General features: G+C 32.6%; 3 protein-coding genes, 1 long non-coding RNA gene and 8 other non-coding genes across 17 annotated transcripts; 10 read left to right on the top strand and 2 right to left on the bottom strand.

Moving 5' to 3' along the window:
- Positions 1-48499: 48499 nt before the first annotated feature.
- Positions 48500-169792, top strand: LOC123557060 (glycine receptor subunit alphaZ1-like). 4 transcript variants are annotated; one of them, XR_008370976.1, is made up of 11 exons: positions 48500-48978; positions 159735-159909; positions 161309-161373; positions 162946-163013; positions 165185-165411; positions 165841-165923; positions 166165-166296; positions 166752-166982; positions 167397-167551; positions 167904-169348; positions 169415-169792. XR_008370976.1 is itself a non-coding variant. In XM_045348266.2 (10 exons), exons 2-10 carry the CDS (start codon positions 159761-159763, stop codon positions 168078-168080), a joined length of 1254 nt encoding a protein of 417 aa, XP_045204201.2. In that variant the 5' UTR covers positions 48500-48978; positions 159735-159760; the 3' UTR covers positions 168081-169792. The 4 variants fall into 4 exon arrangements, 3 of the variants coding, with proteins under 3 accessions (XP_045204201.2, XP_045204197.2, XP_045204199.2); XM_045348266.2 differs by having other exon boundaries at positions 159735-159876; positions 167904-169792; XM_045348262.2 differs by having other exon boundaries at positions 167904-169792.
- On the bottom strand, positions 83282-86094 carry LOC123538888 (uncharacterized). The gene is made up of 4 exons (XR_008370977.1): positions 85614-86094; positions 85195-85275; positions 84495-84593; positions 83282-83663 (listed from the first exon to the last, which is right to left on the bottom strand). It is a non-coding gene; the product is annotated as an uncharacterized LOC123538888 (long non-coding RNA).
- Positions 169793-176394: 6602 nt separating the features above from the next.
- On the top strand, positions 176395-176485 carry Trnam-cau (transfer RNA methionine (anticodon CAU)). Its single transcript is given in 2 exon segments — positions 176395-176431; positions 176450-176485. It is a non-coding gene; the product is annotated as a tRNA-Met (tRNA).
- A 17473-nt stretch (positions 176486-193958) lies between these two features.
- Trnam-cau (transfer RNA methionine (anticodon CAU)) lies at positions 193959-194049 on the top strand. Its single transcript is given in 2 exon segments — positions 193959-193995; positions 194014-194049. It is a non-coding gene; the product is annotated as a tRNA-Met (tRNA).
- Positions 194050-197168: 3119 nt separating this feature from the next.
- Positions 197169-197259, top strand: Trnam-cau (transfer RNA methionine (anticodon CAU)). Its single transcript is given in 2 exon segments — positions 197169-197205; positions 197224-197259. It is a non-coding gene; the product is annotated as a tRNA-Met (tRNA).
- A 6399-nt stretch (positions 197260-203658) lies between these two features.
- Trnam-cau (transfer RNA methionine (anticodon CAU)) lies at positions 203659-203749 on the top strand. Its single transcript is given in 2 exon segments — positions 203659-203695; positions 203714-203749. It is a non-coding gene; the product is annotated as a tRNA-Met (tRNA).
- A 17754-nt stretch (positions 203750-221503) lies between these two features.
- On the top strand, positions 221504-237122 carry LOC128557004 (glycine receptor subunit alphaZ1-like). 3 transcript variants are annotated; one of them, XM_053543376.1, is made up of 10 exons: positions 221504-221644; positions 224899-225037; positions 226389-226453; positions 228356-228423; positions 231204-231430; positions 231892-231974; positions 232253-232384; positions 232846-233076; positions 233473-233627; positions 233953-237121. In XM_053543376.1, the coding sequence occupies exons 2-10, from the start codon at positions 224925-224927 to the stop codon at positions 234127-234129; spliced, it is 1251 nt and encodes a 416-aa protein (XP_053399351.1). In that variant the 5' UTR covers positions 221504-221644; positions 224899-224924; the 3' UTR covers positions 234130-237121. The 3 variants fall into 3 exon arrangements, with proteins under 3 accessions (XP_053399351.1, XP_053399350.1, XP_053399352.1); XM_053543375.1 differs by having other exon boundaries at positions 224899-225070; positions 233953-237119; XM_053543377.1 differs by lacking the exons at positions 221504-221644; positions 224899-225037 and adding an exon at positions 225418-225490 and having other exon boundaries at positions 233953-237122.
- A 12923-nt stretch (positions 237123-250045) lies between these two features.
- Positions 250046-250136, top strand: Trnam-cau (transfer RNA methionine (anticodon CAU)). The gene is given in 2 exon segments: positions 250046-250082; positions 250101-250136. It is a non-coding gene; the product is annotated as a tRNA-Met (tRNA).
- Positions 250137-267125: 16989 nt separating this feature from the next.
- Positions 267126-272731, bottom strand: LOC123557059 (uncharacterized). Its single transcript, XM_045348261.2, has 3 exons — positions 272323-272731; positions 270588-270728; positions 267126-268695 (listed from the first exon to the last, which is right to left on the bottom strand). Exons 1-3 carry the CDS (start codon positions 272537-272539, stop codon positions 268358-268360), a joined length of 696 nt encoding a protein of 231 aa, XP_045204196.2. The 5' UTR covers positions 272540-272731; the 3' UTR covers positions 267126-268357.
- On the top strand, positions 269179-269251 carry Trnat-agu (transfer RNA threonine (anticodon AGU)). Its single transcript has one exon. It is a non-coding gene; the product is annotated as a tRNA-Thr (tRNA).
- A 9255-nt stretch (positions 272732-281986) lies between the features above and the next one.
- Trnat-agu (transfer RNA threonine (anticodon AGU)) lies at positions 281987-282059 on the top strand. The gene has a single exon. It is a non-coding gene; the product is annotated as a tRNA-Thr (tRNA).
- Positions 282060-287727: 5668 nt separating this feature from the next.
- Positions 287728-287800, top strand: Trnat-agu (transfer RNA threonine (anticodon AGU)). The gene has a single exon. It is a non-coding gene; the product is annotated as a tRNA-Thr (tRNA).
- The last annotated feature ends 558 nt before the right edge of the window (positions 287801-288358 follow it).

The following is a 288358-nucleotide window of genomic DNA, read 5'->3' as shown; positions in this document are numbered from 1 at the left end:
ATTAAATTTTGTTAAAATTATTCCCCTTTTTAAAACTAAACCGGGACTAGCTTTTTCATTTTCCCTTTAAAAATAACCCACCACGGTATCTTGGGTAAACATTTTAAAAAACCCTTGGGGGTTTTCCCCTTTTTTTTTTTAAATTGTCTTTCAAATTTTATTTACTTTTTCATTTATATTATTGAATTTCCCCATTATTTTAAATTTAATTCCATTTTAAAAAAATTCCTTTTAGTTAAAATAATTTTTTAATTGTTGTTCATTTATTCTTTGATTTTTAAATTTTTTTAGTATTTTATAAAATTTAAATTCATCAAACGGTACTTTATTTGAAACATTTTAAGAAAAAAAAACATTAAACCCACAAAGCAATTTGGGTTTTGTCTTGATTTTAAAAACTTTGTTGTTTTTTCCTTTGGGTTTTTACTTTAATTACTTCTTTCGGTGGGGAAATCCCAAAGGACGGGAAGTATAAATTATTAAAGTAAAAAAAACCCAAAAGTGTTTAGGGGCCAATAGAGTCGTCCAAAATTTTTTAATTCCCCAAAAAATCGTCCTTTTCTTTTAATTTTTTTTTTGGTAGACCTGTGGTCTCCCAGAGTTTCCCTTGGTAAATTTTTTCTAAAATAACCCCTAAAATTTTTTAAAATTTTTTTTTTTTTTTACCCCTTGTTCAAATTTTAAAGTTAGAAATTGGTTTGTTTATAAATTTTATTTTTTTTTTTCTAAATTTTATTTTTTTTACCCAAATTTATTTTCTTTTTACTAAATTTTTTTTTTTTTTTTTACTATAGGAATTGTTTTTGTAAGGTCTCCCTTGTGAATCAATCTGTAGTCCTTTTTCCCCTTAAAAAAAGGTGTAAAACAAAAAGGGATCCTAGACTACAGCCCCAAAATACCCAAAAAACCCCCCGTCTTGTTTTTGTTTTTGTGTTAATTTAATCACTCCGATCCCACTAGTTGTTTTTTTTGATTAGGTGGAAGATAAAGGTTATATCATTTTTTCTCTTATCTTAGCTTATAAATCATTTCCTTTTCCAAATATTTTACTTTAAAACCCGTACTGGAAAACCCGAAAAGGGGTCCAATGCCTAGGGGGCTAATATTTTTTTTAGCTATTTTTGTGCCATTGGAAGATTTTTTTTTCCTTTAAAAAAACCAGCTAAAGACCTAAAAAAACCCCCATTTTGACCCTTTACTGGACATTTGGCTTTTTTTAAATTGTAATTTCTAATTTCCCCTTTTTATTTGCAACAGCTTTTTTTTAAATTTTTTTAAAATTTAATTTTTGTTTTTGTTAAAAGTAAAGGGAAGTTTCCATTTTTAATTTTAAAGTTTTTTCCAAAAGTTTGTTGGGAAAATTTTGGGTTTTTTTGGCCCCGGGCTAAATTTTTCTTTTGTCATCGTAAGGTTAACTTTATATTCAATTTAATTTGATGGGCTTTTTATATAATTTTTTATTTTTTTTTATTAAAATTTTTATTTATTTTATTTTAAAAAATGACAATAACAAGTTCATTTAAAAAAATAACAAGTTATTTTTCCCAAAAGTATTTTTTTTCAAATGTTTTTTCATACCCAAAACAATTGCCCTAAAAACGAAAAATTAGCTGCTGGTGGAAAATTTAATTTTGCTGTTAATGTAATAGGGTTAGGATCTTTGTTATTATTTCCTTTTTTTTTCCCAAATTTTAAAAAGAAAAAAACCAAACTTTTTTTTAAAAATTAAAAACATTTAAAAGGGTTCCAGTAGTCTTATTTTTTTGTTATAATTTAAAAATTAAATTTCACCTCATTATTCTTTTATATACTTGTATATTTGTTTTTGGATAAAAAAAACCATTACCCAACTTTGAGGCGACAAGAACTCAAGTGCAATTTTCATTTGCTGCATTAATTTTAAATTTTATCTAATTAAAAGGGGATTATGTTCTTGTGAATTACTTTTTCAGGGCGTTTTTTAAAAAAAAACCAAAAACTGTTTTGGGTTTTTTTACACCCGTGTTTTTTTCTAAAGGTTATATTAGTTTGTTGGTGTATCAGTTTATTGTGTCACCCTTTCCCTAAGGGTTTACCATCTTGGGTTTTGTAAATCTTTCAGTAGCTTTTTGGGCAAAAACCCCAAAATTTATTAAAAAAACCCAAAAGTGGAAACCCCTAGAATTTTAAATTTTTTTTCAAATTTCTCTACCGCATCGCGCATTAGCTCAAAAATTAATTTTTCCCTCATCTGTCAGCTGTTTGTGGGTTTTTTGAATTTGCTTGGAGGTAAAATATTAGTTTCTAAACCCCGAAAAAATGAATAATTATTTAATGGAATTTTTGAATTTACCTTTTATTTCCCTGGAATTTAAATTCCCCGTCTAGATTTAAAAAAAAGAAAAAAATCATCAGCAGCCCCCCCGTAGCAGTGTATTTTTAAAAAGTTTAAAATTTATTTTTTCCAGTTGATTTTTCATAAATCTTCAGATAGTTCAACCCAAAATCTTTACATTTATTACTTGTTTAAAATTTTTTTACAAACATAAACCCAAATTTTTCCCCTTTTGTTTAAAACCCCTAAAAAAACCAAATTTAAAGAAGGTTTCATTTTTAATTAGAGCGTTTTGGGCTCCTTTTTACTCAGCACCTAGCAAAACTTATTTACTTAAAAAATTACTTCAAAAAAACCCTTAAACCAATCAAAATATGAAACTTCTATCATTAATTGTAAAGTGGGGTATCCGTTTTTTTGTTGCTTAACATTATTTTTCCCCGGACAGAAAATTAAAGCTTTTTATCTAAATTTAATAGGAGTTAATTCATATCTTTTTACATTTTTTTTGTTCAAAAATTATATTTTTATATTAAATTTTTTTTTTTTATTCCCATTTTTTATTCTTATTTTTTATTTTATTTTTTATTTTAAAAATTTAAAAAATTTAAAATTTTTTTTAAATTAATTTTGTTAATCGTTTTTGTCGGGGGTGAAATTTCCCGATCCCGACAATTAAACTATTTAACCCTTTTTTCAATATCCTCCTCATTATTTTTTTTATATTTTTTTATTAATTTTTTTTACTTTTTCTTTTTCTTTTCTGGTAATTCCCTTTGGGAATTAAATTTCCAAATGCCCGGGGCAGGTTTTTTTTAAGTTTTTCAACAATTTTATCGCAGTAAAAATTTTAAACTTCTGTGCCCAACCTTTTTTTTTCCACTTTCAATTTCTGCTTTTTTTCCCGCTGTTTCCAAAGCTTTTTTTTTCCCGCCGGCCCAAATTTAAGATGCAAAATCCCCCCTTGAAAAAAAATTTCGTTAAAGTATCAAAGATAAACCCGTTCCGGCCCGTCCTTTGGGACCAAGGTTTTTTCCATGTTTGTTTTTTTTTCCGTTTTGAGCATCAACATAAAAAAAATATTCCTTTATTTTTGTTTAATTTAAAATTTTTTGTAATTTTTTAAAACTAAAATTTATAATTTTAATTAAAAATTTTAAAAAAATTTTTGTTTTAATTTTAAATTTTTTTTAAAATTAGTGTTAAAACTTGTTTCAACCTCATTAAAAAAAAATTTAATTTATTCTTTCCAAAATTAAATCTGTTTAAAATTTATTTAATTTAATTTAAAATTTTAAATTTATTAATTTTAGTTTTTCCAATCTTTGTGGTTTTTTTGTAAATGGATAAGCTCTTGTTAAATCTGCAGTTCTTAAAGCAAGTAATATCACTAAAATTTTCCTTAAAAGTGAATTTTTTAAAAAGATCACAATGAAAAGTAAATTGTTTTTAGGTTGTTATATTTGGGGGGTAGTTCCCATTCGGGATTTCTCAATGTTTTTTCTCAAATTTCCCAAACAATTGGGTTTTAAAAAATTTTACATTCTTAAACCAAAATAAAATTTTCTGTAAAATTTAAATTTAAAATCTTAAAAATACTTTTAAAAAAAAAATTCCCCAAACATTGGAGCAATTTCGATTTTAAATTAAAAAATTTAAAATCATCATTTCTTTTTAAGTTTCCCTTATTTTAAATTTTTTAAAATCTGTGTAAATGTAAGAACCCTTTTTTTAAATATAAAATCTTTCCCTTTTTTTTACCATTATTATAACGGGAATTTTTTTTTATTGTAAAATTCATCATAAAATTTTTGGGCCAAAAGTAGGGGTTTTAAATTTTTTTTAATACTATCCAAAACCAAAAAACATAAGTTTTTTTTTTTTATCTAAAATTAAAGAACGATAAAACTGATTGAAAATCCCCTCGGTTTATTTTTATTAAAATTTTTCCTTTTTTCGAAAATTTAAAACTTTTTTTTTTTCCATTTATATAATTAAAAAACAATTTTCTTTTTAAAAAAAGTGTAAATTCAAGAAAAATAATTTTTTTTATAACATTTCATGTTGTTCTGGAAAAAGGGAATTCATTTTTAATGTTCATAATTATTCTAATACCTTCATTTTTTTTTTCTTATTATTATTTCCACATCAATTGAACCCCAAATTTTTAAATCCCGTCATTAACCATTTTTTTTGGATTACATGGACAACGTCCAAAAAATTTTTCCTTTTAATTTTCTTTTTTAAATTTTCCCCTAGATCTTTTTTTTGATAGGTAATCCCGCTTTTCGTTTAAATTTTTAAAAATTTTTATTGAATGATTTTGAAAGTTTTTTATTATTGTTATATTTTTTTATTAATTTAAATCAATCAAATCATTTTCTACTTTTTTTTTTTAAATTTCTTCTTTTCCAGTTTTTTTTTTCCTTAGCAATTAAAATTTTTTTTGGGCCCCTAAAGTTTTTTTTAAATTAATAATTAAATTACCTTTTTGTCCATTTGGTTTAAAACTTTATATGGATTGTGATTTTCTTTTTCCTTTTCCTGAAATTTATTTTTTGGGTTAAAAAAAACATTGATTACTTCTCCCATATTTTTTTAAATTTTCCTTCTCGGCGTTAATGCTTCGTTTTCTTCCGATCATGATCTGTTTTGTTTGTTTTCTAGTTATTGCACCAGATTTGTAGCCCAATTTTTTTTTTTTAAAACGATTTCTTTTTCTATGATTCCCTCTAATTCTTCTTTAGTAAATTTTTTTATCAGGATTTTTAGATTTGCTGTTTAAAAAAATTAAAAAAATTTTTGTGGGGGGGGTTATATTTTTTATCTATAAGTTTTTTAAATTTAATTTCTTTATTTTAAAAACAATTGGGAAAATTTTTTTGGTCTTGCTCCCCAAATTTTTTTTCTTCTGATTTTCAAAAAGGGTTCTTTAGTGTCTTTTAAATCATCACCCTCATCCCTATCCGTATCCAAACCCACATGATCTTTAGGAGACCCTGTAATTTGGGGGTGGTTCTTGGAATGCTGTTGGAAACCCTGTTTTGTTTGTATGTCTTTCATTTCATCCCTAGTAACGCTAATTGCCCCCTTAATTTTCCCGGTAAAGTTTTAAAATGACTTGATATTTGGGCTTTTTTACTTTCATTTTTTCAGTAATTGGTTTATAAAAAATTTTTGTATAACTTTCCCCTTTTTTAGCTTTTTTTTATTTTTTCTCCATTTTTTCTTCTCTAAAAATTTTTAAACTTTTTCCCAAATAATTTTTTTCTTATTCTTATTTTATTAAGTTTCGATTGCATTTTATATTAAAAATGAAGGGTATTGTTAAAAAAGTTAAAAAAATGTAAGGGTAATGTAAGATATTGTAAAAAAAAATGTAATAAAGTTTTTTAAAAATTTAGTTTTTAATTTTTAAATGGGGAAAATTCCCAAAATTTTGAACAAAAAAATGATTAAAAACCAATTTAAATTTAAACAAATTTTATCCTTTTTTGCCAGATTCATGTTTTTTGAAGTTTTTATTTTGGAATTTTCTGGATCTGGAAAAAACAAATACATTAATTTCCTTTTACTTCGAAAACCTCTTTTATATTATGTTAAAAAAAATACTTTTATGCTAAAAAACCCAGAAATCTAAATATCAAGATTTAATTAACCACTTAAATCAAAATTTCCCCCCCAAAAAATTTTAAAATAGCCCCCCCCCGAAATATTGAATATTTTAGTTTAAACCCAACCAAATTGAACCTTGTGGGGAAAACTTGAATCAGAAAAACAAAAAAATAGTTTTAAAATTTTTTGGGGTTTTTTATTTTTGAAGATAAAAAAAATTCAAAAGTAAAAAAAATCTTTTTTCAAAGGACGTTTAAAAAACTGTTTGTTATTTTTTAAGTCAGTCTTTTCTATAAAACACCAAAAGATATTCGAATTAAAATGTTTACATTATATTTTATTTGAAAAATTCCCGGTAAAAAGAGGAAAAAAAGATATGTTTTTAATGCAAAATTTTAAAAACGTGATTCATTTGCTAAAGCAAAAAAATCAAAAAAAAGATTTCTTATTATTTTAAAAAAAAAGGGGTTTTTAAGAAAAAAATTTACTGGTAATATTAGTGGGTGTTTTTTTTTTTTATTTCAAAACAAATAAAATGAAACTGAAAGTGTAAGTAAAGTTAAATTTGATATTGATTTTTAAATGATTATGCTACTAAAAAAAAATATAAAAAAACTTGGGAAAAGGGGATGGAATATATCTTCACAGAAAAAAAGGGGAAATTTTAACAAATGAACAGAGCATTAGATATGGGGGTAATAAAAAAAATTTTAAACCCTTTGGAAATCCAGATAATCCCCCGATTTGTTTCAAGGGCGGTTTGGTATAAAAAAAATTCAAAGTGTAATAGATGACCCATAATCTTGAAAATTTTAAAAAATATAAAACAGACATTGAAGCAGAAGGGAAAAAAATATTTAAAAAATTAACAAAAAATTTTTAAAAAAAAATTCATTATTTTAAAGTTGAATTACAAGGGAAAATTGAGAAGAAATGAAAACTTTGGGGATTCTATTAAAGAAACTTGAAGGGGGAAAATTTATTTGCAGATGACAACATAAAAAAAGTATTTCGAGTTAATTTAAACATTTTATTCACTCAAGTTTTAAAAATTAAAAAATAGTTGATTAAAAAATTTAAGAACTAAAAAAACAAAATTATTGAAACCGGGAAAAAAAATTAAAAAAATATGTATCAGTTAGAAATTAGAACAGAATAAAAAAAAACTAAATTTCTGGAAAATGAAAAAAAAACATAAAAAATTTATTAGAATTTTAAATTTTAAATAAACTTTTCCCCCAATTTTAAAAACTGAAATTGGGAAAAAGGGGCTTCACAAAGAGGTGAGAAACAATTTACACAGCCCTTTGAGGATTTTAAAAAAAAAAGAAATTAATTCTAAAATAGATGCTTTAAAAAAAAAAAATTTTGAAATTGGGGTTAGTATTGGGTTTACAAAACCCTCATAATTTAAGTAAGCAGACTTAAGTAATATTACAAAAAAATTCAAGAAAATTGACGAAGGGTTAAGCTAAAGTTAAAAAACTTAAAAAAGAAAATGGGGCTTTTTTAGTTTAAAAAACAGTTTAAAAAAAGGTGAGTTAAATTTCTGCTAATATGAAGAAAATTTTTACAAATTAATAATCAGCTAGAAAAATTTTAAAAAAACAAATTGTAAAAAATTGTTTTTAAATGGGTTTATGCAATTAAAAATTTTAAAATACAAAGGTTAAGTAACTTAAAGGTTTATTACAAGAAGATATTTAAAAAATTTAATAATTCCCAAAATAAAAGAATTTAAAAAATTAAAAAAAAAATAAATTTTTTATTTGGACCTGTAGTTGAAATAAAAGCTAAACAAGGGGAATCAATCCCCTGCTTTAAAACCCCAAATAAATTTTGCTAATAAAAAAAGCAATAACCGCTATTTTGAAGAAATTGCTACAAGATGAAAAAAATTTTTTAATTTAAATTTGGGAAAAAAATTTTGAAGTAAAAGAAGCTTTCTTAAAAAAAAGAAAAACAATTAGCTAGAACAAAGAAAACTGTTTACCCAAATTTTTCTGCTTTTGAATTGTTTCAACCCCAAAAAGAGTTGATGATTTAAATGAAATAATTCCCTTTAAAATTAAAAAAAAAAAAACAAAAAAAAAAGAAAATAAAGGTAGAGGAAGTGGGAATGAAGTGTTTCTTATTGAATATAACAGGGTTTTTTTCATATGGGAAAAATGAAAAAAAATATTTTAACCGTCTTGGTGCTTGGTTTCATTTTAAAAATATGAAGGTATGGAGGGTCTTTTAAAATATTTAAAAGGGGAAAGGATTTTAAAATTTGGGAATTTTTGTGAATTTTAAAAATTTTTTACACATAAACCCAAAAATTTTAATGTAGCTGTACCCAAAAGTGGTTTTGGAAAGGTGTGTTTGCGGTTTTTAAAAAAATGGAAAAAAAAATAATAGATTTTTAAAATTTTTATTAACGGGGGCCAGACCCTTAGGTGAACAGATAAACCGTTTAAAGTCCAATTGCAGTTTTTTTTTGGCCCGGGGCATGTGTAATGACTATTTTTATATTTTGGCAGTAATAAAATTAAATATAGTAGGGGACTTTGACACGGATGGGTTTTAAAATCTTTTTATAAGAAAAAAAATTAAAGTTTATTATTAAGGAACAATTTTTGATATTACCCTTATAAACCCCGATTCGAATTTTCAGAAGTAACATTTACGCTTTTGCGGGTAGTTGTAGATTATACTACGGTGAACCTACATCGAATATTGTTCGGATGCCCGTATCGTGAACTTAAACCCTGTATGGGGAAAACATGCATTCCATGATGAAACAAACTTTTGAATTAAAAGTTTATTAAAGTTTTATTTACTATGTGTACCCAAAAATATATTTATAATGAAAAAAAGCAAATACTTCACTTTTTTCAATAAAAAAATCTGCAAAAGTTTGCCAAAGTTTCCCAATTTTGGCGACATTGTCACTTGCTGCCATTGGGAAGAAAAAGGCAGGCTTTTTGATTGGTTGAATTTGTGTTTGAAAAATTTTCTCCAAAGTTTGTAAGTTGGCAGCGACGCCACATGTTCCCACTTGGCAGGTTTTGGAAAATATTTGGGGAAAGTGTTAAATTTTTCTTTAATATATTTACTATGGGTTTTAAAAAACAATAATTTTTTAAAAATTGTTTTAAAATTTGTTTTAAATTTGTTGAAAATTGGTCAGCTTTTGGTCGGTTTGGTAAAGGGTTAAAATTAAGTTGGGTCAAAGCCTCGCTACCCCATATTTTATATACTATAAAAAAAACCCGCTAACGCTTGGTTTTCCATTTGCCTGTCTTGGGTAGGGAAAAACCCCGTTTACACAGGCAGGGAGTAAAGATCCTTTTAAGCAAAAGGAAAGTACGGTGATTTACGGGTCCTGCCTTAAGTGTGCTGCAGAAGCATTTTACAGTTTAAAAAGGGACAATCAAATTTTTCTTTGGAAACAATTATCCACGAGTTTTTGGTTTAAAGCTAGGTGGAGTTAACTATTTTAAAAGAGTAATTTGTTTTAAATTTTTGTCAGTAAGCTTTTCAGATTTCAGTGGGTTAGTTCAATGCATATCCAAAAAATCGACAGACAGCGAATAATTGGGTTTGAAATATTTGTTTTGTATTGAATAATTTTTTTCCACAGAGATACAAACTTTTTCGTCAACTTTCTGCCGTAGCAACGCTTTAAAAAAAATTTATATTGATACTTAAAACATTTCTTTATTTTTAATTATAATTGTCTTGTTCATGAAAGATGAAAAAAGCCCTTTTGGTTTTTTTTAAAAAATTTAAATTTTAAATTTTAAAAAATTACAATTTTTGGGTTTCAAGAAATAAAAAAAATTCCCTGTTTGAAAAACCCAAAGGTACTTTGAAAAAAACTGGTTTTTTTCCCTTTCAAAATTTTAATTACCCTTTTTGAAGACCGACCGACTGAACTAACTTCGTAATGTGAACTGCCTTTTAAAGGATTTCAATGTATAGTCTTAAAGAAGTCTTGGTTCCCCCCGCTAATAATGGGGCGGTTGTATGGCCCGGATTTTTTCAGAGAAAAACAGAAAAATTACGTGTATTTAACTCGTGTGTTAGCAAATAAAAATGTAAATGGGGTTAAGGGTTCCTGAGCCCCGGCCCTGAGAAAAACCAAATTTGTGGGTTTGCGACCACATGGATCCGACCAGCCGCGACCCCGCAATTGTTTCCATGCTGTTTGCAACGGTTTCTCAATTTCAATAGGCTTTTAAAGGAACAGCTGGATCCGCAGACTGCGCGGATGCAAAAAACCCCCAATTTTTTCGGCTCATAGTAGGCTTTTCTTCAAAATTGTGTTTGTTTGTAAGATTTCTTTTAGTTAAAAATACGCAATGATATTAAGTGTAAAAACAAAAATTTGTTAGATGTAGTTTTTCATAACCCCCTTTTTTAAATGTTTTGTACGGGAAAACTGTTTGATTGATGCCCAGGCCCCCCCCCCCCCCCAAATTTTGTATTAGACTCGTGATACAAAATTTTTAAATTTACCGTTGTTTTTTCGTTTTTTGTTTTAAACGGGATTATTCTTGGGAATGTTTTTTCGCCCAAACTTTGGAACGATAGTCGATGGTATACCCCAAAATTTCCCAAAACTTCGGCCCATTAGAATTTTGGGATTCAAGAAAATGGAACTTTTTGGGGGTACCGTTCTTTTTACCCAAAAAAAAGCAAACCCCTTTTCCATTCATTTTAATTTCCAAAAAAAGGTTTGCATTTCTACCCGGGGGGAGGGATACAAATATTTAAAAGGTAGTGATTTTGAGGAGGCCCAAATTTGGGGTCTTACCTTACAGGGTTTTAAAAATATAATTTATTACCCCCTTTATGTTTTAGTTGGGGAAAAATTTGGTTTAGAGTGCAAGGGGCACGGTTTTTATTTTTGATAAGTTTTTAAAGAAAATTAATTTCCCGTTGCCTGAATTTTGAATTGCATGGGGCTATCGACTTCACTTCAAAAAATTGCGGGCTTTTTAAAAAAAAAAAAAAATTAAAAAAGAAATATTTTTATTTTTTCATTCTGTTTTGAAAAAGGTTTTATTTCTTCATCATTAAAGATTTTAAAGTGAAATTGAAGCTTGTTTTTGAAAGGCGGTTCGTTTTTTTAGCCTGCTTCAAAATTCGATTTTTTGAATGCTTTTGGAATAAAATACTTTGTAAAAATTTTTGTCCCTTTATTTTCAGTTTTTTGGAAATTTCCCTCGCAAAGGGGCTAGATATTTTTGGCCCTGTTTGTCTAGTGTTCAATAAATTTAAAACATGTCTTAATCTAACAGTTTTAATTTTCTAAAAAATTTTTTCCCTTTCCCTTTTTGTCTAAAAAAATTCTTTATGGGATTTTCCCAATTTCTTTTAGAATTTTTGAAAATTTAAAATAACCGCATGAGAGCGGGTTTAAAAATTTTTTTGAAAATACCATTTAATGACACTGGTAACATAAACAACTTGTAATGTCGATATTTTTTTTAAAAATTTAAATTTTAGAATAACGGGAAACGTTGAAATGTAACAGGGACTTACGAAAATACCCTCTGGGATTCCCAAAGGGTGTTTATATTAGGAGGGAAAAGTTGTAAGTATTGTAGGGGGCTTGTAATGGGGACACGAACTTAAGAATTTATTTACAGCTAAAATTGTCAACACTAACGGATACCCTTTTTGATTTTTTAAAATTTTTGTTTTATAAATTTTCAAAATTAAAAGTTTTTTTAAAAACAGGAAGAAATGTTTTCTTTGTTTTGTTTTTATAGGGAAACCCATTGCTTTTTTAAAATAAATTAATCCCAATGAACGCCTTTAACACAAACTATATCTTGACGTAAAAAATATCAACAAAAGCAAGTAAAAAAGGGCAAGGGGATTTTTGTTTTTTTTACTGGTCTAAACTTTTTGCATTCCAGTTTCCAGCCCAGTTTTAGAGACTAAAAGTATTTTTCAAATCTCATTTTGGGCTCCTCAGCGCAAAATTGTAGAAAATGTACATTAAGAAACAGTAAAAATAGTTGCGCACTTATGCGATGGTAAATAATGTTATTCAAACTACTTTATCTTTATCTATGGGAAGCTACGGGAAGGGAAAATTTCTCAATTTTAATTGGAACCCGGGGGCCGGGAAAGCGTTGACCCACGGCTTATGTCACAGTTTGCCCTTTGGGAAAAAGGGAAAATTTTGGGCAGTGAAAAGGAAAATAAAGGAGGTAGGTGAGCATAAATAACATTATGTAACGTTTACGTTTATAGTTTTATTCCTTTTTAATTGAAAATTCAATTTAAAAATAACAGATAAAAAATTTTTTTTTTTAGTTCTCAGGTGATTTTTTCTGATCGCTTGATGCCCGGGCCCGCCCTCCGTCTGTTGTCTTTTCGGTCGTCTGTCTTTCCTTTCAAACATTTGGCGTGGTATGCGTTTGGGGGGGCTTTTTTTTTTTTAAAATTATTTCACGAAATTTTGTCAAATGATTCCCTTGATAAAATCTAGGCAAAGTTCGAAAAGGGGTTCATCGGGGTAAAAAAATTTAGGTCACTAGCTCAATCAAAAAAAAACCCTTGGGGTATGCGATTGGGGGCTGTATTTTTCATGATCTTCATGAATTTTGGTAGATTACCTTGTTGAAATCTGGGAAAAAAAGTTCAAAAATGGGTCATCTGGGGTCAAAAGGGCTAAATGTTAAAATTTAAAAGAAAGACCTGGGGTGTATGCGATAGAGGCTGATTTTTTAAATTTGATCTATGAAATTTTGTCAGAATGCTGATTACCGATAAAATTCTAAGCCAATTTTGAAAAATTGGGTTTTATCGGGGATCAAAAAACTAGGAAAACTAGGGCAAATCAAAAAACCTTGTGTATGCGTAGAGGCTGAATTTTTTAAATTAAATTTTCATGAATTTTGGCCAAAATGATTGCCATGTTAAAGTCTGGGGTCAATTTTTTAATATGGGTCCCGGGGTCAAAAAACTGGGTTTCACTATTTTAAAATCAAAAAAAAACCTTGGTATGCGTTGGGGGCCCTTGCTTTTTACACCGGCCCGGGATCTTCATAAAATTTTTAATCAGAATGTTTGTCTTATAAAATTTAGATGAAGTTTGAATTTTGGGGTCTTTCTGGGGTTTAAAAAAGTGGGTCCTAGGTAAAATTTAAAAGAAAAACCTTGTGTACGCATTTTTGGGTGCATTTTAAAAGGGTTATTTTTAAAATTTAGTCAGAATGTTTCCCTTTGAAAAAAATCTAGGCCAATTTTAGAATATGGGTCAGCTGTATTCAAAACTAGGTTCATTGGGGTAAAATTAAAAGGAAAAACATTGTTTTGCATAGGGGCGGGAATTTTTCCCAATTGCCCTTCATAAAATTTTGGTAAAAAATGATTCCCTTTGATGAAGTCAAAGGGGACAAGTTAAAATATGGGTTCTTTGGGGTCAAAAAGTAGGTACTAGGCCCAAATAAAAGGGAAAAACCCATATGTTTGCGTTTGAGGCTTTTTTTTTTTCAATTGATCTTCATAAAAATTTGTTTGAATGATAGCCTTGATAAAAATCTGGGTTTTCCCAAGTTCGAATAGGGGGTCACCTGGGGTTAACCCCAATTAGGCCCATTTAGGTCAAATCAAAAAAATACTTGTTTTAACAAGTTTTTTTTTCCCAAATTTTTTTTGATAATTTGGGTTTCAAAATTTTTTTTTCCAAATAAAATTTCATTTCGGGAAAAACATGTTTAACTGTTATCGGTGTGTTATAGTGTTTTACTCGGGGTGGGGAAACATAGGGGCCGTTTTGGGCCCTTTCTTTTTGTAATTGTTACAGAAATTTTTGATTATTTTGATTAGGCAAATTTATCAGAATAAAAATTTAATTCCCTATTTTTACTAATCGTTAAAGGGGTTAAAAAGGTTGGGATTTTCGTGTCCCTGAAAAAATTTTTATCCAAAATATTTTTAGATCGTGTTATTTTTTTTTGATCTTTTGGAATTTTGTGTCTATTAAATTGTCGGGTTTAAAACTAAATTCCGTTAACCCTGTGCAAGGGAGCAGGAGGTTATACCTCTCTTTGGGACACTCCGTTTTTTACCGAGTCTACTATATTTTACTTAGTTTTATCCCCGGGCATCCAAAGAATTTTTTGACAAAAGAAAATTGATTTTATTATGCTAATGCTAGGCCCGGGAAAGGGTTTAAAACCTTTTTTTATGATTTGGCTGAGTCTTTTTTTAAAAATGCCAAAATTTGTCATTTTTTGGCGAAACCTTTCCCCACATTTAAGGAATGTTTTAAAAAAGTTGTTTTTTTAATCCATCCAAAAGTCAAATTTTTGGTTTAAAATTTAATTCTTTATATTTCAGTAAATTAAAGTGTTTAATGTTTGGTTTGACATGATTGGGAAAAAACTTTGGCTACTTTTTAAAACCCCAAGTGAAATTTTCCAAGTATATTTTTTTCGTTTATTGTATGGGTGTCCTTTTGGTTGGACGGGATCCCTTTCCCTGCACAAATTTTTCTCTTGGGTTGTCACCTTTGCTCCCCAATGACAACACAAAGTTCAGGTGCACGTTTCTTCCCCCCAAAAAGTGTCATACTTTTAAAGGTCGTCTGTTGCATTATATCTATTTAAAACCCTTACTGCAAGTCAAAAAAACGTAGCAAGCAAAAACACAGATGAAATTTTTTGAAATGCAAAGACACGCTTTGAGTATGGCCCAAAAAATTTTTTTCTTTCCAACTTATAAAGGACAAATAAAAGGCATGGACGCGATAAAATGTTAATAGATTACGAACGATGAATGGAGAATAACGGAACTCGTTGTGGGTGTCCAAAGATGGTCTGCGTTCATAGTTATATAAACTTATTACAAGTCAAGTGCCAGTTATTTCATGAAAACCTAATTAAATTTTGTTTGTCTGAACTGTTTCATTTTTCACTTTTCTTTAAAATGTTTTATAAATGAAAACTCAATTTTGGGATTTATTGCTGTTTTAAACCCAATTTTTTATGAATTTTTTTCCCATTTTGCGCTGTGGTGAATTTCAACGGCCGGGAGTGGGGGGTTCATTTTTTTCTTTTTTCTCAAAAAGTATCTATTTTTCAGAAATTGGGATTTTGGGTTTGGGCCCCATTTGTTTGTTATTTGTGTTTGCTGCTCTGATGGGATTTTTCATACGTAAACGTGTTTCACGTGTGGGGAAACGGCAAAGGAGTAAAAGAAATGACATCACGTACCTCATCGCCACTAGTCAGAATGGAAATGAGAAAAAATTTTAAAGGTAAAATTTGGCCCAAAAATTACTTTGTAAAATATAAAGGTTTTACCAGACAGTCCTGTAGGCTAAGGCGCGTTTTTCCCGTCCCAAAATATAACGTTTCCCGGTAGCGCGGGGTTTCGTATTAACTTTTTGTAAAGTATTAACCCTAAAACCTGTAGTTCATACGTTAAATTTAAACCCACTGTGAAGTATAAAGGGTTTCCCCTGTTGTTCAAAACGTCGTATTAAAGATTGTAAAGAAAAAAGGGGTATATCGGTTGTTCTTTTGGGGGGGGGGTCTTTATTAACTTTTTTAAAGTATTTTGGTAAAAGGGGGATTTTCTTTGCGACGTATTAAACACTTTTAAGTATGAAGGTAAAACGTAGTTCTTTCGTGGGTTTTAAAACATTGAAAAGAATAAAGGTTTTCCTGTTTTCATGCGTGTTTTTACAATGAAAATTATGAAGGTATCCCTATAGTTAATGCTTTCGTTTTAAACCCGCTGTTAAGTATGAAGGTACCCCTGTAGTTTTTTGCGTCTTTTTTAACATTTTTTAATTTTAAAAAGGTTATGCTTATGGCCAATGCGTCGTTTAAACATTGAAAAATATAAAAGTATATATGTAGCTGATACGAGGTATTTACAATATAATATTTGTAAAATATAAAGGTTTACCTGTAGACCCTTGCGTCGTATTAATGCGTAAAAGAAGGAAAAAACCCAAAAATTCCCCTTAATTTTTAAAAAAACCAGTTTGATCGACTTATTTGTTTTTTTGGACTAAAAAAGGGAAAAAATTTTTGTTTAAAAAAGGGCACATAAAATGAGTCAATAATTTCTCTGGAAGTTCATCCTTTTTTTCCCCGCGTTACAGGTGTTTAACGCAAAAATTTATGTTTATTTTTTCATATGCTGGAGAAAAATTAATAGTAGAAATTTCCCCATTGTCGTACATTTTGACTTTAAATGACGGTTATAAAGTTTTCATAATAATGTTTTTCTCCCTTTAAAATTTTTAAATTCTAAAAATACCGATTGAACGTCTGGCAGCTTTATTTTGCAAGTTTGAAAACGAACAGGTTGCTTTTCTCAAAATTTGAATTATACGACTATGAGGGATTTTATTTCCCTAAAAAACGTTTTCTCGGCCTGAAAAATTGGACTCAGAAGGGGGTTGGGAATAAAGGATGCCTAGTTTTATTTTTTTGGGACAACGTATTGTCTTAAGATCATGAAATATTTTTTTTTGGGGCCCCCGTGGCCGAGTGGTTAAGGTCGCTGACTTAAAAACCCTTTTGTCCCTCATCGATTTTGGTTGGGCCCTCACTCGGGGCGTTGAATTTTCATATGAGGAACCCATCCAGCTGGCGTACGGAAGGTCGGTAATTTTTACCCAGGTGCCCCCCTAAATGATGAATAATCCCACGTGGGGGGCCCCTAGGGTCTTTTTCCCCCACCCCAAAGTAAAAAATTGGGCCCATATTCCCTTTTAATTGTGTCGGTCCCGGTTTTTTTAAACCCACCAAAAAAGTAAATAAATAAATAGTAAAACGGATTTGTTACAGTGCCAACATAGAAAAAAAATATATCATAAAAGATATAGCCAATTTAAAGTAGTTTATAATATATGTTTTACGCAGGTTGAAGGGGAGAGAAAAAGTCAAGATTCAACATTTTTTGCTCCTGGTCGGGAGAAAGCCGAACTTTGGGACCGGATTTCAAAAATTTGGCTTTTCCGAACGTTTTTTTGGTGTTTAATTAATAAAACTGGAGTGTATACTTTTTTTTTCCAGATGTTTCAATTTATAACGGGGACCCCCTAGGGACTCCCCCTATTTTAAGGTCATGAATGATTTTTTTAAGACGCCAGAGTGTCTTTTGCCCTTGTCTTTTATAAATGAAAAGGGACAAAAAGTGTGTCAATGTCCCCTTTGGGAAACCGGTTTTATATTTTTATCGAAAAAAATGATTTCACTTAAATTTTCTCATTTGAAGACAAAAATTGTGTCATTGTTTTTGTTAAAATTTTTAAAACTTTACTTTTTTTTTATCTTTTTGATAAAATTGGGCTCGCTCGTTTTTTAAAAACAGGGTTTTTCACTATGTTTTTTTCCCGTTATAATCCCCCCCCCCCCCTCCCCTTTTATACTTAAAAGTCATTTACAGAAAAATTATTGTTTTTTGGGTGTGGAATTTTAATTTAACAAAAAAAACATAATTTTAAATAAGATTCACTGACACGGAAGTTTGAACTTTAAAATTTTAAAGGGGGAAACTTGGAAGGTTGATTAATTTTAAATAAAAAAATTCTTTCTGTAAAAAAAACCCAAACTGACAAATTTTGGTCTAACATGATTAGGGAAAACAGTGTTTCAGTTTTTTGGGGGGAATTTAAAAGGGAAAGAGTTTTTCTAAGGAAAGCCCCGGATAAATAAAAAAAGGAAAGTGGTGTTTGTGAATCCCCTAAGTTGGCTTAAAAATTTTTTTTAAGCTTACAAAAAAGATACTGCGATTTAAAAGAAAGAGGGAAAAATAAACAAAAGCATGTACTGGCATTTCTTTCCCAACGCCAAAAACATTTACAAATGAAAAAAAAAAACTCTTAGACGATGGCTCTGTGTGGGGGAAAATGTCATTTTTGAGATCACATTTTACTTAGAGATATCAAAAAAATCTTTTTGATTGTAAACAATTTAGAAAAAAAATATTTTACGGGAAAAAAATTTCCCCTTTATGTTTTTTTTAAATGTTTTTAAAAAATGCACTTGTGTAAGATTTTTTGAATTTGTATTTCAATTATGAAATTTTTAAAATGAAAAAAAATATTTTAAAAATACGTGTTATCATTTTTTTTAGCAAGGCATAGTTTATAGAAAATTTTGATGTACATTTGAAAATTCTGAAAAATACCTACTTCTTTACATTAACTGCTCGAATTTACAATGTGCCTCTACTTTTACATTAATTCAGAGCTTGGTATTAAACCCAGGCAACTTTTGTTTAAAAGGGAAAAAGTTTTTGCGGGGTTTTTTGAGGGCCCTTTCGTCTGTAATATCGGGTTCTATTTTTTGGATGACCCTGCCCTTTTTTAACTCCCTAAATGTTTTAAAGATTTTTACTCTTACATTTTTTTTTAAATCGAATTTTAATAATACATAAAAGACCCATCCCATAAAAAAAAACCAACTTAGTGGGTTTGCGACCAGAGGGGATCCAGACCAGACTGCGCGGATGCTTTTTCGTTTTTAAACCCCCTTTTAATTTTGGAAAAAAGAAACGGGTTAGCGAACAGCTTGGTTTCCTGCAAATGCGCAGTTGCGAAGGGGGTTTGGTCCTGTGGTCGAAAAACCCACTATGTTGATTTTCTCAGGGGCAGGCCCCATAGGCCCTGGTAAACTTTTAAAAAAATTTTATGGCTTTTACTAATAATCTGTGTTTTTAAAGAAAGCATGTTTCCCTCGCGAATTTTGATCACTCGCGTTTATTGTGTAAGTGTTCTCGAAAGTGTCATAAAATATATTATTAGACTTTTACACCATATGTGGTCACCTCAACTATACTAATAAATGCCTTTTTTCTTTAAGGCAGAATGCGAACTCATTTACTGGAGAGGTTATAAACTTAAACGGCTTTTACTGAGAGTTTTTTTTCAAAAACCCTTTTTTTGGGGTTTTCCAAACACCAATAAATACAGATGAAAATTTCTTTGGAATATCTTATTTTTAAACCGTAAAGGGAACAAAAATTTCCCCTTTTGTTTCGGGGGAAAAGGGTATTTCCCAAAGACTTTCCCCAATAACGTTTTTTTTCCAACCCCGGGGAGTTTCAAAAAAAAAGAGCGGATTAAAATTATAAAAAAATTCATTTTTAATGGGTTTTAACTTTGCAGATATAGTGGTTGAATTCTTCAAAAAAAGTATTACAAACACCTAAAATTTAAAAAATTTAAAATCACTGGGTGAAACTACCCCTTAATGCGGGTTGCAGATTTTTTGGGCCCGGGTTTGTGCCCCGAAAACCCAAGCAAGTTTTTTTAGTGTAAATAGGGTTTCGGGGGGCCGTTTTTGGCCCAGTGCTCTACTTGTCACTTCTTTTTGGCTGCTTTTTTTGATATATTCAAACATCATTTGTTTACGGGATCATGTGAGGCGGTTTATATCCTCAGCTCCCCCGTAAAAATTAATTAATTTTAGAAACTTATTAAGACTTTTAAAAAACCACAACTCCTTTTAAACATGTGACAAAAACAAAATCACAAAGTTTTTGACTGGGCCCCCCCCCAGGGGAAACTTTGAAAAAAAATTGGCTTTAATGAAAAAACCTTTAAATTAAATGCCAATGTCCGTTTTTCATTGGGGGAGAAAGCAAGACAAATGGAGCAAGGGGAAAAAAATTTCCAAAAAAAAAAAAAAAGGAAAAAGGCTGTCTCCGTAGGTTGACACTCCCCCTGATGGCATTTGAAAAATTTGGTATTGCCGATGTTAGAGTTTGGGGCCCTTTTTGCCCTCGGGCTGGGTCTTGCGCGCAAACCCCTTGGGGTCTTACGGTGCCCACACATTATGAAATAGTTTTTTTAAAACCATGAAATGAAGACAAAGTTATGGCCGGGGATTGGCCCATCAAGGGCCTATCATGAAAAATGATCTTTAACGTTTTTAAGTGTGCCCTTAAATTTTGGCTACGGCCGGGTTTCTTGCTGGGGACACGTCTTTTTTTTACTTTTGGTACACATTCATCCCAAATTTTAAATTTGAAAACCCAATCCTTTCGATGACAAAAAATTATGGCCCGGGACACGCCCATCAATGCCTATCCTTTAACTTCTAAGTGTGCCCTTTGGGCCCTTTGAGTACAAAACCTGGGTCTTGGCAGGGGAAAACGTGGGTTTTACTGTGGTACCCATTCTTTGGCCAAGTTATTTGAAAACCCATCCATCGATAAAAAAAAAGTTTGGGACCGGACCGCCCATCAATCCCTTATCCTTTAACGTCTAAGTGTGCCCTTGCCTTTGAGTATGGCCCCTGGGTCTTGCGACTGAACGTCGTCTTACTGGGGACAAAATTCAGGGCCAAGTTTTTGAAAATCACCCATCGATGACAAAGTTATGGCCCGGGGACACCCCCATCAATGCACTTTTCCTTTAACGTCTAAGTGGGGACTTGACCTTTGAGTCGGCCCTGGGTTTTTCGAAATGCACGTCGTTTTTACTGGGGGTACACATTCGTCCCCAAGTTATTTAAAAAAACCCATCCATCAGGACAAAAAAATATGGCCCGGACACAAAAATTTGCGGACAGCCCACACAAAACTGACAGCCGACGGGACAGACGGGAGGGGTTTCAAAAATATAGGGCCTCCTTTCGGGGGCTTAAAAAAAAGAAAATTCCTATTTAATATTCTTAGTTAAATCATTCTTGCCCGTGGACATGGGTTTAAAAAAAATTGGAAAAAAAAATTTTTTGGGATTTTTAGGTATAGGCAGAAAAACATTTTAAATGTAAATTCCGACTTAAAAAGTTGCTATATAAAAATTATGCTGATTGACTTCTGTATTTTCTGTGTTTCATGCAAGATGTAACATTTGCGAGATTCAACACAAAATATGCACGTAATTTAAACAAAAACTTAATCAGCTAGAAAAACCCCCAAAAAAAGTTTAAAATTTTGGGGTGTTAATGTGTTTTTTGAGTTTTAAATTTAAAAGAAAAAAAGTAGAAGGAAAAGTTTTAAATTTAAAAAGGACTTTTTTAAGTATTTTTTTTTTAAAACGAGCAAACTGGAAAGAAAAGGACACTGATTTACTGCTTTTATTTTTATTTTTTTTACTTGTTTTTAGGAAGATTTTTCCCTTCCCCCCCTTTTAAAAATTTGATAGTAGCTGCCGAGAGTACCATATTGTCGGTATTTGTCTCCCACAGTTTAAACAGCCCAGAAACGGGTTTAAATGTCTGAAAGCTACGATAAAAATTTATGTATTTTTATCGCCAGTTAACAGGGAGCATTTAAAAACCAAACAGCAAATTTTAAAAAAATAATTCCAGATATATTTTTTCCCCCAACAATTCAACGGAAGAGTAGCCCCCAATAGCTCCCAAAATTTTTAGATAGATGAAAATAGAGGTAAAATTTTAGCTTTTGGCCATGTTTCCCCAGCCCAACTGCGAAATGCAGTTTTAGGCAGTTTCTTTGGGAATTAAACAAAAGGGAAATTGATTTTTCGTTTTTAATCCCATAATAATTTCACAGGAAAACACTTTTGTCCCAATTTGGCATGGATTCCTTTTTTTAAGATGTCGTATGTAAAAAACAAATCATATTTTAAAAGGGGCAAAAATGAATGTCCAGAGGGAAACAAAAAAAATCGGTATCATGGGGTTGACTTTATGGAGGGGAAAAATTTAAAATCAAAGTTTGTGATTTTTTAACTAAGTGTCGTAAAACAAAAGACTGAATCCCTTAAGACGCAATTAAAAACAGCATTAAAAACATAAATTTATTGAAAAGGTTCTTCATTAAAAATTGTGAAAATCAAATTTTACTTGTTTACTTGAGCCAGAAGTCAATAGCTTTATATAAGAATTCACTCTTTATTTGCAAAAAGCGGTATGATTTACTACGTTACGGCATAGAATATATAACTGTAAGAACCATTGAACATTTCCAAAGCTACTTTAAAAAGTAACTCTCGAATCTACTCCACAATAGCTGTTAAAATGGAAATGTGTAGGCGGAATGTTTATATTCCTGTCCAAAATAGTCGTTTTAAAAAAATTTGTATTTTTAATGTATTAAATAAAAGGGTTTAAATATGTCTCCCAAAACTTTAAAAAATCAGATTTTCCCGGAAAAAAAGAAAGCTAAAAGGGGATAAACGCTTTGATTGACTAATCTGGCTTTTTTCCCAAATTTGGTTTTACAATATTTTTTTTTTATTTCCAAAATTAAACAATAAAATTACACGAAAAATTAAAATAAAAAAAATTGGTTTGGGTTTCCAAAAACACCCACCTTAATAAAAACTTTTTAAAAGGCGTGTTTCGGTAGGTCCCTTGCCCTTGAAAAACGATATTAAAAACGCAAATTTTAATTCAATGCAAAGGGACACCCCGTAGGGCAGTACCAAAATTTAAAAAATTTTTGGATATGTATCTTACATTTTCACCCTGGGTACTACGAAAAGGTCCCCCCTTGGATCAAGCGTCAAAATTGGGGAAACCTCTATGCGAAAACACGGGCGTGAAAGGGACGATATCCCTTTTCGGGGTCTTCGGATCGTGATTTCGCGTTTTTGCAAACGTGCTATCGCGTTTGCATCGTACCTTCGGTATTTGCTCGCTTCGTTTTTTTCCCCTGTCACCCCCTTTTTAATCAACAGGAGGAAAAGGCGGGGGGCAAAAAAGGAAGGCCTTTAAAAAAACAAAAACCCTTAATTTTAAAAATTCTTAGGTTTGCTCACTATATACTCTTTTAAAGAACTTTTAATCGGGTTACTCAAATTTAAGAATTTTTACCCGAAAAGTTTGAAAAAAAAAACTTAAAAAAAAATAAAAAACGTGTGGTAAATAAAATAGTCAATTTCTTTTCCCCTTATTTTTTTTGGGAAAAAGGGTTTTTATTTTAAAATTTTAAATTTAGGGGTTATTTTTAATGCTTATTTGAACAAGAGGTGCCAAAAATATGTACAAAAAGTTTTTCCCCTGTAGGATTTTTTAAACCCATTATTTGTTTATGTAACAAATTTTTGTATTTTTAAAATAATTCTAAAAAATAAACATAAAAGCTAATTTTGAAGAAGGGGTTTGCCCAAAAATACAAAAAAAAGAAATAGAACCCGTAGGATTTTTAAGGCATCTCATTTGCTCGGATAATCTATCCCGACAAAACGCTTTTTTCTATATTTTTTCAACGATTTGTTTTTTCGTGTTTTTTAAAATGAACCATTTGTTTTGTCTATTTAAAGGCAAAAGGGTTTTATTTGGGAAAAAATAAAAACTGACCTTGGGTTGCCTAAATAAATTTGGGATTTCCTAGAGGGAAAATGGGGCATGTAATTTATTGGTAATTTATTTTTTTTTTTTTTTTTCCCCCCCCCAACCCCTTTTTGGGAAAATGTAAGAAATTGTAATTTAAATTTTAAATACCAAAAAACAAAAACTAATCCGTTTGTGATAGAAAACAATGGAAAACAAGGGTGTTGTAAAAAGTTGGTGTTGGTAAAACATGTGTTTCATTGGGGAAAAAAAATTTAAAAGTCAAAATCCCTTAAATTTATTGCCAGATATGAAAAGGGGGATGAAATCGGGGAGATGGTGTTTTTTATGAAAAAGTTTAAATGGGGAAAAACTTTATTTGCTATACCGGGTTTTTTTTATATTATAGTCAGTGTATTTAAAAGGGAAAAAATTTGTCTCAAAAAACAAGATTATTTCCCAAAAAACACCTGTAGACAAACCCCATGTGAGCGGGGTAAAGAAATCCCCAAAAACCATCTGTTGTCTTGAAGTTTTATCGGCCCCAAAAAACCAAGGACAATATTTTCCCCCCTAAAAAAAGTGAAAAAATTTTAAAAATAAAATTTTATACCCAAAGTTTGCAGGTTTTTTTCGCAGGCAAAACTACAAAGGTTTCATTTGTTTGTTTTTCTTATTAATCAGTAGTTTATTTGGGCTTTTGGCCCCCACGCCCCTGTCAACGACAAGCATAAAAGGGGAAAAGACATTTTCTTAAAAAAAACCTAACCCCTCCCTTTAGTCGTCCTTTCCCGGGGTTGATTTTTTTATTTACGACAGCGGCAGAAAAATATTACATTAGAAAAACTGGGGCGAGGGTTTAAAAATTTTATTGCGGGGCAGGGGAAAAGGATGCAAAAAAACAAATTTAAAACACCTTTTTTTGACCTTAGACGTCAAATTCTGCCTTTTTTTTATTCCCGAGGGTTAATCGACCTTTAGTATACAAAAAGTCTACCCCCAAAGGAGGGAATTTTTTGACAGTTTTCCTTTTTTTCATATCAAATGTCTAAACCTGCTGGCCTTTTGGTGTCACGAAAATTAAGTAGTGACATATTTTATTCGTTTATACGGGTATGAATTGTTTAAACAAAATTAAAAAGTATGTATTTAAGAAACAAATCAAGGGAAACATGCGTGCCCCACTACATGTGGCCTGTCGGGAAAATTTCTTAATGTGAAAACACAAAACCCCTGAAGGGGTAATGAAAAAATGTTTGACCCGATCCCCTGAGATTTGGAGGTGTTGAAAAAAGCTACAAACTAATTTTATATTATTCCCCTGGGGGGCCCTGGAAAAAGTAGAATTGTATGTATATAAATTTAAAAACCCTTTTTTGCGATATAAAATTGGGAAAAGAGAAAGAGAGGGGAGAGAGAGAGAGGAGGGGAGGAGGAGTGAGGACGGGCAGGAGAGAGAAACTGCATTGGGTCATATAAACATAAATCGAACTTATACACACATTTAATTGATATATTTTAGTGAAAGGATTTTTTATTATACTGCACGGTTGAAAAAATATCTAAAAACACAGTTTTCCTACCTTTTCAAAATGAATATGAAAAAAATGTTTTTGGGTTTTGTACTTCTCATTCACTATCTGGCATCATTTGGTTTTTAATATAGCATATTTCTCAAAACGGTTTTGAATTTAAAAATTTCTTCCGTTGCATCATGTAAAAAATATCCTGAATAATTTTCTCAAATTGGGTTTGGTCTTTCGTTGCAAATATTAGTTGTTAAAACTTTGGGTTAATTTTAACCCTCGTGTAACTAGTGCGTTTTAAAAGGGGAAAAATTGTTTTTGCCCCGTGCCTTGTTTTTGGGAAATTGGGATTCGGTGAAACCCTTTTCCCCCAAAAACGGAAATCTTTTCAAAGTTTACATTTTTTGGAAATCTTTCAATAAAACTTATGTTTTTTACTTATTACTCTAACTTTTAAAAAAATCTTTTTTCATTTTAAACAGCCCATAAAAGTTGGAAACCCGGGGGGACCCCAATAATTCTTAAACATTTTTACTAAATTCCCTAATTCCCCCAAGAAAAAACCAAAAAATTTCATCTTTATGAAACCCCCTTTAAATTTACCCCCCCCCCCCCCAAGACAAGGGGGGAATAAACCAAACAGGAAAGAGCCACGACCAACACACACAAACAAGGACCCAAAAAAAAGATATTAAGGGAAAAATGGGGGGGGACCGCCCCTTTGGGAAAAGGTCAGTGGGAAAAAACCACCACTGGGGAGTTTAAAAAACCCGGGTTTTTGGTGCCTAACCTCACTCTTACCCCCAACATTTTTCCAAAGTCAAAAGGGGGAGTGTAAATAAAAGGTATTTCCCCACCTGGTGAAACCCTTAAAATACGCCCAAAGGGAAATTTAAGACATTTTAATGTTAAAAAACCAAAAAAGCTCTTGTTTATTTAAAAATAAATTCAAAAACCTTTAAAAACCAAAAAAAACATGTTTCTTTAAAGCCTTTGCAGAAGACAAAGGGTTTAAAGGGGAAACACCCTTAAGGGGCCCCACGAAACGGCCAGAAAAAAAGTTGAGTTTATAACCTCTTTTTAATTTTAAAAGTTTAAGGGCCCTTTTCTAAAAACAACCCGAAAAAAAGTCCTTTAAACCCCAAAAAAACTTACGAAATTTTTAAACCCCCATCCTCAAAAAAAAAAAAAAGCGGGATTTTAAAAACCTTTCGCGAACCCTTTCCCCTTTTAAAATTTCTATTGTATTTTAAAAACTGAAATTTCGGGTAATAAAATTTAGCAAAATATTTTACGGATTTTTTTAAAAAACGGGTTTGCCCCGTTGAAGAATCTTATTTTAAGGTTTCCCGAACATGCTACCCGCTCTTTGAAACCGAAATTTAAAAAAGAAATATTTATCCCAAAAAGATGTTTGGCCCGGGTTCCTCCCCCTTTCCCAAAAGGGGGGAAAAGTAAAATACTAAAAATTTTAAAAACATAACCCCTTGTCATTAAAAATTTTTTTATATTTAAATTTGTCGTAAATAATCTAGAAATCCCCAAACAAGGTTTGTATTTTGAGTTTTTAGTTTTATTTTAATGCCCCCTCCCGGGGGTAAAAGTATCCACCAAAATGGGCAAAAAACGGGTTTTTCCATTTTAATATATCTTTTAGTTAAACAAAGGGTGTACAAATTAAAAAGCAAATACTAATGTCTGCCTGGGGTATCTGGAGGGAAAACCCCAAAATAAAATTTTCTTTCATGAAATTCCCCCCCAAATTTTGCGACAAGGGGTGCCCTAATTAGTTTCCATTGGAAAACCCCCAAATTCCTTGTCTGAAAACGGGATTTTCCCAAAAAAATGACGTTGAAAATTGTTCACGCCCCTAGCTACAAAGGATAGCTAGAGTTATCCATTGGTTTTTAAAATCAACGTTTAACATTCATTTTTCCTACTCCCCAAATTCTTATTTTCCCTTTTTCCCTTAGAAAAAATAATGTAGTTGAATGTTAGAAGTAAAAGAAAATTGGGGGAAAACCCGAAGTTTTAAAAAAGTTGCGCTTAGAAAAATAACAAGTATTGAAATTTAAAGTTGGAAAATTGGTGTTAGGAAAAATTAAAAAAGTTTTTAAAAACAAAAAAAGGGGAAAATTTTAAAGAAAAAAAGAAGGAGTGGAAAAATTTGGGATAGGAGTTATGAAGTTGGGGAAAAGTTAGTTGTTAAAAAGTAATGGGAAATTTGTTCTAGAAGCAATGAATTTGGAAAGAAAGAAAATTTAAAAAAGTTTGGGGGTTAAAAACAAAGAAATTTAAAAAAAAAAAACTTTAAAAAAAAAGTAAAAGAAGTTAGAAACAATGAAATTTGGGAGATAGAAGTTTTTAAGTTGGATGTTAGTTTTTTTGAAGTAAAGGTTGGGATTTTTGAGAATGAACCCTTTGAAGGAAAAGGGGTTTAAGTTTGACGAAAGTAAAGAAAAATTTGGGGAAATTTGGGAATTTAAAATGTTCTGAAAATTGAGGTTGGAAGTAATTTAAGTTGAAATTTGAAGTATAAAATTTGACTTTAGAAGTTAAAAAATTTCCCGAAATTCCCCAGTAGAAGTTAAAAGTAATTAAGTTAGAAATTAGAAAATGAATTTAGGGGTAAAGGGAAATGGAAGTCAGAAGTTGCTGTTTGGGGAAACCCTTCAGGTTAAGCTTTTTACGTTTTGGTAATTTAAAAGAACCCTTTATGAGCTATTGAAACGAAAAAAAAAGAAAAATGCTCAAAAATTTTTTCTAATTTTATATCAAATCAAAATTATTTTTGACAAAATTGTATTGGGGTTTAAAAAATTTCAGTATGGATAAAAAATACTTTACACGGTTTCTGTTCCCCATCTTAATGCTAGAAATTTTAAAATGTAACTGATCAACCCTTGGATTCCTTTTTTTTTATTCTTTAGCTGCCGGGGGATTCCCTTTTTAAAATGTTTTCCCTACTTATAAGAAATAGTACCCCCAATTTGATAATTTTAAAAAAAAAAAAATTTGAAAAAAAAATTTTCAGGGCCAAGAAGGGTTTTTTAAATAAAATGAAAACCTAGAAAAAATCTTAAAAAAAAATGCTCCCTTGCCTCTACCAAACTAAAAAACGGTTCCAATATTATTTTTTAAAAAAGGGGGTTCATATTTTTAAAAAGGGCGATTGTTCAAAAAAAAAGCAATTTCAGTTGGGAAAAACGAAATTCACCCGGGGATTTTGAGTTTTTGTTTCAAAACTGATTTTCCAAAAAACGAAAAAATTTTCCCAAAAAAGATGCTTGCATGATTGCAAATGTCCCGGAAAAGGGAAATTTTAAAAATGGGAAAATATACTACGGTTTAAAATTAAACCCAAAAAAAAATTTTTTCTTACATTTTATTTCGAAGGGAATTAAAATGTGTCATTATTTTTTATTTATTGGAAAGGCTTGCATGCCCCCACAAAACTTTCACACCCCTGGTAATTTTTTTCTTTTTTTAAATTTTTCTCTAAATGGTTTTTTGAAAATTTGTAGTTAAATTTTCCCTGGTTTCAAAACAGGATTTTAAAAGTCTGTCCCGATGAAACGAAAATACGCATCTAAAAAGAAAGTATTTTAATAAAGCCCCCCTTTTTAATTTCAATGGGGCAAGAAAAAAAAACCCTAAAAATAGCCATCTTTCCCCCCTTTATCCCCCCAAAAACAACAAAATTTTTAGACTTTCCCCCAAAAGAATTTTCATATTTCCCAAACTTTGTAAAAAGCAGACAAAAAGTTTGCCCAAACCAAAAGAAGAAAGGAGGTTTGTTTTAATAAAAATTTTTGGGGGAAACTATATGTTTTTTTTGAATAAACGGGGGGGGTTTTTTGGTTTGTAAATTTTTTCTATTATATAAAAGGGTTTAAAGTAATTCACGGAAAGCTTTTATCTTTTTTTAATTTTTTTCCGGGGTTTTTTTTAAAGGGTTTTTGTAACCCGGGCAGTATTTAACAAAATTACTGGTTTTGGGGTTTTAAAATTTTTAAAAATGCCCTTTTTTTTTCAAGACTGGAAAAAATTTTGGGAGGCTTCAGTTTTAAAGGGCCCATTTTGGAAAAAGATTTACATTAAAGACTGATAAATTTTTAAAAATGAAAGCAAATTTTTAATACGGAACTTGAATTTTGAAAAAATTATATTTTTGAATTCGTGTGTAGGTCCCGATTAATTTAGATAAAACTGGAAAAAAAATAAAAAGGGGAATCTTGTGAGTATTTTTTCAAAAGTTTTTTGTTTACATAAAAATAGTAGAAACCCGGTCTATTATCTTTTGTTCATTTATTTTTGATTGATTAGTTTTATTATTTTACGGGGTATTAAAAAGGCAGATTAAAATTTTTTTTACGGCTATGTGTTTTGTCCAACAAAAGTTCTACTGATTCACTTTAATTTTCTTTACTTTTCTGCACTGTTTTCCCTACTGTAACCCGTTCATCAAAAAACTTTGAAAAGTTTCAAGTAGGGGCCCAAAAACTTACTTGGTTTGGGGTTGGGGAGGATGTTTTAAAGGGTTTTCGGATATTTCCAAATTTAAAAAAATTTATTCCCCCTCAAGGGAAATGGGGGTTTAAAATATTCATATGACGAAAAAAGTTTTTCAATACAATTTTTCGGGTGAAATAGTCTATGGAAAATTTTGTTCAAAAAATTTTGTTCCCAGAAATTTTTCCCAACCCCAAAGTTTAATGCAGCGCCCAAATTTTTCCTTTTGCTTCTCGGTTAAATTTACGTTCTACCTTAAAAAGATTTTTAGGTTCCTTTGGAAAAAACCCAAATAGTGGTTTTCGACCAGCATGGAAACCAGGGCCAGCCGGGGCTTCCGGGGTCGAAAACCCCCCTATGTTTGGTTTTTTTCATGGCGCGGCTATTTTTGTTTTAGATTCGAAAAACCCAATTTTATCATCCCCAACGGGTTTAGCTTTCACGTTATGTGAAAAAGGGCATTTCTCACCAGGACAAACAAATGCGAATTATTTTAAGATCCTAATCTTTTTATTTAAAAAATTTTTTTAAATTTTAAGACGGAAGTTCTTCTGTGATGTTGAAATATGTTAACGAAGTGATGTAAAACAAGAGCAATAACTTGGTGTTATTAAGGTTTCGAGATTGTCTTAGCTGAAACAAAGTTCTGTGAAAAAATATATTCAATGAAAAATGTGTATAGAATTTGAAACAAATCATGGCTGAAAATGCGGGGAAACTCTGTTTGCAACCTCCTTAAAAATCATAACCATAAGAGCGTAATTGTGACTCCACTTCTTATTTTTAAACAAAGTCTGAGAAATGATAATTTTTCATAGTATTTTTTTATTATATTTGGGCGTTTTGTCTTTCTCACCTAATCTGTTTGGGGCAAAGTTAAATTTAATAATTTTTCGTTTCCCTTTCTTTAGATTTTTAATGAAAAAAAAAAATTCCCGTGTGACTTTTTTCCAATTTGGTGTTTTTAGAGATCACCCCTGCCCAAAAAGTTTGTTGATTTTACAAAAACAAAAGCTAAGCTTTCCTAGTAACATTTTTAAACTACAATTTAAAATAATGTTTTTTTGGATATGTAGAAAAAAAACCCCAAAAATTTTAAAAGATATTTGCGACTTTTCACCTCCCCCAAAATTCAAAGAAAAATAAAATTTGGGATTTCATCTCATTTTTTTATAGCATTAACATCATAGCCCAGAAGGGCCCAGTATGTTTGTGATTTAATGTGAAAATTCACTATGACCTCTGCCCCCCGGGATTTTTGCCCAAAAGTTTGCGGGGGAAAGGAAAAAACAATGAAAAACCCCTAATGGGGAAAAAAAATAAAAACAACATTTAAAGTTTTTTTAAAAAATTTCAACCCCTCCCCCCCTTGGCTTTAAAGGTCCCATTAAGAAAAAATTAATATCCTACCAAAAAATTTTAAATTTCGTGTGTTAACAAAAAACTCTCCGCAACAAAAAAAATAATGGTTTTAATTTTTTAAAGAAATTTACATTAAACATGTACCAGATCAATAGTTAAACAAAAAGTTTCAGGATGCAATTTTTACAGACACTTTTAACATTTCATTTTTTAAAAAGTTCTTTAAATATTTTTTTCAATTTAAAACTTTAAACATGTTTGCAATTTATTCAAGGGAAAAACACTATGAAAAAAAACTGTACAGTCCCCTTGCATAATGAATATATCAGCAATTTTTTCAAAATTTAAAAAATTCTTTTTCTCTTACATTCAGCGACTTCTTAAACCCTTTAAAAACCCCAAGGAAAGTCCGGGAAAAATGAAAAAAACCCCCCTTATAAAAAGTTTCAAAAAACTGAAAACATTTCCCCAAATATTTGGGAAGGGTATCTTATAAAAAGATAGCAATTGCCCCGTCAGCTTGGAGCCTTGACCCTAGAGAATTTATTTTAAACCACCTATCAAATACACACGGGTTAAAAAAAGATCCCAACATTCTGGGAAAGTAGCAGAGTTTTTTACAAGGAAATTTACAAGGAAAAAAAATATAAGAAAATATTTAAATTTTATGAAAAATTTTAACCCCTAGTAATTAACAAGGGAAATTTTAAAAGTAATTCACTCTTCGATTTCACAAATGAAACACTCGATTGTAGAGGAAGCAAATTTAACACTTTCTTTAAAGTTCGTTTATTTTTCGAAAAAGCTTAAATGCTATGTCTATTGTTAAATTAAATTAAAATGCCACTGTGAGGTTTTTAAATCCCGGGAAAAGGGTTTTATTTACCCTTAGTGAGTTTAGGAATTTTAAAAGTCTGATTGACAACATATAATTAATTTTGAAAAAGACTCTCAACGGGGTTTTCCCTATTTCTTTTTGGCTAAAAATCATGCTTTTTAGCGTTTAGCAGTTTTGTTTTTGTTAGTTTATAAAAATAATTTTTAAAAATTGTTATTATTTTTTAATATTATTATTATTATTTTTAATATTACTGTAATTTTCTAATAATTTATAAAATTTTTTATTATCAAATTTTTATTTTGTCCCTTTATTTAAAAACTTTTTTTATGGCCTTTTCCATTGGGGGGCCAAAAACAATTTTTCATGAAAAAAAAGGGAATAAAATGTCTTTTTCTTCTGGGAAGCCGAAAAAATAAAAAATCCAACTGGAGTTTATAACATTTTGACGTCAAAAAGAAATTTTGAAAAGTTCGAAAAAATTTACTGGGGAAATTTACTTTAAAATTTTTGGTATACCCACCCCCGTAAAAGACAAAAACCCCAAAAAAATCACAAAACCGGGTATGCGTAGGATCTGCCAAAGGCCAAAACTACGAATGTTTGTGCTATAATTTGAAAATTAATAAAATAATCTGTAACTTAAAAAAGTACATACATTTTTAGGTTTGTTTGCAATAAATTCGTAATATCCATTCCGTTTAAAAGCATAATGCAGGGGGGGTTCCCCCCCCCCCCCCCCCCCCCCCCCCCCCCCCCCCCCCCCCCCCCCCCCCCCCCCCCCCCGGGAAAAAAAGGCTAGAACTCCAGCAGGATTAATTTAGAAATTGTTTCAGTCGGCTTTTAGTATCACACAATTTTTGGAAAGATTCTATTTTTCCCTGAAGGATTGATACAAGGGGGGAAAATTTATAAGGTTCTTAGTACTACGTCCCCAACTGGAATGGGATTTAATTTTTTAATTAGGTGGAAAGGTTTTAGTTTTTTAAACATATTAAACAAAGACAGGGGGAAACGAAAATTTTAAAATTTCTCCATGATATTTTTTTCTTTTTAAAATGTAATATGTTTGATCTACATAATTTCAGAGTTTAAATTTTTTGTTGATATCGGTATTTGAACATTTAACCTTATACAGTAATTCCCCTATTTGAAAAAAATTTGTTTTTGTTTTGTACGTCGAACTACCTTTTCGTCATACCATTGCCCCGGGATGTCACCTCTTGCTTGAAAAAACAAAAACGTTATCTTAACAAAACAATTTTTTAAAGCTAATGTAAAAAACCAATGATTTTTTAAAGACTGAAAAATTCTTGTGATATTTTTTTTGCTTTTTTTCCCTTTGACGATTTTCTTTGTGTTTTGGGCCATTTTACATTTATAAAAGAAAAAATGCTTTATTGCAGTTTTTGGGTGAAATTTACTTCCGCATTTAAAAATTTTTTTGGGGTTTTCTATTCCACAAAAAGCTTTCAAATTACTTTTGGGCCCATAAATTTAAAATTAAGAGCTTTTAATAAATTTTTTCAAGTTTTTTGCTTTGCTTTGTATCTTGTTAAAATTCTTCAACTTTATACATGTATGTTTTTAACCAGTTATCGTTTAATTTGGAATTGTGTCAAAACCCGAATTAAAAAAAATGGGTTTATTTATAAGTGAAAAATTGAAAAATCTAAAACTTGAAAAGCACCTTTCTTACTCTACTTGAGGTTTTGATTGTTTTTAGAATTTTGGGCTTTCCTTTTTAAAGGGGACTTTTTTTAGGGAAAAGAAACGTGGAACTATTTTGTTTATTTACAAACAAAAATAACTATTTCACAAAATCACAATAGGTTTTTTTCAAAACCTGCAAAACGATACTTTAGAAGCATAGAACGCAAAAAAACTCGTTGTTGTTATAAAAACTAGTTCACAATGTTGAAAACTATAAAAAATATTTAAATTCGTTATTACACCCCCTTTAACTCTCTTAGCTTTAAAAATCAGGTTTTTTTTGGGTAAAGGGCTTTGATTGGGCCCTTTTTTAAAGCATACATTTATGTTTTATTATTTTTTTTTCGCAAAAAACTAAGGGTGAAAGGGAAACCCAAACCCTAGAATGGGAAAAATTCAGTTATATTATTCCCGCAAAAACGTTCTTTTTCAGATGTTCAATAAGAGTTGGTTTTTTTGGGGGTTTAAAGCCGTTTTTCCCCAAAATTTTTCAGTATGTAACCCGGGGGGCAGTTAAACCCAACCCGTGTTCCTGGGTTTCTGTAAACCCGACAAAATTTTTCTCCCTCAAGTTAAATGCCCAAATTCCCCACTGAATTAGAGGGGGGAGGACAATGATTTCAAGACACAATGTCGTTTTTTCCCAAAAAGTTAAAGGGGGAACCCAAAAGCCCGCCGAAAGGGTTGAACTCCCCGACCCGAGACCCTAGACCCAACGTTTTTTACCTAATGAGCTAAACGGAGCTTCTAAACTTTTATCCCCATAAAGAGGGTACAGCGTATCAAACACAGAAAAAAAAAACCTAAAAGGTTTTACTATAAATCATTTAATTTATTTTTGCAAAATTTTTTCAACAAAATGTTGAGGGAAAGTAGCAGTGGTGTTTGGTTTGAGATAATTTTTTGTTTAAATAAAAGCCTTTATATAAAAAGGGTTTTTGCCATAGGGGAAAAAGTTTCAGATTTAACTGCTTTTTGGATTGGTCTTTCTTTGCCCCTAATGCTTTTTATGGGGTTTCCCTTTAAATAAATGTACTGTTAGAATCGTGGGGGAAATTCCGATGTTTCGAAAATTAGCATTTGTTGTTATTTCAGTAGGTTTTGGATAATTTTGGGGCCCTTTCAAAAAACCCCTCGAAAAAATTTTTCTGGGGTGAAAAATTTAAAAAAAAAATAGTAGTGTTTATTCCCAAAAACTGCTTTTCTCTATTAAGGGAAAAAACTTTTTTATTAAAACAAAAATCTTTTTTTTTAAAACCCTTTTGCAATGTATAAAAATTTTTTTTTCAACAGCAATTTTTAAACAAAAGGCATTCAATTTTTTTAAAACAAGTCACAAATTCCCGGAATTAGGAAAGCCCTTTTCTTATCTGTCACGCAAAGGTGGTAAAAAAATTTTTTTCCCGAAAAAAAATTTTTTCAACAATTAAAATTTTTCGAAAAGGGAGCAGAACATTTCAAAAAGTTTCCCCCAGATATTTGGTACCCGTTAAAAGGTTTCTTAAAAAATATGGAATTTTTATGTATAAAAAAACTGCAGACGATATATGTACTCGCAAGTAATCTGTTAAAAGTTAGATATATTATTGGAACAAATTTGTTTGATTGAAATAAAAAGCACATCTTAAAATCTTAATTGTTTTATTCTTTTAATCAAATGCAGCATTCATCAGCAATAGCATTCATCAGCAGGAAGGCAGCATTTAGATATGTGTTACTCTATTAGATATTTTCAGTGAAATTTATGTAAGTGTAAAAGAATTTCACAGTTTTGCATAACTATTATATCATTCATCATCATGTAGCTGATGTAGCCCCAGAGCTTGAAGAAGATAAACTGATGTTAATAATCGAATGTCATGTTTTAAATTTCTCTAGCTTTAGATTCTATGATCAACTAAGCTCTAGATTATTGTAAAACAACACATCGATGAAGACAAATTATTATAGAGAATGTTGTCTAATGATATTCTCTGATTCGAACAGCGGCTGCATACCATTCATTTCACAAAACTTGAAGAATGAGAATATAACAACGCAGAAGGTTAAAAAAGATGGGATCTTTTAATTTAAAGTACTTCATAGAGAATTTATACAAGCCAGATTGAACCTTTTTTCTCAGTAAAATGCCTTAAGTATGCTCTCTATTGAAACGGGAAGGCTTTGATTAAATGCCTTTAAATTAAGCATTATATTATACACTCAAAACGATACAAGAATTATGGAAATCAGTGATATGGAATAATGCTAAAGTAATCAAAATTGCATTTAATATAACGCCTAATTATTTGTCCGTTTTAATATTTATTCGTTTTTTTTTTAAATTTAAGATACATTTATCACATTGTCACAAATTGACATACGGGCCTTATTTTATATGTAGTGTAAATGCAGGTATTGCATCATCTTTTTGTAAATTTTTGAGTTATTGAGGTAAATGTCAGATTTCACGCATGAAATACCTCTCATGTTTTTCTGTATTTCATAACTTAAATTTCCATGTAAATTTCATTGAATTCTGTTCAGTAATAAGAAAGTTGATATTTTATAAACTTCAGTAATGTATGTTTTTATTCCCAAAACCACTATAATGGGCCTCAAATTGTCAATTTAAATTCGCGCCAAAGTAGTTAGATTTCCCGGCTATTTCGTGAATCCCGTGAAAATGACAATAGTCATAGCTCACGGCTTAGCCGTGAATCCCATGAAATTTAGTATTTGGCGGGACATTATCCTTTAAATAGACTGGACTAGATATGCCTTGCGCACACCACCTTACGACTTTATAGACGAATCTATGTCTGAATTATTTTCTTGCTAGAAATTTATGCTCGATCGAGGTAAGAAATTTATTTGTTAGATTTTTTGTATGATTTTTGCATTACGATTTTTATTTGGTAAATTTTTGTTCATTCTACAGAATTCTGTAACATTTACTTTTCGGCATATGATTTTAGCTAGTTTCGGTATGTCAGGATGATTTATTAAATTTTTCAGACTTTTGTAAATTATTTGGAAAGAGGAATCTAAAATGTTTCATTTATATAAGATGTAAAATTTGTACTGAAATTTGTATCGTGATAATTATAAAGTACTTTGTTTCAAAAACTTATGTCAAACATTTTTGTTAATTATGGAACGCCATTACTGCATTGTATGGTTATGTATAAATCTATATGGCAAGTCTAGTGCCATGTTTGTAAAAAATTATTGTAATATGAAATTGTGTGCCAGTCTATTGCATACACATACAATGCCCGGGTTTTTAGGAAAGGCATTTGATATTATATGGATCCAACTATAATAAAACTTTTTGTTTTACATTGAATTTTTTTAAATTTTGTAGTTTAAAAAAGGGCTGCATTTTTATCTTTCCCTTTACTATAATTTTTTCATCATATACTTTTCAATCTTTTAAATTTTAAAATTTTGGGCTTTTAAGAAAGGAATTTTTGTAATAATGGAAGAAATAAGTGCCCTTTTTTAATCTTTGTGACGTTTGAATTTTTAGACAATATTTTTTTGGGAATAAGTAGCACGTATTATTTAGGGGAACCTACGGGGGTTTATGGTGTCCCCAAAGGAGCATTTTATGCCCTGAAATTATTTTTTTTGGCATGGTGTTCCAATTTTTTTATATTTTAGCTTCTTCCGCCAGACGTTTTTTTTTCCTGGTGATGTAAAAACCCGGGAAATTTACAATCCCCGGGGGTTCACTTGTTTTCACTCGCCTAAATGTGATATTCCCAGCGCAGGGCTTTCGTCCCATGGTTGGCCGAAAACCCGAAAAGCGATGATTTTTTTTTTCCTCTAAAGTCAGCCAGGGATGCAATCACCTACCACCTTAGGGACCAAAACCCCGGTTTAAAAACTTTTTTTCAGGGTTTTTTAAAGGGACCGGGGGGGTTTATTTTTGGAATTTGGGAAATTTTCTGTTTTGGGGTTTTTTTTGGTACAAAAGTTAAAAATTCTTAAAGACCGGGGCCCGAAATTTTAAAAGGGAAGTATAAAAAATTTTTTATCAAGAAAACTAAAATTTCTTTTTTTGGGGATTATAATCATTTTTTTTTTTAAATTTATTTTTTTTGGGAAATTAAATTTTTTTAAAAAAATTTTTAAATTTTGTAAAGGTTTTGTTGGGGGGGGATGGACTGTCCCCGGTAGGGGCCCCTGTAAAAATGGGGGCAAAATGGGTTGGGTCAAACCAACACAGTAACTATTCGAACATTATTAAAAAACCTTTTAAAAAACTGCACAAAATTTTTTAAAGATTCCTTTGTTTTGTTTTTTTTGGTTACACATATAAATTTTTTTTCTTTTTTCAGAGTAAACTTTTTCCCCCAGAAAAGGGACAAGAAGATCCATTGCTTAAAGCAAACCCAGTTTTAGTGGTCACGGGATGATAACAGGGGGGCAAAAGACACGGGGATTTTTGGGGTGAGTTCGTTTTTTTTTATTTTTCTTTTGGGTTATTTTGTGTCACTCTTTTTTTAAGCCACCAAAATATCTGTGCTGAGATGATCGCCCTTGAAAGGAGAGTTTTTCCAAACTCACTTTTAAATTTGGGGTTCCCCCTATTTCCCCCAAAGTGATCCATTTTGTATTAGTTCCCTTTTTTACATACCAGAATAAAATTTTTTTCTTGGGTGTGTTAGAAAAGATTGTTTATTTTAATTACTTTTACCTACTTTTAATTTTTAGTCCCTTCACTGTTGTTTTTACCTTACTTTTTTTTCTTGGGAAAAAGGGCCTTTGGTTTATTTTTTTTTTTTTTTGTTACCCCCAAAGTTTTAAAACCCCAGTTACAGTTGATTGATATTTGAAAAGGTTGGGTATTGTTGCAGCCTATTTGTCACGGTCTTTGTTGCTTTTTTCCCTAGCACCTTATTGACACATAGTACGGGGGGGCCAAAATTAGTGTTTTATTTTTTTAAAAGTGAGGCTTTTTTGGTGTAGATTTACGTATGTATAGTACTTTTTTTTGGCTTCGGGGTAACTGTTAGAGCCTTGGGTGTAAATTTGTGAAAGTCTAGTATTCCCTCACGATTTTTTAAACTATTTGCCCTCGGGTTTGGGATTGCTGTTTTTACTTTTGTGTTTTTATAGTTTAACGTATGTAATCAAACATGCCCAAGTGTTTTTGAGTTAACGAAGGTAGGACAGGAGTTAGGTTAGGAAGGAGATAGTTCCGAAAACTTTTTTAAAGGGAAGAGCGGGTGGGGAAAGTGGGGGAAAGACATAGAAATTAGAGGCAGAAAAAAGATAGATTAAAAGGCAGAGAAATTCCCGAGTAAAAAAGCAAAAGGGAAAGGGTTAGATTTAAAGAAGCTAGATTGAGAAAAAAAAATTTGAATATGAAAAACAATGTAGTTTTAGAAGAAAGAGAGTTTAAGAGTAAAAGCAAAAAAGAATAATTAGAACTTTTGGGAAAAAAGGATTAAAAGTTAGAGGTGGGTTGAAAAAGGAAAAGATAGAGAAAAAGGGAAGGGTTAAAATTTGAAAAATTTTAAAATACGGACGAAAGTAAAAAATTTAGATAAGTTAAAAAGGGAAAAAAGGGAAAGTTAATGTTAGCTGGGAAGTTAAAAACAGAAAAGGAAAGCAGAAAGTGGGAAAATTAAAACAAGCATAATTTTAAAAACCGATTTTAGAAAAGATGAGAAAGGGAAAAAGGAAAAGGGTTAAAAAGGTCCCCCTTTTTATGAGAAAATTGTTTTCCATGGATGCGTACTTGAATGTGTAGAAACGTACGCGTTGCGCAAAATTGGGGGATAAAGAGATAGGTCATTTAACTTACCGTTCCTTTTTAAAGGGGGTACGGCAAGAAAAGGTTTTTGTTAGGCTTCCGTTGGATGATGGGGGAAGGATTATGATAAACGAAAGCCGCTTTGCTACGTCAGTTCGAAACTCACTGACAAATGGTTTAAAAAGAAAAAGTTTAGAAACTGGGGGCCCTTCGTGATAATAAAGGACCTTTGTGATTTTTTTACCCTTTTTAATAGATATTTAAGGGTTTGGCTTAGACGAGAAAGGTGAGAAAAATTTTACGAAGGATTGTTAGATTTTATTCTTAGGGCCCAAATTTTTAGATGCTGAAAATAGAGAATTTTAAAACCAAAATTTTGGGTAGTAAAAAGTTATTTTAAAGCTGGGGTTTTTTGCAAGGGCAGATTTGTTTGAAAAGATTTCGGGGAAGGTCCCAAGAAATGTCGGGGGGAATCAAAACCAATAAGGACCGGAGCTAAAAACCCAATATGAAAACCTCAGAGACAGTATCCTTTTGTCGTAATGTACCCCCAAAGAAATTAAAAAGGAAAAGGTTAGAAATGTTGCAAAATAGAGGAGAGGTTATAACCCTTTTGGGTTGTACTGAAGTTTTTAAAAAGGGGGGTTTCGAATAGGGCATAGCTCAAAATTACTGTAGGGGGGAAAGTACGGGGGGTAATGGTAATGGCAGCAGAAGAGTTTAGAATTTAAGACCCAGGCCGGGAAAAAATTTAGAAAAAGGGGGAGAATAGAAATAGTAAGGAAAGAAAGAATTTGTTTTTAGAGGCCGGGGACCGATTGGGAGTAGAGGGGAAATAAAATAGAGAAGAGATGGGGTTTTAAGTCAAGAAAGGTCAGAGAGTGGAAAAAAGCATTATGAACAAAAGTGATTTTTTGAGATTAGGTATGCAAGTGAAATTTTTAAATTGTCCAAAAAAACCCCGGGGTACTTGTAAGGGGTGGGGATGAAATTCGCTATGCGGGTTTACGGGTTTTGTACTTTTTGGGGTTAGGGAAACGGGATTAGGAACCCAAGTCGGGTTTTTTAGGGGAAACCCAAATTTGAAATACATTTTTTGGGAGGGAACATAGGCTAGATGTAGCTAAAATTTAATATTGTTTGTCCGTATTTAAAGGGGTACAGTAGAGGCTTTGGTTTGTAAAATAATCCAAACCAATATTTTTAAAATTGGTAATGTGAGGGAGCTGTAGAACCTCATTTTTAGTAGTTTAGCGTCAGCATAGAAACTGGGGCGCAACCCCAAAGTTAAAAAGAAAGTAAACTTAAAGTTCCGTCTCAATTTTTGGGTTGTATTTTAAGAGGGGATTCTTAAAAAGAAACAAAAAGATGCATTTTGATTGTGTAGAAAAAGGGGGGGAAAAAAGTCGATTAAGCATGAAAGGGGTTTGGGTTTCATTAGGTTTGGAAAAGGGAATAATTGTTATAAGGAGTAACCGCCCCAGAATTTAGAAAAAAGGGAGACAGTTGATTGAAACCAAAAATGCTTAGGGGAAACTGTGAGAAAGTTGCACTTGATTCGTTACTGGGGCCATTTGGGTATAAGGAAAAACTAGTGATGGGGTATTTAGGCGAATTTTACGGGCCAGGATTTAATGGCAAGGTTAAAAAGGTACTGTCAGTCATGTTGTTTTTGTAACGACTATAGCAAAGGGAAGAGTAAGTAAATTTCCCGTTGGGAAAAATCCTTTTTTTGATACTCCGTTTAAGGGGGGTTGCTGTGGGTATCGTTGGTCCGATCGAACCTAAAACTGATGGGAAAAACGGGAAACATTTTGAAAAAGGGGTAATTATCTTTTGATTTCCAAAGCTATAGCCTACCAGTTTTAAAAAATGAGAGAGTAGCATGGATTAGTAGTTTATGTAAAGTAGATTGGGAGTGCCAGAGGAAATGCTTACCGATTGGGGATCGCAGTTTACGTAAAAAACTTAGGGCAAAGTTAGTTAGGTTATTGTCATTAAGGAGTTAACTACAAAAAACCGGGAATCACCCTATTTGTAACGGTTTAGTAGAAAAGTTTAAAGGGTTAGTTTGAAAAAAATGTTAAAGCGTTTTGTGTAGTGAGGGGCCCTAGAGATTGGGTTTGGGAAATTTGAATGCAAAGTTGTTTGCTTCCCGTGAAGTTCCGAAAAGAAATTTTTGGGATTTTCCCCTTTTTGATTTAACTTTGGGTAAAAAAAAACCGTGGCCGAAAAATTTTGGCTAAAAAGGTTATGGGTTTGGTTTAAACGGAGAATGAGGGAGGAAAAAACCCACTTACCAAAATGTTATGGATTTCCCAAAAAATTTGGAGGTACTGTAAGATAGCTCGGGAAAAACAGTTACCCAAAAAGTAGTGTTTGATAAAAGAATATTACAATAGGAAGGGCAAAGAGATAGGGGGTTTTTAAGGCGGGTAGAAAGGTACTTGTATTTTTAAAACCTACGAAACATTAATAATTTTTGTTTTTAATTTGGGAAAGGGGCCTTTAAATTTGAAAGTAGAGGTAGTAATTAACTGGGGATTAAGGATAGATGTAGACGGAAATTTTGGGGAAAAGGGTTTTCATGAAAACCCATGGAAACAGAAATGTAAAAAGGAAAAGGAGGGATATTTAAGTCTATACCAATAAGGGTTTTTTAAAAGAAAGGGTTTGGGAGCACTTTTTGTAGAGGGGGATCAGAGAGATTATGACAGATTTACCCAAAATGAAATTTGGATGAGTTTTCGAGTAAAAGTAAAAAGGATATTTTTTTGTTTTCCTATAAAGCGGGGTCCCGAAACGAACCCAAAGAAGGTAGGGGGTAAATCCAGGGGTTACCAGTAAGGGAAAAACGGGGAATATTTGATTTGTTAGACAATTTCTCAAATGTATTGAAAAAAAATTTAATTTTGATGTGTATTTTATTGTTTATTTTTTAAATTTATCTCAAATTTTCGGGCGCCCAATTTGGCCCAAATTTCCCCTTTACAATTTGACGAAAAAGGGTCAGCCAAATCTTTTAGAAATGGGGTGAAAGTTTAAAAAAGGGGTTTTCCCCACTTTAAGGGTAGCTTTTAAAGGGGCCGCCTATTTTTAAGTTGGCCCCGATTTAGATCAGACTTTTTTTGGGGAGTAGAAGCTTCAAATTTTGGTTTTGGCTCAAATATTTCTTCCGAAAGTGTTGGAGAGAAATTACCTTTTAGGTTTTGCTAGTAGAAAATTGCTATTAGGGAGAAAAAAATATCAGTGAAGAGAAAAGGGTTTTTTTTAGCGATTAGATGGGGGAAACTAAGTTCACCGGGTTTTTTGTTTGGTAAAAACTTTTTTTTTTAGAGAAGATTTATCCCGCCCACTTATTTGAATAAAACGAAAAATTCCCAAAATTTCCCGGGGTAGATGGGCATTGGCATTGCAGCCATATGGTCATATCAGGCATTTTCCCGGTAGGAAAATGTTGGTGCGATTATTTGAGTAGGTGTAGGGCAGGTGGCCCATTTTTATAAATTGTTTCCCGAAATGAACCGTGTTGGGGGTTTTTTTTTGTGTTTTGCTATTTTCAGTATGTCATTTTGTTTTTCATTTAAAAAATTTTAAATTTTTTTTTTTAAGGGGGGACGGGGTGTCACAAAAATTTACATTCGGGCCTTAAATTTTTTATGTAGTGTAAATGAAGGGATTTCAAACATTTTTTTTTGTAAAAATTTTTAGGTTTTTGAGGGAAATGTCAGTTTTTACGCATGAAATACCTCTCATGTTTTTCTGTATTTCATAACTTAAATTTCCATGTAAATTTAATTTAATTCTGTTCAGTAATTTTTAAAAATTGATATTTTTTAAATTCATTAAAAGATGTTTTTATTTCCCCAAAAACCCCTATAATTTGGGGCCCCAAAAAGGGCAATTTTTAAAATTTGCCCAAAATAGTTAGAATTTTCCCCGGGTATTTTGTGAATCCCCTGAAAATGACAATAGTCCTAGTCACGGCTTAAACCGTGAATCCCATGGAAAAATTTAAATATTTGGCGGGAACCCTTATTTCCCTTTAAAAGACTGGACTAGATATGCCCTTGCGCACACCACCCCTTTGGCCTTTTTTAGAAAGAAATTTTATGTTGAAATTTTTTTTTGCTAAAATTTTGCTTCCTCGAGGTAAGAAATTTATTTGTTAGAAATTTTTTTATTTATTTTTTTCATTAGATTTTTTTTGGTAAATTTTTGTTCATTCTTAAAAGAAATTTTGTTAAAATTTACTTTTCGGGAATTTATTTTAGCTAGTTTCGGTATGTCAGGATGTTTTTTTTAAAATTTTTTAGACTTTTGTAAATTTTTTGGAAAGAGGAAACTAAAATGTTTTTATTTTTATAAGGGGGGGGTTTAAAATTTGTTAAAATGAAATTTGTTTTCGTGATAATTATAAAAAATACTTTGTTTCAAAAAATTTTGTCCAAAAAAATTTTTTTTAATTATGGGAAAGCCAAATTTCTGCATTGTTGGGGTTTTGTTTTAAAACTATATGGGAAGGCTAGTGCCATGTTTGTTTAAAAATTATTGTTTAAAATGAAATTGTGTCCATCTATTGCATAAAACCCTAAAAATGTGTTTTAGTGTAAAGGGATTTTTATATTATAGGATGCCAATATCATATAACGTTTGAAATTTTCTTTTAATTTTGTTAATTTGTAGTTTTAAAAAAATGGCTGCGGTTTTTCATTTCCATTACTTTAAAAGTTCATCAAATACTTTTATTAAAATTTTTTCATATTTAACTTTTTGTCTTTAAATAAGGAATTTTGAAAAAATGGAAAATAAAAAAGGGCGTATTTTTAATCATGTGAAAGTTTGAACTTATTTGCAAAAAATATATTTTGTAAATTAGCACGTATTATTTAAAGGGAAAACCTACGGAGGATGGGTACCCAAAGGAGCAGTTTTTCCCTACTTATTTGTTTTGCTATGGTTTCTTTCCATAAGTTATATATTTTAGTTCTTTCCGGGCCCGACGATTTTTCCTGTGAGTCATAAAACCCCCAAGTACAATGCCCGAGGTTCACTTTTCTTCAATCGCCTGGATGTGATTTTTCCCCCGCAGAGGGTTTCGTCCCAGGTTGTGCCGTAAACCGCAAAGCCCATGATTTTTTTTTATCCTCTGAAGTTCCCGCTAGGGATTGGGAACCTACCAAACCCTAGGGGGCCCAACCGGGAAACAAAGTATTCACGGTTTAAAGGGGCGTATTCTGAAATTTAGGGAAAAAACTGGGGTTTTTTTGGGGACCTTTAAAATTCACAATTAACCCCTTTAAAGACCTTTGTCACGTCAATTAGAATGGGAAATATAAAAACTTTTTTTAATTTTTGGATACTGAACTTTTTTTTTTTTTTTTTCCTTTTTTATAAACAGTTTTTTTTTTTTTCACATCTATCATTGTAAATAATCATCTTTTGTTTAAAAAAATTTTTAAATATTGTTTAAAGGGGGGTTGATTTGTTCTGATGGTTACTGTCCTGGGAAAGGCCCCTTTTCCCGTCACAAGGGTTTGTCACAAAAATTTACATACGGGCCTTTTTTATATGTAGTGTAAATGCAGGATTTCATATTTTTTTTGTAAAAATTTTTAGTTTTTTGAGGGGAAAAGTCCCGATTTCACCTGGGAAAAACCTTCATGTGTATAAGTTAGCTTGCACACTTCTCTCTGTACAAAACACTATTTCCGTAGTAATTGTACGTATTTAGTTCAGCATGAATGTTTATTAAACATGCGTTTATTGCTAGATGTTTATCTATCTTTTCAATATTTAATATCTTTTGCTAGCATTTTTCATCAATGAAGAAGCCGTGAACAAGGTTTTCGTTGTAGTTTTTTTTAAAAAATTTTTTAAAGTAAAGGGTTTTTATTTAAATTTAGACAAATACGTTGAATATTTTTCTCAGATAAATGGAACGTTAGTTTTAACTACCTTTATGAAAAAACCCAGGTAAAATTGCATAACAGTAAAAGGGCAATTAGAAACAAATCCAAAAAATAAGTTCATATTATATGTTGACTTTCATGTATACTTTATAATTTGTGTTATGTAATGAATTCTGCTTAAATAGCTCCCAAAGGAAAAATATTAAGTATGAAATCCACTCTCTTGAAAACATGTCTTAGTTATAGAAATATGTTTGTGCACTGTAGTATTTACATTTGCTTATAACAAGAATGTCTTGTCTTCTATAAAATACATATAACTTATGAATATTCAATGTATAATTCTTATACAAAAAGCACGGCATTTTACCTTGTTTCTAAATACAAATTTTAAGGATATTTTCTATTTTAGGACAAACCCCTGAAAATTTTGGGAAATAATTTAAAAAAAAAAGGTTTAAAACCAAACACGTACTCCTTTTTCAACACTAAATTAAAAAAGTTACATGATGTTTTTTTTACAAACTATCCCCGGGAATAACGTCGCCCGGAAAGCGCTTTTAAAACTAAATTTGACCAAGCCTAGTATTTTTTAAACTCCCCGGGAAAATGTTGCCAAACGATATTGAAAGAACCCTGTCACGCCAACAAAACTCCCTGGGGTTTAAAAAACTTCTATCAGGGGGTTTTTAGTGATTTAAGGAAAAATTTTAGTATTTGTTTCGTATCGATCTAAATAAAAACATTCTGTATACTAATAAAAAAGAAGGGAAGGGAAATTTTTATGTTTTATTTTTAAAAGCGATTTTTCCCGCAAATGTGTTGGGCATATCTTATTTTCTTTTGGGCAAAAGGGGTTGTATTTACAGTATCAAGTTTGATGCAAACTTTTTTTTTTATTTTTTTTTTGTTTTACTACTAAATACAAATTGTTGTTTATAAAATATTTCCATCTGTTTTTTTTTATGGGGGGACGGAAAAATATTTATACACATAAAAAGGGTGAGGATTTTCCAAAAAAAACTTATAAAATATATGGGAATAAAACAGCCATATTATTTTATTTGCTCTCGCCTTATTTTTAAAGAATGTAAGCCAAAGAATAATCTTTGACGAACCTGTTCATGGTAAACAATTTTGATTTTTATGATTTTTTATGAAATATTCTAATATGCTTGTCTCTGTTGCAACACTCTTGCACTAGAATGACGTCACGTTTAAAAAGTGCGGTGACGTCAAAGTTTTTGTTGCACCCAAAAAAAAGCATACTTTAATTTTTTTCTACTGTTTTTGATTTAAAGGCAGATTTAAAAAGGCCCCGTGCAATTTTTACGCCCCACGTATACCCGCCCCCTCCTGCATAAATTTGTGTTAATTTTATAAAAGCACTCTTTTGCTATAAATTATTTTTTAAATAGTACCAACATATTCGACATTCATGTATTTATACTTTCTAAAAGCGGAACTGAGCAGCAAATGTTATAAAATAAAAAAGAAACATATCAATGTTTTTCATTGTTTTCTTTTTATTTTTTTGGTTTTGGGAAAGGGTTAAAAATTTTTGACAGATTTCAACTATCAATGGGTTGGTTTTTTTTCAATATCCTGAAATTTTTTCGACGTGTATAAAAAGAAGACCCACCTACAAAAAAACGTTTTGGACTGCTGACAGGAAAAAAAGCTATAGCCGTGACATGTTATCTGATACTCTTTTTAAACGGCTTGCTTGTAAATAGTCAAAACTACTGCTCGACGTCAAATAGATTCTACTTCTGACTGGGGAAATCATTCAAAAGGGGTTTTTAATTTGCATGATATCAGAAACGATTTTTTTACGATTTGTTTCCCAAAATTTTTGATTATTAAACAAAATTTTTGTTTGGTACAATATGGACTAACCCATTGACTGGCGTTTTTTCTAAAAATTCCCGTGGGGTTTTTTTGACAAAAAAAGGTTTTTTTCCCGTACTTGGGGTTCTTATTTATTGTTAAACAATAGTCATCACATCGACAGCAACAAAGATAAATAAATGAAAAAAACTTTTTTCAGTTAAAGACACCTGATCTGTGTGATTTTTAAAGTAAAAATTTGGCAAAAGGAATTAAAATTTTTTTTCTTGAATAAATGGTTTTGCCCTCAAAATTTTCGATTGAATATATAAAAGGGAAAATTAAATTGTCGGTCACCGCTGTCCCGAATTTGATAAATTTAACGTTTTTGGGTTGGTATTATAATTTATGTGCAAAATTTCCCGGGGCCCTGGTATTCAACCTCCTAAACACTGGGTTTTTTTTATAAAATTTTAAATTTTTTAAAATTAAAAGAATTTTCTCTTAATATTTATGTTTATTTTTCCAATTTTTTTAAAAGGCATAAAAAAGAGAATCCGGAAAAAAGGGCTGCAAAAAAAGGGATTTACACTTTTGGAAAAGTTTTTGAGGTTTATTATGCATTTTTTTCGTCACGTGTTCAAACTTTAGATATTTGCAAAATGTCTGGGTCCTAAAAATTGGGAAAAAAAAATTTTAAAAATTTTTGGGTTTATTTAAAAACGTTTTTTTTTTTCCGGGGTGCCCGTACGCATTTTTTCCCGTTGCAAAATTTTTTATGAAATTTAAGGGGGCTATTTTAAGGGGAATGATCAATGTGACTTTTTTTACATCGGGATATTTATTCATGTTTTAAAAATATAAATCATAGTCAGAAATTTTCACTATTGTTGGCATGGAAAAAAAAAAATTTACCTTCCAAAACATTTTTAATCGAACTGCCCCGCACTGTTGGAAAACAAAACAATTTGGGTACCCTTAAAAATTCCCCCCCCCCTTAAAAAATTTTTTCCCCCTTTAGATATTGCCCTTTTTAAAACCAAAAAAAGTTTTAAAAAACTGGTTTTAAAAAAATTTTCAGAAGACTTTGCATTAATTCTAATGGGGTCAAAATTGCTGTTATAATTGAGTATTCTTTTCGGTAACTCAAGGCATATAATCATTAACTGATAATCGTTTTGCAAAATAGTATACATTATTTGTATGTTTTTCAGTTTTCATTTAAAACAATTATTTCTTTCTATTATTTTGTAATCATGTTCAAATGTCTTGTAAAATTTCACGTTAATGAAATTCGAAATGTCTAGTTAAATATATAACATTTATATGCTTACTTTTACAGTTAGAAATAATAATTCAAATACCAAAGCAACATAACGTACTGTCCTGTCGTTCTTCTTAATACCAAACCATACGATATCTGTATAACCGTCACATGCCATACAAAAAAAAATTTGGTTAAAAGTTTCGTTTTATTTTCATCAATTTCTTGTGGGTACCGGTCTTATTATTAAAAAGAATTCATCTTCAATACTTGAGAAAGCTGGTAGCTCCAACAAAATAGTTGTTTCATGCGGTATAGGCATGCATTATATTGTAGTTACACTGCATAAAATTCCTATCCTGGTGCTTTTTACCTGCCTTTGATGCAACGATTTTTGGTTCTATGATACTTTCAGTGAATACGTAAAATTTATTTTCGATGACACTATTTCATACATTTTCTAAATATATCTATAATATTTATCTCTAACACTTCCATGCATGTCATTAAAACTCAAACTGGTTGAAACTTACATTTATTTTTTTAAGTTTATTCAACAGTAAACAAATGAGAATCTTCCGGATAATCTTGACAATGACAAGCAACGTTTAACATGTTTATGTACATACTGCTGTGAAATCTAGACGGTTGATAGGTAATTTACGATTTCGAAAATCTTATAAAACATTTTAAGAAAAATGAATCTTCATCAGTTGCACAATTTTGTTCCAGCTTTTTTTTTTTAATTTTTCTTTTTTTTTTTTTGTGGAGCAGCTGCTTTTTTGACGCAGTCGTTTACTATATGCTTCGGGGATCATGAGAACGTACGATTATCTATTGTTGCATCTGTAAGCGAAGCATGTGTTACAGATCAACATGTTCGTAACAGAATGTGTTGGTTACGAAAACAGAATAAGTTTAATAAATAATTTAATGCATGTTCCCATGTAATGCAATTATTATTAGTAGCGTGTATATGGTTCAACCTAATCGAGATATTTGCGGCACGTTGAAATACATAAACTAATTATGTGAGATACTTTTCATTTTGTAATGTGGATTGAGTGACAGGAACCTAATATCGACTTGAAAACAATGCCACTGGTGATGTGGTATTGGCAGCAACAAAGGTAAGAATTTTGCTTACTGATTCACTGATTATTTTCAAAAGTAACTGAAGGTTTAACTTTATGTAGAGCAAGTTAAAAAATTTCTTATGTTAATATTCAATATATGATGATATCTCAGGTGAAGAGTCATAGGTCATAGGTGAAGAAGAAGTAAATGACGTATACTGTAATTAAAATTTCTTCCTATTGTTACATCAGATGATTTGAACAAAGAATAGTACCGTAATCAAAATAGATATGCGAGAAAGGACATAAAGTCTAGAGAAGTTGATTTCTGAGTAATTTGTAGACAGAAACAAAAACTGTTGTTTTCAACAAGTATCTCTAGTGCAAATAGATAGACGTACGTAAACAATTAACTAATTAATAATAATAATAATAATAATAATGATAATAATGATAATAATAATAATAATAATAATGATAAAATAACAAAAAACAACAACACAAATTATAATAAAATAATAATAACAGTACGTGCAGCAGAAGTAATAATAATAATGCATGCAATACTAAATTATAATGATAAACGCTTTTACACCTAAGGGGTCACGACTACGCCTTCTCAGATTACACCAGTACTGTTTCTTCCAGGTAGCGGACCCGAGATTAGTTCAAATAAGCTTGAAGCGTTATATAGTGCACTAAATAGATTACAAGATGCCATTGGACCGTACATAATAACAAATAAAACAGTTTAGGTATGACACAAATTTGTACGGCTATCACACTGACGTTGTGAAGATTAAACAAATCTGTAAGACGATGCTTACTTTACAAGCATAGAACGCAAGAAAGCTTAATATACAAAATTGTCATGCTGTTCACAATGTTGACCTGAATCTATAATCTAATGTGTTTTTCAGTCATTTTTATGATCAAAACGGTTCGACATAGATGATCTTCCGATTGATCTTTTGAATGTTCTTATCAGTAACATTAAATGTTGAATGGAATCCCAAATTTGGACTAGAAAATTATCAGTGTCGTTATTTCTGTGAAAGCGTCCCTTTTCGATTGACAGATTAGCGGCTCTTTAGTATTAAATCCATAGATCTAAACATAGACAGCTACTTCGTGTCAAACACTGAAAATTAAAACTTGAGCATAACGGTTTTACTGTTTATCATTTGATCTTCATTTTCCCAAATTATTCAACAAAGAAACAAACTGTATAATTGATATATCGTGTTTCAGAAATAAAAACTGTTTCTAGTATGCTAATATGCAAAATAACGAGTTTTATCTTAAAATACCCTTTTAAAAAGGGGCTTTCTAAAGTAAAAGAGGTGTAAATGTGAGATAAGGTTTCATCACTAAAAGCTTTATATTATTGAAATGGTTTATATCATAGGGAAACAGTTTCAAATTTAAATGCTAATGCATTGCTTAATTTGTTTGATCTCCAAAGCTATTTATGTTATACCTAAGGGTTATGTTAGAAAAAAAGTCGGAGGCATCGGACGTTTAGAATGTTTAGAATATAAGCATTTGCTTTGATGCAGTAGACATTGGATAATTCATTGCCTTACAAAACTACTAAAACAGTGTCGAATTGTGAAACAATAACAAATAATACATGTAGTTGCATTTCGTAAACGTGCTTACTCTGTTAAAAACGAAAACATTTATTTTAGATTCAAACTCATATGTAATATCGTTTACAATGTATTTGCTTACAACAGCAATTTCTAAACAAAAAGGCTAGTAAGACCAAATCCTGCACTTGCCGGTAACAGCTTTTGCAAGTCATCTCCTAAAATATTTTGTCATAAATAAAATTTCACAGAATTGCAGCAGAAAGCTGCAAATATGTTATCTTTTAAACGTTAGAATGGTAAGCAAGTATAAAGAATTGCAGAAGATATAAATTTAACAAAGCCCGCAAGTAATCTGTTAAAAAAGATAAATTTCAAGAGCAAAATTGTTTCGATAAGATAAAAAGTACATTTTAAGAAATTTATTGTTTTATTTTTTATTGTATCAAATGCACCGTTCAACAGCATCAAGGCAGCATTTATATCACTTATTTATGATATGTGTTATGTTAGATATTTTCAGTGATTTTATATTTATATAAGTTTAAAAGAATTTCACTGCTTTGAAAATATCACTTATTATCATGTTGCTGATATAGCCTTTGAGCTTGAAGATGATAAACAGATAGCAATAATCGAGTCTGGTGTTATGTTTTAAACATATCTAGTTTGTACGGTGTTCCATTTTAGCATAAATGCCAAGCGCAAATTTACGACGGTTCGATGGCAAAGCGCGACAGTACGATGGCGATAACATATGACGAAGCGTGACAGTACCGTCGTGTAAGCTTTGCCATCGTACTGTCATGATATCAACATCGAACTGTTGCGCTTTGTCATCGTAACATCACACCTTCGCCCTTCACGTTCTAAGGGAGCAGGTGCTGGCCCTAACGGAACATCGTAAGTTTAAGAGTCTGACAGCCTTTGTAATGAACAACTACTCTGCGTGGCTACTTTCTAGATAATAATGTTAAGCAGTATGTCAAAACACGTAATTATATAGAATGTGGTCTAAAGTTTTCTCGTAATTAAAACAGCTTGAAGTTTAGCCTATTGGAAGGAAAATATATATCAATGCAGAAGGTTGGAAAAGGTTGCAATACAAAGTACTATATAGAGAATTGTTACAAGCCATTTCGATCATAAGATAGTATATATTCTTAGTAATCCCGAAGCTGGAAGTTCAGGCTAAACACATTGAAGCCATTAAAATAACACTATTATTGATTATGAATTATTGAAGACAGTCGGTAAACAAAATATCACTGATGTGGAATAATATTCATAAGTAAATCTCGCATCTTATATAAACTCTCACTATTCCTTTCTTCAAATCAGCGTTCGTTTTTCAATTAAAGATACATTTATAAACCCGACTCGATACGTTACAAGTCAACTTCCTGAGGTACAATCTCAGTTAATCATTATGCTTTTTAGTACATTATGAAAATGTTTGTTTGACATGCGTGCACTACTAGGTTGACAATATTAATTGTGGTAGCATTTCCATCAAATGTAGAGGTGATGAGCAAGGATATGTTTAAAGTTGTTAGATTTATTGGGAAAATCTTAACAGAATTCAAATACCGTTGATCAAATGTTCCTATGTTAGGTATAAACAGGCCTTCAGGGAAATCATGGTTTGCATTACATGTTAAATTGACGTTGATATTTCACCTCTGTTTCTAATAAACAATATTGAGGATATCACAAAATAGTAATTAACTCTCACTAAACAAGTTTCATAACGACACCACTGATACCTAGAATATATATTAAAACTGACAGGGAGAGTTAATACACGACACATGCTCCTTTTGTAATACTGGGCGTCCTTTGGGCGTTTATTCCCCGGATGGAATTGAGTCGAGTCGGATCACGTAGCTCGAGTAAAATGCTCTAACACCGGAAACCGGATGTGGAGTTTTACAGCCTTGTTTACGGCGCTTGTTTACATTATCGTCGGGGGTAAACCAACATTTCTACAAAATTAGTGTAATTTCTTAATTCAAATGATATTTTATTTGGTTATAAATTTATCTTGCGTTTATTTCGCTACGATGTTTCTTTGATATTGAAGTTGTACCTTCTCATCTCCCGGAAAACTTGTTGTCAAGAGTGTTTAATGAACCTTCTCATATCGCCAAAGCTGTCGTGGTAAAACCGTTAGATATAAATTCTCATGAAAATAGAAAATCGGAAAATATCACTATAAATTTGCACACACTGTTTTATTTGCCTATGACAGGCAGACTGATCTTTGCTGCGTCATAAAATGTTTCACTTCGTTCATACCTTGATTCCATCAGGAATGGAGTTGCGAGTGTTGAACTTGTTTCACATTAACTAAAATAAAGAGAGTATAAACATGGAAGATAGGCGAACATTTATATTACATGACTGTATTAATTTGAAAGCGACGTTCTGCAAAACACTCATGAGATGTCTTATTGCTTAAGACAAAAGCTTTCTTATTTGCACTAGGCAGTTTAATGCATTTGTTTACAATTCTAATGTTGATCTACATAAATATCCAAAATGTTTGTTTATAAAATGAGCCATCGGGGCTTTTTGATGGAAGGCACGGAATGCCTGTAACACGTAACACTGACAATTTTCTAAATACTTTATTAAATCCAAGGGAATTTAACATACAGATTTGTTTATTTGCTCTCTTTCTGTTTTAACCGAGTTTAAGTCATAGAATAATCTTACAATTTGTTTTTCTTTTTATTATCCTAGAACATATTTTGAGGGGTATACGTACCAGATTAAACAGTTCTTACCTAACTACCTGTTCTTAACTTGAAAGCCAATTCATGTGTCGAATAGGAAATTTTTTGGTAGGAGCAAGTTTTAGAGGTTGTAAGTTACTTTTGTATAAATTCAATGTTTTTGGACGAGTCGAAGAATAAATACAAACTGTGGCTTTGACGAAATATGGTATCAAAAATACTTTTTTATCCTAAAGTTTTGGCCATAGCCCCGCAAGGATAATTTTCATTTACAGAATCAGTTTTTTTTTAACTTCAAAGATGAGGTTAAGGGTTAATTGTGGTCTGCCATACAGTGTTTATTTTGCCTCTTAACGTTTCAAGGTGTTATCACACTCAGTTCCTTCAATTGTTTGTCTTGTCTATGTTGTGTGCATTTTATCTGTGTACGTTTCAACGTGTTATCACACGCAGTTCCTTCAATTGTTTGTCTTGTCTGTGTTTTGTGCATTTTGTCTGTGTACTTTATCACTGCTTTAAGAGGCTTAGGATGCATTCTTTGAACGTTTCTGTTCCTATTGTATCATAGATTTTGTTTAAATGGTGTAAAATAGATGGAAAACAATAAGAGTTTACTTGTCTCAAATTCTGTTTTGAAACTTATTTAGATAGTATAATGCTTCCGCTAAGACAAGGACAACCTAAACTAACATGGTGACCCATAAATACGTATGTTACAGTCATTTTGCCTGTTATTGCTGATCATATTTTATTGTGCAATATATACGATTTTTTAAAAGACTGGACTTCTTTCTCTCCGCAAATTAATCTTATATAGCCCCGCCAGTATAGTATTTTTGTCGTCTGCGAAATAAATCTTGGACCTACCTACAAAGAAACATTTAGACTGATGACAGAAAACTAAGCTATAATCATGACATGTTATCTGTTACTCTTCTGAAAATGGCTTGCCTGTAAATAGTCAAAACTACTGCCCGAGGTCAAATAGACGGAAAGACGTGCAATAATTGATTTATAACATGATATCAGAAAAGATTTCTTCAGAGATTTGTAATAATGGAAATTATTGACTGGCGATTCAAGTAAAAATTTATATAATAATTTCAATTAACTTTCACAATTTACATTTGTGCACGAAATACGTCGATTTTCCGTACTTGTAGGTAATTTAACAACACCAAATTATTATTATGGTCGTCAGCATGACAGCTCAAAATATTTTAGTTAAAGACACACTGATCTGTGTGATACAATGTTTATTTAATAGCTTTACTGGCAAAAAGAATTGCATTTCAGTCTCCAATGAATGGTATATCACCGCTCATACAAAATAGGTAATCGAACGTTTCAGTCTGTTATGTATAATCACGTGCGATTTTATAGAGCTCCAGATATTCAAAAAATATTGGTTTTCTTTAGATCTTGTGTACTATATAATATTTTGCGTTTCTTATGCAACTACAGATTGTCATTTTACTTAGACATGCATGAGAATCCGGAAAAGGACTGCAGGGAGTCACACTTCGAAATAGTTTCGGCTTTATTATATGATACTAAAGTCTGAAAACTGCGAAACGTGTTCATCTATAGATATTTGCAATAATTTCCGAACCTTGAAATTGTAAAACCATTTTTGCTCTGAATATCCTATACGATGTTTGACAGATTGCAATTTGAAATGAAATCTTAGGGAAACAACTATTGTAAGGCAACGAAAAAAAAAAGACTTAATGAACAGAACAGAACAGAACATATTTTATTTCTCACTAAAACTATTTACTGTGTCTAGTGACAAGCAATAACATTTTAATATTCATTTGATAACGAAATTGTGACATTACGAATCTATGACATCGACATGATTCATCAATTATAGAAAAAAGAAATATAAATCATAAACTAAACTTTAATATTGTTATACATCTACGGATGTCTCTAAATTATATTTTTTATAACATGTGTAAATGTTCAGCTCAACCCAGATGTAGAGGGCGTGAACGATAGCTTGCATTTTCACTACTATCCATGAACCTGTTCAATTAAACTGAGCCTGCAACATTTTCATTTTTGTCGTGTCGGGGAGACCTGTGGTTTGCAATTTTTTATTTCAACATTGTTGGTAAGCAAACAACATTTTACTAAAAATCTACCTGTCCAGTATATGTTAAACAGTTCTGTCTACTGGATAAATAAAATGTTCTCAAACAGTTGTCCCAATTAACGAATAAACAGTTATAGAAATGCTGAAAACGATGTTAAACCTAGATATGCAAAATCTAAGTACTTGCACATTAATTTGAATTAAGGTGATTTATAGAATTGTTGCACTGTCCAGTTTTATGCAGTTCTTTTCAGCAATTAAAGACATTATAACTGATCAGTAAACTGATAATCTTTTTGTATAATAATTCTTTAATAATATTGATATGCTTTTTAATTTTCAAGTAAGACAACCGTTTTTTTTCTATTGTTTTGTAATGTTCAATTTTCTTGTAAAATATCCGTCTGCACGTTAAAAAATTTCAAGTGTTTCAGCCTTGTTGAATAGATGTTGTTGCGGTTATGAATAATTAATAGTTTATATAACACAACAACATTAACATACTGTACTGTCGTTCTCCTTATAATACTAAAGTATAAGATGTCTGTATGACCGGCATATGACATGCAAAACAAATTATAGAGTCACGCTAGAAGGGGTGTTGTTACTTTTCCTACACTAGTCAAATGAATATATTTCATTACATATGCAACTATACAGTTATTACTTCTTTTCAGTCTTTCGCAAAATGTCCTCTCAGCATTTACGGTAATGGAAATGTGCTGCCCTGTTCTTTTTTTTGCAAACGGGTGGCTTGATTAAAGAGGGAAAGGGGGACAATTTCGATTTTAAAACCATCATATTGAAGAAGGATATCAACAAGAGACACCAAAAACACTGAATGTCATTAAATCAGTCTCAGATATAATATTTACTTCCCAACAGACAAGACTGATGGGGAGTGAAGATACAGTTCATCATAAAATTATACGCTTTATGACAATATTACTTAGTAAATGGAAATCTGAGCTGAAATGGAGCTAAACTGACAACATAGCAGACATCTAAGACAGTCACTGCTATAAGGTTTCCATAGTTACAAAATCAAAAGGAGATGATCACATCTGTCTCTAAAAGAATTTGGAAATGGGAGAAATGATAAAACAAATTTCGTATTTGTTCAGAAATGTAGATAACACTGAAAACGAATGCCATACAAATCTAAATTTACTAAGACTTGGAATTACAGTGTTAATTCGAACGCAGGATCATGTCGAAATGAAAATAATTATTTGAGCTGTCAATTACAGATTCATTATCAGTTTTACTGTCTCTGCGAGATGTCTCATTTTTTTTTCAAAACTTTCACAGCAATTTTCCTGTATATGAAATTTAATTTCAATGAGAATATTTAATACATTTCCTAAATATATTTATATAAAAAACAAAATTTTTGACACTTCCATGCATACCATTAAAACTCAAAATGGTTAGACCTTACATTTAACACCAGTATTTTTTAAATTTTATTCCAGAGTTAACAAATGTGAATCGTTCAGATAATCTTGACAATAAAAAGCAATGTTTAACATGTTTATGAACACACTGCGGAGAAATCTAGACAATATCAACATAATTTATATTTCGAACATCTCATAAAACAATCTAAGATAAATACATCTTCATCAGTTGCTTCTTTTTGTGCAGCTGCTTTTTGGCGAAGTCGTTGAGTTTGCTTCGAGGATCTTAAGGAAAAACAATTACCTATTGTTGCCTCTGTAAGCGAAATATGCGGTGTTACAGATCAGCATTTTCATAACAGAATGTATTGGTTACGAAAACAGAAGAGATTTAATGAATAATTTAAGTTCCCATGTAATGCAGGTAATATAAGTAGCGTGTAAAGGGTTCAACCTTATCGAGATACTTGCGTCGAGTTGAAATACATATATTTCTTATGTGAGATACTTTCAACTTGTAATGTGGATGATTGAGAAACTGGAAGCTCTTACCGACTTGAAAACAGTGCCACTGGTGATGCAGTACAGGTAGCAACAAAGGAAGGAACTTGTTTACTTATTCACTGATCATCTTCAAAAATAACTTATGGTTTAACTTTATGTCTTAATGTACTGTTACAGCAAGTTCAGATATTTTTATTTTGATATTCAATATATGATGATAGGTGAAGAGGCATAGTAGGTGAAGAAGAAGTAAATGACGTATACTGTAATTAAAACTTCTTCTTATTGTAAAATAATGATTTGAACAAAGAATGGTTCCTTAATTCTAGAAAAGTTTCATACACATAACAAAATTAATTCCAAGTGCGACTCGACATTTCACTGCCACACTTTCGGCTTATTGGTTACGTTAATGTCCAAAATATCTAGTTTCAGTTCTGTTCTATAAACGTCTCTCCACATACTCTCATTTCGACTTCATTGCTCTATTGTGAACTGAACTGTATCTTTATATTTTTTTACGTTAAATGCCATAATTTCGCACAGACTGTTATAAAACGTTTAATGCCCTCCCTCCGCTCGACGGATAATTACCTTTTACATATATCAATTTATTCAACTGGAATAGCTGGTCTGCATTTAATGTTAACCGAGGCAGCTGTAGTTTAACGAGAGCAAAATGCGTAAAGATAGACTCATATTTGTAGCTAATTTGTTTCATTTTTAACTCTAAGGCTAGTAGAAGATGATATGATACATGTATTACAAAGGGCCCTCCTTGTGCGAGTGGTTAAGGTCGCTGGCTTCAAATAACTTGCTCCTCACTTCAGACCTTGCTTGGGATGTAGAATTATGTCATATGAGAAAGCCATCTAGCTGGCTTACGTAACGCCCTTGCTTGAAATAATGCTCGAGGTGGCGGGGCGGGTGCGGAGTGGCGGCGGCGCAAATTGTGTTTTCATCCACAATCAAAAACTATTCATCCACAATCAAAAACTGGCAAGTTTCTATATCAGCTGTGATCGTGTCGATGTGAGATAAACCACAGAAGGAAAATATTTTTACAAAACTATTATGGCACGAAATAATCGTTATGACAGCATGGCTTTGCCAAGAAACCAAATCAGTTATGAGTATGTCCTCTCATTTGTATTGATGTTGACAAGTATATCTGTATTTATTACGTGAACAGAAGTAATTTTCAGTCTCAGGTGATGTTCATAGTACTTCGTTTTCAACCTAATATAGGGAGAAGATTAATTTAGTTGTTAGTTGGTGTTTCTGGGGCCTGGGGTATGTACCTGTACCAATACCGCAAGCTACTGACAACGTGTCCAGAAAGAAATAATTAACATACAGAACATGTGTCCGTCTAATTGGCACATCCAACATTTCAGTACAAAGACTGGGATGTTGGGTACATGAACTACTCGCATCCTCTAGATTGGTCACTTTTTGTCAGCTCTACCCACGTGATCTAGGATCTTATACAGTATACAAAACATATGTATACAAATAAAAAGTTTGAACAGAATTAAATAAAAGCTTGTCGAACCAATATGATATTAAATGATGCTCATGAAAATATATACCAGCTGCAGGTAGCTAATATGCATTGAGGATACAAAAACTGTATAAAAATACACCGACTTGTGAAAAATGTTATATAACGAGGTATGTAACACCAATACGCGATATAAACTTATAGCTGTTGTGGTAAATAACTTGTTGTGTGTGACAATAATATTTGATAAATAAAACATCTTTGGGTCATATGACGAATATGTATATTTTATCCTTTGGTAAAAGATACCAAAATTATCAAACACAAACCATTTCGAACATGTGTAGGAGTGCACGGTTCAACGGAGTAACTGACTTCAACAGGTACATTTTATTTTTGTTATACAGTTATGAATACTCGATGTTTCAAAACAAGAGATTTTGCACCTCTTAATCTTTAAAGCCGAAGTCCGTCTTTAATGAAGAGGAGATTTTACTAATGATAGTAAATGAAGTTTAGAGAGAATGTCAGATTTCACATTAATTCAAATTTAAAATTTGAATATTTAATACAACAAGTGAACATTAAACAAAGTGACAGGATTTCAGCTCCATACCACACAAACAGTCTAAAATAGTTGTTTCATTTTCTACACTTTTGTTTCCTTTAGAAAAACAACATGAATTCAACTGGACCTAAACTTTTAAATCATTAAAAAAAACAGTTAAGACAATAAGGTTGAATGCTTAACTAGATATAATAAGACCCTGGCAATTTTTCTACTAATAATTCTGAATTAAATAATAAGCTGTAAATACACTAAAAATGAAATAATCTACAGACTGAAGAAAAAGACAATGTCATGGAAGTAATCAGCATGTATTGTTTTATTGTTTTGGATCTACTAGATTCCGAAGTATCATGCAGTTCCTAAGGATATGTTTCGTTTACAAGTCTATTTAAAATGACATTTCTCCCACAAATGCCTCTTGAAAATAGGTCGCAAACTGTGCTAAGAATTGGAAATGACATATATTAAAAGGATATTCTGTCGTCTTCACGCGTATTTGTTAATTTTATGTTGGTTTTTAATTGTTGTTTTTTGTGTGTATTGGTGGGGTATGGGGTTAAGAAATTGTTTTATCAAAATACGTTTGATTTTAGACTGTTTTCGAAATGTTTCGCTGTTGGAGATTCGATTCTGACAACATTTTGCTATTCGTTGTTGATAAATTGATATGAGTCGTGGGTTTTATCATTTTGGCTATGTCTCCTTTATTTTTTGTTTAATACAACAATGTAAAACAACAATTTATATTAAAACGATATGATAATTTATTGCTGAGTGAAGTAGTACGGAAGTGAGATTGGTTCTCCTTATCAAATTATGCAGCTAATGTACTAGATACCTTATAATATTTCATTCAACAACATGTTTGGTATTAGTAAAAAGAATTGAATAGTTGATCTGAAGTGATTTCAACGCTGGAGTACGTACGTGCACTGTACAGGTAACAAACATAATGATCTGTTACATCCGGTAATAGTAAAGTGTTAGGGTATCTAAAATTTATCGATCCCGGCATAAGATAGATTTTACAAATTTATCTCATTATAAAAATAAAAATAAAAAACAAAATTTCATTAAAAATGATATGCGATATTGGTAATCAAATGTTAAATTTCATTTTTTATGTCACTTAAATTCATCCCGTACGTTTTTCTTTCGAATGTTTATGAATGCAACAAATTCTCGATCTTTCACAATCTTTGGAGATATATCATTATGACAGAAAGTTTGATTAGAGGATCGGTGGTTACAATTCAGTAGCTGCAACAAATAATAACACGTTGTAATGTTAACAACATGTATATGTGTAAAAGATAAAATATGTAATTGAAATATGCTTTGAAATATTGCTGAGTTATGGTGTTATAAAGGAATTTAAAACGTTGAACAGTTTTAGCTTCTGTTTGCTTAAAAGTGTTACTAAAAGCTCGATGCAAGATGAATATAAAATGGCCTCAATGTATCTCCAAATATTTACATGCAGTGTATGTTTTTAATTGAAAGGAAAACACATTTATATTCAAATCAACAACGTTGGTGCAACAATATCTGGGATAACTATTTCCGATTGATCTTAAGGAATTATCCCAATAACATGAACAATATGGAGTCGTTCGAAAAATCGTTCATAATTGATCACCGTAATTTCAAAAAGAACAAATTATGGCCAATATTTCTTGCTTGAGGTAAAGATCAAAACTGAATGGACACGACTGTATGACTTTCCTAGATTTAAGGATATAAAAATATCAAGGACTGTATTTTTCGCAAGCCAGATACAATTTAATGTGGGAGGGTCTATTTCTTTGTTCTATTTATATGTTAGAAAATTCGACGCTTATTTCGATTTTCTGACACTCCTGGAAAGGAAACCATTTAGTTTGTAGCAAATCATTTCTGCATAAATGAGGATTGATAACCAAATTGGGCTTCTTGCAAATCATCCAATAATCCCTAGCGCGATTCATGGTTTGCAAAAAAAATCCCAATGTGATTTAAACCCGTATTTAATTCTTAAATACACTAAATTGTTATTTATTATATCTGACTGTCATAAATACAGTTCACGCCTTTTTTACATCTCATTTGAATACAGATAGACATTTACAAGCATGAGGAGATCTTCCTGTCTATACTGCAAATGATAAAATCTCAAACTCCCCTTAGATGACGGTACAAATTGACGTTTTCCCACCTTGAAACAATAGCATTATCATATATATTTGATTGTTTCTAAACGGTTTAGTTTCATGTCGCCTGTTATGATGTTAAAGAGGAATCTAGTCTAACTATTTACATTTATAAAAAGTGACCTACTTTGAATAAGAAATTTTTCTCTCATTATCACGCGATGTTCGATGTAACGCGCGGTCTTCAGAAATGAGCGTCAGACATCTTTATGCTTCAGACTACTCTTATCTTAATTCATTCAATAATCATTGGAGAACAACCTACTTGATTGTATATATTAGCATGTTCTTTCTTCTAGTATTTTACTTGGGTAAAGGGCACAACGGTAGGAAATCATAATTTATAAAACGCTCTGTAAAGCGAAGACTATTGCTGATTACTAGTAATGGTGTTGCTTTTAGAAAAACTGTTAGACTTCTAACATTCGCTACTTTTTCAAGCACATTTGGATGAAGTTTATTTTCATTAATTATGTTAATTTTATTACTAAAGGCTTTCTAACAATTATGTTTCATATGGAAACAACTTCACTGCATTGATTTCATTTTTCAATGTTCTAAAATAGCAGAAGACATTTCATCAGAAACAAAACAACATTAGAATAAGACTTAGCATTATCTGATGGAGACAGTTTCAAATTTCATTACAAATGCATTATTCATATTCTTTATGATTACACAGTTTACTAACATTTACATAAATGTGTTACGTTATGATGTTACTTATTTTTAAAAGAAATTTTTAAAAAAGTTTCATATGCCCTGAAAATTAAATTTTGTTTATGTTGGGCACCCCCTACACACGTGAAATACATATTCTTGCAAGATAAACTTTCCAAAGATTCTAGCTGTACATTTTTTTTAGAAGTAAATTCAATGTATTTCTCAGTAAAGAATCTCACAAAATCTGGAATAACTTTTAGACTAGACAAACAATTATGTACATACAGATATAGTACAGTACCTTAGACTATGCTCCATTTTAACAGCGGTAAAAGACTGCACAACTTCGTCTTAGAACAAAATGTATTGAACTAAGTTAACACATTTATACCCATATCCTGCATAAAATAAGTAACATATAAGACATATTTCTATATAGACAAAATATAAATTTTACTACAATATAGCATATCGTTGTCGACCGTATACATTATTCAATGTTCAGTATATTTCTGTATAATAATGTACGTTTAGTTGTTTATATATATACATGTATAATATCAGTTTAAAACATTTCATTGCTTAGAATATATTACTGATAAGTCCATTGGTAATAAAGCATCAGAGAATTCTGTAAATAATTTTAACTTCAAACATATTTACGTATATATTCTTGTTACTTATGTTATGAAAGACCAGACAGCATGACTCTGTCTCAGACAGCTCTTGTGGCTAAAAAGGTGAACATATTGAACTGTGCCATCAACTTGATTTGATCAGCCTTTTCATACCCTTACTGAACGAGATATAAAGGAGCAGAAGATATTAAGAGACAAAGTTTTATGTTTCTCAGTGATTGCAATGTCTTTAATTTAAGGTATTTAAGGTATCCGATCGACAAATAAGCAAGTTCTATATAACAGTACTATTACAATATACCAAATATTGATGCCTGGTAAGCTCATATAATGTTGGTACCATTTGAAAGATTATTTTCTACTGAAAAGAAAATAAAAATTACTTAAAAAATATGCTATTAAATTTTTATGATTTTAATTTATAGTTTGCAATGATACTTTAACAGAAATCCAATTATAAGAGTGTAAGATTTATCATTTTGCTGTCAAAAACATGAGTGTAGTGATTGGTGCATATTCTTTATGGTCAACCTATTTACTAATTCTTGTTCAGCAGACACACCTGTTTAAAATGAAACCAAAAAAAAAAAAAAAAAAAAAAAAAAAAACATGGGGTCACCAGGCAATGTTACCTATTTGTGGATCGGATCCCTTAAATGTATGAAGCTTCGGCTAAAAATTATAATGTGAAATCCCAGATGTTCAAGTGAACGTTAATAGTTTACAACTCGTCATCAAATTGTCTCAAGTATCTAAGAGAAAGTATTGATAGAGTATGCGGTTCCCTCGGCGGTGTGTGTATCTGATGCAAATGCCAGGTAACGTGTCAAGACATATTTCATTATTAATGGAGGCCCTTGTAGGAAACTATATATTTTCAATTTTGAGCTATTCTCTCAGACTGTCTAGTACAGTATTTTTCAATTGTTTTCTGCCGGAACATATCAATGGTATATGTTAATATTAATTATAATTAAGCTTAGTCATGCGATCAATTCTAGGTTAATAAATGCGAATTTGATTTCTAAAATAGATGTTAGATAGATATATAGTATAAATAGCTAGAATGATGAGGCTGTAAACAAGGATGTGTATCATTTTATCTCAATAGATATAGAAGATTTACACATTTACATTAATTGATGTAGGACTTTTAAACAATACAGTTGCATAGATAACTTGAAAGCACTTTTCTCTTTTGAAGAAAAGGAATTATGCATAAACATGATATTGATTTTTAAAGTGTTTTACTTGTAGGACCTATCTTTAAACAACCTCCGGACGAAGACTGATCTTTTAACAACCTCTGGACGATTGATTTCTGAGTTTCATAATATGTCCAAAGAATACGTCGTTCAGCTCTGATTTCTTTAAACCTAATTTGTGTTTCTTGATTCTGTACCTGCACCAACACGACGCAAGTAAAAGGAGTAAGATGCATAATTTCTGTATGTTATCTAATTGCCGCGGTGAACGTTAACTTTCAATGGAATAGGTGTGATCTTCTACTCGCTCTACTTTATGTAACAACAGTTTAGAAAATGTATGATATACTACAGTATGTACTCAATGGGTTCATATCAATAATCTCAACAACAATTGAAAGCATGTCTGGTCGATATATAATTACCTATTGAACATGAAAATTTGTGTCAGCTGCAAGCATCCTGTATGCTTTGTAAGTACAAAACTCATTTATAAAAAACACACGCTAATTTGTGACATATGGCAGTTTCATAAATGAGGTAAATGCCTTAAAGATACTAATGCGTTAAACAAAAATACCAATGATGTTATATAAAGTGTGTTAACATTATTTGAAAACTTTGATGTAAGTCAGAAAAGAGAGTTTATGGAACATATTTCTAAGAAACAATTGTAGCAAATATTCTTATATATATCAGATGTTTAATGGGTTCTAGTTGGAAAGGAAAATTGGTCACCATTCGGATTATCCTTACAATAAATAATAAGAATATTTCAGCTGTTACGGACAAATTCGTTTACAGTTAAGTGTCATTTTTGTTTTCTTTAGTGTTTTGACTATTTAAAAAAGTAGTACATATCATTTATATTATAATAAAATAAGATACTTATTAGATAATTGATTCTTAAATAAGGGTATTTTACTTTTTTTTATCTAAAAACATGATTGTCAAGAATATTCGTTGATTTATTTCTAATTAGGAAGATATTTGTCTTATATAAGAACCAAATTGTCTATTTAATTTTGTATGTAAAACTACCCATTTCTCCCGTGTAACATCACGCGCCATATAATGATGTCGTTACTACATCTGATATATAGAATAATGGCATCGTCTCAGCGATGCAGAACAATGATTATGTAAGAAAATAATGTTAAATATCCTATACGATTTTAGATTTCTGCCAAAAGTACGATTCGACAACAAGATAACATGATGTGACAGCGTGACAACCAAATGCGACAGCACAACATTAATATATTATTATCGCACTGTATTTACTTGCCGTCACATCGTGTTGTCGTACCATTGCATCGTATAGGCATGCTGCCTATCGTGTTACAAAGTGTCGCGATATACAGTACGACATTACTATTGCACAATAGCATCATTTTGTCATCACGTTCAGGTCGACAGTAGAACGATGCTACATTAAAATCGTCTTATCGCGTTCCCATTAGACAATAACTCTACTATGTTATTGTTACACGAAAACATGATGTGAAACCACGACAACACGATGCGACAACACAACAATACAATGCAATGCTGCGATATATATGTTCCAAATCCAAATCATGTTGTCGCATCGTGATGCCGAAAGTAAGAAGACCCGATCGGGGCACCTACCATATTCCTCCTACATTAAATAACTTCAATATCTGTACAAATATATTTGATACTTTCACTTTGAAATACAAGATATATTTCACTCCAATAGTTCAATTTTCTTCTCTATTGACATGTTAAAACGAAACATATGTTCTCTAAATAGGAGGATTTTGGTTATCTGCATACAAACTATTCATAATGGCCGAGTTAAATTGATCTGGTTATACTGTTATGATGGATATTTTCAGGTCTGAATCAAATCTAATCCAGATAATTAACAATAATATCACGTGGAAATTGTTTCCACATTTTGTTGCGATTTGTTGCGATAACGTAAACATTATAACTAGGAAGAGTAGTAAATGTGTTTCCTTTTAAAAGAAAGAAAGTCATTATCCTTCAAAAGAAATTGGAATATACCATTTCATTCATCCATCCATCTATAATTTGCTAAGTAGAACCACATTTTAATAGCAAAATAAACCGTATTTACTCTAAGACTTCCGTTTAATATAACCTCAATCAAATTTTGAGGGGGAAAAAACACAAAACTATTTAATTATACAGAAAGAAAATTATGGAATTACAGTATTTGTATTACGTACAAAGAAAAGTAACCATTTACTCTTAATTACTATTTCAAAATTTGGCTTAGTTTTACGTAAGTTAGCAGCCTTTTTCAATTTAGTGGACAAATAGAAATGGCTTACATCCAGTTGTTCTCACATATGAGTATGAAACGAGTGTGACACATTTTTGTATTTTTTATTTGTATATGTTGTATATTTATATATAAATGATATTTATTAAACTTTTCACGTATCTTTATTTGTTAAACATGTATGACGAATACTGAAGTTCTTATTAAGACTACACGTTCTTAATGACGGAAATTGCCAGTACTAACAGTTAAAACATCTATCGTATCACTAAGAATTTTACGGGTGCAGAGAGATGTGAATCCCCACCACCACCCCACCCCTAAAAAGGAAAAATAAAGATGCCTTGGTATTCGAACTGTAGTTTGAAGCTTCAAAACCGTTTTCTTCTAGGGATTTTAAAAGCTTTCCGGTTGAATTTATTTATTATTTCCAAAAAATTTTTATTAAAGGTGATAGTAAAGCAAGCGTTTGTAGATTTGACACTTTTAAATCCCTTCCAAAAAAAAAAAAACAAATTCGGGGAAAACATTCTTGTAATTTTTTTACAATTTTATTAAGGATGGAAACGAATTCCTAAACCAAACTCCATTAGTGATGTTTGAATGAAATTTTTTAAAGGTTTTGTTATAGTGAAAAATTTAGAATGAAAGACTCTTTTTGTGTTACAGAACCCTTTTGGAGGAGGTAAGGGGTATTTGTTTATTTTAAAAGGGGAAAACGAAAAAAAATTTCGCAAAGAAAGTAAAAATTTTTAGAAACACAAAGCTTTCTGTTTTATCCCTTATTTTTGTTTTTTGATTTCTTTTTTAAAGTGCAAATTTTCAAAAACATTTTGTTTTTTCAGTTTCTTTAAAAGAAGTTTTTTGAGTGTTGGGATATTTCAATAGGGAAAAAAATCTATCAAATGATATAATATCAGTAGAGACAATAGAAAATTTAATCTATTGTTTTGTGTCATTTGTGGTTTTTTTTGCCCATAGTAATGACAATGTAAAACAAGAGAAGTTTGTTTGTCTTTTCCCCGAATGGTATTTCTTTTATTTCATTTTTCCAAAAAGTGATGAAAAGTTTTGTTTCGTTTTAACACGCATTTCATTTTTGGTGAGAAGGCCATTAAAAAAATATTGCAAAATAAAGTTTTAACGCATTTTAAATCCTAAAAGGAATCTTTTGCTTTCAGGTCTATTTTAAATGGCTAATGCCCATTATTGGAAAATTTCTCTTTTTAAAAAGGGCCAAATTTAAAATGTCTTTTTTAAAAATTTTTGAAAATGGATTAAAAAAAAATTTTTTACGTCAGCTTTTTTGTCTTTTTGATTTTTCCCGTTTTCGAGACATTGTATTGTCAAAACACATTGGATTTCAGATAACCTTCAAGTTTAAATCGATTATGAGGCTCTTTATTGTAAGTGATTCGTTAGGTCCCTTGGCCTTGTACACGATGCGAAGACGCAAAGATACAATGCGAAGACACAACGTGAGGCAATATCACAAATCAACAATATTGCGATATGAATCTTTCATTTTAGCCTGGTACTATCGTAATTTTGCCCTTGGATAAAGCGTAAATTTTGCAAAACTTCTATGCGAAAACACGACGTGAAAGTGCGCTATCGATATCGCGTCTTCGGGTCTTGAGTTCGCGTTTCCGCATCGTGTTATCGCGCCTTTGCATCGTACTTTCGCGTATTGGCTACGCTTTGTATTATTATCCTGTCATTAATGCTCATTCGATCCAGTTGCGTGCCAAACTATGTACAAAAGGTTTGACTCTATAGAATTTCAATCCTATTATTTGTGATGTAACATATATTTGTATTTAATATAATTCCAAGATAAATATAATGCTAATTCTATCCAAGTATTTGCCGAGACTATACTCTCGGGATTTCATTATGGCGGCACCCATAAGCCACGGTATCTGACAAATGCTCTCTTATCTATATTGTTTCAACGGTTTGTTTATAAAATGAACCATATGTTAATCTATGAAAGGCAGGTTATATTTGCAAAACTTAAAACTGACACTGATTGCCTAAATAATTGGTGTAATCCTAGAGGAAAGTGAACATAATAATCATTGTGTAATTTAATTTCTTTCTCCACGTTATGGGAAGATGTCAGAAATTGTAATAATCTTGAATATACAAAATCAAGACTGTCCATTTGTGATAGAACTCACAATGGGAATCAATATGTCTGTAAAGAGTTGGCGTTAGTAATATCATGTGTTTCATGAAAACAATCAATAATTGATTGCCAGATATAAATAGATGACATCCGGTAGTGGAATCTTCGACTGATGACTATTCTAATAAGAAAATGATGAAAAGATCATAACATCACAGTTATAATCGATTTCGCTGTAACAAAGCTATTAAAGGAACATAAAATATATCGTCTCAAGAACAAAATGATATAAGTATGTTATTTCAAAGTACAAATCGATTAACCATGCTTTTGCTCACTACCTGCTGCCCTGTCGAAGATACTCAGTGTAAAACACAAAACCTCTGGAGGTTAATGAAGCTGTGCTTGACCCGATCGCTAAAATATGGACGTGTTGAAAGATGCTACAAACTAATTATATATAGATCCTCAGAGACTGCGACCGTAGAATATATAAGTATATAAATAACACTTCTTTGCGACATAACTGGAAGAGAGAGAGAGAGAGAGATCTGTATTGGGTCATAGAAACATAAATCGAACTTAAACACACATTGAATTGATATAGTATACTTCAGTGAAAGGATTTTTATTGTACTGCATGGTTGAACAAATCTATACATTGTAGCAAAGATTCACATACCTTTGTCAACTGAATTAGGAGCTAAACGTTGAGATTTAGTCCCTCTCATTCACTATCTGGCATCATAGTTTATATATGCATATTTCTCGAAGTGGTTCTGAATAACGTTTCTTCAGTTGCATCATATAAATATATGTCACTGAATAATTTACTCTGTTGTCCCGGTCTTTCGTTGCAAACTTTAAGTTGTTAAACGTATTGGTAAGTCTAGCTATCGTGTCACTAGTGCGTTCAGATAGGAGAAACTTGTGATTACCCGTGCCTGTGTTACTTGAGTAATTGCATTCGTTGCAAACTTTTCGAATTCGGACGTCTTACAAGTTTAAATTTGTGAGTTAGTTTTTCAATAAAACTTACTGCTACTTACTTATACTCTAAGTTTAAAGATATTTTCTTGCAGTGGCAAAACCCCCACTGGGGAGCTAAAACCTGTTTATGATGTACCTTAGCCCACTCTTACCCACGCCGCCCATTTATATATATTAAATTGTCGCAAGTAATCCATAAATCTAGATGATGAAGCAGTAGTACACAAATGTATCCGAGTTGATAGTTTTATCTAACTGCAGCAAAGTCGCCATATGACCTTAAACTGTGTCGATGTGTCGTTAAACCAAAAAAAAATAAATAAATAAATAACTGCAGCACCTAGGGATAACGGGTTATCCATATTAAGTTTATCATCTAGATAGCGTGATGTATTATTGAATGCAGTAATAATGTCTGCCTGTGTATCTGGAGAAAGACCCAACATAAAATCTCTTTCATAACAATATAAAAACAAATCTGCGACAAGGTGTGCACAGTTTGTTCCCATGGGAATACCAATTACTTGTCTGAAAACTGCATTCCTAAACCTGACGTAAATATTGTTCCTGCACTAGTAGGACGATAGCTAGAATTACCCATAGGTTTACATATTAACTTCGACATTCCTTTCGTACTACTCCCAACTTCATTATTTCCTTCACATTAGAAAAAATAATGTAGTTGAAAGTTAGAAGAAATGAAGTTGCAAACTAGAAGTAATAAAATTGCAGCTTAGAAGAAATAAGTATTGAAATTGAAAGTATGGAAAATGGAAGTTAGAAGTAAAGAAGTTAAAATTAAAAAATGAAGTAATGAAATTAGAAGGAGTGAAATTGACAGATAGAAGTTATGAAGTTGGAAGTCAGTTGTTAGAAATAATGAAGTTGGCTGCTAGAAGTAATGAATTTGGAAGGAAGAAGTCTAAAAAATAAAAAAGAAGTAAAGAAATTATAGAAGGAATGAAATTGGCAGATAGAAGTTTTAATGTTGGATGTTAGTTGTTAGAAGTGATGAAGATGGCTGTTAGATGCAATTAATTTAGAATGAAGGGGTTTAGAAGTTTGACGAAAGTTAAGAAATTGGAAGTTAGAAGTAAGATGTACTGAAATTAGAGGTAGGAAGTCATGAAGACTTAAGTTAGAAGTATAAAGTTTGACTTTAAAAGTTAGAAATACGGAAGTACTCGGCTAGAAGTTAAAAAAAATTAAGTTAGAAATTACAAAATGAATGAAGGAGAAAGGAAGTTCAAAGTTAGGAGTGTTGCAGTTAAAATTCCCTCCAGGCTTTCTACAGCATTTTGTAATTAAATGAAGTTCATGAACGTATGGACATCGAAAAGTAAGTAAATGCTTAAATTTTCTAAAAAAATAATATGAAATCAAATGTATTTTCTCATATTATGGTTTTTGGTTTAGAATATTTCTGTAAAAATGTCAATATAATTGATAAAAATACTATATACGGTTTCTGTACCCACTAGCCTCAGACCTCAATTTTAAACAGTCTAACATGATTTACATTGTATTCTTTATTCTTGATACTTAACCTGCATGATGCATTCTTTTAGAACTCTTTCCATACATTAGAAGTAGCAGTATATAATTTAATAGTGTAAATAAAGAACATAGAATTAAATTTTCAGACAATAAAGTTTTATCACTAGGGAAACGTAGAATGATCTTAAAATAGAAATGCTCCCTTGCTTCTATTATTTAAAAACAGTTCAAAACATATATTTTAAAACGGAAATATATATTTCAAAATGACGATAGCTCACCTAATAAACAATGCAGGTGAATAACAGAAATTCACCAGAGATTTCTGAGTATTTGTTTCAAATCTGATTTACGAAGCGAAAATTTTCCGAACGATGCTTGCACTGACAGCAAAAGTACCTGAAGGAACTATAAAAGTAGAAGATATACTACAGTTAATTATCACAATATTTACATTCATTTACGAGAGGGAATGAAAGTGTGTCGTATTCTATTTATTGGAAAGGACAAACATGCTTCCAAAATAACTACATACACTGGTAAGTTATCTTTAATTTATCTCTAAATAGTAGTCTGAACTATTGTAGATATTTGCATGTTACAAACAGATTAAATGTCTGTCTGATAAAACGACATATGCATCTAAATGATATATTTCTAATAAAGCCCCATCATATGAGTACAATGGTACATGAAAGAAAAGGAAAACCCTAAATTTTACTTGTAACAATTAAAGAAAACCAACGTTCTTGGCGATTTAAACATTTTTTTCATCCATTTTAAGTTAACCAAAGAATACACAGTTAACAGTAATGTTATAACTAGAAATATTTAACGCATTGTCATTCTGGTAACAATATGCAAGTGACATCTGTATTTTAGCCATAGTGCATGCATGAGAAACAACAAAATGTATAGAGACGCAGTAAAATTTATTTTCTTATTGGTAGTCCTACAATGATATTTTTTCATTACAAGTACTGGTAAATCAACCCACTTTCAACATGTCGTCACAAAATCTGCATGTTCTGTTGGATTTTATAGATGACCAGCTCGATTAAAAACGCACATAACCATCATATGAGACAGCTTTTATCAGAAAACAGACAACACACATAGTCATGCTTGTAAACGCAGACACGTTAACTTCAAAACAATGCAGAAGGAGTGATGCATTTTATCATAAAAATATATTTTGTATCACTATATCCTTGTTAAATAACTTGTAATTATATGATTACAACGTATACCAAAAAATTGTTTCCTGTCATATAGTAATTACACGGAAAAGTATCTAAACCAGCGAGCCTGACACATCTCAAAACTGAGAGCAATTCTAAGATAACTTGAATATTTGAGACATGATGTATTAGATTCGATTGAAGGTCTGATTATCAGATATTACTGGAAAACAAATAAAAGGCAATCTTGTAAGTGAAGTACTTATTCAACACAATTTGTTCACATACGAACAGAAGAAACAGTGACTATTATCTTTTGTTCATTTATTTCTGACGGATTAGATGTCATATCAATGAGAGTTAAACGGACAGATAATTGTATTAGGGTTATGTGTTTTGTCCAACAATGTTCTACTGATTCGCTCTAATTTTCCCGACTTTTCTGCACTGTTACCTACAGTAACCTGTTCACAAAAACGCTTCTGAAATAGTGCAAGCTAGTGCAAAAACATTACTTGCTGGAGATGGTAGGATGTTTTATCATGTTTGCGCGTATCTGTCTAACTGTAAACATTATCTGTCTCAAGCCGCGGGGATAACCTATACAAAGAACAAAACAGTTATTCAATGCATTATACGCTGAACATTCTATGGATTTTTGTACAACAATCTGTTCCGATGATTTTCCAACACAAAGATTAATGCAGCGCCTAATTGTCCTTGTGACTTCGTCGGTTATTTACGTTCTACACTAAAATGGTTTCGTTTACGATTCGAAGAAGCAATCATCACCACAAATTTCAGCTTTCACTTGAATTTTTATTTTAGGTATTAGAAAATGACATTTCTCAGTAGTTACTTACAACAAAATATACATAACGTTTACATAAGAATAAAATAGATTTAGAAATGTTCAGGACAACCGACTGGACTTAGACTGCTTATATGAGACCTTACTGTATTATAAAATATGTTTCAATTGTAAGACGGAAGTTCGTCTTAAAAGCTGTGATGTTGAAATATGTTAAGTAAGTAACGTTATGAAAAGAAACGGCAATAACTAAGTGCTATTAAGGTTTCGAGAATGTCTAAATGCTATTAAGGTTTCGAGAATGTTTAAGTGCTATTAAGGTTTCGAGAATGTCTAAATGCTATTAAGCTTTCAAAAATGTCTCTGGAGAAAGTATCAGAGCTTCTCTACAATGCAATACTCTAAGGGAAAGAAAATAAGTCAACATTTCAAAAATTACAATACTTCACTCCACTTGACCTTAATTGTTTCCCATTGATAAACAATCTAATACCGGTATCCCACCAAAATTTCAAACAAGTGTGTTAACAAATACTCTCCGTACAAAGATATAATGATTATAATAATGAAATTTACATTAAGCATGATACCAGATCTAAATCAAGCGGAATGTACAGGATGACTATGAGTAATTATCATAATTACAGCATGCAGTAACAATACATTAAACAGTTCATTAATACTTTTATCAATGAAAACATTACACATGCTTGCAATGATTCAAGAAATACACTATGAAAAGAATATACACGTACAGCCCATTGCTTAATGTACATGTATATGTACAGCAATTGTTTCAAAATGATAAGTTCTCTTTCTCGTACATATCTGCGACTTCTTCACCTTAAAACTCTCAAAGAAAAGTCCAACAAAAGCACGAAAACACGAAAACAATCCCTTTCATACCAGATAGAAAATACTGAATGCTATTCCCACCCCCCAGATATGGAAAGCTATCTTTTAAATTATAGTAGTAGCCAGGTGTCCTAGACCCTAGAGATTTATTGAGCTACATATGAAATACACCCTGATTTTAGCTGTTCCCAGCTTTCTGCAGAAAGTAGCAAAGATTCTCTACCGTAACCGTACCCTATCTAATGTACTAGACTCTCAATGATTGCATTGTTGTTGGCTTTCAGTATTCTTTTTAGCTGAATGTCATGCTTTTAAGCGTTAAGACATTTTGTTCTATTGTTTGATGATGATAATAATAATAATAGTAATGATAATAATAAATTATTATTATTACTGTCATTATTATTCAATCTAATTTATGGTCATTGCCATGGGTCTAAACACATTTGCATGAATAATGATTAAACGTCTTGAGTTGTAGGCGTTGCCGAAAATAAACAACCCCCTGAGACGTCATACATTCTGACGCAAAACAATGTGACGTTGCCCACAATATAACTGGGAAAAATGACGGCCGCGAACGTTTGTATTTGATTTCTTTGTTTCCAGTTAAGATTTAACGTAATGTTTTAATAATGAAAATATTGTTGCCTTCTAGGTTCGATTAATAAGAGTGTCATTTCGACCTCAGTAAAAGACAAAACAATAATTTCACAAAAACAGTATGTAGTAGGATCTGCCAAAGGTCGAAACTACGAATTCTTGTGCTATAATTTGAAAATAAATAAAGAAATTCTGTAACAGAAGAAGTATATATTATACTTTTTCTAATGGGGCAATAAACGCTCTATGCATAATGCAGTGGGTCGTGCAAAGGAGGCAGTGATTAATGAGAAATTGTTTTAATCAGCTCTCATTATCACACACTTCTGGAAGACTCTGACATCAAAACTATATATCCCCGAATGATTGATGAAAATAGAAGATAAACATGGTTCATTAGCACTACGTCACGTACTTTTCATGAGAGATTGGATGTGTATTATTTTCAATCCGGTAGAAAGGTTTTAGTTTAATCCTTATAGCAAAGACTGGTATTTTTATCTATAGTTTACTGATTGAAGTGTAATCTGTACTATAATTTCAGAGATAATTGTTATTTGCTATCGGTACTTGCATATAACATTATATATGTATCCATATTTGAAAAAGTAGTTTTAGTTTAGTATGTCAAACTACCATATCGATCACACATTTGCCGGCATGCCACCTCTCGTTGAAGATACAAAACGTTATCTGAGCAAGAAATTTTAATGCGGCTGTAAGCTAGAGTAGAATATTGTCAATAACTTTATTAATATCAATATCACTATAGTATCTTGTTCTGCATGAAGATATATAAGGCATTTACTTTGTACGCTAGGATAAGGTAACTATGTGAAATAAAACCTATATCATTGTTAAATGCCATTTTCATGAGGGAAAAAGATGTTATTTTCTTTAAAGTCATCTTTCAGAAGAATCGTTTGGAAACATAGGACACTGTTTAGCATAATAATAATTCGTTGTGATTGAAACTGAGATTGTGTTCTGTGAGAAAAAAGGCAGGCGACATCTCTCAAAACAAATCTCTATTATAATACTAAATGGATTACAAGACCCTGTGGGACCGGAAATAATAACACATAAAAAAGTTAAGCTTTCAGACAATTTTTACGCCTGGCACGCTGACCTTGGGACTTAATCAAATTTGTAGACGGTACTTAAGAAGCATAGAACATAAGAAAGCTTGTTGTTATAAAACGTGTTCACATTGTTGAAAATTGTCACAAATATATAAATTCATTATCACACTCTCTTTCTTAATTTCAGTTATTTTGATAATGTCTTACGACTGGCCTTTTAAAATTATCACTTTGATGATTTTTTTTATTATTAATATTTTCTTATCAGTAAAACTGATGTTGAATGGAATTCCGAACGTAGAATGGCAATGTTCAGTTACTTTATTCCTGCGAACATGTTACTTTTACATGTACAGATAAGAGTTGATCACGATAAAGATGGCTACATCGTGTCAAACATAAAACAGTACAATTTGATCTTCAATTTTGCAAATTATTCAACAGAGAAACATGGAGAACACAAAATGGGGTCACGACCATGACCTCTCATATGACACCAGTACTGTTGTTTTTTTCCAGGAAGCGGACTCGAGATTGGTTACAATAAGCTTGAAGCTTTCATCACAATCGAGCTAAAACAAATTAGTATCAACTAAACAAACTGTAAACATGTATAATGATATATCATTTTTCAGAAATAATAACTGTTTACACTCTGCTGTAATGCAAAATAACATGTTTTATTTTAAAACACTTTTAAAAATGTTGAGTAAAGTAGCAGTGTTGTTAGGTTTGAGATAATGTTTGATAACTAAAAGCTTGATAAAAGGTTTATGTCATAGGGAAACAGTTTCAAATTTAACTGCTAATGTATATCTTTTGACCTCTAAAGCTTTTTATGGAATGCTTAAATAAGTGTACTTGTTAGGAGGCATCCGATGTTTCGAATATTAGCATTTGTTGTAATGCAGTAGGTATTGATAATTCATGGCCTTACACAACCCATTAGAAACGTGTCAACGTGTGAATAAATAAAATAAAATAGCTGTTTATTTCAAATAATGCTTACTCTATTAAGAATAAAAACATTTATATTAAATACCAACTCATTTGTGATACCTTCTGCAATGTATATATAATTTGCTTTCAACAGCAATTTCTTATCAAAAGTCGTCAATAGAAAGATTGTGTCGGTGCGACGTTAAACCCAGCAAAATAAAAAAAATAAAATCAATAGAAAGACTAAGTCACACATGCCGGTATTCAGGAATAATAATACATGTCATGTAATTACGAATAGGAAAGAAATATCCGTCCCGAGGGCACCTGCACATTGGGCGGTAACGAGGATTGCCGAGTTACCGCCCATGCGCAGGTGGCCGAAGAACGGATATTTCTATCCGATTCGTAAACACGTAACTGATTTTTTTCTTGCATATCTTATACATACATGTATAAGCTTTTCTATTTTGACAGATTATTTTTCTTGCATACCGTATTTTACAAAATAGCAAATAAGAATTCTTTCTTTGTAGCACTCTTTCTAATAGCAACACAAAGCGCGGGAATTAATGTCTGTATGCAGAAGTGACGTCATGACGTTTCAGTGATGCACAATCAGTTCCACTACAGATTTATCGTTTGTAGCGTAAAGGCACGTTCGTACTGTAACATAACATATTTTAAATCGAGAAAAAATCTATAAGGAGCGGAGAAAAACTATCAAGGTACCTGATTTTTCCGTAATTTACAGAAACGATATATAATCAGTGCATGAATCGCTAGTTGTCACTAAAGCACAGGAGTCATCTGTTATTCGGGTGCCTGATGGGTTTTGTCGTCATGGGTTAAATCACCGGAAACGCCAGTCAAAAGACTTATCTCAACTGCCGTAACAGCTTTTGCATTCAATTTATCTCCTAAAATATTTTTTCATAAATTGAATTTTACAGAATTGCAGTAGACGGTATCTATTAAAAGTTCCATATTTAAGGGAGTATGATCATAGTATTTCCTCGCCTGTAATCTGTTAAAAGTTTGATATATTATTAGAACAAAATGTTTCGATGAAATAAAAAGTACATCTCAAAAACATATTTTTTACTTTAATCAAATGCAGCGTTCATCAGCTATAGCATTCATCAGCAGGAAAACAGCATTTAGATCACTTATTTATGATATGTGTTATTTTAGATATTTTCAGTAAAATTTATGTAAGTGTAAAAGAATCATTATATTATATCATTTATCATCATGTAGCTAAAGTAGTTCAAGAGCTTGAAGAAGATAAACTGATATTCGAGTGTTATGTTTCAAATTTCTCTAGTTTTAGATTCTGTAACCAACTAAGCTCTAGATCAGTGAAACAACACATCGATGAAGACAAATTATTATAGAGAATGTGGTCTAATGATATTCTCGTGATTAGAACAGCTGCTACATACTGTTCGTTTCACAAAACTTGAAGAATGAGAATGTAACAACGCAGAAGGTTGAAAAAGATGGGATCTTTTAATTTAAAATACTACACAGAGAATTGTTACAAGCCAGATAGAACCTTTTTTCTCAGTAAAATACTCTTTTTGAATCGGGAAGACTTTGATTAAATGGCTTTAAATTAAAATAAACTGGTTGTATTTTAAAAGAGGATTTTATATCGAGATTCCTCTTTTTCAGCCAAAACCTTAAAAAAAAGCGCGCTTTTTTTCCAAATTCTGTTTGTCTTTCTTCGTAAATTTTTTAGCGAAGAAAAAATCAACACGCTTTTCTTCACACATTTAACCTCATCACCTAAAAATTTACGTGCTTTTTTCCCAATTTACAACATACTTTCTTCGTAAATTTTTAAATGGAAGTAAAAATCAACACATAAAATGACATGTCATGATACATTTATTTCATATATATATAATACATATAATACATAATAAAAATGTTATTTGGAAATTTTCAAATATAATAAAGTTCGTAAATTTACGAACAACCGTTTAATGGCATTTCATAAGAAACAAAAACATACTTAAGTTTTAGCGCTAAGATATTATTAATTAAGACAAGTTTGTAAATTTACGAATGGAATAAGTTGTAAAAATTTCATAATACATAAATTGGATTTTAAAAGTCTTCAAAAGAAGTAGTTCGTAAATTTACGAAGTTTGTCAAAAGCGATGTTATTTGGAAATTTTCAAATATAATAAAGTTCGTAAATTTACAAACAACCATTAAATGGCATTTCATAAGAAATAAAAACATACTTAAAGTTTAGCACTAAGATATTATTAAGTAAGACATGTTCGTAAATTTACGAATGGAATAAGTCGTAAAAATTTCATATAAACTAATACATTAATTGGATTTTAAAAGTCTTCAAATTTACGAAGTTTACCAAGGCTTGGCATGAAATAAGGTAACAAATAAAAATGGAACAATCAGCTTTGCATATGTATAAAAAAGAAATGTGCATTGAAAAAAAAAAATACAAATGCGAAGAAATGTAAATCTGACATAATTTGTTAATTTATGTACAAGTATCAGCTTCGTAAATTTAGGAAGTAGCTTAAAGTAATACTAATTTCTTTTTTTACAAAAACCTGAGACACTTCCACTTCGTAAATTTACGAACAAGATGAAAACTGTGAAAAATTTACAAATGCGAAGAAATGTAAATCTGACATAATTCATTATTTTATGTACAAGTAACAGCTTCGTAAATTTACGAAGTAGCTGGAAGTTACTAAAATTTCTATTTCGCCAATATCTGAGAAACTTCAAAAGTTCCACTTCGTAAATTTACGAACAAGAGGAAAATTGTGAAAAAATTATAAAAGTGAAAAAATGTAAATCTGACATAATTTCTTAATTTATGTACAAGTAACAGCTTCGTAAATTTACGTAGTTGCTTGAAGTGATTAAAATTTCTATTTTGCAAATACTGAGAAACTTGAAAGTTCCACTTTGAAAATTTACGAGAGAGATGAAAACTGTGGAAAATTTACAAATGCGAAGAATTGTAAAGCTGACATAATTCGTAAATTTACGAAGTAGCTGAAAGTGATTTACTTGTTTATCATTCTTTAAAATTTGAGAAACTTAATAAATTTACAAACAAGATGAAAAGGTGAAAAATTAACAAATTGTAAGAAATGTAAATCTAACAAAGCAAAAAAGTTGTTACTTGTCTGTAAATTCATATACAAGATGAAAACTGTGAAAAATTAACAAATGGGAAGAAATGTATTTGGCACAGTTCGTAAATTTACGAACAAGTAATAACTTGGTTATTAAATTTATGACGTAGCTTAAACTGATCATTAAAATTGGCCATTATTGCGTAACTCTGAAGAACTTAGATGTCAACTTCTAACTTTCAAATTTTAAGAAATGTAAATTTACAAACAATTTAAGTAACAACATAAATTTACAAAGTAGCTTAAACTGATTACAATTAAAATGAAAAAATAGGCTTTGTGTATTTGTTTATGAACTTTCTGAATTTACGAACTGTTACAATGTACAACACTTAATATTTCAATTATAAAAATATACCCTGATATCAGAAATTAAGTTTTAAACCAATCACATTGGTAGACAAAATACAAGTATATCTGCTTATACATGTTCTTCCACTGACAAAGAGATTCATTATTGACAACCTTATTAATGTACAAAAAAGTAATGGTATGAAACAAGAAATTTAATGAAGGTATACTACAACCATTTGTATGTTAGTGAAAACTGAATCAAACTTAAGAACAAAAAGTTTGAAATACTGAGACATGTACATACTGACCAAGCAATTTAGCTCCATCAATAATCAGTTAGAGATAGGCCCTAAAATTTCCAATGATAATATTACATTAAATAAAGTCTAGAAAGTAATTTCCAAGTCCTTGAAATAACCAAAAATGATTTCACAAATGTGGAGTTTATGATAGTTTTGTTATTATCAATAACAGAAGTTTTAATTTTTAATTTAAAGTTGTGATCCACAAAGAATGACAACTCTTGCCTTAGGCTAGTACTTATAAGTAGAGATCTATTAGTTTACTTCCCTTGCAATTACACAATTGAGTGGAAAATGAAAACTGTTTTAAACACAATATCATACTTTTTTGCACAACAAAATCATTAAGGATTTATTCATTTGTGTTTGATTTACCCCTCAAGACATGGTTCCAATGATTCTGTCAACTTACATATGGTAAAAAATTAACTTTTAACAAGCCAATAATAAAACGAAGTACCTGTAGGTAAATAATAGTGCAGATAATACAGTTTTGCTTGTATCAAAATGTCACAATAGATCCACTTTTTGTAATACAGAACACCTGGTAGGATTAGTAAAGGTGCAATTATATTGATCTCTATTTCCTATGCCTAAATCAGTTACACAATCTTGATGCGAAACGATATATCAAGAATGTTACATGAAATTACTCAGGTGCTGAATAGATCAATACGTCAGTCTAATAAGAAGTAAAATTATCTTTTGAAAAATTAATTAATATATAGAATTCATACATTCGTATGTATGTGTATATATAACATATATTTCTAATTCAAATACAAACAAGGAATCAGTTAAACTGAATGATACTCTCTGCAGCAAGTGCTTGACACTGCACTTCCACTCAATTGCTTTAATCATTCTGTGAAGTTTCAATTAGGTACCTTTAACATTTTTCATAGTATGCTCTGAAGAAAAATTATAAAGGGAGATTATTATAAATTTAGGTAAGGTAGAGTTATAGTTCTTGGACATTTCACTTCCACCCTTAAATTATTTATCATTATGTCAAGTTTCAATCAAATGCCATTAATTCATTTCAAGTTATACTCCAGACAAGCATTATTTTGTGTAATAAAGGGAGATAATAAATTAGATGCCCACAGGCAACATGTCTAGCCCGCCAGCTGTCAAAAGGACTAGGAGTTGCACATGACACCATGTCTAATTGAGGCAAACATGTATGCCAAATAAAAATCATTGCAAGTTACAAAATAAGTTACTTATGGTGACAACATAGGGAAGTAAATTTTTAAAAAAATTCTAAGTCCACACCAAAATCCTTAGCAGTAGAGATAGGTTGAAATACACCTCAAAACTGGATGTGTCATGCATATTGTACCTCAGAAAAGTGGTCTTGATTTTTCCCTACAACCAGTTATAAAATACAATATAAGCTATTTATAGTAACAAGAAAGGGAAGTAATCCTTGTTTCTTGCACATGACACTCTGTTGTATGATGGTGAACAATTGTGCCAAGTTACATCAAAATCCCTCCATGTATGAAAAAGAAATGCTACGGACAAAGTCATTCTTGTATCTGTCCTCTGACCTCCAAGTGTGACCTTGACCTTAGATCTAGGATCCTTATTCTTCCGCATGACACTTCATCACATGGTTGTGAACAGTTGTGCCAAGTTTCATCAAAATCCCTCTATGCACGAAGACAAAATGCTCAAGGCAAAGTCATTATTGAATTTAACCTTTGACTTCCAAGATTGACCTTGACCTTTGAGATAGGAACCTGCGGTTTGGGCATGACACTCTGTCTAACTGAGGTTAACATTCATGGCAATCCAAATATAAATGTGATTGCTCCATGCAAGTCAAAGTTATGGTCTGGACAAATCAACTTGGACGGTACCGAACAGCCATTTGGACAACTATGTCTTCGATTCCTTGAGCGGGCTTGACAAAAATATGGTTGAAATATGGTTATTCCTGACTGCACTTCTGCTCAATAACTTCTATCATTATATTATGTTTCAGTCAAATGCTGTTTGTACTCTTGACAAGCATTATTTTGTATAAGGGGTGATTGAAAAACTAGGCAAGGAAGAGTTATTGTTCTTTGACACTGCACCTACTTTCAATGGCCTCTCACTAAATTAATATTCAATCAAATTCTCTAATACTTTTCCAGTTATACACCAGACAAGCAACATATGATAAAGGGAGATTACTCGAAAATTAGGCAAGTCAGAGTTTAGTTCTTTGGCATATCAATTCCTATCAAAGAACCTGACTGTTGAAGCCCAACAGGAAGACAAAGCGAAGAAATAACTAAAAAAAATCTAAGTCAACAGAAAAAATAAGTGTACAAAATCAGATATGTCAAAATTCACCTAAAAATTGAATGTATCATTAATGTTGTACCGCAGAAAAATATACTTGGCTTTTACCCAAGGCAAATAACATAATTACAAAATAAACTATTTTTAGCAACATCAAAGGGAAGTAATTCTATGAAAATTATAGTAAGCGAACAAATATGGTATCTGCCAAATAAAAACAAAAGCACCGCAATGCAGAGCAATATATACATGAAACAAAGACATATGGCGTTTGACCCCTGTGTGACACTGAAGGGAGCCATTCGAAACATGCACTCTGCACATCATCTTAATGTGGTGAACATTTGTGCCAAGTGTCGTTGAAATCCTTCAAGGCTTCAAGAGTTACACAGCAGACACAAAAATTCTATCGGATGTACGGACATCAGCATTTTGTACAAAACATCAATAATAAGTATTGAAAGAAATAAAAACTTACTAGTAAAAAATGAAAGTAGGCTTGAACCTACACCCCCCTAAAAATTGCTGTAAAAGTAGGTTGATGGTACTAGGAATTTTCTTCAAAAAAGGAGGTTCTCTATTAGTGATCCAATACCATAACACTTAAAAATTTCTAGAGTGTTCACAAGGTTTATCTGTAATTTGATCTAGTGAACTACTTTTTAAACCTACATGATCCACTGTCGAACTTGGCCGAGATTTTATGAAGACAAACAGTCTGACCAAGCCTTATATAACTAAATGTGAACAGACGTACAGATTGACAACAGACAAAAAGGAGATCACAATTATACCTTTGAGTGCTTTGTCTTCCAGTGATATTAAAAATGTGCTGATCTGTTTATTGCGTAATACTAAGTGAATGCCTGGAAGGATACGAAACCAATAAACTGCACGGAAATGACTTTTTAACATTACAAAACACAAAACAAAAGTGTTCCAAGTATGTGTTTACTGTAAGAACACACAGAAATTGACCCAAGTGTGCTAACAAAATAGCTTTCCAAACTCTGTCCATCATAACAAAAAGTTCTTTGATACATCTGGTCATTATTAAAACATAGATAATGTACAGTAGTAAATGTCCCAGAAGTTCGAAGATGATTATCAACCCTATGTGTCTTTTCCTCTCATCATCAGTGAGTATGGTGATCCATCTTGAGCTATTCCATCTCATGATTCGCCTTCCTGAAGACAAATAACAGTTACCATGTTATAATTAAAAGAAAAATTAAGTAACAACCCCTGAATGTCTCAACTTTGTGGCTACTGGTGGCAAAGGTTTATGCCTTTGCCACCAGAGCAGATCAAGATCAGCCTGCACATCTGTGCAGTCTTATCACAATCTGCACTGTTCACTTTTATGTAAGTATTTTTTCTATTAACTCCTCTACAAACTTATACATGGTACTGTCTGAAAGATGGAGCAGTACAGTTTTGAACTTTAACAGAACAGGGAGGCAGATTAAATCAGGAAGACTTAATTATCATTATGAATAAACAATTAAACTAATGTTACAGGTCCAGTATTATGGAAGACATTTGAGCCATGCCATGAGAAAACCAACATAGTGGGTTTTCAAACAGCATCAATCCAGACCAGCCTGCGCATCCGCAGTCTGGTCAGGATTCATGCTGTTCGCTTTTAAAGCCTATTGGAATTAGAGAAACTGTTAGCGAACAGCATGGATCCTGACCTGACTGTACGGATGCGCAGGCTGGTCTAAATCCATGCTGGTTGCAAACCCACTATGTTGGTTTTCTCATGGCGCGGCTCATTTATATTAATATACATGTGTGCCAAGTTATAGAGACATTCTTCTAGTAAGTTATTGATCACTGAATGTTGTGGCTAACTCTGAATAATGTTTGCTTTTTGGTCAGTTTTGATGTTATTAAATGGTCGCAATTAAAGGCTCACACTTTTGGTTCACCCAATTAATCATTTAAACAGAAACAAATTAATACCTTTATTATTCTAAAAACATTGATATAAAATGCACACTGTTTTTCCTTTACCTGTTTGTCTGTTTCTCTTTGGCACTGCTGGTGTTGTTGATTTAGTTTTTTTTCTATTGACCTGTACTACAGTGCTTTGACGGTTAACACCACTTCTTCCTGAAATACACAATACAGGAACATAAACAAAACGAAGCAACAAATATATTTATATTTTTTTAAGATTCAATTGAAAAGGAAAGGAAATTATTTTTAAATTGGCACTATGCTCTAAAATGCTTGAAACAACACAACCACAGTACATTATATCCTTGTAAACTTGGTGTTATTTTTCAGAACCAAATATTTTTTCAGATTTTTTTTCATGATATAGATCTGTGTTATTGCCTATTCTATGGCAGTAGCCATTTTCTCATCATGAAAGTCAGCTTTAATTCTTTATCTGCACTAAATTAAGGCTAAAACAGTTTGGCTGAAGAAACACTCACATTTTAACACCTTCTACAAACATGACAAACTAATTTTTAGGTTGTTGCCAGTCCATCATTGTTAAAAGATTCTTTTGAGTTACTCCAAACCCAAGGTGTACTAGTATATGATTTCTAGTACTTATAATATACAATGATTCTTTGCATGAAAAACTAGGCAGTTGCTTACAGACTATGGGGTGCCATGGAAGGATGGTTAGGTGAACTGTTCGATATAACTACGGTATATAACTGAATTATTTTTGAAAATAAATGTAAAGCCGAACAAATACCTCCGTGGATACGCTCTGTTTTTTTTTCGACTTCTGCTTCCCTCGGCTAGTTTTTAAATTTCGTCTTTTTTCACAGGATAACTGTAAATGTGTTCAGAGAAATTAAAATTAATTTTTGGAAAATATCATTTATCATGTTAATAAAATGTTCTGATATGATGTCTTAATCTTAAATTTTAACAGTAGCTATTTCATACATGACTGGACCTTTGATCTTCAAATGTGACCTTGACCTTCCATGTATATGTCCAAACCATTCAATATGCTCTAAACAAGGTGAAATTATTTGGTAAAATTGGCTCTTACATTGGTCAGTCAGATGCATAAAAATATATATTATATTTCACTCGTAACTCACCAATTAACACATTACAAATACATAATAAATTATAAATAATACATAGTATTTATATAATTACCACAGGTCTACTTTTAGTGTTTCCTTTTCCAACATCTTTCTAAGTATTGGATCCAGGTTGTCTTTAATGTTTCTTTGTTGTTTTTTTTGCTGTTTTGGTAGTTGAGTAATCCATATAATGTCCTCTTTTGTTCTCATTGGCATCACTGTATTTATTTTCTCCAAAAAAGCTTTCCACCAAAGATGATTTTCACTGCTTTCAAACATGTAACTAATTGCACTGATTTGTTTTTTAATTGTCTCAATTTTTTCTAGAATGTTTTTATAGTTTGGTTTTAACTGTTTTATTTTTGAAGTTGGTAGATTTCTGAGAAAAGTACCTCTGCCATCTAACACAGTCCATAACTGATGCTGTTGCCCTTTATAAACAACCTTTATTTTTCCAGATGTTTTCGTAATTTTAAAATGTAACGGTTCACTGACGCCTTTTACTTTTGTTAGTGAAGATTCTAGCCATGACTTAACATCCCATAGTTTCAGTGTACTTAACCCTTAGCCTGCTGCTGGCGAATTTAACAGCGTTTGCAAACAGCTTGGAACCAGATCAGACGCCGATTAAATCGGCGTCTGATCAGGTTCCAAGCTGTTTGCTACTCTGACAATATTTCTTCCAGTTTTGGAGCAAATTGAATGAACTTTACAATTTTAGCAGACGACATTTGGGTGGTTTTCAAAATAATGAAGCTTTTTCTTCTCTCTCACCTTACTTTAATTCAGTTCAGTTTTAGAATGTGTTTTTGGGCAAATTATATCCAAATCAATGTAATCAATAAATGTGTGCAATTTCAGCTTAATGGCTCAAGCAGTTTTAAAGTTATATTAAATTATATAGCTAATTTTGTCCCCTGTGCACCCAAAAAAGTGTGACATTTTACATGTAGGATAGTTTTCAACTGTGTTTTACTTTTTCAAACCAAGCTTTATTGTTACAGCTTTGGCTTTTTTATGTAACTTAAACTCTGCACAGTTAAAGCAAAATACTTTTTTTCATTAACTACATCTTATTCTTACCAATATTTCACATCTTGTGATGGAACCCCCCTCATAAAAAAATAGTGAAAAAATACTTATTTTAAATGTTGAACACTACAATTTCATAACCCCATTACTTTTCTTAAGTCCTAATGTTTTTCTAGGAGTTTTATCCTTTCAGCTGTGAAGACACAGTATGATTTTTTTGTTTAATAAATTAATTTTCTCAGAATCTTGATGAATGTCTATACACCCAAAAATGTCCCCTGTGCACCTTTTCAGTCGTTAAGTGTCAGATTTCTTTTATTCTTTAAATAAAATGGGTTTTTACTCTATTTTCCTTGAAAGGGAGTTACAATGGATACAAAAGCAGCTTTCAACTTCACATATTAAGGACTGTTAAACATTCACAAAGCCAAAAGTGATGTCCCCTGTGCACCCTTTTTTGACATTCATCAATTATCATAGCAATACTGTAATATGTGGTGGCAGTTCTATATTCTTAGCAGTGTGAACACAAAATTTAGGCATTACTTAGGCATAGGAAATAGAGATCAATATAATTGCACCTTTACTAATCCTACCAGGTGTTCTGTATTACAAAAAGTGGATCTATTGTGACATTTTGATACAAGCAAAACTGTATTATCTGCACTATTATTTACCTACAGGTACTTCGTTTTATTATTGGCTTGTTAAAAGTTAATTTTTTACCATATGTAAGTTGACAGAATCATTGGAACCATGTCTTGAGGGGTAAATCAAACACAAATGAATAAATCCTTAATGATTTTGTTGTGCAAAAAAGTATGATATTGTGTTTAAAACAGTTTTCATTTTCCACTCAATTGTGTAATTGCAAGGGAAGTAAACTAATAGATCTCTACTTATAAGTACTAGCCTAAGGCAAGAGTTGTCATTCTTTGTGGATCACAACTTTAAATTAAAAATTAAAACTTCTGTTATTGATAATAACAAAACTATCATAAACTCCACATTTGTGAAATCATTTTTGGTTATTTCAAGGACTTGGAAATTACTTTCTAGACTTTATTTAATGTAATATTATCATTGGAAATTTTAGGGCCTATCTCTACATTACTTGATAATTTAGCATTATATAAGAAACCCTGGACAAATTGATATTCATTGCTTGCATTTTTTCCGAAGTTGCCAGTTTTCAAGTTAAAAAGTGGAAACATCAATTTTATTGCTTCTTAAGCTCTTAAGTTTACCTACATATGTAAATGTTCACTAGTGAATATTGTGTAGTTGAAAGAATTTTACTTACTATGAACATATTCTATAAAAATATATTTTGCTGCAATTTGTCCCCTGTGCACCTTCTTAGTAACATTATAAAGTATGTATGAATTTTACTATTCCATTTTACCATGCATGGCATTTTATAATTTTTCCACTCAGAATAAGCAGTCCATGTAAACTTAATGATTTCAATGTGTTAGTTATGTTTAAAGTCACTTATTTTTCATTTAAAGCATTACATGCTGTTGAATTTTCATGTTTTTGTAGTGAAAATTTTCAGTTTTGTAGTTATTTTGTGGAATAAACTAATTGTTTGATAGGATTTGTTTTAAGTTGATCACCATTAGTCTTTTTATGAACAGAAAACTAATAATGAATGAATATATATAATGAATGGAGTGCCTGAGGGGAAAATGTTTGAGATGTGTGTGTAAAAGTGCTCTGATCATTTTTGCCAATTACATATGGATTAGTGAGGGATAAAATGTCAAAAAGTACATGAAGATAAAGCTTATGAGATGGACTGCAAGATGCTGAAATTTGACTAAAAAGAGAGTTTTAACTTCGGAGATATTAGTGAAAATATGAATTTTTCTTTGTCTTTCCTTTGTTCACATTGAGAGACCTGGATCACATGGATTAAGGAAAAACTTGAAGTACATAATAGTGATCAGTGCAGCTATTATCATTGGATTATAAACACTATTGTGTTGTGAAGTGTATATGGGTCTGGTGATTGATTGGAGATAATTATAGTTTACAGTAGCATAAAGGAATTGCTGTAACAGGAATGAAATAATACCTGTCAAGTCAGTGATTTACAGTTAAAATTTCAAGGTCAATTGCCTTAAATCTAACCGTTAGTGAAAACCAAAACACTGAAGAAATTTAAGTAAAATGAATCCAAAAGGTGCAGTTACATCTTCATCTGCTGGTCCAGCCCAAAGTCAAGGAGGTGCAAAAGGGGCAAACAAACCATTATTAAAAACACAACAAACACAAAACAAAACAACAGGACAACAACCAACAAAACAAGCTAAACGAACATTATCGGAACTAAGTGACACTAGCAATGAGAGCATGAACTTATCAGTGATTCAAAATCAGCTTGATATAATGCAGGAATCAATGCTTAGGAAGGAAGACATAGAAACATTAATAACAAACACTATCACACAAATAATGAGCAAAATGGAGGAGAAAATTTTAGAGACAGTCAGTTCCAAAGTAGAAGAAAAAACCAGATACTTACAGGATCAACTAACAACACTGAAATTTGACAATGATAACTTGAAAGATATATTAGATAAAAAGGATGAGGAATACAACAAGAAAATAGAAGAAATAGAAGAGAGACTACTGAAATCTGAGGACATGTGCATAGAGGCCAACAGAAAGGCAAACAGAAATGAACAATATTCAAGGAAAAATAACATAAAAATATATGACGTTATAGAAGAAAGAAATGAAACCCAAATAAAGCTTACCGAAAAAGTTCAGGGCATTCTTAAAAAGGAGAATGTGAATTTAAGAGAGGAAGATATTAGTGCCATACACAGGTTACCAACCAAACCCGGACATATAAGACCTGTCATTATTAAAACAGTGAACAATACTGTTAAAACAGCAGTGATGAGGAAGAGGAGGAATATGAGGGATGCTGGGCATAGAATTGCGGATGATGTCACAATAATGAACTCTGGACTTATAAATAGATTAACACTTCATAGGGAAATAAAATCAGCAGGGTTTTTTAATGGAGCAGTATATGGGGAAACATTGACTGGCGAACGCTGTAAAATTTGACGTGTACGACAATATAGACGAGGCATTGAGAAAGGCTCGCGAGAAGAAAGAAGCGGACAGAAGAAGGGGATTAGAGGGACAGAGCGCTTCTAGAAGTTAATCAATTAAATATGACTGAGAAGAATTTTGTGTTGGGACTGTTTTGAATATGTAATTTACTTTGGTGGAAAAATATGTTAAAAGCTGCAAATTTAGTATGATTAAACTTATTTGTAAATATATGCTTTAAAGAATATGCAGAGATATGAATTTTTTCATGTCTTGATATGTGCTGATGTCTGGTATTTCAACAATGAACTCTCCCATTCCCCCCCCCTCCCACACATCATTAGACTTACTTATGCTCCACACCACCTCAACCCACACCCTTCCTGGTTCAGAAATTATCAGATATTGGAAGATATATGCCATATGTAAGCAACTTGTTTCTTGTGTACAGATATCCATTGTAAAGGTAGCTGGAATAAAGGTTGCTGGTATTTGTCTATCATTCTGTTTTAACAGCATAAGATGTAAATACATTTTGTTTACAAAGGTTAGATAAATGTCTGAATAGTACTGTAATGTATCTTTAGGTTTGTTGGTATACTATTATGTTTTTAATCACAGAAAAGTACATTGTACATTGGTCAGAATTGTAAAGCCTGATAGGATTTGAATAGAAAAATATACATGTTTGATAATTCTTGTAAATTACAAACAGAATAAATGTCACTAAACTCACTATGCATTTAAGTGAATCGATACAGAAGAATTTGCAAAGCAACTTACGCAGCAAAAGTCATGTTTAAATGAGCATTTTATTGTACAGTGTGGTTCAGATTTATTTATTTTTTTTTTTTGGTTTATGCTATACAGTAGAACCTTAAAATTTAATAGAAATAATGTAAAATTTATTTTAGTAAATGGACATGTATAAACAAGTAGTCATAGTCAGCAAATATTCTAAAATGCTTTTTGTCTTTAAAAAACTTTATACATTGATGATATACTCAAAGAATACTTTTTAGTTGTGTATTCATATGTAATTGTGCAAAATCAATGCACAGGCAGTTATGCTGTTACTAACTGTTTATTTAGTTTGTTTTTCGTTCATGTGTTATATGTTAAGCTGTTCGATTATATGGCATTTAATTTGTGATAGTATAGATGTACTGAAAGGTAGAAAGATGTGGATTGCCTTTTATAACAGTATTAGTAAGCTACTGAACATTTCTAGTCAGTATGAGTATATAAAATTTGTCTCATACAACTGCCGGGGTCTAAACAATAATAGTAAAAGAATTGATATTTTTAATTTCCTGAAAAAACAGAATGCTGAATTTTATTGTTTACAAGATTGTCATTTTACTGATGGTTTAGAAAAAGTTATTTACTCACAATGGGATGGAGACTGCTATTTTTCTCATGGTACTTCAAATTCTAGATGTGTTTGCATTTTATTGAAAAAGAATATTCCAACTGTTGTACACTCAGTTGAGCGAGATACTACTGGTAACTGTCTATTCTTAGATGTTAGTTATGATGGGAAAAGATTTACTTTATGTAATATTTATGGTCCAAATGCTGACAAACCTAGTTTCTATTCTGATGTATTTAATCGTATAGATACAATCGGTAACGATTCGTACATTGTTTGTGGAGACTATAACCTTGTATTAGATGTTGACAAAGATTATATGAATTACAGATCTGTTGATAATAATAGAAAAGCTAGGGAAAAAATCTGTACAATTATAAGGGAACGAAATTTAGTTGATACATTTAGAATTATTAATGGTGATGAAAAACGTTTTACTTGGAGGCGGATGAATTCTACACAGCAAGGTAGACTTGACTTTTTTTCTAACATGAAAACTTGCTGTCAAAAAATTAAGGAGTCTTCTATTGGAATCTCTTACCGTCTGATCATTCTGTTGTTGATGTTTAGAATTGGTATTCAATGAGATTGAACATGGTAAACCTCTATGGAAATTTAATAATTCATTGCTGTATGATAGAAATTATTTAGAGTGTATAAATGATAAAATTGACGAGATTAAAAAGCAGTACTGTTTACCTGTATATTGTTTAGAGAATGTACTTAGTATAGACAACAATGATATTCAGTTTGTTATAAATGATCAGTTATTTCTGGAAACTTTGTTAATGGAAATAAGGGGAAAAACCATTGCATACTCAAGTTATAAGAAGAAACAGAGAGTTTCACGTGAAAAAAATTTAGTAAACAAAATAGAAAATATAGAAAAGAACTTAGATGAGAATAACAAAGAAGAATTACTGAATTTACAAAATGAATTGCAAATAATAAGAGCAGAAAATATGAAAGGATATGTAATAAGATCTAGAGCAAAGTTCATAGATGAGGGTGAAAAGCCTTCAAGTTATTTCTGCAATCTAGAAAAACAGTATTGTACAAGCAAAGTTATTCCATTTATAGAAAAAGAAGATGGTACTGTGCTTTCAAATCAGTCAGATATTTTAAATGAAGCTTGTTCTTTTTATAAAAATATGTATTCTAAAAATGTTTTAGAAAAGTTGTATGATATAGAAAATGACTTAAAAGATATTGCTGTTAAGAAGTTGTCTAGAGAAGAAGCAGATAGTTTAGAAGGTCTATTAACTTATAGTGAAATGCTCAACACCCTGAAAAAAATGAAAAATGATAAGTCTCCAGGTTCAGATGGATTTACTGTAGAATTTTTAAAAGTTTTTTGGATGAAACTTGGTCATTTTGTTGTAAGATCTATTAATTATGCATTTACTATTGGTTCCCTATCTGTTACTCAGAAACAAGGAATAATAACATGTATCCCAAAAGAAAATAAACCCAGAAAATTTTTAAAAAACCTCAGACCTCTTACATTGTTAAATGTTATCTATAAGTTAGCCTCGGGATCTATTGCAAATAGACTGAAGTCTGTATTACCAAAACTAATAAATCATGACCAGACTGGTTTTTTACAGGGTAGATACATAGGAGAAAATATTAGGCTACTGTATGATATAATGAAAATAACAGAAGAAAGAAAGATTCCTGGACTATTAATTACAGTAGATTATGAGAAAGCATTTGATACGTTATCCTTTAATTTCATTGAAAAAGCTTTCAATTTTTTTAATTTTGGAACCACATTCAAGGAATGGCTTAGATTGTTTCTACATAATACTATGACTTCAGTACAACTTAATGGATTCCTATCAGATTTCTTCAAAGTAGAACGAGGCTGCCGCCAAGGAGATCCAATTAGTCCTTATATTTTTATATTGTGTGCCGAAATAATTGCTATTAAAATAAGAAATTCTGAGAAAATAAAAGGTATAACTATTGATGAAGTTGAGTATAAAAATATCTCAATTTGCTGATGATACTTCACTCTTGTTGGATGGCTCGGAAGAGTCTTTACGTGCAGCCCTAGATATGCTACATGAATTTTCATTTTATTCTGGTCTAAAAGTTAATTTTGAGAAGACTAATGTTATTTGGATAGGTGCAATGAAATACAGTACCCGATCTATAAAGACAAAGTACAAACTATCTTGGGGTACTACAAGGTTTAAAGTACTTGGTATTATTTTTGATGTAGATCTTGATAATATGATAATGCTTAATTTCAATGATAAGTTAGAAAATGTTAAAAGGATGATATCCTACTGGAACAGAAGATTACTTACTCCTATTGGAAAAATTACTGTTGTAAAATCATTGTTAGTTCCTCTCTTTACAAATTTGTTTATAATTTTTGCCACACACCACTAAAATATTTATGGATAATTTAAACAAATTGTTATATGACTTTGTATGGAATGGCCCATATAAAATAAAGTGCTCTGTTGTTGTCAAAAATTATGAAGAAGGAGGGCTAAAAATGGTGGATATTTATAAATATGAACAAAGTATGAAAATGTCATGGATAAGAAAAGCTTTTAATGGAACTGGAAAGTGTTATGTGTTGTTAAAATCAATATTTGACTTACATAGAATTGTTAATCTGGAAATTTGTATTGCGAAAATATAATGAAAAGGCTAGGAAACAAATTCTGGTGTGATGTGTTAAGAAGTTTTATCTCTTATATGGATAAGATGCCTGTTGAAACTGTAGATGAACTTCTTGCAATGCCATTATTTTATAACAGCTGTTTTAAAATTGGTAACAAAGGTGTATTTGATAAAAGTATGTTTGATAGAGGTTTTAGATTTGTTAAAGATTTAATATCAGACACAGGTGAATTTGTAGATATATCTTACTTAGAACAGTGTATTGGTAAAAGGTTAAATTTTGTATTTTATGAAGGTTTAAAAAGTACTATAAAATCCTATTTAAGAACATGTAATATTAGAATAAGTGGTAATTGTAGTTGCTATGGACCTGTTGTTTCTTGTTATGTTTCAAAAGTTTTATTTTCAAATATGGCAAATAAGCATGTGTATAATGTACTGATTGCAAATAATGATATACCTACTAGTCAAGTTAAATGGAACCAATGTTTTAATAATATTGAATGGAAGTATGCCTATAAATCTGTATTTCTCATGACAAGAGATTCTTACATTCAGTGGTTACAATTACGAATACTCCACAGAATTATTGGTACTAAGTCTTTATTATATCATATGAATATTGTAACTGATAATCTTTGTACTTTTTGTAAGGAAGAGGAAGAAACAATTATACATCTGTTCTGGTCTTGTACTTGTATTCAAAATTTATTGCAAGAAGTGAAAAATGTTTTATTGAATAATGGAATAACTATTCAAATAAGAGCAGAAGACTTTATTATAGGTAATTGTGAAAAAAAAATTAAAATTTTTACGTTTTGTTCTACAAATTTCAGTAATATATTTTCGCATTGTAAAAGAAAAGAGATTGTACCAAAGTTTTTATGGTTTTAAAAGGTTTTTGAATTGTGCCTGCAAAGGTATACAGATGCACCAAAATAAAAGAATAGAAAGAGATAACGGCAGTTGTACAGCGTTTTATTGTCAGAACCAAATACCTTAATCAACATTTAATATTTATAATCTTTGCCATTAGATTAGTAAATTGTTTTTTTTCAATTTTTAGAATTAATCAATACAGCCTTAATCAGGATCTTCTTTCTATGTACTGTCTTTTTGTATGTTTCAATAACTGATAGTTACTATTAAAGAGGTTTTCCTTTTTTTCCTTTTTAAAGTAAAGTTGAACTACGATTTTTCTAGAAAAAAAGACATGTACATGTTAATCTTTGAATGTTAATATATGTTTAAAAGGTAGGAGAAATCTTTGAATGTTACTTGTAATATGTGAATATTTTAATGTTGTCTATGTTACATATTGAAATAAAATGTAAGTTTGTGATGAATAAACGGGGCCTTAAACGTGGTTTCCAAAAAAAAACAAAAAAAATAATGAATGAATATTAGACATAGTTTTCAGTATTGTCCCTGTGCATCTTAAAACAACTCATTTTTGAGTTGAACATTTTGTAGACATTAAAATTACTGGACATTCTTTATTTATTTATTGAAATTTGGCAATGTGGTTTTTTATAAACATGTAAAATGGCGAAAAAAATTAGTTTTTAATTAATAAATACGTTAATTATTTTTTCATTCGGCAACAACTTTCTAGTAAAATTTTTATTTTATAGTTCAATTTGTGCAGAAAGGGTGAATTAAAAACCAAGTCCCACAAACATTTAGGATAAATAAGTTTCAAACCATACACATACACCATTACTTATCAAATATGTTGAAAAATTACTGTTATACATATTTCCTTGTCATAAAACACCTGCAACATTTTATCACCCATCATACTGGAAATTCACTGAGCGTGTGCAAATAACAGGCTGAAAATTTTCTTTGGTATTTCTCAACACTTTGCCAAAAGTTATTTCATTGAAATTCTGAAGTATTTGCTATCATAAAAAAATAGGTGACCACCATAAGAAATAGGTTTGAATTTTTCAAACCCTATGGTCCACACATTTTGCTTCATTATTTTGGAAACACCCATTCCAGCAGACCGACATTTTTTTATCCTAGCCCATGCTAAAGGTTTAAATACTTCAATGTTTTCTTACTAGATTCAGTAATTGGGGAACTGTATCTGCAGCTGTCCGTTCTTAAGTTTTCTGAATCTTACTGAAATGAGGCATCATTGTCTCGTGCGTATGTCCTACATATAGAAACGACAGTGGACCTGAAAAAGAATTTCAGTTTCCTACTTTAAAAAAGCTATTTATTTCTATATGTGATGTTATTTTTGGAACGAATGCCTATTTAGACCGGTTTTTGTATACCATAACCTAATAGAAATAACCCACCTACTTAATGTACCTATGTACTCAAGTATTTACTCCGGAGGAGAATTTAGCTTGTCACTACTGTCCTGAGATTCACATGCCCTAAAATATTTTAATTTAAAGTTTGGTGACAACTGGATTGAAAAGTGTTTTGAAAGACCTGACAAGAAAATGAATGTGGGAAGTGATGGAATGGATAACATGAAAAAAAAGAGGCAATACATTCCCAGATTCATAAAAATTATGAATGACGACTTCAGATCACAAGCAATTTCTATATAATTCATTTAGAGGAAAAGAAAAACAGGGCCCATAATCCAGAGTTTTCCAGTCAGGAGACCCAGTAACAAGAGACTCCCTGTCCAGAAGACCCAACAGTCTGTAAAGACTGTCCTCCTTTTGAGACCCAAGTTCGAAGGCAACCTGTCCAGAAAGACCCCAGTATGAAAGGCTCCAGTCTGGAGACCACCAATCCAGAGACCCCAAGCTCCAATGTCTTTTGCTCCTTGGACTTCCATCCCCAATGACTTCTGTCTGGATACTCAATCGTTTGACCTACACCTAATGAACTACTACCTTAATCAAAAAATAATTCAATCTAATTATCTATCCATTTTTATTAAGAAGGGTGCCAAGTTTATAATTGATAACTGACCCAGCAATTGCTATTACCTTACTATAGTGGGCATTTAAAAACATTTAAAGTACATTTCATACCATATATCGAACAGTGAAAGAACTTTCACACAGTGTCTGTAGTAAGCAAACTTCTTGCAGAAAGAAAAACTCTCAACAGAGTATCACATCTTTGGATGCTGAAAATAAGTTACATAGAAGTATAGCCTAATATTGTGGTTTGGGTGAAGAGGGGGCAGTCTGTCCTCCAAATTAAGACAAGACCTTTTCAAGTACTTGTTGCACTTCCAGAAGTTTGCCAAAATAATTAAATCCTAAAATTGTATCCCCCTACCCTAAATATTTGGCCCGACCCTAAAATGTTTTTTAATGGCCTAGGAAATATTTTTTTTTTCAACTTTTTTTTTTTACAACAATATGCAAAACTTAGACTTTTTTTATGCTTGAAACATGCCCCAGAGGGTTGTTAGAAATCAACTTACTGTCATGCTCTAAAGGCATAATCCCCCTTATTTGTAATCATTTTTTTTGACAAAAAAAATAAATAATTTTTTTTCCAAAAGTCCTCCCTTAAAAAAAAAACCAAAAAAAAAAAAAAAAAAAAATTCCGCCTACCCACCCTAAATTTTTTTAGTATATTAACCGGAAACAAAGATTTTTTTTTTAGGCCTAATGATAATGTTTAGGATTCAACTTCTTTGAGAACACTTTCAAACATAAATTTAGAATTATGTTAATTCCTGATTGGAGGGGAATTTGTCAGAAAATGTTTTTAAGGTATTCAGTTAAATTGAAATTAAATTAATTCCCAAATTAGTACAATGGAATTTTGTTTCATGGCAAATTACAAACGGCAAAGAGTTTCCCAATTTAGTAACAGTGGATTCTTTCAGTTGTTACATATAAAATTCACAGCATTTTGTACAATGATATTTGTTAGGCAAATTATAACGGCAAGAGTTTCCCCAAATAGTTCAGTGGTCATTTCTTTCAGTTGTTACAATATAAATCACAGCCAAACCCAATAATAACCCCCTGACCTGTATTTCTATAATGGACTGGTCCATCTTCCAATTTGACCATAACCATTATTATTCAAAAGGGGTTTTTTGCACTGAAAATTTACTGACTGAATACAAACAGGCAACCATGATCAGACTGCACGGTGTGCAGGCCTGATCTTGGTCCTGGCACTGTCGCAAAGGCAGAATCAATCTCGGCCGCCATCCAGCCATGGGTTAAATTTAAGTTACGAAATCTAAAAAATTAAAACAGTTTTTTCCCCCAGTTTTTTAATCAATAAATGACAATTTTCAGCTGTACGTGATTTTTCACTGCAAATCATGAGAAAAATATACAACATCTCTTAATTTTATCCATCCCATGAAAAAGTATAACACTATATATCAATAGAAATACATGGAAAACTAGGAAATGTGTCCAATGAGACATCAGAAGCCCCACTACATACATTATAGTCCAGGGGCCAGAACTAACTACAAAACGATGAATCCCGGATGCGAACCCCAGGTGCACAACTACACAATGCTGAACCACACATTCCCTGTTACACTTTGGTGATTCTAGGTCACTTCTTTTTTGGGGCTATGCCGACACAACATTAAATGACCCAATTTTTTACTAAGTTCCAGGGCCATAACTCCTACTTGACGGGAATATTAGAATCCGGACGCGGAACCCCAGGTGCACAAACTAACACATGCCTTGACCAACATGCCTGTAAAGTTTTGTGAACTCTAGGTCCCCATAATACTTTTGGAGCTAGCACGACACAACATTTAAAATGAACCAATTTTTACAAAGTCAGGGGCCATAACTTCTAACATGACTGCATGAATTCCGGACGTGAAACCCCAGGTGTACAACTACACCATGCTTGAACCAAACAGCCTGTAAACTTTGGGTGATTCCTAGGTCCAAATACTTTTTGGAGCTATGCGTGACACAAGTCAACATTAAAATAACCAATTTTTACTAAGTCAGGGCCATAACTCCCTACATTCGGATGAATCCAGACGCGAAACCCCAGGTGCACAACTACAACATGCTGACCCAACCATGCCAGTAAAGTTTTGTGACTCTAGTCATATACATTTGGAGCTAGGCACAACACACATTAAAAATTCAATTTATACAAAGTCAGGGTCCATAACTTCCTACATGACTGAAATGAATCCGGACGCGAAAACCCCAGGTCACAACTACCCATGCTGACCAACATTCCTGGTAAAAGTTTTTTGAGACTCTAAACGTCAAATACTTTCAGAGTCTTTACGCGCGACACAAACATTTCCTGAAAGGACGGAAGGAACGGGGACGGACGGACAAGGCAAATCTAATATGCTCCCCCCCCCCCGCCCCAAAGTGGGCGCATAAAAATGGATACTTATCAAGGCAAACCCAATTATTCCCTGCAGACAAACCGAATTTTAAGTAATGAAATTAAATAGTAGCTTTCAAGTTTGCTAAAATGCCCTCAGGTCAAAGATATTTTCCCTGAGAAAGTACTTATAATACCCAATTCCTGTGAGGGTATATAACTTATTAAAACTGACATGTGCAAATTTAGACGAAAAGTTAGTTTACTTTCTGAAATTTTTAATTCTTTTTTTAGGCAAGAGGATGACTTTAAACAGCTTGTTTTTTGGTGAAAATCAGAAATCTTATGTATACAATACGGCCTCCCATAAATCCAAAAAATATAATGAACCAGGACCATGAAGTAATTATAAGAATTTACATGAAAAAACAGAAACAAATCTCTACCTGCAAATTAATTAGAAAAAAAGAAAAGTATTGCATAGAGCAAAAACACTCTGGTACTCTTTTTTTTTCTACTAGTGATCAAGTATTTGAAGTAAGGCTGCCAGCAATGCAATCAATATGCATTTTAAGAATCTATAATCACAGGAGTCTGAAATTCTATTCACAATAAGACCATAGAAAGTCCTCTCTTTACAAAAAATACCCCCATATATGTAAAAAAACACGTGTTTTATTTTTATATATAGGGATTATTTTTTTTTTGTAAAGAACAGACTTCCTATGGTCTTTTGGATAGAATTTCAGACGCCAGTGCTAATAATTCATATCTTTTTGAATAATTGAATGTCGTTCTGGTAATGAAACAGTTATACTCTAGTAATAATTGGTATGATGAAAAATGAATATTTTTGAATAAAGGTTAACAATTATTGATGTAATCTATAGACTTTTAAAGTAGCCGTAAAATAATATTTTATTTACTAACCTCTTCCTGTGGAAAATAAGCAAGCCAGAAGGTCGAACAAATCAGCAAAAACAAGCACACGTCTGATCTCCATGATGATTTCTAAGGTTAAATGGTAATAAGTCATTTAGCGGCAGCCTAATTGCCAAAATTGGTCCTTCGATATACTTATTTTCTCACCCGTGTCCGGTGGACAATATCAAGTCACCTGTGATGTTTCAGCGGATACTTTCCTGTACCATCAAGCCGCGTGCCGATAAGCACGCGTGCCAACCCCTGTGAACGTGCAAATTCCAGCAATCATGACGGTAGTTTCATTCCAATTTTAAAAATAGGTAAATAAAGTTTTAAATACTTATTTTTAATTTACTAACGTGTTTTTTTATACAAAAAAGTTTATGAATAATTATATTTATGAAAATTAATTAAAAGAAGTAAAACCTAAATGTATGCAGTTTAAACCATAAACAATGATTATAGATCTATTTAAAATAAAAAATTTAAATCAAAACAATATAAACAGATTTGCAGTAATTTAAAATGGACTCGCCTTAATGTAAATAAGGCGCCATTGAAACATTCGAGATCCCAATCTGTTTCAGCAGTGCGAATTGTCTATATCCTATGATATTTCAAACTTACGTTATAAATTATTTTTCAACAACATTAAATATTAAATATTATATCGCAGAAGGTGGCTTTGTGCTTCAGTGAAGAAATTCTGTTCCGCGATGTTTGATCTTGGTTCCCCAAGGTAGAAATTCCATGATATATCAGGTTAAAGAAGGGACCGGCCAAAACCATTTGCTTACGGTAAAGACATGTTTTCACTTTTTCAGATCTTTAAATGATAGAAATTTATATAATTTATTCGATCCTCGTACTAGCAGATTGTTTAAAGTGTAGATCTATTTATCTTGCAGAGTAAATCTAGCCTTCTGCCTTTTTTTAAACAAGTTCAAACTGTCAAAACCAAATAACGAGACATATAGAAATCTTGTATATATATAAGGGGAATTCCGTTTTTTAACTACACAAAATTGATATTTTTAATTTTATAAGTTGAAAGTAACAATTAGATCCTCGGGTAAAGTAATGAGGTTATATATCTAAAAATATATCCCATTAGTTTTTGAGATACATGCTTCTGAAAACTGGAAGAATGTGATGCAAATATGGTGAACATATCAATCAAGAAAAATGGCAACAAAATGGTTAAAATAACAAAGGTCAAATTTAAACCACGCATCCAAGCTAATGCTAGTGGATTTTTCAGATGTTTTGTTTTTTTTCAGCCCATTTATATAGATGTAATTCGGCTTATATTCCAAATGCCAAAAAGTATTTTACCAAATTTAATGCAAAATTTTCCAAACTAGATCTAGTTTTCTGAAAAAAAATATTCTCAAAAAATTGCAATAAAAACTGACCAAGTTTATGGGAAGTATGTTAAAGACTAATGGGAATAATAATTTCTCCAATTTAGGAACATTAACATGTCCCAATATTCCCAATCCCTGGGGGTAATAGGCCTTATGTTCCCAAATTAGCTAAAAAAACCCTGATTTTTTTAAAATAGCTATGGGTATCGATTTTGGAATGTCTTGCTAATCTCACTATTCATTAATATTATATAACAAGTAAATGTCTCAGAGTTTAATTGTTTTGTAAGGGTAACACATTTTTCTTCATGAAAGGAATGTAAATAATCATTTATTTTATGTGTATGAATATTTTATTGTTAAATATATGCAGTGAAAATTGCAGTAATCTAAGTCAGCTGCCTGGGTACACTCATATATACTTACAGACTTATTTGAAATTTTCATTATTGTTATTAGTTGTCTGAAGACAATACCGGTTCACAGATCAAACTATGGACGAATTTTATGGTCAAATTACCCTCCCTTTATTTTCAAATTAAAAATGGTAATATCTCCATAACTAAAAGAAAAATACTGATCGGAATTTTCATTATGGTCCAAGTCAACAAGATTTAATTTGGCGATTCCTTTTGGTCCATTACAATATTTTATTTTTTTAATTACTTCCCTTTTTACGTTACTATCTAAACTTATTTTTAGTAACTTTTTATTAATGGCCGTTGGGAAAACACGAGAAGCTTAGTTTTTCTTGGTTGGTTAAGGATGGTACCTTCCCAATATTTTTTTTTTTCTTTTTGGTTAAGTTTTTTCTCCTTGTTGTTCCTGTTCCTTAGATATTTTTATCAGGGACTTTCTGACCTCAAGTGCAAATGATAACCAGTGAGCGATAAATCAGGGCCCCTCATGGCTCCTCTTGTTTTTAGTTTTCCTTATTGGAGCCCACACTGTACAGTTTGTGCTGCATTTTTTTTTTTCAACCACTGAAGTGTTTCGTCATACATTAGCAAAAGGGCATGCTTAAAAATTTTTGTAAGTCGGACGGGCCAAACTGGAAAAAAGCTGTCTTGCTTTCATTTTAGGTCCCCCCGTTCACAAAACAGCAGTGTAAACCCAAACAGTAATACACCCCAACAAAACCATAGGCACTTCTTACTTACATAGAGGAATATTGCCAACGTGTCCCTTTTCATATTGATATTTTAACAAACAAGTTGAATATAATTATAAAATGCGGGCTCTGCCGAAAATAGGCTGTCCTTGCTTCATTTAGGTCTTTTCCCAAACAGTATGTACAACCCAAACAGTATACAACCCTAAACAAAACCCATAGGCCATCATATTTACATAGAGGCTATTGCATATGTTGTCTTTTTTCATATTGAATTTAATCAAACAATTTTGAAAATATAAAAAATAAATGCGAGGCCTCTGCCGAGCATTTTATCAATTTATTCATCAGGTTTAATTAATTCAAATGTAAAAGTCCCACAAATGGTAAATATTCTTTTTAGCTCACCTGTCACGTAAGGATCTCGGAGTATATGGGGGTTGGCCCGAACGTGGCGGGGGCGGGGGTGTGGGGGGGGGTGGAGGGTGGGGCGCGGGTGGGGGGGGGGGGGAGTGGTGGCGTGGGCGTAGAGAATACGCTGATGCAAGGTTATCGTATATAGAGAGAATGCAAAGGGAGATGTGGTGGGTGTTAGTATCATGTTAGGAGTGTAATAGATCACGTTACTAGGTGGTTAAAGCAGAGGAGTTTGTCTGTATGATATGCCCCCGTTTGTATTCCTTCGGATTGGTGGCTTATTTATGTCCCAGTCTGGTCCCATCCTATTAGTACGTACATACTACACAAAAAACTGTACTTCAGTGGTGGAGCAAGGTAAGGGCAACATCAATGTTTGGGACATAATTGCATTTAAATATATGGATTTTTTTTAAGCCTCCCAAAACATTTACACATTGACACAGTACCTTCACCATTGAATAATAATATTAATGTCCTTTACCTTCAAGGTGACCCCAAGGTCAAAAACTTTTTCCTCTTTAGCTCATCTGAGCACTTTTTTATAAGGGTTAGCTTATTTGTGAACGTCAATGTCCTGTTTATATGTGGAAGCATTTGTTCAGTACATCCGTGTGTGTATTTGTCAACCAACTCTGGCAATTTCCTCCTAAACCTACGATTGAATTTGATAAAACTTCACCAGGAATAATCCTTCCGGAGTCCTCCTTTCAAAGGTGGTTGAATGGTTCTGGTCCATTGGCCACACTAGGGTCCACGGGCAGCTAAAAATAGATGTCTTAGCTGAGAAAATTCAAAAATCTTTTGGCTGAAACCACAAGCACTAGGCCTCTTGATATTTTTTTTGGTGTATAGAATTGCCTATTTTGGTTCTGTACCATGATTTTTCAAATTATACTCCTGGTGTGAAAGTTTTAACAAAGACTTACAATAAAAATATCTTTTTTTCCGTCTGAAAAATATGTCAAAGGTCAAGGTCCGCTGTGACCTATAGCACTAGAAAGCTAATAACTCCACATGCTTAGGAATCTTTCATGTTATGGAATTCCTTTTAATATTTCAGCCCTGTGTCTTTTAAAAACTGATTTATTTTCTTTTAATTGTTTAATATCAATTTCGGGGGGGGGGGGGGGGGGGGGGGGGGTGCACATGTCAGATTTGTAGTTGAAATTTGAGAGTTATTAGTACCTTTGACTCTTATCACCATTCTCATACATTATATGTCCCGTGATTCCCGAGTAAACCCTTCTATATTTAAAAAAATCCATAGAAAAATTGTTATCGCAAAATCATTTTTTCCTATTTTCAATTGAAATGAACAAAAGATTTTTCCCACACACTGTAAGGCAAACTATATATCAAATTTTTTCAAAAATGCATCATTTTTAGGGACTGATAATATCAATTCTACATTGTAAACCTTGAAATTTAAAAAGTTGGGTCTCAACATAGCTATTTAACTTTTTTTTATACAAGTGTTTATATTTGTAAATTTTGTGTTATATTTTTATTTTTTAGTGTTTAGAATGCTAATTAAAGTTCAGTCCAAATGCGAGGCAAAAAGCTAAACTAAGGACTAAGGCTGCCGTTGGGCTGACCTCGATGGAGTAATGTGGGCAAGAATAGAGGCCACTTGCCTCCCCAGGGACAGACGTGAAGCCGATGAAGCCAGACTGGCCTTCACACACTTCGTTTACCTTTGGAATGACAACATAAGGAGGTTTGCTGACAGTATGGAGGAATTAAGCAGTCAAAAGTTATCAGAAAGAGCTATAAGTTATGGTTTTTGGTTTCTTTAGAAATGTTTACGAATGATTGTTTTGGTTTAGAACCTTTTAAACTCAACGAAGCTCAAAGTAGTTTTGACGGAAAGATTATGACCCACTTAAATCCAGCATGATTTAGATGGGAATTTATCATGTTAACCTTTATACCATGGGTTATTGCTGGTTGAAATCCACCATGACCATTGTATCAGTTATAAATTCCCTATCCCGATGTTTCCTGGATCCAAGGAATCATACGGAGATGCTAATGAAAAAGGTCCCTTATAGGTTTCATTTTTCCAGGCCCCTTACCTGAGCCACAACAACCCATGATGTGTCTCTGTTTTAAAATTACAACTTCATGTAGTCACCTACATCTTGACAGGGACTGTCCCCTACCAAGGACTCAGTAGCATTCAAAGAGTGAAAACGAAACCAAAAGTAGTGGCAAAAATTATTTTTTTATATTGTAGACATTCTATCATACATTTAGATCTGATAACATAGTTTTGTGAAATGTAAAAATAGACAGTTGTTTCATTTTCAGGTTTATTACTTTCAAGACCATGTGGTAACTATATGAACCAGAAAGAACGTTCAACTAATTTGGGTTTATATGTACATTAAATTATTATTGCAGGAACAGACTCACGGCAAGAAAGATAAAAGCTGCAAGTAACACCAAATTACACAAGAAGAAATACGGGCAATACTGACATGAGAAATGATGGAATTTAAATACATAGCTTTTTATGTTGATGATAATTTTCACCAGTCCTATCAGTTGGGTATGAGAAACTGAATTAATGTAAACAGGACAAAGCGGTCAAGAACATTTCTTCCTGTAACATGTTTTAATCATATAACAGAGACCACTACAAAGACTTGCATTTAGTTTTTAAGGGGTTTACTAAGCCATGCATAATCACACATTCCTTAGTACTTTCATTATTTATTACTTTTCCTATGACATTGGGAAGCAGTTTTTATATTTCTTTACCAATGTTGTTCGAACATCTTTTTTCATGTACCGTACTGGTTTATTCCCAGGAAGCAGAATTCTAAAGATTTTACTGAAAAAAACATAGAATTAAGCTAAAGGTAGTATTGATAAACGAACATGCTTTCACAATGTAAACACCTCGATAGCCTAGTGGTAGAGCCGTACCGCTTTGAGTTGTGGGAGGTCGTGGTTCCCGAATGCCCCTGCCGTGTCCTACCAAAGACGTGAAAAATGGTTTACCAGTAACTCCCATGCTTGGCGCTCCAGCCTTAAAATTGGAAACTGGCCATCTTCCTCAACCCCGTGGCGATAGATTCCATCAATAAATTAACAAATTTATGTCGATTGAACATTTTCTTCACATTTGTAAATTTTCCCACAATTATCATCTTGTTTCGTAAATTCTTCAAAAAAAACCCATTAAATCCTTAAGGCTTTTCAGCATCAGCATTAACTAAGATCTATATAAACTTCTACATTCTGTAAGATTGTTACGCTGTTTTGATCAATAATTTGCTTTTATTTTCTAGTGCAATACAGCTACAAAATTGTTCAGATGAAACTAACGCACAGCCTTTAACTCAAGAGGATTTTGACAGATTGAAAGGTTATTGTTCGACGTTTTTTGATGGAATTTTGAATAATTTAGAATTTGCCAGCTTAAAGCTACTGCTACTGAATTCCATTGCAAAAAGCTTGGTAAATCACAATTAAAGTAATCCACAAAAAGAATGGTTTAACTTTTTGCAGCTTGGTAATTTTCAAACAACTGTTCAAAGTTGTTTTTGCAATTAGGATTGATTATTTTTCTTATATAAATGATAACAATTTGGGACCAAATAAAAATAGTTCATAGACACTGACACTGTAGCAGCTTTAAATGATTTATGTTATTTAGGGGCACATTTAACCAGAGTGCTTTTGCAATTTTGCTATACAGTATGACTCAAACATACATGGTCACTCTGACAATATTAATATATACATGAATATAATCACGAAATGAAAGCTATAAGATCCAGTCTAGTTTTGTAAAAATGTAAGGGACACTACAAAAACCTTTAGGTAAAAGAAGCACACAAATGTCAAAAAACAAATACATATAGGTATATAGTCACCCTTGTGAACCAAGGGGTGACAAATGGTCATCCCAGAGTGTCCAAGAGTCTGTGGGAAGGGAATTTCAGTTTGTCAGTAAAGCTGTCCCCTATTGAGGGTCCCCCATAAGATACTTTGTCTCAATAAGGTATCTTGATAATGGCCTTTGTTCAAGGTGAACCTGGCTACCATAGGTAGCCATTAACACTAGTTTTGGAATGTTTTTACTCACTTATCATAACATTAATGTAACTATATGTTTCTATGTAGGAAGGAGAACTCGAATAAAGATATCATGGGAAAAGTTGCAAGAAGAAAATCACAATTAAAGTAATAAATGGTAGATATTGTAGTTGATGATCCCTTACATGCTGGTCAATAAAATCGGCTAGTCTAAATTGTTATCATGTAGGCCATGAAGAAACGAAGTTTTAAAGAACCATTAGGTCTACTTTACTAAGTTTTTGAAGTATCCCCCGTTAAAAAAAAAATATAAGAAGGCTTGTCCCGAACATGAACTTGAAAGTTGTAAAAGGCATTTTGATTGAAAAATTCACAGTATGAAAGAAGCCACCGAAGAAAAATGCAATATCAAAGAAAGTACACCTCTACATGGCCCTACTTTTTATTATTCAGTATACGAAGTAAAAGAAGGAGCTATCCTACTGCCCCGGCGTAGCGTCTTTTTCCGCATCCCCAAACCGTGGTTAAAGTTTTGGTGCACTTCCTCTTTTTTCAACTTTATCTTTGTAATTACTTGATGGATTTTGATTCAAAAACTTAAAATACTTATTCCTTATCATTATCCACATCATCCTGATGTAAAGGGCCATAACTCTGGCACCAATATTTATGAATTATCCCCCCTTTGCACTTAGATTTTAAGGTAAAGTTTTGATGCACTTTCACTCTATCTCTGTTATTACTGAAATGGATTTGATTCAAACTTAAAATAGTTGTTCAGTTTCATCACCCACATCAATGGGACACAAGATGCATAACAACTGGTCAAATTTTTCCATGAATTATTTCCCCCCTTTTTAACTTAGAAATTCAGGTTAAAGTTTTTACTCATGCACTTTCAACTCTATCTCTGTTTATCACTTAGTGGATCTGATTTCGAACTTAACAACTGTTTTTCCATCATTACCCGTATCATATGACACAGTTGCATAACTCTGGGACCAATCTTTCATAATTATTTTCCCTTTTTACTTAGAATTTTAGGTTAAAGTTTTGGTGCACTTTTTACTCTAACAATCTGTTATTACTGAATGGATTTTGATTCAGACTACAATCAGATTGTTTCAACATCATCACACCACACCCATATGATGCAAGTGCATAACTCTGGCACCAAATTTCAATAATTAACTCCCTCTTTTGTACTTAGAATTTTAGGTAAAAGTTTTAATGCACTTTCCACTCTGTCTCTGTTATTACTGGAATGGATTTGATTTCAAACTTAAAATATTTTCCAACAACATCAACCCAACACAAGTGCATAACTCGCCACCATTATTTTAATGAATTATGCCCATATTTGCATTTAGGATATACTTTATATAGTGTTTTGAATAGATTTTATTTTTTCCTGTCTTATTACCTTAAGTTTGACATTTTTGACATAGACACAGGCCTTATTGTGTAAATATCTTCATCCACAATTTGGATCCATTAAAACACTCCAGTGACAAGCTCAAGTTCCTCAGAATTAGCCCCAGTTACCACTATCCACCATCGAAATAGTCGAACGCCGCTGGTTCCTCCTGTGACAGCTCTTGTCATTATTTTCCCTTACTCAATGTTTGTTCTGGGCATAACTAAAATATCACAATTTATTTATTCAAACTGCATGAAATTAGCATGTTCATTTTAAGAAACCATAACGTTGAATGCCAATATAATTTAATTATCTCCCTTTAAACCAAGGTCTTTTGATTTAGTCCACATTCCTGACAACCGCAGGTACTTATGGTTTTAACTGAATCCCTTTTTTTTTTAATGATTTACAATTATTTCTTTTGCAGATTTGACAATAAGGATCACCCTAAAACAATAAGAAAAAATCTAGGAGAATGAAAAGTAAAAAAGGTATGTAAAAACGTTTGTTTAACTTTTTGATGAAAAGCATTTTGATTTCCACATTATTTTGCAAGCAACAGTATCATTGGAAAGTCTACCTGTAAATAAAGTGAAACAAGGTAAAGGCACCAAAGACCATGGTTTGCTTTGTATTTTCATACAGATACCAGATTTTAGCATGATCATAAAACCATCATCCATGCTATTGCATGAGATGTTGAAAAGCAATTGAATTAGGATTGCCAACAGCAAATCCTTTAGCAACATTTGTTAGATTTAATCTAAATGATCGCGTTTAGAATGGAACAAGATCTTTTTTTTATAGTTGTACAGTCAATTATCTAAAACAAATAATGCATTGTAATTTAAACATTGGGCCATTGGGGGATTACTTTACTGTACATCCTGCTTAAGCAAGTCCACATTATTAATCAGCCAACATATCTAAAAAGTAAAGGTTGCCTCATTTCCCCAAGAACTCATTGTATAATTAGCCTGCATTTATAAAGCCACTTTTTTCCACGGGTTGGCGGCTTAATACTGGTTTAAACGTACACACATCTGACAATGATATTAACCTAGTAATTCACTCATATAAAATCCATTTTTTCCCGATTTGAAAGAAGATATTGTCTAATTTGAACAACTATCTAATGAGTTTGTGAATACCAAAGAGATTATTTTGCGAATGTTTGAGTGTGGATGTATGTGAAAAGAAAGACATAATTGTTGTTATAATGAATTATGACATTGGTCACAATGTTTAACATGTAAGACAATTAACTTTTCATAATCAGTAATGTCCGCTAATCATAAAGCCTCCACTCGGGTGATGAACGAAAGTCAGCAGAAAAATCCCAGTAGGACTGCTAAGGGTAAATATTTATAAAAACTTGTTGTTGCTTATGAATCAAGCCTTCCCCTGCAAAAAATGTGTCCTTTCTCAATGAGAAAAAGAATATAAAATAAGGTGTCAAATCACTAAACAATTTTGAAATTGGAATTGAGTCTTAATACTTTTCAGAAAATGAGTTTTTTAATTGTAGTTTTTCTGAAATTATAATCACAAGTGGCAGAACTAGGTTTTTCTGCATGATAAACTAAATAAAAAATCATGGTAATTCATCCCGATTATATAACAACATATTAAATTACTATGAAGTAATATTGTAAATTATACATGGGAGATTTACAGGAGGTAAACAAGTCAGATATGTAGGAAGAAAAAATACCTGCACCACAATGATAAAATCAAGATTTTTTGCAGAAAAAATTTAATTGTTGTTTAAGAATCTTTGAAAAGGATTAAAAGAACTATGCAAACCAAAGATGACTAATAAGGTAGAATCTTTATTAGTCCCCCTACTGGAACCTGGAACTAGAGGAAAGCACATTGTCCCGCCCATCATTCTGTCCCGGCTGGCCGTCCGCAATTTTGTGTCCGACCATAACTCGGTCATCCATGAAGGGGAATTTTAATTATTACTTGGAACAAATGTTTCCAATATAAGACGACGTGTCAATCGCAAAACTCCGGGTCCCCTAACCTTAAAGTCAAGGACAAAATTTAAGGTCCAAAAGGTCGTAGGGGTGGTTTCCTTTGTCTATGAAAATGAGTAGATGTGCTCCTGGAGAGATGCATGTTCCAAGGTCACCACATAGATGTTAAAAGTCAAAATTGTCATTTAAACTCTTTCCATGTATGTTTTTTTCCTTAGCAGCCGACCACTGAGAACGAAGGGAGCCCTTGGTGGATGAACATGAAAGCAATCAAGCAAGAAAAGTAAAAGGTAATAGATTATAAATAATTTACATTGATCAAGTATTTGGCATGGTAATTCTTGCTCTTGGTATTAGACTTTCAGAATTTTCAGTGTAATTAAAGTATTGATCTGTGGTGAGACAAAAAGCTTTTGAGTGAGTAGTGAAATAATATAATTTTCAGCCTCAAATCCCATAAAAATGGGTTAGATGACCCCTATTGTTTTTTTTGGTATACACTCCTGTTAAAGGTCAAGGTCACAGGGCCCTGAACATTGAAAACCATTTCCCAATCAATTCTTGAGTACCAACTTGAACCCAGAATGTTGAACTTCATAATGATTGTAACATGCAAGTAGTTGACCCCTAATCGATTTTGGGTCATCTGTTAAAAGTCAAGGTCACAGGGCCTGAACATTGAAAAACATTTTCCGGTCAGTAACTTGAGAACAACTTGACCCAGAATGTTGAACTTTAATAGGAAATGATTAGGTCCATGCAGAGTAGATGACCCCTATCGCTTTTTGGGGTCACTCTGTAAAGGTCAAGGTCACAGGGGCCTGAACATGGAAAAACCGTTTCTGAACAATATCTTGAGAACCTCCTTGACCCAAATGTTTTAAAACTTTATAGAATAATTGTACCTACAGAGTAAAATTGACCCCCCAATATAATTTTGGGTCCACTCTATCAAAGGGTCAAGGTTCACAGGGGCCTGAACATGGAAAAACAATTTCCGTCAGTAACTTTGAGAACACTGAGACCAGAAATGTTAAAACTTCAATAGGAATAATTGGAACATGCAGAGTAGATGGACCCCTATTGCTTTGTGGGTCAGTCTATTAAAGGTCCAAGGTCACAAGGGGCCTGGTCATGTGAAACAATTCCAAAAAATAACTTTTGATAACCACTTGAACCTAGAAATGTTTGAAACTTAATAGGAAATGAATTGGACATGCCAGAGTAGATATGACCCCTATTTATTTTGGGGTCACTTGATCAAAGGTCCAGGTCCACAGGAGCCTGAACATGAATTGAGAACCACAAGCCAAGAGTGTTTGAAACTTAGCAGGGATTGACTGGACATGCCAAGTAGATATCCCCTATTGCACTGAGCAGACAACCATCAGTGTCCCTCTTTGACCCTTTCGCTCATGACATCCTAATTGACTTCTTGCCTTTATACCACTTTTGCTTTGGGGAGAATGCGCTTTTTTGGCAAAGCACTTCTAGTTTTATATCTGTCCCCATACAAACACACTAGAAATTAGATTGAGAAAAGACAAAAAAATCTGGGTTTTAATGCATTTAATGTGTCAATTAATAATTTCAAAGCCCTCCTTTAACAAAAACAACAAATATTTTCCATGTTTTATCAAAATTTTCTTTTCTGTTTACCTTTTGACATTGTGCAAGTTTTCCTACAGATATAAATACAAAATATTTGTTTTGTCTTTTCAAGTTCCTCTGTGGGTGAAAAGTTTTGTATTGGTATAAGGATGGAACATTCCTACAAGCCAGGAATTATAATGAGTAACCAAAATAGGTAAGATATTTAGTTATACAATGTATTTATAGTGCACTGACTTTTAAATAAGTAACTGAGAGTATAATCTTGATCAAGGTTGACTACACTTACACTTACTTAAAACATCTCACTAACTCCCCTTGAATTACTAAAGCGAAGAATTTTTTAGAAAGAAATCCAATACACCAACTGAGCAAGATTCCCAACACTATCCACCTTCTATCATTAAAGGTCCTTGAATACTTTTCAAGTTTAGTCTCTGGACAAGGCATTTTATAGTTTTTATACAAAAAAAGTAAGAATTAAAAAAGAAGCCTTATAGGGCTGACCTACTTCCCACAAATTGGCAGCAATCATTGTGTGAAATTATCAAACATAATACCACTAAAACTTCCTGAAGTTTAAGCCTCAAGATACTTAGTTATAAAAAGCAAGGTTAATAGTAATTAAAACATTCCTCCCAGTATGCAGTTACTTAGGACCTAATTTTATCATTCACCAACAATCAATTTTCCATTATATCGTTATGTCAATAGCATTAAAAAGTTTACTTTATTGCCAGTAATGTTTGCAAGTAATTAATAGTTATTCAATATGTTCCATTGCAGCTACAGAGTGAAGTTATATTCAAGATGAGTGGTCCATGATGTGGATGGTGAAGGACTCTTTACTTTTTGGTTTGAATTACCTGAATTACCATAAAATTTTTCATCTTAATGAACACAATAGAGATTTAGAACTTAATCAAACTTGCACTTGTATCAATCCCTTACGAAAATCCAGTCAGATTCCATATTACAAAATCCTATGAAAACTGATTTTATGTCATATTCACTCCCTCTGTTTCAAATTAAAATTAGGTAATGTCCCAGTAACAAATGAAGAGGCTGATTTTGAAAAACTATCAGTGGAGAATAATTAAACTATTACAAATAACCACACTTCATTTTGATGGTTTTTATATATATTGGCATGCAGACCATCTTTGTTTTTCTGTGCTAGCAGCATTTATACATTGTTTATACCATTTTGTAAATTTTCATCCAAGTTTATTTGTGAGGCATAGTTTTATTGATTTTTGAAACTGGTGTGGGACTTTGGGTAGATTGACGGGCAGTCTGAGTCCCCGCGTCCAATTACCTCCTTTGTTTTCCAAATAAAGATACAGGTATATTTTCAGTAAGTAATAAAGAATGTTTTGACAATTTGATTTATACCCTGGGCATGGACTCGGACAATTCGGTAACATACTGAATGGACTAATTTTGTCAGATTACCTCCCTTTGTTTCAAATTAAAATGATATATCTCAGTACTATGAAGATACTGATGTGGAATTCATTAATGATGAAAGATGGGCTTCAGACAATCAGGAAAAGATTAAATGTTGACAAAATTACCTCACTTGTATTTTTATATTGCATATATTGCATGGCCCTCTTGTGTTACTGACCCTAGCTTCATACCTACTTTTGGTAATAACCATTTTATGACTTATCCAGTTTCATGAAATTCATCATTTGATTTTGTTTTTTAATATAAAGATAACAGGAATTTTAAAATTGTATGCATTTATCCCTGTCATGTATTGTCATTTTTTATTAAAAATAATGAAATAATTGGTATCATGCTCTTGGTTTAAATTATTGAACTGATCAGTTTAAGTCGTGTGGCCCCTGAAAAGTTTTTAATATCCCCCGCGATGAAAAAAATTGGGAGAGGGGTATTGAATGGCAATTGTTTTTTGTCCGTCATCCATCGGTCCCGTCCCGCCCGCACCATTTCTCAGTAAACTGAAGTAAAATGTCAGGAAACTTAAATTAAACATGAACCAACATACTGCGATGATGCCCACAAGGTTTTTATCGGATTTGGTCCAATTTCCCTTAGAGTTTTTGCCCTTGATTAATGAAAAATCCAACGTCTGCAGCCATTTCTCAGTAACAAGCTGGTAGAATTTCATAAAACTAGAAATAAATATAAAACATACTTCCGATGATGCCTGTCCCTTTTTTTTCAAATGGGTCAATTTTTCCATAGATTATTGCCTTTAATTGAATGTTTTTTAAAAAACTACAGATTTGGACATAACAAACCAACCCTTGGTAGAATGTCATTAACTTCTTTCATTCTTTCCCCATGAACTTTAGTATAAACATCCTGAAGTTTAGTACCCACACCTGGCCACCACCTTACCTTGATCCGCCACTATCCCCCCCCCAGCCCTCCCATCCACCCTCAAATTATTTGTTTTTTATTATTTTATTTTTCAAAACGTCCATGTATATTTATTAAAGCATGCAAAAGTTTGTACTGTTCGCCAACCTCACTCTCGTCCTTGCCCAGCAACCCCGATAATGCATCAACATCCCCCCCACCCTTTTTTAAACGTTTTTGGGATCACCACTTCGTCCCGTCTCAGACCTCTGTCCGTGGTTGTGCGTCCGTCAACATTTCTTGACCTGCACGATAGTGGTTTTCATTTATGATTTTATTTTAACCAAAACATGCACACAACTTGTGATCCACATAACGATCTGGTTCCTTTCCTTGAAACTGGCCAGATCCCGTTATGGTTTCCAGAGTTTATGGCCCCTGAAAGGGCCAATAAATTAGCTATTTTGAACCTGGTGTCAGCGCAAATAGCAGCTTTATTTATGATATGATTTTAACCAAACCTGGCACACAACTTTGTATCACCATAAGAATTTTGGATCCTTTCCTTGAACTGGCGAGATTTCCTTTTATGGGTTCCAGAGTTTATGGCCCTGAAAGGACCAGAATTAGCTATTTTGACCCTTGTCTGCACAGTAGCAGCTTCATTTTAATGATTTTGATTTTTAACCAAACTTGCACACAACTTGTATCACTATAATATTCTTGGTTCCTTTCTTGAACAGGCGAGATTCCATTATGGGGTTTTCCAGAGTTATGCCCCTGAAAGGTTCACCAGAATTAGCCCTATTTTGACCTTGTCCTGCACTATGAGACTTCATTTATGATTCGAATTTAATCAAACTTTGCACAAAACTGTGTCACCATAAGATCTTGATTCCTTATTTGAACCGTCCAGATCCCGTATGGGTTTCCCAGAGTTATGGCCCCTAAAAGGGCCAAAATTAGCTTATTTTGACCTTGTTTGCACCAATAGCCGCCTTCATTTAATTTGAATTTTAATCAAACTTGCACAAAACTGTATAACCTACAAATCTTGGTTCCTTTTTCTTGAACTGGCCAGATTTCTATCATGGGGTTCCAGAGTTATGGCCCCCTTAAAGGTCCCCAAAATGTCTTTTTACAGCCAGTAGAGAATCGTTTATGGTTTTATTTATACAAACTTGCAAATAACTTCACAACAACAAAAAATTCGTGATTCCATGACAAATCAGATCCCAAGCGTAGGTTCAGAGTTATTTTATATCTGAATTACCTCACTGATAGGTAATCAAAATGGATTTATATCATAGGTACTTATTGACTTACTTGAAATTTCATTATTGGTCATTAGTTTTGGAACTGAGCCATTAGGGTAGAAAACTAATGGATTTATTTATGTTCAAATTACCTCCCTTTAATTTCAAATTAAAATGGGTATATCTCCAGAACTAATGAAGATACTGATCTGAAAATTACATTAAGTCAACAAATTTATTTGGCAGATCCATCTTTTGTTCACTTACAATACTATTTCTATTTATTACTTCCTTTTACCGTTGCGATAATTAGCTTATTTTTAGTAACTTTTTATTTATTTAGCCATAGGGAAAAACTGAACCACTATTCTGTGTACAACACGATGAACTGTAATTTACAAATCACTATTTTATATTTTTTTATACATTAAATAGGAATATAAGGTGTTGTTTGTGTAAAGTATGAAGTTAATTTTTATTGTAAATTAAAAATATTTATTAAATCTGAAAACATTAATCAATCCGCACCTGATAACTTCATATCACAATTCTTATATCGTTTCGCATCAGATTGTGTAACTGACATTGCTGATAATTATAAGTAATAAGCAGACTTTATTTGTCTACCAAGTGATTGGTTTAAACTTAATTCCTGAATAAAGGTATATTTCTTATTTCATATAGTAACCTCCCCCTGAACTGTTATTCAATCAAAACCCTTGAAATGTCTGAGTGGGTTGCGGGTTTTTTTGGTAAGAATTTATTTTCTGTTTTTTCATTTGTTTCAGTTCAATCCACTGTGTTTTTAGCTTCTACTATTCTATGACTATCGACTCGCCCCAGGCGTCCGCAATGGCGTCCGCGTCCGGATTGGTTTAAGGTTTTGTAATGATAAGCTGTATTTTCAGTAACCACTTGTGGGAAATGGATTGAAAACTCACACCTTTTATTCACGTGATAAACTGACATGCATTGCACAGGTTTTCCATAACTCTATTTTGGCTTTTTTTTACAAAATTATCCCCTTTTTTCGACTTAATTTTTGGTTAAAGGTTTTTTGTTTGTAAGCTGTTTTTACCTCAGTAACTACTAATGGGAATGGATTGAAACTTCACATACCTTGTTCACTGTCATGACTGACATGCCACTCAAAAGCAAGTCCCATAACTCTATTCATTTTTTTTTTTTTCAAAATTATGCACCCTTTTTCAACTTAGCGTTTTTTATGTTAAATCTTTGTATGTAATCTCAGTATCCACTAATGGAAATGGATTGGAAACTTCAACACACTTTGTATTCACTACCATGCTCTAACATCACTGTGAAGTCCCCATACTTCTACTTTGCAATTTTTTACTGTAAAAGTTTCCCATTTAAAGAAACTGTGTTTTGGTTTTTTTTTATCTAAGTTTTAGTAAAAAATTTTACGAAGTGGAACTTCTGAAGTCTCTCGGGTATTTTGCCAAAAAAAAAATTTTAATCACTTCAAGCTTACTTCCGTAAATTTACGAAGCTGTTATTTGTACATAAATTAACAAATTATGTCAGATTTACATTTCTTCACATTTGTAAAATTTTCCACAATTTTCATCTTGTTCGTAATTTACGAAGTGGAACTTTTGAAGTTCTCATATATTTGCAAATAGAAATTGTAGTCACTTCAAGCTACTGCGTAAATTTACATTTCTTTGCATATTTAAGTTTTTTCACACTTTTTCATCTGTTCGTAAATTTACGAAGTTGAACTTTGAAGTTTTTCAGATTTTTTCAAAAATTTACATTCCTTATATCTTTCCTTTTTTGGCTTGTTTGTAAATTTACAAAGTCCAGCTGCTTAACTTTCTCAAATGTTGCAAAAAAAAAAGAAATTTAATAAGTTTAAGCTACTTCGTAAATTTACGAACAGTGACAAAGCACATTTCTTTTTATACAAAGCTGATTGTTCCATTTTTATTTGTTACCTTATTTCGTGCCAAGCCTTGGCAAACTTCGTAAATTTACGAACTACTTCTTTTGAACACTTTTTAAATCCAATTTATGTATTAGTTTATATGAAATTTTTATGACTTATTCCATTCGTAAATTTACGAACATGTCTTAATTATAATATCTTAGTGCTAAAACTTAAGTATGTTTTTATTTCTTATGAAATGCCATTTACTGTTTGTTTGTAAATTTACGACCTTTATTATATTGAAAATTTCCAAATAACATCGCTTTTGGCAAACTTCGTAAATTTACAACTACTTCTTTTGAAGACTTTTAAAATCCGATTTATGTATTAATGAAATTTTTACGACTTATTCCATTCGTAAATTTACGAACTTGTCTTAATTAATAATATCTTAGCGCTAAAACTTAAGTATGTTTTTGTTTCTTATGAAATGCCATTAAACGGTTGTTCGTAAATTTACGAAATTTATTATATTTGAAAATTTCCAAATAACATTTTTATTATGTATTATATGTATTATATATATATGAAATAAATGTATCATGACATGTCATTTTATGTGTTGATTTTTACTTCCGTTGAAAAATTTACGAAGAAAGTATGTTGTAAATTGGGAAAAAAGCACGTAAATTTTTAGGTGATGAGGTTAAATGTGTGAAGAAAAGCGTGTTGATTTTTTCTTCGCTAAAAAATTTACGAAGAAAGACAAACAGAATTTGGAAAAAAAAGCGCGCTTTTTTTTAAGGTTTTGGCTGAAAAAGAGGAATCTCGATATAAAATCCTCTTTTAAAATACAACCAGTTAATATAATATTATAAACTGGTAACGATACAAGAATTATTGAAGTATGTGATATTGAATAATGCTAAAGCAGAATGAGAATGTAACAACGCAGAAGGTTGAAAAAGATGGGATCTTTTAATTTAAAATACTACATAGAGAATTGGTACAAGCCAGATTGAACTTTTTTTCTCAGTAAAATACTCTTTTTGAATCGGGAAGACTTTGATTAAATGGCTTTAAATTAAAATATAATATTATAAACTGATAACGATACAAGAATTATTGAAGTATGTGATATTGAATAATGCTAAAGCAGAATGAGAATGTAACAACACAGAAGGTTGAAAAAGATGGGATCTTTTAATTTAAAATACTACATAGAGAATTGGTACAAGCCAGATTGAACCTTTTTTCTCAGTAAAATACCCTTTTTGAATCGGGAAGACTTTGATTAAATGGCTTTAACTTAAAATATAATATTATAAACTGATAACGATACAAGAATTATTGAAGTATGTGATATTGAATAATGCTAAAGCAATCAAAATTGTATCTAATATGACGCCTAATTATTTGTCCGTTGCATCATTTATTCGTTTTTTCTTAATTTAAGATTACAAGTCAGCTTGCACACTTCTCTCTGTGCAAAACACTATTTCCATTAATGTTTCCTGCTAGTAATTGTACGTATTTAGATCAACATGAATGTTTGTTAAACATGAGTTAATTGCTAGGTGTTAAACTGTCTTTTCAATATTTAATATATTTTGCTATCATTTTTTATCAAATGAAGAAGCCGTGAACAAGTTTGTCATTGTAGTTGTTTGAATTTTTTTCAAGTAAGACTGAAAACATATATACCTTTGAATAAGTGTTTTATACATACGAGAATGAATCGCTAGTATAATCAGGCCTTTATGAATGATCCCAGCGTAAAATTTACATTGCATGTAACTGACAATTTGAGAAAGTCCAAAAATAAAACAGTTCTTGTTGTATGTGGACTATCATGTATCCTTTATAATTCATATGTTATGTAAACAACTTAAATAGCTCCCAAAGGCAAAGTATTAAGTATGAAATCCACTTTCTTGAATGTCTTAGTTATAGAAAGATGAAGGACAGAGCATCATAACATTGTGCACTGTAGTATTTACATTTGCGTATGGTAAGAATGTCTTATCTTCTATCAAACACATATTCCTTATGAATATTCAATGCTTAATCCTATACAAAAGCACGGCATTTAACATTGATTTTAATACAAATTATTAAGGATATCACTATTTAAGGACACCACTGAAATCTAAAGTAATTCAAAAATAACAGAGAAAAATAAGAAAAAACACAACACGTACGTCTTTTGCCACACTACATTAAACTATTACATGATGTTTTATATACAAACTATCGAATGATAACGTCACTGGAAAGCAGCTTTTGTATCTATTCAACAAAGCTTAGTATTTTCATCTCTCGGAAAACTTGTCAAACGTGTATTGAATGAACCCTGTCACGCCAACAAAGCTCCCATGGTTAAAATACTACGTATCAAATAATTTCTCTTAAATATATGTCAAGGTGTTAGGAAAATTCAGTAAATGTTTCTATTAATGTGAACGCTTTGTTTTAAATATAACAGGGTGGTCTAAAGCTAAAAAAGAAACGGTCAAAAACAGGAGGTCGTGGGTTCGAAAATAAGACTTACAAAAATAAGACTGGCGGTTTTTCAGAATAACTATAAAATCTATGAGAATTTAACAGCCATATTATTTTATATGCTTTCGCATCTAGGCCATAATATATTCTTAAATATATATATCCACAACTAACCTATTCACGGTAAACAATTTTGATTTTTGTGAAATGATTAATACCAAAATAATCGATATTCATGTATTTATAACTTTCTAAAAGAACACAAAATGGACTGTCTATTGACTGGCGTTTTAGTAAAAATTCATTTGATTTTGTGCACAAAATACGTCGATTTCCCGTACGTTGGTGTTCATATTTATAGTTCATGTAACTATACAGTTATAACTTCTTTTCAGTCTTTTACAAAATTTTGTCTCAATATTTTGATGTCAAACACGTTAATAGAAATGTAATGCACTATTAGATAATTTTGTGTACGGGCAGCAGGATTAAAGAGGGACAACCTCGATTTCAAAACAATATTGTATCGAAGAAGCACATAAACACGAGACGCTCAAAACCCTAAATGTCATTAAATCAGTCTCAGATAAAGCAGACAGCGATGATGGGGAATGAAGATACAGTTCATCTTAAAATTATATGCTTTATGACAATATTACTTAGTAAATGGCTATTTGAGATGAAATTTCGTCACAACATTTACGTTCATGGAAATGTGATGCACTGTTTTTTTTTTCTCATATTTTTGTTTTGTTATTGTTATTGCTTGAATAAAGATGGACAGCTTTGATATCAGGTCAATCTTATCGAAGAAGAACAATAACATGAGCCACAAATAAACAACACTTAATGTCATTAAATTAATCTCAGACATAATATTTGCTTCCCAATAGACAGGGATGATGAGGAATGGAGATAAAATTCATCACAAAATTATACGCTTTGTGACAATATTACTTAGAAAATGGATATTTAAACTGAAATGGAGCTAAATTGGCAACAGCGCAGACATTAAAGACTGCTATAACGTTTCCCAGACTGTTGATCACCATTACAAAATACAAAAGTGATGATAATATCTATTTCTCAAGGAATTTGGGAATGGGACAAATGATAAACAAAGCTTCGTATTAGTTCAGAATTTCAGATAGCATTGAAAAAGAAAGTCAAGCTCAAGGAAAATACAGACTAAGATCGTCAAATGACATTCATTATACTGTACCAAGAACAAGAATAAGACTCACTGATAGATCATTTGCTGTTGTTGGACCAAAATGGTGGAACAATCTTCCCAGTGACCTTAAACATGTGAAAAATGAAAAATCTTTCAGGAAAAAACTGAAAACCTACCTCTTTGTAATGTTTTATGGTTAAACTGCTTAAATGACTGTGTGTGCTAAAATGGAATTTATAAATAACATACGACTGTGTGAATCGCAATAGAATGCTTATGAAATAGTCTTTGAGCTATACAAATTTATTTGTATTTGTATTTATTTGTATTATTTATAATTTATTGTTGATTTTCTTCAATTTTGGTTTTTGATTGCTTGTGTGAACCAATCTTACTATTAAATAGAATCCATCCAGCTTCTATACCGGGGATTAGTCCCGACAAAATGGTTCTAATATATGCTATATGCATGCATGGTATTGTAGTAATACTGTATAAGATTCCTATCCAATATCGGTATCAGCAGGACGTCTATAGTGTCTCTCATCATTTTATTTACACACTCGGATAATAGTCAGGAATGACGTTTATGATGGCGTCTCGACGTTCCATGCGTCAAATCTGTCAATCTTGTTTTTCTTAGATTATACCACTTGTGTTTAATACTCGCTTCTGGGTCGGAAGCGTGACACATCTTCTCAATATGGTTAACATTTGTGTCAAATAATTTTCAAATTCCTTGATAAATGGCAGGTATGTACCAGACAAGAAACACCTTTGATTTCTAAGTGTAACCTTGACCTTGGAGCTAGAGGTCTGGGTCTTGCACATGACACCTCATCTCATTATAGGGAACATTTTTGCCAAGGATTTTCAAAGTCCCTTCATCAATGGCAGAGTTATGGACTGTACAAGAAACAGACCATGTTAACATTTGACCTCTAAGTGTGACCTTGACCTTGGAGCAAGGGGTCTGGGTCTTGCTTTTGACACGTCTTCTCATTATGAGGAAAATTTATACCAAGTACTTTTAAAATCCCTTTATGAATGGCAGAGTTATGGAACGGACACAAAACATACCCTGTTAACATTTGAATTAAAAGTGTGACCTTGACTTTGGAGCTAGAGGTCTGAGTCTTTCGCATGACACGTTGTCTCATTATGGTGAACATTTATGCAAAGTTATTTCAAAATCCCCTTATGGATGGAAGAGTTACAGCCCGGACGCACGCACGCACGCATGGACGGACGGACAGTGTGATTTTAATATGCCCACATTCAGGAGCATAAAAAACTATTATCGTATTGACAGCATGGCTTTGTGAAGTAACCAAATCATTTAAGAATATGACACTCGCATTTGTATTGATGTTGACAAAGTGATTTTCTGTGTCTCAAGTTGATGTTTCTTGGGTCTGAGCTGAGGTTATAGTGATATTTCTATAAACTTAAGACAAGATGTTAATAATTTTCCTTTTATAAAACAGTGTATACGGAATCAATATTTGCAGTCGTGGCATGAAAACAATTATTAATATGTCAAAATCAGATTATTATAGAAAATGTAAACTATTTGTATGAAAAATATTTAGATAAATAACAAATGATAAACTAAGAAAATGTTTCGCTTGTTGTCATGAACGTATATGTAAAATGTGTAACTCCAACATGGTTGAACCGGAGTATCATTTTTATACGCCAGTTTGAAAAACGGGACGTATTATGGGAACGCCCCTAGCGGGCGGGCGGCGTCCACAGACTTTGTCCGGAGTATATCCTCTTCATGCATGGAGGGATTTTGATGAAACTTAGCACAGTTGTTCATCATTATGAGACGGAGTGTCGTGCGCAAGAACCAGGTCCCTATGTCTAACTTAGAGATCAAAGGTCACACTTAGATGTTCAAGGTCAAATTCAAGAATGACTTTGTCCGGAGCATATCTTCTTCATGCATTGAGGGATGATTTTGATGAAACTTGGCACAATTGTTCACCATCATGAGACGAAGTGTTTTGCGCAAGAACAAGATCCCTAGATCTAAGATCAAGGTCACACAAAGAATGACTTTGTCCGGAGCATATTCTTCATGCATGGAGGGATTTTGATATAACTTGGTACAAATGTTCACCAACACAAGACGGAGTGTCCTGTGTAAGAACCAGGTCCCTAGTACTAAGGGCAAGGTCACACTTAGAGGCCAAAGGTCAGATACAAGAATGACTTTGTCCAAAGCATTTCTTCTTCATGCATGGAGGGATGTTGATGTAACTTGGCACAATTGTACACCATCATGAGACGAAGTGTCATGCGCAGATCCCTTCTTTAGAATTACTTCCCTTTGTTGTTACTATAAATTGCTTTTATTGTAACTTTTTCATTATTAGTCGTAGGGAAAAATCGAGACCATTTTTCTGTAGTACAACATGCATGTGGCATCCAAGTTTGAGGTGTTTTTTGACCTACCTCTACCAGGTAAGGATTTTTGTGTGGACTTACCATTTTTTTAAGATTAACTTCCCTTAGTTGTTACTATAAATAACTTATATTGACCGTAGGGAAAAACCAAGACCACTTTTCTGTGGTACAACATAGATGTCACTTCCAAATTTTAGGTGTATTGTAAGGTATCTCTACCTGGTAAGAAGTTTTTATGTGGAGTTAGAAAAACAAGAGAATTACAATAATTACTAAACAACCACAAAACTAAAATTCCATTTGCAAATACAGGTGCTAGTGTACATAAATTTGCTGTGACATTCTGGCACTCTTGTTGATAAGCTGTCCTGCATATGCTAATTTAAGAAACAAATAACTTGATCACTGTGCATGGCCTAGTGTGCAGAAATTTATAAACATTATGCCATCTAAAAGTAAATCTAAGTGCAAAATATATATGTATGAGGCTTTTTAGTTTAGAAAGATTACCCTGGAAACGGAAGCTGCTGCGTAAATGCTATATGTATATATTTGTGTATATTTGTAAATCATACTTCAACTTAAGTTATTAATTTTGCTTAAATGTATTTAAAATGTATTTTATTGTCAAACTGGCCAAAGGCATGATGTTTGACGATTTGTCAAATAAAAAATGAACTGTATACATTGAACATTTTGAACAAAACAAAAAGCGTGTCGAGTCAATGTGATATCAAATGTACGTCATAAAATATATAGCAGCTGCGAGTAGCTTTTAGCATTGAGGATACAAAAGCTTTTATAAAAAAAATGCGCTGACTTGTGACATATGGTATAAATTGAGGTAAGTGACATCAACACGCGATACAAAATCACTGTTGTTGTAAATAACTTGTTGTGTGTGACAGTAATATTTGAATAGTGCAGTATTTCACAACGGAGAGCCTACGGACCCAGTTACTAAAACGTCTTTGGGTCAATCTCATATGATTAATATCTTTATTTTATGCCTCGGTTAAGGATACAAAAATTACTAAACACAAACTATTTCGAACACATGTACGAGTGTACGGTTCAACGAAGTAATTGACCTCAACAGGTAAATTTATGTTTATAGTATACAGTTATTATTACTCAGTGTTTAAACAAGAGACTTTGCATTTTTTAATCTTTAAAACCGAAGTCTTTACGTTGCTATTTACCTTTAATATATTTCACTTATGGTATTTAACTGCAATTTAGAGAGAACGGCAGATTTTACATTCACTTTTAAATGTTTAATACTGCCAGTAAACATGAAAATGACAGGAGTTCAGCTCCATACCACAAAAACAGTTTAAAATGTGTTTGTAAATGTTAAGTTGTTTCATTTTCCACACTTTTGTTTCCTTTAGAAATACGACATGAATTCAGTCCCGAAACTGTATCTAAAATATCAAATTATGAGAAAAAAAAGAAAAAACAAAGTAAAAAGAAAAACTAGAGTTAATTGCTTAAATAGATATAGCATTCTAAATTAAGTAGAATACTGAAGTTTTAATTTGATCATTTTTAACAATGTTCTTTAAGGTTTTCTGAATCCCATGATAGCCCTACATATCAAGTCATTGATAATTATGTAAACCACAATTATAATTTGATAATTGCTGGAACAATTTATCTGACTGCGAGCAGCAAGTTGTCATATATATTTGTTTTAAGAAAATGAACTGCACATGGTTTTTCTACTAATAATTATGACTTGATTAACAAGCTGTAATGAAATAATCTATAAACTAAAGAAATACACAATATCATGGAGGCAGTCAGCATGGATTATTTTACTGTTCTGGACCTAAACTTTTTAAGCATTAGAATCCGGTAGTATCTGGCAATTACCAAGAATATGTTTCGTTCACAATTTTATTTGAAATGACATTTCTGCCAAAATTACCGGGAAATAAGCCTCTTGAAAATAGGCCAGAAACTGTGCTAAGAATTGGAAATGACGTGTAACGTATTTACGACAATTTGTTGAAAGGATATTCCGTCGTGTTCACGCCTATTTGTCAATTTTGTGTCCATTTTTTCATTTTATTAAGAAATTGTTTTGTCAAAATACGTTTAATTCGAGACAGTTTTTAATGTTGCACAGTTAACGTTGGAGATTCGGTTCGGGAGCACTTTTTTATTCATTTATTGATAAATTGATATGAATTGTGAGTTTGATAATTTTGGCTATGTCAGTGTGTTTCTTCTAACACAACACTGTAATGAACAATATATACCAAAAAGATATCATATTTATAAATAAGTGAGTGGCACTTAAGTTAAATTATTTGAACTAACTAGTTTCTCCCTAGCAAGCTATGCAGGTAAAATATGCGTTGAAATATTGCTGAGGTATGACATTATCAAGAATTTTAAAAGTTTTAAAAGTTTTAACTTTTGCTAGCTTAAACATGTTACTAGATAAAATAGCCTCAATGTATCTCTAAATATTTACATGCACTGTTTTGAATATAATGGAAAAAACATTCACTTTTTATTAGTTTCAAATAAACAAACTGAAAAAGCAATAGATTATAGCCAATATCTTTTTTTACTGGAGACAAAATAAAACTTAATTTGACCCGACTATATGGCTTTCATATAAAAAATTAAGAACTGTATTTTATCGCAAGACAGACCAATTACAATTTATCATTTTCTCTGTTCTATTTAGATGTTGGAAAAATCTATACCCTGATATTTATTTATTAATAAAGGAAACCATTTAACTTGCAGCAAATCATTTCTTTGAGTTGAGGATTGAATGTTATTTTTCGTGGGTTTAGACAAATATAAACCATATCGGACCTCTTCCAAGACATCCAGTAATCCCTAGCGCGATTCATGGGTCGCAAAACAAATCCCAATATGATATATACCCGTATTTAGTTCTTAAGTATACTATATTGTTATTTATTATATCAAACTGTTATAAAGAACATATACGACTTTTTTACATCTCACTTGAATACAAATAGACATTTACATGCATGTTCCTGTCTATACTGCAAATGATAAAGTCTCCAAAGCTCCTCAGCTGATTTTACAAAGTGTCGTTTTCCCACCTTGAAACAATAGCATTATCATATATATTTGATTTTTTATTAGGCGCTTAATATGCTTGATAAAGCGTAATCAAGTCTAACTAATAGTATTAGCTCTTATTAAAGGCGATTTTTTCCAAATAATACATTTTCCTCGCAATATCATGTGTGTATGGAAAGTAAGTTTGATGTATCGGGCGATCTTCAGAATATAGCGTCAGAAATATTTATGCTTACGCTTCAGACTCTGCTTATCTTAATTCATTCAATAATTATTGGAGAACAACATACTTGACTGTATACATTAGCATATTAAATTCTTCTAACTATAGTGTTTTTTCTTGAGCAAGGAACAAACCGGTAGGAAATCATATTACGTTTTTATAAATCGCTGACAAATGCTGATTCTAGCAATTGTGTTGCTTTAGTCAATATGTAAGACATCAAACTTCTGGCAACATGTAAAACATTTCGATGACGTTTATTTTCATTAATCATTATTTATTACATTACTAAAACCTATCTAACAACTATAAATTATATGGAAACAGTTTCACAGCATTTTTGTTTCATTTTTCAAAGATCTAAAATTGCAGAAGACTTAACATCAGAAAAAAACCCATCTGAACAAGACTTGGTATGCATCAGTTGGAGACAGTTTCTAGTTTCACTATAAATGCATTCATTATTCATATTATTTAAGATTATAAAGTTTACTAGCACTTAAACAGATGTGTTACGTTTTGTTCTTACTATTTTTTCTAAACGAAATTGATCAGGAAAACTTTAATGTGCTCATTGATATATTGGATATATTGTACTTAATAAAATATTTGATCTTAGCCTTTTAAATTGAACAGAAAATTTGCCGAAACTTGTACTGGAATATATGTAGCACAGTTCAATTATGTTTATGTTGTGCAAAAATACTCAAGTGAAATATATCTGGGCAAAATATTTGATGAAATCAATAATAATTCTAGCTGTCCATTTTCGTAGAAGTAAAAAAATGTTAAAGAATTGTTAATAAAATGAATAAAAGTATAGTACAGGGCCGTAGACTTTCCTCCATGTGGACAGCGGTCAAAGGTTTTGCACACCTGTCTTACATGTATATGTTAGAAACTTAATGTAATACTATTTAACTAAATTAATGAATTGTGCCTTTATCCAGCAAACTTGAAAATGGGTAAAATGTGACACATATTTCTAGAAAAACATAAATTTAAACCAATAAATCATTTCATTTTCAACCATGTACAAAATAATTTTTCAACCTTCAGTATAATATTAAAGTAACAGTTTCCCTTACTGAATGAGAATACAAAGTAACAGAAGGTTGTTAGACAAATAGTTTTACGAATTCTTAGTAACTGCGATGCCTTTAAACAAATATTTAAATGTAGGAGTCTTTTGCTTATAAATAGAAGTTCTAGTTATCCAACTTTTATATTAAAAGCTCCTGGTTAAATTGAGAGAGAAAATTCAAACGGATGTGTAATATTGTGGTTTCATCCGGTCACTTTATAATACAAAGGTTTTGGCGATGTGTGTTTCAGGTACAATTGTTTTGTTTTACTTATTACAGTCTAAATGTTGATTCTACGGAAGCGTGAAAGGGCATTGAGAGGCTTATACATTTGAGTACGTTACGGCTATCGAAAGGATACTGTGAAAGCATTAATATTCGTGGGGGACCACTTTTCGTGATTGATTCATCCACGAAACTCAATCCCAACGAACAAGTTAAATTACCATTCATTTTATGTGCTTAATTTGAATTCCACGAATTCATATGCCCACGAAATTGCCGTTTTGACCAGAACCACAAAATTTCATGCCCGCGAAATTAAATGATTTTACATTATATTATATAATATTTTCAATTAGAAACAACCTGTTACGTGTTTATGATTCTTTAATAAATTTAGTCAAACAGCCAATTCTACATTTCGTAAATGCAAAAATTTATTTCTAAAATGGATATTAATACCTTTGAAGACATTATGTATAAACAGCTAGACTGATGAGGCTATAAGATTGGATTTATTTTGTTTTATGTTCGTAGATGTAAAATAATCACATATGTGCAATAATCTATGTAAGACTAGTTATAATTTTAAAGACATACTCAAAATTATTTGGAAAGTATTCTCTTTGCCTATCCTTTTTTGAGAAATGAAATTATGCATGCATATGATATTGCTTTTTAAAGTGTTTTATTCTTAAAATTTACATTTTAACAACCTTCGGGCGATTCGTTTCTTGAGTTTCTTAAGGTTTCCAAAGGAAAACGTCGTTTATCTCTGATTAATGTTTTCTTTTAAGCTAATTGTGTACCGGTACCAACACGACGCATTTAAAAGGAATAAGATGTACACGAATAACTGCTATATGGTTCCTTGTCGCGACGGTGGACGTGTACTTTCAATGGAATAGATTTGATCTTCTACTCGCTATACTTTACGTAACGACTGTTAAGAAAATGTATATAAACTACAATATTAATGGGTTCATATCAGTAATCTCAAAAACAATTTAAAGCATGTAAGATCGATATATAATTACCTGTTGAATATGAAATTATGTGTCAGCTGCAAGCAGCTTATATGCATTTTAAGCACATACTCATTTATAAAAACAGCTAATTTGTGATATATGGCAGCATCACAAATGAGGTAAATGTCTTAAAGATACCAGTACGCTAAACAAAAATATTGTGATAACATCGTTTGAAAACTATGTTGTAGGTCATAAAGTAGAATTTATGGAACCTATTTCTAAGAGACAGTTGTAGAACATATTCTAATATAATATGTGTACAAAATTATAATTAACTTGATAAGATGTTTAATGAGTTCTAGTTTGAAAGTAAAATAGATAACAATTCGGATTATCCTTACAGAAAATATAAAAATCAAAGCCTTGAAATGTCTGATTGTTACGGGTGTTTGATAGATTTATTTTCTGTTTAAATGCCAGTCTATGAATATACATGAATGAGAAACAAATACAAATTTAATGTGCCTCATATCTAAGATGAACTCTGCCTGACCCAGCTTGTGATGTAACCATGGGCTGGAATACCTTATCATTGATAGATCTTATATAATCTAAATGGTCAGTGTGAGAGGATGCAGGTTGAATGAGAACTGCATATGCTTGTTCATTGATAATTCATCCGCACTGTTCATGAATGGCACTATTTTGTGTAGTACATGAACATCGTTTGGATGTGATTCGGAATAAAATAAAGATGCTATGATTGTCAGAAATACACTTTAACTTTGGTAGCGGGATAAACCCGCAACCAAAAACAACATTTCAACCGTTACAGAACAACTCCTTTACAGTTAAGTATTTAAAGATTTTACTAGTTATCAGTGTAAAACATCCCATATATATTATGACAAAGTGAGAGATTTATTAGATAGTTGATTCTAGAGTAAGGGCATTTTACTTTTTTATCTAAAGACCTGTTTCTCAATATTTTTCGTTAATTTATTTCTCATTGAACTGCAAATATTAGAGAAAATTAAACAAAATATATATTTACAAACAATACTCAAGTTCAAATGCTTCTATTTCTTTTTTTATATAATTTGATTGTTTTTGGCGTCGTCTTGTTGAACGCAGGATATTTGTGTGCTTCTGCGTAAATGGAAATATCTTTCACCGAGTGAGCATAGGATGTAATATTGTCACGAGTGACAAAGACACCGAATATAATACGTATTAATCAAGTGTACTTCAATATCTGAACAAATATATTTGATATTTTTCACTCTGAAATACTTGATTTAGTTTACTCCAATATTTCAGTTGTCCTCTATATAATCATGTTAAAACGAAACATCTAAATACAATATAGAAGGAGTCTGGTTATCATAATTACCGATTAAACTGTAAGGTATACTTTTACTCTTTGCACTGTGTGTCAGTTTGATCTAGGAGTACTGTTATCACGGATAGTTTTAGATCTGAAGCGAATCTAAGTAATGTAATTAACAATAATATCATGTGGAAACAATTTTCACATTTTGTTGTGATAATGAAAACATTATAACTAGGAATAGTAGTAAAATGTGTTTCCTTTTAAAAGAAAGCATTATTCTTCAAAACAAATTGGAATAAATTCATTCATCCATCCGTCTATAGTTTGCTAAGTAGAACCATATTGTAATCGTATTCACTATTCTGTTTATTATAACCTCAATCAAATTCTGAGATATAAAGAGTAAAAGAATATGTAGAAAGAAAAGTATGGAATTACTCAGAATTTATATTGTATATAAAGAAAAGCAACAACAGTTTTCACTCTTTTAAAATTGGGCTTTGTTTTCAGTGAGTTCACAGCCTTCTTTCAATTAAATAAAACAAATCAGTTCGACAAACAAAAACAAATATTGCTTACAACTGGTTGTTCTTTCATATGACTGAAACTAATGTGATACATTTTGTGGAAAAACAAATGTCAAGATGATTGCTTCAGAAAAAGTACTCATGTAAATATGGGATTTTAATGACTTGCTTAACAACAACTTATCATAATACATTTTCTAGATAAAAACTTAGGCATTGACAGTGGTGCTTTAATAAGAGTCACATGAAAAATAAGTATTTTATAGAATGACTTACTCACTTTGACATAATGGTATGCATTTTATAATGCTAAAACACTGTTTCTTTCAAAGGGAAATACAAGCGGACTAGTGGATGAAATTTTTAAATATATGTTACTTTTTGTAGAATCAATGTGTCTTATATTCTAACACGCATGCTTGATTAAAATTGATCGATTATTTCCCAATAGTTGACGCTATTAAGAGTGCAGTTTTCATCATTTTCATAATCTGACCTACTACTAAATATATGGGTATAATATATCATATAATTTTTAATATTTTAAATGTACTTGATTTTTTAAGGTAAGATAGTTCGAGTTTCATATTCAAATTACTGAACGGATAATTTGTCACAAGTTTTGACGACATTGCCTGTCATACAGTAACAATCATAGCCAGATTTAGTTCAGTATAAGCCTCTGTTTCTTTCCTTTAATTGACTGAGTATGAGTAAGTTAGTACAGATAAATCATGAGTGTACGTCTTATCTTTTAAATGGTGTAAAGCGTATCATATTCTTAAATATCGATTATGATACTATATGAAACTTACGTTAAATGCAAAATAGTGTTTGTGCTATTTTATGGTAACTTTTAACAGACAATGTTGAAGTTGAAAGAACAGAATTCTCTCTCTCGGATTTATACTGTGCAAACAAATAAGTTCAGAATTTCATATATTGTTTGGTTATTTGGTAAATTATTTTATCCAATATCGTATACAATGTATTAATGTATAGGTATCCGAAATGGAATGTTTTGTTATTCCCTATACACTTATGAAATGTTCTAACACAACCATTTATAAACAGTGAGCTTCTTTACACCAAGTGACAATTAAATTTTATATTGTGTACGTTTAGAAATAAATGTTGCTAGTAACAAGGCAAAATGTTTTAAAGAATCAATACTCAGAATCATATAATTCTAATCATTTAACGATCTCCATCCATTTTAGAAACGTTGAAAGTAGACATGGATTTATTTCATTTCTTAAACATATGAATTGCGTAGCAAGAAAAAATAATTGAAAACAAAATCAAAAGCAAAATTGTTTTTCTGCCAAACTCAAGATTATTCGATACATGTTTTCGTGGTATTTAGGTATGGTATAAAACCAAAACGATAATGATATCTTATTACTTTATTATTATTATTATTATTATTACTATTATTATTATTATTATTATTATTATTATTATTATTATTATTATACCAGATTTGTATAGCGCCCTTTTCATGATTCAAGACGCTTTACATATAGCAAACGTAGCCACACAGGGCGCGAAATTAATCCTTTACTAGTATAGACACAGAGCGATCTGACCAGAGGGACAGAGTTAGATAAAGCCCCCAGAACAGTTTGAGAGAAATCCTTTTTGGATACAGACTTGACTGGCTAACTTAGCCTAACTCTTTGCGAATAGACAGTCTGGTTCTTTTACGTGCCCGGTGTATAGCACCTACACACACGAAGCCGTCTTTCCTGGAAAGAGCCAGTACAGGCCTCAAAGTTAGATTGAAGACACTCAAGAGCATCTCAGAAATGTCCAGTGCCTGGACCGGGATTCCAACCACGGACCTCTGGATTGACAGTCACTTCTTGACGTAGCTATATTTGTTATATATGTATTACGAATACTGAATTCGTATTAATTATGACTACACGCTCTTAATGAGGGAAATTGACAATACTAATAATCACCTATCGTATCAGCAATTTTTATGGAAACAAAGAGATGTAAATCCCCCAAAAGTGTTTGAAGTTCGAAATCCTTCTTTTTCTGGTTTTGAAATTTGTCGGTTGAATTATAGATTATTATTTTTGACAAAATCATAATAAGCTATTAGTTAGATGGTGAGGCCACTGGCACCAGAACAGAAAGAAAATGCCTCTGTACATGTTATACCTTACCCCTAGGTATTCTATAAGAACCATGGTCATGAAGGGGAAAATTTACTAACCCGTTTCAATCGCGCATTTCATACTTATAACACGCAGTTCGATAAATGTGTACTATGGAAATCAAACAAGCGATAATTTATCTTCCATTGTGTCCCGGTCACATTTCTTCAATACATCTTATCGTAGAAAAGCAACGCTTAGTTTATAGTTATTTCAACGTTACACAAAAAACTTGCTTGACCTTCCCTGGTGAAGTTCCGTTCTAATTACAGAACCATTCTGATTGGATGTTGTGAAAATGTATGTCAATCGTCATTTTACTACACGTGTTCGCTAAAATGTGAAAATGCAGCATAAATGTGCAAAATGAATAAAATAAACAGAACAGATGCAGACCAATGTACGATTTCAAATTAAAGATCATATACAAGATGAATTTCATTCTTCATTTCCAGTTTTAGCGTAAAATTGTATTCTTTTAATTCTGTTTTTGTTTGTTTACATTTCGCCAAACATGTGCACACTGCCGTGACCTCTAGACCGGATGTTCATTAGGGAAGGTCAAGCAAGTTTTTTCTGTAACGTTGGCGAAAGCATAAACTATGTTGATAATCTCAGCAATATGGAATATTGAGACAAGGTGACTGGTGCACGATGGAAGATAAATTATCGCTTGTTCAATATACTAGGTACCCATTCAAGGAACTGCGCGTTTAAGTTGAAAAATTTACGATTGAAACGGGTTAGTACATTTTCCCGTTCATGACCATGGTTCTTCTAGAATACCTAGGGGTAGGGTATAACATGTATAGAGGCATTTTCTTTCTGATCTGGTGCCATTGGGTGAGGCAAGCGTTTGCTAGATTGATCACATTTAATATACTTCACGAAAACATATTCGAAGAAAACATTCGTGGTAAATGTTTTATAATTCTGTTAAAGAATGATGACGACGACTGTTCTTGTAAGAAAACGTAAACATTAGAGACAGCCAACTTATGCTTGACTGAAGTTTCAAATCTGTTTCGATTTAGTAAGAAATTTAGAATATTTCAGATCTCGAGAAAGTACTCCTTTATTTAGATACAGAATCGTTTTGGAGAAGATGATAATGTTTATTTCACAGGTAAAATGAAAATATACGCCAAGAAAAGATAACAATTAGAAGAAACACAAAGGCAATGCTTTCGTTATATTATTTGTGTCTGTTGATTTCTGTTTCTCAATGTGCAAATATAGAATGATCTTTAATTTGCAGTATTTCTTAAATAGAAGTTTAATTAAGAATTTTGTCCCTTAGGAAGCCATTTATCAAGATTTGTAATGGACCTTGTATCCAACAATGTCCAAAGCTCCCATTGTTATTAGCATTAGACTCCGGAAAATAAAGAATTTGCTTTCAGTTCTATTCAAAATGACATCAGCTCCCTGAATATTGAGAAATAACACCTTTGGAAATAGGACAGAATTTGTTCTAAGAATTGAAAATGGCTTGTCAAATATTTACGACAAGGGGTTAAAAGCATTTGTCTTACTCATCTCGCCTCTTTGTCAAATTTGGTTTTTCCAGTTTATCGTGACATTGTATTGTCAAAACACATTTGATTTAAAGGCAGCCTTAACGTTTAATCGATTCTGAGTCACTTTGTGTTAGGTCTTTGTTGACTGTTTAGTATGACTGTTACGCTGACAATTTACGCATTTCACAAAATTGCGCGAAACAGCTATTTATATCATAGTCAGTAATACTATATATCTATGCAACTTAACAATAAAGGCGGAGATTTTCATTGACATTCGCTGTGCCAACTTGACGGAATTTTTACGGACATGATGTAGCTTAAGCGACAAAATATTTTCAGTTAGACATGTATATTCCATATAACAGCAAGCGAGATTATTCCTATATATAATTGATATATGAGCAGTAGCATACATATAAACTGAGAATATTTGAACTTTTAAGTGTCTCCCTACCAACATGCGGCCAATGTGCTATTAATTACAGAAAGGTTTCTTTCAATTATTTGTTTCGTGTAAGTTATTATGGTAGCAGATTGAATCGTAAGCAAACTTCAATGATGGAGCTAGAGTACAGTTTAGATTAGCTAGTGTTTATTTATGAATAGGTATAGATAAGCATTAGGGCATTATCAACTGGCTCGTCCAATCGACGATCCCTACATACAATAGTCAAAATTCAATTGTTTTATAATATTTCGATAACATTGATAAAACGAAGATAAAAACGATGACAAATAACTAGACTACCTCCTAGACTATGCTATTTCTTTTTACATTTTTATGATTGAATTTAGCGAACTGAGCCAGTCTATATTCAATGTTCAATATCATATATTTTAACACCATTCCTCTGTGAAAATCTGTAAAATAGATTGGCCTTTGTCTATAAAATGTTATTCGACAAAAAAGGGAAAAATGAAGACATATATTTATTATCAGTCTAATGACTAGTCTAAAAAATATCAAACCTTTTAAAACGCAAGATGGTCCTGAAATATTCAATGCACTTATTTCTTGCAGTTAGATTTAAAATATTGCCACAATCAGCTTTCAGGTTCTTCTTCATCGGGACATGCAGCAGGGCGAATGTTATTATCACTATCTCTGCGAAATATAGCTATATACAATATTTAAGCAATTAATTGAAGACTTACTAGAAATATTTTAAAATCGACTTCTGGTATAATAACACTTTTTAGATTTTTGGTAAATACACATTGTGCATGTAACAAATTTATTACATGTACTGAGCATTTGTTTTTTGACTGATCTTTTTGTAGAATATATTTATAAATCATTTGTGATATATAAATTGGTAGTTCAATTGCTTATTAATAATAACAATTTTGCAAAATTCCTTCATTGTGTCTGTTCAAGTTGTTTTCTCTTTTGGGATTTTTGTTATTGGAAATCATTGACGTACATTTAATAATTGTAAACAGTGAATATTTATTCTCAGACGATAGCCTGTTTGGCTATATAGAATATTGACTGCCAACAAAAACAAATTGACAATTTTCCACCAGTGTGTATATCCCATGCAACTGTTTAATAAAACAATTTAATATAACAAAAACAGAACACATTACAGAGCTTTGTAAACAATTATCATGATGCCAGAACGCAAAATTCACTAACTGTACGAAATACGAGGCGATTCGCATGGATATTGGGAAATTATCCTAATACAAGCCTTACATAACGGAAGTTTTGTAGATATTTATGTTGCTTGTTATAGTTTTAGATCCTCCACAAGGACAGTAGTTCTAGATTATTCAATAAAGTTTTGTCATTTATTGGGCTCCCAACAGGGATAACCTTTGATTTTATAAGGTATGAACATTTGCAAAACATTCACTATAAGAAGAAGACATTAAAACAAATTAAGACGAACATTTGAATAATGTATTCAATGATATCTTATCGTCAGTTTTAGGTTTTTCAAAAGACGCGAACATGGCGAAAGTCCTTAATCATCTATGCATATCATAGGATCCGAATGTTTTGCATATATCTGACGTTTTCCGTTTCAATATTACTAACTTAGGCAATCTACTGGAAATGTAGTGGGTCGGCTCATAAGACACGTAAAATTGTACAAGTATTCAACTCATTTGAAAAGCGTTCAGCATTTAGATGGGACTCTCATACCATAGTGGCGATAGATAATTAACTTGGGACTTGCAGAATTACTTCACAGTTAAGCAGAATTAAGTTGGTGCAGAATGAAAAGCATGACAATTCTTTCTTATTATTTCTTGTTGTAATACAACGGCAATAACAGTATTATCAGGTACATAAAGATCATGTAATAATATAGCGCATCTTTCATACAGCGACACCGATTTGGATTTTACGGCGTGCCAACAGAGTACAGAATGTATGGCCGATACAGGACTGAAAATAAATTTTGTTTCAAAAATCGATTACATCCAATTAGAAATGAGAGGTATGGGACAAAAAAAATCTGGAAAGTAGATCCCTCGGAAGCACCGAGAACAATTCAAACAGTGAAAATTGCAGACTCGGTTTGATTGAGTCTGTTCATGAGCAGTAATGGAATGTGCAACACTGCCACGCCCCTAGCACCGAATCAGTATTCAAATTTCAAATTTAAATGAGTTGAAATCAATGATCCCGAAGGACCAGAAAATATAACAACACTGAGTTGAAGTCAGGGCGACTTTTTACTGCCGCCATACAGCACTTAACACCCGCAGTATACCTATTGAATTTATACAGACCAGTAGACCATACGATCATGTAAGAGTAATACAATGATTCATATTCTTTTCATTTATAAGCTGTCACTGAGTAGCATATGGCTAAAAGGACGACTGAAAATGTTTGTTATGGAGTGTTTAGAAGCAGATCTCACTGGAGATTAAGTTGAGATACTTGCTCTTCAGATGTATTGATAACAGAAGTTATACCTGTGCTCATTCTTCTCACCTGCTTCTTTGTTTGTAAATTATGCTACATGAATCTGAATAACAAGAAGAACTCGATTGTTTGGGAAAAATAGAGATATGAAAAATGGCTTGAATCAATCCAGTTTATATCAAAAAACAAATATTGAATTTATTTTTGAAAGGGTTACTTTGTTCTCCAATGTTTGAATGCAGACGGATACATGGGTTACGGCCATATGCTAACATCTCTACTGCAATGGTTATTTATTCTTTATATCATTAAATCATTTTAACACGTTCAAAATAATGCTCTAACTAATAATGTGACTAGAATTATAAATATTTCGGATTGCTAATTTACTAAGCACGTGGATTGTATTAATTAACAGAGTATAATGAATATATTTGACAATAGATAATCTAATTCCTGTGAGTTATGGTTCTTTGACATTTCAATAAGATAATATGCATAGAAAACTTGAGCATTTATTTTCATCTTTATTTTGTAACTAGACAAAATAAATACCAAAGGCTTGTTTATATGGTGTATATATTGCAGTCAGGATATTCATTTTAATCATTTTATCGCTCTTTAAATGCATACTGGGTGCCTCCCAGTCACCGGACAGGAATATATATCGGACAAACATAATTATGGCTTTGTTTCGATTATATCGCAGTTATCCGCTAATCGGAAACATTCAGCACTTTGTTTTCATTTTCATATATCAACATTGACTGACAAATAAGTATTAACGAGTAATATCGTACCAATTCTAACCTGTGTTTACAAAACTGCTGTCCTCTGACCTTGGGGCATTTGAATGGCAGTGCGCATGCGCAACTGGTTCTATTACTTTTTTGGAGGGGGCGGGGGATGGGGGTGCACCAAGTGGGTCTCAAATAATTACATGTATAGCACAGACCCCTAGAAATGTAGACGACAGTTTTCTTTTCGATTCTTTCCTCACTTGGTTCACATATTGGTAAAAAGTAATAAATAAAAAGTAATAACCTGCATAATAAATGAGCGTCTGCATCATTTGCTAGGTCATGACTGTGTTAATACTGCATGAGTGAGTGCCCTTGTATATTATAATATATATTTATAGATTTCTTTGGTTTTCCGAAAGTAACAAAAGCTGAAATAGATTTGATTTTGTTGGCTTCTTATGGTGTCATAAGCTCCGAGGTATTTTCTGCAGATAGTATTTCGTTTAAAATGGTAACAGGGGTAAATCACTGCTGTTATGTAGTTCGACCCTGAGGATAGTTTAACTCTTGGAATATGCATAAAAACATGTTTCTAGAAGGCGCAGAAGACAGATGGACATAATCAGTTTCTTTTCGGTACAATTGTCATCGTCTTCGAAATATTTGCCCGGTGACTATTCCACCTTGTTGTTTGATGTAGTGCATTTCATTACCCCTATTGACCCTCAAAATATACGATGTTTTACGTCCGATTGTTTGAATTTTATTTACATTTTCGGATGACAAATGAGCTGAAGTTTTATCGGGGAAAATTTCATGTATTTATGTTCATTTTTTATAAAACGGCAAAGGAAAAACCCCGATTTCTGTCCGGTGAATGGTAGGCACCCAGTACTTTGTTTGACAAACTGTGACTTGTTTTATGTCTTGCATGACATGATAATGACATGTGTGTCACTTTGTTAATCCCCCGTCACAAGTGGTGGGGGTTATAGGAATGGTCTCCGTCCGTCCTTTCGTTCTTCCGTCCGTCCGTCCGTCTGCCCGTAACACTTTCGTGTCCGCTCCATATCTCCTAAACCCCTTGAAGGATTTTCATGAAATTTAGGTCAAATGATCACCTTATCAAGACAATGTGCAGAACCCATGAGTCAGCCATGCCGGCTCAAGGTCGAGGTCACAACTCAAGGTCAAAGGTTTGAGCCTTCCATTTTGTGTCCGCTCTATATCTCCTAAACCCTTTGAAGGAATGTGATAAAACTTGGGTCAAATGATCATCTCATCAAGACAATGTGCAGAACCCATGAGTCAGCCATTCTGGTTCGAGGTCAAGGTCGCAACTGAAGGTCAAAGGTTTGAGCCTTCCATTTTGTGTCCGCTCTATATCTCCTAAACCCCTTGAAGGATTTTCATCAAACTTGGGTCAAATGATCATCTCATCAAGAGCTCATGAGTCAACCATGTCAACTCAAGGTCAAGGTCACAGCTCAAGGTCAAAGGTTTGAGTTCTGTATCTCCTAAACTCCTTGAAGGATTTTCATGAAACTTGGGTCAGATGATCACCTCACCAAGACGTTGTGCAGAATTTATGAGTCAGTCTATCAGTTCAAGGTCAAGGTCACAGCTAAAGGTCAAAGGTTTACCCTTTCACTATCCATAACAGTGGCGGGGGATTTAGCTGTCTTTCAGACTGCCTTGTTTATATTGCAAAACCAACAAAAGAGAATAATTAAAGCGGGTTCAATAAAGGAGAAATTCAGTTTCATTCTACATCAAGTGCCTTGGTAGCGCAGTAGGCAGCGCGTCAGTCTCATAATCAAGTAAAACGAGCAATCTGAAGGTCGTGAGTTCGATCCTCAACCGGACACACTTTTTTCTGTACATTTTGTATTTTGTAAGAAAATCAGTATATAACATTGTACCAAGTTAACTTGATTTTATTGTGTACTTGTATGTCAATATGTACTATGTGCTGAGACATTTACAGGTGAATTTTGATAATTTTGTACAGAAGACTTGCTTTTGGTCTTTCAGATATATATCGTATCTAAAAGTAGTGTTATAGGTAAGTTCATACTCTTGAAAACATGTCTCAATCAGTTTTAGTAAAATAGACTTCAGAAACAGTAAGTCATATCATTTGAAATTAGACGGTATGTTGTGCCCTAAAGACGAACCGGAATACTTCGCACTTGTTGTAATTCCGGTTGAACTTGTTCCTTAAATGATATTGAGTATCAGTCACTGTTATTATAATGAAATAATTGCTCTTTAGGTATGATGCATAAAATGATTTATTCCACACCATTACATTTTCTTTGCGTCAGCAATATGTCTTCAGAAACTTTCAGACTTATTCATTCATTCATCCTATTACATATATAACACATTGTCTTATAGTTTATCTCAATCATATTGAGATTTCCACGGTATGGTAATATTGAACATATATTTCCGTAGTCCAGACATTTTTCCAGCGCTGTTATGTTTGTAACACATATGAATAAGAACATGCATAAGCAAAATTATCAATACCATGTCGTTGAAGTTAATTCTAGAACGTACTCTCTTCTTTTTTGTCTCTCTTTCAATTATGACATTTTAAAAAGTTTTCAAACAAAAACATATACGAAATACTTAAGCAACCCAAGTATTTCTCGCTTATTTTCTTTTGAATGAAAAGCTTCCTAGAAACTTGATGCAATCTCCCTATTCTTCCTCTATAGTCATCATTATAAGAGCCATCAAATTGTATCCTGACAGTAAGTCCTGACCTGAATGTCGTGTAATATTAATTGCATTCTCTTCAGCCTATACATGTACAATGAACCTGACTCATTTTCGTCATTGTATACCTTAACATATGGAAATGTAACAGAAAGAAAATCCTTATTCATAGCAACGAGCTACAATATTATCTTCTTCAACTAGTTTATGTTGCTATAAGATACTTTGTTTTATATTTATTTAGCTGTTCACTATTGTCGTTGTTTGAACCACTAAGGATTTTTTCATGATCAATGGCATACAGACATTCAGAAAATTTCCACTTGATTTTCTAACAGAGATCAGATATCCAGTATAAGTTGTAACATGAACCGTGTCAGTCGTAAAATAAATAATTTGTCAATATTAAATGGGACCGGCCCGGGGAATTTTGAATGCCACGCGCCCAAAAAGAATTAATAGACATGTTTCTTTGCCTATTGCTAAGGTACCGAAAATAACTATGCATCGAGAAGTGATATGCTATTAAGCATATTACTAATGAATTATACTTACGTTGAATATATCTAATCTTGTTTATACCTTGATATCGGTATGATCAAAATGCCTTTTAAATAATCATACCATTTTTTCAAACATGCATTACAATTTTAAATGTCCAAGGTTTTTTTTTTCCGCAGAAACGCAACAAACTCATTTTAAAGAACAGAACAGAACTGATTAGTTTAAAATGAATGAAAAAAAAATTAAGAAAACAAGTCTACAAATGGAATATTTTCAATTGAGTGTGATATAATTCCCTTAATGCATATAATAACGAATATCATTTTCTTCAATTCTTTTCTGTTTTGTTTGTCAATCGTTACAAAAAAGAGCAATATAAATTAATGTAAACTTATATATTTATTATTCTGTTCACCACTACAGACGTTGTTTGATCCATAAACACTCACAATTAACGGTAAGTATACATACAGTCAGAAATGTTCAACATCCAGTGTGCTAACAATGATCTGATATCCAGTAAATGTTGTTACATAAATCTTGTCAATTTTAAATTAAATTATTCTGCATAACATGAAACATACTATAAACAGTATATGGCGAACTTTGCATATATCTTAATGTTGTTTATATTTAACTATTTGTTGGATTGAAATGAATAATTACCCCTTAATATATAGATGTATATTAAGATATATGAATATGCAATGCAACCTAGGCAGAAACACAACAAACACATAAAAAAGTTTGAAGGAAAACAATGTGCCAATGTCTGGTGTAATAAAGAGGGCAAATAAATATTTCAAATGAAATTATTTAAATGTGATATTCCTCTAATGAAATAAAATTGTCATGAATGAAGAGCAAATAATAGATTCTGTCTTGATGTAATTAACGATGCGCTAACATTTAATTAATCGGGTAATAACATATCCTTACCACATTTGAATTAATTTCTTTTAAGAGCAGTAGTTATTAAGAAAACGTCGAATATACAAATGCAGAGAATTTCTTTTAAATACACGATGATGTACAACCTTCACAGTTCCTTTAATAAAAGACGCAAACATAGGGAAAATATTAATTTTCTATGTATATTGTAGGTTTTGAATACTCTACATATATCTGACAAATCCCATTTTGAAGTGTTCAGATGTGTAAGTCGCCTTCTTTCATGCAAGGGCAAAGACAGTGATTCCATTTCTTGTCTAATATAAGCTATCACCCAGCCATGTGACAGATGACAAATACATATTTGTCTTATTGTTTTTATTACTTAGCGGACTGGAGAGTACATATATAGCTTTGTTTCAATTTGCCTTAATTGCTCTTAAAAGTGATGAAAACAGAATTTATACTTACTCTCATTCTTATAAATTTTTTATTAGTTGTCCAAGAATGGCAAGGAGAATATCAATTTTGATAACAAACAGTGATATGTAGAAAATGATTTGTATCATCAGAATTTCAAGTTATCGTTATTTTACAAAACAAACAATACTGAAATTATTTTAAAGTGACATTCTTTTTTTATTTAATAGTATAACGAACGGACGTACGAATTATTGCCACACACTAAACTGCATTAGTCATATTAATAAAAGCAGATTTCAGACAAGAAGATTTATGTTCTATGTTATTGTCAAGTGCCTCGGTAGCGCAGTCTCATAATCATATAAAAACGAGCGATCTGAAGGTCGTGAGTTCGATCCTCACCCGGGGCACAACATTGTTGTATGAAGAAATAATTTGCACAAGGCAAAATCGTTATAAGACTAGGTGTACAAAGCTAACTTATTTTCAGTACAAGTGTATAAAGATTTAATATGTGTTGCATTGATTACAGGTGGTCTTTAGTTTATATAATTTTGGATAGGAACATACTGAGTGTGATAAAACCTAATGGCAATGTTATTAGTAAGTGCAGACTATTCATAAATGTCTAAATTATGTTTTAGTAACAGACTTAAGAGCATTGTTGGCCGGATATTGCAAATTAATGTTGAATCGTATCTATCTGAATTAGGTTTAATGTGATGTCAAACAGATGATCCGAAGTACTCTGAACATGTATCATCTCCAGTTGTAACTGCTCCTGAAGACGATAGAATATCTCAGAATAAGATCATGCAGCTTTTAGATTTTAATATTCTTCACTGTTTGTATTGTTATTCATTATAGCCATATCCAATTCATTACTGTTTCTTTGCACGCACCATATATCTTCTGTAACTTTCCAATTCATTCATTCGTTCGTTCTTTCATTCATTCATTCATTCATTCAAAGGAATCTCGACAAAAGTTAACCTTTATCAATTTCCTCATATTTTATCACTATCATATTGAAATACGTATGACATTGTAACTGTCAACGGTATGTATGGCCATCCGCTTTCAAAGTTTTTGTCTCTGTGTAAATTTTGATAGGCAAAAAGAGAACTTGATCAAACAACAGGGATTTTTTTAAAGTAAATAAGCACGTATTTCTTTCAGAATTTCGTACCATTAATGCAAAAAGGTACAATGAGCATATGAATAAAGAAGGCACTTGGTACCTTTTTGCATTAAGGGGGCGATTTGTGAAATAGAGAAAAGTGGAAACTTCACAGGTCGCTCAACACGACAAAATCGAAAATGTTGCAGGCTCGGTTTGATTGAGCCTGTTCATGGACGGTAGTGGAAATACATGGTACCGTCCACGCCCTCTAGCCCCGGGTTGAGCAGAACTCAACATTTACACATGCTAAAAGTACAAAAAGCAATTTTGAGACATCCGCAGATGTATTCAAATGGCGGTGAACATGGAACCTTCAATGATACACGTGTTGAGGTGTGTAATTCCATGAAGAGCGGCGTTTGGTCCCCAGATAAAGTAAAGGGGTTGCCCCAAACGAGAAAACAATGGGCAGAACTAAATAATCGTTCGAATAAAAATCGTCTTTCCTGTAAACTGATTGTAATCTCTTGTCTTGTAGCTTCTTATTTTTCACTGTTTTATGTTAGCAATCTCTTCATTGCTTCCTCTGTTTAGCTCACAAATGCATTTTCATAAGCGCCACTTGTAGGCAGTAAGCCGCACCCGTTCTCTTCTTTATATAAAAATATATAAGAAATGAAAAAGTCATGTTTATTCCCTTATGCATCTTAGCGACGAATCTGAATATTATGCTCTTCGAATACTTTCTGTTGATACATGCCAATAGTTTCAAGAACGATAGTTCAATATAAAATTAAATATTTCAATTTCTTTTGCTGTTCATCCCTAAAGACATTGTTTAAACCATAAAAGGGATTTTATTTCATAATTATTGTCAAATCAACATTCACAGACTCTTCACGATCTAATTTGTTAACAACAACTTTATATCTATTACATGTTATAACATAATCCGTGTCAATATTAAAATGAATCATTCATCATAACTACAAGGGGCTGTCTTAGGGAACTGTGAATGTCACGTAGCCAAAAGCGCTATACAGACATTAATCGATGCTTGGATAAAGACTTTATACTCGGGTAATTGTTTATGCGGTAACTCGACAGGAGCCTCGTTACCGCCTGAACAGTTACCCTCGTGCCGGATATTCCCACCTCTACCCGCAACCAGTGAAATATTCTTATAACAAAACACTTCTGTTGGCTTAATACTTGTTCCGCGTAATTCGTACTCGCACTTGAGGCTTTCTGGAAACAGTATCCTAGCCTGTGATTTCGTTTTAATCGCTTCAGTGACTAGTCAAATTGCCCCTAGTTTATAAATCGGATAAATTGTTTACTAAATTTCATTATTGTGAAAACTGTTTAAATGGTAACGATCTGGTTTCCCGTGATGCTAATAAATTAAATAATAAGCAGCAGCAGTGGCAGCTTTTTAAAGATTTGTCTATATGAATCAAATTTAATCTGCTAATGTAATGGATTTCAAATGCTCTGTTCATGAATACATGTACCTTAATTTGAGTTGTAACGTAAGGCACTTTTAAAGTGTCATTATTCGCATCTTACTGCACATAGTGTGTTTTGGTGAATGTTGTATAAAAGCAATTTTCGGTTGCTGTGCATTTAAATGTGTTAAATTAACGATGGTGCCGCATAAGCATTTGAAGTTGATGCTTTATAGATAAAGAAATCGCACTAATAAAATATTAATTTTTTTCTCCAGTCTTCTACGCAGTGATCTCCCTTACCTATAATAGAGATTTCTGAAGTATAAGGGAAGCAACTCATGCATGCAGTTTGATTTTTCTTAAAAGGACTGCCCCAGTCAAAATAAGAAAAGTCATATTTGGAAAGTTAGTTTTTCATACTGCTAACAGGAAGAGTTTTGTATATTTGGTTAAAAGCTATAATTTCCTCTACCTTTTTTTAACAAATATTTCAGCTGGATTTCTACTCGAAAAATGCCCATAGTTCCACTTTAAAGCAATCATGGCATTATAACTTATTGAATTGTTTCTTGTTTTATTAGAAAGGATATTGTGCCTTATTAATAAATTATTCATACTTGATTTAGGAACATAATGAACCCGCATAAAATATGCTGGATGATGAAGGAAAATCACGAGCCTTTATAGGGTATTTAAAAAGTAAATTGTAATTAAATATCATTTTAATAGTATTTAAATGCGATGTACCTCAGATGAAAGATAAATATGCCACGAAAAAGGGTACACAAATGCAGCACTTAAATGATTGCTTACAGTCAGTAATTCGCAAACATTCGACAAATGAATTATTTGCATTCGAGTGTAATGTAAATCTCTGTACGCATATAAACCGTTTTAATATTCATCGATATGTCGCTTTATGCATAGTGGTCCGTCGTTATACAAGATTAATTTTGCTTCCGATGAAATATTCAACAGTTTCATTAAGAAGAGTGTCTCCCACTGTCGTTGTTATATATCAATCAGCATTGTCTAAAAGCATTGTGCTGAAAGCATTGCCCTCAGTATGATATATATAATAGTAATTAAAATAATTTTAAACAATATCTACATAATATTAAGATATATGGTTTGGGTATGTCATATTGCAGTTGAAATTTGTTCATGTTTTTATAAAGGTATATTTTACCTTTACAATAGCCCATGTTTTTCGACTTCTACCATCACTGTCAAAGGAATCATAAACATCTGCATAGCATTCAACTGGTACATGTAACATGCTACCGATCGGCCGACAATCGGCGATAGTTGATTAATCGTCGGCGTGAGTTTCAAGCTCAAAATCGCCGACGTCTCACTTTACTTAAATATTGATTTCTTTGCTTAGATTACTACAGCACATTTTCTTTTTGTTATTACTGTCCTCATTTTCTTGCTGGTAGATACGGTGCTTTCGGGCAATTAAAACATCGGAAACTTCTCTAAAAATTCACTATTCAAATGGTGTCAGCTGAATAAATTTGAAGCATTAGGACCTCAAAGCAGTTCTCAACTTTGACTGTTAATTTGAAAAAAGGCCAAAAATGATGTAGAAAAGTCGAAAAAATAAAGAACAGATTTAGGTAGTGTCAGTGCACACTATTGTGAACGTGTGTCTCGGTGTATTTAGGCACTAAAATTGAACATCTAATACCATGCTGATCTTTTATAATTAACACAAATTATATTACATATTATTAGTAAAATATGAAATTACAATATTAAGTGCATTTGAAAATTACAGTACAAATGTGTGTAGAATACTGTCTGTGTAGAATACTGAAATGACAATATTAAGTGCATTTGAAAATTACAATACAAATCTGTGTCAAATACTGTCAGTTCGACGTGGACGGTAGCATGCATTTCCACTAACGTCCATGAACAGGCTCAATCAAACCGAGTCTGCAACATTTTCGTTTTTGTCGTGTTGAGCGACCTGTGAAGTTTCCACTTCTCTCTATTTTGTAAATCTTTATTCATCTGTTAAACGTAAGGTTTGCAGATCTTTCCGATCCTGGCAAGAGCCGATTATATGATAATATCCGATCTTCGAGGTCCGGTCCTAGCTGGACAATGAGCTTTTCTCTTTGATTCCATGATAACTGAATTTGGACAAGTAAAATATTTTCTGAAAACTTTAAAATCTGATCATTTACTTTCGCTTGTATGCTGTGCACGTGATATAATGACTGGAATTTTATTTTCTTATTCTGTATCAAATCCAAGATAGAGTTATTTCAGCATCAGTATAAATTTGATCAACATTCTTTCCCCGAGGAGTAATATAAATATAAAACCGATTGTAGTATATTTAATAAAGATTGGTATGAACCATGAAATATTTAGCAGAAATTTATCAGAAATAAAACTTTGAAAAGATATTATTACTTTCGATTGCATAAACCAAGATGTAATAAAACATAGTGAATTCAGAGCTTAAACACGCAGTTATAATACTTGTCTTTTTGTTGAGATAGTTGAAATACACCGGTGTCTATGAAATGCAAACTAAGTTACATTTAGTATTGAAATAGAAAGACTCAGCCTTTAATCCCTTCATGTTTAAGACGGATGTTTGGTAATTGTAAATTGTTAAATATCGATAAAAGCTAATCTCTATCATAGCGATCTTAGTGTATGGAATGTGTATTCTTATTCTCTTAATTAATCTCGAACACAATCTAACTAAAGTACTTGATCGTCTAAACGAAGATCTGAGAATGACCCATTCACATTCGTCTCCTGTATATTTTGGATTTCCAATATTGCTATTTTTATTTTCGCAAATCTATTTTCATTTGAACAAATCAGACGATTTTTTCGAATGTCAAAGAGTAAGAAAAATGTGCAGTCAGTCCGTGGCTCGAACCCGGGACCCCTCGCTTACAGTGCAAGCGCCCTACCGACTGAGCTAACCGGCTAACTGACACTTTACGTCATAAGAATTGTAAATATGAAAATCCCAGGCTAAATATAGACTTTTTATTCTTACAAAATGTTGTAAGTAAGCCTTCTGATTGGCTAGCGGAAGGGTCATCAGAATGAGGCTATCAATAGCACGTCTTCAGATCCTAAGCGTAGCGTGATAGGATATGTACTTTAGTCAGATTGTCTCGATCTGAACATACCAAAACTGCAAAAACAAGGTGATGGAACACTTTTGATGACAAAGGAGAATGAGTGCACCTGACCATTAATGCTGTTTCTATTACTGCTGTCCATATTTTATAACGCCAGCAGATTTTAAGTGCCATGTGGCTCCGTATAATGCCTCCTCGTACTTTGACTGACTGTTGTTAAATTTTCTGGTGCTTTAATGTCATGAAGTACACCTTTATCTTTTGTTATAATGTTCAGTTAAGCCGGCGAAGGCGTATGGTGTGTTTAAACTTCTCAGTGGTGTTTTTTTCACTGGCCATTGCAATTAAATTACATTAAATTAAAAGATGTTTTATACCGTTTGTTGTACTTGCTGAGTATTTAGTATACTTTATGCATTTTTGTGTTGATAGTAATCATTTTCAGCTCGATCCATACACTGCTTTAGGGACTTTTCCAAAAATGTATCTCATTTTGGTCTCGTTTAAAACTTTGGCTTGTCTTAACTGATCTTTGGGGAGCATAAAGACCATTCCATCTTTCTTTATAAACGAAATACGCTTTCACCAGTGCTACAGGGCACCGTCAACTATTTTGTCATTGTATTCTTGGCATCCCGCAGATCTATTTGTTGTTTTGATAACATATCGTGTCTGTTGTTACCAAAACGTATTTTAGGGATATACTCTACCTAGTAGGGATGTCTGTTAACTTAGCTGTTCTGTGAATTAGCAATATGAAGAACAGTGTTGTCATTTCCCTTTCTAAGGCGTTGTACCATTGTACTATTTTGTTGTTTTCCCTTTTTTTTTTCTTCATAAATATATTTTTTGAACATTTTGATAATATTCACATCCATACTTCTGAGCGTGGTGGTCTTTTTCATGTGAAAATAAATGTGTAAAATTCTAGGCATTTAAAGTTCACATATATATTGTAAGTAAGATATTTTGACACTCATGAATTCAACTTTTGTAATATAAATAACAAATTTCGTAATATTAAGATGCTCATTATATCTATAAGCAAGTACTTACACATATATATGGTAAGTAAGATATTTTGACACTCATGAATTCAACTTTTGTAGTATAAATTACAAATTTCGGAATATTAAGATGCTCATTATATCTATTAGCAAGTACTTGAAATATATCCCTAATTATGTTTGTTGAACAGTGTCTGAGTCTGGTTCCTATCAAATGGTACATGTCTCTAAACATTACAAGGCTTTGACAGCCTATTTATATTGTATGTCCTAAGAATATCAGCTGATATTATTGAGCTACGCAGTGATCACATTTGATCAAGTTTGATTGTCGCTTCCCCATTTTAATGGCAAAGCCATAGACTGAGAATAATATGAGTAATTATGTATTCTTGAAACAAAAGAAAAGGATAGAAACTAATTACAGAAAGTATTGATAATATATCAAAGAATAAAGCCATATCCATTAATCTAATACAACCTAACTTACATGATTGCAGGGTAAACTGTATGTTTATTCGTTGTAATCAATCAAAATGCGAAGGGTGATGGCTACTCAAAAAGTAGGTTAAACGCTTTCAGATAGATCTAGAGCAATCTAAGAGGCACCTTACGATATATTTATTAAAATGCTACAATGCTTGATTAATGGCACGAATTTCACAGTAAGACCAGTTGACCTTGAAACACATGATAGATATACTTTTCATTTGATTTTATTAATTACAGATATTTCGTGGGATTGTCGGAAGCAAACAAGTGTTTCAATAATATACAGAGCTGTGATAATACACATACTGCTAGTATGCGAAACATTCCCTTAAGGATTGTTTTGGATTTTATTCATTTTCACATACTTTACATTCACAACAAATTCGCTATGTTAAACTGTTATATGCCCATTTGGTCATCGGGCGTTTTGTACCTGTTTCCTGTTTTGATTTTAACCATTTCCTATTGACTGTTGGAGAAGCATACTTTTAATCAAAGAGCTATAAAAACAAATAGATTGGCAACTTGAAAGGCATATAGAGCAAATCTCGCCAACCTCCCGTGACAAAAAAACGAGATCTCGTTTACCGAAAGTGGCGCTTTCTCCATGCGCCATTTTGTATGCGAAAGCAATTATATATCGGTAAAATAATTATCACCGTATGACCACGCTTCTTTCGATGGCAAAAAAAAACACGTGTACTTCGTGTCTTAAGACCATTTCAAATTAAACTAATTTTGTTTTAGAAGCTAACATGTATTTTAAATGTAGTTTTAAAGGTACAAATTGTAACTCCATGCTCGCCGATGTTTGTTTTTAGTAAGATAACGCCGAATCACGCTCTGACACGAGCTCACGCGAGATTACAGCCAGTTGCCTTTCTGTGTATTTTATACTTCTTTGTTTTAATTTATGAATATTCATAAAAACAGTTTTAATTTTAGTTTGATTGTCGTAAAAATATTAAAGTCACTCGCTACAGTTTTTCCGGACGGGTCGATATTTACACTAACACCGTGTCTGGTTTCGAGGCATACAGACACTAAATAGAAAAATGGCGCGAAAAAAAATGGTAGTCGCATAATGGCGGATACAAATAGTCCTCAGTTTTTTTGCTCTGTAGAGTTATTTTCCTTATTTTCTTTACAATTGTTTTGCTAAAATCACATGACAGATCTATGCTTGACATGTAGGTAGCATTTTCATAATGAAATAACAACATGACAAAATTTTTCCTGGAAACTTAGATCATACACCACCAGTATAATTTGGGGTCTCATTTTTAGCTGATTTTGCAGTTTGTGTGTTTGACTGATATTATTTTTCTTGCATCAAACATGACCCCCACTTTTCTTCTGATTTTTAGTTAGCACTGACAATACTCTTCAAGAAAATGTAAGTTACAGAAATTTAAAATGGGTCCTGATGTGTGCTGCGGTCATTGGAATTAGGTCAATTTTATATAGAATAAAGAACAACAACTATTTAGTGTGTTATAACCTATAAGATGACATTGGTAAAAAGTGAAATCTGGCCAGATGATGGTGGAAATAGGCTACTTTGATTAGAATTTGATAGAAAATGACAGATTTGTTGCAATTTTGTTGAAAATGAGGATAAAACCCAAAAATATCACATTTTCACTGTTTTGAGTGTATTGTTTTCAAAAACTGCATATTTATAGGCTACTGATTGCTATTTGCTGGCCATCAGAGGTAAAAGTGAAGATATTAAACAGTTTAAATGTGTAATTTGCCTGCAGATCAGAGTAGAAAATGTCAAAACAGGACAAAACAAGGCTGCATTTAGGGTAACTGCTTCAAAATGATGTCGCGACAGCTATTTTTGACAAAATCTGACGCTTTGTCTTATGGTACTGAAAATGCCGTAAAAACTTGGAAACTGTTGATATCAAGCTAAAACCTTGTATTTTTTTCATGCATTTGGGTTTCTTGTACATTTCAAATGAAACTGGCACAGTGTCAGAGAAAAAAGTTTTTCTTATAGGCATACAGACACTAAATAGAAAAATGGCGCGAAAAAGAATGGTAGTCGCATAATGGCGGATACAAATAGTCCTCAGTTTTTTTGCTCTGTAGAGCTATTTTCCTTATTTTCTTTACAATGTTTTTGCTAAAATCACATGACAGATCTATGCTTGACATGTAGGTAGCATTTTCATAATGAAATAACAACATGACAAAATATTTCCTGGAAACTTAGATCATACACCACCAGTATAATTTGGGGTCTTATTTTTTAGCTGATTTTGCAGTTTGTGTGTTTGACTGATATTATTTTTCTTGCATCAAACATGACCCCCACTTTTCTTATTATTTTTAGTTAGCACTGACAATATTCTTCAAGAAAATTTAAGTTACAGAAATTTAAAATGGGTCCTGATGTGTGCTGCGGTCATTGGAAATAGGTCAATTTTATATAGAATAAAGAACAACAACTATTTAGTGTGTTATAACCTCGATGTAGCTCACTGCAGGGTTGGTGCGGTCTTCTGCGCATGCCCGGAAGTGATTATCTAATGTCGCGTACGCCAAAAAATTCGCAAATTATTGTATGTTGCATGCATTTAATGTACAAAATGTATAATATACTGACTAAAATATAGGGTAAGTATCACTATGATTACAAAATATATACATTTAAAGTACTTTTAGTTCAAATTGCTTCAATCCGACATATACTGGAGTATGTTATTTATACCAGCGCTCAATCTCTGCATTGAGTCACGGCTGTTTCTAATCCCGTACCGTACCCGTACCGTACATTCGTAAACTATAGGTTTTGTTAAAAAACGGGCGAAAACTTTCATCGTTCTATGCCATCAAAATGCTTCAGTAACACCTTAAAATCCGTTTATTAAGAAATCTGCCGTTTGATAATTATATATATATATTTCTAAGTCATTTGTTAAAACACTGAAAGAGTATTTCGTACCAACCTGCGTTGTATAAATGCCCGCCACAATCCACCTCGTTGTAATTTGATTTAAGCGAAATCTAATATGGTGACCTATCAATTTTCTTTTTGTTTTAGATTAGGTAGACATAACCAAAGGTATGTGCAGAGTTTGATTAAATTCTATTATGTGAAACTCGATAAAATAGCAGAAGTACCAACTTCAAACTGACAAAAATATGCAAAAATAGCCCATTGGGTCTGCTGAACAAGTATTCCTTTCTTTACAAAATCATGTTCTTTTGATTTCTCTGAGCATGTTTCAAATAGATATATTGTTTTCCGTTAGAAAAATGCTTAGATAATCAAATTTATGCAGATTATTGTACTTTACTGAAATATATTTTAGGATTACAGAAATTTTGAAAAATGTTTAAAATAGCACCATATCTAGAGGCAAATTAAATTGAAACAAAGCTGGTGACCTAGTATTTTGATTTTATTTTTCAATACATCATAACATGATCTTTTCATACAAAACATTTCATCAAAATCTATCATTGAGAAAAAAATACGAAACTGTAGCGAGTGTCCTTAATTTTAAATCGTTTATGCTGGTCATTTGGTTGCTTTCTATAGGCTTGAAACAGTGATATATCAGTACATTTTCTGTTTAATTAATTGAAACTTTTAACAGGAACATATACGACACAAACGTTTGGCATTGATTCTTTATCGTCTACTGTCACATAATTTACTTCAACTTCATTATAGTCATATTCGTTATTATATTTACATAATTCTGCCTTAGGGGCTAGGGCGCATATAGGGTGTTGCTCATTTTTTTGCCCCTCTTGAATACATATGTGTGTGCCTGGTAAGGAAAAATACGTACGCATGTCCACTATATGAAGTAGTGTTGTTTTAATAATCATGTCTTCCAATGAAAAAAAAAAATTACCTTTTTAATATGGATGGCCTTTAATTTCCTTTTTAGTATTTGAAGTAGTCCATATATGGTTACCAGGTAATACTCTCAACCGAATCGGCAATTAATGCTTTCTCACTGAAAATGGACATTTTTTTCTTTTCATTGTCAAGTGTTTGTTTCATGGTGACAGCCTGAGGCGATAAACACGGCATTGCTTTGTCCTTGTATTCATTAGACTGATATTTTTCCCTAGATACATAGCATGTTTTTATGAATTCATTGTAAGACATATAAACGACAGGCTTCAAATAGAAAACACTAGATTGACTGAGTTGATCACTGTTAGATGTAGTGATCTATATTTTACAAATGTTTTTGTTTTCTTTTTTATTTGAAATCGAGATACAAATGTAATTGAAACTGTAACCGGATTTTTTTGCTGATAAATATTTCATACATTATTAAGTTATTTGTATAATTTATGAAATTAAGGAAAGAAGAAGAAAATGTCAATGAGTATTTAAGTAATGTTTAATGGTATTTCTGATCAACATTATGACAATTATTGAATATAATATTATGAACCAACTGCCTACAGTAGGGATTCTCTTATAAATTAAAGCTCCAACAGACAAGTTGCTGGTATTTGACCTTAAGTTAGTATCTTTTTGTTTTTATTTATAAAATCTAAATCCGTGATGATCAATCAATTATACATAGTGAGATCTTCTGTCTTTGTGAATTTAAAATCATAGACTGGAATAATATTGTAAGCTACTTTTTTGTATTGTTAAGATTACGGATATTTAATATAATATTAATAATCAAACACTTTCATATTGGCCTTGTTATTTGTTCAAGGGATGTCGTATTGGCCCGAGGGAGTAGACCGATGGCCAATACGACTGCTCGAGGACAAATAACTAGGCCAGTATGAAATCGCTTGATTAATGATAATATTATTATTCAAATTTCGATTGTTGGCGGTAACAGTATAAGAACTCTGTGAATTACCTAATGGCAGCTATGCGTATTCATATGAAATATCTTGACAAGTTGTTTAGACTTATTTTAGAAATCATAATCATTTTAGCCGGTAAAACAGGATGAGTTATATGTAGGTACTTGAACATAATTCTGAGAGATACTTTTGATGTGACAAAATCAAGAGTAGCTAAAACTTACCTTATTTTTGAATTCCTATTTATTTTCTTTAGTGAGTTATTTTATCATTTGAATTGTGATACAACTGCTTTAAAAGTCATTTCCATTAAGGCTGCAGGCAACGAGACACAAAATTGTACACATATGTGTTGAACAAGATAATTCAACCAGCCAAGCACATGTTATACACTCCCATGCCTCGTTTAATTCTTATCCAATATTGTTGCAGTTCACGAATGACACTCTTGTTCGCCAATTTATTCATCCACTTTCCAGCATTTGAATCGCTATTTATCGTTGCTAAATTAGTCCACACTATCAAAATGTCTGTTAAAGAAAAGTCTCATCCTTTTAACCCTTAGCTTGCTAGTGGAAAGTAATTCTGCCTTTGCGACCAGTGCAGACCAAGATCAAGATCAGCCTACATATCCATGCAGTCTGATCATGTTCTGCACTGTTCGTCATTCAGTTAGTATCTTTTTAGTAAGCACCCCTTTTAATAGTTAATGGCACTGTCTATATTAAAAGATGTACAAGTTCATTATAGAAATTTAGCAGGGTAAGTGTTAATTAATCTGAGTTTTAGTATTTTCTTATTATTTTCCTTGACAACAGCCAGAAGTTCTGACAGGAAACACTTGCATTTTACAAAATACCTAATAAGCGAAAGTATCGTTGTAATCTATGAAGACGTACATCCGCTCAGTCATACTTGGTTATTACATGAGCATGTTAGATGACTTTTTGTCAAAATGTGAAAAAGAACTGTAATGTATAACTCTGATGTAAAACATAATGGCGTCATTTAAAAATCTTACGGAAGTGACTTCTCCTTATTGGCCCTCTCTTTTGAACCGATCAAAATGCTTGAATTCCGGATTGGCCCTGTTTTCTCGTATTAGCCCTGTGTTTCTCATATTGGCTCAGTTATGTTTTGTATTAGCTTTGTCTGTTTCATATGATGCTAGCAATTTATCTAATACAGTCTGTAGTATTGTAAAATTGAATAATGTTAGTTATTATGAACCAATGCAAGCATATTGTATACATTTTTACTATTGATTGAGGCTGAAAATGAATATAGAAAGTGGTAGAATCAACATAAAGACATAGTTATGCAGATGATACATCCTATACATGACATGGCTTTTACTTATTTATCATTTTGTTACGCAGTCTGCAGTCTTCTTTCACTTTTTTAGAAGAAAATGTAAAATATAGCATTCTTTAATAATATGTATCTTGTAAAGAGAAATACCAGTATAGCGTGTTTAAGCCTGGATATCATTTTGAGTGTAAATGTAAACATTTCAGACAACCGTAATTATATGCCATTTTGGGCGATATGATTCTATATGTTTCCATTATAAATGTGTGTGTACTCACCAAAAAATATATCTGTCTTCAATATGCATGTATGTAAAATAAAATGATGTAAATTACAAGACATTTTGAGATCAGAATCACATTATAATAACAAAGAAATTTATTTTTGGAATTACTTATTTATTTCTCAATTACGGAGTTGTGAATCTTTAAAATATAAACACTTCACTGTATGTGAAACTTTCACGATAGGAAACACTGATACAAGTGTTAACTTCACAAAGAAAGTCATTATTATATTACGGAAATAAGAATATTATTTCCAGATTGTGAGCAGAAAGTTTTTAATTTCAATAGCAATATTTTCTTATTCATATAACGTACGTAAGCCCTTATTCAGTGGTTATGAGATACTGGTTGCTTTGGTTAGCACTGAAAGGCAACGCTTTTTGCTAGTTTCTCCTCCTTTTATGGCATATTTAGTATAATAAGTAATAACAGAATATTTCTTTGAGGGAACACTCCCAGTATATTAATTAAATTTTGTAAGAAACGATTTCCTCCATTATGTTTCCATTCTACGGCTATTATCTAGCAGAAATACAAGTCCAATAATACGAGTTCCGCCGAGCTAGCATTTCAGTGAAATAAGAATAGTAACGGATAAACGGAAAAGAATCTGTTAAAAAGTATGAACATGAAGCTACTGTTAGCATGCAGTCTATTTATGTGTGTAGTGGATATTAAGCTATCAGGTACTATTTTCAACATTGAAAATTTATTTTTGCAAGTTAGCATACTTGTCTCAAATATTCATACATATTTAGTTTTATATCTATACATTAGATATATAATTATAATATTTGATAGACAATGTAGTAGTATTTCAGATATTTAAACTGTTTTACACTTGAAAATTTCTGTTGAATAGTAGTAACACCTTATGTCTCATGCATTAAGATTTGATACTGTTATCCAAAAATGATTCGATTCATACTTATTTATTTGTCGATGTAATTAAGTAAGTGTTTCATTAGCCGATCTTATTGTCGGAATAACGTCTAGAAAAGTAGATCTATGTATTATTCCTAAGTTTGTCTAAACATGACTTTAAAAGTACAATCAAAGCTTTCCTGGCTTAACTCGGGGTCCATACTTTTATTTATCCTAAAACCTGATAAAAATTGAAAACTTTGTTGATAGTTGCTATTTGTTGCATATAGTATAATTCTCAAATTATAATTTCAATAACGTTATTCTATTGTAGTAACGGAATATTAGAAGGAAAAAAATAAAAAAACAAACTCGGAATTTTATTTGATTTTGTTGCCTTTGAAATGTCAGGAGGTCGTTCGTTTCTCGGGCCTTCTTTAATTCAAGAGATTATACAATTTGGTTTCATACAATATTAACAAAACGGTATTATATACATCTAAATGTGTTTATTCATGAATTAATAGATAGATACGGTAATGAATAGATAAATAAATAGCACATGTCCATGTTTGTCGGGTACTCGTAGAAGAAACATTTTTTAAATGAAAATATATTTTCAAGTCCTATAACATTTAAAATCAGGAATATATTTTATAGCTCCCAATAGTGCAGACTGATTAGATTATCTATATTATTGGGGAAATTGAGTTTCTTTCATAGAGCGTAAATTAAATTTTCCAATCTATCTTGGGATTGCAATGGAAATTACGGAGTCCGAAGATAATAAAAGTTTCATTCATCAAATATATTTTATCATTAAAATATCTGTTCAAATTATTCTCTTTATAATTCAAGAAAAAAATGCAAATGTTTCATTAACCTTGGTTTTCAAATATTAAAACTATTTTAATAGTAGAAAAAAAATATTACTGCGACATTTGCCGTTTTTGAAAATTAATATTTTCTTGTAAATTATATAATAATATTATAATTATTAAGCATAATTATCATATATTTAGTAAAATGATGAGATACAGCGTCAGTTTTAATTTGCAATATGGACTGTACATTTTGTATCATTTGACAAGTGGAAAATGAGCAAATGTATGCAACATTCGATTTTTGTTTCACTTTTTTTTCAATTCAATTGTTTAAAAAGCTTTTTCCGTATGGTTTTCGTTTGAATGAAGTAATTATTTGTTTTCTTACATTACAAATTTTCCAAATGTCTCCGGTATCATCAAAGTATATATGTTCTATTGGATAATAAATCTTTTATCCAGCATATGTGTTTTTTCTTGGAAAATTTGACGTTGTAAACTAGTTGCATTTGAAATCAAAATTAGGGGACATATTAAAAGTTTACAAGCATCATATATTTCACTTTTGATGATTGTAACAGATAGAAAATTAAAAAACGATCGATAGTGGAATCATGATGTTTTATCAATCGGTATTATACTTCGCAAGGTTTTAATTTTTAGCTTATCTAAGAGATTAAAGCCATACATCCCCACTGCTACATACATCAAGAAACTTCTTGTCATGGCCCTAATCCAATTTCATTTTGATTACGCCTGTTTTATATCATACCAAAGTCTAACTCAGTTACTTAAATCCAAGCTCCAAACCACACATAATAAGTTAATGAGGTTTGTTCTAGACCTTGATGCTAGGTCGCACATTGGCCCAGAGCACTTTAAATCTCTCAACTGGTTACCAGTCAACAAACGTGTAGACCAGATTATCCTGTGTCATGTTTTTAAGATAAAAATGGCTTAGCCCCGGACTACATGGGAGACAATTTTATCCCACAGGATACTGTGCATTCATATAGGAAAAGGTTAAGTCACCAAGGTGCTTTTGCTGCTCCAAAGGTCAAAGGCTTTTGGTTAAAGTCCTTTTTCTTTTCCGGTATTTCCCTATGGAATAAGTTGCCTGCTAGTATAGCACAGACTGAGAAATTACCTGTTTTTTAAACATAGTAAAGAATTATTCACTAGACAGTTTAGCATAATTACTTTAATGTGTTTTAATAACTATTTGATGTGTTTTAATAACTATTCATATGGCTTTCGATGTATGAACACTTTAACTTAAGCTCGCATTTTACTCTTTGATATAGTTGTACAATTTCCATCTAGTCACATAATTCTTTAATTGATATAGTTGTGCAATTTCCATCTAGTCACATACTTCAATTTCCATCTAGTAACATAATTCTGTAAACTCTGTTATGCCTCTCTATGTCATGCCACCAACATAAAGGACCACAATGGAAATAGTTTTCTCTTTTTTGTGTAATCCTTGGTGACGGTGTGCCTGTCATGGCTATTTATAATTTTATATATGCATTATGTTATTATGTTGTATTTACTATACATGTTGTTTTCAATTGCCCATGTATGTGCACTCCTTAACCGAAATAAACCTATCTATCTATCTGCTATCTATCTATCTACTCCCATTGTTGAGCTATACATTCTAGTTAACGAAAACAAACGGCACAATCTTTAACAGCTATCTGTGTTCCATTTAATATGTGAAAATGAAAAGCTAAACAATTTTTCGGTTTTACTTTTTAGACATGAGACCATCCTAAATCACCACCATGACGAAGTTAGACGTTGTATTGTTCATCCACACGCTTTTCGTCCTCGTACAATACGACTGTTTATGTGATAAACTTCCTGTAAAAGCAGCATCACCAGTTGCAGCCGGTGCCAGGTCTCAATACCACACTATTTCTAAATCTTACAGGTTATAAGTTTGTGTCATACAGCTGTTGTTTAAAAGAATTTGTTTACCTAGTTAGTTAATCATGAGTCTTGTTTATGTGATGCTTCTTTGTTCGAGGAATTCTACGTTGTTGTTTTTTTCACTTTGCTTAAAAATGATTTTACGTATGTTTTCGGAATATGGTGAATTCGTTAGTCTAGCAATTATGCGACTTACGTAAAAGAAAAATATGTGAGCTATGTACACCAAGAAGCTTTATTCTGTTTTTTCTTTTTTTTTTTTTTTTTTTTTTTTTTTTAAAGCTAAACGAGTGACTTAAATATTTCAATACTTTTGAGGCTTGCTTTCGCTGATATTTTGTTCTTTATTACTCTACAGAGACATGTTCAAGTCAGAAAAATGAATACATTTATCCTCAGTACTCAGGCACTGAAAAACAAACATCTTATCCTGTGTCACAGTCAATTTGCTTTACCTTACTATCAACATTTCTTAGAACGTATATGCAAACAAAGATTTTCACTTTTGTTAATGTTTTCTGTCTCTGCGGTATTATTAATCAGTTTTCTATCATCTACATTAACTTCAGGTTTATTTCTCTGAAAAAATTTATAACTGAGTGCTTTTACACTTTTTGTTTTGTTTTTTTTTTGGTTTAACGTCGCACGACACTTTTGTCATATGGGACTTTCCAGCTTTGATGGTGTGAAAGACCAGTGCCCCGTCATTATTTCATACGAGCGGACTGTAGAACCCGACTTCGAAGCCTTGATGCTCCTCATGAAATTCAACCCCAATGAGCTCGAATCCACATCGAGAGGCATGTTTGAATCAGCGCTTAACCACTCGCACGAGCCTTTAAATATATTTATTTATTACTCTACTATAATTATCATACTAGCTGAATAAAATACAAAATACAGCTCTTGCATTTTGCAATGAAAAGCATGTTTTGCATAAATAGGTAATACCAAAATGTTGAAGAGGAAAGGGAATCAAATGTTTCTAGAATAACATTTTATTAGAAAGTATAATATCTTAAATCATTGATGTGTGTCCAAAATGCTCTCAAAAAGACATTGAATTTCTTCCATTATAAACACATAGATGATTAAAACATACAGACTTATAGTCAACATTTTTTATTTACTAAAATAGCGTACATGAAAAATGTAGCTTTCGAAAAGAACAGTCAAAACCATTTTTATGTTCACTGAAAACAGCTGTAAATGAGATAATATTCGATTTTATATTTTTACCATTAGATGTGGATTTATTTGTACATATTAAGCATTGTTGTCTCAGGTGTGCTCAGAACTTATAACTAGCTTCTTGACTGTTGTCTACATTGTCGCGATGCAACAAGCACTATCTGTTACTATCCCGTTTACTAGATTCAGATGTTAAAAAGTCTTTTCAGACAAAGAACCCTCGATGAATTACTAAACAACTATGACCCAAGGATACCTCCAAACTACGAAGACGGTAAGATGAATTATATGCAAAAAGACTTTGATTTATCAAATTAGACTAAATGACGTAAAGTGAGAATATTAAATATCAAATATGAAAAGGTTTTTTTTTAAAGTACATAGGCAAAAATTGATATTTCACAGGGGCATCCTGTCTAGAATATAAAGCTCGCTTTCTTCGTAACATTTACTCTTCCCAAATTGTGTTATCGTACCTCTTCAAGAGCCTATTTCTGTTATATGATAAGACTATAATTATATAGCTTGATTACTGGGTGCTCTTTGCATGCCAATATCTATAGAGATGTCATGAAGTCAATAAAACAAAATAATATTGTGATTTATGTTTAGCATTTTGTTCGTTGCGTGAGCGGCTATGAAATTAAAGTATGAATAAGTGATAGTGCAAAGTGCAAACGGGGGCAGTAACATTGTGTATGGGCTTTCATTTGTGCCTACCATCAGGAAAGTGACAATACGAAACAATTCTGACAGAAGTGTTCGGTTTCTCATTGCTTATTACCCCCATCCTGCTTATGCCAAAACATAAGAATACATATATCAAGTTACAGGATTGATATAATTGCACAAGGAATATCAATTGAACCATCAAAAGACAAATAATTGCTTCTTGTTTATATTTTATCCGGAGACCTAACTGACAAAACGTAGTGAAACTAATGAAAATAACACACAAAATGCGATGTTTTGCATATGGAAATAAAAACAATTGGCCAGAGATGAAAGTAAAGTATTTTAGCTTTCCACCAATTTGTCAGATGGGAATCTGCCTGTTGGATTACGGTTTAATGATGAAAATAATTACGTAATGTAATGTTGTTGAGTTAATTAAAAGACGTTTTGATTAAAATACTGACATGGCTGAATTTAAGAGAAGTAAGCTTGCAAGAACATATAGTAACAAAGAAAACACGCTCAATGGTCATATATTTTCTAGGACTGAACCCATGAACACACAGATATACAACATAAATAATCCTTACTTTTCTTTTCTTCAAAGCAGAAAAATATTGAAAATCAATCAAAATGATAATAATGTCAGATTTAGTCTACATTTGCGATGTTTGTTTTCATCCACATTATTTCTGAAGTGATAATATCGAAGTGGCACTCTTTGGTGTAGTAATATCTAAGTTTTCATCAGAAGATTTAAGATGAAAGTAAAACTGTTGTGTACCTGTGTCTGATGCTTTGGATTTAGAGGCAATGTTTGAAACTAAAGCCATTCCTTCCAAACCGTCGGTATTCATGAAAGTAAAGTAACTTCTTTTTATTAATGTTTTATATGAATAAATTAAGTAATCATTATAATTGATTTTGTCATTTATAATTCAACTTGTTCAACACAATCTTTAGACGTGTCCGTTTAAATACGTAAGAATATTTTGTATTCAAAAGAAATATACGTGAAAAATAATTAACCTTGGCGTAATGCATTTTAAGATATATCATACTGTTTACGTCAATGATTAGAATTGACGATCTGAAGAGTAAACAACCTGCATCCAAATCACAGTGTCAATCTGAAGTACAATGATCTTTTGCTTATCTAATTTAATTTCAGATTTTCCAGTGACAGTTCTTGTGCAGCTTCATATTACAAATATAGACAGTATCAGTGAATCTAGTATGGTAAGATACACACCTCTAACTGTTAAGCAATTCAGTTATATATATTATGATTTATTACTCGAATTCTCAGTTGCATTTAAGTGAAAGCTTTGCTGACTTTTGGAACATCCATAATTCCTTAACAACGTAGCTTCTTGATACATTGTTTTTTAGCAGCACTTCATGACAAAACACAAAACTTAATTTTGTCGTAGAATGGACACTTGAAATGATAGTTTATTAGATACTTTCACAAACGTTAACGCGTAAATATTTTGCTTGCTTGTAGAAGGAGAGTTTCATAAGTAGAAATTTTAAACTACAGTTTTGGTATACTGGAGTATTCATGTGTACACAGACATATAGTAAGTTTGATTAGATATAAGAGCCGCAACATGAGAAAACCAACAAAGTTCGTTTGCGATCTGCTTGGATATAGACCAGCATCCGCAGGGTTTTTATTTCATGATCTAAGCTGTTAGCTAATTGTTTCTCTAATTGCAGTAGGCTTTGAAAGCGAAAAGCATGGGTCCTGAACAGACTGCGCGGATGCTGGTCGCAAACGCACTACCGGAATATTGGTTTTCTCATGGCGCGGCTCATTTATTATGTATTAAAGGAATCTATTTAACATGTTCTTACTAAAATATTAACATAGAATATTGGCATGGAATAACTAATGAAGTACCTAAGAGAAAAGGAAAGTTTACCTTTGTAAAGTACACTATATGTTTCACAAGTTTTCACCGGTTAATATTTATTATTGCTTTCGTACATATACGCAATAAAATATTTTGAAACAGATAATGCCTACATCATGTATAAGTGGAACAGCTCTTAAAGTAATATCATGGTTTATTTCCTCTTCTGTAAACGATTTTAAACAAATTACAGAAACATATGTTTTAATAACCAAACGAATATATACCCACTTGGCTAATACAATAAGGAATGTTCGGGGAAAAAATGCAAGCAATATTTGCACTTGTCCATTGAGGATTGAAACACAACTGTAAAACTGATCGTTTTAGTTTCCTTCAGTACAAAAATAATACATACCTTTGATTTGGGTACTGTCATATCTACTAGCAGTGAATGGTAGACAAGTTTGATTTCTTTGGAATGTTTTAAATTGTTATAGCGTTCCATTAATTAAAAAGTTATAAAAACCGGAATGTAATTGTGCCTCAGGGTTTTTATTTTTAGAATTCTCCGTATGCTCTGTATTACAAACTCAAAACTGAAATTGACTCTAAACGTAGGCATCTCGTTGAATAGAGATATAACGATATGAAAATCCGAGCAGGAGTTTTTGTAAGGCAAAATATGGGAGTGGAGAAAGGTGATGCTTTAAAGGATTTCAGAAGAAATCTGCTTATCTATTCCGACTTTTAGAATTTCTGTGAAGACTGAAGTTTTGTAAATAGTGAAACTAAAAGTTAAAAAACGCATACATGCGATATCGAAATACAATGTACAAATTAACCAGGAACAGCTCAGATATCAATTTCTTCAACAGAAGAATTAGGAATTAGGTTTAATAGAATTTGATTAAAAAAGACAAAATCCCACCACGTCTTAAAATATTTTGAAGGGAATAGTTTTGTGCTTTTCTGAATGCTGTTTACCTTTAAATATACCGGAAAATAGAGGTCGAAAATCGGAATCTTAAGCTGCAGTTCTGAGAAGTGGCTAACGAGGAAACAAGAAATAATGTTGTCGAAATAGCATGATTACTTCTGAAAAACAGCATAGTTGAAAAATATTTTTTTACAAACCCAAATGTATTACATTTTGAACACCCCTCGAATTAGAAAGAAACTCTTAAACTATGTTTTCACAATAATTATTCAGAGAAAACAAACACCGCCCTGAAAATGAGAGAAAACAGCAGGTGCACAGTTTATTATACTTAACAAAGGAAAGATGTTATGTATCAACACATTCCTTTTTTGGAAGAGCTTATTGTCTTATTTTACTAGAAAAGGTTGATTTGTTGATAATGGATTCTAGCAACCGAAGATAATATTGCACACATTTAAAAAGGACAATTAACGGTAATGTCACGATAAGGAAATTAGTTCTCTTCCTACCACTCTTTTCTTCCGTTTTGTCTCGTACTTTACGTACAATGTCATTAGCAGTTGATGTGTTGCCTTTAATGATTATAGTACTTGTTTATCAAATTATAGGACTATTCAGTTGGACTGTTTCTGCGACAAACTTGGAACGACAGCAGACTCGCGTATCGGAAAATTCCCAAACTCAGGTCCTTGGAACTTGATTCACGCCTAATGGACAACATCTGGGTTCCTGATTTATTCATTGCCAATGAAAAAGATGCTCGATTTCATTTAGTTACAGTGCCGAATAAGCTTATGCATATTTATCCAGAAGGACGGGTACAATACAGTGTAAGGTATCTACCTGAATATTTTGGTAGTTAAATATGATTATACCATTATTATGTCTTCGTAACCGAGTGGCTACGATCGCTCACTTGCCCATCACATATGTGGGTTCAAAAAACTCGCTTGAGGATGCAGGCCAAGGTGGCTGACGGAAGGTCGGTAGCTCCACCCGTGGCTGAAACAATGCTCTGAAGGACACCTGGGGTCTTCCTCCACCTTGAAAAGCTGGAAAAGGCGCCATATGACATATATTTGTGTCTGTGACTCTAAAACTCAACAAAATTGTTTCAAAGGTCGCTCATTTAATTGTAGGAAACAAAAAGTGTACATTTGTATAATGCAGAGTAAATGCTGGCAGCCGTAAAAAAAACATCGTTATCAAATACAATTTATCAGACATATCTGGTAAAGCATAGCACTGTTAATTTATTTTGTAGAATATCTGCGACATTACAGTGTAATATGGATCTGAGGAAATACCCACTTGATTCACAGATATGTTATGTCATGATGGAAAGCTGTAAGTATCAAAGATCGTATCAGTTATACGTATTGCTGTCTTAGAATTGTATTATTTTGGTTGTATAGTTAAATTTTTCATTAGTCACAAGTAGTTGTTAATAACATGAATATTCATGTAGGGTTCTAAGTGTTTTGATGAGTAGTCTGTCGGGATTTTTACATACAGATGTTAAATTTTAAAGACAAGCATATATTTATCACATCATGTGTACGTTAGTTTTAAAGGCGTATGTTTTCAGACGGTTACAGTACAGATGTTCTTCGATTTCGATGGAATCCTAGCCCAGTATCCAGAGACTCGAGGCTGCAGTTAGCCCAATTTGAGCTTGGCGATATGCGAACGTATCAATGTGATAAACAATACGTAGCATGTAAGTTAGATTGAAATTACTAAATGCCTCTGAAGCACTATAGCTAGTAATTGAATGAATGATGATGTAAACAAAGCAACGTAACACCTTGGCTGTACAGGTGGTCCTTTCTGTCTAGTAAATACTGAACAAGAGTTGAAAGGTCTGTCGTCCTTCAGTTAATATGTTCACGTATATGATATACGGGAACGACATGTTTTCTCATCTCTTATACATAAATATTTAATAAACAATTATATTCCCATACTGCAGACAGTTATAGTTAAATGTACTTGTGTCATCATATAAAAATTCCGAAAAGAGATGATCTATCTGTATTTTGTTTTATGCAAATGTAAAACGTTAAAACAGCGGCATCACGAAAATTCAACTTCAAACCGTCTAGTCATTTCTGGAAAACTTACTTAGTCAACTTATATGTATGCTATTGCGTTTTGTCATTTTCTCTGTTTCAGTAAATTACACCTGCATCACATTGGACTTTGAGCTGAAGAGAAGTTTTGGCTACTATATAACACAGATATACATTCCGAGTATACTGATTGTTTGCCTTTCATGGGTCTCATTCTGGCTGGACATGGATGCTGTACCTGCTAGAATATCTCTGGGATTATTGACTGTCCTTACCATGACCACACAAAGTGCTGGCGCTCGATCATCTCTTCCTAAAGTTTCCTATGTTAAAGGTCTGTTAACGTGTGTATTGTTTTGGGTAATTAGTATTTGATCAAACCATATTTTAGCAACGTTTTATTGATGAGGAAAAGGTCCTTTAGAAACGTCCATTAATGAATAATTAAATTGTAATATTCTTCCAAAGCAACACAGTTTTGGGAAATTGACATTTTTCAAAATTCTTGTTACATGTTGATAGTCAAAGTTTACTTCATTTGTTTACTCAGACAGTCTTGCTGCATTTTTAATAGAAAGAAACTCCTGCCATTTCATTTCTACCCATTAAAGAACAAAAGCTGTTTTACTTCAAAACTTAAGGAATTGAAAACAAAAATATTTAACTCTTTTCAGTTTACTAACTCGAAATCAAACATTATTGAGGAATATTTAGAATTTTCTAAAATTATATTTTTATCATTATTTAGCAATCGACATCTGGATGGCAACATGTTTGCTGTTTGTATTTGCCGGTTTGATAGAATTTGCATATGTAAATGTGCATTCACGTGTGGAAAAACGTCGACGTCAGAGCTGCGTTGGGTCTCACAAACAAAATAATGGAAACGATCCTGACAATGAGGTTAAAGTGAAGCTTTTGTTACATAACACCTACATACTAGTAGTAAATCGCGCCATCACTTTATCAAATCAGTAAAAGAAAAAAGAGTAATGGCTGTGTAAACGACACTCATTCATGGAATTAAAAGTTTTATGTTCACTACGTAGAGTATAAATGATACTATTGCGTATAACTTATTCAGTATTAAGTAGTTTCTGTCGCTCTTTAATGCAAACATGTCAAATAATTTTATACTTCTCTTTAACCAAATACATTATGTAACGACTTCGTTCCAAATAATGTGCTATTAAACTCAATCCCAATTTCAATATCGTACTCATGTCCGTTTTGTTTAGTAATTTTTACATTTTAGGCTGATTACGAAAAGAGACAGCAGTCAAGATTCCGAATGTTTATGCCAAGCAGAGAAAAAGCCAGGACATGTGATCGAATATCAAGAATTGCTTTTCCTAGTGTTTTCTTTGTGTTCAATGTTATTTACTGGTGTATTTATGCAATATGGACACCGGAAAATACCACATTTTCTTGAAATACAGTCGACTTAAAAAATTCTGATTAATCAAAAGTCCAACATAAACAAATGTTTGATGGTAATGCTCAGTCTTCAGAGTTTGAGTAGATGCTAGTTCTATTACGTTCAGTATAGATGATTTGAGAGTTGCATACCTTCCACAGGGAAGGAAACAATATTGAGTGATACATCGATATATTTAGTGATAATTTGACATTTCAAAGAGAACCATTGCTAACATGTATTCAGAATTCTTAAATTATAATGCGACATGTATGACTATTTAACAATTTTGTTACGATTGAAAAATGGATAAATACTTATTTTAATATGCCTAACAATGCTTTAATCATCACAATGATATTATGTTGACGTCAGGTCGAGGTGATATTTAATGCAATCGAAAAATTGCACTTTTAAATTTGATCAAATATTTCACTTAAAAACATGTTTAAAACGAAATATCACATAACTGTCTAAATAAATTTACACACTTTCTGGGTTGTTTATTGGCTGTGCAGAATAATTCGCCACCATTTACGCGCTGATGGAACTTTATTACTTTTTCCGGTCCTGACGTACATAAACAAGGTAGCGTGACGACCTACCATTTGACGCCATGCACCAATAAACAGTTCTATCATATTTATCTACATTTTACAGTAAAAGATATATAAGAATCGAAACAATTAATAGCACAATCGTGTTTTATTTATACACTCGGGCGCTTATACGTCGTACAAAATGATTTCACTCAGGCTGCGCTCTCGAGAAATTATTACGCCCGACGTATATCCGTCAATCGTGTATAAGTAGTGCTAGAACATGGGTTTTTTTTTCAAGTGTAGATCTGTTTAATAGATAAAGGCATCAAGGCTATCCGAAATTGTATCAAACACAGACTGACACTTACTAGACATTATAGAATTGTTTCAAAAGTTGGAGAACCGTTTTCCTTGTATGCTGGACGGGATTTTTCCCGTGTTTTCGTCCGTCAAACAGCCTGGCCTGTAAGATGACTCGCATGCTGTAATTTATGACTGAATTTGTAAATTCATACGCTACTATAACAAAATAGTGCTTAAACGAAAGGCTTTCGTTTTTTTCTTCCATTATTTGAAGAAATACGGTATGCAAGAGAAAGAGCAAACAATTACCCTCGAGCAAGAAATGTCTGTCAAAACCTTTTATCAGTGGAGATATTACCTGTCTGTTCTGTTTTAAACAGATTGAGTACTAAAAGTATTGCTTACTTACTAGCTGCAGATAATCGAGTTCAAATAATGGTGATGATACTTTTAATTATCCAGTAACTACATGCACATGTTATTTAATATCATGCTCCTATTTAGAATAATAAAACTAAGGATCAGTTATACATACTGGTAGGGCTATTAGCCTGTTTTTTTTATACAAATTGAAAAACATGACAAAAACACACATATATAACGTGTACACAATGCTGTCGCAAAAGGCAAAAGCATAAATGTCAACGTGAACAGACCAGACGACAATATATATTTATTTACAACAATGATGTTTAGAAATGTTTCTGCAGAAAACGAATCTTTTGAATCAATAAAATGAAACACTGGTAAATTTATATGCTTCCAGAATCTTCGTACTTAACCTATCATAATTTTGTTCTATAAGTTAAATGAATATACCAAAATGCAAGTGTTTTATTGACTTTTGTAAACGTATGAAATAAATGTGACACAGTAGGATACTATTACCTTTTTAGTTTTTCTATGTAGGCTAGTATGCCTATGTGTATAACGTGAATAACGTTTCACAATGACCTGTTTGAAGAGAGGAATGTCAAAAAGACGAGAAACGTTGTGGCAATCAAATAATCTAGATTTCGACTCCATATGAATATACGAAAACATTTGCTTTACTTTAACCCAATCAAATCTAGTCTGCATATATTTTGCCTAATAGCCAAATATGCTTCCAAAGGTTTGAATAATAATAGTCGTATAAAAGCCTCCAGTTTAAGTTGGATCTAGAGGCTTGAGTGATGTTTGCTAACATAGCTTGGTTCCTTTTTGTGCCACCAGTTTACCTGGCTACTCTATCTGATCGTAATGAAAAGTTTGCCTACCTTATTGGGCAATATCTTTAACAGTTCATTTATATGCACATCTTTACTGTTTCCGCAATGTGTGCCTGCTACTCAGGAAGAAGTAGAATTTGATTTTCTGAGAATATCTGTGATTAATCAACAACAGGAAAGTACCCAAACGGTTTCTGTGTTTGCAATTATGTGTTAACATTAACGGACTTCTGTGTCGTTTTTAATACACGGTAGCTAGCTCTACACATTATTCATGAGAAGAAAATAGAGAAAACTAGTTTGTTTAGGCTTTGAACTATGTATAATGAAAATGTCCAGCATATTTAGTCAGGCACTATTTTGTTTATATGCTATTAAACGACCCGGGAGGCAAATTTTCAAACACCTTTTGTACATTTAGAACACTATTTTGGAGTTGAACGTTTTCGTAAACATTCAGCCAAAGTCATTCCTTTGATGGATTTTACGAAGCTTACTCTATTCTAGACGCCATTTAATGAATGAATGAATTAATTAATTAATTAATTAATTAATGATGAAATCCCAATTACAAATAAAACGCTGATTGTCGCCATGTACATTAGACATTTAAACCAGACATCAGATATTCATTGAAGAGAAAAGAGCAGCCGTTGACTATTCCGTAATCATAACATATTTCCAAAATCACAGATACTTAAACCTTTTTTAAGAAAGATAATGTAAGTCAGTATTAATCTAAAACAAAAACAGAATGAAATATGATTTTAGAACAGAAATCTTACTTTATTCTTTCAGAGCCGAGACAATAACTCACTGAAATTCTTGTCTTTCCTTGCCATTAATCATTTTGTCGTCAAACTAAACAAAATGACTTTGGGAACTATATATATTTACCCTTTACCCCAACGCATGAAGCTCTAATGTGGCCCTTCAAAGCATTGTCTCAGGAACGAAGGTCGAGTACCACCAACATGTCACTTGCCTGCTTTTTATCTTCCTCAGATGGAAGAGTTCTACAACCCGTACTAAGTTGGAACTTAAGCGATGGCGGGTTTTTTTATACTTGTAAAATAAATGGTGACATTATTGTCTTATCATTAATCAAAATGACAGTCGGCAATTCCTGTTTGGCTATGTATTACTCGTACGTGATTTATTTTTTATCAAGTGTAGAATAAATAGAAAATCAACATTTTAAAAAGATCTTTACGGAAGTGTTTTGTAAAATGTCAGTCAGGCTGACGGTTTTAGTTCTGCATTAATGGAACATGATTGTCAGAATCTGCATGCTCAAACTTAATTCAACAATGTTAGCTTTTAATAGTATTTATTAAACACTAAAAATGCAATGTTGAGATCGGCATCTAATATAATGTCAGTTGGGTTTTGTTTAGCAGTCCTCTGTAGTGTAACTATTTCCTGTCCGAACCTAACAATTCAGTAAAATGAGTCTATCGATGATTAATGATTATTTTCATATGTATCGTCTTTCATTTAAAAGCTATCACATGAGTTTGAATTACTTTCAAACGGTTAATAATATAACTTGGATGTAGTTTCCAAGGGTTAGGATGAAATAGATCTTTGTTTGATATTTATAAATAAAGTTATTTATCTTCGTTTTTTTTTTTTTTTTTTTTGTTATTTAAAAGGTAGTTTTAACATAATGCATTGACAACAAACGCTATAATCTGTTGCGTGAAAGAAATTGTGAATGTATTTTACAGACTGATTTTTGCTCATGGTAGGTAGGTTTCAAAGCATGAAGTAGACACTAAAATAGATCCGTTTTTAAATTAGTAAGGTTTATGTAAATTAAATCAATCAGGTAAATTTTATCAATTAGTTTAATCTTTCTATATTCATTTTTACAAGTATGCAATTACAGTATATTTCAATTGAGCAGATAGCTTTAAGAGTATTCGATACTCCCTCAACGTGAAGATTAATCGCCGAAAGCCATAATCGTAGAAAGAAAACAAAATCATCATATTATCCAAATTGTTAGCAGAATGCATTTTATTTCAAGAGAAGTTATTTTCTGGTCGTAATAGCTATGCACAAAAAAACTTACGATAAATAGAATCCATAATATATTCTGTATAAGATCACTTATTGCACGTTATAACCTTTCTCTTAGCTTATGTATAAATAAACATCTCTAAAATATAATTTCACTATACTGATGCTTTAAAGAAAACAACTAATTTTATAGCTTTTTTGTCAGTATAGTGCACAGCGTAGACACATATATGTTCTAACAAGATCAGTATATTTTGAAATGCGGTACCAAGTGCTTATAGTCACAAAGTACTTTGTCTTGTCTTGCGAGACTGAATGCAATGAGGGGTAATGCATGAATATGTTTTAAGCAATTTAAACTAAAAATATAAGAGTTTAAATTGATGCAACTGCTAGTATATCAAGGTTACCTGTCTTTTGAAACGCAGTTCTTATGACGTTGTTTCACTGGTTACCATTTTATTGGCATTACCGCGGACAAGAAGTAAATTGGTGGAGAAAGCATACTCATTATTGCAGGAATGGAATGCAGTCAAAATATCTAGCCACTTCCATCTATCTCAAGCGAACTGATTGACATGTAATTACAGGTTAAGTTGAAAGCTTAGTCGTTGTTGTCAATCAAAACGTTCGCATGAAACTTTCAGATGGCTGTATGATTTACTACTTTTATTAATTGTAGGAAAAGCAGGATATGAAACATTTGTCAAAGTTAAATAAAACAAATAAATTTACTGTAAGAAGACAAATAATTGTCCGACACTTTAACAGACTGTTAAACTAATCGCCTGTTAAATTTTGTAAAATACTGAGACAGCTGAACCAGTTTTCTGTAGTTTAATTCATGTTATTTCAGATTCTATGAGTCTATTGTAAAGACATTGTTAGTATTATAGAATGTTAAGTAATGTATTGATTCCAGTGTGTGGTCCAGCTAAGATACTTATTAGATTTTCATAAGACGCTTATATTGATCTAATTAATTTCCAACACAGCCACCGACTTCAGTCAGTGAAAAGAACACACTGTTTTAGCGACCACTTGCCTACTGGATTCCTTAAATACTGCATTGATGTTTTAGACAACGGTGATCACTTTGCGTTATGAATGCTTGAAGCTTACGTTTATTAAGTGGCTAGCATACGCATATAACGAACAAGTGTTTAATTTTTGTGAGAACAATTAAAAAGTTTTACATGTAATTACAATATTCAAATCTGTTTTAAACTGATAATGCAAAGCATGCCTTCTATTTTACAAAATTACTTTTAAAAAACATTCATGTATTCATTTTGTTAATAACCAGTTATTCGACAGCAAAAATGGTGTCCAACAAATATTTCAACTTTTACATCCGATTTTCACTTACTACTGCCTTGAATTGCACAAAGAATAAATATACTTTTGCAGTATTACTGCTTGTACAGTTACCTCTCTAGTTGCATTCCTCAGTCATATATGCTGAATAAATATAGAAGACTACTGACAGATATGCGTCTGTTTTCTAAACAAGAAGCTAGTTCGCACGATCAGATAAACATGCAATTACAAATTTCTCGCTATATAATAGAACATTCTTGAACTCTTGGAACCCAGGAAAAGCTTAATTAAATATTGTAGGTATATTTATCTATGCCCGGAAATGTACACCGAACAATACTATACAGTTAATTAAAACCTTTACCAGGTAACATGTCTGTCTAGATAGACATTAACTATATTTGAGCTGCGCCATGAGAAAACTAAAATAGTGCGTTTAAGACCAGCATGGATCCAGACCAGCGCGGATGCGCAGTCTGGTCAGGATCCATGCTGTTCGCTTTTAAAGCCTATTGCAATTAGAGAAACTGTTAGCGAACAGCATGGATCCTGACCAGACTGAGAGGATCGGCAGGCTGATATGGATCCATGCTGGTGGCAAACGCACTATGTTGATTTTTTGATGGCGCGGCTCATTTGTCACGGCAACATAGATTCATGACATATTATTTGTGATTACTTTATGAAAATACCAACAATGCTTTTTCTTACCTACAACAGCTTAAAAATTATAATTATGTATGTCTTATTATAAAAATCAAACGTAATTCAAATAATTATATACAACTTTTCCCGTATGAAATGAAACATTTAGACCAAACAATTGTAAGCTTAGTATAGAACACAAACAGGTTTTAGCATTGCAGTATATAACTGTCTGCGAAAAAACTTTTTGCAGTCGGCTGCAAGAAGAATCCCGAGATAGATAAAATGTTTTACGTTATATCTCCTACATGTGAGCTGAAAGCATGTTAAGATAAGCAACCGTTCCGTGCTGTACAATTTGTTTTAGCTGACACAAGCCTATTACCACTAATCATAAAAGAAAGTTTACCACTACAATGCAAGCCTTAAAGGTTTAGCCAAAAAAAATCCTATCAAATCTGAAAAACAAAAGATGCACTTGAAAAATGAACTTGGATGAAAACTGCAGAGGTTCCAGCTCAGACAGTAGTAATGTGGTACAGAATAACTCTCGCGGAAAGCCATTCTACTCGATCCGTGGAGGATGACCAAAGGAGTACCAAGGCTCCGACTCGAAGTTTCTTCGAGTCAGCCGTTTTCTGTCACGGAATTTCGCTATCCGAGGATTTCACTCGAAGTTACGAAATCCAATTAGCGGAATACACATCTGTATTGATAACTTTTGTTCCCGAGGAATTCCTTCGAGTGACCCCAAATAATTACCAGTACAATATTTATTGTACATGCAGTTCATGGACATGAATCTGCTTTTTGATGGAAATGCCCAGTCTGTTTAATCTTCTAAACAATATTTTAATGTGCTTTGTTTCTACTTGTTATACACGTGATTCAGGTTATACATGAATCCGACATTACTTATCACGCCAAATAGTATTATTCTGGTGCATAGTAGTCATTTTAGTAGTCTTGACACGTGTTTGTAACATACGCAAACGTCTACAGACTTTTTGTAATTTTCGAAGTCCCTACAATAAACTTGGTGGGGATAATGTCTAGTAATATAATTAATTCAAATAAACATAGATGTTCATTAGAATAATCTGAATGAAAACGATATGGTCATAAACTGTAAATCGTGATTAGATTTCATTTGTTTCTGTGTCCCTTAAATATGTATATAAAGATTCAACAAGAAACAATTATTAGTTTTCTCCAAAGTCGAACACGTCCTAATAGACTAGTTATAAAATCATTAATCTTTGAAACATTATAGTTCAGTTTCATTTATTTGAAACACCCTTGTTACATCGGTGATGCTTTCCAATAAATATGAAAGAACAAAAGATTGTCTTTTTATTTTAAGGAACAAAGAGTTAATGTAGTAACTACCTCTGTCGATGCATTAACGAATAGACTCATGGAATAAAACTATTAGTACATTAGGTTTTTAGATATAACTGCTTCACAGCAAACTGACAATAAACCACTTGCCTTACCAACTGTTAGCTGAGCTTCACTATAAAATATATTAAATTTATCTACCTTCATGTTCTAAGTTATTTCAAAAGGAAGTGTTAAATTAAAACGATGCATTCATAACATTTATATATTTGACCAATGATGATTACTCTTATCAAAGTATCGAGGCTATATCAATATGAATACATGATCATTTAAACCGAGGAATAAACAAAAATGTGCCATTATGATATAGAATGAGATCAAATTATACAGGAGCATATACAGAATTTTGGTTTAGGAGACACAGTCTCTGAGGGTCGGTGGGATGTGTGTGTGGGGGAGAGGGGGGAGGCTGGGATTAGTATGCCCTCATAAACTTGGTTCGATAATGTGTATTTTAGCATGCACATTTGACACAATGCCGTACTTCAATATCTATTTTTTAAGAAAATCAATTTGACTACGTTGATAGCTTTTTTATATGCCTGTTGTTTCTGGGATTATATTGTTATGAAAAGGAAAAGGGAATAATGTCTCAATTTATGCTATTGCTGAATTGTAGATTTTTTGTTGGTGTTAGTAGATGTGGCATTAATTGCTCTCCTCTCCCTTATAATTTGCACATTGGTATGAAAACAAGTATTTTGTGTTCTCTTAATGTACGAGCTGTATAGCTTAAACCAACAACACTATTATATTGTTTTCCTTCGCATGCACAGCTTTTACAACATTTTGTAAATTGTTTCTTTATGACATGTCTACACAAAAGAACAATTAAAGCGTGTTCAGATAAGACGTTTTGTGTTATTCATATCGTCAATTGCCTCGGTAGCGCAGTAGGTAGCGCGTCAGTCTCATAATCAAACTAATACGAGCCATCTGAAGGTCGTGAGTTCGATCCTCACCCGGGGCACAGTATCTTTTACAATTTTGTAATAGGAACAGAATAATATGAATGAACAGACATTAGAACCCTACGCTAGCCTAATTGTATAATGTCTTCTTATTTTTGAAAATGTGTTGAACAAACTGACAACATTTAGATATAAAAATGTTTAACGAAATACGCTTCCCTGATTTATTCTTATATATTTTCCTTCTCATTTTTTCTAATTAATGAAAAGATAATTTCAGCAAAACGTTTTGACGCAATAAACACTGATGCGATTCAATAATGACATTGTTTATAATGTCTTAAAACCAAACATACTTTGGAGAAGTATTTAGTTTCTCGCTGTTTCTAGGGAGTACGGCTTTGACACTGACTACAATGACTTCGTCCGCACACATACCCGCCTGCTTAGCTCAATAGGGAGAGCGCAGATCTAAGGATCAAGGGGTCATGAGTTCGATCCTCTGGCGCGGCGTATGTTCTCCGGGAACGATTTGATAAAAGACATTTTGACTCAATGCATTCGTCTTCCACCTCTGATTCAAGTGGAAGTGGCAGTTACTTTCGAATAACACAAAATTATTTAGCCTACAGTAATATATTTTAGTGAAAAGATTCTTACTCATTTAGAATATTCGCGCTTAATATGTATGAACCAATACTCAAAACAAAACAAACAACAACAATAACCTCTCTTTCGTATCCTTAAACTACAAAATACAGCTATTGATGTAGGAACAATTATACACCTTTTGAGTCTCGTAAAAACGTCGTGATATTTTGTTGGTAATATAATTTATTTACACGATTTAAACCAATTTTCTTTAAAAATACAACACACATCTTTGGAATCTCTTTATATCCTACGAAGACATTTACAACATTTTGAGTCTCCTAAACGCATATGAGCGCTTCTAAAACTTCGACGAATAATATGTATACAAAATCCAGTTGCAAGTGCCCCTTTCCCTATGACCCATTCATCGAGCGCTTTATGCTATGTTTCGTACATATTCCTTTGTTTACAAAATGCATGTATCTCAATGTAAACAATAAATTGAACATTATCGTGGTAGTTTTTTTTATAATAAAAAGAGCGTTAGTATCAAACAAACATTCGTTTGGACTATTATTTAAATGTTCAAAATGTTGCTATTGTGAACAAGTATGTATGCATCGTGCAAACTAGTAGCGTAACTAATATTTTGTGTAGCTTCCGCGATTGGTTCTACAGCTGGTATATTATCATGTCTAAAGCTAAGTTAGTATTCTGGTGAAACTTTCATTCATCTATACTCTGCAGGCCTGTTCACCAGTATATTTAAAGATACTATGATGCTACTAAATCTTCAATATGCTGCGAAAAAGGTTGTTTCCTTTGTCATGCAAAGGGCATCGTATATTCAATACCTTTTAATTTTTGTGATATCCAACTAACTATAAAATACATTGAGATGATTTATGTCTACATACCGAGTTGTGACATCTCCGAACTAATTTCAGTTACCTGTATGACTTTTTTTACATTCTGCAGTATATAAAAAATAAGTAAACTAATGAAAATATTGCATTCTTTTATTGATTAATTAAACCATTCGTATCTACCAACACGTCACTATATTTATGTTTTGAAGTATATATACATTTTTACTTTCTATGTATGTTAACAATCCAAAATGTGTTTTAGTAATTTGTAAAGAAGAGGCTGAAAAAACATTTATTCATAAAAGCATTTGACCAAAATGAAGTTTATGTAGTACAATTCTCCATTAATGTATATGGCGATGTATATTTCTATTTATACAGAAACACCTACATTTCCATCATGCTTCGCAAGTGAACCCTTTATCTGAGGAGAAATGTAAACATCTAATTAATAAATCATCTAATTGATAAATCTCCAAAACGTAATGCAAATAGCTTACATTACAATAATGCTGTTATACTTAACGACGGTATGTGTTATGTATTAGAGTGTAAAATGTTGTTGTTGTTTTTCTTACTGTATAAGGATTATATTAAACTGTCGTTTTGTATCATAATCATGTAGGCTATTGCTTTTAATGAAGTAAGTTAACGAATAAGTAAATGATAAACAGTTTGCACATTGTCAGAGAATATGGTCGCTCATATCGCTAAAATATACAAATACAGAGGTACCATACCAAATCTTCTTAAATGCGTAACATGCAAAACTTTTCTTAATGGAAGTGCTACACAAAAACGTATGTTACCTGTTTAGCACTGTGTTCCTTGTAGTTTTTGGAGAAGAATAAAATGCGTGTTATTTCATCTAGAGGGTAATTAGTCAGTTATATCCGCACAGTCAGGTAAACTAACGAAAGTGTTTTTAATGATATACAATAGAATATCATAAGAATCTAGCTAGCTTGAGGGTAACTGTTTAGACGGCAGATCCTTGTTATCACAAAACAGTTACCCGAGAGTCAGAAATTTCAATTCGCACCTTCAGCTAATGATATATGATTTTCTTTGCATACCGTATTCCTCAATTAAATAAAGATGAAAACCAGACAAATGCTTTTCTTCTAAGCACTATTTTATTGTAGTAGCGTATGAAATTACGTATTTATTCATAAATTTCAGCACGTGAGTCATCTTACACCCTAGGGTGTAAGACGAGTTTCTAGCACCGGCAAATACACCTGGATATCCTGTCTGGCATGCAATAATGATTAAATCTACTTTGTAGCTGAATAATTAAGACAGAATAATTTGACGAGCTTTTTTCAATTGAATTCACGATACCTACCCAATATTTTCTGTTTTAAATACTAGGTCTATTTCAGGAATTAGATATGTGCTTTGGGCAGTCGTTTAAAGTTTTAAACTGGGCAAAATATCAGGAATATGAGGAATAGAACTAAATGTTGATATGAGTACCTTAGAATAACTTTGCACAGGCTTAATTCCTCTGACAGGGCTTCAGCCATCAAGAAAGAGAAAAGGAACAGATAATACACCGGGATATCACCAGATACAATACACACACTACTTCAAAGTATGCGGTTTGAGTCTTGAAGAAATTTCCAGACAACAGAACAGTTGCGTAAGAATGATCAAAGTAGCAATTTGATAACATTATTTTCCCTACTTTTCATTTTTCATTTTATTTTAAAAGTTATTTAGCCATCTTTAAAGTGCACGCACGACGTGAGTACTTGGCAAAAGCAAACTACCTTATATGAAGGTAAATGATCCTAAAAACTTGGATATTTTTGTAAATTATATTATACACACTTCACCGATTTACATCCGCAATATTTTTTTTATTTCTAATGGTGTTATAGTGTAAGTAAAATTCATACTTGGAAAGTGCATTTAATTCTTATATCCTCTAAATGGCGCGTGGCGGCTATTACGTTCTTTTAAATTCGAACACTTTATCTACTTGACCGTTTGCAATTAAAGTATTATTATGGATCGCTAGATATTTAATAAAATAGCTTAACCAATAATAGTCATTTTAATGTCTTAATGCTTGTTGTTGCTAGCTACTGCAATACTGCATAACTAATCTAAAAGCATTCTAACTTTACTGATGCGATGGAGAATTTAGATAGGAAGCATATGTGATTGTCTGTTATCAAAAACAGTGTTTAAACACCGTTGCTACTAAGAAACATTTGTTTCCTTGCAGGAGTTCAATTTCATTACGACATTTATAATGCTAGAGGGAATAATTGATTTTAAGGAATATTTTATAAACACAGACTACACAGACCCTAAGGTAATATTGTCATGATTTCAATCTTTGAAAACTACTCCTCCTCAAGTTAAAGTAAAGAAACAGTAAACTTTGAAATGCACGTTGCATCCAGTGATATAAACTTTATAAAGTACTTTCTAGACTCGATCGTGTCTGCAATCAGTTAAAGCAAATACTATCTTTCGTTTTACTTAACGTTTTTGGTGTCTGTCTCTTTAAATTACACATTTTGTACAAACAAACTATTTGTTGTCTTTTCTTATAATTTCTTAGTCTCTACAATTACAAAATGCATACATAAATAAACTTTAGTTCAGACTTTTAGATATTCTTTTGATATTAGGCAATTCTTTACAAGACATTAAGAGCAACTCGTCAAAGATAAAAGAATGGTCATGGAAAGTCGAACACTACTCACATTTGAATAGCTTCTTGATTTCTGCAATATCTACATTAAAACTAAACTTGGCAGAAGGCAAAAGTCTGCATACTAACTGGGTTTAGTAAGTATGCACAACATTCCCATATAGTATGCCGTAATATTTTGTTTCTTTAGCAAAGGAATGTCTTATCTATGAACTTGTATTAACTGCTAAATGTCATTTTTAATATCTTGTAGTCAAGCAAATCACGCGGTTCAAAATTAGCTTCATTGCAATATATTTCCTTCAATTCGAAAATTATATGTTTAAATGTAAGGGACAAATAATTCTTATTCGATTATACAGATATTCATATCTGAAAACATAAAACTGTTCGTAGAAAAATGTCTGAGTTTTTATCAAGGTTTCTCCTTGTAATGCGCCAGTAAGACCACGAACTGCTGGAAGTGTCACTTTATGTGGATTGCAAATAAAACAGCTTCAGATAGTTGAACTAAGGTCTGATTTACACAAGTATACATGCAACAATTAGAACAATACATACATGTAGCTTCAGATGGAAGATAACTACATGTATAATGTGTAGTTTGAATATACCGCTACACAGTCTGTGTCTCTTCATTATATGAAGGGAACCAAGGTGTAGTATTAATTAGCTTATAAAAAGAAGTTTAACTGAGCAAATAACGGTAGGTTTAGTTACCAAATTGAAAACTTTTGTAGTAAGTTATTAAAAATCGTCAATGATTAAATATATAAGTAGCAAATACATATTTTTTTTATAATGACGCGTTATTTTATGGAATCTATACTGTATCATTACCTATTATTCAAAGAACAAATCTTTGTATAATATGAAAGAGGCCAAGCTTACAGTTTCGAATGGGCGCGTTATAATGTCGGCTATCATTAGTATGATCTTGATATTTTAAAATATTCGTGTCATTTGCGTAATCAAATATAGTTAACAGTCCTTGACTTCAGACTTGGAAATGATTTCTGTTCATAAAATCACAATCGAAAACAATCTAAATGCTTTACTTATATTATTAAAATCAAGTGTAAATGATTGCGCCTTTGTAAAAAGACTTAAATCATATTTCTCTCTGTACTCATAAAATGAAGATTATGTGTACTTCGGTACTGATGAAATTTGCATATAATCCTTTTATTCATCACGAAAATATCATTATTCAAGATTAAATTTGCTCTAATGAAATATTGATCAATATCAAGACAAATGTAATCCTAACCTAAACATTATTGTAGACGTATATATTACAACAATGTATATCATATACATTCTCTACAAGAAAATAGTCTAAGAGACCTTCAAAAACCTAAATGTAAGTACTGAAAGATTTACTAATAAAATTAATATATAAAGAATCCAAAAAAAAAAACTTTTTTAAAGGATATGCTGACCGAACGAACTTGAAGGAACGTAGTGGCAAATTAGGAATTAGGAGCTCCATCCAATCTGACTAAAGTACTTGATCTTCTAAACGAAGATCTGAGAAAGACCCATTCACATTCGTCTTCTGTATATTTTGGATTTCAATATTGCTATTTTTATTTTCGCAAATCTATTTTATCTGAACCAATCAGACGGCTTGTTCGAATGTCAAAGAGTAAGAAAATGTACAGTCAATCCAGGGCTCGAACCCGGGACCCCTCGTTTACAGAGCAAGTGGCCTACCGACTGAGCTAACCGGCTATCTGACACATTACGACATAAGAAGTGTAAATATCAAAAATCAAGGCTAACTAATAACTTGCAAAATGTTGTAAGTTAAGCTCAGATTGGCTAGCGAAAGGGTCGTCAGAACGAGGCTATCAATAGCTCGTTCTCAGATCATAAGCGTAGCGTAATAGGAGACGTACTTTAGTCAGAGTGGTGCTCCAACCAGCATATGGTAGATACTTGACCTCATTAATAGTACAAGGAGAGAGGAGGGGACTTAAGAGTAGAGGGTTAGAAAATAAGGCAAATTACAACACCAACTAACGAGACAATATACAAAGCGTACTATAGGAAAAACAAAACAAATTGAAGATACTGACACAGCCGCGGCACGCTTAGCAACCTCTTTTAAGCAAACTGGGAGTTGGGGATTTAACGCCTGTCAACCTCGAACTTAAATTTTTAACAAGTCAAACTGGGCAATGTAATAAAAATAATTCGATTCTCCGCTCAGAAAGGCTCTAATTTTAGTGACAATCAGATTGTTTAAAACTAGACATATAATGAAATATTCTAAACTGAGTAAAATACTAGAATAAGCACATTTCTGCAAGAACTTTTAAGAATTAAAAGAATAACAAAAGCAGCACAAATTCAATATTTGAAACTTGGATTCAAACCATTCAGTTTAAAAATTGCTAACATAGTTAAAACAAACTCCGAAAGTCAAAACTAGCAGCAAACAATATACAAGTTGCCAAACACTTTATATTTACTGACATAATATTTTCTTAGAAAACTATTGTTATGATATTAGTTTTCAAAACGGCGGTTATCTTCGCGACAGCGCTGATGCATGTTGAGAAATAATGTAAAACATCATTTATTATTTCCGAGTCCGTTCAGCAAGAATGAAATACTGTTTGAAGCTGTCATATCTTTAGAAATGATTTGCTTTTAATGATTTGACTGAATCATGATAAGGAAACAATCTTAAAGACACTTATTTATTTATTTATTACCTGTGAATTCCTGAAATGAATGCTGGTACTAACCAGAGCTTTTGTGTATATAATGTTTTACAAGTGTTTGTATAAACGATGCGAAATGATCTTATAAATTTATTTATTCAAATCAGAATAAATTTCACAACTGCATATGTTCTACTTGCAGTAAAAGGTCATCCCGTACTTAGCATAAATGTCCATTCAAGATTAAAGTAGAAAAACATTCTATTCCCGAAAATGTCATCAAAGCAGTAACATTCACTGTGACTTTCCCTTAGACATACATTACCGCCCAATTGTTTAAAACAGTCTACAAAACAATTTAGCACACGATCCTATATTTTTATCTGCAGAATGTGCCAAGTATAGTCTTAAGTTTTAAAAAATCTTGATTAAGTCAAATTCTACATTGTAGAACACATTTTGATCTGAACCTTTAAAACTATCATAAAGCCCTCAGATAAAACTGCATCCAGTATCAATGCTTATTAGTATATTTATCTGTCTGGGCTTTACTGACAGCAAAATGTTTAGCTCAAAAGGGTTTATTTTTACGAAACAGACAATTATATATTGCTCCAATTAATAGTGCAGTAAACACAGATTTGTTCCGACCACACTGTTCTTTGCAATGCCATTTCTCCCTAGATACTGAGAAATTACATGCCAACATTTATGCCAGAAATCATCCCAGAACTAAATATCCATCGAGACAAATACAAATTGCGTAGATTATTTGTGATAACTACACTGCTTTGTCAGTATTTATTACAAATGTTCTGGGAAAAACTTACAATATTTAGAATGACATTAATCAAGATACTACAAGATATAAAAAAACCCTCTAAATGCTGTTCTTTTGAAGAATACATCATATAAATTCGACCACTGATTTTAAACACAATGTTTACGTATTCAGTTTTATCAAAATTGTGCATACCAATTACCTTTCAGTATCCAGAAGATTTATATAAGCATGTTGAATATATATAATTACATATACTCAGCGTCACTGAAAAGTTACCACCCTACTGGCCCTTATATTTTAAAATTCGCATTGAACTGTGTTAAAAGCATAACACGACTGCGTTTTTGACCCAACTGAGAAGTCACTGGTGTAAAGATTTGTCAAATCCGATGAACTCCATTTGAGTTACGGGCTGCACGTGCAAAATGACTTTTTCGGGCAAAGTCGACGTGTACTAAACTTCCATCGCAAATTATTCATCGCACTTGAAAGTTAGTCGACAGACTAAGAGAAAAACGTTCAAAACCAGAATATCTTTGCTGATAATGCCACGTTTAAGGGACGATCAACGTCATCAGATCATTGGCATGATTGACGCCGGACTTTCATGTCGTGAAATTGCACGTCGTATGGGCTGTTCTCACCCGACAGTCATGAAACGGGTTAGGAGACATAATTAGATAGGGTCTGTGAGTGATAGACCGCGCATATACCATTAAAAGGTGACGTCAGTATTGTTTAAAAAATAAAGAGGTATATATAAGTGGTAACTTTTCAATGACGCCCAGTACATAATGAATATTACATTTAATACCATCTGCGTACATAAAGCTGGAAGTAAGAAATAAAATCTATATGAAGATAACTGGAAGCATAGAATGCAACCAAGATTTGAGTCTAATGGAAAGTGCAACAGCCCTCACGCCCGCTAGCACCGGCTTAATCAGAACTCTATTACATAAATATTGAATGGACTCGATGATGCCAAAGGACCAGAAAATATAACAACACTGAATCCAAGTATACATGACATTGATAAATACGTGTAACGAAGCCAAAGTTGTATTTAATATAAATTGGTGGAGTGCAGATTTGTAGAATTATCCTTTTATAATATTGTGACATTTTAAGCAAACTGTAAATGATAGTGGATAAAACACTTTAAGAATTTGATTCAGAAGGTGTACATTTCATATCACATATCCACAAGCTTTGTACTTTAATACGTACCAAAGTTGTCATGAATGTTAGATGCTCCTATAATTAAATGAGTGTACATATTGCTGTTTTTGGACTGCAATAGTGCATTAGCAACACTTATTTTACGATGCAAGTTTTCTTTTTATAGGTGAAACAAAGCATTGCCATTTTTTCTAAGCATACTTTCGCATGTCAACGATAAAAGCCCAAAGGGATATTTCTTTGTCGAAAGAGTGAACAGCATTTAAAGGCTCATAATGCCTTTGTTTAAAATGCGGCTGCCAAATTGTTTGTTATGAACATACACTATATTAATTTCTTGTTAAATCCTATTTCTGATAATTACTTTCATCAACATTTGTCAAAGGTTTGAATATTGCTGAATAAACTAGAAGGTTGTAATGAATCTATTGTTTTATTACCTCCCTTGATAGCTCTAACTATAACATTTCATGTGCATTGTTAAAGGTAGTAATTTTCTCACCAAGTAAGCACGCATAACATCAATTTGAAAAAAAGCTGTTTTTAAGATAAATTTTTTAAGCATTATGGACCTTAAAACATGTATGCTCTATCAAAGAGCTTTTATCCAAACACTTTAATAACGAAAATGACACACACAAAAAATGAAATCACATTCTGGTGTAGTGGGGGTAAGAATTCGAATTGTAAATTAAACTTACAGTGCAATATGCATGACAAACATCAGTGTGAATTACATGTACATGAAGTGGATTTTTTGTTGTTATTTACTGGGCATATTTAATGTGAGAAACGTTCAGAAGCCAAATGACTTGTAGTTTGTTTTTTCCTCATACATAATAGTGTATTTAACAATTTGTGCGTATAGAATCTATAGATACTTTTGGTCTGGCAATGCGTTTCTAAATTCGTTCATATTTGTACAAGTTTAATTACAGAGTCATAATTTTACACATTCTTTCTTAGTTTCGGTCAAGGGAAAGGCCATTTTCGTGGCAGATGGTCATTTAATAACATGTTATACATAATTACTGCGAATATCTATTCCCGGTTGGGTTCATAAGTCTCTGTGGAAAAGAAAAAGAAAATATGTTTAGTAAAACTGGACAGTCTTTATGTCTGTTTCTTTGTCTGAGTTATACAAAATTCTCTTCAAAGATAGACGTAACATTGATTAGTCGACAAGAAGTGTTTGCAATTCTCATTGTTCTAATAGTTTTATGTACGAGATAATATTTGGCAAGTATTCAGATTAAAATCATGTATGATTGTATTTCCCTAGACAAAAACAGAGGTATTTAAACAATGTACTATTACATAGAAACTACACTGTGGAGAGTGCTTCAATTACATTTAACCATGTGGTTATCTATTAAGAATGCTTATATTTACTTTATGTTTTGTATATAGAAAGATAAACAAAACGTTTATTTTCGTTTTAGCTAATATCTTTTGAAATAATGTCGAAGGCGGCTCTTTCCGAGAGATTGTGCGATCTGCGCCATTCACGAGATTGCTTCGTTCAAAAACATCATTAGAAACTGGACACCAAGATTTCAGAACGAACCTTAAATCATAACAGCTAAAACTTATTTTCAGACGGTAAAGATCAAACTGAACCAACAAAACTAAATGATTGTTCCTGAATTTAAGGATATTTCAAATCAAAATCACAAACTATATTTCCATCGGAAGGCAATTTAAGATTTAACCGGGTTGTGTATTTTTCGGCTATTCTATCAAACTGTTGAAAAGATCGACATCCTGATGATTATTTTGATTTTATGACACATATTCATTATAGTAAATTATGCATTCTGTAGCAACTTCTGTTAACATGTAAATGTAAGCATTGAATACTATTTTTAGACGCGTTTGGGACTTGCTTCAAATCATCCAGTAACCGCTAGCGCGGTCGATGGATTTAAAAGAATTCATAATTTGGTTTCTACCTGTGTCAATGCATAAAAAACATTATGTTTTTTAATAATATGATATTATGTACGTATTATGAAAAAATGATATTGTAAATTAAAGAAATATAAGGCAGTAAATGAAATGCTTACATAAAGGAATTAGGAGCTGAAAACTGAATAAGATTTTATTATTATAAGATAGCATTTTTAGGAAAATAGGAAAAATGTACAAAGAACTTATCCCTATCCTATTCTGCCGTTACTGGGGCAAGGGACACTAGATTTGAAAATTCCACATATCTGAGCTGGTACCAGTGCGAAAAAAAATCATTAAAAAAATTCAGTTTTGATCAGTTTTGAGCGGATGTATTGCATTATAGCAAGTGACCAGACAACAATAATGGTGGGAAGAAAAGTGTCTCTTAACTGTTTATTTTTTCCGCAAATTTGAGCTGAATCTGGATGGATGGGTGACCGTTTCCATTTCATGTGACTTCCGTTACCTCAGGTAAGATTTTAGACCCGGCCGTCTACACGGCGCTAGGAAAATCGATTCAAGCAGATATTTATTTTACACAATAATTACTCGTACGCAAGAATCCTTAGTTCTTTAAACATCATAAATAACCAGTTGAATATATATGTCTGTAAAGTACATCTATCTATTTTATTTAAAAAAAAGTACCCGGGCCAAATGCGTAACTGGCCCCTGCCACTTAAATAATAACGACTGCTAGAGATTTCCAACGAGCTCTGATTGTCTGAGTCTTTACCTGTGTCTACGTCACGCTGCGTATATTTAGAATATACTACTGCAGATGAAAATTAAGGTAGCAAGGTACACTTAGATTCGAAAATTTTGGGCACGGCCAAGCTTACATGTAGCGAGTCGCAATATTGCACCTCCCTAATGAGCAGAATCAGGGTGGCCATTTTATAAATGCATGTTTTGTGCTTTTAATTAATGGCAATATCAAAACTCTCATACAAGAATACAGAAAGTTATCAAAGTGAAAGTTTTACACCATCCATTAAAATAGCATGCCAAAATCATCAATTTTGCACTTTTTGAACAGCCTGCAATGACTCCGCTGCAGAAGCAATGCCCGATTTTATTCCCTACTGAACTACAGGATATAAACGGAATGGGGGCCCATCCAGCTCGTTTTTTCACAAAGTAGCGAAAATGTTCCTGAGTATCAATCAACAAGCACGGAGCCCTTCCGTGATTTGAATTTCCCGCGTCAAGGTGATTCATACAAAGCCAGCAGCAGTTAGTTTTATAACTGACATCAGAATTTTACATGTATCGTCTGTTTAAATTTTCTAAAGAATTAATAATCATTATCTCTTACCTTAATTTACAGACATCCAAAATCACGCGAAAATCTAATTATTACAAATATTGACGGGGGTCAAATTCGAAGTGTACCCTGCTATCTTAATTAATCTACTTGAGCTCATGTAAAACAAGGGAAGGAACACAGTCTAAGAGCATATTTTGTGACTGTCTCTTGTCTATAAAAACAGTCGTGATTTTTTTTTACTTTATTGTCAAACTATGGGCCTTTCATTTGAAGATATATAATATAATTTGTCCAAATGTTTGTGTTACAAGAAATCTTTTGCATTCATTGTTTGAAAATGTGAAAAATATTTGCCGTCCTAGATTTCCATTCTTATTCGTGAGGATGCTGGCACAAGGGTTTCAGAACGAGGCTTAGCGTGTGTTTTGTAAACAAAGAAAAAATATTAAGATGGTAAGAGGGTTTTGGGGTAACTTGCATGCAATGCACCGCAATAGCAGTTATAGCTTTATTAGCCTTTTTTTCAATCCAATCTTCAAAATCCAATCGCTCTCCGGCGACATGATGCTCTGCATCAAAATTTTACTTGTAGAGTTTGTTATGAAATGCTGTGGAAGCGGACGTAAAACCTGCACCCGAGACGGGCTCTGCCACTAGGACAGGTTATCGAAAGGAACTCTTTGTGTCCGTAAATTTTAAGTGATAAATCTGTCAAACATTTTCAACAAAAGGCAAGCAAGTAAGAATAAAACTATGTCACTGTTTTATACTTAAAATATCATCATTACATTCACCCTTACGTCTGCCAAATATTGTAATTCTGAAACAAAATTTGGGTTTTTGTTTTTTTTTTTTTTTTTTTTTTTTGTTTTTTGTTGTTTTTTTTTAACTGATATAAATATTGGACAAAAATAAATAATACATAATATGAAAATAGCAAAACAAAACACTGAATGTTTTTTTTTCTAGAACAAGAAATAGTAATCGTTATATTGTTACACAGGAACTAGAATCTTCTCAATGTCTACAACAGTGTGTCATAGTCAGTCATAAAAAGAAATGTAGATAAAGTACTAGAGTTCAATCAATGACACAAAATATAATCCAACCAAGGCCATGATGCTCTCTATGTATATTTGTGTGTCTTTACTAACCCGTCAATCTTTTTATCTGAGTTTTGTTGCATTCTTGTATATTTACACAGTCTACGAACACATGTATACATTTTAATTTGGACTAAACTGTGAACGGTTTACGAACAATGTAAGAAAACTAAGATCGTCTTATTCGTAACAGGTCATGTGTCCACATGCATCCATTGAAATTTGAATGAAATAACATGTGCCAAAGGTGTTGTGTTCATTATTTGTATTTTGAATTGCAATAGATATAGAGCTTACAACTTTGTGTTAATAAGATTCTATCGAACAGAGAGGCAGTCGGGCAGTGGTTATCAGGCTAAAGTCGAGTTCGATTCTCGGCCATTACTTATATGCAGACTTGTGGTCGGTAATATACTCGAATTAGTTTAATACATGTATCCGTATTTGGCAGACTAAGCATAGAATGGATACAAGAGAGGTAAATAAGAAATCTGCATTGAGCTCAAGTCGAAATGAGTTTTTCCATCCTTTTAAGGTTACGACTTGACAACTACCCACGCTAAACAAGAAACATTTAAATATATTTTTCATGCTTTATTTTTTTTTTATTAAAACTCAAACAAGCAATATACATGCTAAATAAAGACGGAGGAACGTTTCTTCATCTATAATAGTAATAGTATTCTGCCCGAACGTCAGTGCCTATCGTTTTTTTCCTCGCTTTCTTCAAGGATCGAGCGTTAAAGTTTTCATCGAAAGCATGAACGTTTCATTAGATTTTAATTCAAGAATTCCCATTTATCATGTTCATTGATGATGACATTTTTATTTTTTCATGCACAGAGGCATGTCTTCCTATGGCATTTTCCCATATTAAGACGATGATTATTTTGCTATTGTATCAACAGAAGATATTGGTGATAACTTTTGCAAAACGTACCTGTTTTACTTAGATATGTGTCTACGACACATAAATGCGTTTAGCTTAATTTAAGACAGACCTACTCCATGCCGCTAAAGAAAATCCTAAAATATCTAGTACAGTATAATACGCCGCACTGTGCACAACAAATATAGGTTTGTACTGTCATTCATTTCAAAATTTTAATAGTCTGCAGTATAAGCGAGGTAAAGCTTATAACACTTTTAATCAAGCTCTTTGCTTACAAACTGTACATCATAATGAGATTTTCGCTCTAAGTAAACGGAAAAGGCATAGAATTCTCTCAGGTCTTCATGTTACCAGACGTGTTTTGGTGTGTGTGCAGTGAAATAAACGACCATCTCTTTGATACTATTTAATCAATTCCAAAATGTTTAATCTTGGCACCACTACAGCAGATCTCTATATCATTATTTATTCTGTTAGATCTGCACTTGACACACGTAACTATTTTTTTATTTCGTGATTTTCAGAATGCAGTCAAGTTCTCAATATTGTTCCGGCATTGTGATGTTTTATTGATACAATTTTCTCCAGTTTTTGAACCTAGTTAATGGTTTCTCACCGAAGACATCTCCTATAACAGACCTGTCTAATTCACTGTTCTATTGGTCGCCTTCTGACAGATCTGAAAAGGTTTTTCTCTTTATCGCAAAAATAAATGTTACAAATGAGGTCACTGAATTTGGCTTTGTTAAGCAGTGTGGTCGCTAGAAAAATCTAAAATATATTGAATGATAAGTGGCATTCTAATGTATGTGTATCTTACATGCTATTTACTTGATATGAATTATTATATTGCGATCAGTAGAATACATTATCAACGGATTTGTGATATGCGAACATCTTAGTCGAATCGAAGGATTCCCCAAACGATTATAAAGTTTATACATCTGAATCCCCCGTTCATACAAAAACGTAAAAATATTCATCATGTGGTAAGGTGCTGCCAGCAGTGTTATTGTTGTTTCTTGTTTGGTATAGGTTATCCCCATGTTGTACACAGTTTACATTAGGTGTAAAATTAATATGTCTGTCTTTCTGTCTGTCTGTCTGTCTGTCTGTCTGTCTGAATGAATGAATGAAAATAATATTTAATAAATACTAGTAGACATGCACATAAAAATGCTACCACAAGTTAATGAATGTTATAGCTCTATTGTCACAAGAGGCCGCCTTGTTAGAGTAAATTTTGCCGCTGACTTAAAATGTGGTGTCCCTTGTTTTCGTTTGTTCCAACTACAATCAAGTGGTTGAATGTAATCAATCAACCTGATGTCTTGCAAACTCTTGTTGCGTTCACCTTCGCCAGAGTTTCAAGCTTTGTTTTAACTGACCATTATTCTAGAAAAATCGCAATATCACTATATCGTCTTGAGTTAAAAAGCAACAAAGATAAAGGAGAATTAAACTCTGCGCTTGAGGATACCTTTACATTTATTGTACATTATCATTTTTTGAGATGGTTTAATAACTTCCTTTACTGCTCCTTCCGCTGAAATAGTTGCATCACCATATATGGCCATTCATTCAGCCGAAGATCCTGATTCCGCTTATAATGCTTCACCAAATGTCTATTTTAGAGATATACAAACTACTAAAGAAGTACTTATCATGCAAAATACAGAGTCATAAAGTTAAATCTACCATGACGTTCTTAATTCTTTTTCTGGTTGGTTGTCGACAATGATTTATAAGAGAATCAATGGTTGACAACGATGATTTATATAAATCAATGACAGCAATGTGCTCTGCATACTGATTAATTACAAATTTTGACCCAACCAAGAAATCAATCAAGGAAATATGAAAACGACATGAGACAAATTACATAGAAAATTGTTCCGATAAATTCGCGATAATCATGTTATTTTATCTGATATATTCTTCTGTTCTCAGACATTGTGTCACAAACAACGATATAGACTTGCTTGTAGTGGGATTGTTGTACATAGATTTGTTAAAAAGTGTTTGTATTTTTGTTAGACTACTTCACGTGTAACACAATAGATACCTATCCGGCGTTAAATGTTCTACAAAAGGTTATTCTTCCATTTACGTTGGAACGAATTCAGAAAACGACTGACATCTTACAATTCGCTTTTGTCCATATTTATTCACAACGACGGGCGTTTTAATATAACAAAGTAGCTAGATGAAGTAACAAGATTGAAATTTACTTGAAATGATTAGCTAAATGACAAAAGTTATAATATGGCTGGTTACAGCGTAAAGGGCATTTTATGAACTTTAATTAAGAAATAATTTATAGTAAAACCGTGTTTTAACACTATTTATACATGTTGGGCGGTTTTACGACGGGCATAATAATTTCACGAGGGCGCATAATATGTCTTTTATTGTAAAATTAAGATAAAATATGATAGAGCTGTTTATTGGCGCATGTATGGAGCCAAATGGTAGGTCGTCACGCTCCAATGTTTTTACACACCAGGACCGGAAATGGCCATACTTTCATTAGGACGCAAATGATGGCAAATTATTCTACACAGCTATAATAACCAACTCCATGTGTAAAATTAATTCAGCCAGTTATGTTATATGACATTTCGTTTTAAACATGTTTTAAGTAAAATATTTGATCAAATTTGAAAGCACTTTTTCTCGATACATACATAGCGTTAAATATCACGTCGACGTGACGTCAACGTAATATCGTTGTGATTATTAAGCATTGTCATATTAGAATTCCATCATTATTGCAATTATATTTAAAATACTGCCACAATTAGCTTTCATGTTCTTCTTCACCAGGACTTGCAGCAAGTCGAATGTTATTATCACTATTTGTGCGAAATATAGCTATATACAATATTTAAACAATTAATTGAAGACTTACTAGTAAGAGACATCTTAAAATCGACTTCTGATATAATTGCACATTTTTAGAATTTTTCGTAAATATTGTAATCAGATAACACATTGTGTATGTAACAAATTTATTACATGTACTCAGCAGCTTTTAGACCGAACTTATTGTTTTTGTTTGTTTGTTTTGGGTTTAACGCCGTTTTTCAACAGTATTTCAGTCATATATAGTAGTCGCAACTTGATCGCGATGGTTGACCTTAGGCTGAATATTCATATCGACTATTTCATTGTAGAAATCAAGGGTGCTTAGGGTATCCGTGTATATTTATATGGAATTAATTTGTAAACAGTGCAGTATCAAAGTATATATACTTTCATTTGATCAGTTAAAATTTTCGAATACACTAATTTATATTTACACAAATTTATATTTCATTTTTCTCGTGCAGATCGTATTTTACGTACTCTCCTTTTTAATAATAGGTTGTGCCTCATTATGTATTATAATGCAAAGGTCAACCATCGGGGTCAAGTTGCGTCCACTATATGACATGATAATGACATGTGTGTCATTTTGTATATATTGCGAAGCCAACAAGTTATATTAATAGAAGCAGATTTTAGTCAAGATAAAATTAAGTTTCATGGCTTTATCATGTGCCTCGGTAGCGCAGTAGGCAGCGCGTCAGTCTCATAAACAAGTACACACGAGCAATCTGAAGGTCGTGAGTTCGATCCTCACCCGGGGCACACGTTTTTATGTATCTAGTAGAAAATCAGTGTAATGGTGTATCAAGTTAACCTGATTTTTAGGACTTGTGTGTAAACATTTTATACATGCAGCTGCTGAGCCAAATACAGGTGAATTTAGTTTAATATATAATAGAATCATTTTGGACAGGAAACATGCTGTGTGTATTTGTTCCTTTAGACATAGATCATATCTAAAGGCAGTGTTATAAGTTCATACCCTTGAAAAACATGTCTCAATCGCTTTTAGTGAAAAAATAAGAAACAGTGATAGCCGGAAAATGCAAATTAATGTAGAGTCATTTCTTTTATAATTATGTGTAATTTCGAGCAATATAGACGATCCGAACTACTTCGCATGTGTTCTAATTCCGGATGAACCAGTTCCTTACGAGGAACTAGGGTCTTCAAACAGTAAATGTCTGTTTTAGATGGTATTTAGTATTAATCATTGTTATTTATCTCTATCATATTGATATTCCCATGGTATGGTGAGAATTAAAAGTATACGTGATCATATATTTCCATAATTCAGGCTTCTCCTTACCGTAATATCTCTTACATATGAATAAGTTCAGACTTTAGCATAATTATCAATACCAACTCGTTGAAGCAAATCCTAGGATATATATATATATATATATAAGCGCCATGAGGTTGTATCAGTAAGACCTGTCCTAAATTTCCTGTACTAGCAACTACATTCTCTTCAGGCATATACAATGAATCAGGCTCTTTCTCGTCATTGTATACCTGAACATATGGAAATATATCAGAAAGGAACGCCTTTGTTATAGCTAGGTGCATACTATCTTATGCTGCTTAGCGACGAACTAGAATATTATCTTCTTCAAATAGTTATATTTGATTGTTGACAATCCTTTCAAGAAAGACAGTGCAATATTAGATATTTTGTTTTATATTTATTTTGCTGTTCACAACTATTTTCGTTGTGTGAACCATAAAAATAGTTTATTTTCATAATCAACGGCATACAAATATTCAGAAAATCATCAACATCTGCTTTGCTAACAGATATCCAGTATAAGTTGTAAAATGAAACGTGTCAGTCGTAACATAAATTATTTTTCAATATTGAATGGGCCTGTCATAGGGAACTTTGAATGTCACGCGCCCAAAATAGATTAATAGACATGTTTCTTTAGCTATTGCTGAGGTACAGAAAAGAACTATGCATCGAGAACAAAAGCAAATGAAGTGATATGCTGTCATGCATGAATATTACAAAATCTGTTGACAGTTTAATATATTAACGTTGAATATACTGAATCTTGTTTATAACTTAATGTTGGTTAGATCAAAATGCATTTTAAATAATTATATCCCTAATTAAAAATGCATTAAAGCTATAAATATCCAAGACTGTTTTCGCAGAAACGCAACAAACACATAAAAAATTTTGAAGAAGAGAACAGAACTGATGAATTAAGAATGAATAAATAAAAAAAAATAAGAAAAAAATCCACAGATGGAATATTTGCAGTTGAGTATGATATTATTCCCATAATGCATATGAAATAATATCTTTTAAGCATCCTTGTCACCATAAAGACGTCGAACGTACAGATGCGGATCTATTTTTGTATAATATCAAATTTGTATAACGGTTAATGCAGTAAATTGGAATTGCAAATATCTACTTCAATCATTACTATAATAATAATGTCTGTATGAAGTCTATGCATAAAATCAAAATGATGAAGTTGAATATACGGTAAATTGCAAGATTTTGCAGCTTTTATAAGAATGAAATAAAGCTTAAAGATGCTGTCCATAGATTTGGTGTCTACTTGATCGATAATCATTTTCTTTATCATATCTGTTCAAGTGCTCTTTTGGGAATATTTTGCAATTGGCCAATAATGAAATGCATTCATTACAACGAGGAAATCTAATGGGTCTATTCCATGGAATGGTGCAATATAACAACTTATATCTAAACAGATTGTTATAGAAAGATTCCGGAAATTGTTTTTACATACAAGATGAAATTAACAAACAGTGTTATAGACGAGGCGATTTTTATTCAGTTAAAGGCATTGGGCCAACTTCAACATTTATTTCATTGTAAGGCAACGTTTAGGTATATTAGATTATGTCTTTTTTAAACTAACTCGTTACGGGGAACAACTGTTCATTTAGACAATTTATTGACAACTTATCAGCTTATTTTAAGAAATGGAAACATCTTACATTTCCTATGTATTATAGGTACCAAATAATATAATACATCTGTCGATTCGAATATGTGTATAGCAATAACCGTTTAATAAACTTTTAACTTCAGTAAGATATAAAGAATATATATAGTTAATACAGATTATCTGAAAGCAGGTGTGTTTTCAATTAAATAGAATATGATTGATACCTACAGGAAAAGGCGAATGGCTAAATTATCAATAGGTGTCTTAAGATATGAATGTTATATTTATCATTCAAATTCATAAGTGAAAAAAATAATTATATTTTTATTGATCATTGACATTTCATGTTCTGTGCTTTACTAGATTATCTACTTTAATGAAGGTTAAATTTTTATGATGTTGAAAAGGATGGCGAAGAATGCCGACGACCACAAAGACTACCGACAACGAAGAAGTATGCTGACGACAACGAAAGCCAATGACAACGAATGTCGATGACAAGGAAGATTTACTGTCGTCGACTAAAATGCCAACGAAGAATGTCAACGAAAAATTGTCGACGACGAAGAATGATGACGAAGACTAACGCCGACGACGAAAAGTGCTGAAAGGATATCCATGACGAACAGTGCCAACAAAGAAGAATGCAGACCAAGAAAGCTTACGACATAGTATGCCGACCAAGAAGATAATGAAGAATGCTAATAAATAAGAATGCCTAACACGAATAACGCCGACAAATAGGAATGTTGACGAAGAAGAATACGACGACGAAGAATCCGATGATGGAAAATGCTGACGACGAAAATGCCTACGACGAAGAATGTCCACGAAGTAGAATGATAACGAAGAACAAGGACAACGACGAATGATATCCGTATCGATCCGAGTACATGTAGTGTTGTGTTGGCAAAACAGTGTACCAATGTATGAATATCAGCATCATTATCAAGTGCCTCGGTAGCGCAGTAGGTAGCGCGTCAGTCTCATAATCACATTAGCACGAGCGATCTGAAGGTCGTGAGTTCGATCCTCACCCGGGGCACACTTTTTCTATAATGGCATAAAACAATGTTACAGTCATCTTTATACTATATAAATACAAATGCATAAAATATATACTTAAAAACTACAATGGAAATAAGGGTTTTAATTCCTTTTTTGTGGTAAACCAGGTACTGATGTGCATGATATAGTTCATTACTCATGTTTAAAAATAATGCAACATGATAGCTATTTTAACCATGAGTGCATTTCGTACCAAATAAATCTATAGAAATGTTTGTACTTGGGATGTTAATTATTCATAACACTGTCAGTAAGTTAATCCATATTCTAGAGAACGTGTCTAAGTAACTGTAAATAAGACAAGCTTTGGAATATGAAGGATAAAGCTTTGATGCCAATAAAACCGATGAAGTTATGGTTTTTCCACTGAATATTCCAAGGCGATGGTGCTCTCTTGGTATATTTGAGTGTCTTTGCTTAACCGACAAACGTTTTATCTGAATTGTGTTGCATTCTTGTATATCTACACAGTCTGCGAACGCATGTGTATATTTTAATTTGGAGTAAATGTGAACGGTTTAGGAACAAAGTAAAAAAACTAAGAGCGATTTATTGGTAACAGGTCTTGTTTCACCATGTATCCATTGAAATTCGAATGATATAACATGTGCCAAAGGAGCTGTGTTCATTATTTGTATTTTGATTTGTAGTAGGTATAGAGCTTACGACTTTGTATCAATAAGATTCTTCTAACAGAGATGCAGTCGGGCAGTGATTATCCGGCAGATTAGGCATAGAATAGATACTAGAGAGATAAATATTAAATCTGCCTTGAGCTCAACTCGAAATGAGTTTTTCAATCCATTCAAGGTTACGATTTTGACAACTACCCACGCTAAACAAGAAGCATTTAATAATTTCTATGTGTTTTTATTAAAAATCAAGCAAGCAATATACATTCTAAATAAAGACAAAGAAAATACGTAGTTTCCTTATCTGTTTCGTAATAGTATTCTGCCAAACCCCAGTATCTATCATCCTTTCCTCGCTCAATTCAAGGATGGGGCGTTAGAGTGTTCATCCAAAGCATGACCGTTTCATTAGATATTAGTTCAACAGCCCCCATATATTGAGAATCACATGCTCATTTCTTTCATCTACAGAAGCATGCCTACCTGTGACACTTCCCCATATTAAGACGATAATTATTTTGTTATTGTATCAACAGAAAATATTTTTTGAGTAATCGTACTATTGCAAAACTTACCTGTTTTACTTAGAAATATATGATACAAATTAATGCGTTTCGCTTAATTAAAGACATGTCTACTCCATGCCGCTAAAGAAAATCCTAAAATATGTAGTACTGTTATGATACGTCGCATTGTGCACAACAAATATACGTTCGTACTGTCATCCATTTCACAAATTTAATAGTCGGCGGTATAAGCATGCTAAAGCTCTTCGATATTGCTTCATCGATTCCAAAATGTTTAATCTTTGCACAACTACCACAGATCTCAGTATCATTATCTATATTCTGTAAGATCTGCACTTGACGCTGGTGACTAATATAGCATTGATTTTCAGAAGACCATTTTCTCCAAAACTGGATGCAGTCAAGTTTTCTTATTTTTCGAAATTGTGATGTTTTATCCGTTTTTCTACAGTCTTTCCAGCTAATTAACTGTTTCTCACCGATAATATCTCCCATTACAGACCTGTTTACTTCACTGTCGTGCTGGTTGCCTTCTCCTCATCGCCAAAATATATGTTTGAAATGTGATCAATAGAATACATTAACAGCTAACATGTGATGTGCGAATATCTTAGTTGAAGGATTCCCAAAAGCGACTATAAATTTTATACATCTGATTCCTCCTTTGATATAAAAATCGTAAAAATATTCATCAGTTGTTAAGGTGCTGCCAGCAGTGTACTTGTTGCTTCTTGTGTGGTATGGATTATCCCCATATTATACACTGTTTACTACATAAGGTGAAAAATAAATATGTCTGTCTGTCTGCCTGTCTTTCCGTCTGAATGAATGAATGAACGAAAACAGTAGCTAATAAATACTAGTAGACATGCATGAAAGACATAAAAATGCTAACACATGTTATTGTATTATGTATGTTATAGCTGTATCGTTTCAAGAAACCGACTTTGTCAGAATAATTTGTATATTTGATATACTGATAACGTAACGCCGCTGACTTCAATTGCGGTGCCCCTTGTTTACGTTGGCTCAAACTACAATCGAGTGGTCGCAATCAAGCAGCCTGCTGCCTTGCAAAATGCCGTTGATTTTGAAACCCAGAGTTTTACGCTTGGTTTTAACTGGCCTTAACTCTAAAAAGTCGCCATATCACATAACGTTATTGTCTTGTGCTAAAAGCAGCAACGATAAAAGGGAATTAAACGCTGCGCTTGAGGGTAACTTAATATTTATTTCACATATCATTTTTGATATGGATTAATGGCTTCCTTTACTGCTCCTTCCACTGAAGTAGTTGCATCACCATATATTGCCATTCATTCAGCCGAAGATCCTGATTCCCCTCATAACGCTTCACCAAATGTCTATCCTTTAGAGATATACAAAAGACTAAAGAAGTACTTACCATGCAAAATACAGAGACATCAAGTTAAATCTACCATGACGTTCGTAATTCTTTTTCTGTTTGTTTGTCGACAATGATTTATACGAGTATCAATGATTGACAACGATTATTTATATAAATCAATAAAAATATTTCGCTCTGGATACTGATTAATTACACAGTTTGACCCAGCCAACAAATCAATCAAGGAAAACGAACATGACATGAGACTCATTATATACATGTATGAAAATTGTTAATAATCATGTTATTTTTATCTGATACATTCTTCTGTTCTCAAAAATTGTGTCAAACGCAACGATATAGACTTTCTTGTAGTTGGATTGCTGTATATATATATTTGTGTCGAAAGGCATATATATGTTTTCGACTGCTGCACGTGTAACACAATACAGTTACTACCTATCCGGCGTTAAAAGTTCTTTCCGTTTCCGTTTGAACGAAATTAGAAAACGGCTTACACCTTAAAATTCGCTATTGTCTATATTTACTGTGATTTTCAATTCACAACGACAGGCATTTAATATCAAAAGTAGCTTAATTAAGTAACAAGATTGTAATTAACTTTTAGTGATTATCTAAATGACAAGGGTAATGATATGGCTGTTTGCAGCGAAAAAGGGCATGTTATGACCTTTAATTAAGAAATTATGTATAGTAAAACCGTGTCTTAACACTATTTATACACGATGGACGGTTGTACGACGGGCGTAATAATTTGACGAGGGCGCATAGATTGTTTCTATTTCAATATGTCTTTTATTGTAAAATTGAAATAAAACGTGATAGAGCTGTTTATTGGCGCATGTATGGTAGCTCATCACGCTCTAATGTTTAACATGCCAGGACCGGAAGTAGTAATACTTCTATTAGGGGACAGATGATGGCGAATTATTCTACACAGCTAAAAATCAACTCCATGTAGGTAAAGATTAAATAAGACAGTTATGTTATGTGACATTTCGTTTTAAACATATTTTAAGTAAAATATTTTATCAAATTGGAAAGCGCTATTTCTCGATGCATACATTGCGCTAAATATCACGTAGGTGTGAAGTCAACATAATATCGTTGTGATCATTAAAGCTTTGTTAGTCATATTAGAATTCCTTATTCTATTATTATTGCAATTAGATTGAAAATACTGCCCCAATCAGCTTTCATGCCCTTCTTCATTAGGACTTGCAGCAAGTCGAATGTTAATACCACTATCTGTGCGAAATATAACTATATTTTAACAATTAATTCATGTCTTACTAGAGACATTTAAAATCGACTTCTGATATTATTGCATTGTTTTATAATTTTGGTAAATACTGTTATTAGATAAAACATTATGTATATAACAAATTTATTACATGTACTCAGCAGCTCTTCGACTGATCTTTTTGTATAATATAATCATAATGCGTGTGTGCTTTATAAATTGGTTGTTTAATTGCGTATTAGTAAAGGCTATTTTGCTGACTTTCTTTATTGTGCCTGTACTAGTTGTTTTCTCTTTTGGGATTTTTGTAATTGGTAAACATTGACGTACGTTTGATAATTGTGAACAGTGAATACTCGATAATTTAATTTTATTCTCAATCGGTAGCCTATTTGGCTATATAGAATATCGACTGCCAACGAAAACAAATTAACAATTTTCCACTAGTATATATTTCCCATGCAATTGTTTAATAAAACAATTTGATATAACGAAACAGACTACAATACAAAGCTTTGTAAACAATTATACCAGGAAGCAAAATTCACTAACTGTATAGTATACGAGGCGATTTGCACGGATATTGGGAATTTATCCAAATACAAAGCTTACATGACGGAAATTGAGTAGATATTTAGGTTGCTTTTTAGAGAAGAGATGTTTAGATCCTCCATAGGAACAGTACTTCTAGACTATTCAATATTTTTTTCGTCATTTTTACGGGCTCCTATTAAGGTTAACCCCATTTATTTTCATAAGGTATGAACGTTTGCAAAACAATAACCATAAAAAGAAGACATTAAAACAAATTAAGACGAACATATGATAATGAATAATATATTCAATATTCAATAATATCTCGTCTTCAGTTTTAGCTATTGTAAGAGACGCGAACATAGTGAACATTTTAGATTATCTATGCATATCATAGGATTTGCGTGTTATACATATGCCTGACGTTTTGCGTTTCAATATTACTTAACTTAGGAGATCTGTTTGAAATGCAGTGGGTTGGCCCATATGACACGTAAAATTGTACAAGTATTCAACTCATTTGTAAAGCGTTCAACATTTAAATTGGACACTCATATGAGTCATACCATAGCAGCGATAGATAACATCCGAAATGAGAGGTATAATTTGCAGATTTTTTCACATTCAATAAAATCTGTAAAAAGATCCTTTGGAAACATAGAATGCAACCAAGCAGAATAATAGCTGACTCAGTTTGATTGAGTCAGTTCATACGAGGTCATGGAAAGTACTACACACTTCACGCCCGCCCCCTAGCACCGGGCTAGGCGGAACTCTGTTACAAAGGTATTGAATGGACTCCATGAACCCAAATGACCAGAAAATATAACAACACTGAAGCCGCAGTAATTGGGTGCAAGAAGAAGGAATGAAAATTCGTTTTCATTATTTCTTGTTGTAATACAACGGCAATAACAGTTTTCTCAGGTATGTAAAGATTATGTAATAATATATTGCATCTTCCGTACAACGACATCAAATTTGATTAGGATTTTACGGCGTGCTATCATAGTACAGAATGTATGGCCCCATACAGGAAATACTATTTTGGTTTCTTAGATCATTTATATTGAAATAGAAATGAGAGGTATCTAAAAAACCTTTATACCTGTTATATTCACAGAGAAAACCAAGTGTTGAGACTACTGTTATGATATTTTTCATATTTAAGCTGTCACCGAGCCACGTAGGACAGAAATGGCTTCCGAAAACATTAGAGGCAGCTCTAACCGGAGAGTAAATTACCTAAATTTGAGCGGAAGTCTTTGCTCCTCATGTGTTGATAACAGACGTTGTACTGGTGCTCATTCTTCTCATTTGCTTCATTGTTTGTAAATTTTTCTACATGGATCAAAATAACTAGAAGAATTAGAATGTTTGGATAACGAACAGTGATATGAAAACAAGGACTTTAATCAATCCACTATATATTACAAACCAAATATTTAATTTATTCTAAAAAGGACATACTTTGTTCTCCAATGTTTGAATGAAGACGTAAACTGGTTAGGGCCACATGCTACATGTAAAAACTACACTGCATGTGTTATTAATTGTTTATACAATTAAATTATTTTTTACACTTTTAAACTAAAGCTCTAACAAATAATGTGACTAGAGTTATAAACATTTCGAATTGTTCATCTCCTAAGCACGCGGATCAGTCGTATTAAATATTATTAACTAAATATTTTAAAAGTATCATGTATAATTTGGACAAGAGATATCCCTGTAAGTTATGGTTCTTTGACCTTTCCATAAGATAACATTTTAATATGCATAGAAAACTTGAGCATTTCTCTTCATCTTGTACTAGACAAATAAATTGCAATAACAAAACTAATACCTAAGGCTGGTTTAAATAGTGTATATATTGCAGTCAAGACAATCATTTCTTATCATTTTATCTCTTTTTAAGTGCATACCTTGTTTGACAAACTATAACTTGTTTTATGACTTGTATGACATGATAATGACATGTGTCCCCCTTTGTTTATATTGCAAAGCCAACAAAATAGAATAATTAAAGCGAGTTCAATCAAGATGAATTAAGTTTCCCGCATTATCAAGTGCCTCGGTAGCGCAGTAGGTAGCGCGTCAGTCTCATAATCATATAAAAACGAGCGATCTGAAGGTCGTGAGTTCGATCCTCACCCGGGGCACATCTTTTTTCTGTCTTTATATGAAGAAATTATTTGTACAAGGAAAAATCGTTAGTAGGCTAGGTGTACAAAGCTAACTTATTTTTAGTACAAGAGTATAAACATCCAATATGTATTGCACCAATTACAGGCGGCCATTAAAATCATTTTGGACAGGAAACTGACTGAGTTGGCTCTTTAACGTATTGATAATACCTAATGACAGTGTTATTTTCAAGTGCAGACTATTCATAAATGTCTAAATTCGTTTTTAGTAACAGACTTAAGAACAGTGTTGGCCGGATATTGCAAATTAATGTTGAGTCGTATCTATTTGAGTTAGGGTTAATGTGGTGTCAAACAGATGATCCGGATTACTCTGCACATGTAGCAGTTCTAGTTGTAACTGCTCCTGAAGACGATAGAATGTCTCAAAACAAGATCATACAACTTTTAGATTTTAATATTCTTCACTGTTTGTATTGTTATTCAGTATAGCCTTATCCAATTCATTACCGATTCTTTGCACTCACCATATGTCTTCTGTAATATTCCAATTCATTCATTCGTTCGTTCATTCATTCATTCAAAGGAATCTCGACAAAAGCTAATCTTTTTTCAATTTTCTCATATTTTATCTCTATCATATTGAAATGTGTATGACATTGTAACTGTCAAAGGTGTGTGTGGCCATACTCTTCCAAAGATTTTGTCTCTGTGTAAATTATGATACACGAAGTTGTGCAGACAAATAGAGAACTTGATCACACAACAGGGATTTTTTAAGTAAATAAGTACGTATTTCTTTCAGAATTTGTAATAATCGTTCGAATAAAAGTCGTCTTTCCTGTAAACTGAATGTAATCTCTTGTCTGTTTATATATATTGGCAATCTCTTCATTGTTTCCTCTGTTTAGCTCACAAATGCATCTTCACTTCATAAGCGCCGCTTGCAGGCAGTAAGCCTTGCACCGAGTGACCGTCGGACTCGTTCTCTTCATCGTATACCTGAACATATAAAAATATACAAGAAATGAAAAAGTCATGTTTATAGCCTTATACATCTTAGCGGCGAATCTGAAATTTATCCTCGTCGAATACTCTCTTTTGCTACATGCCAATCTTTTCAAGAACAATAGTTCAATATAAAATGAAATATTTTTAAATTCCTTTTGCTGTCCATCCCACAGACGTTGTTTGAACCATAAAATGGATTTTATTTCATAACTATTGGCAAAATAAAAACATTCACAGACTCTTTCAAATCTAATTTTTTATCAATGATTTAATATCTATTACATGTTGTATAATGAATCGTGTCAATCTTAAATCAATCTTAAAATGAATCTTTCATCATAACTAGAAGGGGCTGCTGTGGGGAATTTTGAATATCACGTGGCCAAAAGCGCTTTACAGACATTCATCGATGCTTAGATAATGAGAACTGTTTCTGAGGATAAAAAGTAACTATGCACGGAGAACAATAAATGGTAAATGAAATGTATATGCTTTCAAGCACTGGTATATCAAATACTGTAAACAGTATATGACAAACCTTGCAAATATTGAATCTTATATATAACGAAATATTAGGTGGATCAAAATGCACTTTAGATACGTATACCATATATATAATATGCATCGAAACTTTAGAATATGCAAAGGTATTTTTGGAGAAACACAAAAACACTTTTTGAAGGAGAACAATGTGCCCATATCTGAAATGATGAAATAGAGAATAAGAATTTTAAATATGCTTAAATGCGATGTTCATATCTGATAAAATAAGAATGCCAAGAATGAAAGACGTATGAGAAATCATGGTACTGATTCCCTTTTAATCATTATCTTAAAAAAGCAGTTTTAGTATGGCGTGTAGTTACAGCTACCTGACAAAAAGAATTATTTTGCATTCACAACTCCAACTTGTGCAATAATACAGCCATATTATATTGCGACATATAACTTTGCCATTTATCCGGCCGATTATCATTTTCCATCCTAATAACTATGGTATCTGTATTCTCTTTTTTAATGTTTTGTTATTGGACAAATTGAATATGGAAATACCCATAAAAATGAGCTGTGCTTATGTGTCTTCACCATCACGCCCGGTAATCTCCAGGAACCGACAGTCGGTTATGTATGGAAATGTTTCTGTTGTAATTTCAGATTATGATGGATCTAGTATAAAAATGTTGACACAGGTAATTAAATCTTACGTATATTTCTATTAGTAATATAACTGAAAAATCAGCAAATAGTTCGTCGCTGCACGTAATATTTTGTGTGTCTGTAATCGTTGTTCAATCTTGCATCGAATAGCAATCGCTGTTTTTTCCTTTGCAATAACGTTAGAAAAATACGTAAGATTTAAATACCTGTATCAATTATTTTATACTAGATCAATCTTAATAGGAAATCACAACAAAAACATTTACATATATAACTGACAGGCTATGATTCTGGAGATTATCGGGCGTACCCATGCAACATTTACGATGAAATATAACCAAACATGTCACAATCAAAAAGGTTTTCTGCATAATCATACAAGTTTAATACAACATTTACAGATTGTTTTATATAATAGGCTACTTGCTTAGACACTTGGAGATTGTCTAACAAGAATCTGTTACCCAATGGTATTTTAGAAAATTTTACTTAGATTTTGAGGTGACTGATTGTTAATTTACAAACAATAAATCTGTCTATCTATCTATCTATCATGTAGTGCGTTTGCGACCAGCATGGATCCAGACTAGCCTGCGCATCCGCACATTGTGATCAGGATCCATGCTGTTCACCAACGGTTTCTCTAACTACAATATGCTTTGAAAGCGAACATGGATCCTGACTAGACTGTGCGGATGCGCAGGCTGGTCTGGATCCATGCTGGTCGCAAATGCATTATGTTGAATTTCTCATGGCGCGGCTGATATATGAATTTTATAGCAGAACTGAAATACATGAAGAGTGACTTGTTTTATTGCATATGAAACATTTTCTATCATAAACTGAGAAAACAATGTATAAATGGTAAAAAACATTATCTAGATAGCACTCAAAGTTCAGGTCGGCGTAATGATATGCCCCGTAAGACTGACAGAAGCTTAATGTATGTAGCCTACATGTAAATTTAATATTGGTGATAAAATATCTACACAATGACATCTTTTATTGAATATAAAACATTAGCTTTCGTTTTAGGACATATGTTATTTTATAAATGGTAAAACACATTATTTAAATAGCATATTCATTTCAGCAACATGTGTGTAATTGTTATGCGCATGCCTACCGAAGGCGAATACACGAAAGGACGAAATTGCACATTTGTCGTGTGTTCGTGTCGGCGGGTCGAAGTAACGAAAGGTCGAAAGGTCGAAAACTGCTTATTTCTCGTGTGTTCGCCTTTCGCCTTTCGAGGCACGACAAAAGAAGGGCATCAACACGAAGTTTTGATACCCGCCGACACGAAATGTGATTAATACAAAAGTTCGTGTGTTTGCCTCTAAAATTTCGTTATTTCGCCTTCAATGTTTCGTTACTTCGTGTATTCGCCTCGAAAATCGAAAGGTGAATACACGACAAGTAAGCTGTTTTCGACCTTTCGTGTTTTCGTTACTTCGACATTTCGCCTCGCGGACACTAACACACGAAATGGCAGAAATTAGCCACCATATTTATTTACACTGTCCTGCGACTTCGGGGCATGGTGGGGGTAAAGGTGCACCATAAACCTGTTTATGCTCCCCGGCGGTGTTTTTGCCACTGACCTCTTCATGGCGGTGCCCCACTGTGTTCTAGGCATTGTGTGCGAGTGTATGTGTGTTGGTTGTGTGCATGTCCGCTAGCTTGGTTGCGGTTTTGGGTTGCTTTCCCTGTTGGATACTTTTCTCAATGTTTAACATGAATTCTTTAATTTGTTTGTTTCACTCACAGTACCTCCGATATATAATGTTGGTTAATCCTATAAAGTCATGTATGTTAGTTTTTCTTAAATGTTCAATGTGTATACTGTACATACAAGTTTCACACTTAAACCGTATCCGTAGTCTAGCGCAATGGCAGTCCAAAATAACAGGTCCGTACATAGCGTATCCCCGTGATACTGTCTCCCGTTAAAATGCTTTCACGGTTATAAAAAAAAACAGCTAAAAGATCAACTAGCCAAGAATATTTATTATCAATTCTTATATTTATTGTGCACAGTGCACAATAGCAGTAGCAGATCAGTTAAGACAAACTCGGGTAGCGCAATAGGCAGCGCGTCAGTTTCGTAATTAAAATAACGAGAGCCATCTGAAGGTCGTGAGTCCGATCCTGTTTCTACAGTGTAAGATATCTATATCTATGTATTTAAACCTATACTGAAAAGAAATTGGCTGAACAAGTTTGCAGATGAATTCTTGTAGAATGGTTTTCATGAAGTTTGTGTTGGGGAGGAAAGTAGGTCACTAGGTCGTTGTGTCTTGAAGGCAATAATCACGTGCATCAGTACAAGGATTTCGGACCACTGATTTATAACAAATAATTTGTAAATAGAAATATTCAGTATAATGTTTTCCTTTTAAAACAAGTTTGATCTCCTAGTTAAAGGAGTAGCATACATCCTTTTATAAAATTAAACTTTAAATACTCTGAAATACCAAACGTAACTTTGTTTACAATATAATTGTATTTTTCGAGTTTAAGAAATATATGGGCATGTTTACGATTTTCATCATTTTTGTATTTGTGATGTTAGAGCGACGCAGTGTGAGTGGTTATGGTGAAAGTGTTCGCGTCTTGTATTGTGGTATCTGATAGATATAAATATATGTGGTTGAATCTTACTTACAATCTTGTAACATCATTTTGTTTTTATTTTTATCATATGGTGTCATCTTTTATCTTGTCATTTATAGAAATATCATAGCATAAATATGCACATTTACGCATTGATGATTTCAGTAAAAGATATGAAAAAAGATAATATAATCAATAGAAATTCATCGAGACAGTTATACATAGATTATGTATGTGTAGTTCCGCTTAAGCCGGTGCTAGAGGGCGTGAGAGGTGTTGCATACTTTATTACCTCTGATGAACAGACTCAATCAAACCGTGTCTGCTATTATTCGTTTTTTGGTTGCATTCTATGCTTTCAAGGGATCCTTTTATAGATTTTGTAGATTATATAAAATCTATGTGAAATTTGCATTTAGCGTCACTGTCTGTTTCCATTGCTTCTTCATTGCTTATTAAGATCATGAATAGTTATATGGCTTCGTGTTTCTCTGCATCCAATAATCGTCTTCAGCAAGTTTCTTTATCTGCCTATTAGCAAAAGGTATTTCGTCCTCTTATCTCTACAGTCCCTCTATCGAATTGAGTGTTTATTGCTACTGTAGCCCGTGAAAATATGTGCGACCATTTGTCTCCTAGGGTTTGTGGTACTTACTTACATATATGTGTATGTGTTCTTGCGTCAGTACAACTGAATAATTCGTGTCGTTGTGTCTTTCATACAGAACGCGGATTATCATCATGATCTAGCAAGTCGACAAATAGGAACTAGATGGCATTTGGTGCATTTCTGTGTGTGAGCGTTCAAGGGGAGGGGGATTTGTCGTGTATCGCCTTAACAAATGAAAGTTCACACGCTTCAACAGATAGCTAAATTGCCAACATTATAGTCTGCCGTGTATTGAGTTCACACTCTTTTCGGTTGGCTTTATATTTGTTCCACATAATTCGTATTTAATCTATAATGCTTGGTAGTTGCCATAACACGCACTTAAGGCTTTTTTTGGAAACACTATCCAATCCTGTGACTTCGTTCTAATCGCTTCAAATTGCCCCTGTCTATAAATCGGATTCATTGTTCACCGAATTTCATTTCTGTGAAAACTGTATAAATGGTAACGATCTGGTTAGCTATTTTTAGCAGCACCAGCGGCAGCCTTCTCAAGATTTATCTATATGAACCAGATTCGGTCTTCTTAGGACAATAAAGAAATGTAAAAAAATAATTGAAATGTCTTGTTCATAAATATCTGTACATTACTTTGAGTTTAAGAGTAGGGCACTCGTATTGATAATTGTCTTTCAATATTTTTTATAATATTTACTTGACACAGTATTTGTAAAAGTTTTGCCATATCTATGTAAAAGAAACAAACACTCTAGTCAAATGATGCTTTTAATGATACATTTTAATTGTCATGAAGCCAAAACGCATTTACGTGCCTGAACAAGAATAACGAATAAAAACAACATAATAAGTTAAAAATAGAATGATATGAATATGACCACAGATATAAAAATGTCTACCAACACTTTATAGCAACTATTGCATTATAAAATATTGAATAACTCTTGTTTTATAAAGATATTTTGGCTTTTTAATAAATTATTCATACTTGATTTAGGAACATAATGAACCTGTATAATAGTGCTTGATGTTGAAGGAAAATCAGGAGCCTTCGTAGGGTATTTTAAAAAAAGGTTAATTGTAATTACATATCATTTCAAGAGTATTTAGGTTTAAATGCGATGTACCTCTGATGAAAGGTAAATATGCCACGAAAAAGGGTACACAAATGCAAAACTTAAATGATTGCTTATAGCTATTCGCAAACATTCGACAAATGAATTATTTGCATTCGAGTGTGATGTAAATCTCTGTAGGCATATAAACCGTTTTAATATTCATTGATATGTCCCTTTATACATAATAGTCCGTTATTATTCAAGATTAATTTTGCTTCCGATAAAATATTCAGTAGTTTCATTAAGAAGAGTGCCTCCCACTGAAGTTGTTATATAGTAATCAACATTGTCCAGAAACTGAGCGTTTGTAACCCCAGAATCTTGAACGAGTTAGTAACTGGTTAGTTGACAACAAATTGTCATTACACCCAGGGAAAACAGAATCAATTTTATTTGGCTCAAAGCCCAGGTTAAAGAAGGTGTCTAACCTTCATATATAGAATGACTTTGTAATGGTACGGTGATTAAGCACAACGACTCTGTTAAATATTAGGGTGCTATATTGGATCAGTGTTTGAGTTATGAGACTATGGTTACATCAATCATTAAAAAGGCAAATGCAAGACTTAGGTTTCTGTACAGAAAGCAAAAGTTTTTATCATTGTACACTAAGAAAATGCTAATCATGTCCTTGATCCAGTGTCACTTTGACTATGTCTGTTCTGAATGGTACTATAGTATTTCTCAGAGTCAGAAGAACAGGCTCCAGGTTACTCAAAACAAGATCATTAGGTTTGTCCTTAGACTTGATCAAAGAAGTCATATTCATACAGAGCACTTCTTACAGTTGGGCTGGTTACCTGTTACAAGAAGAGTGGAACAAATCACTCTTAATCACGTTTTTAGAATACATTCAGGTTCTGCCCCTTCTTACATGAATGAGTACTTTACTCCAGCCAGTTCTGTACATAATCATAATACCAGGTTTTGTAAAGGGTCATGTTTTAGTATTCCTAAAGTCAAAGGATTTGGTAAAAAGTCATTCTGCTACAATGATTGTTCTTTGTGAAATAATTTGCCACATGATGTAAAAAGTTCTGCAAACATGCAGCAGTTCAAGGTTTCAGTTAAATATCATCTTCTACATAGCTTGTAGTTACATTTGTATTTTTTATTTATACTGTGATTACTTTACTGTGATACTTATTTTAAACTGCTGATAAATTTGCTCAAGTTACCACCATTTACTACAAAGTTGTTGTGCCTTGCTAGGACATGTCATCATTCATCCAGGACCATAATGGAAAAAAAGGTATTCACATTCTCCTTTTTTTGTCATCCTGGGTATATGAATACATGTCCTGGTACATTTTTGCAATTATTGGTATTTCATGTAAATTGTTGGGGTTTTTTTATTAGTTATATCTCGTGGCCACGAGATAACATTTTTTGTTTTTCGTTTTTTTCTTAGTTATATCTCGTGGCCACGACATAGATTAAAATAAAAAATTCCGATGTCCCCTCTATGCTTCCGTAGATATTGCCCTGTAAGAAATAGGGATATTAATAAGATCAAAGTAGTCCTGGTTAAAAGGAACATTCGTAAAATATATTGATTAATTCAAGTTTTAATAAAAAATTGTCATTTTTGTTTCACATTTGCAACATTAGCGTTTGAAGAAAATTGCACGAGCTTCAACGTCATTGTTAATAAAAAAAAAATTGCGTGGTTTATCCAGGATAACATTGCCTTTTTGAGCAAGGTTGTACGAGTAAATGCACACAAGAACAAAGGTCTAACAGTAAAGGCCTGGTCCACAAAACACTCCAAATGGCAATAGGTCGTGAATATGTACGTACACACAGACTAAGTACATCACAAACATTGACGCTGAAGGAACGCTGCAGGGTCATTCATTACAATTGTCAACGGCAAAATAAGATAGTTTAAATAGTTGGAATGACCCCCAAGCCGTACATTCCGAACCATTTCCCTGCAGGCTTTGTTAACAAAAATAATTTATATCATAACAATAAACACATGTTGAGATATATTAAACAAAGCTCAAGGATAAATGAACACACTTAACCGATGACTTTGCAGAAGAGAAGTACCACGAGAAATACCATCAATAACACGGAAAAGCAAAACAGGGTGTTATGTGTCGAGCGAAGTGGGTGTTGGGTTTACAAGAGCTGATCGTCATGTAATTTATTCAAGAGTTTATAATGCTTTCCAGTCATTCATTTCTTCCGATTTGTAAATCAGTAGATATCAAGGTATTTTCAGATGTCTTTAAAACGTCTTTAATTAAATAACTACATATCAACCAAACAAATATAAAGTATTCTTACAAGTTGGAAAACATAAACCAGTTAATAAGTTTCACATTCTGCAGTATCAATAATAACAGGTTTTCTGTCTTAAAATACTGCTCTTGGGAAATGAGAAAGTGGTCTTTGATGACAGGTGATCTCTCAACAAATGTTAGTTAATATTATTTAAACAGTAGTGACCTTGATATAGGCGGATTTCATAGTTGTTGCCGTTATCAGGAGATATTCTGTAACAAAGGCTTCACTTTATTTATCTGTTTTATTTTATAACATTAGACGTTTTATGTATTTTGAACGGAATTCATGACATTTTTTTATTCATAAAGAATTGACATACGAATAAGACATGCGATTGTTTATTGCTCTAAGATACAAACTATAGAAAAATGCTAGATAAATATACCTTTAGACTGTAACACTAAAAGACACTGTAAGGTAATTAATTAGAATTTTCCTTACTTTTTGCAGAGACGCATAACAGTGCTTTTAATTTAATAAGAGTATAAAACAATACGTCATAGATATTGATTGATGTACTTTACAGAAAAACAGTATAGACATCTATATTTATATATATAATATAGATTTCTGAGCAAATTTCAAACCATAAGAATTAAAAGAGGCAATAGACCAGGAACGTATCAGAAACAATACAAACAGTTGTTTTGAATATGTAAAAGCTTACATTTTTCCTTGGATTTGCTGACAATGAAACGGCTCGCGATGATGTAGACAAAAATTATAATAGTCTGTTCTGTTCATCTGATTGTTATCTAGCTGATTTGCCATCTGTCACTGCATACACGTGCGATCCTGTCAAGAGCCGATTGTATGATAATATCCGATCTTCGAGGTCTGCTCCTAGCTGGACAATGAGCTTTTCTCTTTGATTGTTTTACTGATTCCATGATAACTGATTTTGTTCAAGTAATAGATTTTCTGAAAACTGTAAAATCTGATCATTTACTCTTGTTTGTATGCTGTGCACGTGATATTATGACTGGGGGTAATTTTTAAGATTTAATATTCTTATTCTGTTTTCCCTGCCAAGAATGAGTTATTTCAGCATCAGTATAAATTTGATCAACATTCTTTGCCCGAGAAGTAATATAAATATAAAACTGAATGAAGTATAGTTGATAAAGATTGCCATAAACAATGATATACTTAGCAGAAACTTATCAGAAATAAAACTTTGAAAACATATTATTACCTTCGGTTGCATAAATTGGTTGCCCAACCAAATTGTAATAAACATACTGAATTCAGAACTTAAACGCAGTTATGATACTTGTCTTTTTGTTAAGATTGTTGAAATACACTATAAACTATATTACATTTTATATTGAAATACATGTAGAAAGAAATACTCAGCCTTTAAACATCTTCATGTTTAAGGAGGGTGCTGGGTAATTGCAAATTGTTAAAAATCGATAAAAGTTAATCTCTATCATAAAGATCTAACTGTGTGGAATGTGTATTCTTATTTCCCCTAGGTTAACCTCGAACAAAACATAACAAAAATGCAAATAAAAGTTGACGGAACACATTTACTGACAAAGGAGAAAGAGATGCTTTGATTTCTTCATCAGTTCTTTCTCGCCGTGCCCTTAATGTTGTTTCCATTACTGCTGACGCTATCGTTTTAAGTTTCATATGTCTCCGTATAATGCCTCCTTGCATTTTGACTGAGTGTTGTTAAATTGTCTGGTAAGTACATTTATCTTAGTTATAATGTTCCGCTTAAGCCGACGAAGGAGGCGTGAGGTGTGTTGCACATTACATTGCCCCTCATGAACAGGCTCAATCAAAACGAGTCTGTTATTATTTTGCCACGATGGGCTGTATGCTTTAAAAGGACCTTCATACAGGCTGTATTTTATCACATATGGTGGCTTTTGCTACCGTTTTGTTTTGGCTCAACTTGAGGCGAAAAGTTTTATTTTCAATGATTTGTCAGTTTTTGGGGATCGTGAATTAGGGTTTGTGCACAATAGCTTGTTTAAAACTTCCCAGTGGTGTTTTTCCACTAGTCATTGCAAATAAATTGCATTCAATTAAGTTAATGATGTTTCTTTACCGTTTGTGATACTTGTTGAGTATTTAGTATACTTGGTGTATTTTTCTGTTGATAGTAATCATTTTCAACTCGATCCATACACTGTTGTAGGGAATTTTCCTAAACGTATCTCATTTTTTTCTTGTTTAAATCTTTGCTGATCTAAACTGATCATTGGGTAGCATAGAGATCATTCGATCTTTCTTTATAGAAGAAATACGCTTTCACGAGTGCTATAGGTCATCGTCAACAATTTTGTGTTCCCACAGATCTACTTGTTGTTTTGATAACACATCGTGCCTGTTGTTTCCAAAGCGTATTTAAGGTGTCTGCCCTACCTGGTAGGGATGTCTTTTAATTTAGCTATTCTGTGAATAAGCAATATTAAGAGTTCGGTGTTACAAGTGAAACTTCTCCACGGTGTTGTCTTTACCCTTTCCAAGGCGTTGTCCCATTGTATAATTTGTTGTTTTCCCTTGTTTGCTTTTTCTTCATAAATGTAGTTTTTGAACATTTTGATAATATTCACATCCATGCATACACTTCTGTAGGATTTCATTCTTGAACGTCACGTGTTGGTCTTGTTCATGTGAAAATAAGAATGTAAAAGTCTAGGCATTGAAAGTTTCAATTTTATTTCTCAAAACCTGCATTAAACATAATTATATGGTATGTAAGATAATTTGATACTCATGAATTCAACATTTTTGATATAAGTAACAAGTTTCAGAATATTACCAAAGATGTTCATTATATAATTTAGCAAATACTTGTGTCTGAGTCTGGTTCCTTTTAAATCGTACATGTCTCTAAACATTTCAAGTCTTTGGCGGCATATTTATATTGTATATCTTTAGAAAGTCTGCTCATCTTATTTAGTTTCGTAGACGTCACATTTGATAAAATTTGATTTTCTATTTCCCATTTTTTTTTTGGCAAAGCCATATACTGAGAATAGTAAGAGTAATAATGTATTCTTGGAAAACAGAAGAAAAAGGATAGAAACTAATTATAGAATATATCGATTATATATCAAAGAATATAGCCATATCCATTAGTCTAATGTAATCTAATGAACATGTGATTACAGGGTAAATTGTAAGTTTATTCATTGCAATCAATCAAAATGCGAAGGGTGATGGCTACTCAAAAAGAAGGTTAAACGCTTTCAGATAGATCAAGAGCAATCTTTGCCGCATCTTACGATATATTTATTGAAATGTTATACTTTGATTAATGATATGAATTTCACAGTGAGACGAATAGACCTTAAGTCAAACACATGATAGGTATGTCCCCAACATAAAGGACTTCGGACACTTTCTATATGAATTTGCCTACTCCAAGAGTGAAAAATAAACCACTGAGAAATAAGTATTTAATTACATATACCATCAAAATAGATATTTGAGATTATTTCTTAAAGTCAAATTTTTCAATATTTGTTTCATAAAATGGTAATTTTTGCTCTAAATAGAATTACGTACCCTGTTATATACATATAAAAGCTATTTTGCTTTAAACAACATTGTTTCCCCCCGTGCATCAAAACCATATTTGACCAGCATATGTAGATATTAATTATACACATTATCTGTGACTATTGTGTTGATGCAAGGGGTGGAGCAGTACTTTTAAACAAAAAAATATAACTACAGGGTGTTCCCAAATGTAAAGTAACCAATACTTTTTATATTCATTTTTAATAATTTGATAGTCACATATTTTTACTTCTGTTTGTAACTCAGATACTATACAAATGTTTGAAAGGGCACATATAGGCATGTTATACATGTATAGTAGTGAGAGAAGCAAATACTGTGAATTCATTATTATTCGTTGGGTTAAATTTTCATTGGCTTATCCTGGTTGTTTGTTGCAGTAGATTGGCAAATGTGTGCTGTAAAATACTAACAACACACCAGGTAATCTTCTGCATGCCGTCCTCGCAACACGCACGCCACTAGCGATGATGTTATTTGTTTACCATTTTGTTTTTATTATTTTTTGTATTTTTTATATATTTTTCATTTCTTTATTTCTTCATCTTCTTCTGTGCATTTATATTTATTTCTTTTAGACACATACTAAATGTCACACGCATTCATTACTTCATGTTCTTCCTACTGTGAAAACTGAATTGAAGATTGTTCTTTGCGGCGGACTAGGCCTAAACACAGCAAAAAAGAGGCAATATGTGCACAGCAGTTAATCTGATCCTGACTATAGTCTATCCAACAGAAATAACGCTTGGCATTGATATGCCTGTCATGCATAGGTCAAGAACATTAGCTTCTTGGCAGGTCATATCGGTAACGGTTTCACACACAGTGTGATGCCACGAAAGTGATGTGTCAAGTCGCTTTCCATGCAGATGGCATATACAATTACGGCTAGATGCAAAAACGAACTAAACGGTCCAGCCGAGTTTCAGGTGGAATTTTTAGGCAGAGACCTGCTTCTACTTTAGCCCTACAGATGACACATTTCGAATATGTTTTGCCCACAACTTCAGCCCTGAATAGACAAAATTATCTATAGATGGGTTGTTGTCAGACTTATCCCGATTTAACTTTTTCCGATCCAGCTTCCTTAGGCAAGCCTCAGAAAGAACTGTCATTTCGGATACATTTTTATTACATGTTTAAGCGAAATGAGCCGTGCCATGAGAAAAACAACATAGTGGCTTTGCGACCAGCATGGATCCAGACCAGCCTGAGCATCTGCGCAGTCTGGTGAGGATCCATGCTGTGCGCTTTCAAAGCCTATTGGAATTAGGCAAACCGTTAGTGAACAGCATGGATCCTGACTAGACTGCGCAGATGCGCAGGCTAATCTGGATCCATGCTGGTCGCAATTGCATTATGTTGGTTTTCTCATGACGCGGCTCAAATATTATCTGTGCCACTGGTACTTATCCCAAGCAAGAACGCACCCTACGGCCTTGATAAGATTACTGCCTTTTCTTAGTATTAATGTTATACAGCACACAAATATCTGCCATCACTTATAACAGAGCTATACAGACATGTACATGTACTTAAATAACTACCTGAACCACTGTAATAAAACTGACTGGTCACTTATACATGTATACCTATTCACACATGTAATGCATCAATAACTTTACATTACGAACAGAGTATAGATAAATCAAGTACAGGTTGTTTGCAAAAATATCGTACTCTTTTTTATTTATTTATAGGATTTTAATCTTAAAATGTTATTTTTTCCTTAAATAAACAGATTTTATCACTTTTTTCGACTGGAATTCATATATTTAAAACTTCCGTAAAGTGATGACATTATATTTTTACGGAAATTAAACATTTTATTTTTTCAAGAAAATATACCCTGGCCCACATAAAAAAAGAAAAACATCTTGATAGGAACAGATACAAATCAGTTTCTGCTGTAATAAATTAACTAATACATTGGTTTATCATTGACTCGAAACGATTTGGGTATTGTTCAAATACTTAATGAGAAATTTGCATTTAAAATGTAGGCTAGAAGCATATGATTGTGTCCGAAGTCCTTCTATAATTCGTTACACTTCTCATTTGATCATTTGATCAAGAATTATATGTATTTTGCGGGATCGTCTGAAAGCAAACAATGGTTTCAATAACATACAGAGCTGTCGAAATACACGTACTGCTAGTATGTGAAACATTCCCTTTCGGATTTTATGGATATTCATTAACATATCTTATACCTGCTATATGCCCTTTTTGTCATCCGGCGTTTTGAACCTGTTTGATTGTACACAGTTCTTATTGACTGTGGGAGAAGCATACTTTTAAACATGATTTTTTGTCCAACATTAAAACTGAAGTGGACAAGATGATATTTATACCGTCAGCAGGACTATCCATAATTCCGCTGTAAAGTAATCTCTGAATGTGTACCAGAAAGGCACATTTAAGACAGAGCAAAGTAAAAATAAAATTTGTCAAAATACGTTTTTATCAACTATAAACATTCAGTATTAATCTTCTGAATTCACATTGTGGTTAAATGAAAATAACTCCCTAAATTCGGCCAAATCGCAATTCCCGAAATACGACTATAAAATTAAATATTGGTCGATGTATTTCGATTAAAATTTACCAAATCACCAAACAGTTTTTTTTTCTAACAAACATTGACAAAGCAACCTTTACACAGCCTTTTTGGTATATGTCTTAAAGTTTGACAAAAATTCTAAATCATTCTTACAGTTTCGAAAGTTTGATGACATTTTCCAGAAACAAAACATTTAATACTAAAATAACCTGTAGAAATTGCGATTTTTGCGATTTTATACCACGACAGATTATCATATTCATTTTCATCGTGTCTTTCTTTATAACTAAATCTTTTATGACGTTTCTTCTTTCTTCTTTTTTCTTTCTCCGTCTTGAAAGGAATAATTAAAGCGTATCTCAGTGAAAATGTAACATTTTAGATGTCACTGTCAAGTGCCTCGGCGCAGTAGGTAGCGCGTCAGTCTCATAATCTTGGAGTAACAGAGCGATCTGAAGATCGTGAGTTCGATCCTCGCCCGGGGCATTTTTTTAATATAGTAGATATAAAATCAGCCTTGAAGATTCTATTCTTGGTGTGCTATGCTTGCTTATCTTACCCGTGTGTGATATACCAGAAATCATATTTATTATTGCTAGTGATCTGTAAATTGCCATTGCTTATACTCTCACCCGTGTGTGATATAACAAAAATCAGATATATTATTGCTAGTGATCTGTAAATTGCCATTGCTTATACTCTCACCCGTGTGTGATATAACAAAAATCAGATATATTATTGCTAGTGATCTGTAAATTGCCATTGCTTATACTCTTACCCATGTGTGATATATCAAAAATCAGGTATATTATATTCGTTATTATATTTACACAAGTTCGCCTAAGTTGAGGCTACGGGGCGTTTTGGGTGTTGCTCATTTCATTGCCTCTCTTGAATACATACGTGTGCCTAGTAAGGCAAAATACGTACGCATGTTCGCTATGTGTAATAGTGTCGTTTTAGTAATCATGTCTTTCAATGGGAAAAATGATGATTTACTTTTTTTAATATGGATGACCTTTAATTTCCTTTTAAGTATTTTGAAGGAATCCTTATATGGCTACCAGGTAAAACTCTCAACCGAATCAACAATTAATTTTTTATCTGGCATTCGACTCAATGACACTTACCGACATTTATTTCTTTTATATTGTCACGTATTTGTGTCATAATGGTAGCATGAGGTGATTAACATGGAATTGCTTTGTCCTGATACTTGCTGAACTGGCATTTCTCCCCAGATGTATAGCATGTATTTAAGCGAGAATTCATTGTAAGACATATAAACGACAGGCTTCAAAGAGAAAACTCTAGATTGATGGAGTAGATATTTGTGATAACCACACTGTTTTATCTGAGAAGTAATCATTTCATTCTGTACAAATGCTTTTGTTTTCTTTTTGTGTGTGTGTGTTTTATTTTTTTTTTTGGGGGGGGGGGTTGAAATCGAGATACAAATGTAATTGAAACTGTCATCGGATTGTTATTGTTGATAAATATTTCATATAAGTTATTTGTATTTTGAATGTAAGGAAAGAAGTAGAAAATGCCAATGAATATTTAAGAGATATTTAATGGTATTTCTCATCAACATAATGACAATTATTGAATATAACATTATAAACCAGCTGCCTACAGTAGGGATTCTCTCATAAATTAAAGCTCTAACCACTTAACTGTTTTCGTCTAAAGACTTCAGTTACTGGTATTTGACTTTAATAGTTAGTATCTTTTTTTTTGTATATATTAAATCCAAATCCGTAATGATCAGTCAATTATGCATAGGGAGATCATCTGTATTTGTGAATTTAAAATCATTGCACATCCGTGTAAACTGGAATGATATTGTAAGCTACTTTTTCGTATTGTTAAGATTAGGGATGGAGAGACTTTCCAATTTAATAGTTATTATGAACCAATGCAAACAAATTGTATACATTTGTACTATTGATTGAGACAGAAAATGAATATAGAAAGTGGTAGAATCAACATAAAGACCATAATTATGCAGATGATACATCCTATACATGACATGGTTTTTTACTTTTTGTTATGCAGTCTGCAGTCTTCTTTCACTTTTTAAAAGAAAATGTAAAATACAGCATTCTTTAATAATATGAATGTTATAAAGAGAAATGCCATTATAGTGTGTTTAAGCCTCGTTATCTTTTTGAGACTGAATGTAAACATTTCAGACCAACCGTGATTATATGCCATTCTGGGATTTGGGATATGATTCTACATATTTTCATTAAAAATGTGCGTGTACTCTACAAGAAATATAACTGTCTTCAATATACATTTATGTAAAATAAAATGATATAATTTACTAGACATTTTGAGAACGGAATCAAATATAATAACACTTAAAAGAAACTTATTTTGAGCATTACTTATTTACTTCTTAATTACGCAGTTGTGAAGCTTTAAAATATATACACTTCACTTTATGTGAAACTTTTAAGATAAGAAAGACGGATACAAGTGTTACCCTCTCAAAGAAAGTCATTATTATATGACGGAAATAAGAATATTATTTCCAGATTGTGAGCAGAAAGTTTTTAATTTCAATAGTAAAAATTTCGTATTCATAAAATATACGTAAGCCCGTATTCAGTGGTCATGAGATATTGGTTGCCTTGGGTTAGCACTGAAAGGCAACGCTTTTTGCTAGTTTCTCCTCCTTTTATGGCATATTTAGTATAATATGTAATAACAGAATATTTCTTTGAGGGAACACTCCCAGTATATTAATTAAATTTTGTAAGAAACGATTTCTTCCATTATGTTTCCGTTCTACGGCTATTATATCTAGGAGAAATACAAGTCCAATAAAATGAGTTCCACGGAGCTAGCGTATCAGTGAAATAGAAATAGTAAAGGAAAAACGGAAATGAATCTGTTGAAAAGTATGAACGTGTGGCTGCTGTTAACCTGCAATCTATTTCTGTGTGTAGTGGATATTTAGCAATCAGGTACTATCTTCAATATTAAAAACGTATTTTTTGCCAGTTAGCATACTTGTCTCAGATATTCATACATACTTAGTTTTATATCTGTACATAAGATATATAATTATGATATTTAGTAGACAATGTAGTAATATTTCAGAGATTTAAACTGTTTTACACTTGAAAATTTCTGTTGAATAGTAGTAACACCTTATATAATATTCAAGTCTCATGCATTAAGATTTGATACTGTAATAATACATTATCAAAACATGAATCGATTCATACTTATTTATTTGTCGATGTAATTAAATAAATGTTTCATTAGCCGATCTTATTGTAGGAATAACATCTAGCAAAGTAGATTTATGTGTTATTTCTAAGTTTGTCTAAACATGACTTTGAAAGTAAACTCAAAGATTTCCTGGCTTTACTGGGGGTCCATACTTTTATTTAACCTAAAACCTGATAAAAATTGAATACTTTGTTGATAGTTGCTATTTGTTCCTTATAGTATAATTCCCAAATTATAATTCCAATAACGTTATTTTATTGAAGTAACAGAACATTAGGAAAAATAATAAAACAAACTCAGAATTTTACTTGATTTTGTTGCCTGTGAAATGTCAGGAGGTAATTCCTGTTGGTGGACGTTCGTTTCTCGGGTCTTGTTTAATTCAAGGAATTATACAATTTAGTTTCACACAATATTAACAATACGGTATTATATACATCTATATGTATTTATTCATAAACTAATAGATAGATACGGTAATAAATAGATAAATAAATACTAATAAATATCTATGCTTGTCGCGTACTCTTAGAAGAAGTTATTTAGATGAAAATAAATTTTCAAGTCTTATAACATTTAGAATCAGGAATATATTATTTTATATCTCCCAGTAGAATATACTGATTAGATTGTCTACATTATAGGGGAAATCGATTTCTTTCATGGAGCGTAAATTTAATCTTCCAGTCTCTCTTGGGATTGCAATTGAAATTACTGATTCCGAAGATAAGTTTCATATTCATCAAATATATTTTATCATTAAAATATGTGTTCAAATTATTCTCTTTATTATTAAAAAAATATGCAGATGTTTCAATAACATTGATTTTCAAATATAAAAACTGTTTTTAATAGTAGAAAATAATATAACTGCGACCTTTGCTTTTTTTGAAAATTAATATTTTCTTGCAAATTATGTAATAATATCATATATTTAGTAAAATGATAAGATACAGTGTCAGTATTAATTTATAATATAGACGGTACATTTTGTATCATTTGACAAATGGAAAAATGATTTTGACATTTGATTTTGTTTTCACTTTTTTCACTTCATTTGTTTAATTGTTTGAAAACCTATTTCCGTATGGTTTCGTTTGAATGAAGTAATTGTTTGTTTTCCTACATCACAAATTTCCCAAATGTCTCCATACTCTATTGGATAATAAATCTTTTATCCAGCATATGTGTTTTTTCTTGGAAAATTTGACGTTGTCAAATAATTGCATTTGAAAGCAAAATTAGGGTATATATTAAAAGTTTACAAGCATCATAAATTTTACATTAATCTATATCTTTTTTATCTATCCAATCGCGAACATTCATTTGCAACACGTGACCGTACAATATATTACGGTATTTGGATGCACATGCGTACAAAAATCCTGTGTTTTCTGTATTTGGACGCACGCGCGTACAAAATATCCTGTATTTTCTGTATTTGGACGGTTCAAAAATCCCATGTTAAACATACGATAAAGCCAGAAACGCGTGAAAATGTTCCGAATGTAAATCGGATGAAGTAGGCGCTCTATGTATAGAGCTTGATTATGCGTCTTGAGATCTGGATTTAATTTGAGTACACACTAAAATGATTCAAGTGATAACAATGCTATTTAGTATTAAAACGTTCGTTAATAATCAAAAACTTAAAAAGATCATCAGATGTTGGAATGTTTGAAAAGTCGCTAAAAGAAGCCGTTCCGGACGAAACCTAGAAATTTGAAGATATCAGCCCTGACTGTCTGAATAGCTACCTCAGTTTTTATCTAACTGTTAAGAAACAAAATGGAGAAGATTATGAATGGCAGCGGACGGGCGGTCAGTATCCAAAACATGTCTGCTCTCTAATTCAATTTTCATTGGATCTGCACCAAACTTGCTGAAAATGTTTGTGGGCATAACATCTCGGCCAATTCCGATAACCAGCCAAATTGTACCAGGCACTCTTGATTATAGTCCTTGAATTACTCGAGAAACGGGTAATTTAGCCTTGTCCGCTCTCTCGAACAGTTTTCATCCGATCTTCACCAAACTTGCTGACAATGTTTGTGGGCATAATATCTCAGCCAAGTATTATTACCACCCAAATCGCCAAATGGCTGTTGTAGGGAGGTCGCACCATATACTTTTTATAATAATGATACGCAGAAAAAACAACATTCAATGAATTACGTATATTACGTATGAAGTGAAATAAATATAGAATAAGAAGGTTATTTAAGGCCTAACATTGTTCTGTATAATATATATTTGCACTCATACCAAGCTGGGATAAACTAGAAAAGGCAGGAATACAATATTCAGTGAAACATTTTTAATTTAAACTATTATCATAGTAAGATAAAACAGGTATAGAATAAAAAGGTTATTTAACATTGTACTGTACAATACGAAATATATCTGGACGAGTACCCAGCTGAGAAAACCATATTGGACGAGCCGCTAGGTCCTTAAATAACTCGAAAAACAGCGAATTTAGCCTTGTCCGCTCTGTAAGTCCAACAGTTTTCATCCATATTATTATAATAAGATAAAACAGATATAGAATAAAAAGGTTATTTAACATTGTACTGTACAATAAGAGATATATTTGGACTTGTACCCGGCTGAGAAAACCATATTGAACCCGCCTAGCGGCTCGTCCAATATGGTTTTCTCAGCTGGGTACTCGTCCAAATATATCTCCGTATTGTACAGAACAACGTTAAATAACCTACTATTATATGATTGTAGTAGAGAGACAATGTGATTATATAACAATCGATAGTGGAACCATGATGTTTTATCAATCGGTATTATACTTCGCAAGGTTTTAATTTTTAGTTTACCTAAGAGATAACATTTCTAAGAAGTAGCCAAATATCTCCACTGCCATTGTTGAGATGAACATCCAAGTTTATGAAAACAAACGGCACAGTCTTTAATCTAACCGCTATCTGTGTTATGAAAAGTTTTCATTTTTTCCGGTTTTACTTTTTAGACATGAGACCATCCTAAATCACAGACATGACGAAGTTAGACGTATTGTTCATCCACGCGCTTTTCGTCCTCGTACAATATGAGTGTATATGTGATGAACTTCCTGTAAAAGCAGCATCACCAGTTGCAGCCGGTGCCAGGTCTCAATACCACACTATTTCTAAATCTTACAGGTTACAAGTTTGTGTCATACAGGTGTTGTTTAAAAGTAATTGTTTACCTAGTAATTTATCATTCTTATTTATGTGATGCTTTTGCTTTACGTAATGCTATGCCTTTATTTTCCACTACGCTTCAAAACGATTTTATATATTAAGTTTTCGAAATATGCTAAATTCATACATTTTTTTTGCAATTATACGACTTACGTAAAAGTGGCTCTTTCGCCGGTATAGAGTAAAAAATGTAAGCTATTTACACCAAGAAGCTTTATATTATTTTTAAAATAGCTTAATGAGTGACTTAAATATTTCATTACTTTTCAAGCTTGCTTTCGCTTATATGTTGTTCTTCATTGCTCTACAGAGACGTGTTCAAGTCTTATCCTCATTACTCAGTCACTGAAAAACAAACATCTTATCCGCCAATGCAAGGTGAGGCTGTATCACAGTCAATTTTCTTTACCTTACCATCAATATTTATTAGAACGTATATGCAAAAAAAATGATTTTCACTTTTGTTAATTTTTCCTGTCCCTGCGGTGTATTATTTGAAATCAGTTTTTCTATTCATCTATCATTAACCTTCAGGTTTATTTTCTCTTATTAATTATCTAAAGATAATTTTTTAACTTAGTGGTTGTTACACTACACTTTGTTTATTACTCCATATTTATAATTTATATCATTACCAACTGAATGCAATACAAAATACAGCTTTTTACATTTTGCAATGAATAGCATGTTTTGCATACATTTGTACATAGGTAATACCAAAGTGTTAAAGAGGAAAGGGAAGTCAAATATTTCTAGGATAACTTTTCATTGGAAAGTATAATATCTTAAACCAATGATGTTGGTCAAAGACGTTTATTTTTTCATTTTAAACACATAGATGATTAAAACATACAGACAAATAGTCAATTATTTGTATTTACTAAATTAGCGTACGTGTAAAAGGTAGCTTTTGAAAAGAACAGTCACAATCAATTTTATGTTCGCTGAAAACTGCTGTAAAGGAAATAATCTTCGATTTTATATTTTGACCATTAGATGGGGATTTATTTGTACATATTAAGCATTGTTGTCTCCAGGTGTGCTCAATAAGGATAACCAGCTGCTTGGCTGTTGTCTACATTGTCGCGAAGCAACACCACTATCTACATATTTACATATATTATCATCCCGTTTACTAGATTCAGATGTTAAAAGGATTCGTTTGATGTTTTATGTCCTTTGAAAAGATAGTGGCCCCAAAATGTTTCTGATACGAGTACTACGTCATTTACGCTACAATAATTGTACCTTTTAATCGTACTTTTTTGAATTTCAGACAAAGAACGCTTGATGAATTACTAAACAACTACGACCCAAGGATACCTCCAAACTACGAAGACGGTAAGGTGAATTACATGCAGAAGGGTTTTAACCTTTAGCCTGCTAAATTTCTAAAATGGACTACTTCATCATTTAGTTTAGACAGTACCATTTATCATTTGAAGGGATGTCCATTGAAACTTTAATGACTGAATAGCGAAGAGTGCAGACCATGGATATGCAGGCTGATCTTGGTCTGCACTGGTCGCAAAGGCAGAGTCACTTGCCGCCAGCAGGCTAAAAGTTAATCAAATTAGATTAAATTCTGGAAAGTTAGAGTATTAAATATCAAATATGAAAAGTTCTAAAATTACATCATAGTCAGCAATTGATATTTCACAGGGTGCATCCTAGCTAGTGGATAAAGGTCGCTTTCTTCGTAACATTTACCGTTACCAATTTGTGTGTTTGTACCTCTTCGCATATACACTCATATTGTACGAGTACGAAAAGTGTGTGGGTGAACAATACAACGTCTATTTCTGTAATATGATAAGACAAGACAATATAGCTTGATTGCTGGGTGCTCTTTGCATGCAAATATCTATGGAGGTATCATGGAGTCAAAAAAACAAAATAATATTGTGATTTGTGTTTAGCATTTTTTCCGTTGTGTGAGCGTCTTGGAAGTTTAAGTCTAAATAAGTTATAGTGCAATGTACCGACAGGGGCAGTTACAATGTGTATGAGCTTTTATTTTTGCCAACCATCAGGAACGCGAGAATAAGTAACATTGCTGACAGAAGTGTTCGGTTTCTCATTCCTTATTACCCCATGGGTTTGGAAGACCCTGCTGTATACATAGGAGTATGCCAAAACGTAAGTCCAAATATATCAGGTTACTGGGTGGATGTAATTGCGCAAGGAATATCAATTGAATAATCAAAAGACAAATAAATGCTTCTTGTTTATATTTTATCCGGAGACCTAACTGACAAAACGTAGTAAAAGTAATGAGAATAACACACAAAATGCAATGTTTTGCACATGGAAATCAAAACAATTGGCAAGAGATGAAGGTAAAGTATTTTAGCTTTCCACCGGTTTGTCAGATGGGCATCTGTCTATTTGATTACGGTTTAATGGTGAGAATAATAAGGTAATGTAATGTTGTTGAGTTAATTAATAGATGTTTTGGCAATGTTGATTAAAATACTGACCTGGCTGATTTAAGAGAAGTAAGCTTGCAAGAACATATAGTTACAACGAAAACACGCTCAATAGTCATATATTCTGTACGTCTGAACCCAGTGATAATGCACGCAGATATACAACATAAATTATGCTTACTTTCTCCATTCTTCAAAGCAGAAACATATATTGTAAATCAATCAAAATGATAATGATGTCAGATTTAGTCTACATTTGCGATGTTTGTTTTCATCCACATTATTTTTGAAGTGATAAAATCATCTAAGTGGCACCATTTGGTGTAGTAATATCTATATTTTCAACAGAAGATTTAAGATGAAAGTAAAACTGTTGTGTACCTGTGTCTGATGTGTTAGATTTAGAGGCAGTGTTGGAAACTAAAGCCATTCCTTCCAAACCGTCAGTATTCATGAAAATTTGAAAGTAAACTTACTTCTTTTTATGACTGTTTTATATGAATAAATTAAGTAATTATTATAATTGATTTTGTCATTTATAACTCGACCTTTTTTTTCGTTGATAACTTTTTTTAATAAATAAGAGACAAGTTTCTGCTATTAGTTATTGTCGTTTTGTTAATTTTATAACCTGAACTTCAACTTTTGTAACGTGCAATATGTTCATTTGTCTTATGATTATAGATCTGTGAACTATAAATATTATATGAGGTAAATTCTTCCAGATGTAAATTGCAAATTGCAATAATATAATGTTGTTTAAAGACTTTACGAGAATGTTTTCTATGATAAAGCTTATCTAATTTAATTTCAGATTTTCCAGTGACAGTTCTGGTGCAGCTTCATATTACAAATATAGACAGTATAAGTGAATCGAGTATGGTAAGGTGTACACCTCTAACCGTTAAGCAATTCAGTTATATATATTATGATTTATTACTCGAGCAGTTCTCAGTTGCATTTAAGTTAAAGCTTTGCTGACTTTTTGAACACCCATTCTTTTACTATGTAGCTTCTTGATACATTGCTTTTAACATAACGTCTTGACAAAATACAAATAGCTTTCATTTTACTTAATTTTTCTCGCAAAATTTGTATCATTTGATGGACATTTGAAATGACAGTTTGATAGATACTTTCACAAACGTTAATGCGTGACTATTTTGCTTGCAGAAGGAGAGTTTCATATTAACTTCAGTAAAAATTTGAATTTATAGCTTTGGTCTCCGAAACGTGTATTCATGTGTAGACAGGCATATAATAATTTTGATTAGATTGATCAATGAAGGAATCTATTTAACATATACTTACTTAAGGATAACATGATGTAATAGCCATATTTCATATCTTGTAACTGGATGGTAATAATTAAATGAAATTTGGTCACATTAAAGACATTCAAAATTAAAATCGTTTCACCGAGAGATTTTTCGAAGTTTATCATTTTTGGGGGAGATAATCGGTATTGAAGTTAACATTGGTGCATATGGGAAATATATAATTTCTTTGATTATGAGAATCTGAGTTTGAGTTTCGAGAAAATTTTGCGGTAGAAAGCTGCATTGTATGATTCTGATACAAATATCAAAAAGAAATCTAAAATTCCCCGTAAGGAAAAGGAGAAAATTATTTTTTTTAGTATTCAGGGGCAATAACTCATGAAAAACTAAATTTATCAGGGGAGGTAATCTAAAGGAAATTTTTGAGAACTTCTGTCACTATATAACTTGTCAATAATGCACCTTATTTCTATTGTTTGACATTTTCAAAGCTTACATTATCAAGTTGTATGTAAGCTTTTGGTAGAATTGAGTCCTATTACGGGTAGTCATCCTTAATTATCAACAAACAATATTTGCATGGAACAATTAATGTTTATTTTGGTGCTGATGAAGTATCTAAGAGAAAAGGAACATTTACATTTGTACATCGCATTAAATTGTTCACACATTTTCACCAATCAACATTTATTATTGCTTTCGTACATATAGGCAATAAAGTATTTTGAAACAGATAATTCCTACATCATGTGTAAGTGGAACAGCCCTTAAAGAAATAACGTTAATTTCCTCTTCTGTAAGCAGTTTCAAACAAATTACAGAAACATATGTTTTAATACCCAAACGGAACATATCCACTTGGCTAAAACAATGAGGGATTTTCGATAAAATGCAAGTAATTTTTTAATTTGTTCATTGAGGATTGGAACACAATTGTAAAGCCGAGCATGTTAGTTTCCTTCAGTATACAAATATTACATAAGTTCGATCTGTCATATCTACTATCAGTAAAAGGTAGACAAGTTTGATTTGTTTGGAAGGTTCATAAATTGTTCCATGAATTAAAAATTTTACGTAATTATACCTCTGTAAATTTGGAATTGTCTGTACGCTCTGTATAGCCAATTCAAAGTTGAAATTGGCTCTAAACTTAAGCATGTCGTTGAAAAGAGATATAAAGATTTGAAAACCCGAGGAGTTTTATAGGAAAAAAATGGGAGTGGAAAAAGAGCAGTGATACTTAAATGATTTCAAAAGAAATCCGCTTATTTATTCCGACTTTTAGAAATTCTATGAAGACTGAAGTTTTGTAAGTAGTGAAAATAAAGGTTACAACATGTACACCGGCAATATCGAAATATAAATTAATCATGAACAGCTCAGATATCAATATCTTCAAGGGAAGAATTATGTTTTATTCTAATATGCCTGTCTCTGTTAAAACACACTTACGCTAGAATGACGTCACATTAACGTGCGCTGACGTCAAAGTTTTTGTTGCGACCGAGAAAGAGCGCTACTATATATACATCTACTGTTTTAGATTATGGGCATATTAGAATTAAAATAATTCATAGCAAAAGCGTGTTTTAACACTATTTATACACTCGGGCGGTAATACGCCGTACAAATAATTTCACTCGGGCTGCGCCCTTGTGAAATTATTACGTCCGACCTATAACCGCCCATCGTGCATAAATAGTGTTAAACCCTCTATTGCTATAAATTATTTCTTAAGTAGAAATTAATTAAAAATTACCAAATCCCACCACGTCTTAATTCTTTTAAGGAAATATTTTTGTGTTTTTCTGAATGTCTGTTTACCTTTATATATACCGGAAAATAGAGATCGCAAATCGGAATCTTTTAAGCTAAAGTTCCGAGTAGTTGCTAACGAGGAAACGAGAAATAAATTTTGTCGAAATACCACGATTATTTCTGAAAAAGAGCATAGTTTAAAACATACAGACCCAGATGCATTACTTTTCGAACACCCTCGAATTAGAAAGAAACTCTTATACTATATTTCCACAACAATAATTTAATAGAAAACAAACACCGCCGTGAAAATGAGAGAAAACAGCAGGTGCACACTTTATTATACTAAACAAAGGAAATATGCTATGTATCAATAAATACTATTTTGGAAGAGCTTATTGTCCTATTAAACTAGAAAAGGTTGATTTGCAATAATGGATTCAAGCAACCGAAGATAATATTGCACTTATTTAAACAGGACAATTAAAGATAGTGTCAATATAAGGAAATTAGTTCTCTTTCTACCACTCTTTTCTTCTATTTTGTCTCTTACTTTGCGTACAATGTCATTAGCTGTTGATGTGTTGTCCATAATGATTATAGTACTTGTTTATCAACTTATAGGACTATTCAGTTGGAATGTTTTTGCGACAAACATGGAACGACAGCAGACTCGCGTATCGGAAAATTCCCAAGCTCAGGTCCTTGGAACTTGATTCACGCCTAATGGACAACATCTGGGTTCCTGATTTATTCATTGCCAATGAAAAAGATGCTCAATTTCATTTAGTTACAGTGCCGAATAAGCTTATGCATATTTATCCAGAAGGACGGGTCCAATACAGTGTAAGGTATCTACCTAGATATTTTGGTATTTAAATATGAATATACTATATGTCTCCGTGGCCGAGTGGCAACGGTCGCTGACTTGCCCCTCACAGGTGTTGGTTCAAAACCTCGCTTTGGGTGTAAAATTCATTTTTTCATGTGAGGATGCAGTCCAGCTGGCTTACAGCAGGTCAATAGCTCCACATATGTCTGAAACAATGACCTGAAGGAACCTGGGATCTTCCCTCACAATAAAAATCTGGAAAAGTCACCGTATGGCATATAATTGTGTCTGTCACTCTAAAACCTAACAAAATTGTTTCAAAAGTCTCTCATCTAATTGTAGACAACAAATAGTGTGAAATGCAGGGTAAATACTGGTAATCGTAAACAAAATATTATTTGTAAAATACAACTTATCAGACATACAGTGTATCTGGTAAAGTATAGCATATCATTCGAAAGTTGTTATCTGATTTTGCAGAATATCTGCGACACTACAGTGTAATATGGATCTGAGGAAATATCCACTGGATTCACAGATATGTTATGTCATGATGGAAAGCTGTAAGTTTTCAATCTTGGTTATCATAGATCATATCAGTTCTACGTATTGCTGTCTTAGTATTGTGATATTGTGATATTTTGTTTGTATTGTTATATTTTTAGCCCCAAGTATTGATACAAACTGAATTGTAAATAACATGAATATTCATGTAAGTGTTTTGATGAACATGATAAAAATGTAGTCTGTCGGGATTTTTACATATATATGTAAAATCATAAAAGCCAGCATTTATTTATCAAATCATGTGTACGTTAGTTTTAGAGGCGTATGTTTTCAGACGGTTACAGTACAGAGGTTCTTCAGTTCCGCTGGAATCCTAGCCCAGTATCCAGAGACTCCAGGCTGCAGTTAGCCCAATTTGAGCTGGGCGGCATGCGAACGTATCAATGTGATAAACAATACGTATCATGTAAGCTAGATGGAAATTACTAAATACTCCTGAAGTACTATAAATAGTAATTGAATAAATGAGGATGTAAAGAAAGCGACGTAACATCTTGGCTGTAACATCTTGGTCCTTTCTGTCTAGTAAATATTGAACAAGATTGTAAAGGTCTGTCGTCCTTCAGTTACTATGTTCATGTATATGATATGCGGGAATGACATGTTTTCTCATCTCTTATACATAAATATTTAATAAATAGTTATTTCCACACTGCAGGCAGTCAAGTTAAATGTACTTGTGGCTTCATATAAAAAAAATTAAAAAGAGGTGATTTTTCTGTATTTCATTTTATGGACATGTAAAATAGTGACGTTAACGCTGAAACAGCGGCATTACGAAAAGTCAACTTCAAACTGTCCAGGCATTTCTGAAAAACTTACTAAGTCAACTTATGCTATTAAATTTTGTTATTCTCTCTGTTTCAGTAAATTACACCTGCATCACCTTGGATTTTGAGCTGAAAAGAAGTTTTGGCTACTATATAACACAGATATACATTCCGAGTATACTTATTATTTGCCTCTCATGGGTCTCGTTCTGGCTAGACATGGACGCTGTACCGGCCAGAATATCTCTGGGATTATTGACTGTACTTACCATGACCACACAAAGTGCGGGCGCGAGATCATCACTTCCTAAAGTGTCATATGTTAAAGGTCTGTTAACGTGTAAATTAGTATGTGATCAAATCATATTTTAGCAACGTTTTGAGGGAAAGGTCCTTTAGATACGTCCATTAATGAATAATTGAATTATAGTATTCTTCCAAATTAACACAATTTAAGTGCATAAACATTTTTCAAACTTTTTGTTAGAGCCTGATTGTCCAATGTTATTTCATTTGTTCATTCAGACAGCCTTTCTGCATTTTATAGGGAAAATATACTCGTGTCATTGCTTTTCTATCCATTAAAGAACTAACACTGTTTTACTACAAAGTTTATGGAAGTGAAAACAAAATATTTTACTCTTTTCAGTTTACTAACTCGAAACCAAGCCATATTGCAGTAATATGCAAAATAGTCTAAAATGATATTTTTGTTATTTTTTAGCAATCGACATCTGGATGGCAACATGTTTGCTGTTTGTATTCGCCGCCTTGATAGAATTTGCATATGTAAATGTGCATTCACGTGTGGAGAAACGTAGACGTCAGAGCTGCGTTGGGTCTCAAAAACTAAATAATGGAAACGATCCTGATAACGAGGTAAACGTGATTTTTTTTTGTTACAGAACACCTACGTAATACTAGTACATCGCATCATCAGTAAATATAGAGTAATAGCTGTTTAAATGACACTCATTGCTTAACTTAAATGTTTTTATTCCTATTCCTTAGAGTACAAATTATACTAGTGCTTATAACTTATTTAGTATTAGGTTTTTTCTATCGCTCTTTAATGCAAACACGTGAAGTGATTTTATAATTCTCTTTAAAATTGTACATTATTCAACGACCTCATTTTGTATAATGTGCTATAAAACTCAACCCCAATTTTGATATCTTTTGTTTTGTTAATTTTACATTTTAGGGTGAATACGAAAAGAGACACCAGTCAAGATTCCGAATGTTTATGCCAAGCAGAGAAAAAGCCAGGACATGTGATCGAATATCAAGAATTGCTTTTCCTAGTGTTTTCTTTGTTTTCAATATAATCTACTGGTGTATTTATGCAATATGGACACCTGAAAATACCACATTTTCTTGAAATATAGTTCAGTTGAGTTTAAAAATCTTGATTAATCACAAATTCAACATAAACAAATATAAGTTGATATTGCTCAGTCTCTAGAGTTTGAATAGGTGTTGCTAGTGAGCAGCTATTGCTGCTATGACGTCCACTATAGGTGATTTGAGAGTTGCAGACCTTCTATGTTTTAAGAGAAGGAAACAATATTCAGTGATACATCGATATATTTAGTGATACATCGATATCTGACAGAGAACCATTGCTAACATGATTATTCAGAATACGTAAAAACATAATGCGACATGAATGACTATATAACAGTTTTGTAACGATGGAACAGAAACGGATAAATACTTATTCTAATATGACTAACAATGGTTAATCATCACAACGATATTATGCTGACGTACGGTCGACGCGATATTTAGTGCCGTGTACGCATGAAAAAATTTAATCAAATACTTTACTTAAACACATGATTAAAACGAAATGTCACATAGCATAACTGTCTAAATTAATTTACACACACTCTGGGTTGGTTATTAATTTTGCAAAATAATACGCCATCATTTGTGCCCTAATGGAACTATTCCGCAAGACGTATTACCATTCCTGTCCTGGCGTATATACATGTAAACAAAGGAGCGTGGCGACCTACCATTTGGCGCCATACATGCGCCAATAGGCAGTTCTATCATATTTTATCTAAATTTTACAATAAAAGATATATAAGACATTTATAGCAAAATCGTGTTTGAACACTATTTATACACTCGGGCGGTTATACGCCGTACGAAATAATTTCATTCGGGATGCGCCCTCGAGAAATTATTACGCCCGACGTATAACCGCCCTTCGTGTTTTGCTATAAATTATTTATTAAACAAAGCGTAGATCTGTTTCATAAATAAAGGCATTAAAGGTTATCTGAAATCGTATCAAACATAGAATGACACTTATGAGAAATAATAGGATAGTTTCGAAAGTTGGAGAACCGTTTTTTCTTTTATGCTGGACAGGATTTTACCCGTGTTATCGCCAGTGCTGAAAACATCGTCAAACAGTCCGAGGTGTAAGAGACTCACATGCTGTAATGTATGAATTGATGTATAAATTCATAGGCTACTATAACAAAATAATGCTTAAACGAAAAGCTTAGTTTTATTTTATTTCTTCCATTATTTGAAGAAATACGGTATGCAAGAAAAAGAGCAAACAAATACCCTCGAGCAAGAAATGTCTATCATCCAAAACCTTTTATCAGTGGAGATAATGTATGGTGCCAGACCTGTCTATTCTGTTTTAAATAGTATTAAAAGTATTGCTAGATAATTGAGTTCACATAATGGTGATGATATTCTTAATTAGCCAGTATACATGTAAATGTTATTTAATACCATGCGCCTACTTAGAATAATAAAACTAAGAGTCAGTCATACATACTGGTAGGGATATTAGCAACTTTTTGATACAAAGTGAAAAACATGACAAAAACACACATATACACATATTAACTGTACACAATGCTTTTACAGAAGACAAAATTACTAAACGTCAACGAGAACAGACCAGACGACAATATATATTACAACAATGCTGTTTAGAAGGTCTAAAATGAAATTCAATGTTTTAATCAAATGAAAGGCTGGTAATATGATTCCAGAATCTTTCGTACTTAACTTATCATGATGTCGTTCTACAAGTTAAATGAATATACCTAATGCAAGTGTTTTATTGACTATTGTAACATATAAAATGAATGTGACACAGTAGAATACAAATACATGTGGAGTTTTTCTATGTAAACTAGTATTAACAATGCCCATGTGTATAATGAATAACGGTTTGAAGAAGACGAGAGAAACGATGGGGTAATCAAATAATCTAGATTTCGACTCCGTATGAATATGTGAAAACATTAACTTTACTTTAACCTTATCAGATCTTGTTTGCATATTTTTTGCCTAACTGTCAAATATGCTTCCAAAGATTTGATGAATAGCAGTGTATATTTTCAGTCTAGCGGCCGTTACATGTCATGCATAAAAGCCTTCAATTTGAACTGGATCTAGAGGCTTGAATGGTGTTGCACATCACATTACCTCTTATGAGCAGGCTGATTCAACACAGACTTTGCTAACATTGATTTGTTACTTTTACCCGGCTACTCTATCTGACCGTAAAATAAGTTCTAAGTATACCCATCTCTTTGGGCAATATCGTTAACTGTTCATTTATATGCACCTCTTAACTGCTTCCGCAATGTGTGCTTGCTACTCAAGAAGAAGTAGAACTTGATTTTTATAGCAATATTCGGAACATTAAAATTATCCAAACGGTTTTTGTGTTTGCAATTATGTGTAAACATGTAACAGACTTCTGTAACTTTTTTAAATATACATGGCAGGTACCTCTTCGCATTATTCTTGAGAAAAACACTCAAAAAAGCTCAAACTAATACATTTTTTAAAGATTTTCTCCACTCATTTCACTGTGTACTGTCTCCCTTGGCTAATAAATGAGTACATTACTTCTATTCTAAATATAATTTCCCCGAAATGAAGATATAAGAAGAACAACTGGGGCCTCAATTTACATTTTTTACCATTAAAGTACACAGCATTGACACACATTTTAACAAGGTCATTACATTATTAACAGAAGTGATGAGGAAGAATATTGCATTGAATACATTTTTGAGTTGAAATCATTTTATTGTTTCTTTGCGTTTTATGTATCTAAACCTCCAAAATGATGTAACTATAACAAACGTAACAAGCTAATAATGACCTGTACAAAACAAACACGAGTGAGTATTCACTCAAACAAGTAAAAGTAATTCATTATTTATTGAGCATACCAAATGATAAAAAAACATTCAAAAGACGAATGCTGAATGATTGTATAAAATTATTTATTGAAACTTAAGTCTCGCATTATCATGAACATGATTTGTTTAACCCTTACTCGGTTACTCTTATATATATATATCATTATCATTATCATTATCATTATCATGTTTTTGAAAAAGATACAAATAAAACGATATCCTCTTGTTAATTTGTTCTATATTTATTTGTTTAAAATGCTCTTCTTCTATATGACTGCCTCTTATACAACAGTACATTGGTTTTCAAGTTTCGGTTTCAATTTCATTAAATCTTTAAATGCGATTACAGTGCTACTAGTCACAAAGTACTCTGTCTTGTCTTGGGTGACTAAATTTTTATCGGTTAGCAATTGCTATTACACAGAGAGGTCAAGCATTAACATCTTTCAAGCGATAAACTAAAAATATAGGAGTTGGAATTCGATCGTGCAACTGTTGGCATATCACTGTTGTCTGTCTTTTGAAACTCTGTTTTATGAATGTGTTTCATTTTACAATGCATAGTGTTCCCATTGTACTGGCATTACCACAGACAATAAGTGAAAATGGTGGAGAAAAAAACATAATACAGTGAGAATATAGAACTCATTATTGCAGAAATGGAATGTAATCAAAAAATCTAACCAGTTTCATCCATCTCAAGCGAGCTTATTGACATGTAATTACAGGGTAAGTTGAAGCTTATTCGTTGATATCACTCAAAAGGACAAGATTTCCATTGTACTTTCATATGTATGTTTTACCACTGTTATTAGTTGTAGGAAAGCATGATAAGAACTATTTGTTAAAGTTGAATGAAACAAATGACTTTACTACCTTCTGTTAGAAGACCAATAATCAGCCTGTTAGTTCTATATCAAACTGGAAATGATACTCTTATCGTAAAAGACTGTGGAGGCTAAACTATTTTTTGTAGTTTAAAGATATTTATATATTTAAATCGCTGCGAGTTTATATTAAAGACATTGTTAGTATTATGTGTATTGATTCCAGTGTGTACTAGCTAAGATACTTAGTTTTCATGTAAATACCGCCTTATTGGACAGCAGAAATGCTGTCCAATAAATATTTCAACTTTAATATCCGATTTGCTCTTACTACAGCCTCGCATTGCACAAAGAATAAATATAGTTTTCGCAGTATAACTACTTGCAACAGTTTACTATCTAGTAACATTCCTCAGTCGTATGTATTGTCTGCTGAATATATACAGGAGAGTACTGACAGACATGTGTCTGTTTTCTAAACAAGAATCTATTTCACACGCTCAGATAAACATTTCAATTATAAATTTCCTGCTAAACATTAGAACATTCTTGAACACTTGGGACCCTGGAAAGCTTAATTAAATATTGTAGGTATATTTATCTATACCTGGTATGGTACACCTATCAATACTATACAGTTAATTAAAATCTATAACAGAACTAACACTGTCTGTCTAGATGAACATAAACAGTTACAGTACTGTATTTTTCAAGGTAACATAGATTCATGACATATTATGTGTGCTTAATTTATTGAGTATGAAAATATCAACAATGCTCAGTACAACAATTAAAAAAATATAAGTATATGTTATTATAAAAATCAAACCTTATTCAAATAATTATATACAACTATTCCCGTATGAATTGGAACAATTAGTCCAAAACTCTTAAGCTTAGTATAAAACACATACAGGTTTTCGTATTGCAATATATATCTTTCTGCGAAAATACTTTTCGCAACTGGCTGTAACAAGAATCCAGAGATGGACAAATGCTTTTCTTTATATGCCCTATATGTGTAGCTGAGAGCATGTTAAGATAAGTAGCCGTTCCATGCATTACAATCTGTTGTAGCTGACACAAGCCTGTTACCACTAATCACAAAAGAAAGTTTAACAACTACAATGCAAGCCTTAAAGGTTTTGGACAAAAAAAATAATCCTATCAAATCTGAAAAACAAAAGATGCACTTAAAAAACGAACTTAGATAATTACTGAAGAAATTCCAGTTCAGACAGAAGTAATATGGTACAGATCAACTCACGCGGAAAAGCCATCCATTCTACTCGATCCACGGAGGATAACCAAAATGAGTACCAAGGCTCCGACTAGATGTTTCTTCGAGTCAGCCATTTTCCGTCAAGGAATGTCGCTATCTGACTCCGATGATTTCACTCGAAGTTACGAAAATTAGCAGAATACACATCTGTATTGATAACTTTTGTTCCCGAGGCACTTGACAGAATTCCTTTGAGTGACCGCAAATAATTACCTATACAATATTTATTGTACATGCAGTTCTTGAACATGAATACGCTTTGATGTAATGCCCAGTCTCTTAAATCTTCTAAATAATAGTTTTATATACATTGTATTTACCTGTTTTACACATGATTCAGCTAATACATGAATCCGACATTGCTATTCAGGCCAAATTGTATTATTCTGGTGCATAGTAGTCATTTTAGTAACCTTGACACGTTTTTGCAACATACGTAAACGTCTACAGATTTTTTGTAACTTTAAAAGTCCCTAAAACAAACTTAATAGGGATTATGTCTAGTAATAATAATTAATTCAAATAAACATAGGTGTTCATTTGAATAACCTGAACGAAAAAGATATGGTCATAAACTGTAAATCGTGATTAGATTTCATTTGTTTCTGTGTCCCTTAAAAATGTATATAAAGATTCAACAAGAAATAATTATGAGTTTTCTCCAAAGTTGACAACATTCTATTAGTAATAGACTAATTATAAAATCATTAATCTTTGGAACATTATAGTTCCGTTACATTTATTTGAAACACCACTGTTACATTTGTAATGCTTTCCAATAAATATGAAAAAACAATAGGCTGTCTTTTTACTTTCAGGAACAAAGAGTTAATGCAGTAACTTTAATTCTGTCGATTGCATTAACGAATAGACACACGGAAGTAAAAATACAAGTGCATTAAGGTTTTTACATATAACTACTTCCCAGCAAACAGACAATATACCAACTGCCTTACCAATTGTCAGTAAAGCTTCACAAGTAAAATGTATTAAATTTATCTACCTTTATGTTCTAAGTTATTTCAAAGTGTTAAATTAAAACGATGGAATAAATATTGTGCCATTAGAATATAAAATGAGATAAAAATATACAGGAGCGTATACAGGATTTTGGTTTAGGAGACACAGGTTAGTCTGAGCTTCGGTGGGATGTGTGTGCGGGAGGGGGTGGGGCTGGGGCTGGGCTTAGTATGCCCCCATGAAATTGCTTCGGTAAATGTGTATTTCAGCATGAACATTTGACACAATGCCATCTTGAATATTTATTTTTTTAAAAAACGCAATTTCACTACATTGGTAGCTTTTTATATACCTGTTGTCCGTTCCCACCACTTCTGCGATTATAAGTAATATGGTTATGAAAAGTCAAAATGAATGATGTCTCAATTTGTGCTATTGCTGGATTTTAGGGTTTTCTTGGTGGGAGTAGGGGTGGCATCAGCTTCGCTCCTATCCGTTTTGATTTACCCATGGATATGAAAACAAATGTTGTGTTCTCTTTATGAACGGGCTTTATAGATTAGCTAAACACTTATGTCTTCCTTCAAGCCAGCTTAGATTTGTAATTGTTCTTATGACTGTCACACAGACAATTACAGCGTGTTACAAAGTTTTGTGTTAAGATATGTCATGCCTCGGTTAGGACAGTGGTAGCGCGTAGTCTCATAAAACAAACACGAGCCATGAAGGTCGTGAGTTCGATCTCACCCGGGGCACATTATCTTTACAGTTTTAAATAGGAACACAGATAATATGAATGTACAGTCATATGAACACTCGCTAGCCTGGGATAATGTTTACATTTTTACTGAAAATGTGTGGAACAAAGTGACACCAAAAATGTCCAGCGAAATACGCTTCCCTGGTTTATTTTTTATATATTTTGTTTTTCATTTTTCTAGTCAATGAAAAGATAATTTTAGCAAAATGTTTTGACGCAATAAACACTGATGCGATTCAATAATGACAAACATTGTTTATAATGTCTTTAAACCAAACATACTTTGGAGAAGTATTTAGGTTCTCGCTGTTTCTAGGGACTACGGCTTTGACGCTGACTTCAATGGCTTCGTCCGCACATATGCCCGCCTGCTTAACTCAATAGGGAGAGCGCAGATGCGTTCGATCCCCTGGCGCGGCGTATGTTCTTCGTGACGATTTGATAAAAGACATTGTGACTAAATTCATTCGTCCCCCACCTCTGATTTAAGTGGAAAAAGTGGCAGATACTTTCGGATTTTGAACTTCACCTATTGCAATATTTAGTCTACAGTTATATATTTTAGTTAAAAGATTCTTACACATTTAGAATATTCGCGCTTAATATGTATGAACCAATACTCAAAACAAAACAAACAGCAACAATAACTTCTCTTTCTTACCCTTACACCACAGCTATTGACGTAGGAACAATTATACACCTTTTGAGTCTCGTAAAAGCGTATGAATACTTCGTGATATTTTGTTGGTAATATAATTTATTTACACATTAAACCAATGTTCTTTAAAAATACAACAAACATCTTTGGTATCTCTTTATATCCTACGAAGACATTTGATTTCACAACATTCTGAATCTCTCAAACGCATATAAACATTTACAAGATTCAGTTGCAAATGCCCCTTGACCCATTTATCGAACGCTTGATGCTATGTTCCGCACATATTCCTTTGTTTACAAAATGCATTATTTCAATGTATACAATAAACTGAACATTATGGTAGTGTTTATATGATTAAAAGTGCGTTCACTCGTTGGGACTATTATTCAAATGTTCAAATTTTAAGATTTGTTATTTTGTGTAGCTTCGGGGAGTGGCTTAACCTGGGAAGCCGTTGATAATATTTGTGCTTTGCCAGAAGAAATCATACCTAATATTTATGCATACAGATCCCACTTAATTTGCGCTAATTAGTGTTAATTGGCATTCATAGAGTTTCTGGTATTATCAACGCTTTCCGTGAGAATTCCGTTTCTATTTTTAGCCATGGATTACTGCTTTCAGACGTTATCGTTCTTTATTAAACACCCTCATATTTCGGGTGTAATATAGGTGGCGCTGCGGTCGGAAAACAGGTTTCCCCAGGCTGTCAATTTGCAGATAGAAAAAAAAACAGTTAAAAATTGTCAGACTGGATTCCCAGGCTAGGAGTGGCTCTACAGCTGGTATATTATCATGCCTGAAGCTAGTTAGTATTCTGGTGAAACTTTCATTCGCCTATACCTATTCATCAGTATACTTAAAGATAAGGTATGAAGCTACTAAATCTTCAATATGCTGAGACAAAACCAATCGTCACGTAATATTTTAACCTTGTTATTATAGGTTGGTAAGGTTGTTTCCTTTCTCATGCCAAGGGCCTGGTATATTCAATACTTGTTAATTTTTGTGATATTCGGCTAGCTATAAAATATATTGAGCTAATTTATGTCTACATACCGAGTTGTGACATCTCTTAACTAATTTCAGTTACCTGTATGACTTTTTTACATTGTCGGTATCATAAAAGTAAGTAAACTGATGAAAATGTTGTATTGATTAATTAAACCTGTTGTGAATAATTATTATAACGATTCAGCATGCATATCCAAAATGTTTCTTAGTAATTTGTATAGAAGAGGTTGAAAAAACATTGTACATATGTATTTATAAAAGCTTCTGATCAAAATGAAGTGTATGTAATAGCCACAATGTCTACACAATTCTCCATTAATATATATGGCGGTGTATATTTCTGTTTATACAGAACCAGCCACATATCCATCATGCTTCACAAGTGATTCCTTTATCTGAGGAGAAATATAAACATCTAATTGATGAATCATCTAATTGATAAATCTCCAAAACGTAATGCAAAGAGCTTACATTACAATAACGTTGTTATAACTAACAGCGGTATTTGTAATGTATTAGAGTGTAAAATGTTGTTGTTTTGTTTCTAATATAAGGGTTACATTAAACTGTCGTTATATATCATATACTTGTAGACGTTTGCTTTTAATGAAGTCAATGAACGAATAAGTAAATGGTAAAGAGTTTGCACAATGTGCAGGACATATTGTTGCTCATATCGCTAAAATATTCAAGTACAGATGTACCATACAAATGCATCTTGAACATGTAACATGCAAAACATTTCTTAACGGAAGTGCTACACAGAAACACATTGTTAGCTGATTAGCACTGTGTTTCCTTGTAGTTTTCGGAGAAGAATAAAATGTATGTGATTTCATCTAGAGGGCAATTAGTCTGTTTTATACGCATAGTCAGGTAAACTAACGAAAGCGTTTTATTGATATAAAATAGACTATTATAAGATTTTTTCACCTGCTGAAGATGAGGATGGAAATATCTGGCTCGAGGGTAACTGTTTAGACGGCAGAGCCTCGTTACCACAAAACAGTTACCCGAGAGCCAGAAATTTCAATTCGCACATTCAGCTAGTGATATATGCTTTTCTTTGCATACCGTATTCCTCAAATAAAATGAAGATGAAAACAAAACAAATGCTTTTCTTCTAAGCACTATTTCATTGTAGTAGCGTATGAAATTACGTATTCATTCATACATTTCAGCACGTGAGTCGTCTTACACCCCAGGGTGTAAGACGAGTTTCTAGCACCGGCAAAAACACCTGAAAGTCCTGTCTGGCATGCAAGAATAATTAATTTACTTTGTAGCTGCATAATTAAGACAGAAATAATATGACGTGCTTTTTCCATTGAATTCACGATACCTTTGCCAATATTTCATTTTTTTTTTTTTTTTTTTTTTTTTTTGGTTTTATCAAAAATACATATTTCAGGAACTGGATATGTACTCTTGGCAGTCGTTTAAAGTTTTAAATTGGGCTAAATATCAGGAATAGAGCTAAATGTCGATATGAGTTTTATATTTGTACTACCTTAGAACAATTTTGCACAAGCTCAAATCACCTGGCAGGGCTTCAGCCATCAAGAAACAGACAAGAAACAGATAATACACCGGCATGTCACCAGATACAATGCACACACTACTCTAAAGTATGCGGTTTGAGTCTTGATAAAATTTCCAAACAACAGAACAGTTGCGTTTGATTTATCAAAGTAGCAATTCGCTAACATTTTTTTCCTACTTTTCATTTTTCATTTTAAAAGTTATTTAGTCATTTTTCAATTGCCCGCACGACGTGAGATGTTGACAAAAGCAAACTATCTGATATAAAGGTAAATGGTCCTAGAAAAATGGATATTTTTGTAAATCATTATACAAATTTTACCGATTTGCATCCACAATACTATTTCATTTCTAATGGTGTTGTAGTGTAATTCATACATGGAAATTGCATTTAATTCTTAGATCCTCTAAGTGCCGTGTGGCGGCTATAAAAAGTATCCCCGAACATGTAAGATCTAGATTACGAAGTGCTCTTAATATTCTTTTAAATTCGAACACTTTATCTACAAGACCGTTTGAACTCAAAGTATTATTATGGAATGCTAAATATTTCATAAAATATTTTAACCAATTATAAACATTTTAATGTCTTAAGGCGTGTTGTGGCTGGCTACTACTGCATAACTAATCTAGAAACATTCTTAATTTACTGATATGACGGAGAATTATATACGAAGCCTATGTGATTGTCTGTTATCTAAAACAGTGTTTAAACACGGTTTAAACAAAATGTACAAACAAAATGTTTGTTGTCTTTTCTCGTTATATCTATGTCACTACAATTACAAAATGTATACATAAAAAACTTAGGTTCAGACATTTAAGATATTCTATTGGTATTAGGCGATTCGTTACAAGACATTAACAGCAATTTGTCAAGGTTTAAAAGGGTTCTGGTCACGGAAAATCGAACACTACTCACATTTGAGTAGCTTTCTCCATTTTTGCAACAACTACATTACAACTAAACTTGGCAGAAGGCAAACATCTACATACTAACTTTTTAGGTTAGGATGTACAACATTCCTATTTGGTACGTAACATTTTTGTCTCTTTAGCAAAGGAATGTCTTATCTATGAACTTGTATGAATTGCTTAAAGTCATTTTTAATATCTTATAATAAAGCATAGCACGCGGTTCAAACATTAGCTTTCCTTCAATTTGAAAATTAAAACTTTAAATGTTAGGGACAAATAATTCATATTCGATTGTAAAGCTATACATATCTGAAAACATAACTTTTCGTAGAAAAATATCTGAGCCGTTTTTGCCAGTTTTCTCCTTGTAATGCACCAATATGACCACCACCTGCTGGAAGTACCACTTTATGCGGATTGCAAATGGTCGTTCAAATATAAAACAGCTTCAGATAGTTGAACAAAGGTCTAATTTACACTAGTATACATGCATCAATAAGTAATATATAGCTCCAAAGGAAAGAATGTATAGTTTGATTATACACAGTCTGTGTCTCTTCATTATGTGAAGGGAACTAAGGTGTAGAACAATTTAACTTATAAACAGGAGTTTAGATGAGGAAATAATGTTAGGTTTAGTTACCAAATAATTCAAATTTTTGTAGTTAGATATTTAAAATCGTCAGTGAATAAATATATAAGTTGCATATACATGTAAGAATACGTTACTACATGGAATCTATGCTCCATTATTACCTATTATTAAGATAGAAAGTCCTGTAGCGTATGACTTATGACGTAAGCTTAGGGTTGATAATGCAGACTATCATTGGTATGTTAGGAATATTCTTAAATATTTCGCTTGCGTTATAAAACACAGTTAAAGATGCAGTGACTTTAAATCATTCTGTGAATTAATTCTTTTCATAGAACTGAAAACTGAAAACAATCTAAATGTTGCACATATACACTTAGAAACAATCGTTTTTGTAAATGTGCAAATGAATGTACCAGTGTAAACATACTATTACTATTTATGGATTGCTGGTATCGACTATGCCCGTGTTTAAAGAAAATCGCTACTCAAAAAAAAGTAGAACTTGATTTTATAGCAATATTCGAGAATAGCTGCGGTTAACTGACAACGGGATGTCAACACATTGAAATTATCCAAACGGTGTTTGTGTTTGCAATTATGTGTAAACATGTAACAGACTTCTGTAACGTTTTTGTTTTTATTATTATTACACGGTATTAGAAAAACACTCAAAAAAAAGCTCAAGCTAATACATGTTTGAAGATTTTCTCCACTCATTGCACTGTGTATTGTCTCTCTTCGCTAATAAAGGAGTACATAACTTCTATTCTAAATATAATTTCGCCATAATGAAGATATAAGAAGAACAACTGGGGCCTCAATTTACATTTTTTGCCATTAAAGTACACAGCATTGACACACATTTTAACAATGTCATTACATTATTAACAGAAGTCATGAGGAAGAATATTGCATTGAATACATTTTGAGTTGAAATCATTTTGTTTCTTTGTGTATTATATATCTAAACCTCCAAAATGATGTAACTGTAACAAACGTAACAAGCACATTTCAAACACGAGTGTGTATTCACTCAAACAAGTAAAAATAATTTATTATTTATGGAGCATACCAATTGATAAAAAAAGTTCAAAAGACGAATGTTGAATGCTTTGTATAAAATTATTTATTGAAACTTAAGTCTCGCATTATCACGAACATGATTTTTAAACCTTTACTCGGATAGACTATATATATATCATTATCAACATGTTTTTGATATATGTAAAGATACAAATAAAACGATATCCTCCTGTTAATTTGTTCTATGTTTATTTGTTTAATATGCTGTTCTTCTATATGAATGCCTTTAATACAACAGTACATTGGTTTTCAATTTTCAGTTTCAATTTCATTAAATCTTTAAATGCGATTACAGTGCTACTAGTCACAAAGTACTCTGTCTTGTCTTGGGTGACTAAATTTTTATCGGTTAGCAATTGCTATTACACAGAGAGGTCAAGCATTAAGATGCTTCAAGCGATTTAAACTAAAAATATAGGAGTTGGAATTCGATCGTGCAACTGTTGGTATATCACTGTTTTCTGTCTTTTGAAACTCTGTTTTATGAATGTGTTTCATTGTTACAATGCATAGTGTTCCCATTGTACTGGCATTACCACAGACAATAAGTAAAAATGGTGGAGAAAAAACATAATACAATGAGAATATAGAACTCATTATCGCAGAAATGGAATGTAATCAAAAAATCTAACCAGTTTCATCAATCTCAAGCGAGCTTATTCAAAAGGACAAGATCCATTGTACTTTCATATGTATGTTTTGCCATTGTTATTAATTGTAGGAAAGCATGATAAGAAATATTTGTGAAAATTGAATGAGACAAATGACTTTACTACCTTCTGTTTGAAGACCAATAATCAGCCTGTTAGTTCAATATCAAACTGAAAATAATACACTTATCGTAAAAGACTGTGGTGGCTAAACTATTTTTTTGTAGTTTAAAGATATTTATATATTTAATTCGCCTCGAGTTGATATTAAAGATATTGCTAGTATTATGTGTATTGATTCCAATGTGTACTAGCTAAAATACTTAGTTTTCATGTAAATGCTGTCCAATAAATATTTCAACTTTAATATCCGATTTGCACTTACTACAGCCTCGCATTGCACAAAGAATAAATATAGTTTTCGCAGTATAACTGCTTTCAACAGTTTACTCTCTAGTAACATTCCTCAGTCGTATGTATTGTCTGCTGAATATATACAGGAGAGTACTGACAGACGTGTGTCTGTTTTCTAAACAAAAATCTATTTCACACGCTCAGATAAGCATTTCAATTACAAATTTCCTGCTAAACATTAGAACATTCTTGAACTCTTGGGACCCCGGAAAAGCTTAATTAAATATTGTAGGTATATTTATCTATGCCTGGTATGGTACACCTATCAATACTATACAGTTAATATGGTACAGATCAACTCACGCGGAAAAGCCATCCATTCTACTCGATCCACGGAAGATGACCAAAATGAGTACCAAGGCTCCGACTAGAAATTTATTCGAGTCAGCCATTTTCCGTCAAGGAATTTCGCTATCTGACTCCGATGACTTCACTCGAAGTTACGAAAATTAGTGGAATACACATCTGTATTGATAACTTTTGTTCACGAGGCACTTGACATAATTCCTTCGAGTGACCGCAAATGATTACCTATACAATATTTATTGTACATGCAGTTCATGAACATGAATTTGCTTTAATGTAATGCCCAGTCTCTTAAATCTTCTAAATAATAGTTTTATATACATTGTATCTACTTGTTTTACACATGATTCAGCGAATACTTGAATCCGACATTGCTATTCAGGCCAAATTGTATTATTCTGGTGCATAGTAGTCATTTTAGTAGCCTTGACACGTTTTTTGCAACATACGTAAACGTCTACAGATTTTTTTTTAACTTTAAAAGTCCCTAAAACAAACTTAATAGGGATTATGTCTAGTAATAATAATTAATTCAAATAAACATAGGTGTTCATTTGAATAATCTGAACGAAAAAGATATGGTCATCAACTGTAAATCGTGATTTAATTTAGATTTCATTTGTTTCTGTGTCCTTTAAAAATGTATATAAAGATTCAACAGGAAATAGTTATGAGTTTTCTCCAAAGTCGACAACATTCTATTAGCAATAGACTAATTATAAAATCATTAATCTTTGGAACATTATAGTTCCGTTACATTTATTTGAAACACCATTGTTACATTTGTAATGTTTTCCAGTAAATATGAAAGAACAATAGGCTGTCTTTTTACTTTCAGGAACAATGAGTTAATGCAGTAACTTTAATTCTGTCGATTGCATTAACGAATAGACACACGGAAGTAAAAATACCAGTACATTAAGGATTTTACATATAACTACTTCCCAGCAAACAGACAATATACCAACTGCCTTACCAATTGTTAGTAGAGCTTCACAAGTAAAATGTATTAAATTTATCTACCTTTATGCTCTAAGTTATTTCAAAAGGAAGTGTTAAATTAAAACGATGGAATAAATATTGTGCCATTAGAATATCAAAGCCTTGAAATGTCTGATGGTTGCGGGTTTTTGGTAAATTTATTTTCTGTTTAAATGCCAGTCTATGAATATACATGAATGAGAAATAAATACAAATTTAATATGCCTCATATCTAAGATGAACTTTTGTCTGACCTAGCTTGTGACGTAACCATGGGCTGGAAAACCTTATCATTAAGAAATCTTATATAATCTAAACGGTCAGTGTGAGTGGATACAGGTTGAATAAGAACTGCTTGTTCATTGATAATTCATCCGCATTGTTCATGAATGGGACTATTTTGTGTAGCACATGTACATGCTTTGAATGTGATTCGGAATAAAATAAAGATGCTATATGACTGTCAGAAATACACTTGTTACTTTGGTAGCGGGATAAACCCGCAACCAATAAAGTGAGATAAAAATATACAGGAGCGTATACAGGATTTTGGTTTAGGAGACACAGGTTAGTCTGAGGGTCAATGGGATGTGTGTGTAGGGGTGGGAAGGGGGACGGGGGCTGGGCTTAGTATGCCCCCATGAAATTGCTTCGGTAAATGTGTATTTCAGCATGAACACTTGACACAATGCCATCTTCAATATTTATGCTTTTTTAAAAACGCAATTTCACTACGTTGGTAGCTTTTTATATGCCTGTTGTCCGTTCCCAGCACTTCTGCGATTATAAGTAATATGGTTATGAGAAGTCAAAAGGAATAATGTCTCAATTTGTGCTATTTCTGGATTTTAGGGTTTTGTTGGTGGGAGTAGGGGTGGCATCAGCTGCGCTCCTATCCGTTTGGATTTACCCATGGATATGAAAACAAATGTTGTGTTCTCTTTATGAACGGGCTGTATAGCTTGAACTTACAACACTATTATATTGTCTTCCTTCACATGCACAGCTTGTAGGACAATTTGTAAATTGTTTCTTTATGACATGTCTACACAAAAGAACAATTACAGCGTGTTCAGATATACGTTTCGTGTTAATGATTTCGTCAAGTGCCTCGGTAGCGCAGTAGGTAGCGCGTCAGTCTCATAATCACACAAACACGAGCCATCTGAAGGTCGTGAGTTCGATCCTCACCCGGGGCACATTATCTTTTACAATTTTGAAATAGGAACAGAATAATATGAATGTACAGACATAAGAACACTTCGCTAGCCTAGGTGTATAATGTTTACTTATTACTGAAAATGTGTGGAACAAAGTGACACCAAAAATGTCCAGCGAAATACGCTTCCCTGGTTTATTTTTTATATATTTCGTTTTTTATTTTTCTAGTCAATGAAAAGATAATTTTAGCAAAATGTTTTGACGCAATAAACACTGATGTGATTTAATAATGACAAACATTGTTTATAATGTCTTTAAACCAAACATACTTTAGAGAAGTATTTAGGTTCTCACTGTTTCTAGGGACTACGGCTTTTACGCTGACTTCAGTGGCTTCGTCCGCACACATGCCCGCCAGCTTAGCTCAACAGGGAGAGCGCAGATGAGTACGATCCCCTGGCGCGGCGTATGTTCTTCGTGACGATTTGATAAAAGACATTGTTACTCAATACATTCGTCCTCCATCTCTGAATCAAGTGGAAAAAGTGGCAGATATTTTCAGATTTTGAACTTCACCTATTGCAATATTTAGTCTACAGTTATATATTTTAGTTAAAAGATTCTTACACATTTAGAGTATTCGCGCTTAATATGTATGAACCAATACTCAAAACAAAACAAACAACAACAATAACTTCTCTTTCTTAACCTTAAACCACAGCTATTGACGTAGGAACAATTATACACCTTTTGAGTCTCGTAAAAGCGTTTGAACATTTCGTGATATTTTGTTGGTAATATTATTTATTTACACGATTAAACCAATGTTCTTTAAAAATACAACAAACATCTTTGGTATCTCTTTATATCCTACGAAGATATTTGATTTCACAACATTCTGAATCTCTCAAACGCATATAAACATTTACAAGATTCAGTTGCAAGTACCCCTTTACCCATTTATCGAACGCTTGATGCTATGTTTCGCACATATTCCTTTGTTTACAAAATGCATTATTCCAATGTAAACAATAAACTGAACATTATGGTAGTATTTATATGATTAAAAGTGCGTTCATTCGTTTGGACTATTATTCAAATGTTCAATATTTTAAAATTTGCACAAATTGCAAACAAGTATGTATGCATCTTGCAAACTAGTAGCGTCACTGTTATTTTGTGTAGCTTCAGGGAGTGGCTCTACAGCTGGTATATTATCATGCCTAAAGCTTAGTTAGCATTCTGGTGAAACTTTCATTCACCTATACCTATACCTATACCTATTCATCAGTATACTTAAAGATAGGGTATAAAGCTACTAAATCTTCAATATACTGAGACAAAACCAATCGTCACGTAATATTTTAACCTTGTCATTATAGGTTGGTAAGTTTGTTTCCTTTGGCATGCCAAGGGCCTGGTATATTCAATACTTTTTTTGTGATATTCGACTATCTATAAAATAGATTGAGATAATTCATGTCTACATACCGAGTTGTGACATCTCCGAAATAATTTCAGTTACCTGTATGACTTTTTTACATTGTACAGTATAATAAAACTAAGTAAACTGATGCAAATGTTGTATTGTTTTATTGATTAATTAAACCTGTTGTGAATAACGATTCAGCATGCGTATCTACCAACACGTCACAATATGTATGTTTTAAAATTCTATATTATACATTTTCAATTTCTATGTATGTTAACAATCCAAAATGTTTCTAAGTAATTTGTATAGACGAGGTTGAAAAAACATTGTATTTACAAAAGCTTTCGATCAAAATGAAGTGTATGTAGTAGCCACAATGTCTACACAATTCTCCATTAATATATATGGCGGTGTATATTTCTGTTTATACAGAACCAGCCACATTTCCATCATGCTTCCTAAGTGATTCCTTTATCTGAGGAGAAATATAAACATCTAATTGATAAATCATCTAATTGATAAATCTCCAAAACGTAATGCATAGAGCTTACATTACAATAACGTTGTTATAACTAACAGCGATATATGTTAAGGTATTAGAGTGTAAAATGTTGTTTTGTTTCTTACTGTATAAGGGTTATATTAAATTGCCGTTTTGTATAATAATAAACTTGTAAACGTTTGCTTTTAATGAAGACAATTAACAAATAAGTAAATGATAAAGAGTTTGAACAATGTGCAGAGCATATGGTCGCTCATATCGATAAAATATATGAATACATAGCTACCATACCAAAACTTCTTGAATATGTAACATGCAAAACTTTTCTTAATGGAAGCGTTACACAAAAACATATTATTAGCTGATTAGCACTGTGTTCCTTGTAGTTTTCGGAGAAAAGTAAAATGCATGTAATTTCATCTACAGGGTAATTAGTCGGTTATATCCACACAGTCGGGTAACTAACGAACGTGTTTTAATGATCTCTACATCTACATCTACATGATTCTTCCAACAATCATTAACGATTATAACTGGAAGGCGCTTGTCTGGGCAGTGTTAAAAATGAGAAAACTCATTAAGTGCAAAGAATAAAAATTACTACAGGTGCTAAGTTAAAAACATAGTGAAGGAAGTTACTGCAGATGTACAGTGGCCAGCCGCTCAGCAAATATGTTGAGGCTGGGGCTGGACTGTACATATTGAGGAAGGCCATTCCATAGTCTGATTGTACGGGGGAAGAAGGAATTCATGTGGTATTGAGTTCGGGACTGTGGAATTAGGTAGTTCAGGTTTCTGGTCGGAGTTAGATGGTTATGGTCGACGCATACATGATTTGTTCGGATTTTGTAAAAATAGATGAGAGAAGATTGTATGCGCCGTTGTTCTAAAGTTTGCCAGTTTAGGGTGTTAATCATCTGGGTTACACTGCTTGTATATTTATAGTCGTTAAAGATAAACCGTGCAGCTGATCTTTGCACTTTTTCGACTTTGTATGAGAGGGACTTTTGCCAGGGGTGCCAGATGGATGAGCAATACTCGAGTTGTGGACGGACATAGGTGTTATAGGCTTTGACCTTTTTGTTTGTTGTCTGAACATTTCTTTTGATGAATTTAAGAGAGTTGTTTGCTTTAGAGGAAATAGTATTAATATGTTCAGACCAGTTTAAGTCTTTAGTTAGTGTAACACCTAAGTATTTAGCGGTATCGGTAGATTTCAGTTCCTTGTCATGCAGGGTGTAAGGAAACATGACAGGGTTTCGTTTGCGAGTAATTCTCAGCACCTCACACTTGTCTGGATTAAATTCCATTGACCAGTCCCGTTCCCACTTTTCAAGGGCGTACAAATCTTTTTGTAGTGTTTGTTATACAATACAATATTAAAAGATTCTATAAGAATATTTCAATGGTTGAAGATGCGGATGGAAATATCTGTCTCGAGGGTAACTATTTAGACGGCAGAGCCTCGTTACCATAAAACAGTTACCCGAGAGCCAGAAATTTCAATTCGCACCTTCAGCTAGTGATATATGCTTTTTCTTGCATACCGTATTCCTCAATTAAATGAAGATGAAAACAAAACAAATGCCTTTCTTCTATAAGCACTATTTCATTGTAGTAGCCTATGAATTTACGTATTCATTCATAAATTTCAGCACGTGAGTCATCTTACGCCCAGGGGTGTAAGACGAGTTTCTAGCACCGGCAAAAGCGTCTGAAAGTCCTGTCTTTCGTGCAGGAATAATTAATCTCTTTTGTAGCTGCAAAACTGACATAAATTATTTGACGTGTTTTTACATTGAATTAATTTTACCTTTACCAATATTTATTTTGTTTTATCACCAATACATATTTCTGAAACTGGAGTATGTACTTTTGGCAATCGTTTTATGTTTTAAACTGGGCTAAATATCAGGAATAGAGCTAAATGTTACTAGTATCTTAGAACAAGTTTGTACATGCTCAAATCCTCTGACGGCGTTTCAGCCATCAAGAAACAGACAAGAAACAGATAATACACCGGGATATCAACAGATACGATACACACACTACTCTAAAATATGTGGTTTGAGTCCTGATGAAATTTCCAGACAACAGAACAGTTACGTTAGATGTACCAAAGTAGCAATTCGATAACATAATTTTCCCTACTTTTCATTTTGCATTTTAAAAGTTATTTAGTTATTTAGTTATTTTTCAATTGCACGCACGACGTGAGATCTTGGCAAAAGCAAACTATCTGATATAAAGGTAACTGATCCTAAAAATGGGTACTTTTTGTACATTATTATACACATTTCACCGATTTGCATCCACAATATTTTTTTTATTTCTAATGGTGTTATGTAAAATTCATACATAAGTGCGGTGTGGCGGCTATAAAAATTTTCCCGGAACATGCAAGATCTAGATAACGATGTGCTATTAATATTCTTTTAAATTCGAACACTTTATCTACTTGACCGTTTGAAATTAAAGTATTATTATGGAACTCTAGATATTTCATAAAATATTTTAACCAATAATAGTCATTTTAATGTCTTAAGGCTTGTTGTTGCTAGCTACTACAGTACTGCATAACTAATCTGGAAGCATTCTTACTTTACTGATACGATGGAGAATTTAGATAGGAAGCCTTTATGAGTTTTTGTTATTAAAAACCTTGTTTAAACACCGTTGTTGTTACTAGCAAACATGTGTTTCCTTGCAGCAGTTCAATTTAAGTATGACATTTATCATGCTAGAGGGAATAATTGATTTTAAGTAATATTTTATGGACGCAGACTACATAGACCCTAATGTAATATTGTCATGATTTCTATCTTTGAAAATTACTCCTCCTCAAGTTAAAGTAAAGAAACAGTAAACTTTGAAATGCACCTTGTATCCAATGATATATTATATTTGTTTATCTTTATATAAAGCACTTTCTAGAGTTGATCGTGTCTGCAATCAGTTATAGCAAATACTATCTTTAGTTTTACTTAACGTTTCGGTGACTGTCTCTTTAAATTACACATTTTGTACAAACAAAATGTTTGTTGTCTTTTCTCATCATTTATTAGTCTTTACAAATATACATAAACAAACTTTAGTTCAGACTTTAAGATATTCCTTTGGTATTTGGCGATTCGTTACATGACATTAAGAGCAATTTGTCAAGGATAAAAGAGTTCTGTTCATTACTCATATTTGAACAGCTTCCTCCATTTTTGCAACATACGGTATGTTACATTTGTGTCTCTTTAGCAAAGAAATCTTGTATGAATTGCTAAATGTCATTTTTAATTATAATTTGTCATTGTTATAGTAAAACCGTCAAACAATCTGTAAAGTCGCAAGCTTTTTATAAAATATAGCAGTTTCTGTTGAGATAGATAGAAAGTTAGTGAATACATAGAAAGAAAGACAAAACATTCCATTAAAACGTCACTAGAACAGTTTATCAGAAATTTCAAAACCAGTTATTGTCCTTATACATGAAATAACTTTAAAACTTCATTTTATTTACAGCAACATCTGCCTGTAATGAATGAAGCTGTTTGTCAACAAAAACACTGTGCTGAATGTATATTGATAGCATTTTAAATTGAATCATTACAACCGCTGACACTCTAAATTGTTAATAGTTCATTTAATTCAGCACATTCAGAGACCGATTTAAAAGGCACTTTTTGGCACACTAACCTAGGTATATGCGAATACAATGTATGTACCTTTATTAACATTGCTGCAATACATTCTTATGTTCCATACGAAAGCAATACATTTTATAATTATAATATAACAAAAAGAAAAACAAGCAAATTTATGAAAAATAAGAATTTGCTTAAAGACACTGATATGCAAGGTATGTGGCCTATGGTCTGCGTTTTGGCAGTAAGAGCCAATATACAAGACTGGACGATTGATAGACTTGCTTCTGTTTATCATATTAAGCTATTGTATAGCTACTGTGCAGTACAAAGGAGTTGATGAATGTGTAAGAGATATGATCGCTTATCACAGAATATAGAGGCAGTGGAAGATGATTTAATTAGTACAGTTCGATACTAGGTCATACGTGTTTACATGTTTTCAAACCAAAATTGCTCTGCTTACAAAATGACCTTTCTACTTTTTGATTATGTTTTGTTTTAGCTTGAGCTCACGTTTTTCTTATACAAGACACACTAAAATATGGAACTCTGAGTTAAGATTACAAAACGCAATCTTTAATGTTTACAAACATGATATTTACGAAAACGAACTGTAATATATATTATAATCCTGAAGAAACAGATCTTGTGAAACTGAAACATATTATCAATTGATTAACTTTTTGTTTCCTTGCAGTTGGCGGAGAAAGATAAACGTCACGAAGATACTTGTTCAGTTATATTCAGACAGGTGAGCATCGTAAACAATATTCCATACATTATTAATTGATCAACAAGTAGGACAAAACATCAAAGAAGGGCAACGCTCAGGGACGCGGTGGCAAAAAAAAAATGAGTTAGGAGCTCCATCCAGCATATGGTGGATACTTGATGAGGAAAATTACCAACAAACAAGAAAATATAGAAGATGTATAACACGAAACGGACAAAAACAAGTTGAAGATATTGACACCGCAATGGCACGCTCAGTAACCTCTATTAAGCAAACTGGGAGTGGGGGATTTAACGCCTGTCAACCTTGAACTTTCAACAAGTCAGACAAGTCAATGTAACAAAAATAACTCTCCGCTCAGAAAGGCTCTAACGTTAGTGACAATCAGATTGTTTAGAATTAAACATTTAATGATAAAGTTTGAACTGATTAAGATATTAGAGTAAGAACATTTCTGCAAGAACTTTTAAGAATTAAAAGAATAACAAAAGCAGCACAAATTCAATATTTGGAACTTGGATTCAAACCATTCAGTTTTAAAATTGCTAACAGTTAAAACTGTTAAAACAAACTCCAAAAGTCAAAACTAGCTGCAAACAATCTACAAGCTACCAAACTTTTTAACTTTACTGACATACAGTGTTTTTTAGAAAACTATTGTTATGATATTAGTTTCAATCTAGTCACCTTCAAAACGGGTTATCTTCGCGACAGCGCTAATGCATGCCGAGAAACAATGTACAGCATCATTTATTATTTCCGAGTCCGTTCAACGAGTATCAAATACTGTTTGAAGTTATATCTTTCAAATTTTAAATGATTTGAGCCGCGCCATGAGAAAACCAACATAGTGGGTTTGCGACCAGCATGGATCCAGACCAGCCTGCGCACCTGCGCAGACTGGTCAGGATCCATGCTGTTCGCTTTCAAAGTCTATTGCAATTAGAGAAACTGTTAGCGAACAGAATGGATCCTGACCAGACTGCGCGGGTGCGCAGGCTGGTCTGGATCCATGCTGGTCGCAAACCCACTATGTTGGTTTTCTCATGGCACGGCTCATTTTACTGAAGTATAATAAGGAAACAATCTTAATGACATTTATTTATTACCTGTGAATTCCTGAAATGCAAGCTAGTACTAAAAGTTTCACAACTGCATAATTATGTTATACTTGCCCGTACTGAGTCTGAATGTCCATTCAAGGTTTAAGTAGAAATACATTCTATTCCCGAAAATGTCATCAAAACAGTGACATTCACAGTGATTTTCCATTAGACGTCCAACACCGTCCAATTGTTTAAAACAGTCTACTAAAAATCTAGCAAACGATCCTATCTTTTTATCTGCAGAATTTGTCTAGTATTGTCTGAAGTTTTGAACAATCTTGATTAAGTCAAATTCTACATTTTAGAACAAATTTTGATCTGAACGTGCAAAACTACCTTAAAGCCTTCTGATACTACTCTTAACTGAACCCAGTATTAATGCTTATTACTATATTTATCTGTCTGGGCTTAAAGTCCCATATTTCTCTGAAATAGCATTATTTTCCTAAGAAAGAAGACCACGAAACATTGTCAGATTGTAGAGCTCCCTAAATGGTACAGAAACAGCATATATTTGGTCTGTGTTGACACTTTACCCTTCGAAAAATAATCGCCGCAAAACGCCGTTTAGTTTTTTGTATGGATGACAAAACACTGCCAGTGTTTAGGCTGAACACCACTAAATCCAGCTGTTCTTTATTTCATATAAAATCCACTCACTTCATAACGGTGTTTCGACATTTTCTAGCATATCAGATTTTCAGAGACTTATATTCCCATAAAGAACTAGATCGCTACTTTAGAAAAACAAAAAGAAAAGGGGGTGTTAACTTTTATATAAGAAAACTACAGTTCGTTAAATACAACCCGCTGAATTTACTACTTTTCGCTTCTTTCAATTTCTCTTTTCGTGACATTAAATTCTTACGCCGCCATTTTTATCTAGCATGCGATAGGAACATGCCGATTTCATTAGAATGCAAAGTGATACATACTGAAACGCGGTAGGGTAAAAGTAAGCACGTTGCTGCCGAGAAAATGCACTAGGAAAGGAAAAAAGATTAGTACTATTTATATTTGGACTACTTGTGACTAGACCTGCGGAGGCTTACATTCTATTTGGTAGTGATCAGCCTTTATATGACAGTTCGTAATAACTTGGAATGACGCATAACTGAATGACGTCATTCGCACAAAAAGTCAAGATGGAAGCTCTGCACTCACCAAAAAAAAAAACGAAAATCAACTTACTCCGAGCGTTTCAACACAAATTGCTTGTCCAAGGAATACGAGAATAGATCCGAGCTAGATGTTGCACAGAAATTTACCGACAGACGATATTATCAGTGGTTATACTAATAGTGCTCACTCTAAAAGTCAGCTGCCACGGTGACCGAGAGTTCAGAAATCTCTGTTTTTGTCAGGGCCGCGGGATCGCTCCCTGCTGAGGACATTCTTGGGAGCGAACCCGCAGCCTGACAAAAACAGAGTTTTCTGAACCAGCGCCTTAGCTCTATCGTCCGCCGCGGCAGTTTACTTTTAGAGTGGGTATTTTATTATAACCTCTGATGATATCGTCTGTTGATAAATTTCTGTTTACGCGTGTTTAGTACGTCATTAACATTGGGTACGCACTTTTCATGTTCGCGTCACGGACGCAATCGGAACTTGACGGAAATCGGCTCGGCGAAATAAAAATAAACGCAGGTCTATATGAAACTATTAGAATTTTTAGATAGTAGGTAGTCAACCTGACTTCTAAAACCATCATGTACACACGACCGCACATTAATTTTATGCACTAAAAATCTCTGATTTTGATAAATAATGGGACTTAAACTGACAACAAAATGTTTGGTTAAATAAAAGGTCTATTTTTACAACAAAGACAAGTATATATTGCACAAATTAATGTTGCAATATGCAATAAACACATATTTGTTTCGACCACAATGTTCTTGGAAATTACATTTCCTCCTAGATACTGAGAAATTACATGCCAACATTCATGCCAGAAATGCTAAAATCCGCCGAGACAAATACAAATTGAGTAGATTATTAGTGATAACTACACTGCTTTGTCAGTATTCATTACAAATGTTGTGGGAAAAACTTACAAGATTTAGAATAATATTAATCAAGATACTACAAGTATAAATAACCTTGAAATGCTGCCCTTCATATATATATTCGAGCAATGATTTTAAACAAAATGTATACGTATTTATTTATATTTTTCAAAAGTTGCTGTCATTTAAATGCATACCAAGTACGATCGAATATCCAATAGATTTATATAAGCATCTTGAATCAACATAATTACAGATAATGAATATTACATTTTATACCAACTGCGTAATCAATATAATTACATATAATGAATATTACATTTTATACCAACTGCGTAATCAATATAATTACATATAATGAATATTACATTTTATACCAACTGCGTAATCAATATAGTTACAGATAATGAATATTACACTTTATACAAACTCCGTTATCAATATAATTACAGATGATGAATATTACACTTTATACAAACTCCGTAATCAATATAATTACAGATAATGAATATTACATTTTATACCAGCTGCGTACATAAAGCTGGAAGTAGGAAGACACAAACCAGTGACAAATACGGGTAACGAAGCGAAAAGTGTGTTTCATATTAATTATTGGAGTACGGATTTGTAAAAATATCATTTTATAATATTGTAACAAATTCAGCAAAGTGGAAATGGTAGTGGATGAAACACTATCAGAATTTGATTCAGAAAGTGTACACATTTCATATCACATATGCATTGTGAAAATCCAAAGGTATTATACTTTTAATAAGTACCAAAACTGTCACGGAATTTAAAAGTGTTAGATACTCTTATAGTTAAATGAGTGTAAACGTTCAGTCGCTGGTATTTGACTGCAACAGTTTAGTATTATTTTTTATACTTTTTGTAGTAAATACAGTAAGTACTTCATGACAAATCGAATGTGTATATTTTGTACTGATCCTTTTTTGTTAAAGGGAATTCTTATAGTTTTTAATGCGCATCTTTCTGCGCAGCCGGCACTTTCTATGGAAAACTGAACTGAAGTCAACATTTGTTGAAACATGTTACAGACAATCTTAAATATGAGGAATCTTGAATGAAATAACATTTTTGATAAGTTATATCAGTAATCAAATGTTGATACTGGTTTATGTTGTATTGACAAGTATCATGCCTGACAGGTATCTTGCTATTTTTGTGGTTGTGTTTTCACATCGCATTTTAGTAGAAAGACAGTGTTGTTCATATAATGTAAGATAATTGACTTAGTACTGATAAGACAATATCACCTTTCAGATTATTTAGTATGCAATTATAGAAAGAATTAAAAAAAAAATAAAACTTTTTAAAACTTTTAGCAGACATACATGTAATCAATTTGGGCAGGTTCGCGCTATTTCCGTCCGAACAGGTGTTTGTATTCTAGCGGTCTTAACATAAAATTTAGCCTGGTGACCCATACATTTTTAGCCATTTTTATGCTCACAATACAATTATCTATACACAAGAAAAAAACGAAAAACAATCCATGAAAGAGTTTTTTCAAAATTTAAAAAAATAGTCTTCACTATGGGTATTTTTCATTGAAAAAAGTTCACAAAAGTAAATATGAAACAATTTTTTTTTCATTTGTACCCATCATTGTAAGGATAGAGTATTACAAATATGACTATGATATCAGGTAAGTATATGATAAAATCTGTAATAAGAAAAAAACCGTATTGTGCTGCCTGGATGTATATTGTAGTTGGTATTAATGAAAAACCAGAAAATTATGAAAATGTTCAAAAATCGCTGGCAGTTTCAGCAACAGTGGGTGTGTTCAAAGCAATGTTTCACAAAAACAAGCCTGGTGACCTATTATTTTTATTTGTTCATTGTTTTCAGCACACATTTTCCTTATTATCATATATATGAATTTAAAAAAATTCTATGAAAGGAAAAAATTATAGGAATTCTCTTTAATGTTATTGCAGGTTCCTCAACCTACAATAATATTGGTGCCATAGTGATAACGTATTTCTATCATTTATGCCGTTTGTTTTAAAATTTATACTTAGGATAAATAGACATTAACAAATTCATCAGTGCAGCATGCTCACTGAAATGAGTATGTTTAAATGTTGATAATTTTTCATATTAATAATTGTATAATTAGCGGTATTGGACCCCTAATAGCAATGTTTTTAAAATGGCATATTCTTAAAGTTGACCATGTTTCGCATCGTGTTGCAAATTTTAAACAACTTTTACCGTGCCGTTTCCTGTAAGTTTTGTATAATTTATGGTATTTCCTCAAGCTAAAGTAGAGACAAATTTCAATGTGATGGTCCGACTGACTATCTAATACGTTTGCAGAGAATTCATTACAGCATTAATTTTGATAAAAGAAACATCAAACTATTGCTAAACATTTATAATATACAAAATAAAACTGTAAATATCTTTTTTTTTTTCTAGAGTGTCTCAAGTAAACAGATTTAATGGACAGAATTCTAACTCCAACATTGAAAAATTATGGTCGAATCATGTTGGTCTGTTTTGAATTTTGCTCACATCATTCAAAAATAACCTTGAGGCAGAAGTAAAACCTACCTGCATTTCTTCCACAATATGTTATCTAAAGAATGCAGGCAAAACAGAGAACTTTTACAGCATGTAACTCAGAATTTTTAAAGATGTCTAACTCTACCCCTCCTGATTTAGAGGAAAATTCACTTTGAACAGCAAGAAATCGCTTACAAAATGAAAATTTTCCACTTTTGTACAATACATCCATAATAAGTCTGGAAAGAAGTTAAAACTTACTAGAAAAAAAGGAAAATATGGAGAGGAAAAAATTGGTCCCAGTGGGGTGTGAACCTACGCCCCCCCCCCCCCCCCCCCCCCCCCCCACCCCCCCCCCCGCTCACACACACCCCAAAAATTGCAGTCAAAGTAGGTTTATGGTTGGAATTGAATACTCTTCAAAAAGGAGGTACTCTATTACGGGTCAAATACCTTAAGATTACATTTCATTACACAGGACTAAAATATAACCATCTAAATACCCAATAACCTAGTTTCCATTTCTATCTGACTAATCGAAAACCAGTTGTTCTTAAACAATACATTATTTTGTTCCACTGAAAAAAGGAAAAGCTATTAGTATAGAAATAAAATATTAGAAATAAATTGATATCAAACTTTCAGCCGAAAGCTAAATTCAAGAGGAATTATTTACACGTCTTAAACTTTAATCAAATTGTTAAATTGGCTCAAGACAATAAATAAAGAAACAATTTTCATACAATTGCGTCTGTAGTCACACTTATTTTATGATTTAGTTAATGAAAGAAAGCATTACCAATGTTTTCTAAGCATCAAGTCAACGGCGAAAACCTTAATGTATAGTACTTTGTTGAAATTGTGCACTGCATTTAAACAATTATGTTCTAACAAAGGCCTTTTATCCATCAACTTTTAACGAAAATGCCAAAGAAAAATGACATAATATCCTGGCGTGGGTTCAGGGATTGGGAGTTATAATTCGAATGTATTTGAAACAAATGTCAATTAAGCTAACAGTGCAAGATACATGTATAACATTAGTATGTAATCAATGACGTGGATCTTTGAAATTTACTGGCCATATTTAATGAGGGACACGTTTAAAAGCCAAATGTCTGGTAGTGTGTTGTTTCCTAATACATAACAGTGCATTTAACAATTTGCGCGTATCTGGCAATATGTTTCTAACTCCGTTCCTATTTGTACATGTATAATAACAGAGTCATAATTTTTACACATTCTTTCTTAGTTTCGATCAAGAGATGAGCCGTTTTCTTGGCAGATAGTCATTTAATAACATGTTATATATAATCACTGAGGAATATCTATTCCTGATTGGGTTCATAATTCCGTGTGGAAAAGAAAAATAATATGTTTGGTCAAACTGGGCAGTCTTTGCGTCTGTTTTTTTGTCTGAGTTATACACAAATTCACTTTAAAGCCAGACGTAACATCGATTAGTCGTCATGAAATGTTTACAATTCGCACTGTTCTAATAGTTTAATGTACGGGATAATTTGCATGCATATTTGGCAAGTATTCAGATTCAAATCATATATGATTACATTTCCCTAGACAATAACATAGGTATTGAAACAATATAATAAGAAAAGGCATGACTACTCGTCATCATATTAACTTATTTCTAGAGAAACTATACTGTGGAGGGTGCAACAATTACATTTAACCATGTGTTTTATTAATTAATTAAGAATAATTATATTTAATGTATGTTTTGTACAGAGAGAAAAATAAAACGTTTATTTTCGTATTAGCAATATTGTTGCAATAATGCCCAAGGTGGTTCTTTCCGCGAGAGTGTGCGATCTGCGTCATTCACAAAATTGCTTCGATCAAAAACATCATTAAAAATTGGACACCAAAATTTCAAAGCGAACCTTCAATTATAATAGCTAAAACTTATCTTTAGACAATTAAAATCAAAACTGAATCAACACGACTAAATGACTTTTCCTGAATTAAAGGATATTTCAATTCGAAATTAAAATCACAAACTATATTTCTATCGGAAGGTTACTTAAGATTTAACCTGGTGGGGTATTTTTCGGCTGTTCTATCAAGCTGTTGAAAAAAAGTTGATATCCTGATGATTATTTTGCTTTTATGACACTTATTCAAAGTAAATTATGCATTTTTGTAGCAATTGCTGTAAAATTGTGAATCTAAAGATTGAATACTATTTTTGCGTTTAGACGCGTATTAAGGTAGTTCTACACGTTTGGATCGAATTTTTTCTACAATGTAGAATTTAATTAAACTCTGATTTTTCAAAACTTCAGACTACACCTAGAAAATTCAGCAAGTAAAAAGGATAGGGTCGTGTGCTTGGTTTTTTACTAGACTGATTTGAAAAATCTGGACTTCACGCATTTTTTTATAATGGGAGTCTATGGGAAAATCATTACTTTCTAAACATTTTCGCGAATAGAAAAGTTTCTACAATGTAGATTTTGATGAAACTTCTCACAGTTATAGCTAAATATATGGCCTATAATGCAGTGAAATAAAATGTATAGGTCCGTGTGCTTATTTTTGAGTAATTTGACCATGATTAAAGTGAACGGACTATTTTACGCTAATTTTAAGACATTAGTTTGAACTATTTAACATGACAGATGTTTTATTATCATATTTTGACTTTAAAAATATAGTAATAGTACAATTTTATTAAATTACTCACAGGTTGCCGTTAATTCATAAAATGATTTTCATTTCCGTACGCCGAATCCAGGCTTTATTCTACGTTTTCCGGATAAATGACGTTACGCCATCACTTCCGGTTCATCAAACGTGCAGAACTACCTTAACTACATTGGGACTTTCTTCAAATCAGCCAAGAATCGCTAGTGCGGTCCATAGATTTGCAAGAATCCATAATCTGGTTTCTACCCGTGTAAACGTAAAAAAAAAAGGATATTCTGTTCTTAAATAATATGATATTATGTACGTATTATAATGACGTTTTCAAGCACCTTTTTCGTAATTCCCATTGAACATTCAAATGAAATACTACGTATAAACATCCAGGTAAACAAATTTCATATGAGAGGACAATAACAATCTTAAAATGTTATGTTGGATTTACGTTTTACTTCTGGTTACATAATTATAATAATAAAAATAAAACTACTGAATCATTATACAAAATGCATAGACATCTCAATGTTGCAGGTGCCTGTTTCTATCACTCATATTTGAGCCGTGCCACGGGAAAACCAACATAGTGGGTGTGCGACCAGCATGGATCCAGACCAGCCTGCGCATCCGCGCAGTCTAGTCAGGATCCATGCTGTTCAAGTACAGTTTCTCCAATTCCATTAGGCTTTAAAAGCGAACAGCATAAAGCCTGACCAGACTGCGCGGATGCGCAGGCTGGTCTGGATCCATGCTGGTCGCACACCCACTATGTTGGTTTTCCCATGGCACGGCTCATTTAATTAAAACTAAATTATCTGCGGCCTGGAAAACAGATTTTTATGTTTCTTTTGCTGGGATGAGCTGAAAGTATGTGACTTCAAACAGTTGTAGAAGGATTAAGCTTTACATTCATCCTTCATTTTAGTGTAATTCAAACTGGTATTATTCTACAGACAGGAGGAGATTCCAAACATTTGATATGGATAATATATAAAATATAAAGCTTTTCTGTAACTTATGGTGGCTGATTTCTGCCATCTCGTTCTGGCGTGTTGGCGCGTTTGCAGGGCGCCAGTACGCCAGGACGCCAGGACGACAATTATACGCGCCAAGACGACAAACAAGGCATTTGTCGTTCTGGCGGGGGCGCCAACACGCTAAATTGGGAAGTTGTCGTCCTGGCGTTCTGGCGTCTTAGCGCGTTTGCAGGGCGCCAAGACGCCAACACGCCAGGACGACAATTATACGCGCCAAGACGACAAAATCCATATTTGTCGTTTTGGCGCGTTCATTTGTCGTCTTGGCGTGTTGGCGCGTTGGCGTTTGCAGGGCGCCAAGACGCCAACACGCCAGGACGACAATAATATGCGCCAAGACGACAAAATCCATATTTGTCGTTTTGGCGCGTTCATTTGTCGTCTTGGCGTGTTGGCGCGTTGGCGGGGCGCCAAGACGCCAACACGCCAAGACGACAAATGAACGCGCCAAGACGACAAAATCCATATTTGTCGTTTTGGCGCGTTCATTTGTCGTCTTGGCGTGTTGGCGCGTTGGCGGTGGCGGGGGCGCCAAGACGCCAACACGCCAAGACGACAAATGAACGCGCCAAAACGACAAATATGGATTTTGTCGTCTTGGCGCGTATAATTGTCGTCCTGGCGTGTTGGCGTCTTGGCGCTCTGCAAACGCGCCAACACGCCAGAACGAGATGGCAGAAATCAGCCACCATAGTAACTTGATAATACTGTTGATACCCTTTGAACGGTGCTAACACGGCAACAGGCCAGAAAGGCAAAATGTTTTGAGCCCTTCAAATGCACCAATACATCAACCTGCCAGATCGACAAAAAAGCGCGCGGATACAACAAATAATGTTGAATTTGCGCGCTAATCTGTCGTTCTTGCGTGTTGGCGCTCCTCACACACCACAAGGAGCATACGAGAAAAGAGAAGTTAGTCTTCCTTTAAAAGTAAAATGCAAAGCGTGGAGGGGGTGGGGGGGCTACTGATACCCGTTTCAGCGTCCTGTTGCATGTTTCGTTGTAGAGTCTGTTATGATGCGCGGACCTTAAACATGCACCTGAGGCGGGCGCTCTGCCACTAGGTTATCGGAGCCCTTAGGTCTGTAACTTTTACGTGATATCTGTAAAACACTTTTTACAAAAGGCAAGTAATAAAACTATATCACTGTTTATACTTAATATAGTATCGTTACATTCACTCTTACGTTTGTCAAAAGCTGTAATTCTGAAACAAAATTTGTTTTCTCAAAAATGATATAAATACTGCACAAAAATAAAACATATATGATAAGATATCAACTTGATATACTTTACATATAACTCGCTGGCAATGGAAAATTTCGTTTTAATAGCATATTGCAGAAAAAGAAAATGAATATAACTCGCTGGCAATGGAAAATTTCGTTTTAATAGCATATTGCAGAAAAAGGAATGAATGTTCTTAAGAAGATAGTATTTCTAGAACAAGAAATAATAATCGTTATATTGTTACACAATAACGACTAGTTACTTCTCACTGTCTACAACAGTGTGGCACAGTCAGTCATAAAAAGCAATGTAGATGAAGTGAGATCAGTCAGTGACACAACCTTGCATTTATATATACACCTGTATGACACACGTTAAAAGGGACAATGAAATAAATGTATGGTAACAAATAGTGATAAGTCATTTCATTGTAATGTCAATTTTCATGGTAAATATTGAAACGTTTTTGTTTTGTTTTCTTGTTTTCAAATATGATGTATATATGGTACATATAACATTACTCATTTTATGCTTTTCCCTGAAATACTGGAACATATCAGTAAAATAAAATCGATGTTTTCAGTTAAAATATCTTGTTTATTTTTCACTGCTACGAAACTAAACTTGAATGCGAAATATATTTCAACGCGTTTGGTAACTTAATATAGTCAGATATTTTCCAATTTGCGATGACTTTTGAAATATATATTGTTGTCGGCTCAACATGCACGTAACACAGATAATAGCAGCGGTTCAGAAGAAAATAAACTAAGCGTAAAGACAATCCTTAATTGTGTGTGTCAGTGTATTCATTTTACTTACATAACAAGTACTATTTTACGAAAATAAATACAACTATTTAATAGTTACTAATATTTTCGACAGAAGTGTAACAACTATAGACACACTAATTTGACTTTATCCCATAATGTTATATTCCAATAACAGTGGCTGCACGTTCATGATAACATTGATTTACATGGGTTTTTTTATAGGATTAAGGTAATATCATTTTCACTTGTTTGACCGTTTTCATTATTATGATATTGGAAGTTATTGTTTGTCAACAAAATCAAATTATCAAGTTTTCACCTTATACAAGTATTTTAAAGAATGTAACGACACGCTTGTATCCAATCCATCCAACTGCAATATCATGCATTCCAATGAGAACGCTGTGGGACCAAATCACTTACCAACTGTAAGTCAATAGATCATTTGTTTCGTGATGTTTTATAGGTAACGCATTGAAGCACAACTTTAACCTTATTGTCAACCCACCTCGCCACTAAACTTAAAATGCAACAACAACAACAACAATATCCTCGTGTAGTTCTGTGTCCCCTGGCTTAGCAGAGAACTTGAATTAAAAGTTATTTAACTGCACTCTTTACAGATAATGGTGGGCTCTCTGCATGTCCCTGATTGTAATGGCCCGCATGGTGCATTAACAGCGGCGGATTCGCACGTTTACTTTTAGGAGACAACTCCTGCATCGGGTAACTATGGTAACCATGCCTTTCCTCGAAAATAACGTCCGCATGTGTGAGGGACATTTGTCTCCTGTATGACTTTTTACGCGCATACACAAGAAGAATGATTGCGACAACTAGAGCTACTGCGGAAAACCAAGACATCCAGCAAGAATATCCGATGTATTTCAACTCAGTTCTATAAGTGTGCGTTGCAGTACCGGTAATTATAAATATGTCTGAAAATGGAAAGGTATGATTAATGTTATATCCACATATGCTTGTCATTTTACTAATAAGTTGTTACTCCCCGACCAACAAATTAGTATGTTTTAAAAACAGTTAGTAAGTACTGGACCATGTAAGTTTAAAACTAATTTTATTCATTTTGAGCAGTATTAGGTATTTCCTCCATCTTTCTTTCGACAACTTGTTATTTTTGATGTGTTTTTTTTTTTGCACAGTGTTTTCACAAGCACACGTGGCTATTCTATATCAGGAGACTCATAAAGTATGGATTTCACAAGACAAGTAAAATCTATTAAATGAAAAGGTATCTTTATATATTTATATGAAATGTTTTGTATACACTTTTTACATATTAGTCGTGCCACAGGTGGAGGAACGTTAGTAAGCTAATTCTTACTTAATAGTAGTTTTACAAATAAGATGTCACTTGTCATATCACATTTATTACCATCTGGTTACCATTACAACTGTCTGGCTCCATAGCTCAGTGGTTAGACCGCCTGTCTAGTAAACAGGAGGTCAAGGGTTCGATCCCCTCTGGAGCCTTTATCTTTTTAGATGTTTGTTATAGAAACCAGATGTAGTATTGTTTTTCGGTAATGCGTCGGATGAAAAAATAGTTATCTAACGGATAGTCCCATATTTTGAGAACAAAATTCAAACAACACCAAATTATAGAAAGAAATCATTGTTGTTTTACATGAAAATTGAACAGCATCTAAAACATAATATTTTACAAAATAAAAACTGTCAGTTTACTGATATATACACTGAATTTTGGAAACGGACTGCACAAAGCGGTCACAATTTCGGGCAGTTCAACGCCTTTAAAAACTGACCATATTCAAAGACCTGTAACATATCTTCGTTTTGGTGCATTTACAATGATGTCCCGTTGCTGAAATTTCACATAACTAGGTGAAACGTAGTTGTTAGCAATAGGTTATTTTTATTTCTATACAAATGTCATTCATTTTTAAAATTAGACAACATTTTGAAAATATTTTAAGTATCCAGTCTTTAACAGGACAGTACGATAGAACATATAATGAACAGGTAGACTGTAGGTAAAGATGTTGTTCGTTTACCAAATTTTTTGTGTTTTGATGATGGCAACAAAAAAAATATATGGAACATAGTTACTAGCCTTGATTACCTGCCGATATCGCTGTGAACAGTGCACTGGGAAATAGAGCTTACTAGCCTGGCCCCAATTTCACGAAAAAACTTAAGTAATTACTTAGCTAAGTCTGTTATTTCAAATGCCTGTATTTGCTCTTTATGTGTCTTTAATGTTAACTTTTTCAGCTATAACAGAACCGTATATGACTATTTCATTAATTAAAAGACAACAATTCTGAATTCTAAAGAAAATGGAGTATAAAAATAAAAAATATACTTAAGAAAATACTTAAGTTCGTTATATCGTGCTTAAGTAGAAATGTGATATTTGCTTGACTAAAATAAGTATTGCAGACAAAAACTACTAACCATAGTATGATTTAGCTACAAATAAATTGTTATAGAAAAAATCAACATGAAATAACAATAAATTAAGCAATAGCATAATTTTGAAATAACAGACTTAACTAAGTAATTACTTAAGTTTTTTCGTGAAATCGGGGCCTGGATTACCTACCTATATCACTAACAGAAAGAAAGTACGCTAAGAATCAGAACATACTAACTTGTATTAACTGCCTATATTGCTTTGGGAAGTATACCAAAAACCAGACTAAGAGCATGTATCATAAAAGTTAACAAAAATGAATTTAAAGCAAAACTATGTTGAGTAACAAACTAACCTTTGTGAACTTCTCTAGTGATTACATCTTTACATGTACCAGTCTGTTATCGTATGGCCTTCAATGCTTAAACTCACCTGCGAACACACTAGTGTAGATATTAACCCTAGCTAGTCGCTGGTTAGATACCGCCACCAACAGCACAACAGATATTATTAGAACGAGTATAAAACATGCCAGACCCAAGGCTTCAAATGTTTGTACAGCTACATACCAGCCTAAAATATGTAAAATTCATAAGTTAAATCTCAGTGGTTATTTTGATTTTATATTGCTACACAATCAAATCGAATACATGCACCTCAATATTGATTTTATTTGCCAAATCGATTGGTTAATTCAGCAAGAGTCGCCATATATATCAATATAGTCCAACGATTTTAGCCAGTTATAATCAAATCTGGAAGATAGTTTATGATCATGACCGTTGTAGAAGATCTATTTCTGATATACCCGTTGAACCACCTTTTACGTTGGTATCTTTAGGACATGCATTTTTTTTTTTTGGGGGGGGGGGGATTAAATTATCTCGTGCGCACAACATCTTATCTCGGGCGCACGACATCTTATCTCGTGCGCACAACATCTTATCCCGTGAACGACATTTTATCTCGTGCGCACATCTTATCTCGTGCGTTCGACATCTTATCTCGACATCTTATTATCGCGAACGACAAAAGATCTCGAGCGCCCGACATTTCATCTCGTGCGCACGACATCTTATCTCATGCGCTCGACATCTTATCTCATCGCTCGACATCTTATCTCGTGCGCACGACATCTTATCTCCAGCGCGCGACATCTTATCTCGTGCGACAGACATCTTTTCTCGTGCGGACGACATCTTATTATATATTTGTCCAAACATTAAAGTTCAAGAGAGCTGCGACTTGGAAAGCATTTTGGTTTCTATTTGCTGACATGTGATAAACTATGTACATTTGTATCTAAAGTCTGTCCCATCCCATCGGTTAACATCAACTTAGATGCACGGTGACAAAACTGGTGCAACTATCGGTAAAGTAAATAGCGTTAGTTAAACTACAAAAAAGTCACCCTCGAGAATTTCAAGGATTTTTCTGTAAGTACTCGAATTGCTAAATGAATGCCACATATATTTTTCCAACGGCAGCTCACTGTTGTAAAAATCGGCCGCCAATGGCTCTTACTCTCTAAAAAGGAGGAGAACATAAAAGTTCACGTGAATTACTTGGGGAGCAGCTCAAAATGGATTTAAAAATGAATAATCGTCGTTTTTTTAGTTATGATTTTTTAAACACAGTGTATTAATCCATACATCTAGTACTCCTTTTTAGCAAGAATGAACAAAAACACAAAATGTTTGGCAGAGCGTCATCTATTCAGCTTTATTGTCCCTTTTGTTATGACGCGGCTCAGTCACACTTTAGAAGTTCGACATTAACGTAAACACACCGATGTTAGTTAACATAACTATTTTACCACATATCTTATGGCCCTACACCTGGTTAAGCGATTGCAATTAGTAACATATGCATAGTATTACCTTTGTTTACAGGTAATAAATAAGTGACTTGATATAATAGCTTTTGCTTTGTCTGTTGTTGACAATATCCTGCCAAAAAAAAACGTAAAACGTAGAACAAAGTTGCTTGCTTTCTAACTGTTTTCATGCACCACTAGACTTTCTATACAACTTTATATTTCAGTTAAAGCTAGTCACAAAAGATGAAAGCATCTACGGAAATATCTGGTAATACATAGAAACTGTATTAATTTCAATGTCAGAGTATGATTAGTTTGAAAATGTTGACAAAAAATAAACTCGCCTACCTTCTCCTTCGTAAATACTCCCTCCACAATTTTCTCCTGCTCCAGCCACTTCCGTGCACGTTTTCCATAGTCCTGTCCTAGATGTTAAAAGGTCTCCGAGTGTTACTTCCGTCCAGTTTGGGGTAACAAATCCAACAACAAGCAAGATCAGAGCGAAAGTTAAAATCAAAAATGCCGCCCTAAAGACAGCAGATGCACCAGCAGGTGTTATCGCCATAATACACAGCACTGTATAGTAAAACAGACACTGGCTTACTTCCAATATTATACCATCTTACTTTTCTTTCGCTAAATGCATAAACTATATAAAACACTTAACTGAAAAATGAAAGGTTAAAATGCAATGAAGTAGAAGTGTATCAAGAATTCATCATTTAACTGATAAACAACATAATATAATCACCGGGTGGTTAATACGCATTATTTTGCCAGAATGTCTGCAATTCAGATGCGGCGCCCGTCTTACTTTTAATAAGATTACAGGTTTTATTATATTGCACACTGGACTGGCGTTTCAAATGATTTTACCAATGCCAGCATAATTCATGTGATACCCCAATGCAAGATGACTTTCGTTCGGGCTGTTAAAGACAATTAAATATTCAATCAAATTATATATATTATGAACGTAAATAATTATCGATTAATGTGTTTGTTTGTTTGTTTGATTGTTTTGAGTTTAACGCCGTTTTAACAGTATTTCAGTTATGTAACGGCAGGCAGTTAACTTACCAGTGTTCTTGGATTCTCTACCAGTACAAACCTAATCTCCGCATGTAACTGTCAACTTCTCCACATGAGTCTGAGGTTGAGGACGAATGATTTTATCAAATCGTCACGGAGAAACATACGGCCCGCCTGAGGATCAAGCTCACGACCCTGCGGTCCGTAGATCGGTGCTCTCCCTATTGAGCTAAGCAGGCGGGTACAAAGTTCGATTGAAATCAAATACCTTGATAGTTACTTTTTGTTCCTTATAGTACATTTCACGATTTAAATATTGTTATTTTACCAAAAGGTAATACTGTACTCTACAAATGATAAAACTAGAGCGTTACTTTGCTGTTGTGCAACTTTGAAACGTCATCAGACCTTTATGGACGTTAAGCTCAGAGACAATCAATTCAAATATTATGGGAAATAAGGTAATCTTTTACCTTGGAATAAGCTGATGTTTTGTCCGTTCTGTTTGGTCAGTAATGTAAACAAACTAAAGAAGTGGTATTTTCGAAATTGAACCTTTTTACTTCGTTTACAGGATTTCATTATACATTTTGACAATATCATGAAACTGTTTTTCTCCCGCAATGCCAACGACATAAACGGCGGGATCATGTCATTCACGCGAAAAATACCCAAATAATGTCCGTTATTTTAGTGGAACAGTTTTAAGAAAAAAAAATGTGATAAGATATACACGTTTCATTTATGGAAGACCATACACGCCAAAAATGTTATAATGGAAGTCCGTGGGAAAACAATTTGTGGTTTCTAAACTTAATATCTCGCGTTTTATCTGTTCTGTATTATATGCTTTTTTGTTGGGTTTAACGTCGCACAGACACATATTGCGACTTTCCATCTTTGATGGTGGAGGAAGACCCCAGGTGCCCCTCCGTGCATTATTTCATTACGAGCGGGTACCTGGGTAGAACCACCGACCATCCGTAAATCAGCTGGATGGCTTCCTCACATAAAGAATTCATCGCCCCGCGTGAGGCTTGAACCCACATCGATGAGGGGCTAGTGATTTGAAGTCAGCGACATTAACCACTCGGCTACGGAGGCCCCTTATTATATACTTGCATATCTTATTATACCATATATCAAACAAATAAAGCAAAACGAAAATCAACATCTGTAAACTGAAATGACCTTTCAAAGACGCACATCGACAAATTTCCGGTATGATAGTTTAATCAGTCCTTATGTAGATAATTGTTATGTTTTCTCATTAAAATAACTATTTTTGAATCGAGAAATATACTATAAGGAAAAAAGAGGAGCAACTATCAATGTATTTGATTTTAATCGAATTTTACTTCAGCGAAATATAATCAGTGCACTAATGTTTTGCTGTCAATAACAGTACAAAAGCCATCTGGCATGGGGATGCCGAATGAGTTTTACCAAAAGTGGTAAATTCATCTGAAACACCAGTCCGATGTTTAAGAATGTAGTACTATAATCTGTCACTAGTTTTAGATTTTAATGGAATTATACGTTTAGCGAATAACTGCGAGGCTCTGTCTAGCATTGAGGCGAACGAGACTCTGGCGAGTAACCTCCAGAACAGTAACCCAAGAGCTAGATAACCCCACCTGCATCTATAACCAGTACTTGCATACCGTATTTTCACAAAATAATTTATCACTGGTTGTAGACTGGGAATATCAGGCTATCGGGTACCAGTTTTGGTGATAACTCGGTGCAAAAACCGTTACCCTGTAGCCGGATATTCGCATCTGCATCTAATATGTAACAAATTATTATATAAGATTATGTTAATTGACTGCTTATCAGTATAACGTGCTCGGAAAGTAACATGCCTTTTTTAATCTGAAGTAGAAGTCAAATGACCTTTGACAAATGGTTTTCAATATTGGTTGGCGCTAAACGCAAATTGGCTTCTCTTCTGTTATGCCGTCGTGGCGGTTTGTATCTGTGTAAATAGTAATTAATATAAGTTGTAAAAGGAAAGTGCTTCAAGATCTACCTAAAACAAATTAATGTAAACTAAATATTGACAATCCTATAACGAATAATGAAAGAAATCTGTAAACGTATGATCTCTGTACAGAGACCCAAAATGTATTTTGACGATATGTGTCAAATTTATCTACTTATGTCTGCAGTTCGGCTTCCATGGCCCAGTTATCAATCAGCCACCGATGTTTTGTTTCTTCTCCAGACAGTGTTAGACAGCGATTCAGCCGACAAACCAGCAGGATAATTGTTCTAATAAAGAACCCATATCTTCAATAGAGAAGTTGGAATTTCAACACTTACTTTAACTATCAATGCGAAATTAATGTAATATTTATTTATTTTTTAAATTAGAATTTACTACGCAATTACGTTGCATGATACTTTTACAAACAGAAATGTATTTGCCTGTAGTACATTTCCCATTTTTTTTGTTAAATTTGAGTATAACCTGTATTGAAAGGCCACCTAAAGAAAAATATGAAGTGTTCTCCTAACACAAAAGGTCTCTTAATACAACATAACTGTTCTTTAACAACACAAAAAGGAACTGAAAAAGAGGTCTCTATGCAAGTGGTTCCTTAATATGTTTTTTTAGTTTATACAGAATTTATTTTAGGTTTATTGTGAAGGAAGTTCTACAACTTTTATTAATCACTCTCGACATCTCATTCCTGATGGAATCCATCGCCACGAGGGTATGATAGAAGAGGCCAGTTTCCCTTTTAATGCTAAGCGCCAAGCAAGGGAGCTACTGGTACCATTTTTCACGTCTTTGGTATGACGCGGCCGGGTATCGAACCCACGACCTCCCGCACTCGAAGCGGACGCTCTACCACTAGGCTATCGAGGCTGTCACTTAATAGATGTAGTCTCTCAAGCAAGTTGCACTATAAATAGTTCAAAGAAAATTTCGTTCAGTAAATCAATACAAACTTAAGATAAATATGAGCCGTGCCATGGGAAAACCAACATAGTGGGTTTGCGACCAGCATGGATCCAGACCAGCCTGCGCATCCGCGCAGTCTGGTCAGGATCCATGCTGTTCGCTAACGGTTTCTCTTATTGCAGTAGGCTTTAAAAGCGAACAGCATGGAGCCTGACCAGACTGCGCGGATGCGCAGGCTGGTCTGGATCCATGCTGGTCGCAAACCCACTATGTTGGTTTTCTCATGGCACGGCTCATTATTATGAAGTCTTTTCGATTTGTTTTTTAATTTGTGAGTTTAATTTAAAGCGTTGGTAATACTTGTTATAATCAGCTTACTACCGGAAGCACATAGGTAATAGGAAGATAGGCAGCCTATATGTCTTAATCGATTTAGTATCTCTTTGTAGAGCAGATCAGATGACGTTTACGTTCTTAATAACTTAAAGGCGCATTACAGGGACCAAATGTAAAGTTTTCCGGACAAAAAAAAAGTGAGATAAATGAGGATTTGTTTCGAGACATTTTCAGACAGAACTGGTTCAAATAACTCATCTATTGAAACATGCTCAGTATTTACAGTAAATAACTGGCTTAAAACTTTGCTCCACAGCTATTCAAATTCTATTGTGTGTATACAAGCCACGATTACAATAGGTAACAGGTAACCACCAAGCAACCACTGGCACCAGACCAGAAAGAAAATGCCTCTGTACATGTTATACCCTACTCCTAGAACCATGGTCGTGAACAGGAAAATATACTATCCCATTTCAATCCGCACATTTCATACCTAAAACACGCTGTTCGGTAAATGTGTACTATGGATATTAAACAAGTGGTAATTTATCTTCCACATTTGTTCAATGCTTCTTATCATAGAAAAATAACGCGTAGTTTATAGATTTTTCAACGTTACACAAAAACTTCCTTGAACTTCCCTAGTGAATTTCCGGTCTACATTACAAAACTATTCTAATTGGCTGTCAGTCGTCATTTTACAACATGTGTACGCTAAAGTGTGTATATGCAGCATAAATGTGCAAAATGAATTAAATAAACAGAACAGATGTATACTAATGTATGATTGCAAATTCAAAATCATATCCAAGATGAATTTCATTCATCATTTCGAGTTTTATTGTAAAACTGTGAATATTTTGCATTCTGTCTTTCTTTGTTTACATTTGGCCTAACATGTGCATACTCCGTGACCTACCTCTAGACCGGATGTTCATTAGGGAAGTTCACGCAAGTTTTTTTCTGTAACGTTGACGAAAGCATAAAATTTGTGGAACATCTCAGCAATATGGAATATTGAGACAATACGACTGGTGCACGATGGAAGATAAATTATCGCTTGTTCAATATACTAGGTACCCAATCACCGAACTGCTCGTTTCAAGTGAGAAATATACGCTTAAACTGGGTTTTTGCACTTCCCGTTCATGACCATGGTTCTTATAGAATACCTAGGTGTAGGGTATAACATGTACAGAGGGATTTTCTTTCTGGTCTGGTGCCAATGCACGCGCCACACTTTAGCACGCAAAACCACATGTAATTTATTTCGTTTCAAGGAATGAGACCAATCCTTCTTGCTGGGGATTGTATTAAAAACTGAGGTATAGATTCTAAATAGTGTAATGATTATTTTAATTAACATTCATTTTACATACCATTACAATATATATGAATTCTGGAAGAACATTATGACGAAAATGGAATTACATACTTGTACATATGAATTAAAATGGGAAACAACTGTAATAATTACTGTAAAAGTCATTCTTCCAACTTACTTGAACTGAAACTATGAAAAAGGTCTCCAAATGTGTTCTCCGTATAACATGTTTATCAAACGCTTCCAAATATTATTTCTATATATGAATGTTTCGTGTTTCAGGTCATTGGTAATGTTCTCATTCCTGTGGCATATTGCTAAAATTGTTCTAATAGAATAATAGGAATCACGAAAGTGCCTATCCGTATATCACGTTTAAAGTGTTATTGAAAGATTCCGCAAGTGCCGAGTCAATCCCATAAACATAATTTTCGACGTGCTTATAAACATCCATCTTTTTGGCTGCATTCAAAAGTAAGCACATGGCACAGACGAGAATTTATGCCACATTGTGTTATTGAACGTTGCAGAGAATGGTTCCCAAATTTACCAAAACAGCCATACCGGTATATGGGCCACAAGTGGAACTGACAGTTCAAAAGTGCATTTGTATATGATAAACATTTTGTAACAAAATAAATTCAGAAAATATTTATCTTGTCTCTTATGAGGTATTGTATATAGGAATACCCTGTGTCTCGGCCTCAATTTATACATGACTTTATTTTGACAGGCGTCTCTGTTCATAATCAGGATCTTCATGCTTTTGCAGTGACAATTTAAGGTTAAAAGGTAGGACTGGAGCAGGTCTTTAAGTCTGAATTCCATTCTTATATCATAAAGCAAGACATCTAAGGGTTGAAAGAAATGTATTTCCTACAAAGATAATCCGAGTTTAGACGCATGTATGACAAGTCCACGCTCTATCTGAATTACAACATATTACGGTAGTATTTCATCCCCTGTCGTGTTCGCACATTGATAATTATGCGCAAAAAACAATTTATGCAAATATAGTCATCATAAATCATTAGTTAAATATGATATAGCTATAAAAAGATATACATCTACCCACTTTATTGATAAATTCAACAGAACACATAATTCGTTAATTAACTATATCAACCTTAGTTAATATTTTACGTGCAAACACTTGCATACTATTTAAGTTTGTCTGTACAAGTTAAATTTTCTTATTAAAGTAAACGAACGAAATTTTTAAACGAACAGATTGCTTAGGATCATAGTACAAAATCTTATAATGAACAAGAGGGCCAAGATGGCCCTAGGTCGCTCGCCTGAGAAACACACCATAACACACCATAACAGTGTAAACATGTTTGACCTAGTGATTTCATCGAAAAAAAATATTCTAACCAATTATCATTAAAATTGGAGCAAAAAATCTTGAGTATAAATAAGTATTTTCTTTGATTTGACCTAGTGACCTAGTGTTTGACTCCAGATGACCCATATTCGAGTTTGATCTAGATTTCATCAAGGCAACCATTCTGACCAAATTTTATGAAAATCCAGTATAAAATGCAGCCCCTATTGCATACACAAGGTTTTTCATTGATTTGACATAGTGACCTAGTTTTTAAACCTAGATGACCCATATTCAAACTTGACCTAGATTTTATCAAGGCTATCATTCTGACAAAATTTCATGAAGATCAGTTGAAAAATACAGCTATTATCACATACACAAGCTTTGTCTTTGAGTTAACCTAGTGACCTACCTTTTGACCCAGATGACCTATATTCGAACTTGACCTAGATTTCATTAAGGCAATCATTCTGACCAAATTCCATGAAGAATAATTGAAAAATACAGCCTCTATCGCATACAGAAAGGTTTTCTTTGGTTTGACCTAGTGACCTACTTTTTGACCCCAGATGACCCATAATCAAACTCAACGTAGATTTTATCAAGGCAATCATTCTGACTAAATTTCATGAAGATCAACTGACAAATACAGCCTCTATCGCATACACAAGTTTTTTCTTTGATTTGACCTAGTGACCTTCTTTTGACCCAAGATGACCCATATTAAAACTTGACTAGATTTCATCAAGGTAATCATTCTGACCAAAATTCATGAAGATTAATTCAAAAAATAGCCTCTATCGCAAGTTTTTCTTTGATTTGACCTAGTGACCTAATTTTTGATCCCAGATAATCCATATTCAAATTTGACCTAGATTTCATCAATGCAATCATTCTGACCAATGTTCGTGAAGATCAATTGAAAAATACAGCCTCTATCGCATACATAATGGTCTTCTTTGATTTGACCTAGTGACCTACTTTTTCACCGAAGATGACCCATTTTCGAACTCATCCTAGATTTTATTACGGTTATCATTTTGACTTAATTTCAGGAAGATCAACTGAAAAATACAGCCTCTATCGAATACACAAGCTTTTCTTTTGATTTGACCTAGTGACCTACTTTTTGACCAATGGCAAGATGACCCATATTCGAACTTTCATCAAGGCAATCATTCTGACCAAAATGCATGAAGATTAATTGAAAAATACAGCCTCTATCGCATACACAAGGTTTTTCTTTGATTTGATCTCAGACTAGTGACCTAGTTTTTGACCACAGATAATCCATTTTCGAACTCGACCTAGATTTTATCAAGGTTATCATTCTGACTAAAATTCATGAAGATTAATGGAAAAATACAGCCTCTATCACATACACAATTTCTTTTTATTTGACCTAGTGACCTTGTTTTTGACTCCAGATAACCCATTTTCCAACTCAGCCTAGATTTTATCAAGATTATCATTCTGACCAAAATTCATGAAGATAAATTGAAAAATACAGCCTCTATCGCAAACACAAGGTTTTTCTTTGATTTGATCTAGTGACCTAGTTTTTGATCCCAGATGACCCATTTTCAAAATCAGCCTAGCTTCTATCAAGGTAATCATTCAGACCAAATTTCATGAAGATCAGTTGAAAAATACAGCCTCTATCGCATACACAAGTTAAATGTTGACAGACGACAGACAACGGACGCCGGACATCGAGTGATCAGAAAAACTCAACTGAGCATTGCTCAAGTGAGCTAAAAAGTAAGAACTACAATAAAGCTAGCCAAACAATTTGGCAGAACAAAAAAAAATCAGACAATGAGTAACATTGACAATTGTATCATAGCTCAGTGTTTTTTCTTAACAAATTTGGTGCAGGTAATTCGTATACTCTGAGTACAGAGTGCGGTAACTAAAAGTGTGCAGGTATTTAATACCCGCACGCTAGTTACCGCACTGTTGGATAGGAAAGTATGCCAGCGTGTCTGGAACAGTAGACAGCGAGGTGTATTTTATTGATTTTCTGCTCTAGCATTGGTTTATTTTACCTGGGCTTTACACATTTGTAAAGCAAGGATTTTAAGTACTCACTGAACTGCTGTATATGGCAGTGTTGAACGCCTACAACTACCATATATGGATGGCTATGATACAAAACAGAAAGAACATTAAAACTCTCGGGTAAACGATTTATACTCGGGGGCTACGCCCCCTCGTACAAATCGTTTACCCTCAAGTTTCAATGCTCTTTCTATTACATGTACCATCATGCTCAGTTAAGGCATGAATTTGTGAATCAACATATTTCATTTCAAATTTAGAACTCGAATTATTTTAGTACGTGATAAGAAATAATTTCTGATACTTCAATTATAATTGCAGAAAAGAATTGCAAAACAACTATGCTTATAAGAATTATTTAATTAAATTCAAAACTCTTCAGTCATTTTGCAATGCAGTTCTGAGATAAATTAAGTACTGGTATTGAAATTGATTGATTGATTTTAGATATTTAGTTAAAGGTAAACCAAGGTATTGCGCAACATATTCTTTTCTTTGCTCTGATGCATATAAGAGTTATATTCTTATTAATCTTTTCCATTTTATTTCTCCTTTTCATTTCAGAGTGTTTAAAATGAGCAGAAAGAATGGCTATGTCTAGGAGTCTCTTTGATAAATATCTTTCAAGATAACTATAATTAAACTAAATAACAATATTTGTCCATAAAATTATGCCCTATGAGAATAGATTTTGGTAAAGTTGTGGACGAGGCCAATCCATCTCTGATACAGTAGTTAAATGACTTCATAGATGAGAGGTTAGACCGCGTGTCGAGTAATCAGGGTGCCGATAGTGCAATCCCCACGGAGCTTTTTATTTTCATTTCGTTTCAGGTGTTTGTTAAAAACGTAATACTAGTACCACATATATAACTTTGCAGAAAATATCATTGTTCAATGTTTTATTGATTACATATACATGACGCAGCCGAACATAAAAAAAATCATGTAATGTTTTCTTAAAATCACAGTCCGATGTAACAATAATAAAAAATATCGTCTCGACATAGTATATGGCTCCATAGCTCAGTGGTTAGAGCGCCTGTCTAGTAAACAGGAGGTCGAGGGTTCGATCCCCTCTGGAGCCTTTTTTATGCATATTGTATTCTGTATCAAATGGTACATTTATGATAAGTATTCACACCCTATAAACGACTGTATTTCCCCTCTTCCTCTTGCGAGTGATCAAAACTAACAGCTAAACGTTGAAAAACAGCATTTTAAAGTGACTGATTAGCTTTAAAGGTATATATATTTTCATTTTATTAGAACCTGAACATGACTTGTTTCTGTATATAATGTGCTAGTCTGATGACAGGTAGAATTATAGCAAAAACTCGATTGATCACTGATTTTGTCCAGAAATTATACATTGTCGGCGTCACAAGTACTTATTTTCTTGCTGGAAGAATGACCTATATGTAAATTCCACTGTTTCATGGATAAAGAAACAATACTAGTTTGGTAAAATGAAATAAAATCATTGATAAATTCTCGAATTTGTTTATAACCGTAAAGGAAAGAAGATTCAGTGCTATTTCCTGACTGTATGCATGCTTGCTTAATTTCTGTACAAGTGCTTGCGAGTTCGGTAGATAGATTGTATGCCTGTTTGTGAGTGACTTCTTTACAAAATGTCGGCGTTTCCTATGCTCCTGTAGTATTTCTTCATATTTAGAACCCGCAAACAATGTTTGAAGGAGGGTGGTATAAAGCAGTCACCATGCGGTCTGTCTGTTCGATCTGTTTGTATATGTGTCCTCATATATTTGGTCGTGCAATTACTTCAATGCTATTGCACCTACCTCTCCCAAAGTTTTCATACAAACATCGGCCATATGTAGTTAATGCCCATCTTATTACTTTCCTTTTTCTTTTTAAAGTTACACTTAAAGGAGAAACATGGTCTGTGTTTCGTGTCAGTGCCATAACTTCTTTATACATTAAGGGATTTTGAAATAACTTGGCACAAATGTTCACCATCATGAGACCGTAATGCGACGATGTCTCATACAAGACTATATTTTTTAGAATTTCAAACCAACTAATATATAATCGCAACTGCAATTAATAACATGTGAGAATATGAACAGTAAATGGGGTGAAGCGGCGCCAGATTGAATTCACTAATCCTTTGTGGATCGCTTTCTTGACAGCGTCGCACAGTAATCAGCTTTATTTTAGGTTTGTCTTTATATTTGCCATAAACACATGAACTTTAACATAAACCTTGTCTTATTTTACAGAAAATACATTCTGAGAATGAAATAAGTCCCCATTTTACAAGCAGAAGTGCCATTAGAGGAAAAAAATGAGGGTCTATTACCTCACCTAAGCAAGAAGTGCTCTAGAAGAGCTTTTGTGATTACCCTGTGTCCGTCGTCTGTCGTTGTCGGGTATTTTTCCCGATATCTGGAGTAATGATATTATTTACCTTTTTACAAGAACAAGGGTAGCATTAATAACCCTGACAATTACAGGGGCATAACTATATTAAACTGTTTTGGAAAGTTGTTCACATCTTTATAAAACACTAGGTAAAACACTTTTGAGGTCAATAACATATTGTGTGAAGAACAGGCTGGATTTAGAAAACATTATAGCCCTGTTGATCATATATTTTCTTTAAAATTGTTAATAGATATGTATTTTGTCAATAATAAAAAAACTCTACTGTGCTTTTTTGGATTAACCAAATTTCCCTCAACTCAGTCAATCGTATTGCTCTGCGGCGAAAGATTCTAAGTTACAATATTGATGGTAAATGTTTTAAAATTATTCTCAACATGTATGATAAAGCGAAGTCTTGTGTAAAATCAAACAATACTCCATCTGATTTTTTTGTGATACAGGAGTTAGCCAAGGTGAAAATCTTGTTCTTATTCTATTTTTTTATTCTGGAATGATTAATAGCTTTTTGTCTAGTAAATTTCATGGTCTTCAGTTATTTTCTGATAATGCTAGTCATATGTTAAGTGAAAACGATTTTGAAGTTTTCTTCTTCAAGTTATATTTGCTATTGTATGCTGATGACACAGTAACCTTAGCAGAGACCCCTAATGACCTCCAGTCAGCTCTTAATGCTATGTCAGAGTATTGCACCTCATAGGGGCTAAAGTTGTCATATTTTTGAAAAATATGAGAGGAATACGTAATGCTTCAGTATTTCAATTTTAGAGTGGTAATATTTTAGAAATTGCTGGCTACTTCTCATACCTAGGTATTCAATTTTCATTCAATGACAAGATCGGTAGAACTGAGGCTCATTTAGTTGACCAAGCACGCAAAGCTATGTTTGCAGTTATTAGTAAATTCAGGGAGTTTTTGGAGTAAGTTAATAAGCTCCAAGGAAAATAAAATTTGTAATATTTTGTACAGAACTTCTCTCACTGTCTAAGAGGCAAAACAAGAAATTTAACTGGTTATGTTATTTTAAAGAAAGTCTTGATTCTCTTGGTATATCTAATTAGTCGTAAGATCAGAAGATTCGCTCTTGTAACTCCTTCTAAAATGCTGTTAACACTTGAATTAAAGATCAGTTTATACAAAACTGGAACTATTCAGTTAATAACCCAAGCAAATGTTTAAATTATAGAATGTATAAACACGAATTTGTATTTGAAAAATATTTCAAGCTTTTACCTTTTGACCTTAGCATTTCACTTTGTAAATTCAGATGCATGAATCATGTTGCCAATAGAAAAAGGTAGATTTGAAAACAATGCAGGAGAACAAAGTACTTGTCATTTGTGTAATTGTAACATATTTAGGAGATGAATTTCCTTTTTATTACAAATATATATTTCAAAGTTAATAAAAAATGTAATATATTTTTTTTCCTATCAACATAAAATTCATCTATATATTTAATATATAGATGAATATTATTTTAAATATCCAGATACTCTCAAATTGTCTGACCTTATGAACAATTACAATAAGAATACTTTGTTAAAACTGACTGTTTTCTGTAAAAAAAAATGATGTCTACTTTTAGATAAATAGTTAGTTCTCATCCTCCACATCATCAGTTACTCCTGCAACGATTTGTCAGATTTTACATGCCAATCTGATTTTGTTAGTATGACTTGTTATTGTTACAATTGACTTGATTAATAAACTGTAAACTGTAAAAAGCAATGAAAACGACCAAATCCGCAAGGACATATTCCTGGCGTGTGTGCGTTATCACTATCAAATGCAAACTATTTCTAACATCAGAAATAGCGGTAAATCTTGACAGTCAGTAAACATGTCGGCTGTATTTGTAACGATAACATGTTTATCAAAGTTTATTATTGAAAAACGGGGTTAAACCATTAGGCCATTCGGCTATTTTGTGCTGCTTTTGAATCTTGTTGACTGATTCACCATGAAGTTAACTCTGAATTACTAATAAGGACTTAATCGACTTTTCCGATAATATATTCGTTATCCTTTTCTATTTATACGTTCATCCGCAGGATACTTGCGGGTGAAATAGTTTTGTTTGTTGTTTTTAAATCAGAGGATCATTTTCTTGCAGACGGACAGACAGACGGGGGTCAACCTATAGTCCTCTCCTGTCTCATCTCACTGATATTTTGAAATCGTAAGGTAACATTACTTCGTGCGATTTCCATAGGGAATCGACGATTAATTTCTTGCAAGACATGGTAGGGACCTTGTGTATACATTCAGTTTCTAATTCGTATTTTATGATAGTATATGAGTGTAAAGCCAACTCTGAACACTTGCATGTAAACGATGCTGAAGCATTCAATTAATTATTTAATTAAGTAGGATAGCGAGTCACAGACACTCGAATCCAACCACCCCAATGGATTAGTATAAGCATCGCATGTGGGGGGTGGGGGTGTCGACATTTAATGGCAGTATAAACATGACGACTGATTAAAAGAAACAATTTTATATGCATATTTTTTATTTCATTTACGCATTTCAAGGACATGAATCGCCTTTTGTAATCGCAAGATGGAATACAGTATCATTCGCAAATACGAATTCAGATCAAATATCAAAATTGGCAAACCGGCATACAGTAAATGTTTTTTACCGACTAGAGAAAAATAAATTTCATTCAAAAACGCAACAGAAACAAAACATTTTATTTACATACATTTATGGAGTATGCATACTTATTACAGAAAACAAAATGGATAATTGGATTACAAATCAATTTGGCGTGATATTCGTCAATTTCTTGACATCGTCGAGAGAATTTTCATGCAATGAGTGTGATCAGTCAACATTTTTTAAACATTACCTGTCAGTTGCATCTATTATATCATCATATACACATATTTATGTTAGACTTACCGTTTAACTTAAATACACATAGAGTGTAAAGCCAAATAATGAATTTAATGACGATTCGTACCTTTTCCGTGTCATTTTATTGTTTTGATCACTCGCAAGAGGAAGCGGGGGATACAGTCGTTTATAGGGTGTGGTATTGATTTACAGAGGGAGATAACGTCATACCCTCATATTCATGGATTTTCTACAGAAAACAATACGAATCTGTTTTCCTCAACTTAGTAATGTACTTGAATAAACATATTTTTATTATTGATTTACTGCCGTACCTACAGATAGAGTTGTGCTCACTGTACTAACCCCAGAAAACAATCTAGAAAGAGCCCAGAAACATGAAAACAACCCCTTTTATACCAGTTACAAAATACTGACAGTTATCCCCAAGATATTGAATGCTATATCATAAACTATAGCATTAGGCTTTAGCCCTGCCAGCTGGGTACCCCTAGAGATTTATTGAGCTACATGTTGAAATACAAACAGACCCTAGCTACCTGACCCCAGCATTCTGCAGAAATTAGCAATGAAATAAATGAGCCATGCCATGGGAAAACCAACATAGTGGCTTTGCGACCAGCATGGATCCAGACCAGCCTGCGCATCCGCGCAGTCTGGTCAGGATCCATGCTGTTCGCTAACAGTTTCTCAAATTACAATTAACTTATGATTTTTTTTATTATTTAAATGTCTACTTTTTGTTGTTATCGGAGTGTTTAAAATGGACAAACGGATTGGTTTTATCTTTGTGAGTAATCATTTCATAATTTTCATGATTTAATTCAATGGATAATTGAGCCGCGCCATGTGAAAACCAACATAATGCATTTGCGACCAGCATGGATCCAGACCAGCCTGCGCATCCGCGCAGTCTGCTCAGGATCCATACTGTTCGCTAACAGTTTCTCTAACTGCAATATGGTTAAAAAGCAAACCGCATGGATCCTGACGATGCGCAGGCTGGTCTGGATCCATGCTGGTCGCAAAGGTACTATGTTGTTTTTTTTTCATGGCGTGGCTCAATTATATCTTGTATGTATCTATCTGTGGAAGTATTTACCCGTAATGAGTGATTTTTGTATTAGTTTTATCTTTAAGAAGCGACTCATTCAAAAAGGGTTTATTCTTGCCCAAACATATCTGGTTTAGTAGCCTAATGACTCCATAGTTTAGTAGTTGGACCGCATGTCTAGAACACATGGGGTCGAATGTTAGTTCCACTCTGGAACCTTATGTTTAGTTTCGATTTAGGAATTTGTTAAAAAAGCAAGTTACATGATTACTATAAATATATGTAGTTACGCAGAAACAAAAGAAATAATTGTTCAACGTTTTATTGATTACATATGGTACTCGGATAACAAAACACCAGCCGTTACCACAGTCCGATATAATAAAAGTTTAAGTTATGAACAAATGATGAGTCCTGTCATAATATATGGCTCCATAGCTCAGTGGTTAGAGCGCCTGTCTAGTAAACAGGAGGTCGAGTGTTCGATCCCCTCTGGAGCCTTTTATGTGGTATTTTATTATTTGTTAAACGATACATTTTTGCTAACACATTGGTAAAATATTCATGACTAAGGCTCGTATATTTATTGTGTAAAAATTGACTTTGCGTTCATTAATTTTCGCCAATATTTTCGTTCTTTCTCTTATTTGTTACACGTGATATTTGTATACTTTTAAGTGAAAATATTAATATTAGTTCAAATAATCAATATGTATAATCAATGAAACGGTGGCCTTGTGGCAAGATCTATTACTTCCGCGCATGTAACCGTCGGTTCAAATTCAGTGTAGCCATTTCTTTTAATTCAGTTTAATGTTTTCTATGTATACTGTTGTTCAAATGGGAAAAAAATGAATATAAAGGTATATTAGATCCAAATTTCATATCTAAAAACACGGACAATTACTTCTTATAATTTTTGTGTACAGCTATACACAATATAAATGTGTACTACCACTTAAATGTCTGTTTCTATAACAATCAACTGCATAAGTATGACATTTAATTATGAATGCAGTTCTATATGCAAATGTAATTGATATAAATGTCTGTTTCTAT

The sequence above is a fragment of the Mercenaria mercenaria genome, chromosome 5 (genome assembly GCF_021730395.1).
Source record: "Mercenaria mercenaria strain notata chromosome 5, MADL_Memer_1, whole genome shotgun sequence".
Taxonomy (NCBI): domain Eukaryota; kingdom Metazoa; phylum Mollusca; class Bivalvia; order Venerida; family Veneridae; genus Mercenaria; species Mercenaria mercenaria.
Note: the sequence above shows the minus strand (reverse complement) of the source record. Positions and strands in the feature narration are given on the sequence as shown.

Bases quoted from the DNA above. Each gene is read 5' to 3' on its own strand.
- LOC123557060 (XM_045348262.2), top strand. From the start codon at position 159,761: ATGACGAAGTTAGACGTTGTATTGTTCATCCACACGCTTTTCGTCCTC. The intron at 166,297-166,751 runs GTAAGTTAGATT...TCTCTGTTTCAG, and splicing joins TGATAAACAATACGTAGCAT to TAAATTACACCTGCATCACA. The intron at 166,983-167,396 runs GTCTGTTAACGT...ATCATTATTTAG, and splicing joins TAAAGTTTCCTATGTTAAAG to CAATCGACATCTGGATGGCA.
- LOC128557004 (XM_053543375.1), top strand. From the start codon at position 224,925: ATGACGAAGTTAGACGTATTGTTCATCCACGCGCTTTTCGTCCTCGTA. The intron at 228,424-231,203 runs GTAAGGTGTACA...ATCAACTTATAG, and splicing joins GTATAAGTGAATCGAGTATG to GACTATTCAGTTGGAATGTT. The intron at 231,431-231,891 runs GTATCTACCTAG...CTGATTTTGCAG, and splicing joins CGGGTCCAATACAGTGTAAG to AATATCTGCGACACTACAGT.
- LOC123557059 (XM_045348261.2), bottom strand. From the start codon at position 272,539: ATGGCGATAACACCTGCTGGTGCATCTGCTGTCTTTAGGGCGGCATTT. The intron at 270,729-272,322 runs GTAGGCGAGTTT...TACATATTTTAG, and splicing joins GAGTATTTACGAAGGAGAAG to GCTGGTATGTAGCTGTACAA. The intron at 268,696-270,587 runs GTGAGTTTAAGC...TTCCATTTTCAG, and splicing joins CTACACTAGTGTGTTCGCAG to ACATATTTATAATTACCGGT.